Below are 288,358 nucleotides of genomic sequence, written 5' to 3'. Positions count from 1 at the left end.
ACCAGCTGTTAGATCATAGAAGAAAGTGTTTGTGTTTGCTGAAGAGGCATAAAGAGAGATGGGGAGTAATGGGGTGGAGACATTAAAGCAGAGAGGAAAAGTGAGATGAGCACGGTTATTTCTGAGTACACATCCCAGTCAAATGTTTATTCTCCTCCTGTGCTTTTATGTTCCAGGGTCCTGCTGGTGCCAAAGGCGATAAGGGGGAAAGAGTAAGTCACTCCACTCACACACTTCAACCACTGTTTAGAGCAAATCAAATTTAACTGCACCATTTTGCAGTGGAAATATTGTTATTTTGCTGAAGTAAAACTCAGGCTATTACTCACTAATGCTTCACAACCTTGTTTTGGAGAAACAGAATTACTATCCAGTACACATTTGCTGTTTCACGTCGGTCTCTTGCACAAACATTCACTTTATTTCTCTTTCTCTCCCTCAACCTTGTTTAGAGCAAACCAAATCAAATCAGTGTTCATGGTTCAAATTTGCAGCCGAGCAGGGTCTGTATTTTCGCTGACACAGTAGCCAGGCCATCACCGCCGACAGCTTCAGAGACACACGACTTGCCAACTTGAATCGAACCTGTAATTCCTGTTTCTGCCCCATTTTTATCAACTGCTAGGGACATTTGTACCTCGATGCAGTTAATTTCTGTTGGAAGACCTGAGATGAAAGTCTCTTTAAAAAACATGACAGGATTTTCCCCTCAGTGTTCTGCATTTTGTGGTTTGGCCCAGTTGTGAAGAAATCTGGCAGAATATGGTTAGTATGTTGTTGTTTGCATCTACTCCTCATTTCAGAGTCACAGAGTAATTTTTGCGGTAATAACTTAACAGGGGAAAAATAAACATTTACTACACAGTTTTTCCCTAATCTATTTTTGCTATATACACAGTAATAGGTGTCACATCAGATGATTGGAGGACGATGATCATGATCATGATGATGATTATTTGTACAAGGCAAAAGAGGACACTGCTAGCTGCATTCATTATAAACATCAGTTAAGTAGTGAGACCTTTTTTTGCATGAATTAATCTATTGGCAAGGGACACAATTTTGGTATCAGAATTGTTTTGATTTCATCTGTAGTCTGTGAATTTTTTTTACCAATCACATTTGAGCAGACTCTGGTTGCATGTGGGGAAACGAAATGAAATGCAATCATAAAACCCATCAACTATCATCCAAGTACAGTTTAGCTTAGACTTTTCAAATGTATATGTTTATCTGCAGATACATTTATAGAAATTAGTTCTAACTCCAGCCTTGTGCCTCAAGGTGCTAATCAGACTGTAAACAATGACTGGCATGCACAAGAATAAGTCTTGGCAGAGATATCATTATCTGGATATCCTGGCTAGAGCAGAAGCCCCAAACACTGGTCATTGCCCCCAGGGGCTAAATTGTTGTCAGATAATTTGCCAATGGATACCAAGGTTGAAATATGTGTAGGTGTTTTTTTTTTAAATGTTACCTTAAATAGATTGTATGTAAGAGGTGTGACTCCATTACACTCAACCAGTAAGGACCTGGTGCCAGTTAAACCACAAAATCTATGTATGGGATCTTATTTTGTAGCTAATTTAGTATTGTACTTCTATAACAGAGTGAAAAGAAACTACAGTTGCATTTCCACCACAGGGACCAGGGTCTAAATTAAGTTCTTATTTGAGTCCCTGCTCAGAGGGTAGGATGTTCAAAAAGTACAAGAACGTTTGGGGTGAGGCTTGCAGTGCTGAACATTTCTTATTGGCTGAGTATTTACAGCATTTTATTTCATCCACAATCTTTAAAAATCTGCAGCTGCAAACCAGTTTGTTGCTTCAACTCATCAGTATAGAGTTACAGAAGGAAACATACAGCAGATGGACTGGTGACATCAGTGGTGTCATCATTGTTGTATAGTGACACAAACGACGTGTAGAAACAACCATCTCTTTTTCATACGTCAGCAGACTAATTTGCTTAATCTCTGTGGTTCTTTATGGGCTGAAGGAACCTTTTAGTTTCTTGAAAAGTGAAAACTAAAAGTTCTGGGTACTTTGGGTCCTGACACGTATTTTGGAAAGCTCCTCCAGATAGGCAACAGTTTTCATGAGCTATGTAGTTCTCCTCATAATGAGTAAACTGAATTTTGTGTGTAAAATCAGTGGAGTCCTCCTCCTTTTAGTATGGTATTAAAACTAGCAGTTGCAACTTAGGTCACTTAATTTCAAACCCTTTTTAAGCTATCTACTCAATTCCAAGTCCAGTTTCAACCTTATTGACTTTGGATTCAAAGTCAATAAGGTTATTCCTAAATATTTTTTATAATTACATCTTGATATCTGGTAAATTATGTATTTTACAAATACCATTTTGCTCTCATGAGTGTGCTATCTGTTATAGCCAATATAAATATAAGGGTGCTTAAGTGTATGGAATAAAGGTGGAGTACACTCATTAAAACAGCCACAAAACACCCGCCCACTAATTTATCAACCACTGGTCTGGGCGTTTGTGTCCCTGTGGTTGCTCACATAGAAAAGTGATGTATCCGTCTACTGTGTGGTCATGTAATATCAGACTTAAAGAGCTCTCTGTTTGTTCTTCAGGGCGACGTGCAAACCCAAGCTGCTGTGCGTGCCATCGCACGGCAAGTGTGTGAACAGCTCATCCAGAGTGAGTAATCAGAAATATTTACAGATTAACACCATCATGCTATTACGTACAATTGCTTTACTGAAATTGTTTCTTCTGAGCTCAACTGACTTCACACCATTTCTTCTCTTTCGTTTGATTCTCTTCTATTTGATTTGTGGTAAAATATCACTATAAAAAAAAACAAAAAACAAATGAAAAATGCCAGAAAGCTCATTCTAAATCATTTGAAACAATTCTCCTCCTCTACTTCTTGCAGGCCACTTGTCTCGCTATAACTCCATACTGAACCAGATCCCCGCCCAGTCGGCGGTGTCAGTCCGAACAGTACCAGGACCGCCCGGAGAGCCGGGTAGGAGAGGATCCCCAGGACCTCAGGGAGAGCAAGGTCCACCCGGCAGGCCAGGCTTCCCCGGTACCAACGGCCAGAGCGGACGACCAGGAGATAGAGGTGAGAGATATAAAGGGATGTTTAGAATTAAGAGTTAGAGTTATGAACACAATGAACTCACATTGAGAGACAGACAGAGGAAAAATGTACTTGGCAATTTCCATACATACACCTCTTATTCTCTCAGTAATATACAGACTGATTACCATCCATCATCAGTCCTTCACTGTTTGGATTGTCTAGACACTATATGCTGTTGTTTATATTAGCACCAGAAAGAATGAACAAGCATTTTGAGTGTTTATTAGACTGGCCTTGCTGCAGCGAGCAGGTGATGATCCTGGAAAATATGACAAATGAATTGTAGGAAAAGTGTGATATGCAGTGTAGAAAAGTATGAACTATACAAACAATGACTATACGAAGCCTCTGAGTTCTCTTTTATTTAATGTTATGTGTGGCATGTGATGCCTGTATTACAGAGCTGACAGAAAATGAAGGAAGAGAGAGAGAGAGATAGGGAATGTCATGACCCATAAGATAACAGGCAGTGCACTCTTTTTGGGGGAGGTTTTCCTCACTCTTGGGAGGGTCTACAGGACAGGGGGTGTCACACACTGTACAGATTGTAAAGTCTGCTGAGGCAAATTGTGATTTGCGATTTTGGGCTAAATAAATAAAATTTGATAGCTTACAAATAACGAAGAGGAGGAATCTTGTTCTCTTCAGTTAAAGAGGAAGCACATCAAAGTCTGTTTATTCATAGTGAGGAGTGCTACTGCATATGTGAAGCCTGTTGTGGTTTCAGAGGGAGTGGCTGAAAGTCTGATAAATTGCCTCAAGTGATGTCATTTGAGTCAGCGCCAGTTGAGGCTGAAAACCATCTGGGATTGAGGAGTTAGAAAGAAGTGGGTTTACCAGACATCTACAGCCTGCTCCTCATCTCTGTTAGCAGCTCAAAGCTACATCAGCCACTATGAGCATGACACACCACCAACTGTTGAGTTGCATTGTGGGACATGGACATGGAATTAAAAATATGACCTCAAGTTCTGCTGTATCGATTTTTACACTTTTATTAAAGGTCAAAGTGAACTGAAACTTTTTAACTCTATTAGATCACATCGCCATTTTCTGCACCTGTTTAAAGTCTGTGTAAAGGAAAATGGCAACTTCTAAACCCATTATTCATGTTAGAACATAGTGGCTGAAAACTTGAAAACACTGAGAACTATGTAGTACTGAACCCTGGAGTTAGACTGTTAAACTGTTTTTTTGTAATTTATGTGTTCAGGACATTTTGGGTTGACCGAAACACGGCTCAGTGACGTGCCAGGGCCGTGGTCCCCCAACACTATATAAACCCCGTGAACCAACACACGAATGACAGAGCCTTTCAACAAATGCCAAAAATGTTTAAAAAATCTATTTCTTTGTTATCTTATATTAAGATACAATCATGTTTTCTTCCTCTAAAACAAAATATGACGTGTGCTTACATAGGCTTGAACCAACCAATTTTCAGCTAAAATATCATGAAATCCACATATCAATCAATTTTCAGCTTTTAGTGGCACAGACCAAAGATTCATTAGTTAGTTGGCATCAGCAGGGTACATTCTTCATGTTTGTTGTGTAAGTCCCACTTTTCAACGTTCAAATCAAATTCCTCCCAATGTCATCCTGCCTGTCCTCTACAGTACATTGTAGTACTCATCTAAGAAGTGCTGAGACCACTGTCATAACAATTAGAGAGTTGTGTTTCAAATATTCCATATTATCATTATTTAATATTAACGTATCATGATTTCCAATATTATCTCCATTTCATCAAACCCTAAAGTGGAATTAAATGACTTACTAAATGTATTCAAAATAAATTTTTACAAAACAAAAAGTATGTGGAGCATAGAAAATGTGTTCTGATTATTTTAAATACTATTTTAAAAAATGGTTGAAGTTTTTCCCCATTTTAAACTAAAACAAAATCATGTCATGTTTTAGAAAAACATATTTCTGCATAATAGGAAACTGACAGCCATTGCAAAAAGAATAAATGAGTAGGTGAAGCACATTGTAGTTACGATATTTCATCTTCACTTCCATTTCTGCCTTTTCTGTTGTGTCTCCTGAGTGAGTGACAGAGCCAGTTATTTGGATAAAGATGGTTATTGTGATGTAACTGTATAAACCTCTGGGGTTGTAATAAATGTTTATGTAAAACAGGAGTGTCCAGCCGGTGAGAGCAGAGTGCTTATAAAATAATCAAACGCATTACTGTTTGTAAAGTGATGCATTTCCCTTTTCAACAATAGCCAGCAGGGCTTTTACTGTGAAAGGAACAGAAAAATGAAACCAGAAAGTCTTCAACGTGCCTGTATGTTTGCTGCTTCTCTCTGACTCACAGTGAGGGTCAGAGCTCCCGCGAGCTTCAGTCTAGGCCAGAAGACAGTAACTCCAGTATCCATGAGGTCATTCCCCCTGCCACGAATGCTCAGAGGAGAAACAGCCTTTATGAGGCTCCGTCTTCATCTCTAAAACACGCAACCCACACCAAAGAACCACACACTGACTGAGCTCTGCACACACACACACACACAGAGGAAAACTGAGTGCAGTCAGGAAATGTCCAGCATGGTTACCTCCTTCTCCACTGAGGTTCAGACCTTTGATTCTCCCCAATAACATTTATGACCTGCAGCCACTGGTCTACCGCACGCACACACACACACACACACACACACACACACACACACACACACAAACACACGTTTTATTGTTTTGTGGGCTGAACTGAAACCAGAGTAGGCCAGATATTATAAAAAGATGTATGGCTTACTTAAAAAAAATAGACATGTTATTATTATGTATAGCTGATACCAGAATGAGGCTCAACACATGAAACCATTTATATTCCACGCACACAATGTGGGTCAGCTAGCAGCCGTTATAAAGAGATATCGCACAAGGCCGCCAGTGTAGCGAATAAATTTTTATTTGAGGTAACGTAAAATGTTTACTCCTCAGCCTCATTGTGCTGCACTTCCTCTTTACCAGTGCAATTGATTAAGACAGTCGTAAAAGCAGCAGGACAGAAAATCTGCAGATCACCGGTTTTATGTGGTTCTCTAATATTAGAGTGTACGAAAAATATTCCATTAGGTCATTCAAACAGCTGCAGCACTGGACAGCAGCACAGAGTCGACTCTGGATCTATCATACATTTTATTAGACTGATCATCCAGGGGTAATTTACCAAGCACATTTTCTCCACAAAATTTGCAGTGTAATACTGATGTTGAGTAAAAAGTGGTAGAAGAATTATTACAGATAATACAGATAATAGTATTAACAGCACAATTTACTTAAAGTACCAAAGTAAAAGGGTAACCTGTTATAAAAACCATTGTAATGGTACGTGAAAGTTAACTTAACTTTAGTTAATAGTTATTTCAGTGTTAAAGAAATAAATGATAATTAATTCTACTTATTATTACTTCTTTCCACCGCTTGGGTAGTCAATATTGTAAACTGTTCATAGTCAAGTCAGTTTTAATTTTATAACACCAAATCATAACATAATTTATCTCAGGGCACTTTTCATACAGAGCAGGTCGAGACTGTACTCACTATATTATTTACTAGAAGTGAAACCATGTAGAAAAAAAAATCATATCATGATTGTAGTGACCAAAATTAAATTCAAAAGTACTTTTATACAAATCATTTCATCAAGGAGGGGGAGTAGGAGAAAAGGGAACGTGCAGTGTAATTAATCCTTACGCAGCTGTGTGTGCACCATGAAGGTCAAAAGTGAGGTGTGTGTGTGTGTTTCCAGGTCTTCCAGGAGAGAAGGGAGAGCGGGGGAGTCCAGGGGTTGGGGTTCAGGGACCTCGAGGACCACCCGGACCTCCAGGTAAGATACAAACACACACACAGTCCTGAGAGTGCTTGATGAGCTAAACCAACTGAATCAACACACTCACTGAACATGCACTCATGAGACTCAGTGCTGAAGGGCAGCATGGCTTTCCTGCTTTCTTTGCTGCATCTACTGCATGAAACAATCTTAAATTTAAGCTTAGTATCCCTAAATGATTTTAAAGTTATGATGAAGTCCACTGAGTCCAGGCTGTCTATGCAAACGTTTTATCTGATTGTTTTAATGTCATTCATTTCCACCTGTCTTACTGTGATTTACTGTTGAAGTTCTGTGTTGCTGCTGTTCTTGGCAAGGTCTCCCTCCTTGTAAAAGAGATCCTTTATCTCTGCGGGACTAACCTGGTGAAATAAAGTCTAAATAAATCAAACTCTCCACTCTCAATGCTCAAATAGCATTTTGAAGGTGCTGTAGCTGCTGCAAAATATGATAATTTAGCATTATTATGTTCCTGAATATGTATTTTTAGTGTTTTGTGACTGCGACCTGGCTGCGTGGAATCTTTTCTATTCTGAACAAAACCAAAAGTGGCTCAAATATTGCAACAATAGAGTAGCGCAGAGACGTAATGTGTTTTGGATTTGCTTTACTCTCTGTTAAATCTCCGTCTGAGAAAAGCAAGCAGACGTTTTGGACCATGAATATAATTCTCTGTATTGATTTCCCTGTGTGCAGTGTGTTTTGAGGTTTGTGTTATGAAAATATGTCAGTGCTGGGATTTTCTGTTTACTCTTGTGCGATCAATACTCAGAACAAGCTGACAAAACTCCCCTGAAACTTTTCTATGATCAGATAAAATAAAAATAAATAAATAAATCTGAAAATGCGATATATGCGAAAGGAAATGTGTTCAGAGAGAAAGGTATAGGGGAGAGCTCTCTGTCTTCATCTGCGGTGCTTTTCTGGAGTATTTCTGGAATGATAATTTTAGGACTTGGCACATGGCACTCCCCTCAAAATATTGATTTCATATTTCTGCTGACTGCTGAAGTGAGTCCTGATGGAGCAGTTTCTCTTATGTAAACAGAAAACAGAAGCCTCTGGCTAAAGAAGTGTGTTATTCCTGCTCCTGGCCTCAGGACATTCACTATCATCTCAAAAACGACAGTCATGTTATTTTTGGGATTTAGAGATTGATTAGGTGATAGTACAGCGACAGTTGTACCCTCGGTTGCACATCTTCAGGTTATTTTCCTCCTTCCTTCTCTTTCGTCCTTTATCCCCTCTCACCAGGTGTCAGACTGCCAGAGTCCTCTCATTGATTCTTTATTGATGCCTGACTTTGTGTACTCGCCCGTATTAAACACAAACTCTTCCTCCATCCTCAGGCCTGCCTGGTGAAGGACGGACAGGCAGCCAGGGCCCTCCTGGTCGGCCTGGTAACCCGGGAACACCAGGGAGGTCGGGTAATCCAGGTTCCACGGGACCAGCTGGCCCACCAGGATACTGTGACCAGAACTCCTGTCTGGGGTACAACGTCGGAGGTAAACATCATTCAGCTGCTATTAAAGAACACAAAGTCTCTCTCACATCAAAACAATAACAACAGGTGTAGTTTGAGACGTGATGAAGAAGCTTGGGATCATGGGAGCTTATTATAACCTCCACTGCTAATGAAAATCTAACTCAGGCAGAAATCATGGGTGAGGTAACTTAGTTAAGTGTTATTCATGTTACGTTTAGTCACGTTTGCTGACTTACTTCTTCACTCTCTGATGTATCCCATGTTTTCCCCGAAGCTGTAGCCACTATACCAAAAAGCCTGAATAAATTACGAATTTCTCTGCGTTTGAACATTGCCAACATTGATTTGGCACTATAAGTACACAACTCAACAAAATATATAACATATGTCTAGTTGGTTTTAGACATTTTAATGGGGAAATGTTACATATTATACATTTAACTCTAATGCCTCATATTTAGCATTTATAAGCAATATAAATTAACTTAATAAATGGTTTATAACACACTATAATGTAGCTGTAAGCCCTTATAAGGACATTTTAATTGTTAATGTACAGTATTTGTGAACAGTTACGTCTCCTATGAAGTTGTTGGCAAATACACTGATTAGCATTTATATTTAGGGCTGGGTGATATAACTGAAACATTTGTCATGATGTGTGGTTTCAGTTAATATAGATAATTATTGATCATTTTAATGACCTGTTTTTAAGGAAGAGCAAGAAAAAAAGATTGAATTTGACACTTTGAATTTAACCACCTTACTTTAAATTTAACCACTTTATTTATCAAGGCACACAAGTAATAGACTTAATAGGCTTAAAAACCATAAAGCTGCCATACTGGCAAGCTAACCTCCCTTTTTATAATAATTTCCTCACCATCTGCACCCATCCTCTCACTCCTCAGTTTCGGTGTTGTGTCACATATCCATGATGCAACTGACAAACACCTGTTGAATGACTGCCTGTTTGTGTGTCACCTGTGGCCTGAGCCATATATCAAGGCATACGATTGGCTGTTTATGAGTCAGGGTGTATTTGTTGTGTGCTTTCACTGGAATCTGTATTTATTGCATTTAACTGAAACTACTGAATATTTTCGAGTGTCTATTGCAGATATCATGATTGTTTAATTGCCTAGGCCTTCTTATATCTGCTTACTACTATATTAACATGTTATATACCATTTATTAAATGTTTGTGTCCTAGTTATAAAAACAATAACTAATAAGAAGTGCTGTTAATGTTCAGCACTTGAAACTGAGCTGAGACAGCTTGTTTGGGTTACAAAGTGTCAAATTCAAAATATGAAGAAGCTCTTGCTCTTGACTTAATTATCAGTATAGCAGCAGAGCCTCGTGTCTTCTGTGACTAAAACCTCCAGTACTTTAGGGAAAGTCTGTCTCACATGACAGGAAGAAGTTAAAGACATGTTCTTGACGATCTTGTTATTTAGACTTTTTTTCAGCAAGAAAGTTAAGCAACCGCTGCTGATGACAAATGAACACAAACACACACGTACACAGAAGGTCGGGTTTTGGCAGTTGAAACAAAAACAACATTTTGACTGGAATATTTTCCCAAATGTAGTTAAAAATATCCAGACTTTACAAAAACATTCTCTGCTGATTATTTAGACCTTATTTGTCCAGATTTGTTTGAAACTGAGCAATAACTTTACCCTTTTAACGGACTTGTTCAGAGCAACCATCGGTATTACTGCTAAGAATGAATTCAGACACTTGTTTTATTTTCAGTATTGGCTAATTTATTGACATGAACATGTTAAAGAGTCTAACCCTGCCCAGTCTTTCCACCTTATAAACCATCTTTTATACATATAAAACAGTGAAATATTGTTTTCACAGTGACAGCCGGCTCTCAGATAGTTATTGTTCTCATAAAGCTCTCAGAGAATTGGAGAGTAATCTGGCTTTTATGGTTGTTCCACTGAAGTTTATACATTCATGTCCACACTGATGGATTAAGAAGTTAACTGTGTCACTGACTGACACTATTTGTCTGTGTTAAGATCTAATAAAATATGCTGATACACACACACACAGGATGTCTTTGAATATCCATACTGATGAGGTCCTTACAGGCTTAATGGGTCCATTGTCTCAGCTCGGATGTTATACATCTGTCAGCTTCTGACAAGTCATCTTAATGAAATATCATCTGCTAAAAGTAGCTGATGGATGAGACATTACTTCATCTCTCAACCCAGATTTATTTCATATAAAAGGATTCCATTGAGAATGTTTTTTTTTATGACTTAGAAGAGTCTTGCCTGTTATTCTTAACCATGCAAGGTTTAAATGCTGCCTCCTCGACCACTTGAAAGGAAAATTAGATTACAAATATAGTATGTGAAGTAGTGTTGTTCCTTTCAGAGCAGCTTGATTTTGACCTTAAATTTGTCATTTGGACTTTCAAAAGTATAGTTCAGTTTTCTAGGGTTTTTCCTACTTAAACCAATACAAAAACCAAACCAATTGTTATCTTATTTTGAGGTTAATGTTTCTGTCTGCAGTTTAAGGCTTTGTTATGAGGTTAGCTTGCCTTAGCTTGATTCATTAGCAATTTTTACATTTTTACAAGTACATACAAAATCCCTAAAGAGTTAAAGAGACAAACCAAACTGGGACTGAAAACTTAAAATAAAAATTACTGCCCTGACTGTGGGTGAACTATTAGATCAAAACGTGTATACACATACTTAATTAATTAACCCTCTTTGGCATAGGATATCAGCACACTTTTCCTATTTTTTAAAATGGGTGTTACTGTACTTCCAAAGAAAGTTGGTAGTTGAGCTAAGATAGGTTTAAACTCAGCATTAAAATATTTTAAATCTGTATGCACGTCTGACTGTTAAATATAAAGCTGTAGTCAGCAGCCTCTTAGCTTTGCTCAGCATAAAGACTAAGAATGCAAAAACAGCAACTGGCCTGGCTCCTGGCCAAGAAGTAGAAATAGACTCATAACTTCCCATAAAAATAATCTCCATAGTTTCTGTACCAATTTAACAAACAAGATACAAAGTATAAATCAAGTATAAAGTATAAATTTGTGAGCCTCAGATGTGTTGGTGGGAAGAGTTTGTGATCTTTGGACAAAGTCAGGCTAACTGTTTTCACTTGTCTAATCTGAACAAATTACCTGCTGGCTTCTGTAGCTTCATGTGAAACGGCCAGGCATAAAAACAGTAGCCTATCAATCTACTCATCTAACTCTAAGAAAAAAATGTAAACATCACAAAAGATTGAACTGTTTTTTTTTTCAAGCATATCATGGAGCTGCATGTAGGTACATAAAGAGGTTATTCTCTTCTGTTTAGAAAAATAGCAGCTGTTTAATATCTTCATATTGTAAGCTTTATTTATTAAAATGTAATTCACTAAAAGTCATACTTTAGTGTGGCCTGAATAACTTTTAAATGACTGTTGATGCATGATAAGACACTGCAGTTATTTTTGTGTAACTGCAAAGAAAATTCAGCCTTGACTGTGGTTGATTAAGTATTACTCACAAGTCATGTTTTCCTTGGTATACTCTTGTGTACTACTGATTTCTGTGTTAGGAATCTTTATTTGTACTTTCTCATGTGCAGAAAGAGAAATAGAGATCTGACACATTTTCCCTCTTTCCAAACATTTTTTAAGAATGTCTTAATATTTATTTGAGGTTAATTTATTGTAAGGATTACTCAGGGCATGTGTGTGTGTGTGTTTTCTTCCTCTGAAAAAGAGAAGCAGACTCCAACACTAATTTTTTTTTACCTCCAAACCACAACCGAACAGCTGGGGAAGTTCTGTCAGTGCCGTTTGAGAGGTTTAACTCTTTGGTGTCGTTGGGTTTTCCTCCTGATATGAGGTAACATCTTCTCTCCTCCTTGTGTTCTCCTCCCTCTGCCTCCTTCTGTTTCTGACTGAAGTTCAACAGGACTATGGGAATGAATACTGAGGAGCGTTCTTCAACCGTCCTCCTCTCCTCCTCCTCCTCCTGTGCTCACCTCCCTTCATCTGTGCCCTGTACATAAGACTAGAAACTGAGGAAATTGATAAATTATTCCTTCAAGGCCTCCATATTTCTTGGGATGGATAATTACTCCTGACCCCGGTGTTTAACCTCTAATCCCTGCAGCAGCGGTTTTTAAATTTTGTTTCTCCAGAGACCCTCTATTCCCAAATTACTTTTGCAAGCAACACTTTTTCTGTGAAATTATCAGGATTGTTTTTAACCAAACAGCCTGAAAATGTTTATTCGCTCATTTTAAGATAAGAAACAAAGCGTCTCCATAATAGAACAACTGATTTAAAGCAATTCTGTGCCCTTATTTTGGTCTGGTGTAAGGTTTAAGAAACACCAGATTTTCAGTCATTATGCATATCATTCTCCGCGATTCCTCATTATGAGCACAAACTGGATTAATTTCGGTTAACTTTCTTGATAAAATTGGATCATTAATCTGGCAGAGTCCTCATTTGACAGTCTCAGAGACAAAAATGGATTAGCTTACCGTCCCACAAGACCAAACAAAACCCCTTAACACTGCTGCGATGATCACCACCACTGATCCTGGTGCCATCTGTCAACAAATACTCGCGCACACAATGCTTCGCTGCAGCAGCCTCCGCTTCCAGCTCAAATCTCTTCAACACTAATCGCATCTTTCAAAGCCTGATGAATCAGCTAAATATGGCTGCATTCATTACTGAACCTCTATCTTTACATCACATATACTGTAAACTGGGCACAAAATCCAAATTTTATCCCTACTGTGACCCAGATGTGATCTTTTTATTTCTGGAAACATGATCAGATCTGGGCATGCAAGGTAGAAACCAGACTTGTCTTCAGTTTTATCAACCCACTTCCTCATTAACCCAAATCTTTTGGACACTATCATGAGTCCCAAATCTGCTTGTGCAACTCTTATTTGATTTATTTTATAACCCTTTAATATTGCACTCGCTGCCTCTTTATTGGTTTTAAGTGGTGGTGGTGGTATTTGAGGTGGTTGTAGCCGCAAAGTAAGCTTTAAGGGGATAATTTGGATTATTTGAAGAGGCGTTGTATGAGGTACATATTGATAGTCAGTGTACTACCTACAGATGGCAGTCAGCATGCCCCCAGTTTGGAGAAGCAAAGAAGGGCACCAGCACAGAAGCATAACAATGTACTGCTGTGGACAGAGTCAGAAGCAAGATGAATTTTACCCACCCAATAAAAAAAAATCAATTTCAGTTTGAAGTGTATGCTATAATTAGAGTAGTTTTACTGCTTTACCTTGACATCCGTTTCTGACAAGAAACCAGTGTTACATGAGCCAAATACTGCTTGCTCCAAACCAGCCAAACTCCATTGGTTAAATCAGTAATTTAGCCTCACAGAACACAAGAGTTGCTGGGCTTCCACTACCTTGATCTGTTGGTTAGTTTGTGTTATTGTGTGACTTTGGTGTTAGTTCAGATTCACACACATAATCACATAATAACAAAAATTAACCAATCATGGCAGCAGTGCATCAGCAACTCCTGTGTTCTGCAAGGTAAAATTACTGTTTTTGCCAAAGGTGTTGCTTTGGAGAGTGATATTTGTCTTGCATAATGGTGGTTACCTCATGGAAAAGGCTATCTTTCTGCAAAGTAAACTGGTGAAAATATTCAAAATATAGTGTACCGATATGGATTGTTTTTGTTTTTAGGTGGATGTTTTTTAAGTGACTAAAATTCACTTTGTTCCTGACCCTGTCCACAGTAGTACATTGTTTGGCTTCCATGCTGAAACTCTTCTCTGCTTCTTCAAAGTGGGGTGGACCGACCACTATATACTGTAGGTAATACACTGACTATGGATAAGTACCTAATAAAAGCCTAGATCAAATAAACCAAACTTTACCTTTGCTCCATGCTCACCCATGGCAGTGGTGGTTTTTTGTTTGCTGCGGCGCTCCTGAAACATTCACTCAAACTGACCCTCAATATTCCCGCCACACCAGTCCATCCCCTGCCTCACGGTGGCTACCAGCCCTACAACCCACCCTACAACCCTGCTGCAGTGGCTTACAACGACCAAGGAGGCGAAGATGAGGAGGAGGAGGAGGGAGAGGAAGAGCAGGACCCCTATTACCGTGGTTACCCCCCTCAGTACTATCCACGACAGCCCTCCCAGCTGGCCCACCATGGTTACCGCTCGAGCCCCACCCACTCTGAGGACACGGAGCTGAGGTCGCCGGGCGTCGCCAGGAGGTTTCCACGTGACGCAGTCGTCGTCATGGAGGCGAGTGAGGAGGGAGGACTTTAGAGGAAGGATGGACTCACCTAAAGTGCTTGAGCCCTGCACCACACCACACCCTGATACACACACGGAAATCAGACACTGACATGCATACACATCGTCCCCCATCTGAAACTGTGGTGAGAACCCCCCGTCCCTTCCTCCCAGTGGTTCTGTCCACCAGGTGAAACAGTGTAAATAGCTCTGTGGACTCTTGTATGATATCTCTGTCAATGGGGGGTCCAAAAAGTGCCTGATCTATGTTAGCATTGTCCAGTGGTAATAATGTAAAGGTAAGACCTGTTTCTTCCCATCTCACAGCTGATTTCAGGACTAAACCCTTCTGTTCGTGTGAAGCTGCATGTCTCCTTTGAGCCAGCCAGTGAGTGTGTAACTGGACACGTGCATCTTGTTTTGGTTGTGTGCAACTTGCTAGATTATTTTACAATTCAAAATCGAGGACGATGAGCTGGCAACATTTGTACAGGCTGCTTTTTATAATGATGATGAATCATGATTCCCCCACCTTCATCCTGTCTTTATTCCAGTGTGTAAAGGAATACTGAAATGTTTTTTTGAAGTGATTTTTTTCCCCGTACAGTATTGTGTCAAGTTTGCCTCTTTTCACCAACTATTATTAGAAGTGACTGCAGAAGCAGATGCATCAAATTTCTGTTAAGTTTACTTTTACCCTAACACTGTGGAACACAATCAGATGCATTATTTTTTAAAATTATTGTTTTTATGCAGAGAAAATGTGGCTGCCATTACATTCTGTCCTGTGATATTTCACTCTGTTGCCACAAAGGTGGACCAGAGAGGTCTACTACGAAGTAAGTCTCATGGGTTAGTGGGATATGTTGACAAGTTTTCAATATATAATAGCAACATAAACTGTATGTGTTATATTCATTTCAGTTGTTGATGCAGTTTGAGTTCCACAAACACGCAGTTGTCAGTTAGAAATAAACAGGAGGCACTGAGAGTGCATGAAGTTGATTATGCCTTATTTGCAGCAACAGTGTTGCTGTTTGTTGTAATATTTTTTTCAACATTCTTCATAGCGCTCCATTGTAACAATATGTTCTTGACTGTGAATGGCACACAATAGGTCTATTTTGTGTGAAAAAAAAAAAAGTCAAATCACACATCAAACACCCCTTTATGTGAGCATGGATACACCTAAGTGGAAAACCTGGCTTAACAAACAAAGTTGAGAACCATTGTCATGATAACCATTATCCATTAGGTTTAGGTTTTATTGAGCCAGCTAACGCAAAGAATGCCTGGATATGTTGAACTTGCTTCATAGTACAGCCCCTCTGGTCTGTTCTGGGTTTTAAACTCAGACATCTGGTGAATTAAGAAGACAAATCTGTGTTTTTTATGTCTTGTGTTGCCGCCCCAGTTTGTATTGTTTATTGTTCTTATGCAATGTCGGGCCTGCTCACTGTGGAAGCGGTTTGCTCACCGGTTGACCTCTGACCTCTCACTGGAATGAGACCTGGATCAAGTTATTATTCCAGTCAGTCAGCTGTCTCTCGGTGAGACCAATAAGGACTGAACCACAAGTGTAAACTTTACCCCTCCTGCACTGCAGTCTGAAAAAACAAGCACTAGAGTCACTGCGAGTTAAGCTGTGAGCTGGCCCTGGTTTATTTGAGATTTAAACTTGAACAGTCTTAATAAGGAATGTGTCTGACCGCCACGCCCCTTAGTACAATATGACTTTATTTATTTTATATTTTGTTTGCTTTTATAACCAATAAATCTGTAATGAGACTATAAAGTTGTGTTTTGGGTCATTTGTTGAACTTAAATAACATGAAAAGGTCAAACTTTAACTGCAACATTTATATAAAAACACTACTTGATGAGAACAGGTTTATTAAACTGTTTATTGGCCTATTTTACAACGGAACAGAATTGATTTACACTTTAACAACACAATGGATATTTCCAACACACTGACAAGACAAAAAAGCTCAGGATTTCCTGACCAAAGTTAAGATTTGAATGTTGTCATAGTAACACATTAATTGATTTCGCTGTGAACCCACAACCCTTCACAGGCAGGATTGGCTCTAACAGATGTCATTTTTTTATGGGCCAGATCTGATCATTTCATGGTTGTGTAATCAGAGGAAAACCCACAGAATCTGATTTTCTCTGATCAGAGCCGAGCCACATGGTGAAATCTCAAGCTGTCGCTGGATAATGCAGGTCTGCTGTTAAAGGGATAGTTCTGATTTTTAAAGTGGGGTCGTATGATGTACTTATCCATAGTCAGTGTATTGTAAGTGTAAGTGTACACTAAATTTAAAATATATTATAAATATAATATTTTTAATATTTTCACTTTACCTTGCTGTTAGAGAGCTTTTTGCAATATGTACCACAGTTATGTCAGTTAAATATCACTCTTTCTGAACCAGCCAGGCTTCACTGTCAAAACTGGTTATTTTACCTTGCAGAACACAAGAGTTACTGGTCTACCGCTGCATTGCACTGTGTGTTTGTTTGTAAGGATTCACCAAAGTCACACAATATCACAAACAGATCGAGGCAGCAGTAGACAAGCAACTCCTTTGTTCTGTGAGGTAAAATTACTGCTTTTGCAAAAGAAGTTTGGTTGAGTGAGTGAGTGTGAGATTCAGCTCGTATGATGGTGGAAACCCGTCAGAAAAGGCTGACGGCAAAGTAAAGCAGAGAACATATTCTAAATAAAACACACACTTAAACGCTACAGATTTTTTTTTAAGGAGGCCTTTTTTTTAAGTGGCTGAGCTACCTTTTGTTGCTGACCCTGTCCAAAGCAATACATTACTTAGCTGACCAGCATCTACTGTAGGTAATACACTGACTACCAATAAATACCTCATACAACCCCACTTCAAATAAACCGAACTATCCAGTTAAGGGTAATACCTCTGACAGAGAGCTATATTGTGTATAGAGTAGTATACAGTTTATGTTGATGATGTTGGCATCTAGATTATGATTCCAGTCCAGCTGTGATGCCAGTGCTGTTTCCTGGATTTGCACAAAATTTGACTGTCTTTGTTTCTGAAAAGAGAAAATCTTGAAACAAATAAACAGGCCTCTGATCTTTACAACACTGTCAGGTATCGTAATCTGGTCAAGGAAACTGTTTGCTTTCAGTGGGTAATGTGAAAAAACCTGTCAGAGCTTTGGTCACGTTGGGCAGCCTTGATTTCATTTCATCTTGAAGTCTTCAGGTCTGTGGAGAAAACACCAGACAACACATTAGTATGGGGAGGCATAAAAGTCTGGAGAAAGCACCGATTATGAAGAAAAACATGGGGAGAAAGATGACAGATGAGAAACCAGAAAGATCTTATCGTGTTTTTTCTTTTCAAAATGAGACCAGACACAGCCTCCTCTTTTTTGTGTTTTTCTCCCTTTAATTCTGAGCAGAGATTGCAGCAGACAGATATTATCAGAGCACGCTGTATTGGTTTTGATACAAAGTACAAAAAATGTTATCATCAATTGTAATAGCTCTGCTATCAGCCACAGCAGTATGTTTATGTTGTTGATTTTCTGTCTGAGCACTGTGTGTGTGCATGTGTGCGCGTATGTGTGTGTGGAGGAGGGCGGCCGCATATCCAGCAATAATCTTTTGCCTCTGCTCCAAGGTTTTCTGAGAGAATATTAACTATGTGTTTAATAAAGGGCAAGGACTGAATCGCCCTCCATGACCTCAACCCCATCTCCCCTGACACACACACACACACATATTTGATCAGTAAAAATGAATAAGAGAGTGTGAGTGAATATTAACTAGGCTAAGGCCCATCGCTTAAATAAACCGGGATTACCTCGACCTTGACGACCACACAGCAATGGGCCTAAGCTCACGCACTGATTGGCTGTGGAGATTGGACCAGTAAACAATAAGGAGTGGCTCATTTATCACCATGCATGCACACATGCTGACAGCTAAACCGAACGTAATACAGACATGTAGTACGTGTGTGTACAAGGCGCACACACACCCCCTCAGAGGACAGTGAAAACCTAGAGCCTTCAGTCTGTGTAGATTCAGTGGTTTCACTTATTCAAACCAAATGTGGGTTATGTTATGTTCAAAATGTGTCTGAAGTACCAGATGGAGGGTTTACCACATCAGAGTCATTGAAATGCTTTCAGGATTGTAGTTAGATACTATTTGTAGGGTCTCAAAGGTCAGTCCACCCAAATTACAATAAAACATCTCAACTGCGTCCTCATAGTAACTACTCTGAGATGTATGCTGCCCTCCCCCAAAATAACGGAGGTGATTGGAATTTTGTTGTGGTGCTTCACAGCTTTAGAAAGATTCAACAACTTTGTTGTAGTTTCTTTGGTTAGTCCTCAGATCTGTAAAACAGTTTTGATAAACAGTTTGATTGGGACTATTTCTTCAGCAGAAAGTTGTTCTATTGAAAACAGTTTACAGTGAGGTTTTTGGATTATCCAAGATAACTGAGACAATTTTTTAAAAGAGACGTAGTTCAACCTTTTAAAAGAGTACCACAAAGAGACCTCCATTCACCTCCATTGTATTTTGAGCTGAGTGGCGGATATTTCAGAGGTTAATATCTGAAAAGACCAGACAAATAAAACCTGAACTATCCAAGAGCAAGGGTTTTCCATGTCTGAGACTGTGGGCCTCCCCGCTGACAAAGCTTAGAAAAGGTCACCCACCCTTTCTTTACTTACTTTCATTCAATTCCTGGATGTCTATGGGATCATGATTATGGTATTTGATCCCATATATACTCAACAATTGGGTCAAGACAGCCTAATATTGCCATTTTACATAACTTCACACTACACTAAATACATAAAAAGGTCTGTCCAAAGACATTCATTTGTTTCTGACTCTGGGAAAGTGGAAAAAACAGTAAAATTCCCAATACTGTATCTCTGAACTATCTCTTTAAACAAATCACACACATTCAGACTAGTGTATGTGATCTTCTTTAGATAACTATTGTAATATTTTCTCACTCACATTCTCTGAGCTTGACAAATAGTGCTCTCCTAACATCCTGGTACTCATTCCAGACAGGACTTATTTGCAAACATATTCACCACTCCAGACATTCTTGCAGTGGGATCACACCAGCATCAACGCCCATCAACATGTTGATGTTTCCACCTACGAGTACTCAGTAGTCACTAGCTGCACGGCTGTGATGCTATCACAGTGACAAGATCTGTCCACAGACAGACATAAAAACATCTGGCAAATTACTGAGAACCGCCTCTGTGGTAGTTCACACTACAGTAGGTGTTTGCAAGATCACATTTTGCCATGATGGCACACACACACACACACACACACACACACACACACACACACACACACACACACACACACACACAGACTCACAGGGTGAAAACAATACCAGCCACACACTGTCACAGCTGGTAACAATGTAAAAACAACTCCACAAAATTAAAGAAACTCGTTAAAGTTGAATTATTGTTTCTTATTAACTGTGCAGGTACTGTGGGAAATAGAAATATTTAAAACAACCTGTAGAGTCAAAGAGGACCGACTGAAATAACAACAGTGATACCTGTGATAGAGCTACAAATTCAAATTTTACTGCTTCATTTTGTTTTACAAGTTCACCAAAACCCCATTTACACTGGATCTGAAAAGATAACACATTTAATGAGCTGTCAGGTTTTGTAGTATAATGTGCAGTATATTCATATGCACATTCCTACAGCATTTAAAATACAATCTGGTTATTGAACAACATGTTTAACAGAATCAAATGACTCTTAATACACACAAGATTTTTTCAGGCAACATTTAACCTTATTGATTGATAAATTGCGCTAAATTATGACTATGGCTAGTCTAAATTAAAATTACATTTAATCACCAGGAACATCCCTTGTTTATTCTACAAAAGACATGTGGTGAAATGCTTCCCAGATCATCTCAGCAAGTGGTTTGAGTGATTGGATCACAATGCATCTTGATGGTTGTTTACACACATATTGAGCAGTTAAAATAAAGATGACCAGTAGACTTTGTGGTTAAGCCACAGCTCCACTCCTAAAGTAACCCTAATGTGGATAAACACCTACAAGATGGATGGATAGATGAATTGATGGATGTTAAGGTTGGTGCTGCTGGAGGAGAGGATGCTCTCAGTTATCTTGTCAGAATGGTGTTTACTACAGGTGAGGCTATGGAAACAGGACGACATTATCATGACAGCAAACCGTGGGGTCACAGTGTCAGTCTAATCTCCAACCGGAAAATACTTTACTCAGAAAGCCATGAATATGATTATGCCGAATAACAGATGCTCTCTCCCACACCCCGCTGAGAAACCTTGTATGTCCCAAACAGTCAGGAAGTGGTGGAAAACAGCCGACTTTCCACACGTGTTTGTGACACTTCACCATTTATATTCAAAGGTTACAGCTAGGTCAGGAGACAAACTGAAATCTTTGCTGCTGACACACATCTACAGCTCAGTTTATTGCAGTGCCCTTCAGTTATGTTGTCTGATAACAGCATGATGCACAATGGCCTCAATTTATAAAGCTTTTCAGGGAAGCTTGTAACCACCAGAGCAAAACACAGCAAACGCCACAAGAAACTTTTATGTACAGTAAATAAAAATGTCGACTTGAGATAATAAAGTCATATATTAAGGTACTACGGCTGTATGCTAGCTCCTCTAACTGAATTCACACTGTGAGCCTTTAACCTTAAAGAGTCTGTTTCAATAAATCTCGCCGCTGCTCGTCCAACAGCCAGTCTTTGCGCATCATGTCACATACTGACAGCTCTTTGTTGGCTGACAATCATTCGCACCACAGCCACATGTGTTTGTAGTTACAATGAAAAATGTTGCATCTTATTTGTTCCTGCATGAGTGAAAAGTGTCAGAGTCAAACTGGCCACAAGAAGGGGGTTTGGCAAAGCTTTTGAATTGGATCAGTTCGTGCATACGTTGCTTAGTGAGACCATGAAAATAACAAAACTGTGGAAAAGAGCCTGTTCACTGCTGAGCAGGGTGAGGCAACATGCGACTGTTCAGTCCCCCCCGTCCTCATTAACATAAAGATTAAACTGCGCTGCTTAAGTGACATGCCACCCACTGTGCCTCTCCTCTAAAGTCAAGTTCACCATTCTGTTGGTGGCTTTCACCATCTGCTATAGATTTTAAACCTGCATTTCTTCTGAATCCAAAATACAAAAACATATTAATTTATCTTGGACAGGTCTCCAGTAGAATATCCGAAATCATTATTTATTTTACAAATACAGCCACAATATTCCAAACAATCAAAGGATGTCACCTTCTGCTACTTTATGACAATGACTGTATCACAAAAGCAATGTGGTTTGTATGTCCAATGAGACATTGTACTCAGATCAATATCGCCCCCTTCTGGCTCTTCCTCATCAGTACAAGATACAAAAATATGAAAGGAGAGAGAAAGTGTGAGTGTTTGTGTGTGTGTGTGTGTGTGTGTGTGTGTGTGTGTGTGTGTGTGTGTGTGTGTGTGTGTGTGTGTGTGTGTGTGTGTGTTTTACTCATTTGGTGTAAAAATCCTCAAAGGACAAAAAGATGAAGGAATGATTCCTGAGTCAGGTACTTTGAAAAGTTCATCAGGCAATTAAAAAATCCATTTGAAAACAGAAGTCAGGGGTCAGCTTTACCATGAACATTAAAATGTGTTATTTTTTTAGTTCAGTCAAATGAATACTGAGTATGAGTTTATGCATATATTCTCTTTGAGAGGATTGATGTTATGTTATATGGTCTGTTGCCTTATAGCAACTGAACCACAAATATTGTAAAACTACAGCAGAAGTAAGTGGTGTCAGCATTGTCAGGTCCTTAAAACATCTTTAAACGTCTTAAATCACATTTACTAATAAAAGATATTACAATTATTGAATAGCCAGAAATTCTGTTTGGGAATGTCTTGAATGCCAGTTAATGTCATTTAGTCTTACTTATAATTTTGAACTCACAATATGTGTTAACTCCTAATACGACACCTATATTTCTTCATTTGATGATTAGTTTTACTGCAGAATTGGCCTTAAATTTCATTAAACCATGGCATTATATCTTACAGTATCTTACATTTAACTTGACTGTACTTGACTGTAACTCACACTGCATGATATAATCGTTCCTATGTAAGCAGGACAACGTTCACTGAGTTTTTACTGGTGAATGGAATTAGATTACAGAGGCCATTATTCATTTGCTCCAGAACCCCTTAAGTGAATGTGTAACAATACACACAAACCTAAATGTCTTTGAAAAGGGAGACAATGATAACAACAATGAGACAATGATCCTATTAATACTTAGATTTTTTGTGTAATAAATTAGATTCTGCAGTCATCTCCTCCTGACTGTATTAATGTTCATATGCAGTGACAGCTACATGTGCACCGTGTCATTGGTGTGTATTTGAGAGCAGACTGTATGTGTTTGTACGTACGGTGTCCACAGCTTGGGGAAGGCGTCTATCTCCTCCTGCGTGTATTCGCTGAGTTTCCTGGGGATTTCTCTGGGCTGAGGCAGCTCCTCCGTCAGGTTGGCTCGGATGTCGTCTGGCAGCTCCTGGTGAGGGGTGGACAGAGGAGACAGTGGAATTGAAAAATGTGGGCAGGACAAGAAACTCAAAGAGAACAGAAGGAAATGAGAGATGGAACAGAATTGAAAGGAGGTGACAAGAAAAAGAAGGTGAAAAAAAAGAAGGTACCTTTTACACCCAAAAGCAGTTCAGATATTCTACTCAAAGACTTCACTCTGCAGTGTTGACAGTCAGTCTCATTAATATTCATTACAGGCGGGTGTGGGCCTACAGATTCATTTAAAGGAGCATATAGTTCAGACCAAAACAGTGATTAAAAAAAACACCAAACTTTCCAAAACACTCCACTCTGAATTGCAAATGGGACTGCAGATATTTACAAGGATCAGGAAGCCCATCTGTTTGTAATTAGGGATGCACACTGCACAGCATCACCTCTGCTGGAGGATACCAAGACCTGGCCAAAATAAAGCACAGGTATCTGAGGACTTTCCTCACTTCTAAATTCTGACACACCTCATATATTACATCAAAAGTCAAAACTCAGATCTGAACTGAAGACCTGATTTTCTTCCATTCCAATTTGTGGAATTAATGACTAATGTTTGCTTTAGGCTAAAAAATACATCCAGTTAATATTTGGGCCAGCTGCCCAGGTCAATTAACAGCCTGTCGAGTTTTTTTTCTTTTTTTCCAGTTAATTTCAGAAGCTGTGAAATGTGACAGTGATGGTTCTCGCCAGTATAATTTAAAGCAATGCCAATTTAACGCCAAACACGCTGTCTATGAACTGCACTGACCATAATTCATTGGAATAACTGTTTCCATTCAAACATATCTCAAATTTTAACCAAATTTAGTGTGAATCAGCAAAAGATAATGGAGTTTGTTTATCAAGATAAGCAGTAGGTGGCACCAACTTGTTAGTCAGATAGTCTGCCTCACCGGATTTGTTTTAGTCAGCATCGCGGCATCCACTATCTACGTTTTCAAAGTCCTTGGGAAACAACAACAACCTCCGACCTGCAACCTACAGGCTGACAATGACAAATTACCACCTAGGACACTAATGGTGCAAAAGAAACATAAACAAGCTAACGGGTGTTAGGCTTCTTCTGCAGTGATGTAGTCATTTTAATCCCAGAGCTCGCCTTCAAGCATGCAAATGTTCCCCTAAAACAAGTTCTACCTCGACACTATTTCGCAGCAGCACCATCGTATTACGGAGGCATGGGAACACTGGGGAGACGGTCAGAGCGTAAACAGCTACTTAGTCATGTGAGATATAGCTTCGCTGTGTCAGGAATTATTTGGAGAAAGTGTTTCCAACCCTCATCAAGAGAATTAACTCTTTCTTTAAGAAAGGCGAAAACCACCTCAAACATTTTTGCAAAATCAAGGAAGTTTTTATTAATTCTGCCATTTCCATCATATTTTTCCAATGCAATGCTTTAGGATGACCACCACGGTGGAAACACTACCACTACCACGTCCACAGGGCCCTCAAAAATCAACAAAATGTAAAAGTTCTTTGCAGCAGAACCAGTTGGAAACATTAAGAAATCACCATCTCACTGCCCAGCACTTCAAACACTGAAGCTAAGAAAATGTTGATGAAGAAAAGTACTAATAATCTCCTCTGTCATGGAAAACAATCATGTTTTATTTTGAAGTAATTAATTGATATTAAAGGTGACCTGGATGAAGGTTGATTAAAATTGGCTCATTCTTTTGTGTCAGTATCTGCAAAATGATATATCAGTGCACCCCTCTGATAATGTGTCCTCTTTCTGATTGCCCTTAAAAAGCCCGGATGATTAAGGTGGAAGAGTGGCTGTCTGACGACTCATCAGCTCTGAGACAAGGAGAAACTGGACTTACGTCATCAGCAAAGATGTGTAACCGCTGCATCATTGTGCGTCTGTGCAGATTCCTCGGCAGCATGCCGTAAACCGCTAACTTCACAATCTGGTGAGAAAAGGGACATCGAAAAGGTTGACATACAATCAGCTTAATTTTTCCTGGAAAAAAAAGAAGAAGAAGAAGAAGAAGGAACCTTACGTATTTCTTTCCACATTTTTCAAAACTATATTTCTCGATGTGAGGCTGGTTGTGAAAATGTGAATTCAACTTGGAGAGAGTTACTGGACTGAGACATTGGACAGAAATACTGGAGAGAGATGTTGGACAGACGCAGGGCTGACAAATCATTCATCTGTCCAATTCTATTTCTCCCTCTTCGCTCGCCAACCCTCTAAACCTCATTTTAACTAAACCGCCATCAGGACACACGTCTGTGGTCACCAGCTGGACTAAAGCCTGCTCAAACAGCCAACAGCAGAGTAAATGTCTCTCCTGGTCATGTAAACTACAGATGGAAACCAGTGCAGGTCGTCCACCTACACGACAAGAGCAATTTGACAGCATTTTTATTAGCCTTTTATTTTACAATAGACACGTGGAAAGAGTCTACAATCCCCCTGCTGTATAACTCGCATGTTAAATGATTGTTGTTATTTTTGTGCAACAACGAATCACTCCTGTCCTCTAAAGCTCAGTATTCAAATTAAACACCACCTGTGTTCATGTGTCTGACTAGATTTATGAATGTTGTACAACATGAACTGAACTCAATAAAAGGTCAGACAAATGTTCAAATGACCAATAACCTGACCTAACAACAAACAAATATGATAGAAGTAGAGCTGCAACAATTAATCAATTATGAAATGCTTATTAAATTAATCACCAACTTTTGATAATTGATTATTTTCCATTTGAATAATTTGTGTAAAAGAAAAGAAGTCCAAATTATTTTCTGGTTCATTTACTCTTTTTTAACAGTAAACTGAATATCTTTGGGTTGTGAGCAATACAAGACATTATAGGACGTCATCTTGGGCTTTGGGAAACAGTGATCGATGTTTTCCATAAAAAAATCAAGAAAATAATCAACTGATTAGCTGAAAAATAATGAAAATAATCATTAGTTGCACCCCTAAATAGTAGTTAAATAGATCTTAGCACAATGCAGTTGAAGACTTAATGTAATTGTGGCAACAGCTGCACACGCAACATGCATGTCTCTAATAGGACGAGGGGAGGAGGACTCATTCAGAGTTGATGGACAATATTCCCCAGATTTTGAACTTTTAATGTGAAGATGTTGGCCATATCATCGTCACCATCTTGTTGCTGCGATTTACCTTCAATGCCAATTCAAAATTCCAGAATTATTTCCTGGGTGTGTACATGGAAATAACTGCACATTGTACATTTTACTTTGTGTTACATTTTATCCTACTTCATTCTGAATTGAATTAATTACCTGTATAAATGCTGCATTTTGTGTGTATCACGAGGAACTACAACTCAAATTTTGTTATACCAACCTGTGTTGTATAATAATAATAATAATGATAAATAACACTGAATCCTTGAAATGACCTCATCTATCATAACCTTATCTGTGGTAAAAAAAACAAATATAACACACTGCTGCATGTTTGTGGACATGAGCTACAAGAGAAGCACCTTGAACCCACTGTGAGATGCCAGCAAGTGGATGCCAGCTGTGGCCAAAACAGTAACACAACATCCATGGGACCAAATATAACTGACCGGCATCATGTTGATGGATGAGGAAAGTAAAGTGAGGTTTTTGTTGTGGAGGGTGCAAGTCATTAGTTGATGTTAGTAAACTCCATTTCTAGGCCTAGTAGCTAGTGTTGCACACTGTTGGTGCTGTTGGGGCTGAGTGGTAAGGCACAGATTAGCAATACAAAGCAATTAATATAAGTAAATTTCTTCAAATAGTACCTTTAAATACAAAAAGCTAAATCATTTCCTAAAGCAATGTTATGCCTACAGATGTAAATAGAGCATTTGTTATGAACTATTTTCAGGTGTGGATTAACACACATTTGGTGTTCTGGTGAGTAGTTTGGACAGCAGGATGGTAGATGTGGGATTGGCTACAAAAAACACAATATACAAAACTCATCATCACAGAATACTAACTCATCATCAAAACTCATCATTGGTTTTTAGACATTTCATGGGACTTTGTGACAATCTGAAAAATACAAACTATCTCCAGAAACTCCTTTAAGATAATGACTTGTTGTTTCTCTCTCCATGTTTTGTACCACAGAAGTACAGTATATAGGTCACATCAAGTTCTGAATGTAATTATCACTGTGTGTGTGGAAGACATTGAAAGCATGAATATGTAACACGACCAAAACCCCAGGAATTATCCTTGAACTGACATTCTCGCACTGAGTTTCAGGATGCAGTGAACACCACCATCACCAGCACAAATCCACTGCTGGTTAATCCCCGCTCTCTGCACTTCACATTAATACACATGTGCAGCACATATGAAAAAAGGGATAAACGTCAACTATGACACACCTACTCTAGGGCAGTCATCGAAATTAGACTCATCTCCAAGAAATAATGAAAATCCCATGGTGAAGGTATACGGCAGTGGCATATCTGAGATTTTGGAATTCTCACTAAATAATAATAAAAATTAATACTGATTGATGACACTTACAGCTTTTGGGTCTTTGTGGTGAAGCTGGGTAGCTGTGACTTGTTTAAATCCACCTGGATACCTTTGGGAAAAATGACAAGTCAGTCTTTGTTGTGACAAACTTAACATAGTATTCTGGCCTTCTGGCTTTCTACTAACATGTCAGAAGATATGGGAACACGAAGCTTTCTCTGAAACTTCTTTTGTATTCCATTTACAGCTATTAAATATATATAGAACCTGGACCCTAATTTCACATGTTTTTGTGTCTGACAGCCTAACAGTTTTGTAACTGGTCCAGTATTGAGGGAGAGTGCTGCAGCAGAAGAGAAAGTAAGCTACCATTTAGTAACAACAGGCACCTACACACAGCCCACAGCCCACTACATTTGCTTGTTTTTGCCACTGACAGGCTCAGATTGTTTTTATAAGTGTCTGACAATATTATGGAAAGGATCCATACAGAAATTTACTTTATGTTTAACCACAGACATATGTTATATCACTCTGTTCAAAGCAACCAGACTCAGTTGACAAAAGAATAATTTCACCTCTCCTTTACCTCTACCTTTAGTTTGTTTCTGTTATTTTGTGACTTTGTTGTAGGAATGCACTTTTTCAAGCACAAGTACAAGTACTTCAATTTGATAATAATAAAACATGTTTGTAAAGTTATTGTAAAAACTGTAATACATTGAAAAGTACTTGCTGATACTGAGTACCAATGCACATACTTAATCTTGCAGTAACTTAAAAAACATGTTTCATTTTCATCAAATGTTGCCCACTATCTAAATGTAACAATTTGTTGTTGCTGTCAACCCCTGATAGATAGTGTAACCATAGCTACTGTGCACATTACATTTTTGGGTTATTGTATTAAGTTACTGTGCTGATTTTGTGTTCTTATTAATCTGTGTAGTTTAGTGTGTACATAATATATTTCAGTAGGACTAATTCCACAATATTATTATGACCGAACACAGAAGTAAGTTTACTGTTACATACAATAATTATTTAATTATCATTTAGAGTACATTAAGAATTATTTTAAATTATACATCCACATGTGTAGTATTAAAGTTGTTTCTTTGTGTCCTCCTAAGAGCCATTTAGTTCCTACCTGCCATGTGCAACACTAGTGTTTACACTACTGTGAAACGTGAGAGTGAACTTGGGTGTAATGTGCCGTTAGGCCACTTTGATGAATATTAACAGGAGAAATAAAGAGGAGTACACAAATAGAAGTTTTATGCCGCTTATTATTACCCACAGCTGGAAGGACTAGAGAATGCTACCAACCAAGGAAAGGGGGTTACACATTTGTGGCAGTTGTGTTTTTAATTAGCTGAGGCATTCAACTAGTTTATGCCCAATGGGAATGCTTGAACGGTGGCTGCAGTCTACAGGTGCACTTAAGGAGTCTGTTTCAGTTTTACATGGAATAGAAAACAATTTCATGAGTCATGAGTGCAATGGTTCCCAGACTTTTTCCATCACAAAAAACTTCAGGCCCCCACACCCCACAATTATTATCAATCATTAATAATAATCAGGGAAGCAACTGATAAAAAAGGATTCAGAAGTTGAATTTTAATGAAAAGAGCAATTTAGCATCTGTTTCTGGTTAAACAAAATATATCTTACTCTTTACAAAAAAAGTTTATGTCTGTAGCAATCATAATGTTGTCAGTGACTTTTAAAAATATTCTGAACCTGTCAGTGACAAAAACAAGCTGTTTTAGTGGATGTACTTGACTGTGTGCAGTTTCCCAGATTACGTCGCAGGTCAATTGCTCTTCTGCAATACTGGACCAAATTCAAAACTTATTGGCCACATTAGTCACTTAGACAGATAAACATGGGAAAATATGGTCCAGGTTGAAAGATACAGAAGATATCCCTTGTACACAATCAATGACTATATTAAAGAGCATTCTGCTTTTTACTTTGCACTTACAATCAAGTTTTTTTTCTCTTATAAAACAAAGGAAACTGATTAACCACTTAGAGAAATTGGTCATGTATTTTCAAGGCTTTTCAGCACTTGAGGGAACTGAAGCATCTAATGCAGACCTCACAGTATTCCCCTTTCAAGTGTCACATTACAAGCAAACCTTACAGAAATACTAACCACCCCAGTCTCTAATGTACATACATAACGTGCCATACAAAAATAATTATTTATTCTAAATAGTTTGTCACCAATCTGTGAGTCCAGAAAAAAATGCAACACATCACTGACTACAAAAGCTTTACTTATAGTTTGCCAGTGAACAAAATACAAAAACACAAAACACCAACATTGTGTCTCCTCGAGGATGAATGTGAGAAGAGGCTGAGTGGTTCATAGGCTTCGAAGAACAGAGACAAATTGAAAACACCAAAGAAAAAGAGATAGGGAAAGTTAAAGTATAAAATGAGACAGTGTGCACTTACCCTGTATGTGATGAGTAGACTTTCTGCTCCCATTTGTTTCCAGAGAAAGCGATGTGTCTGGTGTTTATTACTACTACATGGTCACCACAGTCACCTGTGAAGATGTTCAAGATGTTTGTCTTTAGGCTTATTGATATGTTAAACATTATGAAAAGAAACACTTCAGAGAGGCACACACACCACTGGTATGCAATTTGACAATGATAATACTACAAACAGCAGAAGAACAAAAACTTATTTGTAAAAAAAAAAAAAGTATTAGTAAAGAACTATACTTTTTTTAATAAAGTTTGTCCTCTACTGCTATCGTGTGGCCATTTTATGCCACAGCAACCTTTAAAAAAGATAGTGGGTTGTGGTTTTGTAATAAAAGGAAGTCAAAAGTGATTTATAGATAGCCTAAGAGTTGTGTTAAAGTTTAGAAAGTTACTCATAACTTCATATGTGTGTATTCTGTGTGTGACACGTTGCACTCACTCAGTGCATGATAGATGGGCTTGTGTTTCCCTTGTAATCTAACAGAACACATGGTTGCGACCTTCCCAGGAGGCTGCATCCTGGCATCGATCAGGAACCAAGAACGAGCAAAGGTCGCCCATTGCTGAGAGAAGAAGTAGAGAAAAATTATGTTCAAAGCAATGTTCAATGACTGGCATGGGACCAACACACACAGGTTTAATGGTATGAGAAACAAAAGACACCTGAAGTTACTGTAACAACTGGCTTTTTTTTCCACAGAAGACATTCTGACATGACACGGGAGAAATTATCAAATTAATTAGGCTAAATTCTATTAAGCTGCTATAGTTTCAAGGTCCTGATAATGTGCATGCTTGCAAATGGTCACACTGCCATCATTAATGTTATTAGTAATACTTGGGCTTTCTTTTTTTACCATGACAAGTCAAAATGTCTGTTGTGAAAAAGGCATCAGACTGGGTAGCAACTTCTTTCAAGCTTGAAACCACTTATGAGACAGACAGAACATTTCCATTAAAGAATATAAATGTCTAATTTGTTAATGTTGATGTGTTCTTCCTGTAATAAAATGAAGACTCCATAACTCCTGCAAAGAATATGCAACTGAAACCCAACACCTACAACCAAATAAAGTCTGAGGTATTATCACTGAACCCTTGATTAAGGCACTGATTCAGTGCACCATCATCACCAGCACAAATCCACGTTCTCAGCACTCAGCATTAACGTCATACAAAGTAAGGGATAAATGTTATAGATATTAAACATACTCATAGAGTGTGTGTATTTGTTCGTGTTTTAAATTTTTTAAGACTTGTTGGTGAGTTTAATGCATTATGCATGTCTGCATAATATATTGATTATATTTTTTCACAATATCTTTTAATGTTATTAATGACAAATCAGTTTTTATTTATATAACCCAAAATCACACGTCACAATTTGCCTTATTGAGCTTTACAAATTATGATCTCTACAGTGTGGGACATTCTTTGTCCTTAGATACCCGATTCAGGAAAAGACCACCCCCCTCCCCAGAAAAAAACTCCTAATTGTGACATTTTCAGTTAATTATTCTTTGTTTTTCTTGCTTTTTTAGATTTGTCTTTACTGACAATGTTTATCTTTATGTACCAAAATATAAGGCAAATTCCTAGTAAAAATTTACTTCACATTAAACTGACTATAGTTTTCTTACTAAAGTTAAAAGGATACAACCTCTTAAAATTTGCAGAATCAATTGAAAGAATTTCATTTTTTTAAGCAAATATAGGGCAAGACCGTTAACCGGAGAATACCCAAAAGCAATGGCTCGAGCGAGGATAATCTGACAGGAAGAGAAGACATTAGATGAAGGTTTGGAGGAGATGACAAGCAATTACATTAGGTCAACTGTCATGACCCTTCTTGTCTGTTATTTTACTAACTAACCACTACAACAGACCTCTTCAGCAGACATTTTGACATGAAATAGTAGTTTAAATATAGGTGGTACCAGTGAGACTAATTAAAGGTCCGATCCTATTGTGTTATTGTGACTGCTGGCTCACTGTGAAGTAAAGATAACAGTTTACCATTTTGCATCAAGGAACTGCCATGGAAAAGGTCCACCATACCCATAATCATGTCACACACACCGTGGCTAGCTCGTTAGCAACGCACGTTAATAACGGCATATTTCTGTGACGACCTGCCTTATATTTACCTAAACGCAAATTGTGAAATAGACCACAATTTTAATGAATTGTGAAATAAAAATAAGTTAATGCCATGTATAACGTGTACAGTTACCTGAGCAGATCTGGAGAAACTTGACATTTCGGGTGGCAGTACTAGCACATCCTCAAAACATTTGACCCTCAACGTGAGTGCCGGTCCGTTTGTTAATTTTACCCGGTTGAAACAGGATTTGAGACTTCATTTTTCTTATGTTACAAGTTTAATTATAATTAGCTCGTGAAACATTTGTTATAGTTATTTCATGGCTACGCTCAAGTTACATACTTATATATCTCAATAACTACCTTTATATAAATAGAGGATCATTATTTTAGCATTTATTAAAGTTATCTGTCGAGTAGTGGTTTCCACCCGGTTCTATTTTGGCGTCGCACCTCTACGTAGTTACTACACTTCCTTCCCGCGACAGAAAGAGAGCGGGGAAATTTGACAGTCAGCGAGTATTGATACAATTTAACGTCAATTTGGACTGGTTTTATACATTATACATTATTACATCGTTTGTGACAGTTTGTTTTGCGAGTGAAAACCGACCAGTTAATCGACACGTTATCGACCTAAGTCGCCGTCTGAGCCAATATGAGAACATTAGAGGAGGTTCAGGCCACTCTGCAGATAGCCAAGCTGAAAGAGGAGGACCTGCAGAAAACAATTCACTGTCTGTCTTTCGGGGAAAACGTCTCATCTGCAGACTACTGCCTAATGGAGCTGGACGACACACTGTGTAAACACATAGAAGCTGGGCAAAGGTGAGGTCTTAATTTGTGTCCCGTGTTATTCTGTTCTGCCACGGTGCCAAGGTGACATCGTCAGAGGGCTTGTTTTATCTAATACAAGTCCAAAATCGAAAGTTTATTTAATTACAATAACGTAAAAAGGTAAATCTGTCATTTGAGAGAGTGGAACCAGTGAGTCTTTTTATGCCAGTGCCTTACACGCATAAACTTTAGTGCCAACAGTTTATGCCTTTTTTTTTTTTTTTTTTTTTTTTTTTTTTTTTTTTTTTTTTTTTTTGCTCATGCTTTGTTCATGGCTGGCTACTTTTATTTGATTTTATTAAAGAAGTAAAGCAGAAGCACCTGAAGTTGAAAGGAAAAACAATTTTTATGTGAACAAAACTACTGTATACATCAGATTTATTATTAAATAACTGTCATTTTTCTTTCTTCATTTTTTTATTGGATATAATTTCCTCCTCTTCCAGTCTAGTGATTCGAGGGGATAAGGATGAGCGTGCGGTTCTCTGTACTGGTGACAAAACCTATGATCTGAAAATAGCTGACACATCCAACCTGCTGCTCTTTGTACCAGAATGCAGGACACCAGATCAGCTAACTAACAGCCAGGACAGCTCTCACCTGGTGCACACTCAGGTATGGAAATGGCACACACAGATACCTGCCTGGTATACTGTAACAACCACACAAACAGACACAATTACTGGGTACATGTACACACAAAAGTTAATTGCATTTATGACCCACATACACTAACAATATCCTACTTCTGTTGTAGATCTGGGGATTTTGTAACAGCTACTGGGAACTGAGGAAACAGCGTCCCAAACTGAAGAAACTGAAGAACCTTTTAATGGAGAATCCTTACAATGGACCTGCTTTGGCAGGGCAGGAGGAGAATACAGAAAACAGGGTAAGCATATTCTAGAGTGTTAGTCATAAGTTAGTCATAATGTCCTGTAGGACTTTGTATACAGACCAATAATGTCAAGTTTTTACTCTTAGTAGTCTTGGTAAAAGACTGGTACCTTTACCTTACATGCAACTGACTGCCTCATGTCATGCATTTAATGAAAGAATATAGAGCTTCTATGTCAATATTTGTATGTGGTTTGTCCTCTTTTTACTGGAGATAAATGCCTTTTGAACCATACATTTGAGTATAGCTAAGATGTAAGAATGTTTCCCTTCTTTTGAATGTTAGTGTAGCAGTTAAAAAGGGGTTTCCTGTGTTTCTGTTACTAGTACACTATGGAGGATCTGTTGGAGAGGATCCAGGCCAGTGAAGAAGAGTTGAAGACCCATTTAGAGACCATCCATGCCTGTCAGATAGATGGTAAATAGTGACATTTGAACAATAAAGGCATGTATAATAACTACATGTATGGTGGGTGGGTAAACGGGTACAAAATCATTTTCTTTACGGTGCCCCTGGGAGGTACAGTGCAGTTCTGTTCTTAACTATAGTTTCCAATACACATATCAATACAGAGAGCTACCAGGTGTTTAGAGAGAGAATCCTTTCTGTTGATCAGGCTACTGGCGCGTGCTGGACTTTGACTACGAGATGAAGCTGCTTGGTCACGTGACTCAGCTGGTGGATTCTGAGTCGTGGTCCTTCAACAAGGTTTCCCTTCAAACCAGTCTGGAAGAGTTGGCTCCACTGGAACCCAAGTAAGTAAATGTCTCTGATCCTCATGCTCATGCAATAACAAAAGCAAAATTTTGACAGTTACAAGTTTTTAGCCATGTTAACACAAGAAAAAACTACCCAAATAACATAACGAGGTTATGCTGACTCTGACCATCTATCGTAAGTCTAAATAAGTCTCTTAATCGAAGCTCAACTTTGCTTCAACAACTTTTCTTCCATTTCACAGAGAGATGATCGAGCACTGTTTGAACTGCTATGGGAAGCGTTTTACTGAAGATGGTAAAACAATCTATAAAGGCTCAAAATGTTTTCATCAGTAAATATGTAGTAGAATAGCACACAATCTGAAACTAGTACTAACACCTCTGTATCCTCCTTCCTCTATATAGACAAGGTTTTTTATGCACTACATGAGGATAAAGTGTGCCGGGGCATGGCGCTACTGCTGCTGCAAAACGCTGTAAAGTTCAACCTGAGGGAGTTTCAGGAAGTCTGGCAGCAGAGCGTCCCAGAGGGCATGAGCACAAGACTGGAGCAGCTAAAGGTACGCCTGTACCCCTCTTAACTATACCTCTCTTGTTGATACTGCAGTATATACTGAGTAGAGGATATGTGCTGGAGTTTTATTTTTTCACTATGTTGTAGTTACAGTACAAGATGTGCATTTTTATGCAGGTTTTCTACTTTTTTCCACACAATCCTCAAAGTCCTTTAAAGAGAAGAGATGGAAATTAAATTACAAATTCCAATGGTATGGCGATTAAGATAAAATAATTGATTCAATCTGCACAGTTGAGATCTCTGTCTCTATCTGAAACACGTCTTCCTCTCAAGAGTGCAGCTTCATATTGTTTCTGGGTTTCTGCAGGTCCCTAAAAAGTATTAAAGTCATCAATTTCGACAGGTGTTAAAAATTGATTTATCATGTTAATGTGTGTATAAAGGTGGATTTCCACTCTCACTTTTATATTTTTGCAAAAATTGTCAGCTATTGATCTTGAACTTATTGCAAATCAATACCAACAATGACTTTGACAAACTCTGAATGCACTTTTATGCCAGTATGAACATGAAAATGAACTGAAAAGGTCTTAAAAGTTCTTAAATTGAACTCATTGAAACTTGCAGAAATCCTGATAAAATGGAACAGGCAATCTCTGCATTCTTTATAAAGGTTAATGGTCCAGTTTGTAAGATTTACATAAATGTATGATTGGCAAAATATGGCAGAAAAGGAACCTAATATTCATTCAAGTGGTTTTTGAGAAGGTTTCTTTCTCAAAATCTCTACATATACATAATCTAAAATCTCATACAAGAGATCTACAGATCATCAAAATAAACCTGGCCTCATTTTAATAGAATTTGAAAATAATTTCAAACATTCCTACCTGTCAGATGTGGAATAAATACCTTTCTGTTTTGTTATTATATCACGTAACATGTGGGAAATATTTTTGTGGATAACCATGTTCTTGTAGTAAAACAGCCGCTTGCTACGACTGTTTATCGTTGTTCATTTCTACTGACATCTCTTGAGAAACTGGCTGCAGTGCTGACGGCGTTCTGAATCTTTCAGAGTGTCGCCTTGGTGGACCGCGCCTCCCGACCAGAGACCATTTGCCTGCTGCGGGTGGAGGATCTACCTGAGGACACGCTGGAGCGCTTTAACCACCTCTTCTCACTCAGAGAGAAATGGACAGAAGATGACATCACACCGTACATACAGTAGGCATCATCTATTTGGGACATGGTCATAATTATTAAAATAAAATGAATAAAATAACGGTACTTTATTAATTTAATTTGTTTTGTTGGAATTAGTGGAGAAAATAATGACAAGTAATTTCTTTAGCCATCTGATATGTTACAATGTGTAATCCTTCCTCACTCTTCTCGTTGTTCAGAGACCTGTGTGGAGAGAAACAGACGACCGGAGCCCTCCTGACCAAATATGCTCGATCTTCAATGCAAAATGGCATCAAGGTCTTCAACTCCAGAAGGCCTGTGGCTACATGAATTCATTGACATTCGAAATTTAATGTTGTTATGTTTTGTCCCAGAGGTTTTTCCAATTGTCAAAATTATTTTACTCACAATTTTTGTTCCTAATGCCTTGTTAGCATGGAAGGTATTTATCAGTCAGATATCTTGCAGCAGTTTATCTTGCTAGTTTGATAAAAGAACAAATTGGAATACAAATGTTAAAAAAATGTTTAAAAGTCTACATAAGTAAAAAAAAAAAAAAAAAATGCTACATCTTTGTAATAAAATAGATTTTCATGTTATCACATGGATTTCTTGGTCTCCTGTTGTCCTTAAAGGGATAGTTCAAAAATTAAAATTCACTGGAGAAGTGCAGGGGCTGTTGTGAGAGGGTTTCAGGCCTCTTAGAGTCTAGATTGAGCAGGATATTTGTTATAGAGAATAGGATGAGGGCTAGGGAAGAACTGTTTTTTTTGCTTGCTTGAGTGTGTAATCAAGGGACCTGGAACAGCAGCTAAACTAACATACCACTGTACCAATTAGCATTATTTTTCTTAATATATACAAAAGATATGCAATTAAATTACAGTTACTAATAAAAATGTTGATGATTGCAAAACAAGTTAAATCCAAATATACTTTTCAGATTCCCTACTGGAGGTCTGCATTCTACTGCGTGCACTCCTCTAGTTTCATTAGTTTTTACATTTTGTGTATTTGGTGTTGTCTGAAGTTAGTAGCATTATGATGATATCTTGGCTTAATTGTGTAGTATCTATGGAATCAAATAAAATAATCATGATCCCATAGACATCCAGGAATTGAGCAAATCCCTGAGCGAAGAGAATGAGTCTTCAACCTGTGGCAGGTGGTAATGCAGCATTGTGGGTACAGGCTGCCTCTGAAAAGCAACGAAGAAGAAGAGCAGTTGTCGTTGGACTGACTGAATAAACAGACTACAATGTGCAGACCTGAGCTGCATGTGAAGAAGATGAGCTTTGATCGATAGATAGTAGATCTGTGACAGTGATGGATATCAATATGTCTGACCGAGTATTGCTGTTCTTGCCATAAGAATCTGAAGGTTTGAGGTGTTATTAGGCACTCTGCTGAAATATTTGACAAAAAAAAAAAATCTATACAAACTTGTCAAAAGTGTACCAACTTACTGTCAAGCATCGAACAGGATTTACCAGTTTTTAGAAGCTGGGAAGAGCAGGAAAAACAAGCCGAAGAAGCATCAGCATCAACAGCTGGTAATAGAAATCAGGAGCCAACTCCTGAGTTTTGCCCCAGTCCACCAACTCCAAGTCGGACCACAGTATCGTCTGAACCGCTAAGTATTACCGAGGTGCCCGGTATCTACCCAGTATCTATCATTGTTTTGGTCACTCCTGTGCCCGGATCTATCTACCAGCATTGTGGTTAGAAGGGAACCTTAGATTTGTGAAACTCTCGCAAGATTTGGACGCGGGTTTTCTTAATTTTTAATTTCAAGTTTTACAAACTAATTGTTATTTTCAAGTTGAACTGAATTAAACATTATATTAAGAATAAAGACAAATTATGGTGCATAATTCCAGAGTAGAAATTTTAAAAATTTGGCTGTAAAGAATTTTTCTTGAAGCAGAATGATCACATCATTCCATACACGGTTCTTAAAGGCATTTAATTTTCTAATACCTGCATAATATTTGATATGGTACCTGCATGTTTTGTAAGACTTCTGCACGGAAGTAATGTGTCTAATGAACGATCAATATGTAGAGCAGATGTGTTGTTAATGGCATCAACAGAAAGAATTAAAAAAAACGACATTTTTTTTAGACAGTTGATACATTACCCCGTGACTTCTCGTAGCACACTGTTAGAATAATCACTTTGATAATGTTCATTAGTGTTTAATTTTGAGTTTTTCTAACAAATATTTTGCCAAAGTTAGTCAAATGTATTTTAAAAATACTACTTTTACACAACCAAACATTTCAAGAAAACAAATAATTTTCTGGAATCCTGTATGACTTTGATTATTTGTAATGCCTTATCAATCCTCTTTTTGCTCTATTTTTGTTATTGAATGATTGTATTCCTCATGTTTTTATCCCTCATCTGATTAAAGAAAGATTTGGGGGAAGAAAAAAGCGAATTATGTTTTATAATGTGAGATTGCTGGGGTAAACACGATCACTCTCGCGAGATCTTTCGCAAGTCTAGGGTTCCCCTTCCAAACACGACCATCTGCCAGAACAAATAAAAATATACACACTCCAGTTCAGTAACCGCTAGGTGGTGACATGTGCCTTTAATGTTGCTTCGTAGTCCTTCAATAAAACCGAAGAAGACAGGAGGCGCGTATTCCCATCATGTCCAGAAGACGCTGTTATCTTCAGTGCGCAGGCAAACAGTCTCTGTTTGGACTCCCAAAGGATGACATTATTAGGAATCAGTGGTTAAAATTCATTTTTCCCACTGATAGCCAGAAGTACATCCCCAACAACCTATATTTGTGTTCCCTTCATTTTACTGAGGACTGCTTCCTAAACAGGGTTCAGTTCAATGCTGGATTCTCCAAACGCTTGGTTCTGAAAGATGGGGCAGCTCCCACTTTGTCTGGCCAATCTGGAGATCCAGCATCACAACCTGTAAGTATGCAGCATTATTGATTTAAGTAAGACATATACTGTGGAGCAGCTGTTTCTTGTAAATGGCAATGAATGGCAACTGAGGAAATTTAGTGTTTGAATGTTATGTGACAGGGCTCCAAACTAACTTTTTCACCACCTCACCAAAACTCACAAGGGGGAGTGCTGGCATCGTCCTCCAGCATCCACGCTGACCAGGCTGCCTGCAGATGCGTCTGCAGACATTTTTTGTTGATCGATCACATGACGGCAGGCATCAGCCAATACCTGCTTTCTCAAAATGCCAGATAATTGAGCCGGTTGATCGGCCTATCACTGTTTTGGTCAGCCTGATCAGGCTTTGGATATGGTATGGTCTCTAAAATGTTAGAAAATGGTGAAAAATGTTGATCAAGTTTTCAAAAGCCCAGATTGATGTCCTGAAGTGCCCTCTTATGTCCAAAATCCAAAGATATTCAGTTTAGTGCCATAAGAGGAGTACATAAACCAGAAAATATTTTACACCTCCTAACTCCTTTTGTTTTTAAATGTTATACAGGTGGTATCAACTTCAACAGTGTCACAATTTGAGGTTTGTTTTTGTTCACAAAAATATTTTTTGTCTCAGAATTTGTTGTTTTAAAATAATACTTATAATAATAGATCCATGAAGTGTCACTGTTCTCTGTGTTGCTGTTTAGGGCACCGGTGGCAGTGCTTGTCTGATTTTTCCTGCTGTAAGACACGTAGCCTGCCAGACTGACCCTCCAGAGAGGAAATCTGTCAGCACACAGTTACAACTGGAAACTCCAAAGCCGAAACAGCCAGAGAAAATATCAGTTGGCACACAGCTCTCCATGAGAACTTTACAACGCATTCGAAGTACAGGTTTGTAGTACTACATATCACAGCTTTTACTGACCATAATAGTAAGTGTACTCATTCATATTGCTGCTGTAGACACAACTGACAGGATTACTGGTTTCTTTGTGTGTGCACTGAAGCTACGCAGGTGAGAGTGGCCAGCAGAAATTGTGGCGTAGCCACCATCGCCTTCCCTTTGGACCATCCATTACTGTTGCTACAACCAACGACAGTAAAGAGACCGTCCAAGAGACCTCGACTCAGTCTTACAGACGAGGAGGAAGGCCCTTCAGAATCCAGCATTTCTACAGTGGCTTGTGAACCGGAGGTTTCAACATGAGGACTAATGTCACCATCTGGATTAGCAGCTGTTTCTTTTTTGTTTACCTTTTCCAAAACCTCTTCGTGGAGAGAGGTTGGTGAATGGAACAAATAAGAATGTTGAAAAGATAACCATCTGATATACGTGGCAGTACATGTGTCACCAGAACAGAGAAAGTGCCTGGAAAAGATCACATGTCAAGACAACTGCCTTCAGTGTGCCCTAGACCAAGGCACTAAGCCCTGAGCTGCTCCAGTGGAACTGTTTAATAGTAGTTAACTTTCACTGACCATCTGTGGGATACTAATGCTGCTGTTGTTTGGTTAGTACTTCAGTAGGGGGATGTGTTTGTGCTCTGACTGGTTGATTTTAAATACTATTTTGTTATCTGACAATGTCTTTCAGAGTGTTATACTAAAAGTAAAGTGTTTGGGCCCTTTAATCTGTATCAAAAGATGGAAACTAATGTAATTCTTAACTGTTGTGTACCCATGGTTCAAGGAGGGAATCTCAGAGCTCTTAGAGTAATAACCTTATATTTGGTAACCATCCATTTTCTAAACATCTCACAGTTTTAATTGAGATTTATAAGAAATGGTCACTGAAATCATACAAGTGCTGCTGAGTACAGCTGAGTTTAAGACTCAAAATGTCATACACACAGTGTGACTGACAAGAATATTGGGATGATGGTGAAACAGGAAGGCATATGTAAAAAAAAAGAAAAGAAAAATAATCACTTGTAATAAAAACGACATCAGATGACATCACACCATACATACTGTCATTGATTTAGGAAATTATAATTATCATAAAATAAAGGTACATGACTTTGTCTTGTTAACATTGGTGCAGAAAAAATAGACAAATACAGTAAGTGCCTTTTTACTTCCAACAGGAACTGCTGTGCTGGAGTTTGTCCAGAAGGTGGCACCAAATGTTGAAAATTTTACTAAACGCTCTGTGCACTGATTGGATGGTATTATGTGCTAGGTGATGTCCAGTTGCCTCTTGTGTGCTGCATTTAAATAACAATTTGGGGTAACATTCATAACAAGTAATCATTCACATAATCACATGACTAAATGATGCATGATGTTTGTTGGTTGCAGAAAACCATCAGGTTTCTGCAGACTTGCTCAGACACTGAAAATCAGCTTTTATGCCTTTAATTTATAGGACAGGTGGAGAGACAGGTGAGTTGAACCCACTGCGGATGACTCACAGCCTCAGTAAATGGGGTGAACACTCCAACAACAACAACAGGTAGAAGTACAAAAAATGAACAAATTTAATTACATTTGTGTATTTTGTGATCTCACAACTTCTGCAACTTCTCCAGCCCAGTAGGTGGGGGTAAATTAAAAATAACTGTCTTGCCAGCCGCCAGTTAATCTGCAGGAAGAAGAAGTTGAAGTTGTTTTTAGGTTGGGTTAGCTGTTCCTACAGACTGTTCTCAAGTCAGCTGTCAAACATGGGACGAAAATGCTCATATCCCGACTGCAAAAGCACGGATGGATTACACTCTTTACCGTCCAACACGGTGATGGCGCGCCGCTGGCTGCATGCTTTAGGACGGGTCGACATACCTTCAGCTCCTCTCTACGTGTGCAACCTCCACTTTGAACGCGACTGTTTCTCCAATTACGCAGAGGTGGAGATGGGATTCGGTAAACTGCTCCTGCTGAACCCTGATGCTATCCCTACACCTGCGAAAGTGATCAGACAGGTGAGTTATGTCTCTCACCCAGACAGTGTAAAATAAGAACATTACCTCAGAACACTGTCACATCAGGTCATTTCTCATCATTTTGAGATACTAATTCAATATTTTAAGATAGGGGAGACCAGGGGCAAGTGTGACATTTTCCCTTCATTATACAATTGAACTACACCAGTCAGTTGAGTTAAGTCTATCTTGTCTCAACTGCTGACTGTCTCTGGGATCACATTGATCCAATAGGCATCCAGGCATTGAACAAAACTAAGCAAGTAAACTAGGGTGGGCGAGGTTGGTGCATTGTTCCAAGCTTTGTCTGAGGGGAACCCCACAGTCTCTTGATAACCTTGTTTTCTTCAACATGCAGATTGAACTAATCCTTCCCACCTGATCAGCTGTTCTGGAGCTGTTTCCCATCTCAAGCCAAGGAAACCAAAAAAGAAGGAGGGATCATTACATCACTGTAGAACATTAAATGCTCCAGACTTAAATGCTGGTTCTAATCAAGCTTGTGGGAGATGCAATGTCAGTCATGCCATTTGGAGACCAACAGTATATTAATTAATGCACACACTTAAGAGAATAGTGTACTGGTCATTATGCTGAAGTGTGTGTTTTTAATATTTTAGAGGCATTTCTTTATCAAAGGTCATACAGCATAGATATAAAGTTAAAATGTCACTGTTTCCTGTGTCACTGTTTAGGATGGCTGCTCTTGTCGAATTTTGCCTCCTGTAAGAGACGTAGGCTCTCAGACTGACCCTCCACAGACACGATCTGTCGGCATACAGCTATCTATGAAAACTGTGCAGAAGTACTTCAGAAGCAAAGGTTTGTAGTAATACGTGTCATCAGGGCCTGTATGAAATTTAGTTTAGTTTTTGCTCTGCCTTACTGTAATAGTAAGTGAGTTCATTCATACTGCCAATGTAGACATCACTGACTGGACTTCTGATTTCTGTCTCTGTGCACTGAAGCTACCCAGGTGAGAGTGCCCAGCAGAAATTGTGGAGTGTGCACCATCGCCTTCCCTTTGGACAGTCCGTTACTGTTGCTACAACCAACGATAGTAAAGAGACCATCCAAGAGACCTCGACTCAGCCTTAAAGACGAGGAGGAAGGCCCTTCAGAGTGCAGCTTGTCTGTGGTGGATTGTAAACCAGAGGATTCAACGTGACTCTGAGGACTGTCTCTGTCATGGATTAGCAGCTGTGTCTTTTTTTTCAGGAACCTTCTCATAAAGAGGAGTCAAGGGGTGACTTATGAATGGAACAAATGTCTTGAAAACTTTGATTATAACCAGCTGTTTCCCATTTGGCAGTACACTTGTCTTAATATCCCTGAAGTACCAGAACAAAGAAAGTACTCCAAAAAAGGTAACATTTCAGGACAGCTTCCTTCAGTGTGCCCCAGAGCAAACCATTAAGCCCTCAGCTGCTCTAATGGAACTATTTATTAATAGATGACCTTCACTGAACATCTTTGGGCAAATAATGTCAGGTTTACACTACAAAATCTAAGCCCTGATTTTATACTGGCAGTTTTTGGAAATAGTCGACAAAACCTCAGATCAGGACACAGTGTTGTTGCAGATGCCTGAGAAATCTGAAGAAGCTTGGCCGTACAGACGGTCATATAATGTGATCAGTGCAGCAAAGACGGCATAATTTTGCTGGTGTTCGGTTAATGCTTTAAAAGGGGGAATGTGGTTTTGGTCTGCCTGGCTGGAGATCCAAATGTTTTTGTGTTCTTTTCTTTTCGGCTCCTCTTCTACAAAGTACACCATGATGTCTTTCTGTGATTTGACTTCTACCAACTAAACTGTGGAGAAAATGTTTGGACCATTAAATCTCCACCAATACCATAAAAATAGAAGCAGACAAACACTTTGTTCCATTATTAAATCCATTAAAACATCTATGATTTGGCAGTTTCTCTGTATTACTGCTAAACGAGGGACGCTCATTTAAAACCAACTAGGGGAAAAGGTGAAACACCATTGAAATCTTTGATATTTCACATAAAAGGACATTTGTGTTGACAGTACTGCTTGGTAGATCTACAGCACTAATGGTGGCGTAAATATTTTGACAGTAAGGTTCAGTTTCAGTTCTGAAATGTCTCTTTTGCAACATGAATTTAGCTCATTTACTGTATTTCATGTCATAAATGGTAACTAAAAGTGAAAAGAAAGTTTCACACATTTTACTTTAGCTTCTATGTAAAGCTACTAATAATATGTCAGAATGTTGACTGCATGAAAACTGTCATTTTACTGTCAACTCATAAGCTGTCAGAACCCTTCAAAAAGCTGGATATTGTTGGGTTTCATTATATGTACAGAGGAAATTTTCTTTTTATAAGAACAATATAAAACACATACAGATTCAGTAGATGTTTTGTAATAAAACAAAGTTATGCTATTCTGACTGTGTGCTGTTATTTCTGTGTCCAAGGAGGGAATCAAAGGGCCTTTTTTGCTTAAAACTAAGCTGACCTTACTTGTGGAGTTGCTTTGCTTTACAGTTGATAAAAAACTAAAATGCCAATCTATTATACAAGCATCTCACAGTTCTAAGTCAGATTTATCAGATGCAGTCACTGTAGGCATTAAGTGTAGCTGAGGTTATGATACAAATAAAAGGTCATATACAAAAAGTGTGGCTGGCAAGAATTTTGGGATGATGATGAAAGAAAAAGATATGTTTTTTAAAAAGGAGAAAATTTTCATAGAAAATTACCAGTACCATGCCCATACACATAGTGAAATCATATTCAGATTCATTTTAGATCTCCGAGACATTCACGCCATAAATTCCAAAAATAAGTGTAGAACATGGAATAATTAATAGAAAAAAGGCTGGTAAAAAGTCATCACATCATTTGGTGGCATGAGGCTTCACTGAAGACACTGATTCAATTCATCTGTATAGTGCTAAATTATAATAGTTATTTCAGGGCACTTTTTATGTAGAGCAGATCTAGACTATATTCTTTATGATAACATTTACAAGAATCAAATTATTTCTACCAAGAGCAGCTGTTATTTTGTCTCTAAAAATGTTATATGCTAATTTTTCATGATGTTACTACATGGCTAATCCACCTGTTATCCTAATTTCACTTGAGTTATGAAAAACTAGTTCCATTTCCAACAGGAAAATGGAAAACAAACAGGAACTCACTAGGCGCTGTGCTGGAGGTTGTCCACAAGGTGGCGGCTCAAGATAAGATCCATGAGACCCCTTGATTGATACTTAAGACCTTCAAAAAGTCTCAACAGCAAAATTTTTGGGGATCTGTGGAAAAATCTTCTTAAGAAATAGGTACCACTTGCAGGTGTCATTAAAAATGTCTTACAAACACTTACTGTGTCCAGTATTCATCATTGAAATGGCAAAACATTACTATATGTTTATTTCTTTATCTATTTAATTTGATGTTGTTGGCTCTGTTAACCATGTTTGTGTTTATTCCATCCTTTGAAATTTAACTTTGTTATATGTCTCTATGGTGCTTCACATTTTGAAAAATAAAGTTAAAAAAAGAAATATGTATAAAGAAAAATATTGTTGTGGTCTTTCCTATTATGTTGACATTGAATACAGTGATTTTTTTCTGCTTCCACATCATTACACTTGGTTAAAACAGACTCAGCACGAATCAAGTTGGGAAAGTATTTCAAAAACAAAGTAAAGTTCATTATTTGCTAACTTTGGATTCAAATCTGAGAAGTTGAATCAAAATAACAACAAACAACAAAAATGTAGGTAAAGGGTTCCTCCCAATTAGTTCCAGGTATTTCCCACATTGTGTTAGCGCCACATACTGACTGACTGGATAACAGAATATGTTCTACCTGATGTTCAGCTGTTTGTTATGTGCTGTGGTGAAATAACAATTTGTAACATGTTTGTACCAATAGGTCATTCACAGAATCACACAAATAAATGACTTATGGCATTGTTTTAATTTACTGGCCTGTTTAATGTCCTCAGGTTGTTGAAAACCATCAGGTTTCTGCAGACTGGTCCCCAGTCTCAGCTGAAATGATTAGTCAACCAACAGAAAAGTAATGGGTATCAGTTTTATTTAGCATTTATTGGTTAAAGTCATCATTTAAGTAAAAATTCATAGCTTCTAAAATGCGAATATATTTATTGTTTTCTGCTTAAGTTTGGGTTTTGGGTCTTTGGCTAGATAAAACAAGACATCTGAAGATGTCATCAGGGGCTCTGGTGATATAATGTTTTCCCTACATTACTGCTGTTTAAACAATTAATTGAGAAAAAATCAGAAGAGTACTTGTTATTCAAAATTATCATCAGTCATATTAAACTTGTAAGGAAAACAAGACACAAAAACACAATTCCTTCACTCAACCAGTCTATTCTCACTTGTAAACGTTCAAAGAATGGGTTGAGTAGGTGGTTTCATGTCCATACTGTCAAAATAGTATTAAGGATATGAACTAAATTTGGAGTCCATGTTGTTTTGGTTTAAACTATAATCTTGATTTGTAAAGATTGACATATCATTACTTTTATGTCTTGACAACTGCCATTCACATTTTCAAATTCTTGAAAAACATACATCATATCCTGAGGGATGAACTGCCACAGTTTGTTTTTTAATATACCACACAAAGTGAAATTGAAATTATTTATTTAAAATGTAATAATGATAGGCTAACTTCTTTCACCAATAAGTTGGGAAAAATAAAAATTGGTAGGATGACTTTGATTTCAACGATTGAAATTGAAATCGATTGCTTTTTGCAATAGCGACACCCCTAGAACAAAGTTAACAACGTAATAAAAGTAATGTTAATTTCAAGACATTTTAAGGCCTAAGATTCTCATTATTGGATTTTAGACATTTGAAGGACCTGCAGAAACCCTGACATAGAATTTTTGTCATTTCAAACACTCCTGTCTTTCAAATATCTGTCTGATGTTGATGCTTGTATGTGTTTTTTCTGCAGATCAGGTCAGCAGTGCATTAAGTGTGACTCAGTGAGTGTTAAACATCCACAGACTGTGTGTTTCTTCACTAACATAACTGTCTGTGTGTGAATCAGTGTTACTGGCACATAAGAAGGCGTTCAATAGAAACAGGCTGAAAGTTACACAGTTTTGTTTCAACACAGACACACACCTACACACACACATCTGTGTTTCCAACGTGACTTTATCTGCACTGGCTGGCTGACTAACCCTGACATCACCCCTCGGGAGTGCTGACTTTTCATTTCATGGGGTAGAGAAATCTCAGCTGAGTGTGTGTTTTACGATTGCTGCGCTTGTCTGCACGTCACCCGCAAAATGATGAATTCCTTACTTCCTCTCCTCCTCTGTATGACATATCTTTTTTTTATTCCTCGCCCATCCCGTCACCTCCTTCTTCTCCATACCTCCTTCCTCTATTTCTCCTTTCTATTAAATCAATAGCTATCTCTTTTGTTGTCATCTTCCTCTTTCTATTGACACAGAAATAGTATACTCTGCAAAGTTCAAAGTATTACAGCAGAAGACGTGATTGAAGTAATTGTGTAAAGCAATGATTCATTCTTTATTCATGATATTACGGCAGTGATAGTTTTTCTGCATAATCTTACAAGACATCCTGTAAATGTGACCACAGTTAAGCAGGATGCAGACAGGAATTATTTAATACTTCAAACATCAAGCACAATGATCTAAAAACAGACTTAAAATAACATTAAAATAAAACATTTTAAAAGATAAATATGTTCTTCTTAACACTGGAAACCTACAGAAACATAATACACTTTCTTGTTCATGAGCTTTAGTTTGATTTGTTTGACAACACTCCAACATGACAACTTTCTAAAACTTTATTTAATTTCTATACTCTAATAGACTTAAAACAATCCTAATTTCATCATTTTTACAGTATATTATATTAAGGCATTGAGACACATACAGTGCCTGAGAAAGAAGATTCTCATTTTCTTGGTCTTGGTCTTTAAATGGAAAAACATTTACTTTTGCCCTCATTAAAAACACACAATGGTTCCTCTCTGCTGAAAAAACGTGATCACCATTGACATTATTATCATATAAGCATCTATTGTGATGCTTTTTCAAAAATCACTTAACATTCTCTGTCTTTAGTCCTGACTAGACTTCAAGATAATCATGACACAGCCCTGAGCTACAAAATTATGTAAATCTGTTAGGTCTTCAAACAAAATGATTTTGTGATTACTAATGCTTTAATGTACTATTTAAATGTTTCTGTGCCAATATCATACAACCTCTAGTGGTTATTTAATACATAGGAGTCACTCATCTCTTTTCCTTTCCTCTCGTTTATCTAATGACAATTTGCATTCACTTTGTAAATAAAAAAACTCAATTTCAGGTTTCCTAAAAAAAACAAAAAAACAAAAAAAAAAACAAAAAAAAGTTTGATTTGACTGTGTGTTCTGGAATTAACTGGTCCAGCTGTGACATTCACAGTGATCATCCTGTCTGTTCGCCACTGAAGGCTCAGTGTCTTGTGGGCCAACTGGTTACCTGGGCAGCATGTCCTCTAAGTCTGCCACGACATAGGCAACCACGGCCCACAGTGCTGAGCAGAGGTTCATTTCTTGAGGGTCCTGAACAGTCATGGTATCACCTTCACTGTGGTGGAACCAAAAGTACCGACTGTCTGCCACATGCAGGCTAGCACCTGGAGGAAAGATGGCGAGAAAGACAGATGAAATATAAACTGTTGCACTAAACTTTACTACCTATATTAAATGTTTCTGTCCCCTCTTTGGACAAGCAGCAGGAGTGCCAGTGTAAAAAGCAATGTCAGCAAAGTTGGCCGCAAAAAGTATTTTATGGACCAAAAAAGGCACACATAAAATCCTATAATATTTCACCACTGTACATTGCTGTCAGCCTTTTCTGATGGGAAACTGCCATGATATAAGCCAAATACTGCTCTCTCTGATGAAACCACACTCCGCACAGCAAAAACAGTTATTTTTACCTTGCAGAACATGGGACTTGCTGGTCTACCGCTGCCTCTGCCTGTTTACTTTGTTTGTGTTACGATGTTAGTTTGTGAATGTGAGAGACAGGCCACTTGATCAATTTATATATATGTATAAATTTATTTAGCATTTTATGAGCAACCATTTCAAAATACTGTAACTTGTAGTTTTATATTGTGCTTTTTAGTTCTGAAGAAGTTGTCAGTGGCCAAAAAAAGAGGTTAAAAGATTCCACAGACCTTGTTGTGAGTAGTTTCATGGAGGAAGTACTTCCTCTCTATCAAAAGTAATTCCTCATCAAACTGCTCACAACAAGTTCTGTGGTTCATGATTTCTCAAAAACAACATTGCTGTTATTTGTCTATTTACATGCATGTTTTGGTATTTTGAGCACCACGAGCAAAGTAGGGATTTGAGGAGCAGATAACCATAGTGCTCATAAATGTGTGGTTTTAATGTTGCCAGAATTATACATTTCAACCTACTGGTCATTTGTTTCTGTCAGAAATGAAAAGTTTTATTTTCTCCCTAATTGCTGCAGCCTTCAAGGCCTTCACAAAATAACACCACATAAAAAGTAAAAGACAAAAACTGTCAAAGTTACGTTAACATTGCAAGCCTTAGTGTTCAATTCTGATTTTAGCTGAGATCAGATTTATTTTCTTTGGCTGGTTACCTTATTGTCTAAATGTGGTCAATATCTGATTCCAGTGTGAACTGGTCATTGTCCTGAACTGACCCCATGAGCAAAAGAACAATAACAAAGACTTGACACACAGCACGCTGTCATACAAAAGTAAACACAGAGGCCACTGAAGACAGTGTGTATGATTTCATTTATAAGTTCATGTGCAGCCAGTGAAGATGATAACAAGAATAAGAATAAGGAAAAAAGAGCCACATTTTGAATTATGTTTTTTTTGTGGAGCAAACTACTTCTGTGTGTGTATGTGGACTTGGGGCCAGGAGTGGATGGACTGTGACATGACTTGCTTCACAGAAACAGATTTTATCCAAAATTTCAGGGTGTCAAAGGGCAGCTTTTAACTACATCTATCAGCGCCTCTACCCGAGAGTTTTGCAGCAAGACACCTCAGGCAACTGAGTGAAACTCTAACATGACTGTTCAGACTGAGGTCATATAGCAAAAAATCAGAACTGTATCTTTTCTAGGACCACATATTAAACTGGCCAAAATCAGAATTGGAAAGATTTGTGATGTTCACACTGTCATGTAAAAAACAACAAACAAAAACAAAACAGATTTGAGTCAAATATGAACAACAAAAATGTGATCCGGTCCACTTTTGCAAACAGGCCTGCCTTGCTGCATTATCCAGATATTTGTCAAAACTTGCCATTTTCAGTGTGTAGGTTGCTAGCTCAGAAGTTGTTACAACAAGAACGGCTAAGTAAAAATGTTTTAATATTTCTTCTTTCATCTTCTACTGCAGTATGCTGTCTGTAGCCTGAAACCTACCCACAGCCACAGTCCCAGGCCAGAAGCCCTGACGTCTGGTAATGGAACAGTGAGGAGGAAATTTGTCACTATGGCTCCAGTAGTTTGGTCTGCACATTCACTTCAGGTTAGCAAACAGTTTTCCAACATATTTGGAAATCTTGCAGAAAAATTTACTAATGCTAAATTATTCTCAAACTGCTACAAGACCACCTCCATTCAAAATAAAATGCCATGAAACTGTTATGAGGACTCGAGGGAAAGTAAAATGTGTTACTATTTCTTGCTTTTTATCTTCTCTACTATAGTCTGCTGTCTGCAGGCTGAAACCTGGCCCTCAGCCACAGCCACAGCCTCAGCCACAGCTCCAGTCCCAGCGTCTACCTCAGCCAACTCCCCTATCGTCTGATGATGAAACAGCAAGGAAGAAATCTGTCACTATGGCTCCAGTAGTTTGGTCTGCACATTCAAAATTCTGAATCATCTACATTTGATGTTGGCTATTGTCCCAGTGGAAGTTGATTATATCACCACCACTATCATGTTCAAGTTTGAAAAAACTTGTCCCACAACAATGACATGGCCACTACAAGAACTAATATCATCACACATAAATACATTTGTTCTCATTGAATCAACAAGAGTCTCAGCTTTCCAGTCATTTTCCAATTTATGCAATTCCAACATTGTTTAGGGACCCGAGAATGCAGGAATTTTCGAATAGGCAAAAATAACACATTAATATTGCATGCCATAAACTTTTGTTCCAAACTGCATTTCTTAAGTTGGCATGTCTGTAAAGGGGAAAGTCTTGGGTACTCGTGGAACCCATTTTGCCCATCTCTTAATGTGAGAGGTCAGGAGACTTCAGAGTGTTCCTAACATGCTGGTATTACACGGTTGGTTCCAGAAGATGCCTTAGTTCATCTAGTTTCGCATGATGCCAATATCTTCACCCCAGCTTTAAAGCTGTGTCTGGTACAGCCTATGAAAAACAGACAGGTGTAACACACATGGCCAAATGCAGGATCCCTTCCAGGGTTACCTCTGGTGTAGATAATAAAATAACAAAGAAATTGGTGTCAGCAGTTAAGGAAAAATTAAAATGTAGAACTATTTCTTATCTTTCATCTTTTCTACTGTAGTCTGCTGTCTGTAGTTTGAAACTTAAGCCACAGCCTCAGTCCATGCTCCAGTCCCAGCATCTACCTCAGCCAACTGCCCTGTCATCTGATGACAGGTCAGCAAGGAAGAAACCTGTGGTTCCAGTAGTTTGGTCTGCACATTCACTTCAGGTTAGCAAACTCTTTCATAATGCATGTAGAAATCTTGCAGAGAAATGTTCTAACAGTAAAGTATTCTCAAATTTCCAGCTAGACCATTTCATTTCAAAATAAGATGCCATGGAAATTGGTATGAGCAGTCAAGGCACAGATAAAATGTTTTACTTTTTCTTGTCTTTTTTCTTCTCTCTATAGTCTGCTGTCTGTAGTCTGAAACCTGGGCCTCAGCCACATCCTCAGTCATAGCACCTTTCTCAGTCAACTGCTCTGCCGTCTGATGATGGAGTGGTGAGGGAGAAAGTGCAGCCTGACTAAACTGCCCTTTAGCAAAACATCAAGCCCTCAGTTGCTCCAGTGGAGCCGTTAGATCACTTTCACTGAATGTCTTCACTATCAATGCTGCTGCTCGGTTAATGGTTTACAAAAGGGGAACGTTTGTGGTCCACATGTTTTTGTGTTTGTTTTGTTTTCTGTATCTCTTCTACAAGTTATATCACAACGTATTTCTATTTTATTGCTGCTTGGTTTTCTAATTAAAATATATAAGAAACTGTAACTAAAATGAAAAGAAATTTCTGTAGATATTAATGTGGCTTTTGTGTGGAGCTTTTGTGATAACATGTCAGAATACTGACTGAATGAAAACTATATTTCACTGTCGACTGCCAGCAGCCTTAGTAAATTATATAAGCACTTTATATGTACAGTATGTATGATTTTGTATTTCTTTCTTTTTTCTCTTTTGTTAAATAATAAAACTAAGTTTTGTTATTTTTATTTTAATCTTTATTTATCACCAATTTCAGTCTTTACAGACCTGTATTGTGTACCCCAGGAGGGGCCTGTTTTCCAAATCATCAGACCAGGATGACCCTTCTTGTAGAGTAAAGTAATTCACTTTACTTACAATTGATAAAAACTTACAAGTGCCCATCCGTTTTCTAAATATCTTGGATTGAATGCAGACTTATAAGACTCACCGGAATCACAAACATACAACTTCAACTGAGTAGAGCTTAGCTGTATTTAAATGAAGTAGGAACATTTGTGGTGCCTCGTGTTGCACTGAAATGTTTAAATTGTATGTTTTTGTGTTTTCTTTCAGTTCCTCCTCTAAAGGTTATACACTGTCTTTATGTGTACATTGCAATTTCACTTCTACAAAAACTAGACCGGAGCATAGCAAATGTCTGGACCACTAAATCTCTAACAACGCCACACGGATAGAATCACTTTGTCAGATATTAAGTGAAGTATTGTTTAGCAATCAGCGATTCGGAAAAGTAAAAATTTGTCAAAATGTAACTATATATGTGTGGCTTCATACAATCTCAAACCCTTTTGTAAGGTCTGATCTGTGTTATGAGTGGCAATATCCAACCAGCAAGTGAGGGTCAGTCAGGAGCCTGAGATTTGCCTTGAAAATTCTACTTTACTGACAACTTTCTATTCATGTTTGGATGAAGTTTCAATTCAGATTTTTCAGAATCCTCCTCAAAGTGAAAATCTGCCAGCATTTCCCAATACCATAGTTTACTATGTTCACAGTTCATCAATGAGGATGTGATTCTGTGCACACAGCACTTTCAGGAGAAAAGAGTTGTTATTCAAACCAAAACTACACAAATCAGGATGAGTTACTTCCTTTTTCAAGTTTCTCTTTATGCAAGATGCACAAATCATGTTAAAATAGGTTTAGTACATTTTCTTAAGTTGTTATAATATTGATTCAGCTGACCTGGTACTCCTGCCTGCAGCCACGGTGAAATGTCTGTTCCTTCTCCGTGTGCCTCCAGTTTGGTCGTGTTAATGGGAGCCAACAGTTTGACCACTTCTCCCATCACCTGTTGATACAGACACAGCCCAGTGCTCTTCAGCTCATCACACAGTCTGTACAGTCTGTCATTAAGCAAACGTTTTCTGCATTTACTACCATTGTTCCTGTGATTTAAATGCTCAACAGAGACTACACTGTGGTGAAATGAAAGAAACAAAAGTTCAATGTTGGGACTAGTTAAAAATGTCCAGTTTTGGAAGCATTGGTCTAAAGTGAAGTAGGGTGTAGACGGATGAATGGATACTAATTTATGCCGCCATGCAGAGTCTGTGCTTTGCAGAATTCAGACTTTTAAGGCTAAATAAATACTTGTCATTGTGTGATGGTGTTGTGTTTTCAGTCCTACCTTTCGTGCTGCATCACTGCCAGTAAACTGCAGTGCCAGCGGAGCAAATGTCCCCAAGTCAGATTCCATGACGAGGTCAAAGTTGGACATGTTCACCTGGGTGAAGCAAGGAAGCAAAGGTAAATTGAAGAGGTGAAAGAACAAGAAAGGTCAAGAGAAAGCATGGACACAACAAACAACCAACGATGTGTCTGAGTAATTAAAAGCAATACAAGTTTCAGACAATGGACATAGTCTGAGCTACTACACTACAACTATAAGTACTTTCCTTGTAAATCCAATCATCAGGATCAATTAGTTGATTAATAGTAATTCTAAAAAAAAAAAAAAATTCTTAGACAAAATAATACCAAAAGTGTTTTCCCCTCAATCAAAGGTGTATTTTCACAGCAACATATTGTTTATTCTAACAGCAGTGCATAGCCTTGCATATAAATAGATGAGGAGCATGCTCATAAAAAATAAAATTTCTACTATATTTCAGATCTTTATTTGACAGTAGGTCGATTAAATATTACGTGATCGATCAAACTCTTAATGACCATTGTCGATTTATCATTATCATCTGTACACTCAACCAACCGCTGGGAGATGCTAGTACAGCTGCTTCAACTCATTTAAATTCCAATTATATATCAAAAGGAAGAACTGGACAGCCCACTGAGGAGTTATGGTACATTGATGAAAAATGCACTTCTTTAGTAGAGAAAATGCAATAGACCTGTTCCTCGCTTTATGAGTTTATTATGAGTCAAGGCCTGTTAGGCAGTTAAAGCCCCAAAGAAGAAAACTCATGGCTTATTTTCATGAAGTACATTTATACTCTCACACACCTAATACTTCCACAATGTGGACCGACACATCCTGCTTCTTACTAACAGGAACCTTATTTGCTTTACTGCTGTCAGTGTGTTTCCTATTAGGCACTGCAGTCACAGTAGACAGTACCTTGTGTAGATCATAGTACTGCTGCGCCCCGACTCCACCCTGCTCCTCAGCTGTCCACAGCACTGTTCGAAGGGTCCTCCTTGGACGCAAACCTGGAAAAACACCCACACAAAGCAGTATGCAAATATAGGCATGAAGAAAAGCCACAAAACAACAGACATGTATAGCGCTGAAAATGCTGCAGCTTTTCTTTAGAACTTGTTATACTGTAAAGTTTACTGTATTCCTAACCATGATACATTGCACCTCTAGACTTTGTACTCTGCTTAAACCTGTGCCACTATAAGCTTATTCAGCTGCATTCTTTTGTCCATAAGAAAATGGTTCCGTATATCCAAGTCTGTTTCCTAATTATGTGTGTTCTTGTTCCTCCACAAACAGTTGAAGGAAATTACTGTTTACAGTCTGAGGAATTGTTTTGTAATTTGTCCCTACGTTTGGAACTGGATACTCTGTTCGCTCTACATGGTATTCACTGGCCTTGGGAGTTTGTTGAAGGATCAATATAGGAAAATTTGATTTCCTCCCTTGTTCATGGAGCTTTTATTTTATTTTTGTTTTGTACGTTGTTTTACAAACTGTTGTTGTCGTAGAGTTGTACTTTTTTCAAAGTGTTGAATTCAGTAGGACAAACAGGTTGCATAAAGCTTAATAATATAGTAATTAATTTCCTTACATTGTTTGTTTACAAGCTTATGTAAGTTTGCTGTCTATGTACCTTTTTTCTTGCATTTCTACAGACTGTAAATGTTTCTTTCTGAGGAAGTTCATCTGTGTGGCACTTTGTGTCTGTACAGTATGTCTGTCTCTATATTACCTAAGTCCTTGATGAGTGACAGGGCCTCCCAGGAAATCATGGCTCCACCTCCATCATCCATGGCGCCTTGGCCCACATCCCAACTGTCCAAATGACCGCTGAGTAAGACGACCTAGCAGATTGAACAGATACAGAGATACAAAAATAGAAACGAGAGCCTGAGAGAGTGTGGTGGGACAGTTTTGCTAGGTGCATATCCGTGGCCAGTTCCTGATCTGGACCAGACAAGAACCAGAGCGTATGATCAGATAGCACTATCTGACCCCATATCCTGTCTACATTGTATTAAAGCACACACAAACACATAACAAACACACACACACATGATATGGCTCAAATTATCTGACTCAGTATTTCTAATGAAAAATACTTTTATCAAGAAGGACGAACAGACAACAACAGGAAAACAAAGACAAAAACACACAGTTCAGAGTGAAATTTCCAGGAATTTTAAGGGATAGAATTCCTGTCAATGGGATGTTTCTGACCTGATGTTCCAGGTTACAAAACATTTTCTGGCCTGTGTGAGCCCAGTCTGGACAATGACCCGGAGGCCACACATTCCATTACAATCTTACATAAACAGAAATGCCAATATTTTTTTTGCCAAGCAAACGGCACGGCTGTAGGGATGCCAATGTCAGTCTGTTGGTTGGTCAGTTGACAACTTGTTCAGACTGTAATCTTTACAAAAATAAATAAATAAATAAATAAATAAATACTGTATGTACTGTCATGAAATTTTGACACTCACAGTGCCCAGAGGACAAATCCTCTGACTTTCCCATTAGCACCATCAACAAGTCAAAGTTTTCCTTCATCCAAGAAATATTTAGAAATCTACCTGATGGACTGTCATGAAGTTTGTGTCGGATATTTAAGTCCCATTGAGGATGTACTGCAATAAGTTTTGTGATCTCTTCAAGACTCAGCTCTTTCTCAAGTAACAAAAACACAACAATTCTTTTCAGGTGACTACAGATTGCTGCAAGAATTGAGTTGTAAAACCTAAAACTGAGTTAGCGTATTATGACTTCCAGTTCCTTCCTCTCAGAGTCAGTTTTTTGAATGGCTTTTTCTTCATTTGCCTGAAATAAGGTCTGTGGTTAACAAAAGCTTAAAAGATTCTGATCTTCTGTTCTGCTACATAAAAGTACAACAGTAAATACCCTATTCATGATATGTGATGCATTCAAGTGTCTTAAAAAAGTAGTTGCTAACATGTAGCTGAATGAGACTACAGTGATTTTTCCGGATATTAAACGGCATCACGCTGAATACTAGTCACTTAAAGGGGGTGCGGTGTAGTTCGTTTATAGCCTGACATTAGCTTTTTACTTCTGGTGATTGCATTTACACTTCAAAGTCATAAAAATGAAGAGTGTCTTGCAGAACAAAATGTGTCAACTACTACAATAGTTGCTATCATTCTACTTTTGTGGGCCACAGAGTTTATTTTCTGCACTAACCCAGAAATTCAGTAGAGAAATCCTTACTGGCTTAAAACCTTAAAGCGATGCTAACTTCTGTGTTGGCCTACAATGCATCATCCCTGTAGCTCTCTATACAATAATGCAAACAATTGTCAATATTATACTCCATTCCCACCATATTATGTCAATGGATCCCCCTAAATCTTATATACTGAACATTTAAATTTTTTTCTTTAAAATTATCATCAGGTCAAAAGCTCATTTAGTTTTATGACCGAATAGTTGCAAAATGGCAGTCTCATCTGTATTTTGTGTTTCGCGCTTAGTGGCATCCTAGCATGCTAATATGCGAAACTCAGATGGCAAACATGGTAAACATTCTACTTTCTTACAATCACCGTGTCAGTGGGCTGACATTAGCTTTAGTTCAAGGCACAGCTGTGTCTAAGTTCAGCCTCAAAGAACCGCTAGCAGAAGCCACAGGCTGTAGAGTCTTAGTGTTTTTATAAATTAAACTCTTCCATAAATATTCTTATCTGATCAGAGCTGATAGTACAACTAGTATACTTAACATGAATTTAATAGTATTAACATTGGTGTAATTTGACTAAATGACTAAGGAATACATCATCTAGGAATATAAGCATACATAAGCATTTATTGCAGAGATATAAAGACACAGAGATGGTGCTGTGTGCAATATCCATGACTCACTAAAGTGGTTTTGCAATACCATAACTGTCAACTGCTAAATCCATTTCCTAACATTTAAGTTTTCTAAATAAGGGTTTATCCCTGGTTACAGCATGCATCAGGGATTTTATAGTCCAGTCTTGTTGGAATTTGCACATGAACACACACTGTAATCGTTCAGGCCACCAGCAGTGTTGAAATATCAGGACATTCCTACATATCCAAAACTAATGAGGATTATTTATCTGTTCTAATTCTTTTATTGGTTAACGTCAGAGAGATCCTTCTGCCTCTAATGAATTTACAGTGTTATACTGTATTTTCACTCTTACTAGTAAAGGGTATTGCTACCTGACTAGTATTGCTATCATTCTATTGATGGCTGCTGTTTACAACGTGTTGATAGTCAAGACAACTAGATACACTGTAATTAACATAGTTTAAATCAGGAGACATCAACAAAGCATGGAAAATACGGTTAGATGTGGTTCAGTGACGTGTAGTTTAGATGGGAATGAAATAATGTTTCAACCAAAATACACTGACATTTATGATCAATACTCATCCCAATCACTGTCTAGCAACATGATCTGTGTTTTATAATAATTATAAACAGAAAGCCTCCACATCAGGGCATTTTAGATTTAAGAAGTTCAAATTGCAGAAGATGAGTGGTTGGAAAAATCCTCGCAACTCATCAGTCTCAGATGACTCTTGACTGGCTCTGAAAGGCTAAACTGTGGAAATGACTCACTAAACCTCAAATGTTCATCCTTCTATGAACACATGCACACACAAACACACACATACACACTCCAACCACATTTGCTGCTACTGCCAGCCGGAGGACAAAGTCACAGAGCCAAAAATGATGTCAACCCTGCCATGTGTTTCATTTCCCTTTTCTATAATGAACGACCACGCGCTGGTTCCCAGATCAGAATAGCAACAGATTACATCAGCGATGTTCCTCTAATCCAAGTCTTCTGACTGATTTTTCAGTTAGCTCTTTTTTTCTTTACTTTTTTCCACACATGAAACCAGAGAGAGGGACCTGAAGAACAGAGTTTACTGGAATTACACACACTGAGATCTAACAACATATATTGGACCTAACAAACTACATTAGTGTTCCCTGTTGGTCAGGAATCTTGTGTTTGGCCATCTTGGCTCAAGAGGCTGCGAGGGAGTGAAGGCTCACAGACATTCAGTTCATAGTCAAACTGCTGGGAAATTCCCATTGAAGACACCATCTCCCTTTATTGGCCAACAAAACATATCTCGTCAGATTTTTCATGACGTACAAAAGCCTCTGTCCTAAATGCAATTCACACACTTCAGTAACAATAATAAAAACACCCACGCTCCAAGCAATCTCAACTTATATACAGTACACAGCATGATTCACAAAGAACACTCTGGAAATTTCACACGGGCTTTAAGTGTGTGACACATAAAAAAGGAAGATGTTAATTTAGTTTGGTCATGTCTTCTCTCACATTTTCCTGATATGCTAAAGTCAGGATTTACCTCATCTTCATAAATCAGTCCAACTAAATGAGAAATGTTGATCCTGCTTCTCAACTACTTTCACACAGACATGACAAGCAGACAGAATTATTTGGTTCAGCTTCTTAAATGTAAAGATTTGCTGCTTTTGGACTGTTAATTGGACAAATGAAGAAACCTAAAGAAGTAACTTTGGGCTCTGGGAGATTGTGATGAACATTTCTCACAATTTCTGTTCATTCAATAGACTAAACAATTCACTGATTAATCATAAAAATAATCTGCACATTAACAGTTTTCTCCAAGGACACCAAGGTAAATCTGTTCCACTAGTCCTAATTCTGAACCCACGTCTATGTACCTGCATTGACTGATCGACTGATGTGCCACTTCTGTCCAGTGAACGACAGAAACATTAATGTGATGTTTTTCAGGTTGCGCAGCTTGCGCAGGTTGTGCAGTAGCACCTTACCCGTCTATCAGGTTCTACTGGGTAAGCATGTCCTGGTTCTTAACCACCAATGTACTAAGGACCTGTATAACATTTTGTGACACTGCACTGCATTGTTGTGAGCTGGGTCATGTGATGTCTTTAGGCTATGCAGTGATAGACATCTGGTACAGATCAGGGCATATTTTTCCATCTAATTCTATGACTGAGAAATCTCATAGTGAAAAAAGCAGTAACTTTACGTTGTCTGTCTATATGTGCGCCCTGTGACAGACTGACAACCAGGGCTGTCTTTTTTTTTAAATTTGAAGCTTTCACTGAAGTTTTCAAATGAAGCTTTGAATGTCTGTCGCCATTTTTTATGATGTTATCACCCTGAACAAAATCCTTAAAATCAGTAAATCAGCTTTTTTTAAAATGAACATAACTCATTAGTTTCAACATCACAAATGTAATAAATTGTGCTGTTAGATCGCTGCGAGATCACCTCATTAATGCAGGTGTCTCACTTATGTGCGCAGCAAACAGCAAATCAAGTTTTTTTTTTTCATCATAGTGACAATGTTTTTCAAATACTAAACACCAAAAAATATGGATTGAAGTACAATATTTTATTAGATGAAAATGTATTTTTGAGATTTGTTTTTGAAGTTTTGGAAATGGTTACATCTATTGTTTCTCAATAAATTTTGACTTTTGGACTTTACAACGCTCTGTAACAATTCTTCAACCACTGAAATGCAATTTTACAAACAGTATAAATGTAATATCATTAGTGCAGCCTAATCTTTATCTACTACTGTGCAAAAATACCAAATGAATAGACATACAAATGAAAAAAGGCAGCACAGCATTTGAATGTGGATTTAGAATTCAAATTTTAACATGAAATGAACAAAGCTTCAAACTATTCAGTACAACCCTACACAAATCTCATTTCTATTCAAAGGTCAATGTCCCTGCTAAGGACTATTTTTCATAATTGTTGACACGAAGGTTTCACACAGTCTATTTGTCATACTTGAAAAAGTCTGAAAATGAAAAACAAATACCAAGAATGGTTGCAGGTTCCTGTATTGCAGAACAGGACAACCCACCTCAAAGAGGACTGAAATCATCTTTCTGTGTGTTTACACACTCCGCTTACACCATAAAAGGATATGTTAATTTCAGCAGGGCTGTAATTTTAGAGGAGTTGTTTAGACCTGCTGTAGTGATCTGCCAAAAATGCTTGTTGTAATTTATACAAATATCTTACATGTTCAAAATTTGGAGATTCATGAAAATAGGAAGCCACTGCAAGGACATTTCTGAAGAATCTTCAAAAGAAGATGAAAACGTCTGTGAAAACTACATAATTAACAGCTGAATTGTTTGTTTACACAATGCTGAGTTCCCATAGAAACTAACTTTACTCTGACAGACAGAAAAGTGACATTCCTCAGCATTTCCAACTCAGCTGAGCCTCACCACTTCTCTGGAAAGATGGTATCACACACACTCACACACACACACACACACACACACACACACACACACACACACACACACACACACACACACACACACACACTGGCAAAATTAAAGCCAGACTAAACAGCTGTGGGAATATCTGGAGTCAGCAAAAAGTGGCTGCATCATTCTCTCCCAGTCCCACCAAACAGAGGAAAACACAGAGAGAAAGACTAATTAAGAGTAAGAGACAAGTATATAATAATAGAGCCTTTCTTCAGGACAAGACATCTGTTTCCCATAGAGCCACTTTGGAGGTCCCACCCAAAATAGATTTCCCTCACTTCTAAAAGACTGGAAAAGAGTGATGAGAAGATACACAGTTAAACAGTCAGACAGGTAGGTGTCTGTGATAGGAGAGTGAGGTCTACCTGCTCAGGGTGTTGCCAGCCTGTTATCTCAATCACTGTGTTGAAGGAGTCGGCATCCGGCAGAGTCTTCGCTCCCATTGTGAGTCTGACCACGATCCTCTGCCCCCTCTGTGCCATACGCCACATCAGTTCAGCGTCCTCTATGGTGATACAGGCTGTAGGGATGCGCTTCACTCCATCCTGATAGTCCTGCCAACCTGTGTGGGGACTAGAGAGGAAGAAACAAAGGCAGAGATGTAGGAATCTGCTGATTAAACCCTCATTCTACCTGATGAGATGTTGAGGATCAAATGTCAGACCCTAAGGCCCCTCAATAGTACTTACAGGGATAAATTGGAGCTGCACAAGGTACTTATCAATAGTCAGTATACTACCCATAGTAAGTGGTGGTTGGCACACCCCCGGTTTGGAGAAGCAGAGGGGAGTACCAGTATGAAAGCTAAGCAATGTATCACTGTGGACAAGGTCAGCAGCAAAACGCATTTACGCCATTTAACAAAGGTGTACCGAAGCTTTTTGGAATATTTTCACTGCTTTACTTTCCTGGCAGACAGCCAAACATTTCTCTCTCCAAACCAACCAGACTCCATGGGTGAAAATATGAAATAGACTATAAAATAGACTTTATTGGCATGACCATAGCAATATACAGCATTGCCAAAGCACATTCAAAATACAAAATACACAAACAAAACACAGGAAACAAGCAAATAAAACATGTTACAGGACAATTAAGGTGCAATGCAGGAACAGGAAACTGAACATAACTGATGGATAACACTTTGGAGTTTTAAAGGGTTAGTTTGGATTCACTGAGGTGAGACAATAACCAAATAAACTAAGTGATCAAGGCAGTGGTGTTCCAGCAACCTCAGTGTTCTGAGAGCTAAAATTACTGATTTCTCTCACAGAGAGCAATATTTGGCTTATATAACAGCAGTTTCCCATAAGAACAGACTGTCTGGCAGCAAAGTAAAGTGGTGAAAATATTCTAAATATAGCATACACTTACACTGATTAAGATTGTTTTAGATGGACCTTTTTGAGAGTCTAAAATACCTCTTGCTGCTGACCCTGTCCACAGCAGTTCATTGCTTACCTTCTATGCTGGTACTCCTCTGTGCTTCTCCAAACCGTGGGCTGACTGTTGTCTACTGTAGAGAATACACCGACTGGATAAATACCTCATAAAACCCCACATCAATAATCTTAACTATACCTTTAAATGTAATTTTCAAATGTAAGTTTTACTCCTCAGAGATAGAGATACCTGTTAATAGAGAATGGTGTAACAGATCGAATGAGTGTGGCCACAGCTCCAACTTTGGCTGCCTCAGAGGCGCCATAAGCACGGTAAGCCACCGTCTCCTCATAACTGACAAATGGCTGGTTAAAGACCACGATCCTCCCAACGGCCTCACTGGCTCTACGCTTTAGCTCCTCAAAAGACTCAACCACCATCACCTCTGCCTCAATTCCTGGAGAGATAAGAGTGAGACAGTGAGGAGTAGAAGGTAGGTGTATAACAGATGACTGGCATTAAAATGATTTTAGTAAGTGTAGTCTTTACCTTCAGGTGGTGTCCCTACACTGCTACCCAGTCCCAGTATAGCCAGATTTTTGGCCCTGGGTACAATCATTTCTGCACTCTCTTTTCCTCTCACCCAGTGTGGGATTTTGACTGGCTCTGGAGAAGAAAAAGGTGAAACAGAACAACAGGTAATTTATTTTTCAAAGTGTCATGCACCAAAAAGGCGCCCAGCCCTCGTGGGCTTATAAGACCAGTGTTGGGCACGTTACTTTGAAAAAGTAATTAGTTATAGTTACTAGTTACTTCTCCCAAAAAGTAACTGAGTTAGTAACTGAGTTACTCCACTATAAAAGTAATTAGTTACCAGGGAAAGTAACTATTGCGTTACTCTTTTTTTTTTTAATCCAGCTTTTGCTGCTTGGATGGCGTGGCTCTGTGTCCTTCTTTGTTAGCGGAGCTCACATTAACAGCACCTGGCCTGCTATCATCATTACCGGTGTCAACAGTGTTTTTGGCCACTAGTTTAGTAGAAGCGTGTGCCGTCGAGAGGTGCTTCATTAAATTGGAGTTGCTTACACTGGACGTGGACAAACTCTTTGCTCTGGGACATAATGTACACTCAACATGTACATTTTATTTCCACCTCGAAAACGCCGTCTTCCCCTGCGACTCCGGACTCGCTATCTCTGATAGTTTGTGTGTGGGTGCTGCTATGTGCTGGGTTTGTGTGTAAACACCCGCCCACCTGATGTCTCTGGTTGGCTTAACATGAAATCTTACCTTAGCCAGTCATCATTACTTAGGCGGTTATCTTGCCCCTCCTCTCCCCCCTCACCAAAGGGAAAAAAAAACACACATTTGCAGCTCCTGTCTGCGTGAGCCAAGTCAGATGACAGCTTCAGTGAGTAGCTTCAGTAACGCTCAGTAACGGCGTGTTGGTAACAGTACCGGCGTTGTAACAATAGAAAAAGTAATTAGTTAGATTACTGAAATGGTGTTACTGAAAAAAGTAACGCCGTTAGTAACGGCGTTTTATTTTAACGCCGTTATTCCCATCACTGTATAAGACACTACAAACAACAAAACAAGACAAGTCAGGAGCAAACACCAAGATACAAAGAGAGAGAAAGAAACAAGGTCCTACATGACAATCTCAAATCAAATACTGAGGTCTCAGACCTGCTTGTTAGAACTGTATCACATACCTTGAGCATATCTAAGGCACATCACTGTGCCTTTTAACACATCAAATAAAAAGTGAACTACTGTTACATTTGCCAGAGGACAAAACTTTGTTGAAATAGATCCCTTCATTTGTGAAATCTATCCTCAATGCACATTTCTCATATACAGTGAGACAGAAAACAACTCTACTCACCAAGATGTACATCCAACCCATCCCGTGTTACAGCATTGTACATGTATTTGATGGCCATCTCCAGATTGTATGAGCCACTGACACGGTTCCCTATGGTGTCAGTGAAGTCAGCCAGACGTCTGTAAGAGCGGTTCTGGGCAGCTCCAAACACAGCCAGGTCAATAATCCGCTTGGCCACATCAGTATAGCCTGCTACCTCTGCAGCTACGTCTGAGACTGGGTTCACACATAAACAGACACAAAGAGAGTCCAGGTTTATATCAAAATATTTATATTCTTTTAATCAAGAATATCTTTTTACCTTCCAAAAAGCTTTTCAGGCAAAAAATCAAAAGTATCTTTGTACAGTGTCTGTATAACTTGAGTACTTAAGTGAATATACTGCTGTTATATATTGTTATTTACACATAAAAGGCTTGTTCAAAGACCTGCCCCTAAAACCTCATGTATAATAGATCAAGGAAGTAATAAACACATGCAGTGACTATGTTACGCAGTAGTTATTTACATGTAACACTGAATTCCTATGCCACTATTTTTCCAATATTTTAAAGCCTATTCATGCCCACAGTCTAACTATAGAGAAGTTGTTTTTTCATCATATTCAGAATACGTGTTTAAATATCTAGTTATTCATATCCCCGTCAAAATATTATCCAGATGTTTGATTGTCTGCCTGAAGATGTTTCACTAAGTTCTGCATTAGTGTTCAGAAATCAAGTGTTTCTATGCCACAATAAGGTTTCTATCAGAGGACTTAAAACTAGGATGAGGTCTTATCCAGGTTTGTGAGACCAGGATAGGATGTTTACATGTGCAAAACATAACCAGGATACTCCAAAAATTCAATCATAACCAGGATACTAGACCACACGTTAACACATTCAGTGTCTGGTGGTAGAAGGGTTTGGTTTACCTTTCTCTGTCTGATTGGAAACAGCCCTGACTGCAGCCATCGAACTCAAGGGCAGAGCAGGATGAGGGTGACAGTCACACAGAGACGGCAACATGGAGAGAAACATGAAGAGAGCAAGCGGGAAGGGCAGTCCACCTGTCTGAGCCATCTGCAGACAGAAAACACATCAGTGTGAGGCATAGATTAATTGCTGCTTAACTGAGTTCTAATAAGGAAATCCCAGTCACTACCAGCACATCATGGATCAGACATTGCTAGTTCAGACTGACAACAACAGATTACCACAGCATCACTTAATCACTTCAGTAATAACCTGTTAGTCTTATCTATAGCTATGGGGCAAGTCAATTATAGATTATCTAAAGTAGATTAAAAAATGTGTCAATATAATAAATTCATTCCAAACCCTAAAGCAGCATGTAATGCTGTGTAACTCTACAGAAGTAGCTTCAAGTTATTATTTAATACGTGTCATTTACATTATTATTATTCAGTTTCAAGCATTAAGCTAACTACAATGAAATATTAGAGGAACTGAGAACAATGTAACGCCATTACAGCTTTTACTTTCACTTTCAGTGACAATGTTAGTGGATGAGATATACATTTAATTACATCACCCAGATCAAAGCTGATGACAAAGTCAGATTCACTTGGCTTTATCTTTTATCAACAACCAAACCTTACAGCAGACAGCCAGAGGATCGGAACAATGAAGAGAAACCTTAAGGCAATTGAAAGTTATTTAACATTAGACGTTAACAATGAGCATAAAATATGACTTGAAACCCCCATAAAACAGAACAAACACAAACCATTCAAGCCAAGTTAGTGCATTTGTTATCCTTGATGTTATAAGACTTCATACAGTTTTAAAACTACTCTACACAGTCTGGAGTACCAGACTATAAACAGTTTCCGTGCTCGTGATGTCAGCATGCGTAACGACAGCACACTTCCGGCACGACTGTTTTCACAATAAAAGCACCATTTCTACACATCTACCGCAGTACACAATAGTAAAATCACTTTCTGAGAAGAAATATACAAAAACTTTAATCTATTCAGCACTTAAAAAATAAAACTATAAACACTGAACCAAGTTTTATATGGTAAAAGCACAGCAATCAATTTGTTTAAATATATTGCATACTCAGCTATACATTTGGCAAAATACAGATTTAAAAGTTGATGGAAAATCATCCTCTAAGGCAAAAAAACAGATACACCTAAGTATTAAAATATTTATGACATACATGACACTATGTCCAGCTGTTCATAAATAGGGAGTGATTTCTTAATTCTGACAAAAATGCAGAGAAAAAGATATTAAGTTCCAAATGTTCTCTGCTCAAAGATTATGTTGCTTTAATCCCAGCATTCATAATCTTAACCCCAGCATAAATCAAGTATTTGAGTTCATGAGTGTTTTTTTAATGATTCCATGTTCCAAAATAGACATTTCTGAAAGAAAATCACACTCTAGTTAAGGGACACTTTGCTCTGCTTTACCTGCAGGCAACTGACAGGAGGCCAAAGGCCATTCATCACATAAAATGAATAAAAATCGAAAGGTCCATAACTCATCTTTCTTTGAAGTTCTTAATTTTCCATTTAAATTACTTGTTAACTAAATGAATTTGGTGTAAGGATTGACAGATAAATCTGGTCTATCTGGCCCTTCTTCCTGTGAATCAATTTATTTTCTTTGTGAATCAGAAAATAGTGAGAGGGACACCCAGCACCCCATTGGGGGCAAAACTTGGCCCCCAGGCCACAGGTTGAGTATCACTCTCCTGGTTACTTGATATTCTGTGAAGATTGCTATATCCACTTTTCAAACTATTCAGCACATATTAAAGTGGTTTTGAATAATGTGAATGTATAGAAGAAAGGGAGATGGTTTATTATTGTGGAAACAGAAGTATAAAGTGCTGAAACAGAGCCAGATACCTGTTTTCAAGAAAAACAACACAGCTAGAGCTAAATTGCAGAATTTAACTGTATATCACTGCTGCCTGGCCTGCCTTTATTGTCACATTATAGCAAAACCAAATTATGAAGTGTTTGATGGTGCACTTTCATTTAATGCATCTTCTCCTCTTCTTCTTCAATATCTCCTTGTAAACAATGTTAGTTGCCAAAAAGATGTCCAGTGTTTGGAATGTATTGTATCTTCACTGCAGAAAACACAGATCTTCTCTGCCCACATCCCAATCTGTGGTTATCATCCCCCATTTTTCCTTACCACTGGTCCACTGCATTCCTCTGCAGTCACTGGCATTCACTGTAAATGTCCCACCCTGTGAGAAGGGTCAGTTAATGTTTCTTATACTCTTTTTACACTGCTTCTTTGGTATATTATTTTATTGATAGAATATCGGGAATATCTGTTTACTTTCAGCCGATAGTGTTTTACGTAATGAAGACATTCAGGTCTTCCTGTATTTCACTAGCCTCTTTTTTCACTGTCTCCTCTGCCATTTGTGTTTTCTTCTCTGCATCGTCAGGTTTTGGAAAACATCTTGCCATTTGGCTGCATTCACATGCTGCTGGCTCGGTCTAACACAGTGGTTTGAATGTTTTTTTTTTTGGCATGTACAATTGTAAGAGGATGTTTCTTGAGGCTGCCTGGGAGGAAATGTTTTTCTGTGCTACTGTGCAAGAGCACAGTGCAACAAAAGCTTCAGCTCCGTGCTTTTACCTGCAGTTGACTTTTCAATGCAGGCACATTTAACATGTCATAACCAATAGCTCATTACAAACTCTAAGACTGGGTTTCACGAGTGAAGATTAATTTAACCAAAGATTAATTATAATCAGAGTTTAGAAAAACTAAGATTAAAATGAGTAAATCCAGATTTAAATCTAAGTACAGCTCTGTTGCACAATTAATATAGCAAATACAAGTTCAGCGACTTAAACCAAAATTAAATATGAGTGGAATTGATATAGAGATGCTTACCCAAATCAAAAACTAAAAAATACATTTGACTGATGTTAATACTAGTGAGTATAAAAGGGAGGGAACTGTTTATTTTCAGATGCTCTGTAATCCTTAACAAAATACTGCATTGTTTGCTGGCTAGCTATAAAGCTTAATTAAATAACATTACATTGCTGTTAGCTAGCTAAAAAGCTAAAAAAAACAAAAAAAAAAAGTTATAGTCTTTATATTCTTTGCTTGTTAGCTAAAGAATAAAAATAAACAAATAATGTAATACTGTTTGCTTGCTTGGCAGCAGAGAAGGTTTAGAGAGGTTTAAATTGATTCTTTCTTAATATAAGTTTGGTGCAATATAATTTTTAAAAGTTAAACCATGATTGAATTGGGTTTAAAAAATAATCCTTGTTGGTGCAACTCACCGTGTCCAGTGTCAAGTCAGAGCTTCCATGTATTGCCACTGAATTTCTGTAGAATGATTAGAGGAATTGCTCAAGAATCTGATCTTGGATTTGCCTTATTTCCACAGTGAATACACAACACTACGCTACAACAAAAGACAAGCTTATAGCCACACAGAGGACCAAAATTGCCTAAGGGGGCAGTAAGTACACAGAGTAAGGAGGAAAAAGGGCAGTAAAAGGGCAAAGTGGCTGAACATTAGGACACATGCTGTTGAATGAATACATCTGTATTGTTGTGCTGTGGATGTTCGTGTATGAGCAAAACAGGAATTTATGCTCTTATATTCAGACCAATCCCCAAAGGCATAAGAAAAGACAAAGACAGTTGTAGAATTGCATTAAAGCCACATTTTTATTCAGTAGTGAACCTCGTAAGATACACCATTTCAGCAACACAGTTCTCTATTAGCCACCTTGTGTGCTTATGTCACCATGTTATCTCCAAGTTGAGTTTTGGTTGGTCCTCTCCATTATGTGTTTATTTGTTAAAATCAAGGCTTCAGTCAATTCATATTCAACTTCGATAAAAATGAAAATTAAAGCTGCAATATATTTACAAAGAACTTATAATCCTACTTTAATCATTTATTAAATGCATTCATATGAAAAAAGTATTTTCAAAAGCTACACAACTTATACTGAAATTGAAAATGAATTGAACCAAGGCTTGTCAATACACTAAAAACATAAATACAAAACAAACTGAGCAGTAGGCACAAAGAGGCTTTGACCATGAGTAAATACTGTACAATATCAATTTATCACTGACATATTAACCTGGATTATAGTCTATGCAAATATAAATTAATATACATAAATTATAGTATCATCAACATACTGTATAAACTTACAGAGATCCTAGTAGAGAAAGGTTATTGTGTGTCATCACCTGTTGGACAGCCAGCAAGTGCTAACCCGTTGTCTTAACCCTGTATGGGTATGGTTTATGTCATGCATTTCTCTAACATGTCTGTTGGTATAGACAACAGACATGTCAAAGGACCACACTAATCCTGTAAGAGCACGGCAAATGAATGTATACAATGAATTGTGAGGCACTGAGGATTCAAATGCCGGACAAATTTCACGTCATCGACAGTAAGTCACAGTGGGTTAGTGATAAAAACGTCCTGTTTATTCCAGCCATAGTGAATAGGTAGTTTGCATTCAGATAAAATAGAATACCTTTAAAATAGTCTTTCTATTATGGCAAAGGAAAATATATCATGTAAACACTATTAAGTAGCCTCGACTAAAGGACAAAACATAAATGTAGCCTCACACCACCTTTCACTGACATTACAATGCCTCATGAAAGGAATCAAACTGGTAATAGGCACAAAAACTGCTGCTACAAATCTTGCGATAGATGGAGCAGTGACCTTTGACACAGGAAAATTAAAAACAAACAAAAATAGCCATTACAATCCTATAAGGAAATGCCTTTATCAATGTAACGTTTGTTATGTGACATTAATCTCAAAGTAAATAAAGTCACAGCAACAGAAATAAAACAATGTGAAACCAATTTCAGTGAGAATGTGTGGTTAGAGTGGTCATAGTTTAACCACTGCTCCCAGTCATCTCGATAACCAATATTGTTAAAAAAAAAAAAAAAAAAAGTATGATATTTTCATTAAGCTTTAAAGTTGACCAATAGAGCTGCTTCAGGATATTTCCCTCATTTCAATGAGAGACTGATGTGAAAGATATTGATCCTTGACAGAAGCAATAGCCAGCTGATTAAAAGCTATCAGAGACTATACATAGGGCAAATGCCCTTTACTTTCTCTAAAATATAGAAATTTAACAGGGTGTATACAAGTACAAAATAATGTGCTATCACAAGGAAATATCACCCTGTTGTCGTTAATGTTGACTGTATCTCTTAGTGTCTGAAAACGTCCCCTGCTTCTTTGGTTGTCTGGTTGAGGTAAAGACCGATAAAAAGAAAACACATTTAAAACCTGACATGCTTACAGTTGGAGTAGCCCTGTAACTAATTCAAAGGACTTTGTAGGAAGTGAATATATTCGTGATTTGGGTCAATCCAATCAGTTATATTGTTTAGCACAGGAGAGAGTTTAACAGTGATCTATATTAACTCTTCAACCCTGACTCTACACACTGTAAGAAACACTGAATGCTGTCACTGTCCCTTTAAGTTCAAACCTGCTATTGTAGCTGTATACAGTTGACAGTCAGAAAGGAATGTGCTTTGGCTGTCTTCAGAAAACGTTGGTCACTTCAACGGTTTCTGAATTATAGTCATTAGTTTTGGCTCTACCATAGCAATCGTGTCCCATGTGCTTGCTGCACTAAGACACCAAATAAAATAGTCCTGAAAATATTACTGATGTTGGAGAGATGCAAGATTGAGGGACTTTTACCTATTTAAGACTGCAATAAAAAGATTGAAATCTCCTTTTTAAAATGGCTTATGGAAATATAATCTCTTAACATCAAAACACAGAAAAAAACTACAAAAGTAATCTTCCAAAAAACAAATAAAGCACATTTATATTTGGTCAGTTCTGTAAGTGTCAAATATCTAAGAGAAAACAACAAAAATATGTACCTGCAGAATTACAAAATCTCTTATACCAATACTGCACAGCATATGAAACAAACATATTCATTTCTCATGACAAAAAAATCTTCAATTCAGCAAAGAAAGCATACAGAAAGTGAAATGTAACAATGAAAAAATGGAGTAAATTTGACCTCAAACAAAGGAAAAAAATTTGTAGGCCTTTTGAAATACTAATCCCATATGTGGTACCATTTCCATTAACAGCATTCAACATGTGTTAAGGTTATTCATATGTGAACTTCCTTGACATAGTTAAGCTGAACTGGGGCAGTTCAGGCAGCAACTCTGCTAAATGGGACAATCGATTTGTCTGTAATGCAGAACAAAGTCCGTCCCAGTGTGGTTCAGCTTAGGGAAGTAATGTGGGACTAAAGGCACCATGTTGTCAATACTTTGAGGTTGATTACTTTCCTAGACTACTTCAGATGTAATCCATCGTGAAAGATTCCTTTCTTAAAATTTAGGATGTATATTTAATGTCTAACTCCCTCCCTAGAATGGAATGATGGGAATACATTTTAATAGTCTTATTTGTTGTCTTCTGACTTCTTCCTCAAAAAGACTGAACAGATAGAGATTTAAAGAGTAGCAGAAGAAGAAGGTATGAGAAGATTAAAGAAAAATGGAAGGAGCATTGCAGAAAAACAGAGGTGCTTGATTTCAAACTTCAAACTCCAGATCATCATCTTTAATTCATAGATCCATTCTTAGTCCTGACTGGGAGGAGACAGATTCCATTTAAAGTCCCTATTGGTCAGTTCAGGCGTAGAACTCCTTGGTAGGCGCTTTGTGATAGGTTGTGTTGGAAAGTTTGGTGTCTCCCAGGTCATAGCTACCTTCATCCTTCTTCTTCATGCGGTAAGCGAGGAGGAGGAGGAGGAAAACAGCACAGAGGAATCCGACCACTCCACAAGCTATGACCGCTGGAGAGGGCATAAGGAAAGATTAAATGTATTTTTCTCACAAAATTGACTTAATTTTTAGCAATAAAATTAGTTTAATAAGTTTAGCTGCAAAACTTATTTATCAAAAATCTGAATGTAACCTGCTTGCAAATTTTATAATACAAAATATCACAAATATCCTTTGCCTGTTTACACTTGAGATACTGTAAGTTGTCAAAATATTGCCCCTCCCTTAACCAGACATGTAGGTCCAATAAAAATGCAGTAAACCAGAGTGGAAATCTGTCCTTACCTGCTAGCACTTCAGTTCTCTCCCACAAGTTCTCTGAGGTCACCTCTTCAGGAGAGTCCACATCATACATTTTGCTGCCTCGGCCATCTATGGCCACAATTCTGTTTTCAGGCTCTTTGATCGTTACATAATCTTTGCTGTCTTTGGTTACGGAGATGTCCAACATGTCCAGACTGTTGTCCTCGTCAGTATATTTGGTTACACTGATGTCCATACTGAATTTGGTTGGGGTAGGTTCACTGGGAGGCATTCTGGGACTGGTATTCTGTGTGAACCAGTCAGCTGTTGGGCCTGGCACCTGGAGGAACACATGCATTAGTAATGCTGTTAGTTCTTAAAGCTTTATTATTAAATGTTGCAGAAGTAAGAATAGATTTTTTAGCAGTCTTTTTTTATAACAACTCTCACCTCATCATGAGTCAAAATGTATAGATTCTTTTAAATAGTTAACAGTATATTACTAACAGTATATCTTAGGACCTAAGCAGTAAAGTCTGAGATGAGGATTTATATGAAAGAAAAAGCTGTATTCTACCTCATCTTCCCTGCTGTTTCCATCAGGGAATATGAATGGAGTTTTCTCACTGTCTTCCTCTGTGGTTGATGGATCCTGGCTGTCTGCTGCAGTGGTTGGTGGGTCGTGAGGAGAGTCTGGTGTCGGCTGTGGTTGACTTGGAAACGTGTCTTTGGAGACTGTGGTTCTAGAGAAGTTGAGGAACCTCATGAGTTTCTCCTCCTGCTCTCTCAAGTCTGTAAAAGCTGAGATAGAAGAAATAGAAGAAATTAATTCTTAACCGGTTTCAGATTTTCTTTTCAATCAGCGACTTTACTGATTTTGGAACCAATTTTGACAGTGTCATTGCCGTCCAGAGAAAATCATCTATCTCCTACTTTATTGATTTTGATAATTTCTGATAAAGTGAATGACTACTTCATTAAAATGATGAATTAAAAATCAGTTGGAGTAAGTAAATAAGTTGTCACAATGTTAAAAACTGAGCAGTTTTTAACCAGTGCTAAAGCTAAGCTAGCTAAGCTGAAGGGTTCACTCGTTCACTGCTACATAAAGCCTCTTATCTTGGCTATGGCTCTCATGGCAGTTACTGTCATAATACAGCATGTAAGCACTTCAGTTACCATGATTACACTTCACTCACATAATGCTTAATATTACTAGACAGAATTATTGTCAGTTATTAGCTACTTTAGCTAACACAACAAGTCAGGCTGTGTTAACTAGCTTCTCCAAAATAGACAATGGAGAGAAAGCAAAAAGAAAAGGAAAGCCAAATTAAGCAAGCCATAACAAATATGCACATGTATAAGATGTGGAAATAAGTAATTGACAAAATCAATGTGAGAAAACTGCTGTGAAAGGAACCACAGATGAAATGATAAAGAAATATGCAAGCATTACTCTGACAGCAACAAAAGAGAAAACACTGATGAGTTTCAATAAAACAGTATAGCTAATGTTAATATATGTGACAGAGTTACAAAGTTGCTATTGCTAACCTGTTTGCTCTCCTGAAAGGCATCTTGGCATCTCCTCCTCCTCTTCAAACACCATAAATTCAGCCATTGTCTTATGTTTCACAACTATTTCACTTTTAAGGGACTGTTATGAGTTTCTTAAAAAATTATGAGGCAAATGGTTAATAATGGTCTTCTAGCAATGCATGAGGGAATATTTAAGTAGCCAATGGCAAACACTTGAGGATTGAAGGGTTTTCCCTTATGGTGATTTTATGTAACTAATTTTTTCCTAAGGCATCCTTAAATTAAACTTTAAGAGAAACCTTGTTGGTTCTGTGCAACTGGGCATAGTTCCTTTAACATGTAGGAGGAATGCAATCTGTAACTTTCTGAAATTTACAAAACCCCATTTGAGTTTATATTGTGATCCCAGTGAATGGTCCCATTAAATGATTCAACGCATGATTCACTATGGGCAGTGATGTGAGTCACTGATAATAAAGCCTGAGAGTAATCTGACATCTGTGCTCTTCCAATAAAACCTCACCTGGTTAACTCCACATCACCTCAGGACAAACATCTGGCACACTCTGAGTGAGTGAGTGCTTCTGTCTGAATGTGGGAGCACGTGTGTCTACAGTACGTATATATTGCTAATTTTTCTGACATGCATAACTGAGTAGGAAACACACCCTGAGAGGAGGGAAATGTTGGTAAAATAATCCCCTGTAGGGAATAGTCCTGCTTTGAATAATAAAAATGTCAAGTCCACAAGATATTTTTTTTTACTTTGCATTCATTTTACTATTTTAAACCCTATATTTATCTAATGTATATAATTTCTAAAACATCCACAACAAAAAACATAATCCAAAATAATGTTCATTAATAAAAACCAAAAACAAAAACAAAAACAGTGGTCTCCTTACGATAGTCTCCTGATCCAGAGCCTGAGCCGCCATCCTCACCATCTTCATCATCTATAGGAAGGTCACCTGATGTATGCCCCTCTAAGTACAGGTCATCTCCTGGGGAGAAGGGTGACTGGGAGGAGACGAAGAGCTGGGAGCGAGAAAAAGAAATTAAACATTATAATTCAAGCAGGAGAGAAAAAAAAACAACAAAGACCTGAAAAGGAGACACATGGATCTCTTTTATTCACACTTGCAGAATTCCTTCCACTAATCGAAAACATATGAACGTCTCTACAGTGTGGGAGTAAGACAATACTTCTCACAACCGATGACCTACACTGGCCAAATATGTGTTCACTGCTGTCTGTGAGTTTAACAGCAGTGTGTACTGCATCCATACTGTATCATGTACAGTAGATGGACGCTGGTTTCCTTTTCATTTCACATGCTGTGGCAGTAATTCGTGACACTTCACAGAACCAGACAGACAGCAGAGATCTGAAGTGTGTTTGTGAGGAGGAGTGAGAGATGGAGCGGCTTCAAAGATAAGTGGACACACACACACACAGAGGGAAAAAACGTTTCATATTTAAGACTGTAGCTCAGGACAACCTCCCACTAACTCAAACACTATGCAAGGGAGTGTGATGGAAACCAAAACCTACTTGTCTCGCCTCTGAAACTCAGTCTGACAAAGAAAACTAGGCCTCAGCCAAAGACACGAGGCACTTAAAACATGACGTTATCCATTAGCTTGTTGAAAAATGACTGCCTATCGCAGAATAAAACAAGCTATGATCTGGTAAAAAGAATAGCTCAGGAAGACCAGGAACCTGACAATGAGTGTGAAATTCAAAAATAGAGAAAAGGCTCAATAGATATTGGTAGTAAGACACTGAGACAGACTCTCACACACACATACACACACACGGACATGGATGAATATGGCCCATTGAGACCAGAAGTATGTCTGGTATGTATACTATGCTTCCACTAACACAGGTGCTGAGAGAGGGAGAAAGAAGGGAGACTGGAGAAAGGAAAAGGAGGAGGAGGTGCAGACACAGGGACAGTAATGCATGTTTCCCGTAAAACAGGTGCTAGTGACATCGGAGAAGATGCATGAGGACTGAGGAGGTGTACAGCTTGAACTTTCAATAGTTCAGTGTAATAAATATTAACACAAGGAAAGTAAAGGTATAAATCCATTCTTATTGAGTCTATTTGTGCCAGTGATAGCCTTTCATTTGGCAGGATACCTTTACACAAATTACTCAAAAGGAAATATTTTTCTGCTTGTGAAGAACAGAATGAGTTAAATAAGACAGATATGTATTTCTGCATTTACTTTACAACTGCAGACAAATGCACCGTACCTAATAATGCCAGTCGCTTCATTCTAAACAGACCAGCTCATTTTCCTTTGTGACTTCTGAGATACCTGTATTTTATTTGAGCTAACTGTGATGTAACAAGAGAAAACCCATTCTGAGACAAACCAGATGTTGTGTTCACATTGTGGTGAAACAGGCCAAGAGAAAACCATTAACATCCATTTTCAAAAGACAGCAGAGTCTCATAATGCCAGGGCTAACTAAAATAGCAGAAGGAGATCTCACATTCTTGCTGTCTTCAACCAGGGATTACAAAAGCAGATGCTGTGCTTGTCATAACAAAACACGGAGACACTCTCACAGAATTAGAAGTGCTGTAGGTATACACATGTGGCGTTCATGCTGTCTTCCCTGTGTGTTTTGCTGATACACTGTCCTAACTTTTTTGTGTGGGTGACCAAAGACAGTTTTCAGCCGAAAACTTTCAAGCTCACATTTCCAGGTCTCACATCATTGCTCTTGGTTGACCAAAGTCTTGGTTTGCTGAAGGACAGCAACTCATGCTCACACCATGGAAACGTCCCAGTAAAGGCAGAAAACGCTGGAAAATGAGCTGTATTCCCTTTTAAGGCCACAACAACTAGCCTGGTCCTACTGTGACCTCAGGTGCCATTGAAATTATGGATTGCCAAACACACCACCCCCACCACATACATGTAAAGCAGCAAATCCTTACATTTAAGAGGCTGAAGCCAGAAAATGTTTGACATATTTCCTTGAAAAACGAAACAATTATTCAAATATCAAAATAGTTGTCAACCAGTTTTCTTTCAATCAACTTCTCAGGTTTATGCACAATCACACATCGATGAAATTTTCATGATATTCAGATAAAGGTCTATAAATGATCATATTGATAATAGTTGAATTCTTGACTAGCCTACTGTGACACGTGCAGGCCCAGAGGGGCTGCAGCTTACAAATATTATACAACTGGTGATTAATTCATTGATTTTTTTTCTATTAATCATTTGAATACTAAAATGTCAGGGAATACTGGAAAATATCCATCACAAATTCCAAGCTCAAGGTGTTGTCTTCATATTTTGTCTGTCCAAACAGTCCAACACTCAAACAAAAACAATGAAATAACAACAGAAAAGCAGCAAATCCTCAAATTTCAGAAGTTGGAAACGATTAACTGTTTATCAGAATTTTTGGTGAATAATTTTCTGTTGATTGAGTAATGATTAACTGACTTAACATTTTTAAACATGTTCTGACAATGTGACATTGAAAAAAAAAAAAAAAAATCAAGTATCACTTTTTCTGTCCACCCCCCATGCTGGGAAGAAGTTATGCATTAGGGTTTACTGACAGACTTGACTGAGTCACTCAGAGGTTACACACATCTGGAAAACATACATACACATACACAGACCATATATAACCATCTGGTATCCCGGTGCTTTTTCCAAGTGAAGACAGCTTTTTGGAAAAAGCCAGGTCGCAGAGACAAAACACTACAGGCATACAATAGGGAAACTGCACGAGTGCATTATTAAGCAACAAATGCATATTTTTGTGCCCGCTGGATTGAAAGTTATGACAGTAAAATATTTCCCCAATGAGCTAGAAGTCAATGATAATGAGAGAGCAGTCAGACCAAGAGTGAGGTTGTGTAACAGTCAAGTACACAGCAGAGCTGTCATCACCATCTAGATAGCAGCAGCAGCAGCAGCAGCAGCACACAACACTGCGTTCACGGGGGTGTGTGTTTGACCAAGGCTACAAATCATGAAATGTCTAACCTCTCAACATCAAATATGACTGTTTAGTTGTTTAACAGTAGCTACAGCCTCCAAAGGCTTTACAAAGGCAAAATTCAGGGCAAATAGATATTTTACAGTTTTGTTATAACTGTAGGTCAGGATTGAGTATGGTAGGATTCTACATTAAAAAACAAGGGTATAAAAGAATTCTCCCAATGTAATACTAGCCTGAAAGTTACACAGTATCTTCTTTTGTCTTACTCAGAAGGGATATCATGATGTCCTTAATTGAAATATGTATCACAGTTATTTGAATCTGCTGACCCAACACCAAAGATCCTAGTCCGCACTATTTGGAAAAAGATAACATTTTCATCAGTAGACAGTTTAGTTTTGACTTCAATGGGCAAAATTTCCATAATAACATTTAAGCCTAGTATAAATCAAGAGGGATGAGAGAAAACCGGACTTCTGTTCCTCCTCTTGGCTCTGTTTTCAAGCTTTAGAAAATCTGGCCTGTGACGGGATACTTTGACCAATCTCAGGTCAGTAAAATAGTTGTTTGTTGAGTCTCATTCCGAAAACATATTTATTTTCGTTACCTGGGAATGACACTCAATAATCAACCACCTTCGAACCACCAATCCAAAAAGTTGGTAATTTGACAAGGTGGGAATGAGACTCAACAATCAACTACCTTTCAACAAAATGACTTACTGCATGTCTTACTGATCAAAATGCTAAAAGCTCAATGTTGGAACAAAGAGACAGTCCCTTCACCATTAATATGTGGTGAAAACCATACTGGTATTTTCCCTGTAAAAACAAAAAACTGTTGGCTTCGGTTTTACAACTCATTCAGGTCTAGATGTGCAGATTTGATAATTGTGTGAAAATCCCTCCAGGACATGCTGAGATTGAAAGTTAGGCAAACAACAAACAAGTTACAAAAATGTCATAGTAACAGTCTGGGAGCCAATCAGATACTGTCAGACAGACAAGATGTGTACAGTCTTGTCTTCCTATACAGAAGTATGTTGTGACTAATATGTTGTGACTAATACCTCACTACTGATAAAGGAAGAGCACATGAAACTTCTTCACATACTAGCATGTCAAACTAGTATCCATGGATTATCATTTCATCATTTTTTTTTTATTTCAATTAGTCCTTCTGTCATGTGTGTATAATAATGTATGTCAGAAGCACTATGAAAATAATCATTCATAATAATGAGAGCAGGTGTCACACTACTTCCTGCCTACTCTAGAAAACTGTGTGGATCCCACGCAGTTACGTGCTTGTCTGGACTAGCCCAGCAGGACTCACTGTGAGTCATCCATCCAGAAAATGACACCAGCGGCTCACAAAGTGTCACGGGCAGAAAGCCTGTTTCAACATTCATCTGAGAGATGTGAGCAACATCCCTGACTAACTAACCAGTAATTCTACAGCCACACTCAGAGAAAGAGACAATCTGAATATGCACCGTAACCATCACGCCCAGCAATTTAGGACTGGAGTCTGTATATTAGTGGTATAAAGTAGAGAGGAATCAAAGCTTGTGTAGAGCAGGGTATGACACAGATTACAAGATGATTAAAGTACAAGTTAGCAGCTAAAAAACTTGTTTTTCAGTAAACACATCCATTTATAAAACATCATGTTCTGAGAACTGCTTTCCTTCTAACAAATAAAGTAGTGCCTATATGAAACTGCTCATAACAAGGTCTGTGGATTGCCTTGAGTAAACAAATCATGACGTCTGGAAAGAGACATTGCTGATTAGAGTCCAACCAATACTGGGATTTTGGAGGTGATGCTGATACTATTATTGGGAGCAAAAATTCAAATATAAATATACCAGCCAATATTCTTTATACAAAATATAAGAATATAGAATATATAGATAAGCTCACACTTTTTGGAATGATCCCTCAAAAATGGTTAACACGTGTGACAAAGATATCTAATGGAGAAGGACATTTTACAGTATAACAATAAACTTTATCATCCAAAATGATATCAGAACATTGAAACAGCAAACTTTTCAGGTATTTTTTTTAAAATATATATATATAAAAAATCACAAACAGAAAGATAGTGGATTGTTGAGTTTCAATCCCAGGATGTCAAATAGTGATAGTGGTAGTGGTAAAGCATCCTGAGAAAAGTGAAATAATGGGAACATAAGGAAATACAGGCAGAGAGCAACAAAGATGACTGGAGGGGATTATGTTTATATTAGTCTAAAAAATGTTACTTATTATATAACTTTAAAATAAGGATCAAAAGACACTGATTCCTGCCTATTAAGTTAACGAAAAACAACATTCTGTTCAAAAATAGTTTTCACATAGACACATAGCGGAAAAAATATATGCTGATGCTGATATAAACCAACATATTTGTGATAGGCCAATACTAGGCCAATAATACTGGTTGACCAATATATCAGTTGGGCTCTAGTATTTAGTTTTTCAAATGTACTTTGAGCAGCCCAAGCCATCTATTTCCACTATATTCTAGAGAAGGCAGACATCTATAAAGTCAAAATCAATCTAGAAGGAGAAATAGCACTACAGGCCAGAGGGAAAATATGTATGTTTGATTTTGTGGTGAACTTTCCCTTTAAGTGGGAAAGCAATAACTTTAAACTGTATTCATTTCCTCACTGTCTCCACAACTCTTTCAATATTTAGCCAATGTTTACTGCCTTGTCAGTTCTTGCTACATATATCCACCAGGACTAGTCTCAGGTTTCAGCTCTCTCCCTTTTACAATACACAGACCATAAATCAAACATATCAGGCATTTCTGGAGAGGTGGTGAAGTTCCCTGGCCTAGCATTTGGGATTTTTACAGTCAATAAATCATGCAACCAGGATATTTTTGCACTTGTGACAATGTACAGAGCTCTGCTTTGGCCTGTCATTTCCAGGTGTTTTCCAGCTTTACAACAAACACACACACACACACACACACACACACACACACACACACACACACACACAAGGAGAAAGGAGGGGAAATACGGGGAGAGATTTGGCTAGTTTGTCAGGTCAGGCAGAGGGATTTTGTCATTCTTAGCATGTTTATCACAGTTAAATATTCATGGTGCTCTGATACTGAATTTAATTTAGCAAACAATGACATTTTAAAACTGTGGGTGAGAAATGCAGGTCAGGTCTGGAGGTTTGGGTTTAAATGTCAAAGCTGTGAGTTAGAGGCTGAACAGACTTGGTCCTGTGTGAACTTGGCCTGAACACACGGTCTATGGATGAATAATATCAGTAAGACCAGCATTAGTCCGCACAATAACGTTATCTTTATGTAAATACTTTTGCTTCCTGGAAGATAACATTTGCTTAAGCTTAAAAAACAGCTATGCTTTTCGTGTCGGTCGGTTTTAGCTCAGACTTTACATAAAACGTCCAGGTGGACCAATTAGGGAAAGGTATGTTAACAAATTGAACATAATTAACTAGCTAAGACGGTATAACATTATATATAGGGCATTTTTAGACATTTCTTATTTATAGTCTAGGGAGCCTGGATGGGAAACATCAACAGAAAAAGCTGGCGGCCGAACAAACTTAAGCTAAACGTTATGGACGGTTGCCCGTTCTAAACCTATCTTAACGGCTAATTAGCGCCTTTTCTTGGGAAGAAACTGCGGAAAAAGTCAACATTATCGCATAAAAATAAGATTCTGGCTTCATATAACTTTAGACTAGTTGTTCGATCTTTTTTTTATTACATAAAACAGCAATTAAAAGCTAAAGTTACTTACTTTTTCACTGATGAACCCAGTCGCCAGCCCGACGAGGAACAACAGCCGCAGATTCCTCATCTTAACTTCCAAAAAGAAACAGCAGTTGAACGGGAAAAAATTATAATGAGAAAACAAAGTGCAGACACTCGGAAGCTAATTTATGTCGTGTCGTTTATTCCTCGACACTTTTTCGCTGGTGTTTTCGGCTGGATTTGTTAAATCTCTGCCACTTCTTGGTCCCGAGCGCGTTGTGATGTGGAGTTCCTCTGGAAAAGTTGTTTGGACTGGCAGTACAGCGTGGCTGCGCGTTGACGTCAGCACGGCCTGACGTTCATTGAGGAAGGTACGCACGCACATGGCTGGGGGCGTTTCTCGGTGGACACATACACACACACACACACGCACTTAAAAGCAGCAATTTAATAGGCTATGCAAGACATTAATATGTCCCAAGTGCAATTAACATTTGTTTTATGTTTGCTAAATACCAGCATTTTGTACTACGCCAAAATTGCCAAGATTTAGCTTAAAGTTCTCCCAAATTGCTGTTTTTTTTAAACTTTTGTCTTATTTGTCATCCTTGTTGATTGTGGTGAAGCCAAAGACTGTCCACACTTAAGACAATTAAGTGTTTTTAACCGACAGTCTAATTGTCCTCTTTTGTAGATTTGTCTTTTTTTGTAACCTAAGTTGATTGTGATGAAGCCAAAGACGATTTTCAACATAGTGAACAACTAAATTCTAACCTAACTTATTGCTGTAGGATGGTAAAACCTTGTGATGTTAGGGAATGCCCATCATGTGTTGTGCCATGGGTGGATTGTAGGGGTCCCCAGCAAAAGGAGGAATACAATATTTTAACTTCTATTACATTTTTTGGAAGTGCGAACAATAGGTGAAGAAACATGGTTGACTGTTTTGATTGATTGTTAATTGATAGTGATTCTTTTTTGATCATTGATTGATGATAGAGATGTTATGTTCAAACCTATAAATAAAATTATTTTACTCAGAGAGAATTCCTTAAGACAAAATCCTCTCAAACTGGGGTTCAATGGGCTAATATGTAGCTGCTGTGGGAGTCTGTGACATGAAAAAGTTTGGGAACTACTGAACAAAGAAACTGAATTTTTAACTGCAGATTGGACTCCCTCTAGTGCACAAGAATGGTTATGACAGCAATCCAAATCATACCTGACAGATAAAACTGAAGTGTTAAAAACAAGAAAATCTTCTCTTTTTTTTGTTGTAATAAAACAATTTAACACAACAAAGCTCATTTGGGTTGGGAAATATTCCACATCAATCACAGAAACTTGTCTTCATCTACTAACTTCATTGTTTCCATCATAGCACTCAAGATAAAGTTCACATCACACAAGAAACATGAGTATGGAAGAATCCATCACTGTTAAGGCTCCAATCATTTACCACTCTACAGTGATGATATATGGTTATTCAGTTTTTATTTTACTTTATTTAATGGATGTAATCATGATTTTTTTTGACACTTGAAGTCTGTCAGTGCTCTAACTACTGCCAAAGGTGCACTGACAGGGTTTTGAGGAGTCAGTTCAGTGTAAAAAAAAATAAAATAAATAAATTAGATCCACTGAGATTCCATGTGGTTGATAAGAAAACAGGAAAATATCAAGGATCCCAAGGTTATAACAGACAGTCAAAAGGTGAAGGATATGGAAAAAATCACATTACAGCTTAACAGTACAATAAAACATGTTCCTGAAAGCACTTTTAGGTGAGAAAAAGCTAGCTTGATCAGCACTGCCTAGTTTGATCATTTGATTTGAGTTTTTTTCCCCCCAATTTTATTGAGTAAACTGGGTGCACAGTTATTTTGGTCTGACATGCTGGTGTCCCACTGCAACCTCTAGAATGCTTGAAAATTTGCTTTTGCCTTTAATAAATTATGTTGACAATCACATCAGATACCAGACTAGATTAAATCATCTAATAAACCTTTGTTTTACATAAAAGTGAATGTTTCACAAGTCCTTTCTGTCTAACTGATGTTACAATATTGAAAACAGTAACTACTCAGCTTTGCAAAGGCAAATTCTTACTTGCATACAGATCAGAGAAGAAATAACACTTTATAAACATTAACAATAGGCTTTACACATTAATTTGGTTCACATTTACTTAAATTAATCTGATTTAGTCCTTTTAACACACGTTTTCCACCTATGAAATGAGGCAACTTACAACTGCATGTAGGTGGTTATCACATTAGTAGTTATCTGTTTCAGTTCCAGCACTGTCACTCGCCCATGCATCCATCCACTGCTCCAACCAGTGATGACAGAGCAATACTCTGTGCCCACGTTTGATCCATATGAAGATATGATTAGATACGAGGACATCTAATCAACTATCTGGAATAACACAGACAGTACGAGAAGTACAATGATGAGGACACGAAAGCACACAAGAGGTCAGTACATGCTGTAGGCACAGGGGAGTAAAACATAAATTCAGGAGGTCCAGGGTGCTTAAACAATCGCCTTTAAAGCTGCAGAGTCTGTGGGAGGTCTGTGTCATTTTACAGAGTGGAGGTAGAACATCATCTGACTCCCGCCTTGATGTCTGATGCTTTCATGTTTCTCTTCCAAACTGGAGGAATCTGTATCACAAACAGGAGCAATGACAGTAAGACTGTGATCTTTAACCACTCTTTCATCTGACATTATTAAATAAAATTATGTTCAGTCATTACATATATCAGCAATTTGGGGTGAGAAGTGGTCTTACTACATGCACAGATGGAAGACTTTTATTCCACGAGATTAGGGGTCAGAGTAAGGGATACACTATTATATTAAGCATTTGCTGAAAAACAAAAAATAATGATAGGCCAATGTAGGTGTGTGTGTATTAATACCAGTGGGGGCACTGAAGGCTCTAGATGTCGTCCCAAAAATGACAGAAGTCGTCTCCATATCAGCCCGCTGCCCAAGAACATGAAGCCTGTTACCAGCCAGAAAACACGAGGGTCCTGGTGATAAACACAAACAGGCAAACACATAAATATAGGAGGATATAAACAAACAAAAGGTACAGCATGCACAGAACAAAACCCATTACAAATATATTACAACAAACAACTTTTTAAAATTCTAGTGTTGATACATATTCTTCAGCAGGAAGCTGTCTCACCTCTTCGAAGGACGACATCAAATTCATTCCAAAGGCCACGCCAATCAGACCAAATAAGGACAAGGAAAAGGTCCCCATCGTCAGTTGCAGATTCAGGCGCATCATCACATTACGGTGGCTGGAATCAAAAAGACTGCACATTTAGAGCCAGCAAATCATTTGCTTTCAAGGGGACATAAATATATCTTCTATGTTAGCTTAAGTACATTAAAAAATATTGAAACAGGTTTTGACTCCATTTTTTGCGCAAACAGATGATAGTGTATTTTGTCCCTGTCTGATCAAGAGAAAGAGATGTTACAACAACGACATACATTGTATGTTACAATACCACTACAGCAGCCTCAAACAAAATCCCAATCCGTTTTATAGGCTTTATAATCTGCCACATAGACATACATATGTATTCATACTGTTACCCAGTGTGTGTGTGTGTGTGTGTGTGTGTGTGTGTGTGTGTGTGTGTGTGTGTGTGTGTGTGTGTGTACCTGTCCAGATTGATAAAGATGACACTCTCAGAATCATCTATCAGCCCTTTCAGCTCTCTGGCCTTGTTCCCCAGCTCTTCAGCCTGTAGGCAGAAGTTCACAATCACTGTATGAACACCAAGCACACTCAACAACTCACTCACTCACTCACTCACTCACTCACTCACTTAATGCCTTGTCCACAGATAACATTTAACATTATGTTTCAGTCCTACTGATACTGATCAAACAAAATGAGAGAGGTGAGGAAAGGTTAAAGACCACACAACCGTGTTTGATTTATGTCACTTTGAAAAACTCAGTAAATACTGTCCAGCATCAACAAACAACAGCAACTTCCACAGGCAGAGCATGCAACATGGGTTTGTTTTGCATCAGCGAAAACACTGACATTGCAAAGGACATGGTGATATTTCATATTGTTGAGAAATGTTTTCAGTGTGTGCATCAGTACCTTTAGTCATATTAATAACTTTATTTCATCAAGAAAAGTAAAATATTTGTTTTATCCGTTACTTAATCAGATAAATTACACTACCTGCATATAGTAATTCTCCAGTAACAGCTCCATCTCCTCAGCGTGGTCGATACCCAAACTGCTCTCCTCACTAAAAACACACATGGACAGGTAACAAAAGTTAGAAATGTTGACCAATTTAAATATCACAAAATACATGAAAATGTTTTAGTTGTCACTTAAGCAGCCAGAATGAAAAATGAAATATTAAACATGAAAAATCAACAGGCTGCATGCATTAACTTTTCATATTGCTCTCCTTATCTATCTTACTTTTATAATATAAACTTGTCGTAAATTGCTCTTTTGACCTGCTGAATACCACGTGATTACAGGTAAGAGCGCGTTCGTGAGATGTGATCATGACCATAATCGATGTCGACAAAAAAAAGAAGGCAAAAATGTGAAACACCGCGGAGCTGCAAAAAAAAAACCAAAAAAAAAAACATCGTTGTCTTAAGTCGCTCGTACAGCGCGCCACATCTGGTCATGTGACTAATCGCATCAGCGACTCTGTCATGAGACTGATAGGTGTGACGTCACCTAAACATCTGGCCGCGTGGCCTAATGGATAAGGCGTCTGACTTCGGATCAGAAGATTGAGGGTTCGAGTCCCTTCGTGGTCGTTGCTTTTGACTTCCCCATGTCAGAACTTCCTCTTTCTTTCACCCTGACCCAACAGATACACAATACTTAACTTTTGTTTTATTTCCTTATTGACAAGATATCGAACTGATGAGATGTTTCACATCTGCTACACATGTAATACATCTGACTTCTTTGTCAGTGAATGACTTGTTGGCAAACAAAAGAAAGATATATTCATTCATGCATGGATGAGAGCAATCCATTTGAGTACTTGTCTGTTGTGTCATGCTGCCGCTCCTCTAATTCTAATGACAGTCAAAACAACACTGAGGTCTTGGCCAGTTAAAGCCAGTGTTATCATGACACTAGAATTTTTCATTTCGATATAATACTATAAAAGTATAATAAAAATAATAATATAAAAATATTGATATTGGATACCATTTTTGATACCACGTGGAAAAACCTACTCAACATTGAGGGTGTACAATTTAGAATTTTTATTACAAGATAAATTTTAAAAAGGCTATAACATGACAACAGATACAGAAAATGAGACGAGTGATGAGAATAAGACAGCACTATGAGCACTATAAGTGAGAGGAGATGGGACAATGTGAGGACAGCCGCGGTGTGTGTCAACTCTCTGTTGGAGAGAAGAAAGAGTAAGAAAGTGCACCTGTTACTGAAAGAATTTCAAAGAAAAAGAAAACTTAATTAGTTATTCGGAGCTCAAATCCTCTGGCCAGTCAGGTGAGCAATTACGCTACGTCTATGTCAATTAATGATCAGCGTTGTTACACAGAAAAAATACGTAAAGAATTAAGATGAGGAAATACTGGTCCTTTCAGTGGACTAACTTATCATACAACAATCCCACTGAATCTTCAGTCGGTCACGTCCTGTCACTTTTTATATCGTTGAGACACTTTATTTTATTGTTTTGGTACTGTGGAAACAAACTCCATTCTAAAAGTAGGTGTTTGAAAATAGGGCCATAGTTTTTCACAGTTAAATCTTCAGTTACCCCATCATAAGACTCCTTTCTGATTCGCTTTCATCTACAGGCACAATCAGCACACGTGTCAACCTGTAATAATGTGTCTGTCACAGACATACATAGACAAAAATACTGACTGGATGCTTTTACAGTGCTTATTTTCACCCAAAGCATGACGTGGTTGTGAGATGTGATATATGGCTGCTCTCATCCATAACACAAAATATATAAAACATGAAATCTTTCCTTATTTGGTTCTCAATATTTTGTCAATAGAGTCATTTTGTATTTGGTCATGTCATCAAATGTTCAGTCTTAGTTTATCATCTTTTCTACAATAGGGTTTCACTAAAAAAATAAACTAAAGACCATCTTGTGGAAGGATCACACCAGTCGCAACCCCCTTCAACATGTTGACATTCATACCAATTAGTACTCAGTAGTCATTACTATATTATTATGGCTCAATTACATCCATCTTTAAATTCATCCTTCATTTTGTTCTCAAGTACATACCTGTGAAATTTCATGGCTGCATCCTGCACAGTTATGATGCAATCACGTTGTTGACAAAATCTGCTTACAATAAGATATTAACACCTGGCAAACTACTCAAAGCAGCTTCTGTACTAGTTTCCCCTAAAGTAGGTGGCTACACATCTTTCAGTGTGCCACAGTGAGGGCGGGGTAAACTGTTTAACTGGAGTGTAATCTGTTAGCTGGCAACAGCAACCACGTAACCGTCAGCTGACAAATCATCGGCCTAGAGGGTAAAAGACACAGTGCCATTGCTATTCATCAAATAATTGCCAGCATGGCCAGTAATGTTCATATGGTCCACTGTGTGAACCTAAATGAAGTTCATCAGTTCTCTGTCTTATCAATCTCCCTCAGTTGTCTGTGTCTCTATGGGCCATGTGGGTGAGGTAGGTGTACACGCCATTTTGACCACCACCAAATAAGCAGGGCATCTAGGATATGTGCTGGCTGCTGTTTAAACAATGTGCAGACTGCTTACTCATCTGCACACAGCAAGCATACTGTGGAACCCTACCACTGCCTGGAAGCTTTAACAGAGCTCTGATTTTTGTATTCATGTCGGCTATGTGTATGTGAGTGCATGTATAACATACAAAACTCTTGGGTCTGTCCACTTGGTCAGACAGAGCTCTTCAATGATCTCATCTTCATCCAAAATCTTCAGCAAGGAATCCTTGAAAACTTTCACATCTGTCTCCAACTCTGATAAGCTGTCAGAGGCACAAGAAACAAGAGAGAAAAAAAAGTTATCAAAGTATGTGAATATATACTGTAAATGTCATGGTGCAGCACTGTGATGCTGAGCCTGAACCTTGACACAGGCCACACGTGATTAACAAAGCTTTACATCAACGGTGAGGGACTATTTTTGATTGAGTGATGAAAACCATTTCATTCCCAGAAGTGCTGACCCAGATCCTCATATCCATAGTTTAGAAAAGTATTGCTATCCTGATGCCATCTACCCTCATTTATAAGATAATTTACAATGTATATCAGCACATATGGCTGTGTGCTTTACCTCTTGCTGTTCTGCAGCAGTACATGTAGTTTACTTCTATCAGCAGAAAGGATTTTAGGATCTACGAGGGATTCCAATGTGTCCAGTATTACTGGTTCAACATCATTCAGCCGGGCTTGAAGGGTGTTTACCTATTGACACAGATACATGAAAACACATATATGCGTAAGTGAACGTCACCTAATCTCATGACAGAGGCAGGTTTTATCTAGGTTAGACACTTAAATACACAGACAGATAGTGTTTTTGTAGTCTGCCTCACCTTGTGTTGCAGTATGGCCTCAAGTGCTCTGAACTCAAAGGGCAGAGAGTGTGTCTGTGATGCTAGCTGGGGGGCCAGGTCCAGTACCAACCAACGCTCAAATCCAAGTCCACGAAAATCCAACACCAGCAGGGACTGTGGTGTAACAATGGCTTTTAAAGACTGTGGAGAAACAGATAATAGAGGGCGATGTTTGCTACTTCAGAAAACACTGAAACATATAATGTGATCCCTGACACAGGATGCAAATACTGAACATCTTCATTCAAAACTCCATGCAACATTTCGTGTCTGTGTGGCATATAGGATATTTATATTTAACTGGTTGAAAATTATGTTTTTAATCTGAAATGTTTACAGACACCCCACCCCTGTGATTTTGATATTATATTGTTATGACTTTATGAATGCACAGTTATTCCTGTATTTTGAAATTTTGAGGTTTGATACAATACTGTGATTCTGATATTATATGTAAAATATCTCTTTCATTTAGATTTCTTCACAGAAATGAAAAAATGCAGAGTTACAGCCATTCTGTAAGTTTTTCTTACACTCCTTAAAATCAAGTGGATCTGGTGACCCCCTGTGAAAATTTGGTGATTTTCTTACAGCCCCTTAAATACAGGAACTCTTGAAATGGCCGACAGATACTTACAGTAACTGTAAATTTACAATAGGTTTTAAGCAATTGCAGAGCAAAAATACATATTTATTTTCATTTTTTCCCCAGTGCATGTATTATATTTCTTGAATTGACTGAAATGTCTCACTCATCATCAGGTATGACCAAAGGTGTGACTACCTCACTGTGACAAAGGCGGAAACCAAACATCATTTGCCTAAATCAGGAGAAACTATTGCCTTCTATAAACTGATGAGCCATGATGACTTTTGCTTCAACTATTACATCTTCTCCAACACACCCTCTGGAGGTGGACAGTTGACTGTGGTGCAGACTAAAGAGAGCTGCTGGTGCTGTACTTTAATGTAACAAATCATCCAAGTCAGTTTCATGCACTGAGTTTTAGTTTTTGATGCTCAGTTTAATGTTGACTTGGTCACAAATAAATGTGCCTTACTGTTCACATAATGTTCTTTTGAAAGAGAAAAGAGCATACCTCCATTCGTATAATAATGCAGTTGTTTCTGGCAGTGAGGCTGGTACTGTGCTGAAAGCGAAGGTCTCGGGCTTGAAGACTTAGCTCCTGGCAAAGCTCTGTTTTCTTCTTCTCTGTAAGGGAAATAATAATGCTAGTGAGAGGAGCAGAGGCTATCATAGATGATCACCCTGTTTCAGATAATTTTTTATGCCATATGGAATTAGATCCTAAAAGATGAGGTTATCACCCTTCTTTTTTACTCGTTTCATCATTTTCTTTAGAAAAAATCATCAGTCTCAAAGGCAACATTGATTTTGCTTCTCAAAGAAAAGACAACAGGCAAGACAACTAAGATTTATTTTCCAACACTCACCAAAGGTTGTCACATTTCCTTCTTGGTCAAACTTCATCTGTGAAATAAATAAACAAGAGACTGATCATCCACCTCTATCAATTAGAGTTACTCAAACAAACAGCACTTTTAATGTATTTAATATATAAAATGCATGACAGTAGATTGATTTTTGATAAGATGTGGGAAATCTGGGTTAAAACCAGATGATAAAAAGTTGTGAAATCCAACAATCTGCATCAGTTTCTTCAAAGACATCTTGCCATTAAGTACATTAGACTTTGAATTAATAGTGGTAACTATTGTTCAGTGTCCACCGACATTCTTTCGGCTGACTGCCTTTGGTGCATTTCTTACCACTACGAAAGCTGGAGGCACACTGGAAACAGGAGCGTCTGTCACTCTGTGGCGTATAAAGGACACTGTTCAAAGGAACGACAAAGTTTAACCATATGTAAGGAAAATATTTCATACATAAAGCTAAATGATTGTAACTACAAAGTCTTGATTGTTGGGAACATAACATTATTATTTCAGTGGCTTGATACTTATTTTACAATGGAAATTACTCTGATGTTAAAGGGCTAATGAGAAAATTAACATTTACAGTAGAGTGAATACAAAATACAAACAAAAAACAGAAAATTAACTGTGTGAAAGCAGCTAAGAGAGCATGAAGAGTTGGAAAAGTGGGTAAGATCTAATTAACTGAATTTAAAAGTTGAATAATACCAACAGAACGTGGAAGATATTTAACATTACAAGGTTTAAATTGAGTTTTTGGCTGAAAGTATAAAAGAGTAGATAAGAGCTGAAAAGATATGGAAAACTGTGAAAATGTGTACCAATAAGCCATTTCTAGATTACCTCCGATATATGTGTGTATCTGTGTAGAGCAAATTCTAGTTACTATGCACATGAAACATATGGCAGTACCGGTATATCTGTGATAAGTAGGGATGTAACGATACCAGAAACTTACAGTACAAGAACAGGTACATGATGTGATTATTACAATATTAAAAAACAAATAACAACTTGAAAACTTTATTATAAATAATAAATCTGGTGTGTATAGTTTATTGTTTCATATAAAATTTGTTGTTTCCTTTCAACTTAAAGGGTTTATAAAAAAAATTGGCATGAATTGTCTTTGGAAACGAATGTCTGAATAATGTATGTGCAACTGCAAAAAAGTTCGGTACTAGATTGGGACATTAATTACAATATCAACAAATAAAATACAGTCAATGGTGATCAACGTAAACATCTAAAAGTTCTGCATTCTTCTGTTGAAAAATATGTTTTTCAAAATCGTCAGGTCATACATACTGACTGTCTCTCATTCTTACCTGGCAAGGTTGCACCTCCTTGCAACAGTTTCTCCTTTCTCACCCACGCAGACTGAGATCTTCTAGGTTGACATCTTAACACAGACAGTGTTTGACTGCAGACTGCTTTTGAGCCGACATCGCAGGACCTGCTGCTGTACAATCCCAGTTCTCTATGTCCAAGTGGTGGGTACAGTACTGTACGAGGACTGCAAAGCATGAGGGCTCGAGTCCCATCCATTCTTGAGGAAAAGGGCCTAGCAGAACTGAAAAGGCGCTTAGGATAAATGTTCCCACTGGATGGCAGATACATCCTGGTGCAGTTCATACAGCCGCTCAGCAGCACCCTGTGCAGTCTCATGTCCACACCACCACAACACACAGCCCTCACACAGACTGCCATACTGGGTTGATATTCAGCACTGCTGCAGCAAGGAGATCATGAGACTGCAGAAAGACAAGGAGGCCGAGCCTCAGCCTCCATAAGACAAGCAAGAAGGGAATATGGGAGCGGTATAAAGAGATGAAAGTGTGTGTAATCCTTCAGTCATTCAGTAGAAGTCCCTCGAGTTGTCTGTCAGACTGTTTTCACGAGGAGACCCGCAGGTACAATGACTATAAAACATAATAGTTATAGTGTAAGTAAAAGCTGTTTAATGTGACCTACTGTAATGCTCGTCATACGTAGTTTTAGCTCGATTAACTAACTTTCTTCACTATGTTTTGAGGAGTGTTGTGCAGCTCTCCTGCATGTTATGCTAGGTATGTTAGCTGCTAGCATCAGGGGACAGCTTGTGCTGTCAGTAATTTTACATTTAAATTTCGAGGTGACATGAAACGAGGACACAAGTAAGACAAGTCAGTTACCTGCCGCTAGCTACAGACTCTCCTGAATTAACATGTTACGCTGTGTTTTCATCCGAAAACAGGCTGTTGTTGCTCAGCTAAGCATGATAGGGCGAACTAGCAAACAGGAGGACAAGAACGCTGCACCGGACCATAATGCACCGCGGCGACATGGACCTACTGCCAAAGATCGTCTCCAGTAAAGAAAATCACTCGGACTACAAACATCGACGTAAATTTTGAGTAAAAATTTTTTTTTCTGACTAGAATGAAATTGATGGCAAATGTCTGTTTATTTTGGCTTCTTTACTTTATACTGAAAATATTGCATTCACTGTATAAATGTAAATTGATTAAAAAGATTAATATTTTGTCTTTCTTTAATTCTTGATTGCTTGTTAAATGGTAGCATATGTATATAGTTAAAGTCTTGTCCTGTCTTTTTGTAGATTTTTTTAGGCCTGAGGAAAATAGTTGCCTGTGGCTAAACATAATAAAAACAACAGGCAAACAAACAAATGAAACCAAACCAACAAACAAGCAAACAAACCAAATAAAACCAAAAACAGGATATAGAGGTCACAAGCCCCCAATCCCAGGTATGGAAGCCCATTCCCACCTGAAATAAAAATTTAAAAAAAAGTTATGCATGATTTAAATAAAACAGTACTCATGGTAGCTTAAGTCAACAGTATGAGATAGTACATCAAATTTATGACATACTAAGTCAAAAATATGATTGAAAAGTTTGACTCAATAACTTAAATTATTAATTAAATAACTGTGAGATAGTGAGTCAGAGTTATGAGTTAGTAGGCCTAGTAGGGCTGCTGCTAATTAATAATTTATTTATCTGCCAACTCTCTTCTCAATCTATTAATCATTTGGTCTATGAGACATCACAAAATACAGAAAAAATGCCAGTCACCTCTGTTTCTCTGAGCTCAAAGTAGCAACCTCATATTTATTGTTTTGTCTGACCAACAAAACCCAAAGATACCCAATTTACTTGCAGCGAATGCTCACACTTGAGAAGCTGGAACCAGCAATTGTTGAAAAATGACTGAAATCATGAGTGTAAGTTGTAAGTTCTGGACACGCAACACCATTGTTACATCTATTCTCAGCTGATGTTACAACTCACCCCAGTCTGCAGGGTAGATTTGACATGAACTCACTTAATATGATTGTGTAGGCCTGATAGACATCCAAATAAGTTTTTTTATTTGTCCTGGACCTGGACCTAGATCTGGCACCAAGGACCACTTAGTTCTGCTCAAACAAAAAGTGTTACTACCATCCCCAGTCTCCCCTACAATGTGCACGTGAGGCTCAGTGCCCTGGCATCGCGAGATGTGGACACAGGGTCTGTAGAGACTGTGTGGTGTGTGTGTCAGCAGCATCTCGCAGCATCAGCATCTCTCTGCTGGATGCAGATCACCGGAAGGATGCGGTGTCACGGGGGAAGCGTGGGGATTTTATTGTGTTGACGCTGCATCCGATTATAAACAGCTCCGTCCTCAAACGACCGCGTCTATTTTTATGCAATTTTATCGTTATTGTTTATCTCTCTGTTTCAGCATCAGACATGTTCCCGTCGTGTTACTCCAAGCCCGCGGACAGCGGCTCTAAAAGGAGCTCCATCGCTAAGCTGCTGCTCGGGGTCTTCGTGGTTTATATGCTCCACACCGTGTGGCTGCTGTACGGCTTCCTCAACACCAAACCCTGCGATCGAGGCAGAGGAGAGCACTGCATCGCCTCCTACCTGGCAGCAAGACCCAGACTGCAGGTTAGCACAGGCTTCTGTGTCTTATTCATTACTCCTCATGGAAAATAGGGACACAAAAACTAAAAAATCACAATTACTCTGAGATCCATTCTAAGACGCCACTGCAGAGGTCTGTTTATTTTAACACACTGCCCCATCCTTTTCATCATGTTATTAGCGAGTAGAGACGTTTCCAGACTTTATGGACAGGGGTGGCCCAGTTGGGGCACTGACTTATGTAGTAGCATGCATGCACACACATGCACACAAATGTGCATATTACTGTACTATTTCTCATATCTACTTATTGCTAACACTGCAGTATCCTACAGTTTATTATGCCTGTGTTTAAAGTTTGTATGTCAAAGCTAAATAGTCCTACTGATCCCCACACAATAGAGTGACGCCATAAAAATACAATATAAATCTTCCATACTTTATTGTTTAAGTCCTCAGAAGGAACTTGTACCTCTATTGTACATCCATACAGTGTACATTTATGAGACTCCTAAATTCATCCTCCACATTCCATCATGAAAAATACTTTTATTTTAGTGATTTCTTATTTAAATCATTTATTAATTAATTGAGCAGGGCAAATTAACCTAGGTACCTTAAAGGTAGGCTACATAAAAAAAGAAAACAATGTACATTTAAAAATACTCCTTTGAAACTATAGTTCTTGGTGGCCAGATAACCAATAATATCCCTGACGAAACATGTGCTGTCTGTAAGACCATTAATTCAAGTAAAATAATGAATTTTTGTTTTTGGCCAGTGTTGGAAGAAATATTCAGATCCTTGTTCTTTGATGTAATTTATATGAACAGTATTTTGCATTCATAAATGGAGTGGTAGAAGTAAAAGTACTTATACTGAAATGTGAAAATACTCCAGTACAAGTCAAAGTCTTGCATTCAGAACCTAAAAGTATGTCAATATTATCAGCAAAATGTACTTATAACTTATATACTTACTTATACTTATAACTATGCCTATAAAAAGTAAACACACTCACTTTGTAGTAAAACGGTTCCTGTCAGTGTTTTACTATTATAAATAATGTTTTTGCATTACTGTGTAGGTTGCATTTTACTGCTGTATATGTGTAAGGTTGAGTCATTGTAATGACTTTATAATAACTGTTGTGTCAATGCATCATATTCTGCAAGATCATCCTATGTTTGTTGCTTCACCATCCTGTGAGAACCACAATAAAACCCTCCTGTTTTCAACTTTGTGACAATGTATTGTCCAGCTAATCCAAGAGTTTTGTGTGAGTTTATTTAAATATAAAGGAATAATGATGTGTTTGCAAAACACATAACACACAATGGTGATTGTCAGGTAGTAAGTTCAGCTTCAACAGACCGTTGGGTCACTGGAAAGGGTCTGCTTCACTAAATGGAACAGGGCCTTAATTAACATCATTGGTAACACATGTATTTATATCAATCAACTATTTTTAATATGTCTGCCATGAAAAAAGTCTGTAAGTGTAGTTTGAGGTTAGTTTAAATAAACATGAGGCACATATACATTTTGGAACATATTCAAGTTTTTCAGTTTACTTTTGTTAGTAAATTTCCTTTCTGCAGTTGTATCTCACTTTGGTGCTAGACTCAAAGCTTTCCTAAAAATGGAAAGACTGCTTTAAGTCCTTTTGTCTTTTGTTTTATCCAGATGAGTGTCTTCACCTGCCTCGTGCCAGACAACAGCCAACTCAACATTGCTGTAAAAATAGACCCATTTGACCCTCACTCGACATTTAAGAGGTGGGTTTGACACATGATCCATCTGTTAAAATCTGCATGCAAAAAAAGCCCAATAATGTGTTTATGCTATTCTTACTCTGTGTCACTAATACTGATAATTCTTCACTAATACTACTCGAAGTGATGCTTTTCGTTAGAGCCCAAGATTAGGCATGTATGTTCAAATATTCAAAGGTTTTGGCCTTTTTATCCAAGGTTTGTGACCATGGTTACCAAAAGGCCTTTTTTGGCAATGCCTGTACATACAATTAGAAAAGTAAAATTTGAGTGTGTATCTCTTGCATTGTAGATATAAAGATTTTTAAATATGACAATAACAAACAGCATTCTTGTGAGCATTATTTAGAGCAAAAAAGTATTTGTATTTGTTATTTTTTTAACGTACTGTCTTTCTCTGTTTTTTTCTAACCTATACCTCTGTCTCTCTCTCTCTCTATAGGCAGGTGAATGTATCTCTGCCAGAGGAGACTCGGGCTAATGGCACTTTGTATGCAGTCGTTTATGTGCACAAAGCCGGTGTTTCACCTCTGGAGGACAGCAGAGAAGTCCACTATGCAGCTCAGCTCACCACCTACATCACTCCCACACACCCCGAGGGGCAGACAGATGAACAGAAGGTAAAATGTAATGAAATATCAGTCACAGTCCGATCATATTTCAGCCATAGTGTCACCTTCACACCAGAATTAGATGTGTGGCCCTGCTGCAAATATGTTATTTTTGTGGCTCCATCAGACGCAGAGCCCCAGATCAGAGAATCCTGTGTCCCACTGGAGACCTCACCTGTCAATCACTATGATGTCAGAGGACTTCACCTTCAACAAGGCGGGGCTTCCTAGTGACGTGCGTCGCTACATGAGAGTGTAAGTCGCCGGGAGCTTTGGAGGTCAGAGCCTCAGAGCGCTGCTGACTTCTGCTTTATTGCTGCTTCTCATCATCAGTAAACTCCAGAGCACACAACCAGAGTGGCTGTTTGTGAGAAAATCCAACAAACAAACAAATAATTCAACTTAGTTTCACTCTATATTTCTGCCCTGGTCATCCATGCCGCCCTATTCACTGCTCCCTACTTAGGATGGATCAAATGAGTGCAGAGAATGTGTTTTACTATCTATGTTGTATTTGTATGGCTGTGTTTTTGACAAATAAACTTAAAGTAGTAATTTAAAGATTTAAAGTAGTAGACTTTTTTCATACTTCTCTCCTCATAGCTCCCAGGAGGGCCGACAGATGATCTACCTCCCTCTGCTGCTGGTGAACGAGCTCAGCTTCAGAGTCAGAGACCTTGTGGTAGGACCACTTCACACACGTTTCTAATCAACACTGGTTCTGAATGAAATGATTGTGACCTTACATACTGTATATCTCTCCATACATTCACAGGAGATCAGCAGCGACACTGTTCAGCTCCCTCTGACTGTGTCCTATGAGGGAATCTCTTTAAGAGGGTTCCGGTTCTGGGTACATCTGCAGGACGTCGTTTACTCCCTGAGACAGTTTGGTGAGCTAATAAGATAATAGATATATAATGATTCTGAGAGTTAGGATTTTAAAAGACAAGATGTGGTCTCTAGTCTGCAACATTTTTGTGTATTTATAAGCTTATTTAATAGTAAGAGGAAAAATTATAAGTGCCAGAGTCATTTTGATAGCATTTTATAGTTTTTATACCTGAACAAAACCTAAATACCTTGTTACACATTTCATACCTCATGGTCAAGAGAACTGAACCAGATCCTTTATTCCTGCATCTTTTTCTTTCTTTTTTTTTCTAGGATTCACTGAGGAGAATATAGATGAGATCAAAGAAACTTTGATGGGCTCCAACCTCTACCTGTTAGTGTTGACTGCACTCATCACAGTTCTACAAGTAAGACCAGACAATACCACGAAAAATATCACACCGTACATGTGAGAATCCTGTGGAACCTATGAGAGGCAACTGAGAACAAAATGTCTGATGGGTTTTTTTTTCTCTTCTGACTTAATGACTTAATAACAGGCAAAAATTGCAGGAAAATCTTTCTGAGTTACTGTTAATTTTATTTGTGAAAGCAGGTGAAATATTTTGTCAGTGTTTGTTGTTGTAACACTCATTTCAGCCACAAGAGGCTGAAGTGCACCACCGCCCCATGTTCTAAGAAGAGCTAAAAGTACTGATGTTTTCTTCCCAGTGAGTTAAGATATTTCTAGCCAAAAGAAACGCGACAAACACGACAGCAATGTTAATTAATCTGCAAACACACAAAATAAAGTATGCACCTTGTATTTAGAATGTATGGAGAAATTAAAACTCACCTGAAAGAAAACACTACTGTGTTTAGTTATATTGAAAACATGGGACAGGGATGCATTACAGCCTCTTTTGGCCAAAATGAGTATTATAACAGTAGACGACAATAAACACCTACCCAGACTTTTTTGTTTCCCCATTTCTTTCCACTTGAAAACAAGAATTTTTTTAACGAGAAATATGTAATGTATTTACCGTACTAAATCATAAAATCACCATGATATATCACCAGAGATTAAGGAAGCGTGCTACCTTGAAATACTTGCTTCTTCAACAACAATGCAACAGCCATCAAGTTTACATGGAATTAAAAATAATACCAAATTATGTTAAATGTTGGCAGAATTAAAAACTGTTTGTTTATGAGTTGCAAGAAATCATTAATAATCTTTTAGAGGAGTAGATGTTTATACGGATAAATTGAGCAATATGTTAACAGAGTTTGGAAAATACTAAAGCCAGGAGTCACTGAACTCCAACTCCAGAGTGTGTACTGTCTGAGCAGTGTTTTTTTTTTTTCAGGATAATGGGTTTGGTAGACAATTGACTGTATAAACAGCTGATCATCTTACAGTGTAGGACTCACTGTACCTGCAAAACCTTTTTCAAATGTTCCTTACTCACCAAGAAAGAGAAGAAAGAGAAAAAACAATACACCTTTTTGGATTGATTGGTCATGTTCTCAGCTGATATGAAAAGAACAGATCAATAGATACGGTTCCCCTTGTGTGTTTTTTCTACAGCTCATCTGTGAATTTTTGGCTCTTAAAAATGACATCAGCTCATGGAGAAAAAAGAAGAGCATGGTGGGAATGTCCAGAAAGTCTGGTGAGAAAATCATCAGATTATACAAGCTTGACTTTTTAAATTAAATGTCAACACCAAAGGCTTGTTGCACAGGGATTACCAGCAATCACTAGCAACAAATTATGATTTTGCTGTAAATGATCTACCACAGTAACGTAGTGCCTGTAAAATGGTTCAACTTTGGGCCTGATTGTTGCCTCTGTCTCCCCCCCTCTGTTTGTAGTTCTGTGGCGTTGTCTCAGTACTTTGCTGATTTTCCTCCATCTGCTTGAAGAGACCAGTCTGCTGGTGCTGCTCCCTGTTGGACTGGGCGCGTGTGTAGAGGTATTTATTATTTAGCATCGTCAATCAGAAAAGACAGGAAGTGTCAAATAAAGATCAAAGCAGACAAACTGAAACAAATTAAACTAATCTGTCATCCTGGCAGGTTTGGAAGGTGTTTAAAGTGTTTAACATCCAGGTGAAGTGGAAAAGCTCCAAACCTCATGTGAGTATGGTGGCATTTAAACATCTGTGTTACGGTATTTTGTATGTGCAAAGTGAATTAATTTGATTGTAAAGAAAAATACAAAGCAAAAAATATGAATATTTTCTCCTCTCTTACTGTGCAGTTAAATAAGCTGGACGAAGAAGAAAGAAAGACGGTGGAGTATGATGCACAGGTATCAGCATGTTTCTTTGGTTTTCTGTTTGTTCAAGCTCTGAATTTATATTCTGTCTTAATATTTCATCTGTGGTTTTCCCACTAGGCATCCAGATACTTGTCCTACTTGGTCTATCCTCTGTGTATCAGTGGAGCTATTTTCTCACTGGCCTACTTACGCCAAAAGAAGTGAGTCGATCATTGTGTTCAATTTTCTGCTTTGACGCGTAGTTTAAATGTTGTCTCGTGACACTGCTGCCGAGTGCTGTACACTCATTTGTGCAGTCTGCTTGTGCATTTCAGCACAAACTCTTTCTGTCTTTGGTTATTCTCCACCTGCTGGTCTGAAGTGTTTTCAGATTCAAATCAGACCTGAATGTTTCTTGAAAAGGATGTTTTTCTAAAATGTGTACTAATATAATGTCATTATGTGACCAGCTACTATACATATATTAACAAGCTGGAACATATATGTAGGCACTTCTGATTATTATGCTAACATAAAAATACATTTAATGTTTTTGACAGTTATTATTCCTGGTTGATCAACAGCCTTGTGACTGGTGAGTTGACTTACATTCATTTTTACCAGTGAAACAAGTTACATCTTTGTGGTCCTGAAAAAAATCACTTCCAACAAGGAGGTTATGTTTTTGCTGCTGTTTTTCAGCAGAATTATGGTAAAAGTACTGGCCTGATTTTCATGGAAGTTGGTGGAAGAGTGTAGCACTAGCCAAGAAAGAAGCCATTCAGTTTTGGAGCAGATACACAAATTATTTTACACTTTCATTAATATTGCAAAACAGGGCAGTTGACCTTGGTGGAATAAATGCTATCCATTTTAAAATCCAGTAGACAGTATTAAAGTTCAATAGTGACAAAACAGACAGTTGTAACAATAAAAAAAAAAACCTGGGGACATGACTAAAATGTGTATTTTAACCAAAAAATTGTGCATTTCTGATGAGAAAAAATATATATAAATGTCAAAATTAGAAAGAGTCACACAATACTGTTGTAGGTGGTTTCACAAGATCTATCTTAAAATTGCAATTAGGAAAAAGTGCAGGACACTTTGCCTGATAATATAATGTACCATACAGATAATATTTATACATGTGATGTCCTGGGGACAGAAAGGCACCGGTTTAGTGCTCTTACTCACACCAAATGTGAATAGTCTCCACCAACTTTTCCTGATTACATTAAACTGATGCCTTTACTTTATATAATGACTGTTGTGCTGTATTAACATTTAAACTCTCCATCTCTCAGGGGTGTATGCCTTTGGTTTCCTGTCTATGGCCCCACAGCTCTTCATCAGCCACAAGGTGCGTCCCGCAAACTAATGTGACTAATTAAAATATTGCAAATTGCTGTTTCTGACTCTTCTTCTTTGTGTTTCTCCACCTCCTCTCTGGATTAGTTGAAGTCTGTGAGCCACCTGCAGGGGACAGTGTTGATGTACAGGGTGAGTGTGAAAATATTTCTGTGGCTCATTCACAAATAGTAACAGTAACACACTGTGTGCAGCCAGGAGAAGATTACCCTTGTGTTTTGGTTGTCATACTTTTCTGTGAACTTTGGAGTAAAATACTTCCACTGTGACTGGTGTTTATCTTCCTCTGTTTTGTGGTGAATTCGTTGGAAAACCAATTCTTGCTTAGATTTGAGTCTCTAGTGGACGGCTTTCTTATTTCTTTCCCTCCTCTCTTCACCAGGGAGTGAACACACTGATCTCAGATCTGTGCTCCTGTGCCTCCTTTTTCTCCTCTTTTGGACCCTTCTCCTCTTCTCATCAACTTTCTTGCTTCAGAGACGAGCTCTTCTTCTTTCTCTACCTCTACCAGCGAAGGTAGGACTCTTCACGCTACACATTTACACAGAACATGTAAACACTGTGGCACTCTGACTTCATATTCAAACACATGTTAGTGTCAAGTAAAGTTTTCTTTAAATTTCTTTAACTTTCTCAGGTTCATACACACTGTATACAAAGATGTTTGGAATGTACAACTTTTAAAGGGACAGTTCACTAACAAAATCACAAAAATCAAAAAGTACACCTTTTTCATCTGGCCTGTGGTGCTATTTATCCATCTAGATTGTTTTGGTGTGAGTTGCGGAGTTTTGGAGATATCGGCCATAAAGATGTCTGCCTTTTCTACAATATAATCGAACTAGAAGGCACTCAGCTTGTGGTCCTCAATGTACCAAAAAAAATTACATTTGAAAAACTCAAAACTAATGTCTGTTCCCAGAGATCATGATCTGGTTATGTCAAGATATTCCACAGACCTTGCTGTGAGCAGCTTGATTGACAGTTTTCAGTTAAAAAAAAGATTCTTCTATTCACAATCTGCCTGAATGATTTTTGTCTGGATTTGTGTGTTCAAAGCTGCTGAAATAAAAACAACACAATCCTGCTTTCCTCCCATATCTCTACCAGGCGTTACGCCCCGAAGTCCAGAAGGCGAGAGTCTGGATCCCACAGCAAGAAGCTAAAGACTCAATGAGGAGAAAACAAATTCTTCCTTCTTTTTTCAGAAAATGACCGCACAAAAACACTCAAAAAAACAAACAAAACAACACTGAAGATGTGAAAAAGAGACTCAGGCAGAGAGACACTTGGCCACGTATGCCACAGCAGCTTCAAACTGACCAGAGATGAGATGTTTCTGCTTCTGACTCTTTACTGTTGTTCACTCACGGTGCTGCTGCTGTTTGCTCAGCATCAGTGAAGCTTCCCCCTTTACTGACTGCACTCGTCTACACGCTCTCTGCTGCATGTTATCCTGGCCTTTCAAGAAGAATATCGACAGCGTCATATCACCAGTCATAATGTGCAAATGTTGCTTGATGCTGCTCTGTATGCTCACAAAAGTTGGTTACGTACACAGACCAGGGGCCTCATATATAAAGATGTTATTAGATTTACTTGAGCTTAGTCTTAAGATAATTTCTGATGGTGTGCTTGTGTTCAGTCTATAAAAAGTACTATGTATATAGTATTAAGATACAACATATAAAAAAACTAAGAAGCATATTTATAACTTACCTAACCTGTGATCTAATAATTCTCAAATTAACTTAAAATTGCACCGGCCTTACAATCGGTGATTTATCCTTGTATAATGCAGCAGTGGTGAGGGTCAGGAATAGCCATGGACCGAAAAAAAAAAATAAAAAATCAAATCTGGAAGGCAAGATCAGGATACCGAAGCTTGACAACATGTATTATTTGAAAGACAAAATACTGACTAAATATTGGGAGCGTGTTGCAAGTAATTTGTCACACCTTTAATTGATAATTCCCGTGATACTGTTCATAAAGTAAATGTAACTTTCTCCACAGGCTTGAGTGCTTATGCATCCCAAACTGAAACAGCCCGACATAACCAGCAGGGAAATTATTTAAAGGTATAATCCGCAAAATCTTCCTAAACTAACAATGTATAGACTCATATAAACATAATTCCTTTCAATAATCACTTGTGACCCACTAGAAGTGTGTGGTGGTTGCTGTATCTGCAAAGATCCTGGCCTCCAGCTGTATTATCATATTTTTTCTCTTTGTTTTTTCTGTTCTTGGGATGTTTCACCAACCCAAAACGTTTTAAAGGTATTTGATGTCTTGATGTGTTTACAAAAAGCTTGGACAAATCCTGCTGACTCTACCTTTAAGTCAAGTCTAGACATTGCTTTGGGATAAGAACACTTCCACATCAGTGTAAAGTTTTATAAATAACTACTTCTACACAGTTATCTGAGTACTTATTAAGATACAAACTGTTTGTAAGTCTGTTTTATAAGTGAGGCCCCCGGGTCACAAGCTAAACTCCGATTCTCGCTTCTACCTAAAAACATTATTTTTTGCACAGATTTATACATGTACAATAAATTCTGTAATCTATATGCTTGTTCCAGCATTTTATTGAAGCTGGGACCGCCCCTAATAAAGGCCTAAAATACTTGATAAAATAATATAGGAGGAAAAATTTTACTATAAACTATATGAAGCTTTACACTTATATGAAATTAAATATTCAAACTGAAACAACATTTTATGGTGCCACCATTACATCTGATAAGAGTGCGTTTGTACATTTCCCCCAACTCAATGTATTTTATGTCTTTTGAAATTTTATGATCCTGACTAGAATTTAGAATAATGTTGTGGTTTGAACAGTGTAATAATAGACAGGTGAGTCCTGCAGGGTTGCAGAAAAGACAGCAATGAAAAGACCAGAGCAGCAACATAAAGCAACTTTTACTCTTCATCCAGCTTGATCTACCTGATGTGTAGATGTTAGTCTTGTATGTATCATGAGATAAACTGCACTATTGCCAGAAAATTAACCACTTCCTGCAGATATCCTGATGGCATGATGTGTCTATGAAACCCCTGCAATGCATTTTGTCTGACAACATACAGTGTAGCTGCTTCATTGGAGTATGAATCTATTTTATTTTGCTCAGCACACATGCGTCACACAGTATGAGAAACATTTATCTACAGAGGGAATAAACTCAGCTCTGTAAATTAACTATCCAAACTTTATCAAGCTATTTAATGTGCTTATTTTAAACAGATCTTAGAGCTAATTTCTGCTTCTTTGCTGACTGAACTGCTGGACCTGGAGAATAATTTACAAAATTCAAATTTGTCTTTTCATTTATTTTTCATTTTCATTGTTTTGGCAATGCATCCTGCTTGTTATTTTTATAATATGGAATATAGATTTATGCAAATTAGTATAAATCAACTACTGTTTGTATGGCCTGATGCACGTGTGTGTGCCAGTGTGTCCATCAACACGTGCAATCAGGAGACACAAACAGCAGACATGTAATTGTGGCAACTGCTTGACTGGTTTCTGTTGAGGAAGTTTCATACTTTGCTCACATGTTTTGTGTGTGTCTGTTTTTGTTGTCTTAATAAATGTATAAATCCTCACTGTGTCCAATTAAGGCTCAGATTTTGCATCAGGAAATAATGCTAATTTATAGTGAAGCCTATTAAAGGTGTGTTTGTACATGTGTGGTATGATATGTGTGCACTGGGTGTGTACTGGTGCATTCCTCTGTTAACAGTGACTGGACAGATGTGATGTGACAGATATGAGGATGACGAGAGTCCCTGTTACTGTGACAATGTCTTAAAGTTATAAAAAAAAATTAAAATCCACATATACTACATCTAGTGAAAAAAAAAAAGCAAATTCTGTTTTTTATTCACAGTAACTATGATCATAGTTGATGTTCACTCCTAGTCAGGAATGATGTGATGCAGGTATTTGTTTTTTTCTGGCAAGACAGTGCTAAATTTGTAACTATGTAAACTCTGATTTTTTGGGCCACGTTGACGTATCAACACCTTCTAAGTTTATAGGTGAACTGGTGAGCAACCAGTTGCTTATTTAGTTAGAGCAGCCTTAGCTTTCATTTCATAGTCATGTTTGTATCCAGCTGATGAATGCAAGTCTAATATTCACTCTCTTTAGCTCTGTTTTTGGTCTCCACCAACTACTAAGAAAAATATCTGGTTCTTTAGCTGCTGAATGTTCCAACATGTTCATCAGCTGTAACTAGCATTGTGAGTCACCATGACAACATGCAGCTGCCTGCTGCGGCCAAAAACAACAGAATAAAGAAAGAATGTGATTAGATGAAGATGGTAGTGTTTTGGAAAACAAGATAATTTCTCAATCAACGTTTGTGTGCTTTATGACCTTTTCACCAACCCTCCTGAGCCTTGGATGTTATCAGGCTAAACGAGGCTCCATGTCATGATATTATTGGTTGAAACTGTTTTAAGGAAGGTGTGTCACAATGCTGCTTGTCATGTGTGTATATATATATATATGTATATATATATATACATTTTCAGTACTTGAATGTGTGTTTATATACATGTACATAAAGACATAGATTTTTTGTGTATCTTTTTTTTTTTTGCATTGCATTTTATTTACTTACTTATTTTGCATAATTTAGGCAAATAGGAGCACAGTATGACCAGGATGTGACTTTAAAGGGTTAAGGCAAAACTTGGTATAAAGCTCTGTGAAGCCAAAGGCACCTGCAGATCCAGATGGTAATCATGATGTATTTATTTAGTGATTTATCAAGGCTGTATTAATGAAAATTCAGAAATAAACTTTGTTCAGGAACTCAGTTTACCACCTCAGTGCTCATCAATTCAGTTCAAGGTTGGGGCTCAGAGTTGGTTAAACCTGTTTGGAATAAACCTCTGGACAAACATGAGAGGGAATCAATCTTGTAACATTCAAGTTTGTATTGTACAACATTGAAGACGTCATTTTTGTGAAGAAATTACACATACCTGAGAGTATTTGCTGTACTGTGAATTTCAAATGAAAAACTGATGACTCAAAATATAAGTAGTAGTGCAAAACTTATGTTATATAAATATATATGATAATAATAATAATAAAATAATAAAATAACAATAATGCATATGTATTGAATAAGTTTTGTCGATAAAGGTTTGTTGATAAAGTTTAAAATAAGTTTAAAAAAAATTTAAATGTTCTATTGTGATGATGTCATCAAAGAGTTTGATGATGTCATCAGTCACTCTGTCCCTCACAGCTTTCATACTGTACTAAGTGCATACAGTCAGGAAAGCTTAATCAAAACAGTTGACAAGTTAACGTAGCAGGTTAGAAAACACAAAGATACACAATAAATAATACACAAAAGCAACAAGAAGAAATGTTCACCCAACAGGACGAAACCGCGATGAAGCCTATGCCAAAAGACATTTCAAGAAAGTTAAAAAATTTCAAGATTGGTGTGCTTCCATCAGATATACCAGCGTGTGTTAGGGGACGCAACACAAACATGGAGCGTAGACAACTGGATATTGAGAATAATGTGCAAATTAAAGAAAAGGAACGGCTGAAACAAATAGAGGGACTGCAGGAGAAGACAGAGTCAGAGAAAGACAGAGAAATGCTCTTTGAGCTTGACAGAGAAAATGCACAGGAGGGCAGACGTCAGGCAGCTGGAAAATGTGCAAACCAAGAGCAGCTAAAAGGAGAGGAAGATGGGCATTTTGTTGATGAATGCTGGGAGAAAGAGAGAGAGTTCCAGCAGTATGTTCATCAGGAACGCCAAAAATTCCTACCAATTTCCAAAATCGTTAAAGAGAGCTTCACTGCCAATAAAGCAACAAGCGGAGAGCTGAATGCCACTTCTAGTGTGAATGGAAATAGTAAACAGCTGCAGGGTTGCAACAGACTGAAGCTCAGCAATAGACAGACCAGGATGGTGAGCCTCCCCACTGTAAGCACCATTTTCAAACCCCAGCAGGTCAGTGCAGAGCCATCACTTACTCGACTCCCGCCTATCTCCCGCCCGTCCCCACCCACTGTCCCTAAACCCCAGCAGGTCAGTGCAGAGCCATCTCTTACTCGACTCCCGTCTATCTCCTGCAAGTCCCCACCCACTGTCCCTAAACCCCAGCAGGTCAGTGCAGAGCCATCACTTACTCGACTCCCGCCTATCTCCCGCCCGTCCTCACCCACTGTCCCTAAACCCCAGCAGGTCAGTGCAGAGCCATCTCTTACTCGACTCCCGTCTATCTCCTGCAAGTCCCCACCCACTGTCCCTAAACCCCAGCAGGTCAGTGCAGAGCCATCACTTACTCGACTCCCGCCTATCTCCCGCCCGTCCTCACCCACTGTCCCTAAACCCCAGCAGGTCAGCGCAGAGCCATCTCTTACTCGACTCCCGTCTATCTCCCGCAAGTCCCCACCCACTGTCCCTAAACCCCAGCAGGTCAGCGCAGAGCCATCTCTTACTCGACTCCCGTCTATCTCCCGCAAGTCCCCACCCACCGTCCCTAAACCCCAGCAGGTCAGTGGAGAGCCATCACTTACTCGACTCCCGCCTATCTCCTGCCCGTCCCCACCCACCGTCCCTAAACCCCAGCAGGTCAGTGCAGAGCCATCACTTACTCGACTCCCGCCTATCTCCCGCCCGTCCCCACCCACCATCCCTAAACTCCAGCAGCGCACCTCAAAGCTATCACGTGTCCGCCTCCCACCTATCTGAAATGCAATCCAGCAGAGGCTCAAAAACATCCGATCTAGACCAGCTTGGCCTGCTTTCTATGACATTCCCCATCCCTTTGTCTGCATTTTTCATGACGCCACTATCAGGACACCTATTTTTTCCCCACCAGCATGGCAAAATCATGACTTGCTCAGGTCAGGTTATGCTTGTCGAACAAAAATTAAAAAAAAGCTTTAAGGACGCCATGTAGGCTCAGTGGTTACCACTGACGCCTCACAGACGGGTTCCTGGTTCAGACCAGACCTTTCTGTGTGGAGAGCTCATGTTCTCCTCATGAGCGTGTGGGTTTTCTCCGTGACGCTACGGTTTCCTCCCACCCATATATCGACAGCAAAATAACTTGACTCATTCTGCATTAATAATGATTGGTTGTGTTTGTTAGGTACATGAGGATTGAGATTGGGTTGGGTTAATACTACCCCAGTTTCACTCCTCATGCCAAAACCTAACCACCCCAACCATCATGGGCAACGAGTACTGCGAGTAGAGTCTGCATGTTCTCCTCGTGTGTGCAGGGGTTTAATCCCGATTGCTCGACTTTCCACCCATAGACATATACACAGAATGATCATAATGACTTTATAAGTCATTAAAGCAAATAAACGCATAGATCATTCCCCCATAAATCATTACCATCATTTTCTCACATTGCCATTGACAGTTGTTTTTATATTGTCACCTTTTGGTCCCATTTTTGGTCCAACATGTTAGTTAATGGCAAAAAATGTTCATGTTTTACTGTGACTATTGTAGGCTTTTAAGTGGAGCATAAGGTTAGAAACTAAACCAAACTTAAGAAAACAAAACAAAAAATAAAAAAAGAAATAAAAAAATAAAACTTAAAAAAAATAAAATAAAATCCTAAGTAACTCTGCCAAAGTGTCTCTTTTGGGTCACTTTGCCGGTCCCAAGCCCGGATAAAGGAGGAGGGTTGGATTTTGAGCTAGGAGTTCAACCCCACATAACAATCTTTTGATTTAATTTGCTATTCTAACATTTAACAATACAGGACAAAATCAATTTATATAATGTGGGTCTAGACAATTACATGTAAATTGCTCATGACCTGCTCAGATAAGGTTATGCCTTCACCATCCTTTCGAACAAGAATTAAAAAAGCTTTAAGGACACCATGTAGGCTCTGTGGTTAGCACTGACGCCTCACAGACAGGTTTGATTGTTGACTGTGATTAACGGCTTCAAATGGCTCTTAATACACAGTATTTTTTTCGGACAATGTTTAACATTATAAATGAATAAATTCTTCTAAATTTAACTACCCTCTGAGTGTTTTCTTAGTGTTAGACTTGTCTAAATTAAATTTTGCAGAAAAGACAGCAATGAAAAGACCAGAGCAGCAACATAAAGCAACTCTAACTCTTCATCCAGCTTGATCTACCTGATGTGTAGATGTTAGTCTTGTATGTATCATGAGATAAACTGCACTATTGCCAGAAAATTAACCACTTCCTGCAGATATCCTGATGGCATGATGTGTCTATGAAACCCCTGCAATGCATTTTGTCTGACAACATACAGTGTAGCTGCTTCATTGGAGTATGAATCTGTTTTATTTTGCTCAGCACACATGCGTCACACAGTATGAGAAACATTTATCTACAGAGGGAATAAACTCAGCTCTGTAAATTAACTATCCAAACTTTATCAAGCTATTTAATGTGCTTATTTTAAACAGATCTTAGAGCTAATTTCTGCTTCTTTGCTGATTGAACTGCTGGAGCTGGAGAATAATTTACAAAATTCAAATTTGTCTTTTCATTTATTTTTCATTTTCATTGTTTTGGCAATGCATCCTGCTTGTTATTTTTATAATATGGAATAAAGATTTATGCAAATTAGTATAAATCAACTACTGTTTGTATGGCCTGATGCATGTGTGTGTGCCAGTGTGTCCATCAACTCGTGCAATCAGGAGACACAAACAGCAGACATGTAATTGTGGCAACTGCTTGACTGGTTTCTGTTGAGGAAGTTTCATACTTTGCTCACATGTTTTGTGTGTGTCTGTTTTTGTTGTCTTAATAAATGTATAAATCCTCACTGTGTCCAATTAAGGCTCAGATTTTGCATCAGGAAATAATGCTAATTTACAGTGAAGCCTATTAAAAGTGTGTTTGTACATGTGTGCTATGATATGTGTGCACTGGGTGTGTACTGGTGCATTCCTCTGTTAACAGTGACTGGACAGATGTGATGTGACAGATATGAGGATGACGAGAGTCCCTGTTACTGTGACAATGTCTTAAAGTTATAAAAACTTTTAAAATTCACATATACTACATCTAGTGAAAAAAAAACAACGCAAATTCTGTTTTTATTCGCAGTAACTATGATCATAGTTGATGTTCACTCCTAGTCAGGAATGATGTGATACAGGTTTTTGTTTTTTCTGGCAAGACAGTGCTGGTGCTTTAGTGTTTTTACTAGTCCATCATTTGATGTGGCATTAATAAGCCTTTAGTTTCAATGAAACTATATCTTCTTTGACCAACATATTCAAACCTTAGATTGATCCTTTCTGTCACTGGTGAATAGGCTGCAAATCATTTGGATAAATAATGTAAACATTTTTGTCAGCTGATGTAAATTTGTAACTATGTAAACTCTGATTTTTTGGGCCACGTTGACGTATCAACACCTTCTAAGTTTATAGGTGAACTGGTTAGCAACCAGTTGCTTATTTAGTTAGAGCAGCCTTAGCTTTCATTTCATAGTCATGTTTGTATCCAGCTGATGAATGCAAGTCTAATATTCACTCTCTTTAGCTCTGTTTTTGGTCTCCACCAACTACTAAGAAAAATATCTGGTTCTTTAGCTGCTGAATGTTCCAACATGTTCATCAGCTGTAACTAGCATTGTGAGTCACCATGACAACATGCAGCTGCCTGCTGCGGCCAAAAACAACAGAATAAAGAAAGAATGTGTTTAGATGAAGATGGTAGTGTTTTGGAAAACAAGATCATGATATTATTGGTTGAAATTTTTTTCAGGAAGGAGTTTCACAATGCTGCTTGTCATGTATATAAATTTTATATTATATATATATATATATATATATATATATATATATACATATATATATATATATATATATATATATATATATATATATATATATATATATATATATATTCTTGATCTAGTAGTTTCTAGTATAGAAACTACTGTTTGCATATTTCTTAAGTACGATGAAAATAGGTTTGTAATGGAAACAAAAAAGTAAATTTTCAGAACTTGAATGTGTGTTTATATACATGTACACAAAGAAATTGATTTTTTGTGTATTTTTCTTTTTTTTTGCATTGCATTTTATTTACTTATTTATTTTGCATAATTTAGTCAAATCGGAGCACAGTATGACCAGGATGTGACTTTAAAGGGTTAAGGCAAAACTTGGTATAAAGCTCTGTGAAGCCAAAGGTACCTTCAGATCAAGATGGTAATTTTCTTGAGATTCATTACTTCGGAGACTTTTTTCACATTATACATTGGCACATACTTTGTAATTATAGAAATATCAGATATAAACACAGTGAATATCATCACAACTTTCTCTTCCTGCATGTACTCATAGATGTTGTTGGATGGAAATGGGAATTCCCTCTCGACTAAAGAGAAGAAATCCAACAGTACTTGAAGTCATGCAGCACAGGTTCAGCTGAACACACTGAGAGTCATTATGTAATACTTGTTTCCTCAGGCTGTGTGTTCAGTTATCTGCTGCTTTCACTCAATAAACCACATTGTGTCTGTGACTGACAGTAGATAAATAAGGAACGAGCTCAACCCCATGTGCATCTTTTGTGTGTCACTCGCAGAAACATCTGAGTCCCTGTCACGAAGACAGCAGAGCTCAGATCTGTGACCACATCTATGATTGACAGAAGATAAATAAAAGACAAGTATCAGTGAAACCAGTGTGAGATCTAGGAATGTCTGTACACACATGTATGAGATGCTTTCAGTGCCGTGCCATAGTGGTGAATGATGTCGTGGGTGGAACTACTTTGATCAAGTGCTCCTGTAAGACAGTGGAAACCACACACACACACACACACACACACACACACACACAGGGCACAGCAGGTTTGACAGCAGTGCAGATTCAGCTGGCGAACAACAGACACTGACACCTGTTAATGAGGATGCTGCTCAGCCTCGTGGTCCTCTCTCTCTTCGTCTCTCCAGGTATGTAAAATTAAACTACTCAAACTGGAGGTCAAAGGGTTAGTGGCTTTTTGTCAGGATCAAACTCACTTGTGGCTTTTACACACAGGCACCCAGGCAGGGTAAAAGTCAGGATATCAGGGGCTTAACTCAGAGGCAGCGACATCATGTATAAATCAGGAGGACATCAGCTGCTAAAAAAAAAAAACAGAGCAAGGCTAAAATCATTTAAAATCAGTGCTGTCTTCCTGAAAATATGTGTCTGTTTCAGCTGTGATCAAAGATACTCCAGGCTTTAGGATGAAAAATGAGTTTAGTCCAGCTTACTATTGTTAAAATTTAATTATCTGGGGTTTTTGGTGGTAATTTACTTCAAAAGTTTACTGACACTTAAATTTGAACATAATTGCAATCTATTCATATCCCTACTAAAACAAGGGAAAAGGGTGTTTTTTAGGCAATGAGACAAATCTTTCATAATTACTGTACATATCATATATGACATTTTCTTTAAAATTAAGCAAATGAGCCTTGAATTCTTTCTTTGAGTAACTCTTTGCTTGTTTATCTTAAATCCACCTCTTCCTGTTGTGGAGGCTGTTTTTTGTATTTACTTCTGTTGCTCATAATTGGACTCAGTGTTTTCTAATTGTGTTATTTGGTCTGTTTATTTCCATGCTCGTTCCTTTTTATTCAGATGACACAGATGTAGTGGGTGTGGTCTGGAATGATGGGAGAGCTCTTATGTGTATGTCGTTGTTGATGTTACTATGGTGATTGTTTCATGTTGTTGGATCATTTAACTTATTATTATTACAATTATTTATGTGTCTGTTAACTTAATTTTTGTTTAATTACTATTAATTTACATGTTTTGTTGAAACTACTGATCATCTCATGACCTGATATTTGTTTGTTGTTTTATGTTCTGTCTTTCTTTCTGTCTTTTTTTGATATTTTGAAAAATGTTCATAGCTAAAAAAATATTTTAAAACCGCACACAATTCTTCTTGAATGATACAGAACTGCTTTTGATTGTACAATATAGTTACTAGTCTCTGACTGACACTGGATTTTTGGGGCCGATACTGATATTAGGAAATAAAAGCTTCGAAATCAATATATCATATTCTTCATTTATATATAGAATAAATCCAAAATGACATCATGGCACAGAAACTTCCACTGGTATTTGTAATACTTATAAATAACTATAAATTTAAAGAAAAGAATAAAATAGACATAAAATGTTTACTGTAAAACAAAAAAAAAAAAACAATCTGTATTATGATCTGTAAAATATATACTGATCAACATATACACCATAATATAGATTGATAAGCTATTCTAGGCCAGTATTGGGCTGATATCTGTCTGGCACTAATAGCTAGTATATAATAATATAATATGACAGAGCTGACAGATTCATGACATGACAGATTAATCTAAAATAATCAAAGAATGAACAACGTGATGTTTGATAATCAGGGTGGCTGTGTTGCTGAAGGAAATGTTCTGTTTATCAGTGCATATTTTCTTTATCTTGATTATTAACTTGTGTCAGAGGTTAAAGCATGTTTTTTTTTAAGAACTTTAAAGTCCTTAACATCTGTTTCAGTGGTTCCAGAGTGAATGTAGTCATACTGGAAAGTTGAAACTAACATAAAATTTACTGCTGAAATGAGAAATGTTTTAATGACAGCCTTGTCTGTCTTTGGGTTTCAAGCCTTTGGTTTTTACAGGATGTTATTTTGTTCTCCTTGGGTTACTCTCGTCTAATTAAACCCAGTATGCTGCACATACTGTATATAATTGTTAGATGTGTTTACTGTAATTCTTCAGCTCGATGACATAATAAGGCAGAACAATAAACTGAATGGGAGGAACAGCCTCCTTTTCAATACTCAGTGAGCCTTATAATTAAATAAGCAAGCCTGACAAGTTTGAACAAAGCCTCTCTGGGAGTAGCTGTTGGTCTATTTAAAGGGATTTTTTATGTGACTTTATAGTTAATTATAAAGGTTTCTCTAGTTCTATAATTTTCTTCCTCTAAAATATCTAATAAGTCTGTGTCTGTCGATGTTCAAACATAAATCTTTATTTTGGGCCGTGTTGCAGCAGCAGACAATCAGGAACCTGATCATATGCACTGTTAGATAAGGAACAAGACTGTGTGCATCTTTTGTGCGTCATTCTCAGAAATATCTGGATTCCTGTCACAAAGATCTCAAATCAAAATCAAACCTAATATGTGAAAAATCTAAATCCAATATAAATGTGACTGCAAAAAACTGTCATGAGCTAAAATAAGTGACTGAATACATAAATAAATGAAGAGGAAGGTTTGATTAAAACAGATTTTCTCTGCCCCTTCTATAATCAGATGTAGGAACACGCGCTGAACCGTCAATAACCAAACCATCAAGTTGAAAAAAAGTCAAAAACATCAAAATACTGATGTGATAAATATTAAAATATGTCAGTCTCAGCATTTTATCTTTTGTTTAGGCCTCTGTACACGACCCAATGTTTTTTTTCCCCTGAAGTTTTTAATCAACAGAGTTAACCGACTTCAAATCACATGTCTCTGTTGTTTGTTTTGCTCCTCGTGCTTGCAGTGCTGTCACTGGAGTGCTACGTGTGCAGCTCTTCTGCCACCAATGACGAATGCAACAAGAACACCCAGGTGTGTCAGGCGCCGCTGGACACGTGCATGACTACCGTTGACACTTTTGGTAACAATGAAAATACAATCTTACTGCAGTCACTTATTCATAATGTCTGATGTAACATATGTTGTCTTATTTATTTTGTTGTTAGGTTAAATGTTAAGTGAAACTGTACAGCCTGAGAAAATGAATCAATTAAAATGAATTAGGGTCTAATATTTACATAAAAATGTCTTTTTGAATCTCAGTGTATGTCTGAATGTCCTTTATAGCATACATGTCTACTGAGCTCAGTTCTTAATTTTACTTAAGCACTGGGAAAACACATAATTTCACTCCTAAATATCTCACCCTGCTGTGTGTGTGTCCAGGCGCTACGACAGCCATAGTGAAGCAGTGTTCCAGCCAGGCCATATGCAGGGGAGCTGCCTCTGGTGCCTCAGTCGACGCAAACGGGAACGGAAACACTGTCGGCTGCTGCAACAGTTTTAACTTGTGTAACTTCAGTGGAGCTGAGTCTGTTCACATACACACAACACTGCTGCTGTTGACCGCAGGTGTGTTATTACTGCTGTCACACTGAGTCAAATGCTGTCAACGCTACAAGTTACACTGCTGCTCTGTTTAGAAAAGTGGTAAGATGAATGTCTGTAAATATATCTCGGTAGACTGCAATACTATATTATATAATGTAACTTACTCTGCAGTTCAGTTGAAGATTGTGCTTTAAATGAGGCTGTGCTGATATTTATGTGAAATAATGGCTTTGAAACTGAACACAGGTGTTTCAGCATTCTTCTAGCAATTACAGTGTACTTCCTTTGAAATGTCAAAGATGTGAATATCAGAGCTGCAACGATCAGCTGATTAATCAGTCCAAAGAAAATTGGTTGATTTAACTGTTTCAGTCATTTTTGAAGAAAATATGTCAAACATTTTCTAATTCCAACTTCTTTGGGGACTGAATCATTTTTTTTGTCATTTATAATAGTTGATAAAACTTTGGACTGTTGGAAGCAATTTGCAGGTGTCACATAGCCACAGTGAATTCTATCCTTAATTCTAAAATTCATGCTGTAGTATACTTATTATTCTAATGCCTAACACCACTTTAGAGGGTCTGAATGTATCATAATATGTGCAGCAATATAACTTCGCTTTACATTTGCCAATGTGCTGAATTTTGTGGGAAGGGTCCATTCATTAAATACCACACCTGAACAGCTGACAGAGAAAAACATTTAAAAGTGGGGCTCACTTAACTAAATTTAAGGAAATGCAACTAAATGCAATAACTCAGGAAACAATTTAGAATCTTTTCATGTCACGTCTATTTTATGCACCAAATTATGGCAAAACTATCAGTATCGATGAACAGTATTCATATCAATATCAGTATCAGGAAAATCATACTGATACCATCCCAATTCCAGATGCAACACTTAAATTCTGAAGAGGCATTTTTATGTTTTACAGTGGACTAAAATCTGTGTAACCCTTTGGAAGACAATATTAATGTAGCTCACAGATGAAAGGATTTGTATCTCCCTGTAGAGCTTGAATGAAGTGTTCTGGATTTTCTAAAAATGGGGTTTCCAATGTACCACAGCAGGGAGTCTCCCTCCCTACACCAACATCAACACTAAATAAAAACTCTCTACCTTGAGATACTTAAGATATGAAACCTGAAGTGTAGTGCTTTCAAATAAATATTTATCATGAGTAAGAATGTGGCTCAGTCTGGTTACCATTTCGCCATTATTTTATTTCATTGTTTTTTTTCCTCCTATTTGACAAGATGGCTGATTTAGCCCAGAAGACAAAATAAAAACCAGTGTTTACTAGTACGAGTTCTGTACAATTCACCAGTGATACACACCAGTATAGCTTACAATATACCAACATGAGCAGATTTACGCAACAACAAGGAGATAAAATAGATTGTTTTTTACATTTTTTTTTATCCCTGTAAAACCCAGATGTGTGATAGTGTCATTGCTGGCTGAACATGGAAATCCAATCTGGGTAAAATAGGGTTAAAAAAAAGTTAGGATTTTTAGTTTGTTTTTGGTGCTGTGCAAATATGCTCTCCTCCATACCAGTATATCATGCTATACCAGTACAGTCACCAGTATATTTCATATAGCAGTATGTCATACTCCATGTGGGGTCAGTATTAACAAAGACATGTGTGATCTGCTGTGTTTTCAGTTCAGTGTTTTGTGTCTGCGAGACGAGTTCCAGTCATGTGGCTCCACATTTCATGTGTTTCCCTGTTGTTAGGAGGGACATATTTAAGAGTTACACCTGACAGAAACCGGGACTCAAAGCACAAAGGTTCCAGTTGTGAGGTTTGTTTGTGTCCCCGGATAAATTCACTTTGTGACACTTGGTGGGGGAGGGAGGGGACAGTTAAAGGTGTGACACCAGTCTGATATGAGGAACAACTGAACGATACTGGGACCGGAGATGAGGGGAAAGACACTGTCCTCACGCAAATAGGTTAAGTCAAGCTCAGTGACCAGTCTGAGACATGATGTCCTCCTCTTTCTCTTACATAAATAAGAAGTCCTCATTTTTTTTCCATTTTTGCTCTTCAGAGTCAATGCTGGGATTGAATATCAGTACAGAGGAAGAAGACCGTGACTGCCGAAAACAACACAAAAAACATGGAGCCAGCCGATAAAAAGAGTAGACTAAATTGAGTGCGAGTAGGGAGTTTCCCATCGCGTTGGATTCTTCACATTTGGAGTCTTTAAAACCTGCTCAGAGAGGAGCTGAGGAAGACTTCAGGAGGGACAGGGACAGTGAGAACAAAAGGGAAAAAAGAATCAGTGAGTGAAATTGAAAGGAAAGAGGAGGATAGTGTGTACGCTCTTCCCGTCTCTCCCTCAATCTCCTCCTCTGCAATTTCTGAGTCTATAAATAAAACCTGTTGAGACAGAGGGAAGACGGGAACGGATGGAAGAGAGAAGCGGGAGGAGCAATGAATGAAACCAAACTGAGACCATCTTAACTCTGAATTTCCACCGCAGCTGAATAGAAAACTATTGGTTTCCATGGTGATGATGTGGAGGTATCTCAGGTTCACATCGAGGGGTCAAAACACATGATATCAACAAATGTACCGACACGGCTGCTGGTTGACGTCTGGTGAAGTTTCATGCAGATATGTTGCAGATCAAACGCAGTCCAATCAGGTTCTGATGGCTTCGCTTGAGAGTCGTATTCCACTCAGACTAATCCACCAGATGTCAAGTCCACATCTGATCGCTCATATGATAGTTTTCCCTCCACAGTCATCATTCTTCCTCTTTGCTTCTCCTCCTCTCATCTTATATTCCAGTCCACAGAGAGCTGCCAAGTCCCTGATTCAGGAAGTGTTTTTGCTCTGTTCTTGTATTAAGAAAGTCACAGTGGTGGAGAGTTTTACTACCGCAGCTTACACAGGATTCAACATCTAATGATTCTTCACGGACTGTGGTCAAAGTGTCAGAGCCGTTGTTTCTCTCGCATTATCATGATTGACGTTATTAATCCACAAGTCATTTAGATCTCCACTGCTAACAGTAACCATGGCGATGCTGTCACTCAAACACCAGACCAGCTTCTGTTGGTCAGCTCAGCTGACGTTGGGCTAGTGCGGGCGGGAGTGGGCCATCATCTTGAGCCGTGATTGGTCGATGACATCCAGCAGGTTCTTGGCATCGACTGCGAGAGCGTGAGCAGCTGTCAACATCTGCTTCTTGTAGTCCTGCTGGAGACTGGGACACACACACACAAACATTACCCAGATAGACTGGTACAAGTGGGTATGAATGAGTGAGAGGAGTAGCACAATATTAAAACCTCTATTTGTACAATCAAAAACCACTGTGGCACACAGCCAATGTCCTTTGGTGACAATGTTACATTTTCCAGACAATGACTAAATATATTTTCTTAGTCTTTACCTGAATTTATCAGTGACATTAAATGGAGAAATAATCAGCCTTATGATTGACCCCATCCACTACTAAATGCAAGAAACTATAATAAAATATAGATAAACAAGGTAGGTGTCTGTTACACCGAAATGCCAAGATGTTTTCCAATCTAAGGCAATGAAATGAAACTATTCTTTAAATACTGTAAGAGGCTGTGTTCTCCAAAGCATATTTTTTTTAGTTGTTCACAATGAGAGCTCTGGGTGCAGCAGAATGGTCGTGACTAACAGGGAACACTAGACTCTTGTGAGATTTGTACATGTTTCTTCATTGTGTATGTTATACAAGGAAATTATTTTTTAGAATTTGACAACACTGTGGTTAAGATCTGCTTAGGTTGAAGGACAAAAAACACTGGGATCTGGGTTCCTTTCTAGACATGACCCAGCAGGACAAGGAGCTGACGAGGCACTGCATGACTGGCATTTTTTCTGATTGCCAAGAGCTGAAAAATGTTCTACTTTGGGTAAAATGCTGTGCTCGTCACTGTCCCTTTTTTACCCAGGCGTCCAGTCACAGTGGAGGAGTGGCGGGACAAATACCACAAAGACCAGCTGTAACATCCTACATGTACAAGCGCTAAACAACAGCAAGGTCTCAAAGTATCCATGTCGGACTACCAGAATATCAATTATGAAAAATAATGCTTGGAGAAACATTTTCTTTGCCAGGGGTCTACGGGTCAGTTGTGCTTCAGCTTTCCCTTCAGAGCCAGAGCACAAGCTATACATTTTTACATTAAATATTTGTTGATAACAGAAACTATCTGCAAAATTAGGTACTTCGAACACGTTCTTACACAGACGTTCTGTATCATAGCAACCAAAGCCTGTCAGCTGAAGAAAAAAAAAAAAAACTCTGCACCTCCAAAGGGCTCTCAAACTCTGCTAGCTGGGTGTTTTCAGCTGGGGAAAAAACGCTTTGGTGGGCACAGACCCTGATGTTAGTATATGAATTTACCTTGTCATCACATATTGTTGGGCTAACTTCATCTTCCCGATCAGCTCCGCCAAGTCAGAGTTCAGAAGTTTCTGTGCCATCTCAATCTGTTGAAGAAAAACAGCATTAAATATCAAACTGATCCCAGCCAACGCAAGTGTAAATGTGTCATTTAAAACCCTTTATAGCAACACTTAATAATAAGAAGAAAATATAAGTGATTCCACACTACTCAAAATAGATTTAAAAAAGGGTGTGAGTGTGTTATTACCTCTCTGTGTGTACTGGCTGGAAGTTGTGGTAGAGTCTCATCTACTGTGGCCAACAATGTCCTCAGTGCCAGACCCACATCCTGAAACACACAGACAAAATGATACAAAAGAGGAAGAAAATTAGGAAATGAATTGCTTTGGAAAACACCAGAATTTAAATATTTCCTACACAGACAGAAATAACTGGAATAGGAATAAAATAAATTGTAGTGAATGTAGGCTGAGGGGACACTTCTATTACTAAATCTCCACATTTAAAAGCAGCATCAAGTGAGGTTAAAAGGTCAGATCTGCAGAGGCCGTTTAACAGATGAATCACAAATTATTCACTGGCAAAATTCAGCTCTCTGAAGTGCTGTGCAGTGTCATTTAATTAAAACTGGGTGTCATAGTGGTCAAGGGAAGATGACACAGAAGAGCACAAATCTTTGTAATATGCTTTCAAGTTTTAAGGTCAATGTCTGTGGCTCAAGTGAGAAAAACTGAAAATCCAACTCACCACAGTGGGAAACACTGATTAATTTAAAAGCTACTGAGGAGGAGTGTTATGTTCATTGTCTACCTTGACCATGGGAACATATTCCTCTGGAGGAGCCGGTTGAATCTTGCTCGACATCTCGATCACAGCTTTGACCAGTCCTGTCACGTTCTCGTACACCTTGTCATTGGAGCGGTCCAGGTTGGCGGTCGGGGGTGGGCTTATCTCTTGGGGCTGCAGCTGAACCGTGAGAGCAAGAGAAGTGGTGAGTGACAGGCTGAGTGAATGAACAAAGACCCCACAGGTCTGTGTGGGGACTGAAACAGGGAGAATGATACACAGAAAACAAGGTGAGACAAGGTTGAAAAACATGAGCCTTCTGATATCAAACCAGTATAATATTTATTTATAACCATACAAATTCTACACGATTAAAGAGATACAGGCACATCTGTTGCAGAAAGTAAAATCATTTAAATTCAAACAAAACTGCTATATATTATTATTAATAGTTAGCTAGTTTAATGAAGAAGAGATGCCACAACTGCAGAGTGTTATAATGCCACAAAGAACAAACTGTCAAACAGGTCAGTGAGCAGATTAATGAGTAAGTGGTGAATGATTGATTAAATGTAAGTAGGTTATTTAAATAAAAAAAAAACACAAACTAAATCTAAAATGTTAGATGTAGTTCTCTTTTCTGACCACTAGATGGCAGTAACACACTGCTACATTAAGATGTAATTAATCAATTTAATCCAAAAACCGATACAACAGAGCTCACACCTTAAAAACTGATTTATCGTGGACGTTCTTGTTCATCCCTCAAGATATTTTACAACTTATTCTGTCTCTTACATGTTTTCTGTCTGTCCTCTCATTGTCCTCTGTCTCCTCTGCTCAGCATCTGGCCAGTTGATCTCACTTCACCCTTAATTATCTGGACACTTTCACTTGCAAAATGGACAAGAAAACTCTCTCTAAAAAAAGGATTTTAAATCTATAAAGATAAACCTCCTAATAAAGGTCTTCTCTAAAAAAAAAAAAAAAGCCTAAAAAAGTGGGCTCAGACTACAGAAGTTTTAAAATCCTCAACAATTTTGAATTTGGGTTGCATCACGCACATACGGAGATGAGGTGTTCTTCTCTCTAATCTCAAACATGCACACACTACAAGATTTGAAAATAATGGCATATTTGATCTCATGGGGGAGGTGGGTCTAAACAAAAAGGAGACTGATGCTTTTGTAATGCTTTCAGTGAGAAAAAATAAAAACAGAGGGCTAAACGAGTACGGGTGAAAAAATGTTTGAGGAGACGTAATCAACATGGGTTCTCTGTTCTTCAACAAGAACTGGAGGTGAGAAAACTATCAGCTTTAATATCTGTCAACAATACGCTAGCTAATGTTAGCCTCAAGGGCTAGAAAGTTGACCAATGTCTGGCAACACCGTCTGTCTCCCTGTAAATTCTTCTCTCTCATTGGCTGTTGTGGTGCCGCAAAGAAAGAACTGATGTAATCATCCAGATTTTAACTCGAAAATATCAAATATGTTTGGGCCCTGATGAGTCAGTGACCAGGTCAGGAGGTTTGAGACTGGAGGAGTCAGTCAGGAGGAGGAATCAGGGACAAACTGTCCCAGAACTCCTGCAGTCTGAGCTAGGGTCAAAGTAAAAATAATTCTGGGGAATTTTCATTGTCATAGGGGATTAAATGCTGTTAGTATAAGAACTAACAAAACTATGTAGATGTGGATATTAGTTTGTAGGAAAAAGGAGAGCAGAAACAATAAACCTGACTGGTATCTACACATCAAAGGGAACTGCAGGGTGGAATAAATGCATATGTTTGTATGATAACTCTGCAGATGATTTGATTTGCTGGACAGAGAAATCAAACTGATGGATGAAGGAACCTAATGATCTATAGGTGTGATCAACTATCAGACAAGACGCACAGTAAACACACACAGACAGTGTGCTGCTTACCCGCCAGGGCTTAGGGGTCAACAGTAAGGCAGAGTGCAGGAGGAGGGGGAGGAGGGGGAGGAGAGAGAGGGAGAGAGGGAGCAGCCAAAGGAAAAGAAGAAAATATTAACGCTTCAAGCACAAAGAAACATGCAACCTGTATATCTGCTAAATCTTATGGGTTATTTCTGCAAATTCTTAAGTACTCTTTATTATTAGTATATCTCTGCATGTTTTGTGCGGAAGTATTTTTTTTGTGTTTGTTTGTGTGTGTGTTACTGTATTTGTGTATATGTGTGTACCTTGACTCCATCATTGTAACTGTCTCCAGTACTTAGACAGGCCAGACTGCCCACTTGGCTCTGAGCCCCAGGCCGAGGGGGTTTCTTTGGGGGAGCTGCATGCTCTGCAGGAAACAACAATAAAAAAATTCTCATCACAGTTTTACAGTCTCATACAAGTTCTGCACAGATTGTACTTTCACAATCATCAGCGGCTCTTACTGAGGGGCGAGCCACTGATGTGGTAGTTCAGTCAACAGTGTGTAGAGTTTCATCTAAACTTTGTTTTCATTGCAGATGTGTAAATCCAAATATATTCAATACCAAATGTTATAAAACACAGAAAATCCTCACATTTGAGAAGCTGGAACCAAAACTATTTGGATTTTGCTTGATTATACAAAAGGATATTAGAACCAGGTAAAAGGTAAAAAAAAAAAAAAAAAGACTTTTTACAATGATGTTTTTTGAGAATAAAGTCAAAATGTAGAATTTTCAGTATAAATGCCAGGCATAAGAAAAAAATAAATCAGAGGAACAAGATATTTTTCCTTGCATTTTGAGATTTCTGTTAAAATGTTGAGAATAAAGATGAAATACGAGGGATGTATCAACACCAAAAACTGAAAGTACAATAACACCAGGATGAAAAGTCCACAATATGATATTTATCATGAGAAAAATGACTACTTGAAAAAATCTTATGAGTACATCATTTTTTTGTTCCTATACAGATATGAATAAAAATAATAACATAAAATAATTAACGATGTTATATTGCAGTAGATATTATCACAGCCTGGTATCAAGACTTTTTTTTTTTTACTGTGATTTTGGATTTATTGCTACATCCTTAAGAAATGGTATCTCTCTCCTCCTCTCATTAATTTTTTCATATGCCTGCCACCAGTACTAAAGGACTGACTTGATTGTTCTTGAAATGCAAAATTAAAAAAGAACTCAATTAACTAATTGTTTTAGCTCTACGTGAAAACTGGGAAATGAACAATTAATGAACAATGACAAAAAGCATATGGAAAATAGTTTTAAGTTCAATGGGGGGAAAAGCAGCTTTTGATATAAAATTAAAAAAAATTCCAAATCTCCAAATCTTCCAAATCTCCCAACTATAAAACTATTTTAAGCTGAATGTTTTATTTTTTCTCGGCTGGGCTGCTTGCAGGGTGGGTATATTCACGCTCCGAGTGCACAACATATTGAGCACGACATGCTGTCTGAGTTCATATAAACAGAGGTTAGTTTGCTCGCTGGCTGGCCAACAGGCAGCACAGTTCACAATCAGGTCTGTCATATTGTGGCAACAGACTGTAAACTCTGCACGCAGACACCGACACACACATACAGACTATCTGCTGGTGGTGGTGGGAGACACAGAATCTGTATTACAGAGGGGGAGTAAGAGCCAAACAGAGCTATGTAATGCTATATGTGTCAACTGCATGCTTTGGGAGATTAAGAGACAGAAAGAAAAGAGAGATTAAAACAATAGTGGTTGTGTGAGTGTAATTACAGACCGTTACAGGCCTGTCTGTTACCTGCTTTGCCAACAGGCTGGTATATGTGCTGGTTTCCTGTCTGCACAAACAAACAAACACAACAACAAACATAGGGTTAGCAAGTGCTCAGTCACACATAATCAGAAGCTTGTCAGGAAATTCAACAGCTGCTTCTGAAACATTTAGAGAATCCAATTTAATTTCCTTGTCACACGACACGCCGTCTCAATTTGTTCTTGTAAAACACGGCGCGTTCGAATCGAGGAGCCGTTTCTGTTTTCAGTGGTGTGTGGTCTAGCACTCTGTTACTTATGTTAACAAAAATATTCTGTCTGGCTGCACAGGGACAACAAGAAAAAAAAAAGTTTCCTTTGTTAGTGCTACTCTTTCAAAACCAGAAAAAAAAGCCCTGCAGCACATCTTTATGATTTGATGGTTGTGAGCATAAAATAATGCCACAGAAGTCTCTCGTGGTCCCAGGCATGTTACATGTTTACTTTGTTGTATTATTACTGAATTTTTGTTGTTTTCTCTGTGTGAGAAAACAGTGCAGAGCCACTTCCACAGCCTTGGTGCCATCAGAGTGTTGTGGTCTGACAACCACCGACACCCCAAAATACTCTACTACAGCATTTTACACACAAACACACACACGCACACACACACACAAACGAGGGAGATTTTCCCACCACAAACCACAGCCATTCAGATGGGAGGAGCAGGACAAGCAGAGAGATGAATTACAGAGACAGAAATATCTGGCCCATGGCAACTTCAGACTGCTACAACAACTCACTGCTGCTGGCATCAGGAACAGAACAAGCATCAACACACAGTAAACACAACTCTGTGTCTTGATAAAGTTACACTAGAGCTCTGATTGACAACATCATTTAGTTTCAGAAACTCAATCAGAGAAGCTTCATGAAAAAACAAGCTGTTTCCAGTTTCTAGTTTGCAAAAAATACAGGAAGAGAAAGTGATGAAGTTAACTTTCAATACTACCGGTGCCATAACACTCGGGAGGTGTCGACAACATATAATAACCATTATGTTTGTAAAGTGAAAATGTGCATCTGTCATCGCTCAAATCATTTCAGAGTTACACCACAATGCTCAATTAAAAAAAAATGATGTGGTTAACTCGCTTAAGTGATCACAAATGTGAAAGCCAAGAAATGATGTCTTCCTAACACTCACACTTTAGCATGTTTGCACATATTCATGTGACAAAGGCTGCAGCTCATGCTGAACAATGAATCAAAGTATTTAAAGTGTTTAATATCCAAATCACGGGAGCTGCAATTTTTTGATAAAGGTAAAATGTGTCACGACATACAATTACAAATGAAGCATTGCGGTTCTACAGTGAAAAGTAAATGCAACAATTACAATTTTGACTAAAATCGTGACTCATATCACAATATCTATCAAAAATAATCACAATATTATTTAAAATTTCAATGTTTTTTTTGCAAATCTTTAAGCACTAGCTGCAACTAATGATTATTTTTATTATCAATTAATCTACTGTTTAATTAATTAAACAATTAATCGTTTGGTCTCTAAAATGTCTGTCACAGTTTCATAAAACACAAGGTGAAGCTTCAAATTGCTTGTTTTGTTCACCACCAGTCCAAACCCAATGATATTCTATATAATGACATAAGAAAAGGAAAGCAGCTAAACATCCCATTTAGAAAAGCTCAAACTAGCTTTTGCTTGAAAAAAACAGTCTCTCTTGTCTAATGACTAACTGACTAATCTTTTACAATTTTTAATGTATTATAATGTATTTAATGTGTTTTTTATTGATAACTCAACTGATTGTTTAAGCTGTGGCACTTTTAGGGCACCTCATCCTCCATTATGTTACAGCAGAAGTTCTCAACCTTTTGAAATCTAAACCCCATTATATTTCCATTTCCAAGGACCACATTCCAGAAAAAATACAATAAATAAATAAATAAATAAAATAAAATAAAATAAAACATCACAAAAAAGGACAAAATAAACTGGGCTGTGACAACATTTAAGCACATTTAACAAACTTTGCTTTCAGCTCAGCATCACTGTCTGCCATTATGAACCCAGATTTAATGTATTCAGGGCCATCCATTTTCTGTCACTGAATGAATAACTAGCTTTGTCAATTAAAAAAAAAAACTGTTGGCAACCTCAAGGCTGCCAACAGTTGAAGATGTTGATGTGTGAGAGACAAACAATACTTTTGGCTACAGCTGCAGGCGCATGACTTCCTATTAGACCAGATCCATCATATTTTGCCCTAATGGTCCTTTGACACTCTGAAGTGTGTATAAAAATTACTGATGGACACACTTGAGCAGAGCAGTGAACTACAGAGTAACTGTGTGCAACACCGGGACACAGATGAATAAAGACGGCTGCTTGTTTTCATGCAACACTGAGCGTTCTATTAATAACTGGAGATGTTGTGGGAATCCACTGACCCCTCATTGTTGACCCCACCCCCCCTGACAGGTCACTTCCTGTCCCTGGATCAATCCTCCCAGCAATCAAAACAAACACACACTGCAGCCACTTGCATGAGTGCAACTACAATGTGGACTTCTTGTGGACGTTTGTCTTTATCGGACATCCTCTTCTCTTAAAAACAAAAACAGCTCACAAGAAAAAGAAGAAAAAAAAGAAAAAGCTTCCACTATTTATGCAGTGGGAGTGGCAACTGGTCATGAATTTGACAATGAAGATTAAAAAGAAGCTCTGGAGAAATCCATCCATAACAGTTCAAACCACAGACCACTGTTACTGTCCTGTTGCACGCATCAGTAACTCCAGCTAACAGTGAGATGGATGGACAAAGAGAACAGATAGTGATTTTAAAACAACAAATAAATAAATAAAAAGTGACTTACTGGTGGTTGGAGTCCACCATCTTCTCTGTCCAAACTCCCTCTAGAACTTCTAGAGTCTGGTTTCTAAACAAACACACATAAGCAAAAACAATCTCCACTGTTATGTATGTAATATAAAATCTGATATTAAGCTGGTTTCACCTTAATTTTCTGTCAATTAGAGATTCACAGAAAAGAAGTTCTGTATTTAGTTATGCAAAATCATTCTATTTGTTCTTTCAATGATCAGTAAGTCACATTGCCTTCCTGTTTGTGACGTTAAAAGCAGTAGTGGATGTTGATTCTTCGAAACCACGTTTAAAATAGTAAGATGTCTGTTAATTATACATTTGATTGTACTGAAAGAACTGAAGCTTTTTCAAAAAAAGATCGAAGTGCTCATTCAAGACCTCAGTTCAGTTCGGTCTTTAATATCCTGCCTAAAATTTATGTCGCAGCAAAACCAGACCGTGTTCAGTGACTTTTTCTGTACCAGCACTGTGTGCAAGAAGAAAGTGTGCAAGAAAATAATATCCTATTTTGTGTGCCAAGGACGTTTTTCTTTCTTTCTGCCCTGTTATCGAAAATTGTTTTTTATACAACTATTGTATAAAAGTTTCAAATTCTGATACTGCGACAACATTATTTTGGGATACTCTCTGAGACAAACACCCTTTCATGGCATGCCATCAGCTCTACACTATAGATGCCATGCTTGTGTCAGACTGAACATTATGTGGTGCAAACTCTGCCACTTAAACCAGCACTGATTTGCTTTAGATTTTTACCAATCTTTTACCATCAAGTAACGGCCATATATAGGCATTTTAGGAAATACGTGATAACAGGCACCCTATCATTTGTAAAACAGAGACAGTTAAAACTGTGATCTGACAAAGGTGGAAGTGAACAGGTTCCAAATCTCCAAATCCAAGTTTAATGTTAGGTCTTGCAATGATTATGTGAATGAGGAAAAGAATGAGTGAATCACTAACGAAGGCATCCAGGCTCAGTCTCTCTGCAGGAGATTTCAAATAAAAAAAAAAGGAGCACACGGCACAAAACTGCAGGATTCAAAAGTGCAGGACAACTTTTACACACAAACAGACTTTTTCCAACTTCAGTACTACTTTTTGGATTGACACCTGACCCCAAAACTGCATTGTTACCCCCAAACAATGCTAAAATAAAAGCACGCACAGACAGACACACACACACACACACACACACACACACACACACACACACACACACACACACACAAAAAAAACAACTACTCTCTTCCTACCAGTTTTCCAAGACAGGATTTGAAGACCAGCATTGCCATTGAGTTCATCAAAGTTGTCTGATGAAGCGTTTGTGTCCAACTTGTTTGAGGTGTTGTGTCTGTGATGTTATCTGCTTCTGATCTTATTGTATCTCTGTCTGCTTCTATCACTGAGTGTGTACCCGTCTCTCTGTCTGTCTATCCACTAGCCCGTATCCTGGTCTGTGCCAGCAGTTTCATCAAGACAAGAATTCAGATTCAACTCCAGCTTCCTGCCTCCAGCACACTTATATCTGACTCTGACGCACTGAGAGAGGGAAGGGGAGGAGGAGGGCTCCAACTGTTGCCAACGAGCAGTCAGTGTGCGAGCACGTCTGCCCTTCTTTCCCAAAACCGTTCTTTCTTACCCCTCCCTGTCTCTCCCCTCTGACTCGCCCCTCCCTGATGTGACAGTGTTATAAAAACCAACCAGCTTACAACATACACATACGCGCACACACATGAACACACACACACACACGCCTCGCTAGCTTTTCAGTAATCTTGTGTGTTGTCAGTTAGTGGTTGTGGGTCAAAGACAGACTGTTGACTGGGCTGTCAGATTCTCTAAGCCTATCATTAGCCTGGAATTCACACAGGCCACACCTGCCTACAAAGTCACAAACACACACACCAGCGCGCACACACACACATGAGCACATGCAATAAAATTCTTGAGCAAAAACCCCAAACGGCTCCTTCAATCAGTGTTCACAGAAATACGCATCCTACATGAAACACTCCTCTCCACCCTGTCTTTATGTTAGAGGGTCTCTCCTTCAGAGGTAGCACTTTTCACACTATACAACAACAAACGCTGTGTTCATTTATTTTTGTGCTTGTGTGTGTACTAGGATATTAAGTCCATCATAATGCATTTACTGTTGATTAACTCACAACCCGTTTAGCTCTCTACTGCTAACATAAACCAGAGAGATGACAGTGATTTTCTGTGGGTAGGTCATAGATAACTCCCCAACAGAAAGTAACAAACATCAAGTATTAAATACACATTTTTTGAGGAAGCAGGTATGTCCATGATTTAAAGGATAAGCCTGTGTTTTTTTATTTTTACATATTTTTGTGTCTAAATGACTGCTATGTACAAAAAGTTTGGGAATTGGTCCAGCAGATCACCTCAGCCAGCAGCCAGAAAATGGGCTGTAATGGCTGCAATGTAATCCTTTGGGGAAAAGGCACCTGTCAAAGCGTGTCCACTGAAAGTATCTCTTTTTGCCACTGACGGGCTCAGGTTGTTATTCTAAGTGTCTGACAACTTTATGGAAAGGATCCCACCAAAGACAGAACCAACGTGTTTTAAGACGTCAGCTTGGATCTAAACTAATCCTTTAAAACACCAGAGACACACACAAACTATCAAACTGTTCAAACTAATTGATCAAAGCTTTGGTAGTGTTTTTATTAATGGATTCTGGTGGCTTTGAGAAGAGTGATAATGGCCTAAGTTCCCCGTGGAAAGGGCTTCTGAATAGGTCTTTCTCTGTAGGGATCCCTTCCATAATGTCAGACGTTTACAACAACAATCTGAGCCTGACAGTGGCAAAATCTGTAAACTTTTAATGGACATACTTTGACAGGCACATCTGCCCTCAAGGATTATGTCACAGCCATTGCAGCCTATTTCGTGCCTATATATTTAGTCAGCACATACTATGTTAAACTGCCACTGGAGAGAGTCCATCTTTTTTAACTGATCCAAGAAAATCCTTCTTTTAGATTCACTCATCATTAGAAGTCACATCACGATCACCATGCCAGTCACTCTGAGAAAAGGATAATATGTCAACATCTTGGCTTTATTCGTACTTCAATAAGGCTAAATAACGGCTCTAAATATCAAGTATTTCTCTTCAAGTATTTTTATCACTTCACTTCATAAATATTGTAGCTGATGGCAAGTATCAGTACTGCTGCAGATTCAAGATTTGATTAGCTCCTAAATTCTAGGTTTATTTATTTGTTGTGATGGATTTCAGAGAGTCCATTAACAAATTTACAATAACACAAGAACATGCATCACAGAACTAAAAAAAAAAAAAAACCTCAACAGCACAACTGACAGAAAAGACAGCTTTGCATTACAGGTAACGATAACACACTGTGCCATGCAACAACAACTATGCACAGAAAATGGACATGGGGGTCTTAAAAGTGTAGCTGTTTCTCTATATTCTACTTTTCTGCTGTGAAATGTTCCTGGTTTTGCAGATATGTGATACATGTACACTCTACTGTTTTGCACTGTTGCAGAAATTTGTCCAAAAACCTTTGTTTAGTGCCTCTGTAATAAAACAGGATTATCCATTGTGTATATCTCTGACCAGTTTAATGTAATGTAATATGTGCTTAATATTATGTTTGCATTAACTGTGTTTATGTGTGTATTTTCTGATGTGTGCGCTGAGTGTGTTACCAGCAGCCTTTCCTCCTGCTCCAGCCATCTCTGGTCCTCCTCCATCTGCTGTTGTTGTATCATCAGCTGTTCCTCCATTAACAGGCACTGCTGTCCTACACACTGCTGCATGTCTACTGCCCTGTCCTACACACACACATACACACACAACACACACAAAAACATGCAACACAAGACAAGCATAGCAACAGACATGCACACCAACACAGGAACATATACACAGATTAACAGATGAAGAGAAACATGCACACACACACACGCACACACACACACACACACACAGGACAAACACATACACCAGACTGATGAGAGGCTGAACTGAGCTGATGGACACACACACACACACACACACACACACTAAAAATAACAGGTGTCTGGTCCATTGATTTTGTACCATTTAAATATTTGGATAATTAAGTAAATTTGTGGACTGGACTCATTATGCAAGTGGAATTTTTTCAAATGACGCGGCTGCCAGGCAACAAGTGCTATTCTCATTGGTGAACAGATTTTGTCTAATAGTCCCAATTAAGAAAAATGTATTTGCAGAAAGTAAAAAGCATCACAGAGTTGAACTGAAATATTCAAGATTTTGAGACGTGAACACGTGAAATTTACATACAAAGACCTTTTTTATTATCATGGATATAGTGCGACTGGGAGAGAACAGCTGTGGGCTTCATGAGTAACTTGCTGTGTTCATAACATATCGTCAGCATTGCTTTGTAACTCAGTTGTGTGTGTGTGTGTGTGTGTGTGTGTGTGTAAAATTGATCTCTTACCTCCATTGCAGAGCCCCACAGTGCCATGTCGTGTCCATGTGGTTGGGGAAGGTGTTGAGCATGTGAATGTGTGTGGACGTGGTGGCGGGGGTGTGTGTGCGCGTGGTGTGTGTCCAGCATTGCAGCCTGTGGGGGGTACAGGGCGCTGGGCACCGAGGGGAGGGTGTGAGGGCCGGGGTACCCTGCCATCTGAGCCCAGGCAGAGGAGGGGGAAGGACACAGTTAGACACAGTCACTTATCAGTTCTCTTTTTATTAAATTTACATCTTGACCTGTTGTATATTTACTTCTATTTTGATCTTTTTAATTTATCTGAAAATTGATTCTGTCCTTTCAGTTTGTGTTTTCATATGTGATCCTTTCAGGTTCAGTTTCAGGTTCAGGTTGCTTTATCTGAATTTGTAGGTAGATGTGTTTCACAGTAAAAGAGAGACAAGGCATCCATCTGGATAAATTCAAAAACATCACAGACAAAGATAAACATGATAAAACTACTCCAAGGATTGAATGATTAAATAAAATGAACAAATAACCCCCCCCCAAAAAAAATTGTCAATGCTGCAGACTGGTAACTGCACATATTCTTTTAAATCCTAATTACAAGCTATGTGACTATATACCAAGCACAACAGTAGAAAAATATGATTCAGTCTTATGCAGTCTGTAGAGTTTTTCTGTGTACCTGATAGTGTCCTGGATGTTGGGAACTGGGGTAAAAACCTTCACTGGAGCGAGGACTGGGATAGCCTGGTCTACTAGGCTGCAGACAGACAGAGAGAGAAGGACAGAGGGGGGAAAATAAAAAATACAGTTATAATGCTGACTCATATTTTTCCCAAAATGAATGTGAGAAGATGGGACACCGGTTCACTCAGACAATCAACACACAAACCTCCAGGAGCTGTTTGTGTGGCTGGGTTAGCTGTCAATCAAAACAGGGAGCACCCACTGGGCTGCAAGTCCAGCAAGCTGTTAGTTGAACTGGTACTAACTACAGTCCCTATGTTACAAACATCAACACCCATGGGTTACCAGTATGAACTATGTTATAGTCGTGGAGTATCAACCAGTAGAATCGCTGGTTAGACATTATGCAGGTGTGTATAAAGTGTTATGGCTGCACGTTCACCAAAGACCTCTCTTTAAAGCACGGCTTTTTCTCATTTGTAAAAAAAACAAAAGGATGTGCTGCTGGTGAGAAAAATGTTTTCAATCTGCATAACAAAGGGAGTTTCTCCTGAGGAGTGAGACTTTTTGATCCAAGCTGCTGCTACTAAAGGAACAGAGGAGAGTGAGTCTGCTACGCATATCTATTCCTTTCTTTTCTCGTCCTTTGCTGGTCACCAGTAGCTAAAAACAGAAGTACTTTGGTGAACTCACAGCCTCATTTCTTCTCTTGGTTTCTGGTGATTTGTTGAGATGAAGCTGTTGAAGGTTGATGAACACTTTCCCCTTTAGGATGACTGGAGACATTTGTCTTAATGATTTAAACTTCTCTAACACAGAGCTCATTTTTCTAGCACAACAGTGGTGTAACCTCTACCTTCCACAGCCTCTCATAGTAGGTTTCTCTGGACCACACCTCCGACAGCAAGACAGACACAAAGACACACAGGGAGGGAAAAAGATAGCAAAGAAAGACAGGGAGGGATGGAGGAGGGAGACAAGGAAAGAAAAGAACAGAAACAAGTAGGAAGGACAAAGAGAAGCAGACAAGACAAAGAAACTGAGGACGAGACAAACAGGAGCTTAAAAACTCTCAAAGAGGGAAACTCACAGCATGTTGTGAACATGCTCACACATGGATGGACACAAGGTTCCTAAACATGAACAAAATTATATCTTGCAGGTTTAAATCAGATTCACAGCTCTGTGGTAGCTGGATGTTTCCTTGGGAATACCCAATTTAAAAATAGCAACATAAACACAAAAACAGACAGAAAGATGAGGTTAATGAAACAGGACAGTCACACCAGGGTAAGACGGACATTGGTTACAATCTGGGTGAATTTTTGAATGTTAAAATAAATGATCAAATAAAAAGACAGACCCAGCATTTATCTTCCAAATGCAGAGCTGCAGTGGCAGGAGTTTCAATCCCATCTGCACCACTTAGAGGCAGTATCACGTTACACCTGCAGACGTGCCAGTGTACGCCATCTACTGCCAAGGAAAATAAACTGAGGCAAATCTGACATTTGTGCCAACTCCAAAAGTGTTTTAGGGCCATTGAAAATGTACATTTATGAAAAAAATATCAGATATTCTCAGAGCTTAAAGTCATAAATTTCCAAGTAAAAATATCGGATATTCTCAGAGTTTAAAGTAAGTTTATGATGACAAATATTCTCTGAGATTACAATGTCATAAATTTGTAAGAAAAAAAGTGTTTTGTTTTTTGTTTTTTTGTTTTTGTTTTTTTGGTCAAGGAACCACTTCAGGGATCACTCCACTTTACAAGGTTGGATCAACCTCATCACACCACTGGTGCATCTGATAAAAACGTGTTAACAAAAAATTTTCAAGCCACAGTTATGTGGCCACAATAGACTAATTAAGATTATCAGATGTATGCTGGGTCAAGGTAAATGTTAGATGACAAAACTTTAGTGAGAGCATGCAATGTTACTTTTAGCCTGTAAGAGAAACATGAAGACTAAACAACTTAAAAAAAAAAAATAGATATATCTTGTCAGTTTAGCTCGATTTGACATTAATTTCTCATTCCTTTTAGCATTTAAACAGATTGTAGTGCATCCATTTCAGGGCAGCGCATTTTGGATACAGTATTTAGCCTGTTGTTGTGATACAAATGACATATCTTCATGAAGCATTTCAGGAATGTTGAGTAGCACAGTGTAATTAAGATTCTCTTTTTACTTCATGTATCACACTCTAGGGTACAAATTACTGACTCCCACACAGACACATCTGACACCATGCAGTGACAACATGCTCTGAATCAGGAATGTCTCACAGAGACTTATAGCTGGAGTGGATTTCTGTCACATTTCCATCACTAATTTATCTTTGAGGCCCTACAGATCTCTGAATGTAACAGTATATTCTTTCATCTTCAAGCACGACGCATGTTTTAAACACTTTTCCAACATTGAAAGTCATTATTCTTAGCAGAAGGGGGATATGGGAGGCAGGGTGATGTTACGGCTTAGTGGGAGGACTAAACATTCACTCCAAAACACAGTCACCTACCAAAACAAGCTCATGTGTACTACAACTGGCCAGCACCCAGCTGCTGGGTCAAGGTGACAGAGGGTCAGCTCTGTATAAACAGGCTTATGTAGAGACAAACCTTTTAGCTCTTTATGTATTTATAGTAACTGTCTCAATCCTGGGCTTCATACATTCTTACACGCCTCAGTGGTATATGCATCAAATCAATGTGACAGACATCAGTACAGAATGCAGGTCGATATCATTTTCTTTGATCATAATATGTTACAGCAGGTGAAGTTCTTTCCTCTCGGACAGGGCTGAGATCAGACTGGAAAAGCTGGTGCATTATATAGTAGTATTAGTTTTGGTGTTTGGGTTCCACCTAGTACAAAAAAAATTTAACATCCATTTTAAGCTCATTACACTCTACTTAATCTGTGGAGTGTAATTTAAAAGTTATGCATAAGATTTTTTTTGTCAATTCTGTGAATATTTGCCTTTTCTGGTTTATCCATGATAAACTGTACAGAAGTTCCACGTGTGCTAGGTCATGACAGGCATCCTGTACAGGCTAGAAATAGTGTGCACTAATCCGAGGACACATCAACACAATGCCCGACACAAACACATCTGCATTCAATCATGACAGAGGACATTCAACAGCATGTCCAGCTAAGAAAAAACATGCCCACAGGCGAAGCATCAAGAGGCTAATTTATAGTCATTGGTGTTGACAAGCATTGTATCAAAAAAAATCACTGCACTCTGTCATAATTAATGGTTCAAATATTGGATTGAGTTTAGTCTGACATGCCATTAAAGCAATACATCAAAAAATGTTGCAACATTGTTTTCTGACCCAGTAAGAAATTTGAATTACAGACTGAGAAATAAACATGAATGTCATGCATTCAGCTGTAATTAATTGTAGTTGTAAACAATTTGTTTGGCTAAAAAGTTGGACTGAACCACACTTATCCTTAAAGATGTGTAGCTTAACTTTGGTTGTCATGTGGTGGGCAAGACAGAAAAGGGATGTGGGTGTTGATAAAGTACTGAATGGAGTGACCAACCAAATGTTAAATGAGTACTGAACATAAATCAAAGAAAGTAAATGGGATAAAGGCAAAAAGGACGATAGAAAAATATTCTCCAAACAACAGATTGGATTGTGCAGGGATAATGTTTCTAGATGATCTAATTAAAAATGCAATCAAATAATTTATTTATGTAGCACCTTTCTTGGCAATCTTAATGTCCTAGCTGAGAGTTTTAGGTTAGGTTAGGAGCTCTATGAGAGTATTCTCAGACTGTTTGTGAATATGGCCACAGGGTTAGTGTCAGTTCCTCAGAATCAATTTAAGTTAGAGTCATCATTTTCAATAAGAGGCAGAAATGTATCCACAGCCAGCAGCCTCAATAGATCACAATTCAGTATACTGTTATTTTTTGTGCAACTAACCTGATCTCGACATGCAAACACCTTTCCCTTTGAATCCCCATGGACATTTATCAAAAAGGCTATGAAGCTGAATGTTACAACTTTTTTTGATACAGACACAAAGGTTTGTTCATGTTATCAAAAACAGCTTTAGAGCAGTTTGAGCAGTAAACCACCTGCCTTCATGGGTCTTTCAGAGCAGGGGATGGGAAAAGGTGGATGTGAAGTTACAGGGAGGCTTGGCATTCGACTGGGTGTATGGTGGTTGGTGGATGACAGAGGACAGGCAGGGGGGTCTGTGTATGGAAGAGTGACATGGGGTGGAGAGACCAGTGGGGGTCTCCCACATGACTGCACAGCAGGGTGTTGGTGTCGGGGGTCAGAGTCAGGTTGTAGCAGGGTACTGGGATTAGTTTGGCAGCCAGGGAGAAAGCTGGGCAGCAGCAGGGTTTTAAGATTAGAATTTGAATTGGGCTGGATGTTTTGGAGGGTGTGGGGACAAACATTGTGGGGCAGAGAGTTCAGGTTAGGACCAGTGTGCCAGGGATGGGAGTGTGAGCTGTTTGACTTTGGCTGAGATGAACACAGCAGGTGGGCGTTAGTGGAGGGATTTGTCTTGTGGGGGCAGCTGCCATTAGACAGGCTGTCTGAACCGGTATGAGCTAGAGAATAGAAGTCAGCATGAGACTTTACGGATGAGCTGGGATGAGTGGGTTCAGGATCGGTGTTGTCCTGAGATGACGAGTGACTGTAGTAAGAGGTGTTTCGAAGAGGACATGATTGAGGATTGGGTGAAGAGGAAAGGTGATGGGGCAATTGCAGAGATGATGAGTAGAGTGGAGGATTGGGTAGGTGAGAGGAGGTGCAGGGAGACGAAGGATGAGGGTTTCCAAGGCAGAGGGAAAGCTGTGAGGCAAAGCGCTGGTTTGGATGGCAATGGTGGTAAGGAGAAGGAGCAGACAGACAATCCAGACTGAAGGTGGGCTGCAGGGAGGGACGACGGCTGGGCTGCAAACAGAAACACAAAGGTAGAGGAGGGACAAATGGAACTAAAGAAGGTATAATAGAAGACTGAGTCATGTTGAAGACAGGTGAGAAAGACAGGGATGAGCCAAAGTATAGATAGAAATATGCGTAACTGTAACCAAAGCCATACAGTGACTGTGCCCCTGAAGAGCAAACACCAGTGAAAAGACTTTTACTTTCCACAGTTGATGAAATCAAACAAATAAATCACCCAGTAAATCCTGCAACCAAATTTATATTTGGGAAAGGACAACTGCACCACTGATGGTTTAAAAAAAAGAATCTCTAAATCTTATGGCTTATGACATATGGCTTTAGTTGTCACCCAAAGAAGCAGTTAACAGATGCAAACAGCAGGGGCATGGGAGCAGTAAGTAAGTGAGGGTGAAGCAGCCAGCAGCTGGGGCAACAAGCTGTGAGGAGGCATGGTACTAGTGGAGGTGGGAGTGGGGGTTGAGTTTGTGGAACAGTTTAAAAAATAATGTCATATTTGTAAAAGTCTATTATTAATGAAATCCACCTTGTTTACATACTTATAGGGAGTAGTTTATACTGTTAGTTGTCACTATTACATTAATCACCAACTATTTCGATAACACATTAATGTTGTGTATTCAAACAAATCTTGACAGTAAACTGAATAACTTTAGGTTGTGGACCAAACAAGATATTTGAGGACATCATCTTTTTCACCATTTTTTGATGAAAACCATTATTAGTAGCAGTGATTATAATACTGACAAAGCACTAGCAAAACTCCTCCACACTGACAAAAAGAAGCTGCTTTTCAGATGCAAAAATAATAAATTTGTGTGAAAACTGACAAAATGTTTAAAAATGTGACATAAAGATCAGATGGTCAATGATCCATGACAAAAATATTTAGCTTCTTGTCACATTTCTTCACCTTTTGCACATTTTTGCCCCTGAAGAGCCATTTCTTTTTGTGTGAACACATTTTTTTCCTGTTATGAATAAGCTCAAACCATTCAGATGTTTTTCTTGCCTTCAACTATCATAGTGAGAAAACCCCACTTGACAACTTGAGACTTCAGAAGTAATCTAATGAGCATGTCACCAGGAGCCTCTCCTGCAGCAATGTTGTATGTTTTAAGAGTCAATCTTGTATAAATAAAGTACAGTTTCAAGCTGAATCATTTTAATGTCTTAAATGTCAATGGTGGCCACTGGGGATGAAACAATAAGAAAAACTCAATATACAATAATGCCACTATTAAAAGTCCACGATACAATATCTTTTGTGAAATTGAATCACAGAGTAAAATGACGACTTGAAAAATTCTTGATTAAATAATAAATCTGATGTGTACAGCATTTTTTGATCATATAAAATGTTTTCCTTTTAACTTAGAATGCACAGGACTTGCAATGATCAGGGTCTCACCGCAAAAACACAAACACAACAGATACTCTTTATTACTACACCTGTTGCACTCATACAGACTTACACACAGACAGACAGAGACACAAACACGTGGTGTGTAATAGCGCCTTACTTTTGGTGGTGCCTCATCAGACCCTCCAGAGTCCCAAGATACAGTGACCTGTCTCCTCATCTCCATCCTGTTCCTCTCCTTCTGCTGGAGCTTCTCCTCCTCTAATATAGTGCTGGAAACAAGGCAAAAACACAAGATGATGTGCGACCAAAAGGATGCTTCTATCTTTATTTGTTACTGCTGAACTGTCACCTCTTTAAATCCAGCACTGGAAAGAAGCAAAAAGAAAGGTGATGGGTGATAAATAAATATATACACATTGAAATGATCTCCTTTTCCAATGTCATCTATATCAAAATTTCTAGTACAAATGCACATATACTATTAAACACATTAAATCTGAGTTATTAATACAGCATGTATATATGTACGTATGTTTCCTGATATGTTATTAGGCCAGGTATAAGGTGAATAAAGGTTGACTTAACCAGGCAGATGAGAGTCATGTCTACTTTTTCCTGATATTACAATAAGTGTGAAATACCCTACAGTATGGTTAGCTTTGAAAAATATCCCTTAACAAATGAGAAGATAGTAGAAAGAAACAACTGCAATGCTAATACACGCTGCTAAACTCACCCAAACACATGCTCCTACACATATGTACGCTCGTGATGTGCAGTTCGATCCGATGATCGAGCAGGCCAGGTCATAAAAATTAACATTCTTATCAAGACTGGATGGGTTGTGGTTGGGTGAAATAGGGTGAAGCATCTCCTCATTAAGAGACGCTGTGCACATTTACGCATGAGGCACAGCAGCGTAACTTTATTGAATATTTACATCTCTATCATCTCTGTAACAGATAATATAACCCACAGGGACTGGTAGAAGTGGAATGACATGTCCATGCAGGTTGGTGTAGGTCTCTAAATTAGAAAAAATAATTTGTTTCAGTGGGTGATGGGTGGATGATTTATGCATACATACAGATTCAGACAAACTCAAAGCTGATCTGCACATCACTGATGTGCACACATGACACAATGCAGGGTTTCCTCACCAGAAAAGCTGTTTTTAAAAGCAAACTGTCAGCTTAAGTGGTTTTCTACCTCCTGCTGAAAACTCACTGACAACCGCATGAGAACAAATGCATCACTCTGTATGTCAGAGCCTCATTACTGTTTGCTCTAACACATACACTCATGCATACAGAGCATTCCCCACACTGTTTGTACAGAGCGTCAAAACACAAAGTAAGAAAAACAAATTCCATTTTGTTATGAAATGTCTTATTGCTCAGGGTCTTCCTACAATAACAGTTCATCCCAGAATGCTCAAGTAACTCCCAATAACATTCAGTGAGACAATACAGCAATAAAACAATAAAAACCCAAATTCGAGCCAGAACAAATTGTTCTGGCATCAAATGACTGGAAACCAAATTTGAAGCTGATCAGCTATTGGTGCAACATTTACTTAATTTTCAATATTATGTCTAAAAACTAAATTCAGTTAAACTTTCACCCTTGAATGTATATGCTCACTATCCACTCATACCATCACTTTGCTGTGTCAGGCAAAACAAAGCAGTAAATCTTTGGATGGTAATATTGCTTAAGAACAAATTGACTTGGAGGCTAAACAACATCCCACGCCCCAAGACCAAAATTTTTAGGTCTAATGCAGCCAAACATACCATACTGAATCTACTCACTAAAATTATCCTTACTGACCTGTTCCCTGGGAAACTGCTGCTAAACCAACCCAAGATTCCCAGAGGAAGGAGCTGCTGTTGAAGACTGGACGTCTCAACAAAACTTCAAACTGAATGGATGACCAATCCAACACACACACTCTGCACAAACTCACACAATGATTCTACCCTCCTCTCCTCAACAAGGGTAAGAGCTATTTCTAGTAACATAATTACCCTCCTGTTCTGTTGTCTCCTGCCGTGTGTGTGTGTGTGTGTGTGTGTGTGTGTGTGTGTGTGTGTGTGTGTGTCAGTGTGTCCCTGCACCTGTCAATGTCAGTCTCCTGTCAAGTCAAGTCCTTCTTTCCACAACGACACACATTCACACACATTTGTACGACAATATAAATAATGATATAATAGTTTTCCACAAAAACATTAAGTTATGAAAGCAAATCCAACATAATAAACATTGGATATACTTATTTGCGTAACAAAATGTTGTCCTGTTATATTTCTAATTATTCATAGTTGAATTATTAATAAAAAAATGTATTTACTTAATTAGATTGGCTTTCTGATTTACATGAATTGTTAATAGATTTTCAATTTGACTGTTTAATTTTCTAGATGAATTAGGTTGTTTTAGTTTAGTGTTTGTACTGAATCAAAATTTTAGTTGTATCGTACACCAATATGTTTTATGTTATGTTGTAAGTTATATTATTTGTAAACCTTGACTTAGTCTTGTACATTCAGGTAAGCTACACAATTTCCATCTTAATTAATTTCAGCTACTTACTTATTTTCTGTTTGTCTTGATCAGATCAATGAGACAAATCCTGAGTATGTTTTGCTTCTAAAAATGTTCATCTGCAGAAACACCTTTTGTTTTGTGCTGAACTGTACTGATCTTATGAGTCAAACAAATAAAGACAACATTAAAATACAAAACGTATGCATCGAAATAACAAAAAGGGCCTCTAAGTGCTGCTAAATGCCTTTTTCTGTGTTTTTTTAACAGCATAGCAGCATTGTAAGTTTGTATTCCTGGCCAATTCAGTCTCTATTTGAAGGGACAGTTCATCTCAAAAATAAAAATTCAGATTTCACCTCTGGCCTGCAGTGTTGTTTATCAATCTCACAGACCTTGTTGTGAGCAGTTTCATGTTGGACCTACTTTCCTTCAATTAGAAATACAGTAGTTCTGGGAGACAGCAGAAAGACATTAGTTCCAACATGAAACAGCACAACAAGGTCTGTGGATTATCTGGCGGAACTGGGTCAAGATTTTAATGTATTTTTTGGAGCACCACAGGCCTAGTGTCATCTATTGCAAGACAAGGCAGAAATCTGTATGGCTGATATCTACAAAACTCTGCAACTCACAACAACACACGATGGAAAAATAGCACTACAGGTCAGAAAAAAATATATATTTTCATTTTTTGTTGATTTTGGAGGCCCCTGTGGACAACAGTGGTAGTGTTTCCACTGTCAGAACCACAAAATATTATGTCAAAAATGAAATTCTCTAAAAAAAAATCTTCTGCTTCTTTTGAACTGGCTAATATACTACTCAGTGTTACTGTGCCTGGGAAAATGTAAACACAGGCTCGACACATCTGATTTCCAGGACAGTCCGTCCCAATGGCAGCCATTAAGAACAACTATACAGAAATAGCAAAGCCAAGTCAAGTTGAAATAGATCCAAATGTAACCGGTCATGAATCAATCTGCCAGCCTTGCATCACAGTTTAACAGTAAATGACATCATGTATGAATACGTGTGATGACTGTAACATCAGCACCTGGCAACATCAACACTGACTGTCTCCACCCCCACCTATACCACTCCACCACCTGGAATAACAAGGCCTGTTTAATTTATTTACTCAGGCTGGGCTGCCTGCACAATCTTGGACTTTTCAGCGACGCCCTGCTTTACTCTCACGTATTTCTCACCTGTACAACTACGACTGATGGAAACTGAGATTTAGGTATCTGCGTTCAAGTATACTGAGATGTAAACCGGACACGCCAGAGCAACAGCTGTCTCTGACACTTACGCGCAAGTACAATCACACAGGAAGGTCCACACACATACATTTAAACAAAATCTAACCAGTAGATAGGGATTAATGCATGGATGATCACACAAAGGCTGATTCCTAGTCTACCTTCTGATGTCATCAAGTTTGACTGTAACATATAAATAGATTATCCACTAGTTTGTTCTCCAAAAGGATACAAAAACAGAATTCCCACCCCTCCACATTCATGAAATCATGAATCAGTAGTAGTAAGTTTAATCTAAAATAGGTTCAATGAAAAACTTTATTAACTTTACATTTTCTTTTTATAACATTACATTTTCTTTTTATAACATTACAAATCAAAGGGCAGTAGGCTGAAGCTAAAGAAAGCAAGCACACTGCTCAAGTGCTCAAGCAAGACATTAAATTCATCTCAGCATGCCCCATTCTGCCCTCCAATACAGAGGCTGGCATCCCTGGTAAAGGGATAGTTTGAATTATTGGTAGTAGGGCTGTACGAGGCACTTATCAATAGTCAGCATATTACCTACAGTAGATGGAGGTTGGGATACTGCTAGTTTGGAGAAACAGAGAGGAGTATGGGCACAGCCACTAAGCAATGTACTGCTGTAGACAGGGTCAGCAGTAGAATGCTTTTAGTTACTTAAAAGAGACACCCACCTCAAAACAGACACTTCTGACAAAAACAGTCACAGAAACAGAAACAGCCATTTTATCTTGTAGGACATGGGAGTTGCTGGACTACCGCTGGCTCGATCAGTTTGTTTGTTTGTGATACTGTGTGACTATGGTTAATCCAAACTAACCTTTTAGAAACCAAAGTCAGATAATAACACAAACAAACTAAAAGATTCAGACAGCAATTCTTATGTTCTGCAATGTAAAATTACACACTTTGCCAAAGGACTCTGCTTGTCTGGCTGAATGCTGCCTGACAGCAACATAAAGCAGTGAAAATATACTAAATGTGGTCAACACTTAAACTGATATTTATTGTTTTAGTTGGGTAAAATACTTTTTGCTGCTGACCCTGTCCACAACACTACATTGCTGGGGGCATGCTAACTGCCATCTAATGTAATAAATACACTGACTGTCAGTAAGTACCTCATGAAACCCCACTTCAAATATTCTGAACTGTCCCTTTAAAGGATTCAGGATTCCCTCTTTGTCTTACTATCACACCTCTGCAGCAAGGAAACACAGTGACACGTGCGCATGTGAGTAGTTTTTAAGACAGACTTGTTAAAAATAAGTAGGACATACAAAGAAGCAAAATTCTCCCAGAGGATCAGCGGAGGACAGTTAAACAACAAACTATGTTAATTGTGTTCAAGAGGCACACAAAATGTTTGTGTCTGTTTCAAAACAGCTTCACTGTAGCATCAACCGAGTGCAGCACATTTGTACACATTAACAAAGGAAAGTAAACTATTCACTGTATCACTGACTGAAACCACAATGTTTAAAAAGCTTAAAGAGACAATACTTCACCTTAGGAAGTGGCCAATCCAAGAGCACTGGCGTGTATCAAGTCAAACCCTTCTTGGAGAATAACGTAGACTCTAAGAGGATGAGGGGCCTGTGACACACAGTACTGATACTCTACTGAAGGTCAATGTGAATAACTACAAAAGATCCCAGCAACGCTAAAAGGAAAAAACCCGCTACTCCAGGCAGGATGGTTCAAATCTGCTCTGCTGTAGCTGAACAAAACCCCACTAGACTACAGGCTACTGTCCTTCAGCACACACAGGCTTCACTACTAGGATAATATGATCTGAGAGTGAGGAGCTTTGTCTGCTAGATTTAACCAGGAGCGTACAGCACTGCAGCGGTTCTGCTTGCAGTTTCCCTTCTTTCTTTCATTCTCTCTGTCTGTTCTCTCTCTCCCTCTCTCTCTCTCTCTCTCTCTCTCTCTCTCTCTCTCTGTCCTTTGGAAAGCTGTAGCTCCTGGCAGCTGCCCACTGTGTAAACACACACACACACACACACACACACACACACACACACACACTCATGTTGGTCCACCGTCTAGGAAAACTGTAGTAGTAGCTGAGAGCTGCATATTTGGCAGGAGAGACCTATAATTGATATTATGATATAAAAGCCCGCCAGACCGAAAGTAAACCAAACTGTATAACCTTATATGGCATGACTTTCCCCTATTAATAGCCAGCGACCACAGTTAACATGGTCAATATTGACTTGGTTTCCAAGACACTGGATGAGGCACATTGAGGGTTTCTCACCATTTCTTCATGCCGACATATAATGGTTAATTAAAATAAATGTTCTTAATTTTGTCGGATTAGCACTTACGTGCAGTTCACACGTACTTTTCCACACTATGTTTTCAGCCCATTAACATACACAGCCACAAACATACTGTACGTGCCAGACTAATGAGTGGACCTCCATGATGTGGAGGTCAGTCCTCATTTGGTGCCAAAATAAGAGCATGAGATCAGGAGGTGGAAGAGGTCAGGAGGAGGAGAGGATGAAAAGAAAGAGTAGAGGAGGAAAAGAGATCATAAGAGGGGTAGAATTAGGAGGAGAGAGAGGAAAGCTGACATCGAGAGATTTGGTAGTGTAATTGTGGTGGAATTTAAGGTGTGAGTCATGCTGGTTTGAAGCAAACTCATAAAACCACAGGAGTTAAATATGTGCTCTTATTTTCCTGTTCCTGTGTGTGAGAGAGGGAAGGTGAGAAAGACAGAGAGAGAATGTGCATGTTGAAGGAAACAATGATGGCATCTTGCTGTGCTGCTGAAACTTCCGTTATTCTATTTGTGTTTGAGCAGCTAGCAGTCCGTATAAAACAGAACAGTCAATAAAAACAAGTTTTTCAAAAATTGTGAATCGCGGCAACCACAAGATGTCCTTGAGCATGCAGCCATAAATGTGTAATGAAAATTATAGGTTGATGGGTTGAGTAGTACGTGAGATTAGCTACAGACATGGATAATTGATTCAGCTTCACTGGTAACTCACAATGTCAAATAACCCACTGCTTGATCTCACCAAGGCTTCTGCCTGGTGGTGATAATAACATATTCAGCTTTCTCCAGGTAAATTCAGTCGTGAGATTTTAAGAAAAAATGAAGATGTAACTTTGGAAATATTCTCTCATTTTAACTCTTAAATACTCTTCTGATATTTTGCAGTAACTCCACACACTTGCAATAATTGGTATGGGTATGTCTAGACTAAATGCAAACATTGCAAATTTAAGTAAGCAGCTTAACATAAATTAAACGTCTTCTGTGTAGATGGTATACAGATGTAGATAATAATAATAACACAAGGGGGAAACATCACTGGTGCGTTAATCTGCACTTAATCTGCAGAATCTGTTATGGCTGGTGGTTAATTTGTTAATTTATACAGGAAAAGAGTTCTCTGTGTAAATATGAGACTGTGCTTATATCTGGAATAACACTGCCATGTAGAAGAAATAAAAGAGCGAGCAAACCTATACATGTCTACCACAAGTTCCACTAGTGTGCTGGTCCTTTTTTCATTACCATCAACACTACTCATGTTATTACAATCAGTCTTGCCATCAGAGGTGATGCAGACACATCATTTCCCAAAAACTACAGGTCTGTTCCTGTCTGAATAATTTTGTATTGTTGAGTCATGGTGGCTGGGAAACGCTCTACTCCAACTGTATATCATGAGGGAGAAATATCAATGAGCCTTGATGTAAAATAAAACTGTAACTCTGTCCATACAGTAGTCCCAATTCTGTTACACAAACCAGAAAAAAATCATCTTATCAAGCATTAGAGTGCATCAATATGTCTCAGATTTAACTAGTGTACCTGTTTTGTGAATGGACATGAGTTGGGACACAATTATGATCTGAAAGCTGCAGATATCATTTGGGTTGTTAGCATCCTATGATTGGCATCAACGATAATCACATGCAGTAATTCTATACTGGCAGACATAAATCAAAAACACCAGGTTTATGGAGTCAAGCTCTTTATTTACTTGCTTAGTGATATAATCTTTTCATCTCTTTGCTCCCGATGATGACTGACACAACATTTTGGATTTAAATTAAAATATTTTGTTTAGCTTTTCTTCGAGTTGCTTATGAGAGTGCTACTAGTAGTAAATTTAAAAAACATATTAACTGTCTTGGCCAGATATTAGTGTGACTTTATATTACTCATGAATAGGTGGGGCCCTTCATGTTTAAAGGGGATTATCACAGTGATGATGTACTCTAGAGCTTACTCAGAGAGTTTTTAAATTGCGCACAGTGTTGTCTAAGCTCTGCCTTATCTGATCATAACATGCCCTGGACTTTGTCTCTTGATAGATAAGGTTTTTACTCTTTACAAATCTGTCTCCAGGCCAGTAGCAAGGCAGTGATGTATCATTTAACAAGAAAGCAAGGCGTGGTGAAGATATCTCATTTCATCCATTTCCGTCATCATCCCATCTCTGTTACCATGCCAACCATAATGTCATCAGCCCAAACAGGATGTGAAGTGCAGTCTGCCAAGTATTTCGGACAGTTTTGTTTTGGCTCTGTACTCCTGCACACTGGATGTGAAAAGAAACAATCACTATGAGCTGAAAGTGCTGACTTTCAGGTTAACCTCATCCACTTCCCACTAACTGGCTACAGCAACTTTTGTCATTTTTAGGGGGACATAGCAGGTCAGCAGTATATGCCACATAGAAACGGTACACATAAGGTGGGAACCTGTGTGTGAAGTATTTCTAGTCAAAAATCAAAACCAGTCAAAAACATTGTGTTTTCTTTTGGCACTTATTCAAATTTTAAAAGTTTAGACTGTGGGCTTAGACCATTATGATGATAAGTATGATAAGTATATGATGCCAATTTACATGCTCCTATCATGTCACATTAGTTGTTGTGGCAGTTTTTGGGTTGACATTTTATTAAACAAACATTGCTAAAAACTGTCAAGAAGCGACATTAAGACACCAAGATCTTGAGGAACACCACAGAAAATTTCATGCTGTGCTTTGGTATCAAATAATTTTGACTTTTGACATGTCTGTTACAATTGGTGATTTGTTCAGAAAGCTGTCAATATACTTAGGAAACCCATACATCCTCGAAACGCTTCAGGTAAAGGGGAGACTCTTGGGTACCCAGTGAACCCATTTTTATTAAGATATCTTGAAGTGAGTCATCAAGGGACCCCTTTGAAAATGGTTGTTTCAGTTATTCACTCACCAAAATGTAGCCTAAATGTGGAGTGTTATTTACCCCCCTTTTTGACAAGCTAGTGTAGGGCAGCATGATTTGGTAAAAAAAAAATCATACTGCGATTATTTTGACTGAAACTGTGATTATGATATTCAATATGATTAGATGAAATTCTCAGGTATGCATTACAATTTTCATGTTGACTGAAAACAAAAAAAATACTAAAATTGTGATGATGTTTACGAAGGCAATCTATGCAGCACTATAATGATGTTTTCTCATATATTTTTCCTTTTTCAAATACTTGCAATTTGGGTCAGGTTCTGCGATTTGGATATTGCACTTGGCCATATTGCGATTAACTGTGCAGCCCTAAGCTAGTGTGACAGTATCTTCACTCTGGCTTTTAAACAGAGCCTGCTACAGCCTCTGAAAAGCGTAACTGCACCTGTGGACATGAGCATCTGCACAAAGTTGAAGCAGTTCAATCTGAGAGTGTTAAACCTTGTAGGAACTGTTGTCCTGTGTATAAATACTCTACAAGGGTAAAAATATGCCAGGAATCCTACATTACATGCACAATAAGGATGTGAAGAATGTTGAACACCTTTACTCAGCAATGTCTATTTCTGTACTGCATATGACACAGCTGCAGAGAAGTCTTAGCAAAATATAATATGTAACATAATATAACTGCTGTCACAGTCAAAATCCATGGTATGTTCAGGATATGAATCTGATTTGTTGAAAAACAGAACTGATTTTGGAGTGACATTAACACAAAATCTATGGCATGTATCCTCTCACCACACATTCACACAGGAAATGATTTCCCCACTGCCTCCTCATCCATTATTAAAAATGAAAAATTAATGTGGCAGTTGAATCAAATCAGAGCAGACAAAATGAAACTTCTTGCCAAGACAATGAAATGACCCCCTCTGCCATCTCAATGAAAACATGAGGGTATCTGAATATAGATAAAATTACTGTCTTTCTGTTACCTGCCTGTATTTGACTCTGAAGTTTAATCCTATTGTCTTCTCCATCCATCTTTAATTCTGGTCTGATGTTTAAGAAGTAGCCAAAATAAGATGTTTAATCTCAAATGTGTAACATTAACTGTAAACCATGATAATCTAACAAGATTAGTGGAGCAGACAGACAGCGACACCTGCTGTTAGGACGGTGTAAAGAATCACTTCTTCTGGAAAATATCATTTATTGTGGTACTTCATCTGAACCACTGCTGGAAGAACAACATCAAAATACCAAAACTTCACCTTTAAAAGACAGACATGGAGGACTAACACTATGGAGGACTGAAACTGCCTAAATAAAAAAAGAATAAATGACTCAACAAAAAAATGTATATGCCATTAAATTTACCAAAGACAATATCAAATATAAATGTAAGTAAATAATAGATATTTCTGTTTTAATTTACTTGTATTTACCTTTGTCTTAATGATCCTATTTATTTACTTTCTCATTCAATTTCTCATTTTATTTATTAATTCATTCATTTTTCATTAATGTAGTATTTTTTACATTCATTTAAATGGCCATTCACTTGATTCATTTTCTTTTTTTTACATTTATATATTTATGTATTTAGTTCTGGAAAATATAATTGACTGTGGCACTCCATCTAAATTACTACTATGAAAATTTTGAAATCTGAAACAAGTATTTTATGAAGAAATCAAGGTGAGCTATTTTGAGGGGTGATTTATTGGGAGTCTGTCTGGTAAAACACTTTACCATTATTATCTCAATAATAATAATAATTAATAAATGTAATGTAATATATGGCAAGTGGACCTTTTGTTCCACAAGTCATATCATCCATTGAGCTTCTTTCACTTATTACACCCAAAGCCAACAACAAGGGGCAAAAAATGCAAAGTATAAAAGGACACAAAGCAGAGCAACGACATGAAGAGCTCTTAACTCCTGAAAACCTTCCTTAGTCAAGGTAAAGCATATAAGACATCACCTTTTAACACTTTCAAAATACTCCAGGTACCCCAGAGGTAGAGCTCCTCCTGTCCACATGACAAAGTTTCCTTGAGCAAGAAACTGAACCCCAAATGGCTCACACTTACACACTCACATCACACTCCATTAAGTACCTCAGTTGTGTTTTGAGTTCAGTGAAGCGTGGCCTCTTGCTGGGATCATACGACCAACACTTTGTCATCAAGCTGTAGAGAGTAGGAGGGCACTGAGGGGGCATAGCCAATCTCTCGCCATTCTCTATCCTGCCGATGACGTCGTTGTTCTTCACACCCTGGAAAGGCTTGATTCCGAACATTAGGATCTCCCACATACAGACGCCTTTGGAAGACAGAAAAACAAGAAAACTCACTCACTATGAGACCACCACCTATTGGCTTTCAAATACTGCAAAGGTAGAGAGTAAGAGAGTAAAAGAGAAGCAGACAAAACTAAAAACCTGCTGCTACAGCACAAAACAGCAGGCTAGAACTGACACAGAAATGAAGAAAGAAAAAAAACAACACAGACTAAAACTCACCGAACATCCAGACATCACTGGCTGTGGTAAATCGTCTGAAGTTGATGGATTCTGGAGCCATCCATTTAATAGGAAGTTTACCTTTAGATGCTGAAAAACAGGGAGCAGGAGAACTGTGTTTGCACTCAGTTCATGTCATTCCTACAAATAACAATGGGGCTTTCCACCATGTGTTATGACAGATCAAAGAAAGTTAAAAGGAGACAGTGAAGTGTGCATTTATGGGAACACTGTGTGTGTATAGAGTTGTTATATTTACCTTTGTAATAAGAGCTATCTTCCATGTATCGTGACAAACCAAAATCCCCCAACTTCACACAGTCAACCGTAGACACCAACACGTTCCGCGCTGCGATGTCCCTGAGGAAGACAAAACACTTTGACATTTATTCTGTTAATCTACTGGACTGGACACTCGTCACAATAATTTACAACTCTCAAGTCATTTCCTGAAAAACAGAATGATAAGATGGTCAGCCTCCCTCATTCAGCCTTCTGGATCAGTCCGCATGTTTATCGATTATTTTTATTTTCTATATTACAATATGTTAATCACAATTTTTTAGCAGAGTATATGTTTTTTATTGTTAGTCTTCCAGTAGGTGGCAACCCCGGGCTGTGGTTTACAGAAAATGTCTATTTGACACAAAATAATATTATTTCACATCCAGCATCCCCAGATCATTATTATACATGGTAATTTGTAAACAATAATTATTTGGTAAATTGATCCATTCATTTTGGAGTTTGTATGTCATGTTTGTGTGCTGGGAGACCCTGGTGCATACCTGTGTACAAAGCGTTTGCTCTCCAGATATGCCAGTGCCGTGCTGAGCTGATATGAGTACAAGATGAGACTGGCCAAGTCTAAACTGTATTTCCTCACCTGGAGAAATGACCGTAACTGTGGAGAACAGAGAGAAAAACAGAAAGAACAAAAGGGATATGAAAGAGACAGTTTTGAAAGGTCATGAAAAGTAGAGGAAATACACTGAGATATAATATACTACATATACTTAAACTCATTCAAAAAGCAAACAGTTAGTATTTATACTACAGGTGGTATTTTTATGATCTCATTTACACCCAGATTTTTGAAAAAAAAAAAAAAAAATCACCCAACAGTTTTGTGTTTTTCTTTTTAACAAGCCCTGAAAAGAATAGCTCTAGGCTCTATAGATAGATAAACTGCACCAGCACCTGGTGACTTTAATAAGGTTTTTAAGACATCGTAAACTAACACAATACTGTGCACTCTTGTCCCACCTCGCCGAGTGTGCAGAGCTCCATGATGATCCAGACTGGATTCTCTGTGATGACACCCATCAGCTTCACAATGTGGGGGTGGTCAAACTGACGCATGGTCACTGCAGGGAAAGCAGAGGGGGGCAAACATCAGTTCACTTCTGTACCAAAAGGGTTATTCTGCAAGTTCTTGAGTGTGAATAATTGTTGGCAGGTAATATTTGTGAAACACATACAGGAAGAACTTACATGCTTCTTGGAGAAACTTTTCCCTGACACTGTCTGACGTTGAGTTCTTACATGTTTTCACTGCCACAGACAGGGCCGGGTTCTCCTGCAAGAAACAGATCCAAGCAAACAACAGAATGAGCATTACGCCGGACACATTTACATTCAGCATATTCACTGTCTGCTTGTAACTCAACAGACAGACAGGACACTCAGAATCAAACTATTAAGATGAACAACTTTTAATATGGTAAGAGCCTAGTAAAATATACTGAGATTCTTATGTTTGTATAGTTATTGAGTGGCGAGCCCATCCTGTCATTTTCTTCTCTTATAACTGTACGTGCAGTTGCTGTGATGTGGGTTCAAGTTCAGTTTATTCTTTTAATCTAACTTCAAAGTGACTCTGCAGGGGGACAGAAAGAGGTGCGTAAGTGGCTGCTTTGATTACATGCACAGGTATTTAGAAAGGTCTATAGCGGATTTTTTGCCTTTAAATGTAAAAAGATCAAACACTTTTTTGTATCTAAAAAACTGTCATGTGAATGAATGGTTCGATGCTACAAAATTAGCATGGATTTGAATTTTTTTCGACATGTCAAGGTAAAGAATCATCTATAGTAGGCTATGTTAATCCGATTATTCAGATCAAAAACTACTATAAATCAACAGCTACAGATGTTAAAAGCTCATGTGTTTGCATGAGACTACGTACCGGGCTGATGTAGACTCCTTGGTGGACGTCTCCAAACTGACCCTCACCTATGCAGCGTCCCAACTCGATACGATCCCGCTGAATCTCGTAGTCTCGTGCTGGATACACAATATACAAAGACATGAACACACAAACACACGGACACAGAAATAAGGACAGACAGAGCAGACCTTCAGATCAAAAACACGCACACACTTCTTAATCAGGCCTTGCATTTACCAAGCTTGTCAGAGTGTTTCACTGTGTGTTTAAATCTGCCTTTAAGCCCAGAAAATGTACAACTGATTCTATAGATTATTAAATATTGACACAAATCTTCCACAGAATTTATACAAATGTGACAAAGATACTATTTAAAGAGGGTGCAGGAAACATTTCAGACCTCACCGCACAGTGTAAAACAAATTTATTAATATCATGTGTACAACATTTTGTGGTGCCATCTTCGCTAGAAGTTATCTGAAACAGTATTATCAAGTATTAAATTTTAATTACTCTAAATTTTCAAATTAATAAAGTAAATTCACTGTCCTACTCTGACAAGCTTAGTTATTATGGCAATCAGCATAGTTCAATGTCAACAGCATGCAACAACAGCATCAGCAAACCGCAGCCAAGCATGCCATGTAACACAGACGAACGACAGCCAATAACACTCAATCTATGTATGAACATGAATTTCTACATTAATTCAAATGTAATATGGATAAAGTCAGGTGAATTGTGGCAGGAATTTAAACCTTACGGGCTCAATACAAAATGAAACTGTATCTCTGATATTACAGTCAGTCGATTTTCTTTGTCTGTGAAAAGTTGGCTGTTGAGAGGCTGATGGTTTGCTTTGCCTGGGAGGCATGGCACTGTTGACCTGACTTTGTCCATGTAATCAGCAAATGAATACAGCATACATGGCTCTATAAGTTTACAGGACATGACAAATCCCTGACTTCTCTTTTGTACTGTTTGTCAAATGTCCAAAACACATGTTAATAACACATGTGCGACCTTTAGAGACAACTATTCTGGGAAATAAAATGCCTGCAGTGGGAATGGGACTAAATGTGGTTGCAACATACAGTCACAAAATGTACAGTTGGCCATAATTAATGCCTGCGTGCTCTCTAAATGTCGCCCATGTAACTTGATCTTAAAAAAGTCAATCATTATGGTTAAACAATGGAGTAGGACTACCCTGTTTGTTGGTGGTTACAGTATACTTTATATATATGTATCTATTTAAACCCTTCCCTCTTACTGCACTTCCTCCCCCAGGCCAAAGTTGTAAATAGGAACATGCTGAGTCAACTTGCCTGGTTAAATGAGATATGAAATGTTTTTGAACTGTTGCCTTTAGTTGTTACGCTGAGCAGTAAATGGGTTTAAACATTTTTTTTTCTTAAGAGGGATTGTTCAGATTATTTGAAGTGGGGTTGTATGAGGTACTTTTTCATCATCAGTGTGTTACTTACACAACCATGCCGGTCAGCAGGAGCCCCAGTATAGGAAGCTAAGCAATCTACTGGTGTGGAAAGGGACAGCAGCAAATCATATTTTAACAACTTAAAAAAAGGCTCACACGAAAAATCTACATCAGTTTAAAATAAATATATGCTATATTTAGAATATTTTCATCACTTCACCTTGCTGTCAGACAGCCTTTTCTGACAGGAAACTGCTGTTATATAAGCTAAATATACTTGATCTGTTAGTTTGTTTGTGTTATTGTGTGACACAAATTAAGTTACACAATTAGCTAAACAAACAAGGACTAATCATTCTGTGATGTAAAATTATTATTCTGCAAAAGGAGTCTTGTTAAACACGATTGAACAAAACAATTCTTAATTTCACATGATCACTGGAGAGACAGAAACATTTGGCTTATACGCCAGCAGTTTTATGATGGAAAAGGCTGTCTGACAGCAAAGTAAAATGGTGAAAATATTCCAAATATAGCACACACTAAAATGGATACTGATTTTATTATATGCGACTTTTTTAAGATGCTAAAATATATTTTGTTGCTGACCCTGTCCACAGCAGTATATTTCTTAACTTCTGTGCTGGAGCCTCTCTCTGTTTCTCCAAACTGGGGACATGTCAACCACCATCTATTGTAGGTACCATCGATAAGCATCTCACACAACCACACTTCAAATAATCAGAGCTATTCCTTCAAACTTAAGAGAAAAAAACTTTTAACTTCACCTAAATTAAAAAATACACAACAAGATCCTTGTCCAACAACTGGGACTCAGTTCTGAAGTTATTCAGCCCCAAAACTGACAGTCAGCACATCACACATCAACAGAGGGGGGTACAGATACAGAAATAAATCCAGGATTTTATTTTACAGTTGCAAGCAAACGTAAAATAAGGGTCACAGCAACCACCAAATCAAAGTGCCATCACAATACAACCAAACTCATGGTACGTTCCAATCATTACCTTGATCTAGTCCATAGTATTCTGGGAAAATGGGTTAGTGATAGGAGACAGAAATAACTAGCTGTGAGTACAGAGATCCAGAATTTGTTACTGCAGTATTTATTATATTCATGAAACTATATTATATTAATTTCCATGATTATAGTTGTTACATTGATCCAGTTATGTTAGAGGTACTGTATGTCAATGACTACATGAGAATCACCAAACTGTCCCTTATAAAATAACTTGTTCTAGGATATTCTAAGTCTTTTGGGTTGGGTGTTTTGTGTCAGGAGGGTTATTTTTTTGCTGTGAAGAAACAAAGAGCAAAGGAAGAAAACAAGCAGACACACCATTTGTCACCACCAGCTAGTTTAGAGGACAATTTGTACCCCAAACAGACCCTTTTTATTGCTTGGACACCTGCTGTTTAACAAAACCAACTAACTGAAACACTGAAACTGGAAAAGCTACTTGTGAAACAGGCTGGTTTATGTATGTCAAAGTATTGATCTAACTAGATAACTTCTAACTAAATCAATCATTCACATAGCATTAATACAGTAATACTTTTTACTGAACACTGTGGACATCTAGCTTTCTGTGTTTACACCTTTCCACAGGACTAAACTGATATTTTATGAATGGTCATAAAGCAAAGCCATGTTGAAATTTGGCTGCATGGAACAACATGTGCTTATGACTCCCAGACAACATTGTGAGGCAGTTTAAATGGGTAATTTTGTCAGTAAAAAATCTTTCACATGACATCCAAGCACCATTTCCCATGAGGGTGGCATTACCCATCTCCACCGCCTGTAAATATTGCCTATGTTGCATCACCACTTAGCTTTGCAGTGAACTTATTACTGTAAACCTCATGAACAGGCACTACTCAGCAGCAACAGCAGCACAGCAGGTCCTCTTCATGTTTACTCTCATATTTAATCAAAATGTTTCAGGTAATATTGCAGATACATCTTGCAGCCACATAAATCTCAGAACACTTATCATCATAACAGTGATTAGCACAATATAGTACCATTTGAGAAATGTTTACTGTAACGTAAACATTGTGGTGTGATGTGTCAAAGCAGTCTGAGGAAGCTGCGGTTTTCATTAAATCTTGTGACAACTCGCTAAAAGAAATACATAGTTTGCAGGCCTATTAATATACAGACAGGACGTGGTTCCAGTGGTTTCCTCTTTTATACAAGATTGTGACCACGGAAAATGTAGATTCATTCAAACCTCAGACATTATGACATTCAGTCGTTCTTTCATCAACCAATCCAATAAAAAAAAAAAAAAAGAGATTCAAAACTGCAATCGAGTAGATTTTGAACCATTAAACAGTTCTCCTCCAAATTAAAAATACATATTTTTCCTCTTACCTAGCAATTGGCTAGGTAACAATTTCTACGATAGAAGTGACCAGATTTTTGCTATGAAGAAAACAATTCTTACTCAAAACTGCTAACTACAAGGTCTGTGGATTATCTTCTGGAGTAACTGGGTCATGATTTCTGCAGAGAGAAATTGCTGTTGAGTGCAAAGTGCCATTTTATTCTGTTACATTTCAGAGAGAAGACAGACATATCTGTGGTTGATATCCCCAAAACTCAGCAACTAACACCAAAACAGTCTAGATGGATGAATAGCACTACAGACCAGAGGAAAAACATGTACTTTTGATTTTAGGGAGTTCCTTTAAAACCACGTGTATAATGGTATGTGGCTCATTTGCAACATATCAAGATACCGTCCAGGCTCCATTAGAAAATAATCTGGTTTTCTGGGTTTCACATGTCCAGCTGACACTTCCCCTAATATGTTAATTAAATAATACACTCCTGATCATGTTACATAGTTAAAGGATGATATTTTCACTTTATATCAACAACCATGAGGTCAAACATTTCCAAATGCAAAAATGTGTGAATTTCTGCAAAAATCAGTTCATGTTTAGAGCTTTAAATTGATGTCAGTGATAAAATCTTTTTCTTTTTGGTTTTGCATGTGACTTTAATAAGATTAAGTATCATCTTGTTTTGGGGCAGAATTACTAATCCCACTCGTGAAAATATTCAAGATAACACAAAGACAAATCAGATCAAAGATATTTTTTTTATCATAAAAATATTACAGCAAAGGAGGAGCTTGACTCTGATCTCAACCCAACCTAACTGCAGGAACACAAAAATCATCGACAGTATCACCACAAATACATTCATGTCTCTTAAAGACCTTTAATCCTTGCACCATCACTCCACCCAACTTCGCGTATAAGAGGTCCAGTAAGCACACACAGATGCACAAAGTCATCTCTCATTTAGTCTCTCCAATTGTTAAATTAGCTGCATGTTTGTTAGCGTGTGTGTCTACTTACTTGAAGGCATGGTATAAGTGTCCTCCTCATCTATGATCTCAGCATAGTCGTCCGTTTCTGCAGAGCAACAGCGAAGTTGGAAAAAGAGCCAAGAAACATTAAGTCCCCGTTGGTGACACGCAAAAGACAGATGAAAAAGAAAGAGTTGACAACAAGCTTACATGTAAAACCCAACTTTGATATAACAAGCTGTGCCCCCTGGACAGCATTCAAATTAGTTCTTTGAGATTTGCTTCTTTGACATAACATGAAGAAAAAGTCCTGTTATCAATACAAAATGACTTGAATAATCTGGATTTTTGAAGAAATGACAGCAATTCTCACTAAAACAAACAAAAACAACAACAACAAAAAAAAAACTGAGAACTACCACTACAAATATAACAATTCAACAATTAAAATCACGACATACAACTAAAGAAGTTGAACACACCTTCACAAAGAGTGAAAATGCCAACAGAAACAGACACACCATCATCTGACAGAAGTACCTTTCCAAAAGACCATCACCATACCCGATCCCAAACACATGCACAGCAACTTAAATTTTCATGTACTATAGAACAGCTGCACACGAGGAATGTCAGATCGAAGAGTACAATAGAGAGGGTGGGAGAGAGGGGAGGAAAGGGGAGGGATGGAAAGGTTCGTTCTTTCCACAGAAACAAGTTGAAGAAAAACAGGTTGAGTCATGGATATGGCCAAAACGGTTACAGGCAGATACAGTACACATGCATACAGTATCACTAAATGTTGACAGACAGTATAACTAAATGTAGACAGAGAGCAGGAATGTTACTGAGTCACTGATTTAGACTTTAGATTAATAGAAAGAATGTTGTTTACCATCGCCACTAGTGTGACCTGCAGAAGCCACAAGCGGCATGAAACATACACAGAGTGAGAAAGAAAGAGAAAGAAGAATTAGTTAGATAAACAAATGGAGTCACATATATTATTTAATGAAACTATATTCAAGGTAATTCTCATGTAATTCTGTGTGTGAGTGTGAGTTAGTCAGAGGTCAGTAGACAGTCAGGGTGGAGTGACAGTGACTAAAGCTCTCCATGGGGACATCTGGCGAGACAAGGACTCTTGACTGCACACACAGATGAGGCTTTATAGGGGAAAACAGGGTACACACACATATCTATGAACCCTTTATCTAACTCTTAGCAGTCACTGTCCTTCATGGCATTTAGAGCAGCAGATAGAGAGGCGAATTAACAGCAGAGAAACAGACCAACAGGCATAGAGAACAGCAAGACAGAGATTTGTACCTGAGACACAAACAGCTCTGGTCCGTACTCCGTCCATCCGTTTCTCCATTCGCCTCTCATGATTTGAAACTCTGGACCAGAGATGAGAAAATCATTTTTGGCTCATATTAAGGTAAAGCAGTGTATTGTGATTGAGCTTCCAGAGCCAGCTATGAAGACAGAGAACATTTAAGTGGGTTATATGAAGCACTTATCAATAGTCAGTGTATTAGCTACAGTAGATGGCGGTTAGCACACCGTTATTTTGTTTATGTTATTGTGTGACTCTGGTGAATCTGAACTTTTTAAAACACAGAAGTCACACAATAACACACTAATAAATCAATCAAGGCAGTGGTCAAACAGCCACTTTGTGTTCTGCAAAGTAAAATTACAGTTTTTCCTTAAGGGGTCTGGTTGAGCGAGAGATCGCACTATTTGGCTTATATAATGGCAGATTTCTGTGGGATAAACCATTTAAAATATTCTAAATATTGCATACACCACAGTGATATTGATTGGTTTGAGTAGACCTTGTTTAAGTGACTAAAATATGTTCTGCTGCTGACCCTGTCCACTGCCGTTAATTACTTAGCTTCTGTGCTGGTGCCCCTTTCCGCTTCTCTAAACTTGGGGCGTGCCGACCATCATCTACTATAAGTAATATACTGACTACAGATTTGTATCTCATACAAACCCACTTCAAATAATCTGAAATATCCCTTTAAAATGTATCATCAAACCCAAGATGCTCTGGATTCAAGCAGCAAATTTTTTAAAATACAATAAAATAATAACAAATACTCTTCTTGGCACAGAATAAAGCTGCTTTAGGTTGGCAGCTTTAAGCTTCAAAATTCCATTAAAATATCCCTCAAAACAAATTCTAAAGTGCAAAACATGAGTGAAACCACTAAATAACAAAGTACTGGTAAAAGGAAAGAAACGGAACAGTGGTTCCAATGTTTCATGAGATCCATGACAGTATGTCTTTAATGTCTCACAGGAAAGTGGCACCTTGTTTTTACTTGATAAAGCAACTAATGAGACAAAAGGAGTCTGTAGACTTACTTTGGGATGGAAGGCAGAGCTCTGTCCCCCTCTGCAGAGACAAAATTAAGACACGAATTAGACGCACAAGAGACTGTCCACATATTTGAGCTTTATCACTGTAACCATTTTCTTTGTAGGCATTTTTATTTTTAGAAAAGACTAGCTTGACACAAGCTGGTTATTCAAAGTGACAAAGCTTGAAGTCTCAGCCACAATCACACTTCACTACTGTTTGAAAGATGGCTGACAGCAATTTCAACCTTGAGTACTATTTATAGTTTAAGTTGATAGTCACACACATCACTTAGCTGCACACAATTGTACCATTATAACACTGCAGAAGACTCGAAATATTAAAATAAATACAAGAGTAGTTGTGCGTCCTACCTTTGTGGACTCTGACAATGAAGGAATGAGTAGCTGAGGAGACGAGCCGACAGTAGCCGTCAATCAAGTCAGCCATGTTTTCTGCCGTAGTCAGCGATGCCGTTGTGACTGTGAGGGGCTACACACACGCGCACATACACGGATTAGTACAAGAGTGAGACAGAGAACTGCTTCACAGTGACACAATAAGAGCTTTATTAGGGGTAACGTCTTCTACCAGTGCACACATATACACACAGTCTACCACACACACCCACACACTCATACACCCTACACAGATACTCCAGCACTGATGCACACATGCTTTCTCACTAGTAAGGCCTGCTGCACACACATACACCCACTCTCCACAGACACGCACACTCATGCTGACACTCAAGTGCAGATGGCAACACCCGCCTTCACCATCCCATGTGCTGTTTTTCTCTTTCCACGCATCATTTCCTGTTTTTTCCTGCAGATTATGTGCTACCACAACTCAAAATACAAAATTTCGCAAGCAGAAGCTATTTCTTGCTTGTTACACATGCAGAAAACTTCTACTTCTTCTTAACAACTGGATGACAGAATTTGTACCAGACATAATTTGAACTGGTGTCATTTTGGAGCCCGGGAAGAGTAGCTGCTACCTTAGTAGGGGCTTATAGGGATCCAAATAAAGTAAATTAATAAAATGTTAAATTTCTATTGTAATCCTGATTACAATAGCATGAATGATGCCCAGTCTGTCAACAGTAGTATCCACCATAGGATTAAGTCATTTAAAGTTGAAATGCATGTGTTTTGGTAGAGAACTTGAGTGAGAAACTGGGTTGCATCTTAAAATTCCTCATCTCCATGTGAATCAATGGTTTAACTGTTATTTACATTTTAAATAATAAGTAATGTTTCACAAAGAACCACCCTACAACAGAAAAGCCAAGGGAAAAGTGTGCAAGGTGCATACCTCTGGAGCTCCTGCTACGTTGAGCTGCAGCATGCCTTTTCTGTCCTTCTCTTCCAGAGCAGAGTATTGAATGGACTGAACCTGGTTAAAGTTAGCTAAGTGTGTAGGCTGTAGAGACAAAGGCAGAGAGAAATATTCAAAATCACACATAATGTAGTATTGCACACATTCGTGCCCTTTATTTGACTCAGTGGAAATGATCTTTTCAAAGAACAGCAGATCATTAGTCATGTCACCAGTTAGTTATGCATTTCTCTTGATACATACAACAATGCCAACCATGGCAAGCTCAGTCTTTTCACACTGAGCACTAGTCATCAAGAGTGAATTTTAATGTGTTTATGAAGGCCAAACAGGACAAGCACTGATTCATTTTCATGCAGTGATCAACTTATTAAATTAATTGCTGACATTTTGACAGGCAGCCTGTCCTCATTAAGATGACATTTAATAGCTCAATTTAAGCAGTGCAGTTACAAGTGTTGAGCTGTCACTGCAGCAAACATCTGTGTAGATCTCCTAATCACATCACCTGGTCTCCTCTAGCTAGTATTATCTGTTCAACATTAAGAGAGTGAGAAAATTTGTCTACCAGAGAGGCAAACCAGTAGAGGGCAGTATGGTGAACTGCCTCTCTGGCCTTCCAATTAAGAGGATGCAGTATACAGTAGAGTTTTTCAGTTCAAAAATACTGAATTTGATCCTTTTTGAAATGCTTTTCACTCAAGTCTGATGAATGGAAGTTGTACCCTGTGTCTATGTGCATTACTCACCGTTGAGCCCTTATCTGTGAGGTAGCTGACTCCTTCCTCTGGTCCAATAGCTAACTCTACTGATATTACCCAACTAGACTGGAGAGAGAGAGACAGAAAGACAGTACAGCATTAAAACAGATGTCACATGTCATCATATCATCTGCTTTATTCACCAAACATAGTACTGGCAGGAATTTAATATTGATAGCATAAAACAATTTTAATGTTCTCATCTGTTTTCACTACTTTTCACATTAAATGCCCTCAAGGACAGAAGAAGCTTTGCATTATTTATGTAGATGACACTGATAATGCATTGCTGTAGAACACTGTATAATAAGAACAACGTACTCATACTAAGCAGGACTGTGGAACAAATGCAAAAATTGTACTTAATAACCTCACCTTGTATGGTTCTGGCCACCCTATTTTCCCATTTTGTGTCAAAGTAACTAATGGTGACAACAATTTTTAAATTGGTCCAGTATTGAGGGAGAGCACTGCAGCCAGCAGAAGCAAAACTAAGCTATAATGTAATCTTTCCTGGCAAATACGCACTGTCCACTGAAAGTGCTTGTTTTAAGAAATGCATGACATGGATTTTTTTCAGCCAGTAACTAGAACCAATAATTACCTGCTTTTCATGCCTGACACTGATAATTTCACATTTTTGTATTTTAATAGCTCATATAACCTGTAACCTGTTTAGTACACCTGAAGCCAAGAACGGCTCAGATGTAGAGAGCAAACATGGAGCTCTGACCAAACCAAACGTAACTCACATCACTGTTACACAAAAACAAAGTTCTGACTCTTCAAATGTTCATTTAGTTTTTCTAGTAAAGTGCATCAAAAAATTACTTTTATTTTTATAGAGCATTTTGCCTAAGAATTCAAGTTTGCTCTGACATAATCTGTCAAATCAGATATTATTATAGCTGATGTTTTGTAGGGGTGTCCCGATCCGATATTGATATCGGATATTGGTCCGATATCAGCCAAAAAACGAGTATCGGATTTTATCGGACTGCATCAAAAAATCTCCGATATAAGCGCTCCGATAAGCAGTCCATTTTCTGCTCCAGCACTTCTATCCACAGGTGACTCTGGTTGCTGACTATTGTTCTCTGCTTGAGTAACATCACTCGATCAAGCCTTTTCTAACATTCCACACTACAAAATAAGTAATAAAAGTATGTATGATTCGTGGTGATATCGTATCGGATCAATATCGGTATCGGCCAATACTCAAGGCTGCAATATCGGTATCGTGAAAAAGTTGTATCGGGGCATCCCTAATGTCAACTAATATAAACTGATACAGATATAGACTGCTGGGCCATAATTTATCGGTCCTGATATTTAGCGTACATCCCTACTTTTTTTCCCACTGACAGGCTCAAATTGTTATTTAAAGTGTCTGACAACATTATGTAAAGAATCACTACAGAGATAGACTTTCTTTATTTAAAGAGTGACAGCTGTTTTATACTGCCCTCCCCAACTAACCACGCAAAACTAATTTGAACACAATCAGTGTCATCTTCATTCAAACTCAGCAGAAACTATTACACTGTTCCAATAATCAACAACTCTGGTTTGGTTGAAATAAACCCTTAATTCACAATGTTCGATTGAAATAATGGGAGAGGAGCAAGAGGGAGGTTGAACATCAGAGAGGAGGAAAAACAGCATGTACATAAAGAATATTTTCATATCTAACATAGCAAATTAAGGATTTATTTCGACCAACCAGAATGGGTGACTGTTGGAGCAGTGGACAGACGAGTCAAGACATTTTTGGTAAATTTTATTTTGTTTCTGTCAAGTTTAATGAAGATTTGGCAAAGGGAGTCCAGTTAGTGGTTATGATTATGTGGTTAAACAAAACATATCTCCTTTAAAAAAAGAGTCTCTCTCTTTAGTGATCTTTTCCATAATGTTGTCAGACACTTAAAATAACAAACTGAGGCTCTCAGTGGCAAAAAACAAGTACTTTGGACTTGCTGTGATGGTGTGTGTAGCCTAGTTTTGCTTCTGCTGGCTGTAGAGCTCTAGCTCAATACTGTACCAGATTCAAAAATGTTTGTACCCCTTGATGACTTGGACATAAAAACATTCGCGGTTGAAAAATACCAAAGTTAGCCTTTAAAGATGACACATCACTTTACATGTTTTTTTTCCTGAGCATGCTAAGTAGGCTAAGTCTCCCACCCCCATGACTTAATATGAATATTCAGGTGTGGAAAATAAATGAATGTACTTTTTCGTCTTTATGAATTGAGTGTTGCCTTACCCCCAAAGCACATTTGAAGCACTCTTTGTCGAAGCGGTAGATGGGAGAGAGAATCTCAAAGAACTTGTGGATGCTCTGCTCATCATTGAGGTTTGCAAATTGCTTAAAGGTCTGCTGGATCTGCTTACGAAGAGTCTTCGCCTGAGAGAGAGGAGGGGGAGCGAGGGTGAAACAACATTTCCAAGGGTTACGTCTTTCTGGGAGAAAGATGGTTCAGAGCCAAAAAACACACAAAAAATAGCTGACAAGGCACACTGTGAGCGACAACAGGACGTTTAACTTAATTCCAGACAATCAGATTATCAGACATTCAGCCAGACATCCATTCAGTCATCAAGTTGGTCTTGCTGCCAGTCACTCAGTCAAACAGCTATTAGCTCATCCAGCCGACTAAGCAGGACCAGGATTCCCCAAGATATTTCTGCCACCATCACTTCTGTTATCTGGTGATGGAGCGCAATAAATGGGAGACCCTGACCCTGTTTGTCGGGGAGGTGAAAGTCACTCACTCTGTTTCTACATGAAAAGTAGTTTAGGGTTTACCTTGAGGGAGTCCAGCAGACTTTTGGGGAAGAACCTTCTCAAACCAACATCTTTCCTGAGAAAAACAACACAGCATTTATCTTTGAATAGCTGAAATGTATCTTTTAAAACACATTAGAAGCGATATGTTTTTTTTAAAATCAATCTTACTCTAGTAGTTCATAATTAGATTTCTTATCCAGGGCGTTTCCTGGCATCTCTCTGAAGAACCTCCTGCATAATTAACAAAGAGAAGGAAATACACTTTGTAGACATAATATTTAATGCTTGCTTGTAACATAAAAACTAATGTGTATGTTTCTCACCTAATTTCCAAACAGCCCAGTTTCAAAGCAACATCTTGATCCACCTGATCAGCTATATGTTGCATGTAGTCACTCTTGACCTGGAGAAACACAGTGTGACAACACAAATGATTTATAACCTGCTGTAAAGAAAAAAAGCTAATGTCCTGTATTAAGTCCCATGGAAGACTAGAGTGTAGTGTATCAGTTACAAATGTTTTTATTCATATCTTTTAAGGCATGTCAGTAGGTCAGACACCAAAAATTCACTGCACTATCCAGTATTTCACAAGGACACCCCTCTTTCTCCTCTTTTTTGTGTGATCCTGCTGTGTTGCCTCACCTGGTGATAGAGGTAGTTGAGAGAGGGTTTGTCTTCAGAAAAATGGCTCAGGTAACCTTTAGGAAGGTACCGCATCCGCAGCTCATACCTGAGAATGACAGAGACGATTTGGCTAAATAACTACAGTCAGTACACACACCCACACAGTCAGAGAATGAAATAACATAGAATCTAAACTCAATGCCTGTCTGAGACAGAAGGAGAGTGCTTACTCATATACACAGCTGACGCATTTACAGACTTTGATACATTTTAAAACCTCCGCCAGTTTGAGGAATAAAAGAGAATTAAATGCAATCTCTTAATATATGTAAAAATATGGTTAGGGCTTCATTTATACAAGTCTCTTGTGTGCCTTGGCATTTTGTGACAACCATACACTATTATTATATACAATATAAAACTATTTAAAAAGTGATGATGAATTCTTAATTCACTATATCAGTACATTGTATGCACTCATATCCCAACAGAGGCAAATTCTATAACCCCAAAAAAGTCCTTTAAAAACAATCTTTTAAACCTAACCCCAGTTTTCACCATTTGTTAAATACAGAGAAAATTTACATCATAATAAGAGTAATAAGGAATGTAATAGAGGCCATCTTGCATGAATATGAATACAGGCTTGCCTTGAGATTTTGGCATGTCTTTTACTGTGCCTTGGGCACAATGAGTCAAAAAAACAAGTAATGAAGTGAAGTAATGCAGGAAGACTGAACAGTCATGATGGCTGACCGATCAGCCTCAGTTTATCAAGTTATCGGGTTCAGGCAAGGTCATAAATTATTAGTCATGTCTATAAAACTAAGGCTTGTATTAGGAACATATACAAACTTGTTAGCCACATAATAGCACCCATGAGGCAGTAGATTCTATGTCTTGCTCAAAGTCACCTCAGCATGATGGCTTGAAACCAAGTCTTGAAGTTGGAGGATGCCCTTTCTCATCACTTCATTACAGTCTGGTAGCTCAGTATGACGTGGTTTCATATTTTGCTGACAGTGAAGTTACTGAGAGGGATAACCTTGTTATACCATAAAATGTAATGAGATTCCTGCTGTTACACTTGCCAGTTAACTGTGTCACAGAAGTACCCAGATGGCCCATCATTGTTTATAGTGACATATTACTTTATGACTGACATACTGCAGTGACTACGGTGGAGCAGAAATGGGTCAGGAGAGTAGCAAGCTCTGTGCTTCTGTGTTGCTACATGCCTGTAGTTAGTTAACAAAGGAAATCAAGGCTGAAGACAAAATGAATAAAACATCCTCGTTCTATAATGAATGAACCAAAAAGAGAGGGTGAGAAGAGAGAAAATGATGTGTGTTTGAGAGAGAAAAGAGAGAGCTGGATAAAGAAGAAAACACAGATGTGAAGAGATGAGGAAGAAAGATGGAGAGAAAGATCAAAGTAAAAAAGAGCGACTGCGAGTGCACAAGACAGAATGAGAGAAAGCACGCAAGGGAGCGAGAAAGGAGTGAGATAGAGTCAGTCCATCCCCTGGGCTACTTCTGCCGTTCTAACAATAGCTTGGCAGCAGCAGAAGCTCCTGTGGGCTTGCAGCTCTGCCGCCCTCCGAGGCAGAGCTGCAACAACTGGCTGAGCAGCTCCGGCTGCATGTTAGCGGTGTGAACAACTCGTTCATTAAGAATTCATTTCAAATTTAATGACTTTGGGTGTAACACATCAACTGCAGGACAATGGACTGATTGTAAAAAGAGCTGTTAACTATATCAACTGCAGATGGCCAAGCACCAGTTTGAAGGCAGGTTTAAAATGGATGGAGTGGCTTTCAAATCAAAGTTAAATAAGATAAATGCTTTTGTGAGACGGTGAATATCATCCCTAATATTATAACAGGATACTGAATCTAATAAATGGGAAGAATAAGGCTCTAAAAATTTGATTTTAAATGGATAATTCAGATTATTTCAAGTGTGGTTTTATGAGATAGTCATCGACAGTCAGTGCTTGTCAGCAACAAAGTACTGCTGCGAACCGGGTCAGCAGCTGAACTTATTTTAACCACCTAAAAAAAATGCGTATGCTATATTAAGAGCATATTGTTCGCTTTTAATTTGCCATCAGAAAGCCTTTCCTGACATGAAAACACTGTTATACAAGGCAAATATCACTAGCCAGACTCCATAGGCAAAATGTGTGATTTTAGATTTTACTTCACAGAGTGCAGGAGTTGCTAGTCTACTGCTGCACCAAAGTCACACAATAACTCACACAAACTAACCGATTGAGTCACTGTCTGCAGCAATACATTGCTTGGCTTTCATGCTGGCGCCCGTCTCTGCTTCTCCTAAATGGGGGTATGCCAAACACCATCTACCACAGTTAATACACTGATTATCAATTAGTGCCTACGACCCTACATCAAATAATCTGAACTATTATTTTATTTATTTGGACTATAAATTCTTCTTTCTTCACAACAGGGAGATATGGATGAATGAGAAAATACATTATATGAGGACTTTTAAATCTCAACAAACTCAAGACAAGAATCGTGATAAAAAAAAGGGGACAACTCAATATTAAATACTTTGTTGTAATATTTTATACTGCCTGTATACAGTAGTTTCAGGTTTGTGTGTTTCGGATCTTGGTCTCTCTTGGTTGGCAGGTTTGTAGCTTAAACAAGTGTTGCTTCTCTACAGTCCAATAAGGTATAAAGGTAGCATCCTGTTGTAACTCTACCTCCACTCCTCCTGGGGGTGCTGTTTCTCATATTTCTCCCTGACGTGAGACACGCCCAAATCGGGGTGTAACCAATGGAGTGCATCAGAGTGCAGATGGGTCAGACGGAGGCCCAGAGAGGACACACAGCGCAATTTGTGGATCTCTGCTATCTTCTGGATAACACCCTGTGGAGACAAATGGAAAGAAAAAAGTGAGAATTAAGGTTGTCATATTTAACTACAATGTCTACATGATTGCAAGCCAAATGCCTTCACATAGGGTTGTGTTTCTATTATAATATAATACCCATTCTGAGCTTCTTAAATCTTGCCCCTGACAAATACTCCCATATTATAATAAGAAAACTAAACTAATACTGAAACTAACAAAAAAACTAAACTAAAACTTAGCACTAAACAATATTAAACAAATACAAAAAATCTAAAACTGAACAGCATTGAAAACAACAACTAAAAATAAAATTAAAATACAAAAAAATATGACAATTACTAAACTATAATAACGCCGGTGAGAATCAGAGAAATGACAGTGATGAAGGCTAAAGCATGTGAGAAATGTTTGTGCCTTACCCTGACGTCTGTGGCATCTCCGTGCCTGATATTACTGGCCCAGGTGCATGGCTCGCTGTTTGTCTCGAAGTAATGGAAGATCTTCAGAACCCGGTCCATGGAGCCTGGGGGGCGTTCCAGGCCTCCGCCAGAGCCGCTGGTACCAACACCGGTACCACCGGGCATCCCTGAACGGGATTTAACCCCACAACCACCCGCTGCAGAGTGATTGTGGTTGGGTTCCAAGTAGGAAGACGACGCCATGCCTGACTCAGATGGTCCTGCTGGGGCTAACTGGCCGTCATATTCTGAAAAAAAGAGACGGGAACAAACAATGAGGAGGGTGGTCAAAATATGACCATTTGGTTAACTAGAAATCTGCAATCAATATGTCTCATTGGAAATATGTTCAATAATTTTATTTTGTGTAGCATTACACAGTAGAGGAGAACTAGAATGACTCGTGGTTGTTTACCTCCACCAACTAGTCAACTGTCAATGTCTGTCCTGTCTGTCCATGTGGTGAAGATGTTGAGGGAACTTAATTTAAGGTATTAAGTGTCATTTTTTATAAATATATAATATAATAAATAAATAAATAAATAAATCACTATATGGACATTAATAATTTCCAGTGAGAAACATTCTTCAATTAGAGCCGTTTACAGAGGAGCACAGAGGACTGATAGAGAGCAAAACAAATGAGCTACAATGCTTCAAATATGAATATTGCTGCAAAGAAGCTATAAACTGTAAAACATGCACATCTTCAACCTGGGTGCAGCACATAAAATTTCTACAGTCATGACAGTTTCAAGGTGGGCAACCAACCTCTGTGTAACCAATTTAGTATCCAACCAAATGTTAAATATGGTCTCAATGTCCCCTTCTGCTCCTGAGTTATGGCCGATGGTGGGAAGAAACTACGTGGGCTGCAAGTATTAGTTGAGTTGGCTCAACTACTCTATTTAAGTAAAAAGTAGAGGTATTTGTAATGTATTTGGGTATTTTCTGCTATTTTATACTCATCTACTTTTACCTCACATTTCTACTTTATCCCACTACATTTATCTGATAACTTTAGTTAGTTCTCCGCATTTAACAGCTGCAACAACAAATTATTTTTACACTGTGGTATTACTTTTCTTAAGTAAAATATCTGAGTACTTCTTCCATCACTGTTTATGGTGTTATGGCCAGAAAATTCTTTTTTGCAGAACATTATGATGTCAAAGTGAAGCTGACCTTTTGGATATTGAATGTCATCACTTCATCACCCTTTTTTCATTTTAGACATCTGTGTGAAATTTTGCCATAATTAGCTTATGAATTCCTGAGTTACAGCCAAAAATGTGTTTTTTAGCTCACAGCGACCTGTGGCCATGAGATTCTAATCAATTCATACTTGATGTCAACGTTCCCTATATTCCCTTAAGGCATTCCTGAGATATCGTGTTTACAAGAATGGGACAGACAACTAAAAAACATAATGCCTCTCACAAGCATGGCTGGCGCAGCACATAATTAAAATCAACAGGTTAAAAGAAGGTAATTTATGTAAAGAAAATTGCTGCATCAAGCATTTTTAAAACACAACAGATAGAAAAGCTGAGACAGTAAAACACCCACTCACAAAACCTCTCAGTCTGTCTTTCAAAGTGCACTTAATACATTTGTCCTGACAAGAAATAGACTACATGAAAAATCATAAAGACATCAAAGAGAACTTGTGCAGAAAAAAAATCCAGATGAGCTAATAAAACTGTGAAAACACAGCAACATTAAGTCATCTTATGCTTGCATAAAGAGAGCAATGCATGTTTGTGTTTATGCACTTATGCACAACTGGATATATATGCTACATGCCAATTATTGATTTTGTGTTTGAGTGATGAGGAGGGATTATGTGTTTCAATGAGGCTATCAACCAGTCAATTACTCAGTCAGTAAAGAGTCAATATAAACCAGCAAAACACTGACACAAGGTCTTTTTTAGAAGGACCTAATGGACTCACGGCTCAACATAAATCACGAGTTTAAAAAAAATAAATTCTAAACCAGTGGGAAACACTGTTGAACAGTCAACTGCTAAATCAACCAGGCAGTTAGTCCTGTCAGGCACTGGGTTTCACAGCAAGCCACTCGAACACCAGCCAGTAAACTGGTCAGCCAGTAAACCAATCATTCAGTCCTACCTCCAGCTTAGAGTTTAAGTGGCCAATAGGTCCACATCATATCAGAGTCTCTGTGAAGGAAATGTCTTCAATTTTCAACCAGTTGCATAGCTGCCACTGCCAGGAGGTTTCTAAAATCAGGCTTGACACACTAAGGTCTGACGTGAAAGGATAAGTAAATTGCTCTGGACATACTGTTGATAGATGGTAGCAGCTTGAATAGTAGTAGCTGTAAGTGGGTTGTAGCCTAAAAGCAGGAAGAATTTTTCCTGATACTTAAATGATGAGCTTACAGAAAAAACAATAGAATCTCAAGATCCTTAACCTAGATGAAGTAAAAAATTAAACCCACTGTTAAAATCTGACGCCTTGATCCCACTGGGCAGGTCATGTCTGTGACACATTATTGATCTATCCTCCACACAGCTTCATATCCCACCAGAGGCATTTCAGAAGAAAATATTTTTCTCTCCTGATTTTGTTGGCTTGCTCAAACTTTGATGATTCTGCAATTTTCCCTTGATTTTTGTGCTGCTAAGTGGGCTACATAGTGAACTTGTTTCTTTTTGGTCTGTTTTTATGATTCTGAGTCTGCACTAGGTGTTTTATTTTTAGATCTGACCGGATTCTCTCTGCCATACCTGTGTCTCACTTCCTGCCCAGCTCGATCTGCTCTGTGCAGCTTGACACGGCATCCGTCAAAAATAGACTGAGCATATTCTCCGCGGAGCAGAGAGCCACTTCTGGGATGCACTGTGGTGCTTTTGGTGGAATCACAAGCCAAGTCTAGAATGGCCGCAATCAGCTCCAGCAGTGGGAATATGACACATTCATGCCTGATGGAATCAAGCACTCAGTCCGAGAAAATGCAAACTACATCTTGCTTCACATTTACTCTATTGCCATGATATGAAGCAAGAACAATATTCATACTGCAATGCTTCACAGAGCAAACCTTTGTAATCCAAGCAAACCAACGAATCATCTGGTTCCACAGATCCTTCCTGTCACCCCTTCACCCAATTTAAGTTTGTTTCTTTACTCCCATCTTTCTACTGCAGGTTTATCTGCACACATCTTATCCGTGTGCAAGACACACTCTTTGCTGCTCCCTGTGTCATGCTGTCACTTCCTGGTTATCCCTGCAGGCTTTGTTGAGTCATCATCACTATAGTGACCGGTTTCAGCTGAACTTTCATGTGGTGACAAAAGAGTAAAACCAAATCTGATTGACTGACTAATTTCACAGTTCCTTTCTAGTATTGGGGAACTAAATAATTTCCAAAAGATCTTTTTATAATTGTGTTCTATATCATCATCCACCAGGGTGGTCAGGCTCAAAGATCTGATTATGTTTATCAGAGGGTTTATTTAATCCATTAAATATGGAGACAATAAATCCGACTGACAAACTGTGTTTTCAGTTACTGGTACTGTCAACCTTGGTTGTTTCACTACTGTTCTGAACAAGTCTGTAGCAAGCAGAAAAATCACTACTGTTAACATCACATCACTACATTCAGCATTTTTCTGTGCTGCGTTCAGGTCACGGTCAGTTCACTTCATACTGAGGAAAAGTGAGAAAGAAACAGAAAGACAGAAGTACAGAGACTGATCCAGGGAAAGATGTTTCAGCACTTTTAACAACTTGACCTACAGCTGCCTCTTCAAAGACTTCTTCAAAGTGAAATACATGCCTGTGTGTGTGTGTGCACAATAACTGCAACAGAAGTGTACAGGAGGACATTATGTATCTGATAACTTGACTCAGCATTCTCTTTTAAGAACTTGCTATATCAATGGTGTGTGTGTGTGTGTGTGTGTGTGTGTGTGTGTGTGTGTGTGTGTGAAATATATACACAACCTGTGTCTATGGTGAGGCACTGTGGTAGTTTTAGATACAGGTATGCTTTGTAGATATATACTCAAGTTTTTTGGTAAATAAGATTTTTTTTTCTAGAACTGCCAAACAGCTCTTTGTTTTATAGATCTTACAAAAATCAGGGAAGTTTAACAAAAACAGTTTGGGTGAGTTTTATGTGGCTTACGTGTTCTTTACAATGAATTAACAAGGCAATTAAGCTTGTTTTATTTTGGTAGAAGAGAAACTAGGATTCAAAAGGGTTTTTTTATATAAATGTACATTTCACTGTCCATTTCATGTAAGAGGATGATGTTTATCAGACTCAGGCTAGCTGCTCTTAAGCAGAGACAAAGTAAGAGGTCTCACTCTGCCTTTTGTTTCCCAAGATTACCAAGAGTTGCAGATTAGTGCACCGTAAAAACAGCTCCTCCAGCTGCTACCCTGCGCCCTCCATAATGTGCAATGTAATTTTCTTTTCCTTAAAATTGATTTTCTAAAATTGGTATTGAAAATGTCTCACTCAGGAACCAGTGTCAAAGTCAAGGTACCAGTATTGAGTATTTCTGAATGATACCCAACCCTATATATTATACACTATAATAACAAGGTGTATATAAAGATAAAGAGTGAAAGTTGACAATTTTTTTCAGCAATGAAGAGGTGTGAATTGTTATTATGAGTGAGCTCACACTGTAGGTATGATGAGTAGAGGTACGTGTATAATCATCAGAGGCATGGCCACATAACTCGTCCAACCCTCAAGGCTTTAATACAACAGATTAGTGAAGCTCACATTGCAAATGTCCCTCTTACAGTATTACTATCATCATCCAATTAAAATGATACCACTGAGGCTGTGATACTGCTGGATTATTAGGTGGCTTGTTACAATCCCCCGAGAGTGTACTGCTGCTATAATTCCAGTATATCATCTTGTTATAATAATACCAGCTGCCTTGCTAATAACTACAGACACTGTCTATCTAATGAAAATCATCAGCATTATGAACATATTAAGCTACAGCCTGTAATATTATACTGCACAAAATAAACATGAGTAAGGTTTTGCTGATCATTCATAGCCACTCTTCTGATGTCTCTGATGTCTGCAGAGATTCAAAGCTTTCTGAACAGACAGAGACAGACTGGCTCTGTGCATTTGTTGGGAATGATTCAAATTCCAATGTTTTTTGAAATACGTCACATCGTTACACTAAGCATTTGTATTAATCTCAGGGAAGATCAGCGATGCATTTGAGAGGGGAACTGATTTAAACACTTTATACTACTGACCAAACTACTACTTTTTAATTTTCTTAGAATATTTTGTTGTTTCTTATAAAGAGGGCAACAGAAAATTTACCACATACTGTATACTAGAATTTATGTTGCCTCAAAAACAAACGCTACAGTGTATTTTAAAATGCAGTACAGCAGTTGCTGCACTATTGAGAGTAAATTACACATTTATTAAAACAAAAAAAGAAACCCTGCCAATGTACACGAGTTGTAATACAGCTCCACAACATGCATTCGGTTGTTGCAACAGCTCCTCTCTTAGTTTATATCCAGCCTTCATGCCACGTCTCAGAGGGGCACAATAAAAAATGTATTGGGGGCATTATTTTGACTGCAACTCTCCTTTTAAAATAGAAGCAGTCGCACCAGAGGAGCTATAGAGTCACAAACCACAGTCAGCCATCTGCTGCAGCTCATTCACTCAGTCAGTAATCAGATTAGATATTAAGCGCTAAAATGTTGTAACGCACCACTGCGTATACTGACACAAAATCACACATGCAACCTTAACCTAAATACTACTTACAGTCCTATGAAATCCTATTACAGAAGTAGGCATACCTACATTTGCCTTGGAGCATGGATACGGCTACTTAATGCTGTAAATAAGGTTACATCACACATAACTGGGTAAGGGAGCATGTTTACCTGTTTTTCAGTAGCATGTATAAAAAGGAGTTTATATTAACACAGTAATACTGGAGCTCCCAACCAGAATGTGACTGAATCCATGTAGGGACAGTTCACCCTAAATTTAAAAAAATACATATTTTTCCTCTGCCTGTAGTGCAATTTATCCATCTAGATCAGGGGTTTTCAAAGTCTCAGACCGTTGGCCTCTTCTCAGGCAAAGCTTGGGAAAAGGACTACCAAAAAGTTTACTCACTTAGGTCTGTTCAGTTCTTTAGGATCATGATTATGTTATTTGACCGCACAGACACTCAACAACTGAGGCAAAATAGTCAAATGTTGCTGACACAGCTTCAGACTACATCAAATAGATAAACAAAGCCTTTACAAAGACATTTATTAAGTTCTGAATCTGGGTAAGTGGGAAAACAAATAAAATTCTCCCAAACTACTGTACCTCTTAACTATCTCTTAAACAGATATTAAGACTATGAGATCTACTAAACAATGTGATAACTAATGTAATATTTCTTCACTTTCATTCACTGAACTTCCCTGGGGAGACCTTTCACTTTTTCATATTATCCAGCATGTAAAATTGAGACACCTAAGACTTTCAAGGTGGCTGCTTAACAGGTTTCTTATGTCTTTAAAACAAACAATTAATATACACAGACCATAAAAGCCTTTTTTTAAACAAAAGCCTATCCTTTAATTACCTCACTCCATAACAGATTTGGGGCATTACAACATGGATCTCAAAGTAGATACACTATGATTTTAAAATTGGCACAATATACAGCACAGGGTCAATGAAACCAGCTCTTGCTGCACCAATTTCTACTCAACATAACTGCACTAAATTCCCACATGCATGTCCTCACACACTCAAACTGAGAAAAGGAGAGGAATCAAATCAACTAGGCCAGCCATGCAGGCAGCCAGGAGGGGAGCATTCGGCTGCCAGGCCCACCACCCCCTCTCTCTCTCAGTGGGGCTCCAGTGACTGACACTCAGCCTGTTAAACCACAGTAGGCTGGAGCTGAGCTCTGTCCCGTAGCAGCAGCAGAAGGACGGTTTATCTCCTCTTCTAACTAGTATCTGGGTTAGTGGGGTTAGCACAATCCTGGGGGAGCCTCTTTGTCTTTTTTACCATCCCATTCTCTTCCTATTTCCCTCTGTTGCTCATTCTTCACTTCCCTTACTATCCCTGTCTTTATGTCTTACTCTCCAAAGCCTTCATCTTTTCCTTTGCCTTTTAGCCAAATCTCCATTTCTCCCTCTTTTCCCCCTTCATCTGCATCTCCTCTCTTCTACCCTTCTCTTAATCTCCCCCTGTCGCTCATCTCACATGCTCACAGGCCTTTTAGTTCCTGCTTTCACATCTCTATTTGATCCTCCTGTCCTATTGAACCACCTCTCTTCCTTCCTCCCTCTCATCTTTCTCTCATCCTCAAACAATTTCCTCTACCCTCCCCCTCCCCCACACTACTACACTTTCTCTTCTGTCTTCTGCCAAGGATACGCATTATCTTTACCAGGGGACTGAGAGAAAACGTCTAAACATTGGTTGTATCTTTAAATACATTACTATGTGACTGTTCACTACTTCAGAGCTACCAGGGTAACTTAGAACCACCATCTACCTACACACTCTTATTCACCAACCTAATTACAGCTCAGTACAACTGTAACCCAAACTGCAAAGGAATTGATAACAATTCACATCCGTAGCTCAGTTTTTCATTTTTTAGACAAAAGATTCTGATTCCCAAAAGATTCTGATTCCCAGTGCCCTCTTAAATCAAATCAAGTGCTGTAAAAATGAAGCGACATGGATTAACAACAAACTCAGTCATTGGCCTGCAACATGGACCTGCTGGGAAAATCAAAACAAAGTTTATTCTTGTGACCGACAGCTGGTGATGCAGCCCTTCTCTGTGCCTTTGGCAGCCTTTTTTATTCTCCAGTGGTTACAAAGAACTCACAGACCTTTTTCTGAAGACAGAATTTGTCTTGTAAATCATTCTGATGTAAGAATCAAAACCTCTCCCAAAGCCCAGAGTGATATGAAGGACACAAATCTGTCCAATTCTTCAAGAAGCAGAAAACATTGGTGAGATAAATGAAATTCAACAAGCCTGACGACATACCTAAAATTTAGCAGATTAAGAAGATGCTGCCAAGTAAAAAGAGAAATGACAAGCATGAGAATTCATGACGATGAACTCACTTATACTGTAAATTTCATTATAAACATTGATTCTAACTAAGGGCAGATTCACAGCAACCCTGGCTGTACTGAACCCTGAAGTGTTAACCCTCCTGATGCTTTTTCATTTAGGTTGGTGTGAACGTCAGACACAAACTCTGGTAAGGACCAAATAACCATGCTCTGGTCCGCCTTGAAGCTGAGGTTGCAGACCACTATCAAGTGAATTCTAGAGTGGTTCATTTCTGGTGTGAACACCATTCGAACCAATCACAGAAGTGTACCATTATATTTGTCATTACACAAAAACAGCACGTTTCCTACCAAGTTTTTGATTATTGTTTGATTTAATACCCTGTCTTACAAAACATTCATACATGCAGTCCTCTACAATCTGCTGATGTGATCGAAACAAACATGAATATAACCTGATGGTGCTCCATGATGTACAATATGCAGGTAAAAATTGGTCCATTTTTGTATTTTAACCCACTGACAGTATCACCAATACTCAAACAATATTTCTACCACATGATTTGTTTTTACAGTTTCTGGGCCGTTTGAGTTTTAAAGTTGAAACAATGTATCTTCCCGTATTGGTTTGATTCAGGAACTGGACTTTTAGGTGTGAACCCACCCCAAGGTGGAGAACGGTGCACTGTCATTGTTTTGGCATTTTGCTAAACTATGATATAGATCTTATACTATGTAGTTGTGAATCATAAGCCTTTAGGTCAGTTCACTGCTGACAGTAACCAAGAACATTAAACTACATACTGTATTTGTTAGGACACAAGGTTACATTGAGTTTGTATATGCTGTGTTTTCACTAATACACTTATTAGTACATACTTGGTAATGGGTGCTGTGCGTAGATGCAGGCCCCCTTGCTCCAGCAGAGAGGGATGCAGCCGCTGTTCTCCATCGCTGTTGTTTAAGGTCTGGCCACAGGGCCCAGACAAAACTGCTGGGCCCCAAAAACAGCATAGAGCCTAGGTCTAGGACCAGCCTCTAATGTGACTTTTCACAACCGTAAAAAAAATCCTGGTATATCAATCTGAATAAGCCAATGAGAAGCAAAAAGAGAAATCCTAAAATGTCCCCAAAAGAGTTAAAAAATTGAGAACTGCTGTGCTTGTAAATGGACTGTCATTGGCTACAGGGGTGATAATATCCATTGTGCAACTTCTACCCAGCTCACAAGATAGCCACAGGAAACATAATAGAGAAAAATCAATCAGAGCTAGTGTCCCAGGGCTGTAAGTAACTCCAGTAAAGCGAATAGGCCAGTAAGAGGAAGCAGAGGATGTCAAATATCCTTTGTACTGTACAATCTGATGACACAGCAGGTATCCTGACAGGAGGTAGAGAATATACCAGTCCCTGACTCTCTAGCAGCCGCTACACTCGACAAATATCATCAGATTCAAGTCCAGTAGACAGTGATGCTCCAAATGTTTTCACCTTTAAATAACACAGAGATAAAAGGTCTACTTGGCCTCTCACATCCACAGTGGCCCAGCCTGCAGGATCCATCCAAGTCAAAGTTAATCTGGAAGTCAAATCTTCTTCTGCAACAAGTGAAAGACGATAAAAACTGGAAGTACAGTATTTGGTAGAGATCTCCAAGCTTCTGATCACAAGACTGCAAGTCACTCTCCTAAAGCTTGCTGAACCATCATTTACTTCATGATTCGAGGGAGTGGCTTGGGGTCCAAGTCTTAGTAATCAATCCGCCAAATACATGTCATGACCTTTAACCCAGCAAAAGTATGTGCACTATTGTGCAATGTGATATGCTGTGATGAAATTCATTTCTTGCTCCTTCGCTTCAGGGAGATAGCGCTCTTGTGGGTGGAGAGGATTCAATAAGCAGCTCGAGGACACTTCAGTAGGGTGTAAGCTTCCCAAAACACTTTCAAGCCTGGCTTCTGTGGTTGGAGATGATTTCTCCACCCATTAGGCCATCCTGCAGTCCAATAAATCCTCACAAAATATCAAATTCAGGTCTTCGGTGCAGCACTGCTGATCCAATTAATCAGTCCTTGATGTGAAATTCAAAGAAGGCGGTTTCCCTGCAGCCATAAATCTTAAGTCACAAGGGTTCGGCACTATGTGTCAAACATCCAGGTTACAAAACAATGCTGATATCCCTTGCTGAGGAAGTAGGACTCCATATAATTACATCAAAGTAGCATTTTCCAAGAAAGGTGGTAGTTTTCTCCTGTAAATCCGCAATGTTGTCCAAAGGAGATGGCAAGATGAGAGAAAGGAGCAAAGAGAAGCTGGCATCAGTGAAGAAAGAGACGAAAATGTAGGGCAAGGCAGGACGTAGAAAAATGGAGCATAGTGAGGGAGAGGTGGATGAGAGTGACCGACGCAGGAGGGGAAAAGGAGAGCAAGACAGTGAAAGAAGGATAAAGATGAGACAAGAAGAGACCAAAGGATTAGTTGAAAAAGAAGAAAATATGAATAAGAAAAAGAAAGAGGCAGAAATACTGAGAGCAGGATGAAGAGAGAAAGCGGAGAAACCCCAGGGGGGAGCTGAGCCTCACATCCTCCACAGCTTTCCCACAATGCTCCAAGCCTGCAGGAGTTAACCAGGTCAAAGCAGGTGTCTTATGACACAGAGAGACATGCAGTCACAGAGACCTGAAGGGAAAGGTGGAGCAAAAAGTCAGGGACAAAAAAAAAAACAGAGAAAGTGATCCGTAGCCAGGCAGGACAAGATGAGAGACGGTGAAGAGAAAATGATGTTGCGGGAGAAAAAAAGACTGATGCAGTGAATCTGTTTCAAAGACGAAGTGTGTCGTTCGGTCTGGCTTCTGAAGGCTTTCCTCTGGAGCAGCGGAAGAGCAACTAGATCACAACCTCACGCACCCGCCGCAGCAATCCTTGAGCAGTGGAAATGAGAGCACCAAAGAGACTGTAGAGTGAGAGAATATGTGTGGAAGCCAGAGAGAGGGTGAATGTATACAAGAGTGCATGTGGCTAAGCAGGTAGGCGACTATGTGCCTGTGTGTGGGAAAGTGTGTGTGAGTGTCAGCAGCAAAGCAAAAGGAGTGTGTCTGCAAAATACTCAAAGTGAGCATGTGCATGTGGGAGCAAAGTGCTTCTCCTTTGCTGTGTTTTCTGTATAGGCTGCTGCGACCACGCTGCGAAAAAGCTGCTCCACTCACTAACAGGCAGAACCAGAGGGAGGGAGGGGATGTGTGTATGTGTGTGTACTGGGGTAGATACAGAAAGAAAAGGAAAGAGAGATATATTGTAATTGAGACTTGATGCAGTGGAAGGTAGGTGAGCTGATTGGACAGTACATATAAATATGCTAATAAGGCCACAATCTTAATCAGCACTCCAAGTTTAATAAACAGGCTTTCACATCAACACACAAACCCAACTCAAACACACACACAAACTCTTACCAGGATTAGAGCTTAGCTACTGAAAACATGCATTCCACTGTTTGACCCATTACAACACTAGGTCCCCTCTGTTTTTCTTTTCATTATCCGCCCCCCTCCTCTGTCTGTCTGTATGTCTGTCTGTCACGACTGACCTCAGCAGAACTCTACTGCCCTCTGTCGTCACTCTCTGTCGTCATTCCACCTCCCAAAACATATTTCACCTGCTCCTGCAGCATGCCAGCTCCTCGTTGGCATTAAAGCTCTCTGACATTCAATCCCTCGGATGTGCCAAAGGACAAGATGAACACTTTCTAGCTAAGCCTCCAGCTGAAAAACATTGACAATCATATCGCGATTATTTTGTGATACAAACTGATGCAGAGCATTACACAACAAAGGTGCATATTCAATTTGACATGAGATTTTAGATTTTAACCAAACAATTACAAGTCCCCCAAATTAATTGTTTCTGACCTGATGCTTCCATTAACAGGACATTACTTGGCAGTGCCTTTAAAAGCTGTTACAAATCAATGTTGAAAAATACATCAGTTTTATGATGTGACAATGCTACAGTCATCCTGGTTACAGTAATAATCACAAGGTTAAAGCTGGAGTGTGTGACTTCTGCATATAAATGAATGTCTGTTATATTCAACTCGTTACCAAACAAGTTCATACAATCACTACGTATTTTGCAGTATACCAGAGTTTTTAAATCTGGTGTCTGTAGCGACAATCCCACACTGGTGCTCCAGTAGTGATGCATTTTATGTCAACAAGCAATGACTGATTTGCCAGAGCTGAAGGGGGGTGCATCTGTAGCAACAGAGTAGGCTTTAGCTACCAGGAGTATGGTAAAGTTTCTTGTGGCAAAACCTAAGATGGATGTAAGGAATGTTTCTGATGCTCCAGGACACACTGCACATTTAAGTTTTGGAGATGATTGTGGTCATGTTAACAAAAAAAAAAAAAAACATCAAATAGCAGTCTCTCATTTTTAAAACATGTACAGTTAAATGCCAGGATGCAGAATATGAACCCAATTAGCGGTTTTAACAATAAACAATGACCACAAATATTTGTGCCATAAATTGGATGACATGGCAATATGAAATGATCAAGACAAAATAAGTATAGCCTTTAGGTATTTGGAAATTTAAATTCATTTCAAAAAAATTTGCAATGTTTGAATCAGTTGTGTAGCCTTAGCTTTCACTGATTTACTACTACATTTTAAAGTGCATGTGGTGCATAAATGCCTCAGACTCATTGCAGTCCACATCTGACTTTCTTTGTGTTCTAAGTCTTATCACCATTTAAAATTGTTGCAGAGGGTGTAAGTTATGTTCAGTATTTTCTCCACTAATGATCAACTTTCAAGTCTTACCAGCAGGCTTGAGAATAAGAGTATTCCCAAGGCTGTCATAGGCCACAGGATTTCAGTGTACCCATTCTGTATGCAGTGTGCCATGCTGCTGTTACTTTCTAGCAAAGTCAGTGAGCATCATCTCATTTTAATTGTCAGTTAACCCCAACCTCAACTTTGGCAATACGTCTCCCACTAGAAACTGGAGCCAAAGTTAAGATCAAGAAATGTAAATTATGTTTCCGTCCTTTTCAGAAATGACTCCTTCTTGGCTCCAAATATACAACATCCTTGAAAAATATAGGATCAACTGTTACCTAGCAACAGCTATGGAGAGAGACTGGTGCTGAAGGCCATAAAATGTCTTATCTTTACCTATGAAATTATTCAGCTCTACCTCGATCCATTACATGACACAACAACACCAGTCCTCTTGAAGTCTGAGTCAAGACTTAAACCAGAGAACATCATGCCTCATTAAAAATGAAACAGAAGGGTGAATTTATCATGAAAAATCAAACTGAAAGACACTTTTTATTGAGTGGTTGACATTATATCTATTCCATAAAATCATCAGGTAGGGCTGCGCACTTTATGGAATATTAATCTTGATCATGATTTGGACTTTCCACAATTAAATTAATACGATCAAATGAGATATTTAAATTTAAAATACATGCTGCACTCATAGAAAACTCTGCTGCATATCAAATAAGTGTGAATTGTGATTATCATTAAAGCCATAATCATGCAATCTGAACATCAGGCACCAAATTCTGACAAACATCCCAGCTATATTCAATAAAGGTGACAAAGAAATATTATATATAAATATAAATTTATAATACAACACACAAACTTACAAGTAAACATTGAGTACTCGTATGCAACTCCCCACCCTACCCCCCAAAACAACCATGCATTGACTCATATAAACATAATCCCTTTCAATCATCTCTTTTGACCTACTAGAAGTGTGTGGTGATGTCTGTATCTACAGAGACCCTGCCCTCTGCCCCCTTTATTTATTTTATTATTATTGTACTGTGCTCAGGCCACTTAACCAACCCAAACTATAGGTGTTTGACATCCAGGCAATGAGACAATCAACAATCTTTCTGATTTGTTTGCGAAGTGCTCAGACAAATCCCACTAATTCTACTTTTAAACATTTTTACATACCTTTAAAATAGTGTAAAGGTTTAACTTCTACTGTTGACAGGTAGTTCAATAATACTTGCCTGTGTTTAAGAAACTGTACTCACCAGCGTAGTATGATATTCTGGAAATATCTGGAACAGAAGAAGGTGGGAGGGGAAAAGAGAAAAAAAAAGATTTAACTTTGATAAATGTGTGTATATAATAGTGTTACAATTAATTATTCACAATCAGAATATCTTGTAAAGGATCAAGTCATGGCAGCAATGACAGCCACTGTGCTACAAGCATGATTAGATGTGAAACTAGAAGATGAGCTACTGCAAGAATGTAGTGTTTTTTTCCTGATAACAAACCAACCCCGGCAAATTCAGCACATTTTGCAGTTTATTATCATGCAACCGATGCACTCATGAAAAGCTTCAAACACTTGATAGGCACAGACAAACTTAATCTTTATATCTGGTAATGATCTACTGCTTTTAATATATAAATTTTTTTATATATATTTAATATATATTTTAATATATACTGTACTCTACTCTAAGTCCAATTTCATTAGCTTCTTCTTATCACTCCACAACACAGGAAAGAAATATGAAAAAAGGAGTGCAAAGGAAAAGAAAGAATAATAAATAAAGTGGTATAGAAAGAATGAGATAAAAGTGGAGAAGAAGATAGGTGAAGTGAATTAGAAAACAAATAACAAGACAGCAGAGGTAAACAGGGGAGGGAATCAAATCACTGGATCAGAAAGTCCAACTGTCCAATCCAATGGATTACAATGCTTAGTTTATTTAACTGACAGGAGTCAATTTCTAATCACACTAAGCAGGTCTGCTAGTTTACATGTCAGCGCTGACCAGCCGGTGACGGTGCAGCAGCTCTAATGAATCAGGAGGATTTAATATGAGCTACATTCCAGACAGTCGAAGCGAGGCGAGAATCATGACTTGGCAGAATATATCTGCTCTGTCATGCTGTAATAACTTCACCTACTGGCCTCATTCGACTCTCAAATCTGTCTCATAGGCTCACCACTTCTCTATCCCATCTTTCCACTCACTCTTTACAGCACTCTCATGTAGAAATGTTACCAAAATGAGCAAAATGATGAAACACTCTTAAGCTACGCTGACATCTGTTACTAAGCAACAGACACGAAGCAGGACTGTGGTGCCAATTAGGATGCCAAGGCTTTGTCTTACTTTATATGCAAGATAAAAGCTGTGTCCTCATTTCACACAGCCCACTAGGGCTGTACCAAATGTCTTTTTTTTCCACATTCACAGCTTGATTGAGGTTTTTGATCGAAGTTTCAAATGTCAGTCATCATCTTTTATGACAGTGGTTCCTAAACTGGGGCAAATTTTGGCACTATCTGGTACAGACTTACAACCTACACTACTGTACATTTTATTCTGCATACCAAAGTTCAAAGTATAAAGTCTTTTTCACAGATAATATGCAAGAAATTATACAGTGGAGAATTAAGCTGGATATTGTTTAAAAAGTTACTCCATCAGTACCATTACCAGTGCCCTTAAAGTGATACCAATACCAATAGAATACTTAATTTGATACTCATCATGTAAATGGAGGCACTGCTGAAATAAAAGTCCATATTTTATGCATTTATTTTTATCAAAAGCCACAAGTGTGTAGTATAGCCAACTGCCAATTCTATGAGTTACACTGCTTCTGACCCACACTACATGGGTTAAAGCTGCTGCAGTAATGGGCCAAGCGCATAGAACACTTGCTGTGATTATTTTTTATCTGGAATCAGGGTACGAAAAGAAATTGAAAGCAGGTATTGTTTGACTAGAGAAGTCTTTATACTACTTGTTTCAGTGTTATTTTGTTAGATAGCCAGCTGTAGTAGAGTCATACAGAGACATCACAAAAATTGGAACTTGAAGGTTAAGATCAACTAAACAAGTTGTAGCTGTGTAGTGATTCCATGCTAAATACCAAGTTTAAGCAGATTTTAACTGTGTAGTGTATTCACAAAAAGGTAGCAAGATAAACAAAGGAAATAGGAGTTGCTCACAGCTGGAAACATTTAAACAAATTTTGTTCAGTGGTACAAAAGCCTTGTGAACACCCTAAAAAACAAGAAAAAAAAACTAAGTATGCAGTGCAGAAGTTTTGTCACACATAGTCAGCCAATGCTTATAATGTATTCCTCTCCCCCTTCAGCTCTGGCAACCCAATCACTGCTGCTTGATGAAAAATGGATCAATACCAGTGTGCCAGCGCAGGAATGATGGCACAGATTCCACATTTAAAAACTCAGGTATACTGCAAAATATAGAGAGATTTACCTGGCGGGGGAAAGGCTTAATCAGCATTGTGTAAACTCATTTGGCAAGGCGGATGTTCATTTGTATGTAAAATTCCCAAACTCAAGCTTTAAACATTTGGGAAATCATATTGATGTCTATTTACTTAGCAGTGATATTCGAAATTAGCAGTCTGATGAGCATGCATGGCTTAACACTAAAGTCTAATTTTCTGTTGGTATAAACAATTAAGTATATTTCCTATATGGAGAGCACTGTGAATCAAGGAACTCCATCAGCAGCTTTTAGTCACTTTTCCAGTGCTGGCACACATATGATATTAAGTTATCACATATTGGTTATTACTTTGACTCGAACATTTTACTCAGATGAATTCACTGCTACTCAGTGTGTGTTCTGCCACTTCACATTATTTCCTCTAATCACATAATCCAATTTGTTCCTGGCAGAGTTGTGTCCAAAACGTTGGCTACAAGTAACAAAAGCAACACAACACCAGTCTTGGCATTATTTTCCCTTACTCTCACTATGAGTGTAAAATCCACCAGTGATGAATGTAACATTTAAGGCAGTGACACACTAAGCAGTTTTGAACCAGGACTGGCAGTGCATTCAGTAAAGAAGGCTTAAGCATGTATTGAAATGTGCCTTGATGTTAAAAATACACCTATGAATGAATAGATGGTTGAAGCACATTTACTGTATATTAAACCTACTGAAGCATCTGTCACTAGAACTGCTTATAACGTTTCACTTGCATAAACACTCCTCAGAGCTTCTCCCTCCTACTCTATCACATTTTCCCCCTCGCGCTCTCAGCCTTTTTCTTTTTCCCTCCCACTCAGAGTAGAAAACTATTGCCTCTGGCTGCAAACCACAGAGGCTACGCTACAGTTGACACCACGCTAAGGGCATTGCACAACTCCATTCTCATCAAGAAAACAACAACAGCCTTTTGCAGCTCCTCTGCACCGATGAGCCTGTCAGAAGAGAGCAAAAACAGAGCGGAGTGGCGCAGGACTGAGAGCAACATCAGAGAGTAGAATAAAGTCACAACAGTAGCAGCCACAGCTTTAATGAGGTAGCTGTCATTGTAAGTAGCAGCTATAAAAACATTATTGTAGTATTGGGACAACTGCAGAGATAGGGAAGCAAAACAGGGAATGATCTTACTTAGACCAGCGCACTTTTTTCAGTGTTTCGATGAGCTGTTGTCACTAAAACAGTTTTATATGTATATGACACGCCTGCGTTAATAACATTGATCTAGCTATAGTACAGTGACCCAGGAGAGGTCATCATGTAGGTTCATTTGCTTGTATGCACACAATCAATTGAAGCTGCACACTCAATTTGTTGGACAGTAAGGCAATAATGCTTGCCCATAATTCACTACTACACATTCCAGTGCACCCGTATCAGTTTGTGGCATTCAGCAGTACACAGAATAAATCCTTTATAAAGTTTGTAACATTCCTCACATCTGTTCACACATCTGAACAGCCCTGCAGCACATTATCACTCATATCAATTATATTCTATCAACAAATGCACTGAACCAAACAATTCTTTTAACTGAACCTACTGTATCAAAGACTCACTTCAATTCTAATATTTAGAGATGCACCGATATATCACCTGAACATCGGTATCAGCCGATATTTACATTGGCTGGACACAACTCTGGTATGACATATGATGTACTTATTAAAAAACAGTGTAATGAATGGCTGAATGACTTAAAAGCAGTGACTTTATATATATAGAATAAACAACAACAAAAACCGTATTGGCCAAATTGTTATTTTAGACATATTGACCCAGAATTTCACAACCAGTGCATCCATAATAATACTTTTATGCAGTAGAACATACAATTAATTAAGCTAACTAAATACAATACTTATCTGAATTACAACCTGAATGTTTTTCATTGCTTTCTGCAAATAAAAAGAGAGAAAATTCAAAAGAGATTCATTAGATACAGCATTTAAAAGACAAACTATGCAGGATTTTCCAAGAAAACAATGGAAAGATTCCCTCTCATACAACAACAACAACCTACCAGAAGTGTGTGGTGGGCTGTGTATTGGCAACAATCTGGTAATACAATATGTTTCACGATACAGGGGTTATGATTCAATATATTGCAATAAATTGTGATATGGTAAGCAAGGTGATTTTTTAATCTAATTTGAACTGTGATAGTATAAAGAATACACCATTCATTCATTCATTCATTTTCTGTAACCGCTTATTCTGTAAGGGTAAGAATACAGAAACTGAGTTAAAAGTTTACTTTTTTATGCAATCAATACAATAAGGAGAGATAACAAAACTGTCAGGGGTTTAAACACAACACAGAATGAACCACTGCCACAAAACTTTGCATGCATGTAAAATATCACGATACTGAGTTTTTGAGTATTGATACAGTATCACAGAACACATAATTGGGATGTCGATATTTTCTTACATCCTTAGTGGCGGCACTCGCATCCGCAGAGATGCCCTCTGCCATTACCTTCTTATTTTCTCATTATTTTGCTGTCCTGAGGATGCTTTACCAACACAAGCCACTGACAAATCCTACTTATTCTGTCTTAAACAAATCAATTTCTTCTATTTCAAATCACCCTAGGATTCATTTATTCAAGTAAATGATGATGTTTAAAACAGGTTTATCTGTTTATGAAGTGGATCAAATCAGTGATGTGACAGAACACTTATTCATTTGTGAGTGACATTATTTGAAGATTAATGAGTTTGTGTTTTATATAAAGTCAGCAGTTTTACAAGGCAGGACTGCAGCGTGCACTCTCAGGTCCTCCTTTTGTGCCCGCCTGTTCTCACAGTTTTTATACCTGAATTCACAGATTTATTGTTTTTACACAAATAAGCCTTTTTTTACAAGCCATTTTATGGCTCTACCTCAGTGTGCTGTCTGCACTGCACCAAAGTTAATGTTCAGACATTCACAAATACATTGATCCAAACCACCACATCTCAGGGGTCGCACAGAAGCTTCACATCTCTAAATTCTTTCAGGAACTGAGTATAAAGGATTTTGCTAGTAGACACCCACCATTTCTTATATTTTGCAGTACGTTTCATATAAATTCCTCTCAATGTAAACTACTTAGAAAAATGTGTCTGCTGTCAGATACAAAAACAAACCGTGGTAATGAAAAGAGGGAAATTCAAACGACCGTTATATGACATTTTACAGCCAGAGCTGTCCAGCCATGGATTAATGCATCTGTTCCTACTTTCAAAACATTTGACGTACAACTTACTTCAACAGCCTATTAAGTGGAAACTTTAGTCAATTTTTAACATGAATCTTCTGCTCTGTTTATTCATACTGTAAATATATATTTAATTGCTACTTCACTCCTCCTCAAATACTTGCTCAGTATAACCCATTCATGCTTTGAAGATACATGTAGTGTAAATGTAAACAGCAGGTTTATCCTCTATAGAGGTGTAGTGCCTAGTTATTTGACAATCACAGTATCTGACAGTGAGCGCTCCCCACACAGAATAAGTTAAACAAAACAGAGAGCTATGATGCAAATAGGGGTGCAAGTAAGATTGATGATGACTCAACATGAGCACGTTTCCAGTCTTACTTCTAATGGTAACAGAAAGATAGCCTACTGCTACTACTGCGACTTAAAAGGTATAAATATGTTTACAATCTAGCATTTTTTTTACATCATTTGTAACCTGGCAACTAAATAAATTGTTCCTAGTAAATTTCATGGATGGAAGCATCAATAAAGCTTGGACACTAACTTAGGTATTAACGGAATCCACCAATGCCTTCTTTGACATAGGTGTGAAGAATATGACACAACCCATCAGGTATTTTAGCTATAGTTACTTGTGCAAAAGCAGAAATCATGGCCCAGGGCACAGGATGGGTGTTGGAGGAACTGTTCTGGAATTCAATACGGCACAACAAAGTAACCACAATCATGGCGAGACACAAGACAACACAACTTAACTGACATCCAAAGACAGAATTTTACATCCTTTATAGATTAAAAGGATATGTGTGTTTTTATGTACTAACTATTGCACGCATTAATTTCTGTAGGTATGAGCACCATCTTTTAACACAGATGGTGTTGCATAGGCAGATTAACTGTGTTTGTTGAAAAGGTTACGAAAGTTAGAAAGCTCTTTACAACAAAACAAAACTGTTCACAATTTGCTTTTAAACATTTCTTGTATTTCCTACTGATCAACTGCCTGTCATTTCAGGTTTGTTTTTTGACTTGTTCACTAACAACCCCCCCTCTACACAGCTGTCACTTGCACACATACGTTTGGCCCTGTGAACAAGCAAAGTGACATTTGATCGCTGTGGCCTGTGGTTGTTTAGCTGCATTTATACGGGGGCAGAAATCTGATGTTTAACTCTTTGTGGTACAGGTCTGACCAGACACAGACTGCCCCGAAAAAGTCAATAAGATCAGATTTCATGCAGAAAAAGAAACATCAGATGTGAGCCATACACAAGGGTTAAAAATATAAACCTTTTATGCTTGTGTGACATTTAAGATGCACAGGGTGACTTTAAGAAGTAACTGGTCAAGGCACAAATGAGGCAGATGAGGGTGGTAAATTCAAAACTCATCTTACATACAGTTAAACTGACCCATGAATAACTGAAAAGCCAGGTTGTTAAATTACAGCAAGCCATTAATCTTTTATCTTGAGGTGTGACAGCACTTTTTGGGACCTGTAGTCACATTGGTAGTAATAGTAACAGTAAGAATAATGATGACAGTAACAGCAGGAACAATAGTAATAAGAGTTGTGGTAGCAGTGGCTGTTATATTCCATCTTTAGGGTTAGGGTTTGTGAAATTTAAAAAGTTGTTCATGAGAGAAATATAAAACGGCAGCTAAATAAGTCAAAAACAGAACTTATTATGACATTCACTCTATGTTCCACGGAGACAAGTCTTGCGAGCAAAATCCAGGGCAATAAGACACACGCAATCACTTAATTTGAGGCAATTTATTCATTTGTCAAATCTGTTGTCAGAAGCAACGAGCCAGGTTTATCAAAGGAAAACAGAGCAGGCTGACACTGTATCAGAGCCTTCAGCGTCTTTGTTTGTGCTCTACACTCTACCTGTCTGTGAGGTTTTCACATGCAACTGCTTGCACAGCGGTGAGCAGCGCAAATTCCTTTCCAGCCCTCAGCCTGCCAGACCCTCTCTACCTGCCTGCCTCGCACAGAGCAACTATACACCCAGTCCAATCACAGCTGAACACACTCCCCGAGCCATCAGTATGACTACACACGTTCATACCTCCATTGGTGCAGCCCAGAAAATCCCAGAACTGCATGTTGGCAGCCGGTAGACAGAGGATTGAACCTCTGTTCAATCACAGACGCCTGTATGTGTTCCTGTTCTGTCTCTCCACTTCCTAGTTGTACTGTATGCTGTCACTTATAGGAGAGGGAAAACACCCGCCCACTGATTGTTTCGGAACTGACACACCTGAGGGCTGAGTTTCATTTCCAAACAGCTGCCTCCTTCTCCTAAGCTTTCCTTTCTAATCGTCTTCCCTGCCACTACTTCCCCATTCCCTTCGCTTCCCATCTTACCCTGGCCCTCGTCTTTATCTCTTCCTGGCTGAAAACAGACAGGTGTAAAGATCGATCTAACATTGTCAATGTTGCTTTCCCCATCCCTGCCTCTTCAGATTAGTGGAAGTAATGGGAGAGGAGGCAAGGAAAACGAACAGCCAGAGAGGAAACAAAGCCTCAGCAGAGTGCAAGCCCTCCTATTCATCTCTTAAATACAAGGGTATAGAAAATATAATACCAACAAATGCAATTTAAATGAAAAAGATTCTTCATATGTCCACAATAATCAGACATTTACATTTAAATAGGGATGTAACAATACCAAAAACTCAAGGTATGATAATACAAAGATAAAAAAGTACACAATACGACATTTTTTGTGATCTTTAAAAATAAAAGAAAAATGACAACTTGAAAGTTTTTTGCTCAGTACACAATATAATTTTAATATAAATTTGTTGTTTGTTTGTTTCTCCTTTTTAACTTCAAGAACTTCTGTTTTCTTTCTTAAATAGAATAAAAACGTAGCCAGCCATGACCTTTTGCACAAATGTGTGCAAAAAATAACATGAACAGCCTTTGGCAAACAATGCAGCAGTCAGTGGCTGTCCTTTTATGAAATAAAATAAAACAAATCAAACAAGTAACCATGTAATAGCACAGTAGATATTGTCACTATCCATTACCTTATTGAGACGTTTTTTAATTGGAATATCCAATACATTGTAACATCCCTATGATTCACACATGTCAAGACAAATATCCACCTATTACAGCTATACCTGTCTATATTGGTATAAGCGTATGTGTTATATGAAAGATATGAAAGCTTTTTTGACAGAACATAATGCAGATTTTTTTTTCAATTTTTTACTTTCACAGTCAACATTTCACATTTATATATTTCAAGGTATGGGTGTGTGGTTTTTTTTAAGTTATTTCAAATTATTAATACCAGTGAAAGTTTAATGTTTCAGTGGCCTGATGTGATTTACTGTGAAGACCCCTTTTCAGGATCAGCTAAAAATACATGCTCCATCATCAGTCATTTTGGGTTTATTTACTGCAGCCTCTGCAAGCTTTTGTTCAAGCATAAAAGACTACAATATGTTCTAAACTAGTTATCATTAAATATTAAAAGTTGTTGTTTGTCCACAAGCATATCAAAATATCTGAGGCTTAGGTCCTGACCCTTCTGTTTGGCTGGTAAGGGGATGTGTACAGGGATGTGATCGGGGTGACAGTCACATAAAGGCAGGAAACAAGATGGGAAAAAGGCAGGAAAACAGAAATCTGTAGGAGACATGACAGGGCAGCTTTGACTCCCAAACCCCTGACACCATGAAGAAAATCTGATTAATCATATCCACACAGGGCTGCAGCACACTGTAGATTTTAACCTTACATACTAAATATTAGTTTAATCCCATCAAACATACTGAAAGGATGATTTATGCTCCAAAAACCAGGCCTGGATGAAATATTAACACATTTCACTGGGCCTACCTACCACAGACATAAGTGTACAGTATTGTGACAAGGCAGCAAGCAACCCAAAACACTTGAGACGCACAGGTTAAGTGAGATCTGCCCCCTTTTGTGTCTAAACTACTGCTTCCAACAATAAACCTCAGTCTGTGCAACTCGTTATTCATCCAAACACAGATGTTTGTGCCACAGGGTTGCTGCTCTGCATGACAGAAATCCTCCTTGGCTTGGACCTTTGCACCTAACCGGAGACACAGAGAGGGGTGGTTTCGGCCACTGCACCACTGTCTGTCTGTTAGGAATACAAATGACTCCGCGGTGTCAAAATGACCACTATTTTATATCATTCACTCCAACATGCTATGTCGTAAACCCTAATAACAGCTCATAAAAACACCCCCTGGCGTATTGCATTTGCGTTAACCCCATTGTCTGTGTGTGTTACCCCCTTTAATGCTAAGCTAGCTCTGCTAACGGTGGGCTATTCCCATTTAATCCGCCCCCCAGATGGATAAATACTCACCCGCTTTAGCCCCGGAGTCCGGCCGCGACTACTCTCCGTAACCGGCCACCTCTTCCAGCCGATGAGTTTAAATTTTATTTATGTAAAGCCGTTGATATCAGAGCCGGCTTGGTGGCTGTGTCTCTCCGTTATGAGTCCCTCTCCCTGTCTGTTTTTGTCCACAACAGCGCCGTGCCCGGTAGTCGGTGTCCACTGACGTTAGCTAGCTGTTAGCTGTTAGCACTACTGCTGCTGCTGCTGCTGCTGCTCCTGGAGCCTGAGCAGCTTTTCCAACATGGCTGCAGCTGGCGGGGCTCACTGACAGGAGGAGGAGAGGGGCCCTACGTGTCCAGCACCACTGCAAGGGTCCCCAAATGGTTCTTATGTAAGACCCCCATTTCATAATATCATCCATTTATCTTGTTATAGAATATGAGGCATAGATTTAAGTGAAAAATATGTCATGGAGGGTAAAGCTATTCTGTCACAGTTTACCTAATATTGTTACCTTATACTTTGCAGTGTGATGAAATTGATGATTGTGTTTGGGTCTTTACAGTGGTTTAATACTGAATAATTTATGAAATTATAAATATTTCTTATTATGTGGAGCAACATGGGACAAACCTCCATCGCTTTTTGTTTGAGAAAAAAAAAACACTTGTAGAGGTCCACTATGAAAGACCAGGCTGCCAGAAATGTTGAGTTTCAGTTTATTCCTCTACAAAATTATAGTGTGCTCACATGATAATAACCTAAATAAATAAATGATGATTACAGAGCAAAATAAATAAATTGCCATCAAATATGAGACAGGCCTACAAAAAACGACAGAAAAATCTATTTCTCTTAAAAAAATTATTTAAAAGATAGCATAAGTCATTAAAGAACAGTTTGAACAATAGCATAGCTAAGTAGAGTTGAAATTAGATATTAGATAAAAGTTGCACTTTACATCCTCTTTCCTAATTTCATAAACCAAAGAGGAGCCCTTCTGGCAGTATGGGTTTACATGACAAAATAGTGTGTGATAGCAAGAGAAACTGTAACTGTAATTTATAAAATCACATTTTTTTCTTAGTAACTGTAATGGATTGGAATTACAATTATTTTGTAATTCAATTACATTTATAACTAGTTTCATGTATGTGGTTTCTCTTGAGTACTGATGGTATCAATAGACATAGAATGTGAAATTTTGTCAAAATTCTTGAGTTATGGCCAAAAATGTGTTTTGTGAGGTCTCAGTGACCTTTGAACACCAAAATCTAATCAGGTTATCCTTGAAACCAAGTGTATGTTTGCAGAAAGTTTGAAGAAAATCCCTTCAAGCAGTCCTGAGATATTGATGTTCAAGAGAGTGGGATGGGTGTGACACCATGACCTTGACCTTTGACCACCAATTATATTCATATTATATAATATTTGTGCTAGGTTTGAAGAAATTCAAAAATTCTGAATCACAGAGGTCCTTCAGCTTACGGTCATGAATGTGCAGAAAAAAAATAGGCTGATTGGTCCTGTAGTATGTGAGGTCAGCTGCAGACAAGCTCCAGGTCATTTGGTCACACATGCACGCACAGACACACACTCTTCCTGACTAACCAGAGGCAGAGTATAAAGATCCGAGCTGAAATAGCCTGTAGTTCTTCCTGAACGCTGACAACATCACTGTGACATCATTGGATGCAGGAAGAACAACAGACTGTGCCGCAGGAGAACTCAGCTTTCTCAGTCAATATAACAGCACTGAGGATTTTTTTTTGCTTTAACTGCCAACATTTACCATCAGCGCTGACTGGATATCCACATTAAAAGTGCTGAATTTTACCTTTAATAAAAGCTTAGCTAAGTAGTCAAAAGCCATATTTGCAAACATACCATTTGACTTGAGGACTTTTTGCCTTATTGGTGTATGGGGTTGAATAAAGAGTTGTGTAAACTGAGCTGCAGTCAGTGATCAAAACTGCCTTGCTGTAGGTGAGGAGATAAAAGTATTGGGGGCGCACTAATGTCTATGAACCAAATAGTCTTTATCTCACTGTGCAGTATGTTACTGAGTGAAGCTGAAATTAAATTGCTCTCCACTTTGTCAGACCTGCTTTAGGCGAGTAATCACTGTGCTGGCAGGGCTGCCATCACATTCACCTTGTAGGACAAATCACAAACGTCTACTGGAGTAGATGGAAATGTGCAGGATATAGTGTTTTTATGATTCAGGCAGCGCAGTGCACCAAAGCACCGTGAAATAATAGGAAACAGAAGATACATTAATAACCCATAGTCGTGCGGGAGCTGATGTCTCATGTTTAAATGAAACCTTCAGAGATTTCTGTCATACATTATTCATCATAATGTAAGCCAAACAAAAGAAGCTTTGAAATAAAGATGCGCGCCAAATACACACACACATACACAGACACACACACAAACAAAATAATTGTGACTTTGATGCCGACTTCCATTATGCTATCTTGGATCTGTGTGTCTCCACTGTCTTACAGTCACGGCCCAAAACAATCCATCCACTGATGGGCCTACACACACAAAGAGTTCCACCTACACATACAGTACGTTCATGCATGCAGCTAATATCCATATACACACAAATGCAGACACACACTCAATTCACAGATTATTTTTATTGTGCAAATTGTGGTGCGAGGGAGGCTAACACTTAGGTGGATTAAAACTAATGATGTCATAGTGACATGGTATCCGCTGGGCCATCAGTACACCCCACATTTACACTTTTGGCAGTCACACAGCTTGGCAGCTATTGGAAAAAACCTATTATGTTTAGTGTAAAATGAATCTGTCCTCTATAATTAAACAGTATGAGAGTGAAATGAAGGGTAAATCAACCTTGAGCAAATTACAAATCACAAGTGCCCTTACTCTACAGTATACTGTATGCAGTAAAACCTTACTGTATACTGTCAGTTGAGAGGATGATGTATCGCACATATATTTCACCTACTGAACCTTTAAGGAACAACAAGCTCAGCATTGTGTCAAATGGTACTACAGCCTTGATAAATAGAATTTTATTGGATTTATTTGGGAATACGGTTGCAAATTTTGTGTATTTTCCTTAGCTGATAGTTCAAACCCTTAACAATCAATAATTGATTAATCATTAATAATGCATAATGATAATTAAGATACAAAACACAAAAATTGCAACACAACATGTAGTACTGATTAAGAAATTTTTAATCAGTTAAATTCTTAAGAGCAATTAATCGATTAATGATTGAGTAACATGTTTAGTTGAAAAAATACTCTGTTTCAGAGGCAAAAGAAATATTTTTCAGGGGTAAATAAGAATCCACATCTCAGTATTTATACACAAACATCTGAAAATTATTTAAATAAACTGTGGCACAGGCTTATCATAATTTCAAAACAGTTGCCAGATTTAAAAAGGGTGAGTATGTTTGTTGTACTGAAGTTTTTGGAACGATTACTGTTTTCAAAGGTGTAGATTTTTATCTAAAGCTGCATTTCCACCCAAAGTACCCACAACTCTGGGTTCCAGGAACTGCTTTTCAAGAAACAAAGGTTCCTCCGGCTCATTGTTGTCTGTGCTTTCACTGCAGCCTAAAGACAAATTACTTAGACAAATTACTCTGCTGACATAATGGAAAACAATGTCTGTTTTTACATGTTATTTTTGCACATGACTGAACAACAATAAGGCCTGGACTTAATCATTGGTCCATCTGTCATCTGTCATAGACCCTGGTCCCTGCAGTGGCAACACACTAAATTCCTCCAGTGGTTCCTAGTCCCTGGGAAAATTTCCTGTGGTGGAAACAGGGCTACTACTCACACCTCTATTTACCAAAGACTTGTCAACATCATGTTTTATTCTCCCTTGAAATGTTATTTTCACATGCTTGGCACATAATTAGATGTGTTATAAACAATTAAAAGTAGTTAAGTAGCTTTAACTTGATCAGAATTAGTAAACAAATAAACAAAAAACAAATGAATCTTTCATGGTATATGAGTGTGCATGGAATGTAAAAAAGTAGGATTTGCAGCAAACTATTATACAATATTATACTGTCTGCTTCTCCATGCACATTAATCCAGCCCTCTGGGGAAGGACAAGGTTAAGAGATATTAAAAAAAAAACATCCACAACACTGTGCTAGATGACTGGCATTAAAAAACAAGCAGATGCTTGGACACAATTTAGGTTTCAATCTGATTTGATTTAGTTGTCAAGACACTCTGCACATACAGTTTGGATTTATTACAGTGTGTTTTGGCTGTTATTTGACTACATAATCTGACCTAGTGGTGTGAGACTGCTGCTGGTAGGCGTGGAGAGAGAGAACAGAAGAGGTTATAGAGCTCCACCTAGTGGACAGATTGGAGAGGTGCACTATGGTTTGTCTTGACAGGGTGAAGAGTTAGAATTTAAGTGTTAAGCTGCTAGTAACCCGTGGGAGACAAAGTGTTGTTGAAAAGTAGTCAGTTTTCTAAAAGCCCCTGATATTCCCTGTACAATCTCTTTAGGATCTGGCTTCAGTGGGATTTTCAGTATATTAGACAAGATGGTGAATATTAGAGCCCAAAGGCTTTTTATTTTGGGGTAAGTACAAAACTATAGGTTTAAATGGCTTCTTGGAACTGATATTTGTCATAGAGAGGGGGAACATTTGGGGATGTTTTACTGAGATTAGATTTTGATAGATATAACCAAAGGGCATTTTAAACTGTATCAGGCAATGTCTGAAATGAATAGAGCGAGTATACTAACAACTTTTGTCTCATATATCTTTTGAGATTTGTTGACCAAGCTCATCCTCAAATGTACACTTGTAGACCAGAGATGAAGGTCCAAATACCTTTTTCTTGTCAAAACCTGGCATACATTACCCACAATGCATTCAAGTGTGTTATGCTAGTAACATAGATAATGTAGCCTCAAGCTGCTCACCTCAAGCAGAGATCAGGAGCAGTCTGGTCAAATCATCTTTTCATTCCATACCACCAGATTTTTTCATTTTCTAAGTATTCATCTTCAGCCTTAGACTCAAATGTAATTTGTAATATACAACGTTTCTTTTCACAAATGTACCCCTCTTAAACCTCTACAGCCTTTAAGTGTAGAATCTGTGGAATTCCCCTTTAATTAAACATTTTGAGCATGCTGCCCTATACTGACATAAATTATACAGAAATATAATTTAGCATAATGGGTGTTTTGGATACTGATACTATGAACAACAGCAAGCTGAAAGCAACATTTTGTCAGAATTAAGTTTCTTTGTTTTGTTTTTTTTGGGCTTCTGCCTTGACTTGGATAGGGACAGCTGAAGATATGACAGGAGAGGGGGTAGAGAGAGAAAGGGGAATTACATGCAGCTAATGGGTCACGGGCGGGAATTGAACCAGAAACCGCTGCAGAAGACAAACAGCCTTAGTACATGGGGCGAACGCTATACCAACTGAGCTATAGGAACAGCCCTGTTGCTTTGTTTTTTTTTTTTTTTTTATTGAAACTATTTCAATCCCACTTAATAGTAACAGTTATTGTTATGACATTAATATCAGTAATAAATCAGAGGTCAGATAGTTCTGTTTTTCATTTGTAGTCAGAATAATTGAGGTCCAGATAGATGATTATGTACAGTAAAATGTTTAATCACTGATAGCACAAGAGATACTTACATGAAGTCATTGTATATTTAATATTTAACATGTCATTAAACATGACTACCAAAGCAAATACTAGTTAGAACATTTTGTGATCTAAAATGTATGTCCATAACACATTCCTGCAGTTAATAACACGCAGCTGTCACAGTTGCATATAATCAATACACATTCCTACAGTTATGAACATCCAGTTTTTACACCAGACACTATCTTAATTACACTCATTATACATGAATATGTGAGTTTTACATAGATACGTGATAGCTTAAGGATTCAGTTTCCAAAGAATACATTTCAGCTTTCACATTTTCCTCATGTGCTGTATATCATGATACATATCAGAGCATGAGGAAACCTGCAGCACAAGTACAACATCGGCATCAGACAGGTGAGAAAGAGAAGAAAAGGAAAGTAGACAAGGACATGAACAAGGTCATAGAGGTAGAGACATACAGTAACAGATTAGGGCAGGATACAGACAGAAAGAGTCTGAGGTTGGAGTGGAGAGGCAGGATGAGGAAGATCAATTGATGAAGGAATAGGGAGAGGCAGAGAGGATACAGAAGTCACATATGACTTGTGACCTGTCAGCTAGAGATAGTGCAGATGAAAGGGCATGACAGATTGAAGAAGGGTGGAGAGCTACCTGGGTAGATATAATGAGGTATGATTGGGTTTAAGTGCATGGGATATGGGGCAGACTGGTCACACTCTAGCATGCCACTTCAGTGGACTTTGAGATCATCTGATCCACATTACTGTTAGAGATACTCTCCATGGAGACATCGGTGTGTGAGCGCCCACGCTTGTCCTCAGTCCCCCGTGAGTGTGTTCGGCCACGCTGCAGCTCATTAGTGTGTGAGCGACTACGAGAGCCATCAAAGGATGAAATGCTGGAACTTGAGGTCGTCCGTGAGCGAAGTCTGGTCATGCTGGCACTGGACACTGGAGAAAGAGCAGAAACATTAATGATCTTCAGAGTTTATTTGGAGTTTTATTGTGTTTTATATTAAAGGGATGGTTCAGTTTCAGGTAGTTATCCATAGTAAGTGTATTGCCTACAGTAGATGTCAGTCAAAAGAATTTTTCACCACTTTACCTTGCTGTCAGACAGGCGTTTCTGATGGGAAACTGCGGTTATAAAAGCCAATCATCGTTCTCTCTAAAGCCACCAGACTCTACTGGCAAAATCAGTAATTTTACCACACAGAATAGGTAAAATAAATCAATTTGGCAATGGAGCCTGGTTGATTAAGCTTTAGCTTACGCTTAAACTGATATTGATTATTTTTTAGATGGGCATTGTTAGGTTAGGTGGCTTTGCCCACTGGTACTTCTATCTTCTTCTCCAACCACATGTAATACACTGTAGGTAATACACTGGCAATTCACGAGATTATATCAAAATTATGATATTATTGTGATATAAATGATATTTTGCCTTATACTTTGTCTTTTTTTTCTATAGTACTTTAATATTTGCAAAAAATATATAAGAGTAATGGTGAGAATGGTCTATGGTGCAGAAACTGAATTATTCATGAAACGCTCGCAATAAACTATTGGTGTCCAAAAAAGGAAAGAAACAGGGGTAGGACTAACTAGTTGCAAAGAGTGGCACCTTCAGAGACTTTTTGGGGAAATACAAAGTCTTGACTTCTGAGATGTAACAGTTCTATGTTAGGGTTCATTAACAGTGACTTACAGTATCCCATGCCCTGGATGAAATATTTGAAGGCTTCAATCACTTTGGCTGGCTGTGGAGAAAAAAATAATGAAAAGTATTAAATGCATTTCCAACCAATAAGAATTGCAGACTCTCCATTGTTGCCAGCAGAGTATCCAATACAATGTCACAGCCTACCTGATCAACCTGAGGAAGTCCTCCACAGTCCGCCATCTAAAACAGCAAAGGGCAAAGCTCAGCTGTAGGTTTCACTCTGTCACATTAGAATCACACATCTTTTTTTTATATATGTAACTATTTGGTTGTTTGCTTTATTTTCTTACCTTGAGCAGTGTGGTCTTGGTGGGGTCGAGTTTAGCGTTGCAGTCGACCACAGCCTCAACAGCTGGAGAATTATCTCCTACAACCAGCAGAGTGGAGCACCTATAAACAGACAGGAACGTGAAATAGGCAGAAAAACTAGTTAGGATTGATGGACCTTGCTGAAATGATACATTTTTCACCACCCTGCTGATATACCCTGTTTAAAGGTCAAGTGTCGTACTAACTTGAGGGTCCTGGCATTGATGTTTCCTCCAGGGATAGGCCTCTCCACCTCCAGAGCAGTGCGGCTGTTGTAGGAGCGGAAGAACTGACTGATGTTGGACTGGTTCATGGTGGTTGTGATATGATGACGGTACGTAGCTATGAGGTCATGGTTGGTCTCAATCTCATCCTGAGAAGAACAGTTTTAAAGTAAGAATACATTTATGTAGTCTAAATCTAAGGCTCAATTGTGAAGTTGTTTTCAAGTGCAAGTTAACACAATCCGAGATGTCAAGTAAGCCTGATAACTTACCTTTCCGAACAAGTGTGCGATGACTGTGTCAGGGAGAGTGTGGGTCCATTCAGTGATCTATAACAAACAAAACACATACACAGTTACATTCAGCTACATTCAGGTAATAGTCTATATGCGTTTAGATTACAAACATTACTAAACCATCCCTAACAGCTGAACAATAAGAATAAATTAAATGTATGTATTAAATTTTTGTTTGCTTTTAACACTGAACCATTGGTAAAAAGTTGAATCACACAGTTCCACCACAATTATTTCCAAAAAACAATGTACATCACATGTCAACAGTCTTTCTGAATTTTATTTCAGCAGCATCATTGCTATGCTGCATATAAAAGTGATAAATAAAATACTTGGAACTAAACTGCTACACACACACACACACACACACACACACACACACACACACACACACAGTACACATTGCTGACCTTGTTTGCAACACTATCCATTAGTCCTTCAGCGTTGGGGTTGATGTTGAGCAAAACTAATCCGTCCACCAGGTCAGGGTGATTGAGCTACACACGCAAACACACACACGCACACACACAAACAGAAGTCCAGTTAGTGATATGACTTGAACAACTCAATTATACTTATTGAAATGTTTTTCAGCAGTTCTGTCTTTTATTTTTCTTTTACTGTGTTTACAGGATATTGTCATGTTACACATTTCTACAGCCACATATTTTGAGCAGTTTTTACCATGCATACTGACTTTCTGTTTCCAAACTATTTTTTGTGGATAACATGGCTGCTGTCAGGGGCTTTTGTGTACAGAAGATGTGTCATCCCACCTCTAGGACTTAGGAGATATGTTATTTTATCTGTGTAACTTTTGCATCAGAAAAGTCTGATCAGTTAGGATGTATGCAGTAAAGAGTTACTTGAGTTTTTATTTTGCAAAGGTATGTTTACTCTCTATCTCAAGTTCACATGGGATTTAGAGAAGAGATTTGAACTCACAGCAAATTTAGCCAGGATGTAGGCTCCTGCTCCGACTCCCAGTCCAATCACACTACGCAGCCTGCAGAGAACAGTCAAAAGGTAAAAAACTGAGATAAATCACAAATCCTAGTGAGTAATAAACATGTTGAAAACTTCCTAAACTTTAATGAAAGGACAAGTAAAAAGTATTTTGTTTGTCTGTCTTACCCAAAATGTTTGAGGACGGTGGGCAGTGCTTCAGACAGCTGGTCCATGGAAGGGTAGGTATACCTGAGGGGTAAATGTAACCATCAGAAAGTGTGAGATCCACTCACTTCTAACTTTTGAAGTCATGTTAAATAATTGTAAAGAGAGTCAGACTGCTGTAGAAAAAGAGTAGGAAAGACAGTGTACATACGCAGTGGGCAAAGTTTTGGCTCCCTCGTGTTGTCCTGGTGCTTCAACGTGACAAATTGGCAAATGTCTGATGATTTCAATCATGTCCTCGTGGTTGAACAGTGTATCAAAGCAGGACTTGTCTGTAAAAAGAAAATACAAAAAATAAATAAATTCTGTGGAGGTGAGGTGATGAATGGTGATAGAAATAGCGAAAGTTTATAAAATGTGGAATCTTCATATTCAAAATGTAGATGAAGTCTGATTATTTAGAGGAAAAGAAAATATAGGAAATGCATCCATGAAAACTAAAAGCTAAGAGGTTTTACATAATGAATCAACAAGCTGTGTTCCTTCATATACACACAAAAAGAAACCTAAGCTTTGGCATACCTGATATAAACAAGTAAATAAATCAGAAACCTCTGATAAACCAATCTTAACTTAGATAACAAAGTTCGTACGTGTTTCATTCAGTATTTTGTTTCTGTCTTATTCTGTCACTTGTGTACAGTTGTGTTACATCTGTGTGCAGAATATAAACTTTATAAACACTATTCTCTCATGGGGTGTACTTACGGTTCAGTCCAACATCATGAAACGTCAAGATGACGGGGCGGTTTGCCCTTGGAGTTCCTGACATGGTGCAGTGGACGTTCCCATACTGAGTCTCCACGTGCTCCTCCTGAAACAAACACACACAGTCAATCACACATTAATACATGTTGATGTTTGTGTGCGTGGCTGAAGATACAAATTTAAAATATATATTTTTTTTTTTTGCAAAGTAGATCAGCATTCAAAAGTGCTGTATTTTTCTTCGCTGTTGCACAAACATGTTATGTTGTTGCAGATGATGCACAAAACCAAAACTTAACAATTCACATTAAACCATGCCTCAACCACATTTTACAATTTTGGAATCAAACTTATTGTATAACATAAACTGCTATTTTTAGAGTACAAATTAAATTAATAGTTGCAATGATAAACATTCTTTCATTTGGCTGTCTTGTTAAATGCAAGACACTAAACTGTGCTAAACAGAAGACTTAGAAAACATAAACTGTATGTTTTTCACTGTAGCCATGCAGAATAAAACCTGATGATTTCGAGGTTAAAGTCACTAAACTTTGCACAAAGATTACAGCAGTAACTATGACTCTCACCTCTTCATTACTTTAATCTCTCTCTGATAGGATACTCACAGTGATTTGGGGCTCGAAGACAGAGTCACACTCGTTTTCCTCCAGTACCATGGCTGCTGATGCAGAGTAGAACCCAACAGAGACACAGGAGATGTGCAGTAGATGCAGAGCAGAGGCCCTCTTGTAGAGTAGATCTTTGAGTCTTAAGTTCCTCTGAAGTTTTGAAGCAAATTAATCTGTATTTCTGGACACTGCCAGTCCTGTAGTCAGAAGCTACCTGAGAGCAGCAGTACTGTAAGTGTGCTTGATCTGGTTTATATATCCTCCAACACTGATCTGTCTCTTAAGCCCCAACTCCAACCTGGCTCACATGTGGCCAACTGGCCCCATCCTGTTTTAATCTGACCTCAGGCTGCTGCGTTCCCACAGAGATAGCACCGGATTTCTACAGGGAATTAACCAGAACAGCTAAAAACATAACCTCACTGTGAAGTCTTCATGCATCTTAAGATACTTTGAGCCAAATATCCAGCTGTAATGACACATAATTCTGTCATTTTACTTCGTGATTACTGAAGTTAAGATTCTGATGATGATTTGTTTCTTAAACTTCCTCTTTTTCTAAAAAACAGCTTTCAATTATGTATTCCTATCTCTCACCCAGAGCAACTGAAACATATGGAAACTAATCATTAATTTGAGCTGTAATGAGTTTGATAGGTGGGAACCTACATTAATGTCACAGGTAAAGTTTGTTATTTTTTGCCGTGAGACGTCAGGGGAATCACAACACCTTCAGCCAAGCCATGAGCAGGTCAGCTGTCTAATCCCCAGCATGCCATCTGTTCCTCACAGCAAAACATTCAGCTCACTACAGGTCAGTAACCTTGACCCTCCTGCTGACTTAGTACAATATATTAGCTTAATTTGGAGACCTACTGTGCTATCCTTTAATTTACAAAAACAGTATAGCTTATAACTATAAGGCATGTGTACATTAGGTTAGTCTAACTACAAAAAAGAACTTTGATTCTTTGACTCTGTTTTTAAAGTACTTCTTAAGGCTGGAGCCGGGCTTTGTGTAGCATTGAATGCACAGTTAACAACTAAAAACTACACTGGTGAATACTTCTCTATATTTATTACTGGCTGTGATGGCATGTGGCTTGTAGTGCCTTCACTTTGTGTGTGTGTCACCATGGCAAAATGTGGTCCTGTAGACACATACTGTAGTAGAAACTACAGAGAGGCAGCTTATAGTAATTTGGCTTTTGCAAAAACTTTAATTGTGTTGAACCCATCGAGAACCTATGTCAACAAAGTTCTGTCCAAACCAACCAAAATCCACCCCTCATTTGAATATTTCAGCCCAAACCCAAATACAGCCCAACATTTTTCTTAACAAACTTCTTGCTCTTGTTGCAAATGTTGATGGACACTGCAGCTAGTGTGATCCCATCACGAGACAGTCTCTCTTTTATACCTTGTGTGTGTGTGTGTGTGTGTGTGTCATGTTGTCCTGGACCTACTGTGGCTTGAACCTCTGCAGAAGTAGTTTAGAGTACTTTGCCATGTGTGTATATGCAGAGACGGAAGTAACTAAATACAAATACTTTGTACTTAAGTAGAATTTTCAAGTAGCTGTACTTCACTTATCAGTATTTGTATTTATTTTTCTTGACATTTTAACACAAATATCTGTACTTTCTACTTAAATTTTTCAAAACAGGCTTGTTACTATAGTTTTTATGCTTTTATTGGTTATTTGTACTTTGCATGACTGCACACCACCTTGCCAACTGATTTCAAATGAAATGGATGGGACAATAAGAGAAAGGAATGTTCCTTGGTGTATTCATCAGTGCATATCATACATGACAGACGCAGCAAGATGAAACAGGCATAGAGGGAGACACAACTATGGTGAAAAAGTGAGGTTCTGGTGCAAAATCAGCCAGTAGCAATGTCCATCAGAGGGCTACTTTTTACTTTTACAGCCTACTATGAGCAGCCCATATTTCTGAACCTGTACTTTTTCACTTTTACTTGAGTAAAGTAGTTGAATCAGTGCTTCTTCTTGTACCAGCCTATTACCTACTGACTACCACCTCTGTTTTTATGACATGTTGTCAACATGATAGCTTCACAGCCATGCAAGATGCAGTGTGTAGTTGTGATTAAAGTGAAGACGAGGTTCGAAGAAGCAAGGTTGAAGTGAGGGCATCGGAAGCAGGGGGATAGGTACAAAAGGCGATATTGACGTGTTTTGCTGCACTGCAAAACATATTGGTGGTAATTTGGCCAGTTATATGGTATTAATATTTAATAGTCTTAAGTTAGGCTGCAGCTATTAAAAACAAATGAGGAAAGTCAGGTTTCTGTATTACTTGGGTTTGTAAGTTAAGTGTTAAAATAGTGTGGTGCTTTTAAAAGAGGATAGGATAAAGTAGACACACATCTGCGAATTGCATTGTATAGGTAATTTAATTGCTCTTGAATGAAATGGTTTTTCCCTCATGATGGCAGCAGGTCAAAGGTTTATGGATTAGTTTATGAATGGAAAAACAGTGTGGGAAAATGAATGAGTGCTCCCCTCCCAGTCATATGACCCTGAACAAAACACTGAATCCTCAACATTGTGAATGTCTGCAACAATCAGCATGCAGCAGACTTACAATTCACTACGTATAAAACAAAAGGATATGCCCCAGATTAGAAAACATGTGATAGAGGTCTAGACAGGCAGACTACGCTGCAGACAGTAACAGCTGACAGAGCGGAAACACAGTAGACTGTGCTTTGTCACCTTCTTTAAGGTGTAATGGCACCACTGCATTGAACACATACACTGCTGCAGCAGGTGTAAACCTGAGCAGCAGGTTTAATCCATTTAGCGTTGGCTGAAGAGCGAAGGGCAGCAGATGGGTTTTACTCAGCCTCACGTCTGTCTGGAGCCATTTTAACATCAACCCTGACTAAGCTTTGGCCTGCTAGCCCATTTCACCACTGACCTGTTCCATATTTTGTTGCATGTGTTGTATGTCTGATATGTCAGATCTTGCAAAGAGATCTGACAACACCATCAACATTAGTCTGTCTTTTCATGCTCATATTTTGTTCTTCTACACTACTTCTGCTTAAGTGTCCCAGTAAGTCATGACAGAGTGACAGTGAGTGAGAACATGCACAATACCAGGTCCCTGAAACTGATGCAGCTAAATGGAATTTATCATTACTTTTATTATTCACACCTGTGCTTTTCATCCTGTAACATGTCAAACTGTGAAACAGAACTATGACTGTGTCATATTGCCTGATGACAGACATAAAACATGTTTAATTAAACGTGTCATCTCTTAGGCTAATTAAGCCTACATCAGATATCTACGGTGGCCGACAAGGGCAAACACGCTGCATATACAAAAACAAGTTACATATACAGAAACGCGCTGCATATAAGAAAACAAATGGAAACATAAGGAAAGTGCTACAAATCCAGTCCAGTCCAGTCCAGTCAGGCCTCTAGTGGCAGTGCTGAGCTTCCACCCGAGACAGACAACAGACATATCAACATATGTTATGAAGCAGAGAATATGGCCTCTCCCGACTCCCACTTTCCTCCAACCATAACTTTCTTCTTCTTCTTCTTCTTCTTCTTCTTCTTCTTCTTCTTCTTCTTCTTTTTTCTTCATTACAAATATACAAAACAAACATGGCAAAAGTTATTCTTTACATTTGTCACACAATAAGGACATTGCCAGAGGGAACAGCATATATAAATCCAATACAAGAAATAGATACAGCTTTAAACAACACTGGAAAAATAAAAGATAAACAAAAGTTAAATAAATAAAATAAATAAATAATAAAATAAATATATATTTAAAGATAGGTAAATCACAAAGTATCAAAGCAGGGGTTATGGGGTGAATGTCAAGGACATGTGTAAGGAAATAAATAATACAAAATAACAAAAAATGAGAGAAGGGAAACAAACAATAAAATAAATATTATGCAAGCGAAGAGGGTAATTCTGTTTCAGTCATTACACAATTCAGTGGAAAATTCTTTTAAATAATTAAATATTGTTTGTGCTTTTGTTCCTTTTAGTATTTTCAGAGATTTCAGGTATGATTTTAGTTCACTTAGAAAATAAATAAATACATTTGGGAGATGATTTTAAAATTCTCTTCTTATGAATAAAAAAATTGGAAAGACACATAATTACATTACAACAGAGTTCATCATTTTTGTTTCTCAATATTATACTAAATGTTATATCAGTCAATCTGGAAAAGGTGGGATTTTCTCTTTGATCCATTTATTGACATCGACCCAGAATGTGTGTGCAAACTGACAAGAGAAAAAACATGGTCTGTAGTTTCAACCTCTTTCTCACAAAGTGAGCATAAATTATCATCAGAATTAAAACGTACCCTAAGTAGCTCCTTAGAGGGATAAATGTTCAGAATTTTGAACTGTCTCTTTTGTTTTGGGTGACATGGGGAATGTTAGGTACATTGGTGAAAAGTTGTGTACATATAACATTTTCCAGTATAACAATATTTGTTTATGAAATTCTGATCAGAAAACAAGTAATTTATCAATAACTTTCTTCTTCTCACTCGCTCCCTCATCTGCTCTACAACATACTGTCTGTCGGGTGGAAGCTCAGGGCTGCCAGGCCTGGAGCACTTCCATTGTATGACTGGATTTGTAGAGTTTTTCATTTGAATTACCAATTAAAAAATTATGCAAAATATGTGCAATCAAATCTTGTATTAGTGCTGAAACTAAATCTTGTCAGGGTTCTTAAAGGTGGTGGAAATCCTTCAAAACACTTGAATTCAAATCTAGCATTTTCAAGGTTTGAAAAGTATTTGGATTTTTGATAAAGTGCCTGAAACTGCTTGAAATTATAATTGTGTTACTTTCCTAATAAATCACTCTCTGAGTAGTTTGCTAAAATAAGTGGGAGAGAGCCAAACTGGGTTTGCATTTTGCACAAAATGAAAATGACCCCTTTTGCCACTCTGCTTGTGACTTTCTTGGTCAATTTTGGTGTTTAACATGCATCGTATTTTAACAAACTCCTCCTCCAAAAATAATCCCACTGACTTCAAAATTAGTTTGTGCCACCTGGACTACTTTGTGATCAAAAGTCATTAAAAGATTTGGTCAGCGTTAAACAATGTGGCCATCACAGCGGCTGTTGGGCGCCTGATCTCATGACTGTCGTTGCAGGGTGTGGCTGTAGCGTGGCATGGAATGGATGTCTCTCCCTCACACATGAAATTGCTATAACTTTAATATAAATGATCTGATCTGCACCAGACTTCACATGTTTGATAACAGTCCCGCCCTGAACACATCCACGTAACAATATTCTGCAGTAGTCATAGCGCCCCCCAGTGGCAACAGGAAATGACATGGTTTAGACATGTTCAGTAGTAGCCAGGCCTGATCATATGATATGAGTTAATGGGAATGGCCAAATGGCTTGGTCGCACCCCTCAAAGTGTAGCCCCAGTGCCATGTTTCACTGGCATGAATGAAAATCACTAGGCACATGTATCATGACCAGTTGCAAAAAACAAGACTCTTGGATACTAAACCCAGGAAGTTGGCCGTTTTGAATTTTGTTCTCAATTTTTGCATTTTATATGCATCGTATTTTAGTGAACTCCTCCTACAGAAATGATGTACATCAGGGGCTATGTGTACATGCACACTAGTTTTCCACTAATATTCAAAATATGGCAATATTCTGAATTTGATCAAGTTCAAGTAAACAGCATATTTTGGTTGGATATTCTTAAACGGGCCTTATTCTGAATGAAGCATATTCTTTTTAAGACATTCGGGATATGCTGGTATTATTCTGGTTTTAGTAGCATTCTTTGGATATGCAAACAGCAAATCTCATTCAGAGAACATCCAGCATTAATTTGAACTCTGATTCACTGAATTGACAAAATGAATTAAATTCTGTAATAAAAAAAAAGTCTTCATTTTACAGTATGTAATTATTCTACAGTTATAAGTTTATAGTATTAAAATTAATCCAGTGATGCCTTTTACAGCTGTTGAAGTAGTGTGATAAAAAAACAGCTACTGTTAAAATGTGGTGGTGTGATTAGAGTTACAGTAATCACACTGAAATGTATTTACAGCAACCTATGAGCTGATTGCTGCCGGCAAGTTATTGAAAATTTTACAGTATTGTTGTTACAGTATAGATAGCTAGATAGAGAGAAAATGTGTCTTGAAAATTATTTAAAAGTGCTTGATTTTTGAGATCTATCATTTACTTCAAATAAGCCATTTGAAGCTGCAGTTAGTTATTTAGGTATATGGCTGTCTTTCCTGCAGTTTCCAACCAAGTAAATAAATTCAACACAAAGCTTTCATTTGACTTGGAGAAGACTGTCAGACTCCAGTGTCACTCTGCACCTTTGTGTCATTTCCACTAGATGGAGTATCATGTCAACTTTCTGGATGCTGCTTGTCAACTGTCAGCTTGAGGAAGGTCAGTATGGTCATCACACTGCTTTGTTATTCACCTGAAAAACCTTGTTTATGAAATTAGAATTGTTTAACATTAAAATATTTGTGTTTGATGATGTTTTTTAATTTCTGATATGTGCACACAAGTTTTTGCAACTCACTAAACTATGCAGAATATTTGGTACATAATATCACCCTAATTCTCACTTGGCTTTCTGGTTTTGCATAGCTTGAATTTGACATATTATTCTGCATATATACATCTGTATTCAACAAGCTATTTAAGGTAGGTCATTTGGACCTTTTTTTTTGTCTTGAAATCCCACGTGAGTGTGTCTTTTCCAAAACAGACGGCACGGACGGTGAGATGGAAAGTTGTGAAAGGCAGAAATCTCAGCATATGGTCAAGTGATTGTTGAGTCACAAGTATTGATATGTAACCTCCTATATAACCTGCATGCATTATGTGTTATTGCTTCTGTAATAACAGACTGCATAAGGGTATGTATCCCACACTTTCTTCATATACATATATAAAGTACTTGGCATGGTAATGTTGTATTATCACACTGACAGCTGGTTGTCATGGAAACTCTTCAGTGTGCAGGTGAAAGTCCTGCTGTCTGACTCTCAGCTTTCAAAACATTCTAATTATACACACAGCAGCTGCTGCCGCTTGCCACATGCTTGACTGTGTGTGTGTCTGTGTGTGCTTGTTGTTATTTGTATATGTGTGTATTAGTATGTGTGTACTGGATTTTTTTCTGAACCTCATTCTGTGATTGTGTGTACATGCATGTGTGTGAGTTCTCTTTAAGCATGTTTCTGAGGGTGTGTTTATGTGCAAGAGCAAACAGCGCCTTTACACAATTCCTTGTACAGTATAATTAGCTATAAGGGCATAGTATGTGGTCATATTGCCATTACCTGGCTAGAAGAAGTTGAGTTGAGTTTAAAAATTTGATTGCTGAAACCTTAAAAAAAAAAGAAGTAAAAAGTAAAGTAAAAATTCATTAAATCCCTCCAGACGTTCACAACTTTTTTGCTAATGACCTCCCAAAACAAAACAATATGTGTATCACCGTATCAACATTGTAATAAGAGACTAGATGACATCTTTTGGATATAATTATATCTTGATGCCATAAGTGTTCTATTATTTGCCTTTATCCACTTAGTCATTATATCCACATCACTGATGATTATTTATCAAAAATCTCATTGTGTTAATATTTTGTGAAAGCACTAATAGTCATTCCTACAATATTGTCACAACATTACTATGTATTAATATCAAGATATTTGGTCAAAAACATGATATTTGTCCAGCCTTATTTGTCACCACCATCATCACCAGTTTCATGTACTCATAGGTTATTACCAGATCAAATAAGAGATGTTTTTCCCTATTTATTTTAATTAGTGTTACAAGTGAAAAGAGCAAAAATTTAAGACATTTTGTTCCTCAATGTGGATATTTTCTGTATATTGCCATTGTGCTTTCATATGTCAGTAATACTGAACTCCACTATTTCTATGCACAAGTATGCACAAGCATGCACCTCTGCACCATCTTACTACAACAATGGCCGCGAGTCCTGTGACTTTCTTATGTTATCCTTGATGCTCTGTGCAGGTGTTGCAACAATGTTATTGCCCCTGTAATGAAATGTCAAATAAACAAACAAACAAAACCACTGCAATAACTTCCACAAAATTATCCTAAACATCTCTTTGCACTATATTGCATTGCATTTGATTACATTGTCCAGTATCAATATATAGCTGAAACTGCACATCAAAAATTATATGCAATAAATAATAGTGAAACACTCAATTATTTGTTTTCTCATGTAATCTAGTTTCAGATATTAGCATGGCTCAAAACCTGAAGCCCCTGATATATCATTTGATCCAACGCAGAGCATGCCACGGCCTCTGAACCATCCACTCCTGGCCAATGAGGGACTCAGTTTTCCACCCTAGTCATGCACCTGCTGCAGCATTACATCCCATAAACACAAGTATAAACCTGAAATCAGACATTATATGATTTTGTGCCATTAAGACATCATTAACACTTACACGTGTAAAACAGTGAATGGCACCTTAAAAGATATGTGTTGGGAGTAACTACGCTTCCCTTTCATATCCAGTTTCTTCTTCTTGCTCTGGGAATTACGTAGTATTTCACACTGCTGCATGTGTAGTGTGGCTGAGGGTAAGAATTACAAACTAGTACAGGGGAGGGGATATACTGTGTAATTGTATATATCAACATGACAAATCAGCAGAAATGTTTGCCTCCACTCACACTTGAGTCATTCAGCAGCAGTGAATGACACAAAAGCAAACTCATATGGACGTCAATAGTTTGGAGGTGGATTTATGAAAGATTAACCTCATTTCTGAGTAATTTGCAGATAAACATGAGCCATTAACAGGGAAATACCAGCTGCAATTACCTTGTACTATAAAAGCCATTACTGTAGTGTCAGTAGCTGTGAAATTAGTGTTGTGGCTGTACTTGAAGAAGAAGCAGTAGAAGCAGTTGTAGTTAACTATAACATTGTTAAATAGGCTATATGACAAATATGTCAGTTTTATATTCTGGTTATATCAGTGTAGGTCAGAGGGGTTTTTTTTAAACTGGAGGCTAAGTTTGTATTCATCAGGCACAAATACAACAGAGTGAAATGAAAAGCAACTGAGCCAGATTAGTGCTCCTCCATTAAGGCGATAGGAGGTTTAATTAGCACCAATCATTACATAACACCAAAAATAGCTTACTAAGATAAATCTAGTTAAATAACAACAGGTGAATAAAAGTTTACTCCATCATATGTAGAGTAAGTAACTAACAAGCGTACAACATATGTGTGCAAAACAATGGTCCTATATTCGTAGCTGCATGAGCTATTCATGCATTTTTGATTACTTTTTGTATTACTGATATTTATCTCTAATTGTAAAAACCTATATTTCAGTATGATTGGTCACTTACTATCACCAGTCTCAAAGGTGCAATATGTAACAATTAGCCATCTGTTGGATTCATACTTTAACCAAAGACGGGGGCAGCATATTACGAAAGTACCCACTAAGTGGTGCTAACTGTAGCTGCTGACTGTAGCCGCTAACTGTAACTACTGTTGGTCAGTTTGCCTTACAGATAACAGTCTGGTGCACCAGGGGAAAACAGACCAGGGCTCAGCAACTTCCCAGTGAACAGAGCCAGATCAGGACCAAACACAGTCACAGTAACTCTGACTCTGGGGCCAACCAAGACATGGCAGATTCAGGCAGGAACAGGAGAAACGTGAAGTCAGTGCCCATGACAGGGTCAGCCCTGAGATCTCTGTTGTTGGCTGGATGCCATAGTGACTCACTATTACCCCTTGAGGTACACAGTGGTATTACAAGATGGGATGAGCCGTGGCTAGCTGGTTAGCAAGCTTATTTCAGCAAATATCTCCACACAGTACAGCTTTGATATGTTGTACAAACTTTTATTTCGTCACATTCTGTTGATGATTTCATTTTTTTTTTAAGTTTTAAAACAGTCTTACAGCCTCATACATATTGTATCTTTAATAGTGGAAAAGGGAATAGTTCTACTTTTTTCAGCAATTTTCACAATATGTTATTGAAACACACATATATAACACATATTTGCACATGCACACACTTTGAAAATATATGAAATGAAGAATAAGTTTGGCTTGACTCAAGATCAAGAGAAATAGAAGAGATGTTGCTACCCTGAAAGGTTTGATATGAGAAAACAAGGTAATAAATTATCTCTATTCATAGTTGCTGCTTTAGTCCAACTCTGTCAGGTGAGCCTGAGCATAGTGATTCATAATTACCATGATCGTCACCACACTTCCTTGGCATTTCCTTGTGGTGAAAGGATCCAGTGCTGAAGTCTTTGCAGGTCAACCCATTGCTTTCATCAGGCTACAACCAGTGCTCACGGCGTCCTTTAGGCTTCCCAAAAAGCACAAGACTGCCAGCTGGGGGTTGACCTACAAGGTGTCAGCTCACATTTCCAGAAACCATTGCAGCAACCATGTTTAGGCCAGCGCACTGCTGTTTGTAGCATCAAAACAGATGGTCGGACTGGAGCAGACTGTTCCGCAGGAGGATCAGATAGAGGAATCCTTGAGATGAAGAGTATGTGCATATCGGGAACAGTTAAAACAAGTGGACAATGGGAGGATGTTGCAGTTGTATAGGTTTTTAAGTTCAAAAGTAACAATTCAGTATGTTTCAGTGCAAAACATTTAGACCAATTTGGACTGTAATTTTGATATGTGGTAATATTTGTAATTGACTTACTGTAATTCAAATAATTTACCATTCTCACCTCACAGCATAGGACATTGAACATTGTTCAACTTTCCCTCTCCTGTACTTAGATATGTTGTGTGCCAGACTTGTCTTTGTGGGAAGAAAACCAAAAGAGGAAGATGGTTAAAAGATGTTGCAATTTGCTAAATATGTGATCAAACCAAAAAAATTGACAACATTTCTGTTAAATATTATCTCAAAATGTGAAGCAATATTAAAGCTTTCCACCACGTTACAGCAGTTCTCATAGACCTCCACTGTATTTAAAGCTCAACCTGTGTGAACATTAAAAACCCAGTTTAATATTCCATACCTACCATTTTGTGTGGTTAAGTTGTTTGATACTTAATCAAAATGATCTGTTTTATTGTTGGTTATTAAAGGACCAGTGTGTAGGATTTAGTGGCATCTAGCTTTGAAGTTGTAGAATGCAACCTACCTCATGTCGTGCTCTCGCTTCAAACTACAGTGATATTGAAACTTATAGAAAAAAAAGAAGGACTGAATCTAGAGCCACTGTTTTGTTTATCCATTCTAGGATGTTGAAGAAACACGGTTGTTCAACGTGGTGGCCTGATAGCTAATCTTAACAAAAACTTCAGCTAACTGGCAATCTAACCTGCATCAATACTTACTGAGCTAGACAGCTAATAAAGGAGAAAGTTGACTGAGGTTCGCCAATTACCAAGCTTGCACAACTGTTATTGGAAACTAAATGTGATCAGTCACATACAGCATGTCTCAATCAAACCTTTTCTGCATGTCATGTCCTTATATCCCCCTGTTCCTGTCTCTCTTGACTGCGTATTCACACGTCCTGATGATACCTATGCTTTAAAAGTTGTTCTGTACAGTATGTGAACGAGCCATATTCACTTCTATTCTATGTTTAGATGTTATTTGCAGTCAGTGTCTTAATTAAAGGACATCAAAGCAAAATAGAGGCTCTTTCCGTCTGGAGGTCTTTATCTGTCTAAACTGTCACTGTGAGTTTGCAACCAGCTAATCACCACTTAGGGCTATATTTACACTCATTATCTGGAATAAAAGAGGTGTTAGGTCACAATAATGAAAATCAGAAGTGGGATAACACTGTACCGTGATATGGTAGCAGAATATTTGTCAACATTATGCATGCAATAAATGCAGGTCCAGTTTTGAGAACACACATGCACACAGAAAATAACAAACACATTTTAATGCAATAAGTTGGAAAGCAGTTCAAGTAGTGCTTCAGCTAATTTTAGCTAGCAAGAGGTGTTTTTTAAAGCTCTGTGTGCGGGTGAACAGTCATGTTAACCTCTCCTCAAAGTGATTGATAGTGAGGTGAGGCCCCAGCCTGTTCTACTTTAAAAAGTCTATGCCTATGACTGCCTTGTGACTCTCTGGGCTCATGTATCCTTAACCATAACCTTGTAAACAAATTACATAAAGCAGAAAACTTAAAAATGGATCCTAAAAAACTCATAAAACTGCTTCAATGGGTGTTGGTTTAGAAAATGTATCTTTCTTATTTCAATTTTTCATTTCAACGTTTGCTAATACTCTGTGGCAACAATGCGGTTGTTTCATGCTGTATTTTGGCTGTAGGACAACAACAACAACAACAACAACAACAAAAACAAACTTGGGGCAATTGTCAGTTAAGGAGAAAGTTAATTCCATGAAGTGGAGAGACTCATAGGTTTGACTTGTCCAATCTGTCTGGCGGCTCAAAGGACCGTCTATTTTTAGTTGTTTCAGGGAGGGGATGGGGGGAGAAACGGAGGCAGGAAAGGAAAACAAGAGAAGGTCCAGACAGACGTGTCATGGCAGAAAAAGCTCATTAGACCTACACAAATTACCTTTCACAAATTATTTTTGTTACATTTGAGAGAAACATGAACTGAAAACACTAATCTACCTTTATTTTGTTACTGTGCACTGGACTTGTGAGACCACATGCTTTCATGCCTGAACCTTGTAATCAGCCTATAGGAAGGGGGTGAGCTGCACCTCTTCTTTGCCCTGGAAGAGAGGAGGGGAAAAAGGAGTCAAGTGGATGAAGAAGAAGAGGAGGAAGAGGAGGAGGGGGAGGGAGGGAGGGAGGCTCTTCTCCTCTCTCTCTAAGAGCATTAACTGTAGAGTGTTCTGGTGGTGACAGGGCTGTCAGGGTCAGATGGCTGCTCAGCCTGATTAGACCAGCTCACAGCAGATCCTCAGCCCAGCACACTGCACTGCTACAAGCAAGGTAGAGCTACAGTCTGGCACGTACAGTACACCGAGAGAGGCCAGGAGGCACGGCGAGAGGTGGATAGTTCAGTGTTACAGTGGGGCAGAGCCACAGGTTGTTGCAGAAGGAGTTTATTTTCTGCTACTCGACTACATGATCAGATTCTGATAGCAGAAAGAGAGTAAAAGCAGGTGGACTTCACTGGAGCAAGAAGATCTGAAGTTTAGTCTGTGGTTGGGAATGACATTTAAGAGCAGGTAAGGACAAACACTCAATAGATACTGTATTTGTTTTGTTGTTGAATTCTAGAAGAAATGATCATAATTAGATGTTTGGGAAAGGCTCCTGATACAGTCAGTTAAAGCTGCAATGATTAATTTATTAAATGTCAGCTATGAAATTCATCACTAACTATTCTGATAATCGATTAATTGGCTTGAGAATATTTTTAAAGAAAAAAAGGGGAACAATCTCTGATTCCAGCTATGAAAACTATAAAAAGTAGTTGTAAATGCTCCTGAAACAGCCTCAATTTAATACTGATGGCTTGCAAGAAATTTGGATATTTCTATATAGTTATTACATTGTGTCACATTCTTAATACCTGCCACTGGCTGGGATTCTCTGTGAAATCAGATGAAATGATTCTGCATTTACATTTTGTGTGAGTGAGCAAATTAAAAGGAACAAGGGAGAGATTTCCTTGTGTAATTGTATTTTTGACATATTTTGTTTTTATAGCAGAGGAAACACTTGTCCACAGTGGCCTTCAAACTCTACAAAATATGAAAGTTCTTAGTTGTGGCTTTAAATGTGAAAATGTTCAGGTTTCTTTACTCCTCAATGCAAGAGGGGACTTAGCTAACGCTGCCAAGCTACCAAACCCCCATAAAACATCTCATAAACTTACAGTTAAGAAATTTCAGCTAACTAACTATGTCCTAAAAATCTCCACTAACTTGTACTATTAAATCTGTGGAAATGATTCAAAAAGGCCATTGCCAGTTCATGTAAACAAACCAGACAGCTACAGACGGTTGAAATATTAAGCAAAGCTACTGCAGCAGTGCTGAAAAAAAGCGGGAGGATGCTAAAAGACAATACTCACCCCGGCCACAGCCCCTTCACCCTGCTGCTGCAAGAGATACAGAAGTATCTGCTGCTGTATCACCAGACTACAGAACAGCTTCTTTCCTGAGGCTGAGACTTCATCCTCCACACTCCATCATAAATGAAATTTATCTTTATAACTTATTATCAAGGATTGAAATAAGGGGAGAACAAGGGATGTGGAGGGCACAATGCCTGTATTTTCCTTAGGCCCCAGAATGACTAAATCCACCCCTGCCTCTATGACAGTAAATTCTTTGGGTTTTACACAAAACAAGACATTTGATGACATCACCTTTGATCATTTTCTTACATTTAATATGCCAAACAACTAATCAATTAATCGAGAAAATTGTCAATAAATTAATCAGCAATGAAAATTAAAAAATTAGTTGCAGCTAAAGTCAGCTGCGAGTGAAGTTGTGTAACTTTTGAGGACATGATTGGCCAGCTTGATGTGATAGATAAGAACATAGATTCAACAACAGGGAATTTCCACTGAAATTAATTTTCACAGTAATGTTACTGGCAATCAAGTTAATCACCATTCTTCACTGGAACAGACTGAGAGAAGGTGGATAGGGGTGTGTACTTGCATTAGTGACAGTTGTTTCCTCAAAAATTGGATGTGTCACAGAATCAGCAGCCAGTATAGATACAGCTATAAATACAGCTGCAGGGTATTCAGTGTCTACAGGGGTTTATTATAACAGGCAGTCAGCTGGTTGACTGTCAGCACTCACACACTGCTGTAGGGTTACTGCTGCTGCAGGACTTTGGTGTTACTGCCATTGAGTGGTTTGTGAATTTCCCAGCGAAAGAGCCACGCTGTCCTCTGAGGTAAGAGAGAAGGTCGTTAGCTTTTAGAAACAACTCAATTTAGGCATTTAGCACATTTTGATTTGTGATTGGAGCTGCTTCAGGAAACCTCCTCTATAGCTGTTATACAGTAACTGCAGGGTAGCAGAGGTGAAAGTGCTGTAACAGGATTTAACCTATTTTAGGCCACTAGTACTAACCTGCCTTGTTTTTGTCTTTACTACTAACCCACTAAGCTTACAAGCTTCATTCAGCCACACACTGCAGGTACTGTAGGAAAGTTTGGCAACCTAATCCGGCTCTAAAATAATATTCAGAGATCCCTTTTTAACTTCTTTGGGTCCTGACCCTGCCTGTGACAGGGAAACAGCCAGGCAGCCAGATGACCAACTGGGGACGCACCTGTTTGTACAAACCAAACTGTGCTCTAAGGTAAAAGGGAAGATCGGCTTTACAGTTTTAATTGGAATTACTGCTACCGTCTAGCCATTTCCCTTATGTTAGTTTATGCTTTCACATATTGTTTTGGCATGAGGGACTCAGCTTTAGAGGTCAGCTAAATGCCTGAGTGACTGCAGTACTTGTGAAGAGAAAGTATTCAAATTTATTTTGTTATGCTATATTCAGTGAATTGACTGCTTTGTCTGGTCTGTGAGAAACTGTATCCTCTGTCATGTCTATCACAATTTTGTTAAGCTTGTGTTATGTTAGGCTTTAAAATCAGAAAGTAAAATAAATTATTCTTTGACATTTTGAATTGACTGGATGGAAAATAATTGACATCTATCCTGATTAGCAGTAACACAGGATAGATTCCTAATTATAGATAGTCAACAACCTGCGAGAGACTATAGTCTTCTGGAGGAGTTAGTGACTAAGTCGGCATGTGATTATGTGTGTGTGTGTGTGTGTGTGTGTGTGTGTGTGTGTGTGTATTGTCAGAGCTGAGGCAAAGAGGTGACTACAGATTACCCAGAGTACCTCTGGACTTTCCCTGGATTTTCAAGGAACTAAAAGACTCCTTCAGCCTGTTGTTGTCTGTGTTTCTACCGATGGTCTGAACTGACCCATGAAGATTAGGTAGATTAGTCCACTGATATACGGAAAAGTGACAGCTGTCTTTGTGTCAGACTATACTGCAATGATAACATCATATAAAGCATCAGAGAGGAATCATTATGCATCTCAACAGCAACAGTAAACATGGAGGAGAATCAAGTTGAGCTGCTGTTGATTGTCATTTACAACTTTTCCAAGTTGATGTGTCAGCCTGCTGTGAGTACTTGACCAATCAGAAATGTTCAGCTCTTGGGGCGGCTGTTCAGCTCAGTTGGTAGAGTGCCTGTCCCATGTATGGAGACTATCAGTCCTCTGCAGCGGCCACTGGTTCGGTTCCTGCCTGTGGCCCTTTGCTGCATGTTGTCCCCTCTCTCTTCACCCCCTTTCCTGTCTACTCTTCAGCTGTACTATCAAATAAAGGCAAGAAAAGCCAAAAAAACATAACTTAAAGAAAAAAAAAGAAATGTTTAGCTCTGCAAACCCCACCCCTAAAGTTCCTGTACTTTTGGAAAATACAAACCCCCGAGCAGCAACTTTATGGGAGATAAATTAATTTACTTAATTTAGACCCTGGTCCCTGGCGAAAGTTCCTGCTGTGGAAATGTGGCTAAAGGTGGCCAAACAGGAGAGAAATACACAAAGGGTAAATCAAGAAAGCAAATGGCATGTATAGAAAAATAAGAACATTTTCTGATTGTTTCACAGCAGTTAAATTCATTCAAGTAAACATGCCCACACCTTAGTGTGAATACAGCTGGAACGATCCTCAGTCTGCTCTGCCTGTGTGTTGGTTTGTGTATGTATATAGCTCTCTCTGTAGCTCTCACAGACAGAGAGCAGAGGAGAGAGACAGCGACAGTGATGTAACCATAGGTCGCTATGTTGTTGTGGAGTCTCAGCCTCAAAACCCGCGTGCTGAATTGGCTGGGGGCTACACACCACTGGCAATCAGGCTGAAGCCCTGAAATGTCCAGAACACAACAAAATAGGAGAAAATAAGAAAATACAGGCGAGTGGCAGGATCTCTGTAGATACAGACACTACTACACACTTCTAGTAGTTCAGAAGTGATGATTTAGAGGGATTTTATGAGTCTAGATTATACCTTTAAAGTTTGTCTTTGTTCAGCTCAAACTAAATATCATTTAAACATCTCATACACTGCAGATATATAGCATATGTGATCAAGAACAACTGTTTATGACAAAATATGCCAAAGTTAATGGCTGTTGTTGCATTTTTTAACAAAGTAGTTATCTGACATACATTAAAGATACAATCTGAGAAATTCAAATATATATTGAAGCTGGATGACACATTTTCTGGCCAGTAACCGCTTTTTAATCCAAAGCCAATATGTGTCAGTTCAATTGGCAAATGGATGAATCATTCCAGGCCTATGAGGACCTGCTCTACTTGAAGTAGCAAGTGAGCTAAGTGAACTTGGTGAACTTCCCTCAGATTTGTTGCACTCCTAGAGTACATTAAATACAGCACCAGTTTTCAAACTTAATCTCTTTTTTCTCTTCTGATGAAATTGAGTTTTGCTGATATTGAACAGGATGGTATAATCAGATTTTCCATATTTTCCGAGTCACATCATATATTAGATTTTCTAGCTCATATGGCATCTGTCATCTGTTTCCAAGGTTTCTTGTCCCCACACAAGTAGGAACACTTGAACATCTTTCAGTAGCTGTGTGAGATGCTAGTTTACTATAGTGTGTGTGCACATGTATATGCACACACCTGACTCAGACTCAGGACTTTCTTGCAAATGTCAGTGGTACTGAATATATCCAGAAGTTAGTGGTCTTGATATATAGCAGCTTATGAATTTAAAATTTCAGATTTAAATTATTACAAGTCAATTTAGAAAAGTCCACTCAGGTTCATTAGTGATAGTCAGGCTATACATCTTACCTTTTTGCATGCATGTGTATTTTACTCAGTATTTGAAACTAATGGTAGATTTTTTTATTCCATCTTGTCAAGGACTTATTGTGTGGGTGAAATCTAAAAAAATAAAATAAAAATAACTCTTTGTCATTTTAAAACATATTTCCATGTTAAAAAAAAAAAAAAAAGGCATTTTAATTTTTCACAAACTCTACTCCACCCTACTGATGAAGGCTGTCATTTAAATATTTTGCCATATTTTTTTGTATTCTGATTTCACAGATACCATGTTTGTAATTCTGAAACAAATTCAGAATTAGTGAAAGTGTTTTCATGACCATTTTTCTGTTCATTAATGATTTAAAGGTGACTTCTTTGTATGTTTTGGCCTTAGAATCGCTGGTTGATGGAGTTTATGCGGCGGAGTGGGGACTACTGCCACGCCCAACACATTTAGACCCTGTCTGCGATGAAGCTGCACCATGCAGTCCTGCAGCCCTGAAACCTGAAAGATCTTTGGCCTTTGCCCTTTGAACCAGCCAGCTCATGGGGTAACAAGTGGAGCTTCGCCACTGAAAGCCAACCGGAGAGCGAAGGGAAGAGAGAGCCACTGAAAGACAAAGAGAAAGAAAAGGGCCGGACAATCAGAGACAGAAACGAGAGAGTTGACACTCTGTAGCCTCCTGGACTAAAGGATACGTCAACTGATGGGATAATACATGACAACAGGACCTCAGAATTGGGAAAATACCTTAAACTGATATAAACAGTCTCTCTATAGAAAATTCCACAAAAGACAGGAAGTCCAGACTCACCTGGAGTCCTGATAGAAGTTGAAGACACAGTAGCTGACTGCAACAGCTGGAGCTACAGGTGAGGGCTCAACATAAAACATAATGATATACCAACATTGTTTAACCTCTACACTTTACTGACTTGTTTCGGTATTATACATGTGGCTGTTTTTTTTAGGATTCTGCTGAAATTTTTTAGTGTGGTCAGTATGAAATGAAATCAACTTTTTGCATGCCTTTCCTGGAGTGTACTGTAAAATGTATTTACAATAATGTTTTTATGTCCCCTTGTAATGAAAAACATCACCTTCCCCATTTTCAGTTCTATTTCATGTGTTTTAGAAGTTGTTGTGACAGTCTTCACACCGGTGAAATTTCATTCTTTGAGATAATTCAGTGACAAAGCACATCTAGCACCCTGCTCACATCAACAAAACTGAAAACATTAGTATTTGTCATATGTCCAGTGCCAGTGCTACAGGGATAAGCTAGATATGCCTCTTCCGTATTGTTGGGAAATGTAAACTTGTTGCTGCAAAACTTCTGCACTGCATGCTATACTATGATGTGAATATGTTGGACAGCATTGGCGATGACAAGTTCCTTCAGTCAGACCGAACACTATAATCATATGATGATCTTACACAAAATGGCGCATTTTTGTAGATTAAACTACCTTAAACAACCCTATATAAGGTAGTTCAAATAAGCTCAACCTAAAACATCTACATCAGTAAAATGCAACATATACAGTACATTAATGCAGCAGAAATATTGATGACCCTAACCATCATATATAATAGTAGACATTTTACTGCACAATGAGTACTTTTCATGCTTAAGACAATTTGCCGATAATACTTACTTGACTTAAGTTGGGTTTTAAATGCAGGACTTTTCCATGTAGTGGAGTATTTTCACAGTGTTGCATTAGAAATCTAAAATAAGTAAAGGATGGCGGAGTACTTCTTCCACCTCTGTTGCCCACACAGCTTTGAAATGACTTCTAATCACGGGAATAATTGGGAATCCCTGTGGGAGGGGTTAGGTTTTTTTTAAACTGCAGTATTATACTCCTCTTTGATCACTGTTGTTCCTTGATCTGTTTGTTTTTTACTCTGTATTGTATGAAACTTACAAAAATAGACTGTAAGTATGCAACCTTATGATGAGTTTTAGGACGCCTTAGGATTGTAACAGATTTAGCTGTATTTTAGGAAGTTGCAGAAATGTTTTTGTGAAGTCAGGCTTGTGGCGTGTGGACAGGTTGTGTTGAATATGCATTTTTTCACAGCAGGAAAAGAACAGGTGTCACTAACAACATTAATGATGGCTCTGATCTATTCAAGTGCCCCAGTAAGCCGTGCCAGTGTGACAGTGAGCTACCATGCAAGGTTGCAGGACCCTGAAACTGAAGTAGCTGAATGGAATTCAACCGTCATTAATTTAATTATTTACACCTGTGCTTTTCCCTCTGTAACATGTCAAAATGTCACCTGTGAAAACACCTATTGGTGTCAAAGATACAGTAGACGATAGTGATAAAAACCTGGAAAATCACGAGAACAGCAAAGACGGTAACTAGTTAAAACTCTTCTCCACTTCATGTGGTGTATTTAGTAGTTTTGTAATGTCTAAGGAGCTTACAAAAGTGCACTAAATGTGGCTCAGATATTTGTCCAGTTTTTAGTTCCAGTACATTTCTCTCTGACATTGAGCTTATGACAAACAACTAACTGCTCACACATAAAGGTCAGAGGTCATCCTGGGTGTCAAAGGTCAGACTGGCTACCATGAACCGTCCAGCCCCAGTGGAACTGTGCCACAAGAACATGAGATTCCTCATCACACACAACCCAACAGACAGTACGCTCAGCTCCTTTATAGAGGTATGAAATAAGCGTTTGTCTACAGATACACATGCACATATGCACATGCCTCATGAATAAACATACAGTATATTATATATGTAAACTGAAACCACTAACACACATTTAACTGAATTGATCTGCTTATGTTTTGGTCTAGTTGTGAAAATCATCTCCAACCACTGCCATTCCTTTCAGGACCTGAAACGCTATGGTGCCACCACAGTTGTTCGAGTCTGTGACATCACCTATGACAAAACACCACTGGAGAAAGATGGGATTAATGTGGTGGTAAGCATACACTTAACACACACATGCACAGCATTTACCATAAAAAATACAGAGTGCAAGAGGTGCTGTAACTGTTCTGCTATTCCTTCAGGATTGGCCGTTTGATGATGGAGCTCCGCCCCCCAGTAAGCTGGTTGATGATTGGTTAAGTCTGCTGAAGAAGAAGTTTCAGGAGGATCCAGGAAGCTGCGTGGCTGTTCACTGTGTGGCTGGACTGGGAAGGTGAGAGACACAAGAAACATACCAAAAAAATGCATCCAAGAGAGGGAGAAATGTAGACCCACACACATATATATATGACAGGGATTAACATGTAGATAAAGCTGAAAAATAAGGAAATAAATAGAATCACTGCTTTCACTGGTTTCATGCTTCTGGTATAAAACTGATGCCTTTTGCTGTAGATTCTAGCTGGTTTTCTTGGCAAAAAACACAAGACAAAAACAGCAACCTGTTGTTTTTCTGAGCTGCATCTTAAAAAACGTTTCAACGATGCAGACAAAGTGCTGTGATTTTCACTCAGGCATCAGACTCATGTCTCTGTGTGCATTTGTGTGTTTATTCATGCACACAGGGCTCCTGTGCTAGTTGCTTTGGCTCTGATAGAAAGTGGGATGAAGTATGAAGATGCTATTCAACTCATCAGACAGTAAGTACATTTATGTACTATATCTTCATTGTGGCAGAACTAGTAAATATCCTATTGTAAGAGCACTTATGTACTTATGATTACTATATATATATATATATATATATATATATATATATATATATATATATATATATATATATATATATATAGTATATCAGAGCTAAGTTTCTTTATAATACACTACAATTTGTTTATACACAGAACTGCTGATACCACAAGGCCAAGAACGCTTATGCTTGCAGCTATTTTTTACTTTATTTTATTGCTGTAATCTTGCGATCACCAGTTAATTATTTTGTTGTCTTGAGATTACAAAGCTCATTTTCTCAAGATAATGGGTAGATTATCTTGTCATCTTTTGAAAATAAAAACAAAAAACATTTTCTCTAAATAAGATAATTTAATAAGAAATCATGAGAAAACAACTTCTGTTTTCTCAAGGTCACAAGATAATGTGAGGAGCTCAACATTGAACTTGTAACTGACTTAGGCTGGAGATATACTTGCTTGTAACAACATGTTCATACGCACCCTGACACATCCTTACGCATCATGGCTGCCTCATGTATCCTGCATCCATTTGGAACGATGGTTGTACATGTCAGGGTTGCCAGATGTATGATACCATAATTTTAACAACTGTATAATATCTGATCAGTAATTTCTAAAAAGGCAGAATGTACAATAATTTTTACATTTTCATAAATCTGCAACAAAACCTTATGTGAGAGCAACCAATCACATCAGCAACACACTGATCATGCAGCTCTCAGACCAATGACAGTCTTATTTTGATGGATAAAAGCATAAAGAATGAATGTGTTATGGGCTGCGATTGATTCTGTGTGCAGTCATACAAACAATGGAGCCACCATGTTACATGTGTTACGTGGTGCACATGACTGAGTTTTACCATTCAGTGTTGTGTCCTGGCCCCCTCCCTTATGAATCCTCTCCAATCTTGATCTTGAAGGCTGAAAGCCAGTGTGATCAAATGAACCAAACAGTCATTATACTGAACATGAGAAAGCTTTGTATTTGTAAAATGCTTAACATACTTAATACATCTTTACACCACAATTTCTGCCCATGTATGTCTGTTTTATAGGGAGAATGTGTATCTTTTCTCGATTTTCCTCCTCTCTTCCTCCTTGCCTCTCCTCTTTGGATTCTCTTCAGTCATGATTTCTGTTGTAAACTGTTAAAGCAGCTCAAGTACACAGGAATAAAAAACATGTTAGAGTGTATGGAGGGTGGCTAACTAGCCTCCAGGTTACTATTTAAACCCGCTCTGTGTAGAAATGGATATTCTCTGTCCTGCTGCCATCTTGTGGTGGTATTAAAGAAGACAATGTGGCAGACAGCTATGCACACCGATACTGAGAGCACTAAATAAACAAAATGTTAGGTATCCTTTTTATTATACTGTTGCACTATGCTACTATCCATGGTGGCTGTCTGAGGGGCAGGAACGAAAAAAATAAAAAGGGCACCAGCTGTCTGCAGAAGGGTACTAGCATGGTGAAAACTGTTCTGCATTTAAGGTGAAAAAGACCTGATTTAGATTAAAATTGCTTTATTGTGCAACAACTACTACAACTCTTTAATAGAAACACAGGGAACTATATAACTATTTAAAGACATGTACAGGCCAATAATGTTTTTGTATGTAGGGCTCCTCTTGAGTCCACCAGTGTTATTATACTGTAAGAGACGAATCAAGGCAAGAGAAAAAGCAGATCTGCATTGTACTATAAGGGTCCTCAAGAAGATGTTGTGCAGTCATGGTATATGGAAGTAATGAGACTTTAATACCATTGACTTTTGTCTTTGTGTGTGTTTCAGGAAGCGTCGTGGAGCCATCAACAGCAAACAGCTCACCTACCTAGAGAAATATCGATCCAAGCAGAGGCTCCGCTTCAAAGACGCTCACGCACACAAGACCAAGTGTTGCATCATGTGAACACAAACGAACACACACACACACTCTCTCTCACACACATGCTCGGACATCTTGTACCCCTCAGAAATGCTCTCAGGAATCCAACCATACAAGCCTTGTGTCACTGTCATAAACTTTAAAATGTACGGGCTTCGTTAGTCCAAGTGTACCCTGGGATTTTTAAAAATGTTTTTTTTTTTTTTTACAGCAATTGGATCATCTTTGTTCCCTTGTTTGTAATGATTTCTTGTCTTTTAAAGATTATTTTATTGGCATGTTTGCTTCATAATATAGTTTACTGTGAAGAAAGACAGAAAACATAGGTGAGGGGGAGAAAATCACATAAAAAGTTATGATTTGTAGCTGATTCTTGAGGCGTAGCTGCTTTATTAGATAATTCTGGAGAAGACACAAAGTTGTATCAGGGATAATGTGATGAAATGTATGAATGACATTGAAATTCTCAACAAAACCAATCCATAGCATGTTTCTACAGGAACACCAGATTTTTTTTATGATCAAAGCCTCAAATCATACTGGCTACTTTGTAAAAATACCATTAAATTTTCATTACTTTGTACAAGTGTCCAGTGTATGTAATCATCGCTCCAATCTTGGTGTAAAGTTAGATGCAGTATTTCTGTGAGTGTTTTATTGCATGAAAAACCCTTTGAGACACTTTTCAAACAATTTTTAATACACTGAAACACAGACATAAAATTATCAAAGCGGCTCAGTATTTTTACTGTAAATTAGTGTCGATACTCTTAGTTGACCCTCTCTGTTACACTGTTCCTGTCTGTGTCTGTTCTTAGTGTAACTGGAGATATAAGGGCTCATTTTCATACCAGCATTTTCTGCCATTTGTCTATAATTGACATGAAAATCGGTTACTAAAATGCGAGATGAAGCATTTTGTTCAAAATAATGCCTTCATTTGTTGCATTCACTGTTTTAATATTACTCCATTGTGCTCAAGTGTTTACATATCAGTGTGTGCATTACAGTATATTATGCTATGTTTACTGACACCCACAGAGGGAAATATTTTTATTAGCAGCAGCTGATTTCAAGTCACATTTAAAGTACTTATATATATTATGAAGAAGGAAATGTTAATAATTTTAGAGTAATGATACATTACACACATTTTTAAAGTGGCTGACAGATGTAAACTAGTTGTAAAAAAATAATATAAATGAAGTATATCTATTTAATTCTTTTATTCTCATGGAGGTCAGGGTGAACAGGACAAACAACTCCTCCCATTCAGTGAGAACAAAAATGTGCAAAGAATGAAATTCATTGATTGCAGGTTTTACAAATATATATTTTTATGTTCCTGTGGGGTGGAGTTTACTTATTCATTTGTATTGTTCCTGACTGATGCATGTATCTGACACTTAATCCATTTTTCAATCAAAATTTGTACTTTTTTTTGCCGACGATGGAGCATGCACTTTTTATGAATTGGTTTGGTTGCTTATGATAATCTTGTCCTCATCTATATTATAAAAAACATACGATGTCCTGAACAACTATTTGTGTGAAACAGATAAGAGCAGAGGGTGTAAAACTGAAGTAAAGAAGCAGTAAAGATGTAGAGAGGAAAGAGGATCTATCAACTTTACCCGAAAGCTTTTTTTAACAAATTGGCTTCAGTTTATTTGTTCCAATGAAGTGTGTGTGTTTGTTTGATTGTGTGTGTATGTGTGTGTGTGTGTGTGTGTGTGTGTGTGTGTGTGTGTGCATGCTTGGTAGTCTTTAGCTATGGTAAATCACTGGGACTGACCTGAGCTTACACTTTTTTATGTAAAAAAATGCTGTAAATGTCTGTATGTCTGTAAATTCCTGCATTGTTTAATAAAAGTTTTGCCATTGTCTCTATATTTTAACAGTTGTTCATCATGTCCTCTGTCAAGCTATATCAATCCCTGTCGTGCAGCCTCATTTTAGTGAAAGTCGCCTGGAAATTCTGAAATACTGAAGGCAAAACCAAGGACTGACTAAGCCCTCTTAGTAAGAATAATTAGGCCATTAACACAACATGCTAGTGGAAAATATCAGTGGTGGAAAGAGTATTGAAAATCTGTACTAAAATAGAAGTGATGTTATAATACTGATATATTACGCAACTACAAGTAAAACTACTGGTGTTAAATACACTTAGAGTATTAGTTCATTTTTAACCACTGATGATTAATTATCAATAGCAGACATTCAGACACACCACATACAGCCAAATTTGATCCCAAGTGAGCTGGACCAGTAAAACCATTAATAACTTGTAAATAACAAGACCTTCAACTGCTACCATGTTTATGTATTAACAGGAAAACTTTCCTCAAATTCCTGTATCTCATTAATTTATTCTTAAATCATTTATTCATCAAATCAAACTTTAAATGTTCACTTAGCAACATTTCACTTGTGCTGATTAACTATAGGTTTGTAAGTGCTTGGTGGTGGCACTGCTCTCACCACCCTGCACTGTCATAAGCCTTGTAGGAAGGACTGAGGCCTAAAACGATTTTTCAGCCTCAGTCACCACCTAGAGGCTTCTTTCCATTACCACACTTTAATGTGGTGACACTGAGCACACCTGTTAAATTACATAATATCTTTCCAGCAGTAAATTGTAAAACATTTGAATTACACGAGGAACATTGACAGTGGTGGTATAATTAATAGGAATTCTTCTATATGTTCTGCAAAATTGTGTCTAATCTATTTTTACATCTATTTTCACTCAAATGCTTTTGATGCACTTTTTCCAAATCAGTTATTGACCATGTGATTATTTTTTTTATTTTGGCTAGTAATATTAATGTATCCATGGATGCCACTAAATGTGGAGAAGCCACTCTTTTTCACAAATATATATTATATAATATATGATAATAATATATTTACTTCTTTTTTTTTTTTACAGCTCACCATTCCCCATAGTTATAACCAAACTGCATACGTTCAGTTACCTTGCGAGGCAGTTACTATACCTCTATTTTGATATGGCCTTTACTTATCACACCACATAACTAACATAAATGTTACATTAAGACAAGTATCGCACCCACAAATTTGGCTACACTTCTATGGCAAGAGTGCTGAGACCCGGTAAAACAATACTGGACATCAAATTAAAGATGTTAGTGAAAGAAATCCTTGACCGACACGTTTTTTGTTTGTTTGTTTGTTTGTTTGTTTGTTTTTGTTTTTTCCATTAAATTTGACCGTTGCTGTAGTTCCTCCCTCAGCCGCAGTACCGTCCTCCCGCCACCGGGGGCGCTGCCCTGCCGGCTACAGCATCACTGGAGCCTCCGCTTCCGCTGGCTGGAAGGACTTGTGTGGCAGATTCGACAGAAATTTCTACGTACGTAATGTAAAATTAGGCTCTAAATCCAAAATTAGGGATTATATGTAGTCGTATGATGCCTCAGATCCATCGGTAAATTAATATTCTTTTGTTATTGAGACGCTGTAGAGATGGATGGACAAAAAGCAGGTAAGAAGTTTCGCTAGCTTCAACTCGAATATGTTTGTCGGGGCTTCATCTTAGTTTGGGCCAAATCAAAATAAACAGCTTAACCTAGTCCAAAACGTGCGCCTGCTCTTATTTTCAGCGTGTTTTATTTTCTATCCGTGCTGAAAGTACTTTTTTTTCAGACATTTTGTTTTGCATTTAAGGCACAATTAGTTTACAGAGAGTGCTCTGTCACAGTGCAGGTGTTCGGAGGCTTTGACGTGTTTGCAGAAGGCACAACTACTGATTGTTAGACCTCAAGTTCAGTGATGTAGCCCTGGGCGTTACATTTTAAATGAAGAAAGTTTTGAGACAGCATCAAATACTCTGGACAAAGACAGACTGTTGGCCTTATTTCAAGTGAAAATACATCACCGGACGCCCAAATTTATCCCTGGGTTATAGTTCAATGGGTTCTTCCTACAAAAGAAAAAAAAAAAAAAAAAAAAAGAGAGAGAGAAAGAAAAACAGAAAACTAAGTCACTATTTATTCTGTATATAATCAGTTGTGGGTATGACTCCATTTATTGTTAAATGTAATGGTTTGTGTCTAGAGAACTAACATGAACAAGACTGCTGGCTGCCACTGCTACTAGGAGCAGTGGTGAATAATAATATTTTAACAAGCCCAAACAGCCTGTTCTATTAGAAGTAGATTGTAAAACACTAGAGACCAAATTGATAGTTGAACTTGAACTGCATGGTATGGTAAAAAAAATCCTATTGCAAGTATTTTGACAGATATTGCAGTTGCAGTATAATTCACTATTAGTAGGAATGATCATCAGCTATTTGGATATTGCACTTGGCCACATAGTGATTATATTTTGATTAATTGTGCAGCCCCAGTGTGAACAATTTCAACTTAGACATCTATAGAGACAAACAAACTAAAAAACATAATATGATGTGTTTTACAAAAATTTAATGTAATGCCCTCCTTGGTTTGCACTTTATGTTTCTTTTAAGAGTAATTTTAGGCAGATTAAGATTGTCCTGTACTGACACAATTCAAAACAGTTTTCATTAATTTGTCTGTCAAAAAAAGACCATTTTAGGAGAGGTGTTGTAGATAGATGAAAGGTGGAGGAATGTTATCAGGATGAGGAAATGGGCTGTAATTACTCCAAATAACAAAATTAGCTCCACTGTTTTGAAGCAGGAAAATGACGTTAATCTCTCTCATTCTCTTTTAAATTATTCTGTTTGTTTTCCTCCCTCTGTTTCTTGATCTGTGACATTTTTTCTCCCCGTCTCTCCAGCTATTTCTGTGTATATGTGTCGGCTGTGCAACCTCTTCTCACCCAGTCGCTCTCTGCTGCTGGCCCATTGCTCCCAGGAGCACCCACAGCAGGAGCCTCCTGATGACATCATCATTGCGCTGCAGCCCCTTGTAGGAGAACCTGTGGAGACACTGGCAGGTCAGATTAGTTTGTCACTGCCAGAATTACTACAGAATACTACTACAGAATCATGTAAAACAAATATATAGACCTAATTATAATCATCATCACTGTATTTCATATTCTGTGATGAATTGGACATGATTATCAGTCCAGGAATATTCTGTGTTGGACTCAAGCTTCAATGAAATTCTTCAGGGATCGCAACACCATATTAATCCTATTTATGAATCAGCATTGTACAAGGTTACTTAAAAGAAAATTGAAATTCCTTTGTCAGTCTATTTTTGGATTACAATGGAGTTCTATGATACAACTCATCAACTTGGGTTTAAGAACCTCATTGTTAATTCTGGTCTCCTAAAGGGCTTTGTTAATTAGAAGAAAAAGATGGGGAAAAAAGACAGCATTATCTTCTTATCTTTTCTGTTGTTTCATTGGCCCACAGAGAACCCAGTGAAGCGAAAACGAGGACGACCGAAAGGGTCTACGAAGAAGACGCGTACGAATTTGACAGAGGGCAAGGCTGACTCCACCCATTCTGCACAGAATAATGTTCAAAGAGAAAAAGAAGGGAAGAGGGAGGAAGGTGACAGACAGTGTAACTCGATAGAAGGTAGTACTGTTGCCATTTATATGTATCCTATAATTCTTTCTTTTTCATGCAAGAGGATGGGATAAATCCCTGTTGTTGAGGGTATTATTGTGAATATCAACTTAATGACTTACTGATCAGTGTTTTGGGCAGCTGACTTTTGCTTGGTTGATAACTTAACTTCTCTTAATAGTCACTAAATTGTTGTATAGACATTTAAGTTTTGTGTTAATTTGGTTTTCTTAGTTATTTTTGTAAAAAATGCAACACAAACTGTGTTTCCTGCACTCAACAGTCTGACTTTTTTTTGTTTGTTTGTTTTCTTCTGCTAGGAGAGGCTCATGAGGGGATGGGATTGGGGCTGGAATGTAGAGTCTGTCATCGCACATTTAGCAACAGGAGACAGATCCTCAAGCACATCTGCCTGAGGGAAGAGGAAGAGGAGGATGACGAAGAGGAGAATGGTGAGTAGTGAAATGAACCAACAGTAGAAAAGTTAAAGAAAAGTACCAAAGAGGCATTCAAAGAGCAGTAAGTTGGGGTGATCTGAGGGAGCATGCTGGGAATTATCTGTACTATAATTAAAGATTATTAAATACCACAACGTTTTGAAAAGGTTCGGGAGTATATCATTTACATACATTTATTGTACTTTGCAATTCAGGTGATTCTGATTAATAGACGTAATCGTTTTAGGGAGCATCTGTGGAGGAGCAGGAGTTGAGGGTTCTGGGGGTTCAGATCCTGGGGGAGCAGATCCAAACCAGATACAACAAAACTCTGCAAAACCAGGACTCCTGAGAGAAAAGGGTATGTCTAAAGCTCAGGATGTGGTTTCTTCAAATTCATTCTTAACCAGTGTTACTCTCTCTGATCAGAGCCCTCTTGAATTTGTTTCAGTGAGATCAGGTGTAGTTTTTGTGATCCTTTCTTGTTCTCTGCTTGTAGACGTTGGCAGCTTAAGACCCCCAAGAACAAACCGAAGCCGTATCTCCAAAGAAGGAGGCCTAGCAGCAGGAAACAAAAAGTCAGTCATCAGTGTTGTTCTGACAGAAGATGAAACACTTCCAGGTTAGATTTATAGAGCTTTTTGTTTTTGTGCTAGTTTTTGGATTTTGCCTGCTGTAGAAAAACATCTATAAGTCAGACGTATTACCATTAATTCAACAGGTGTCTCTAAAATGGTTCCAATAGAAGACATTACACCGGAAACTGAGTCTGCAGCCATCCAAACTCAGCCACAGGTAAGCAAAGGATTATATAGGAAAACAAAAGGTTAATTCACCCAACTTTTAGAATATATTTTCTCCCTTTTCCACAAGTAGTATTTAGCCTAGCAGATGGAATGGGAGATATCTCTGAGATTTATACCTCCATCCCAGTATAATCATGTGTAAAATTTCATTTATAGTGTTCAAAAGACTGAAAATTTATATTAAGCGCCATCTCTTTTTTCTGAAACAGTTCTTTTTTCCGAAACAGTTCTTTTTTCCGAAACAGTGTCCCAGGTACTCAGGATTGTGTAAAGACCTTTTTATGAGCAATTAATATGGAAACTTCTTTCTACTAAAAACATAATCTCATAAACAAACAGCAGCTTGTTGTGTAGTCATCACTGACTCTTGTATTAATTACAAAAGGATGCCGCCTCAAAAGCAAGATAATTATACTGTTTCTAAAATAGACATTATTTTAGGATTTCAGCATTTTAAATGTATTTCAAATGTGAGGATTCTGTGATAAGATGTTGCAGTGTGTGTTATATATATATTACTAACATTTATTTCATTTGAATTTATCTGTGAATCACAATATTATATGCATGTATTTAGTGATTTTTTCTGATCTCTCAGCAGTCTGCCATCTTTCAAAGTCATTCAAAAGACCTTACAAGTGACACCACTGTCTATGAAGGTACCCCTAAAACAGATCAGGAGCCAAGGTAATCTAATGGAAAATGTCCATATTTCCTCTAATTCTTTGAATGTCACAATAATGAATTACCAGTAAGGTTGATTCAGAAAATCTGAGAGCTGACTTACCAACTGCATGCACAAATGACGTTGTAAAGGTCCTGCTGATTTCCTGTCTCAAGATCCGTTTGTTTTCTATCCTACTGTAGTGCCCCAACCTCCACAACAACAGCAACTGCAGCAGCCAGCAGAGGCTTCCAAGAATATTCTATCAAGCAAGATGCTGCCAAGTACTGTCTGAATGTTTTTTTTAAATAAAATGTATGAACAGTGATTTTATTTTATAGAGGGTCAAGTAGTTTGCCAGTAGTGTAGCTGAATGCTTCTGTCTAAACTACAAGTTACAAACAAGGTTTTAATGTAACAATCTAACAAAGAGATGTTTGGTTTCTTTTCTCTGTTTTCTGAGAAGTTAAGATGTGTTTCAATTTTGGTAATGTAGTATCTGCACAGTCTAGAGCCAGCCAAAGAAGGTCATTATTTCATTAGCAACATAAAAAACAACCTTCACCAGAACAATAGCAATTACAATGATGTTGGTCAACTGGAAATTGTAATTATTGTCGCTCTCTGTCTCCCAGTTTACTTCAGAGCCAGCTGAAGATCTTTGCCTGTGAATTCTGTAATAAGATCTTTAAATTCAGACACTCACTGGTTGCCCACCTCAGGACACACACCCAAGAGAAACCATTCCAGTGTCCTCACTGCAACTACGCATCAGCCATCAAAGGTAAATCCAGGCTTACAAGAGAAACTGTTCTTGAGTCCAGACAGAAATTTCAGCTTGAAAATTATATATAAGACTGAATCAAATTGCTTCAGTTGCTATGAATTTATTAGTGTTTCTGTCTTTGCCATGATGAGATCAGTATGAATTTAAAGTGCTGACCACAGACATGAAACAGATGGGACTAGGGTTAGAGTTAGGGTTATGTTGGTTCTCAGGTTATATGTCTCAGTTCTATGTGTGTCTTTTAACCAGTTTATTTCACTGTTCCTTTAAGCCTGGATAAGTCCTTATTGTTATCCATGAGGAAGTTTGGTAATATAGTTAGAAACAGGCAGCTAAAAATTACCCTATTTGTAAAACATACAGCAGACCAGGCTAACATAAATGCTAAAATTAGAAAATGTGCAGTTACCAACTATTTTAAATTTCCAGAAAGGCTGCTTACTTTCTCTCTTGCTTACTTTCTTAATTTTCCCTTCAAAGCGAACCTGAATGTTCACCTGAGGAAGCACACAGGAGAGAAGTTCAGCTGTCAGCACTGTCCTTTCACCTGCCTTAGCCCAGGACACCTCAAGGTGTTGTTATTACTTTATTACTGCTCATTGATATAATTAGTAGCACTTTCATAATCTTAATACAATTTTTATTAACATGCAAGCTCCATGATATAATGTAAACACATGGTTAGATTGTTATCACTTCCTCATACAATACAATACAATAGTCCACTAAGTTTTAGGGTAAATGTCAACATGACTATCAGTGGATTTATTTTTCTGCATGTGATTTGTTTTGGTTGTAGCTGTGTTTTTGTTTTTTGTTCATTGTTCATTTTGTTTTAACGTCCAGACTGATTAATTTTCAGGATGAAGCTGCAGTGTATTTTTCTGGTAACAACAGCACTTCTGTGTTTTTGCTGATGCAGGTCCACATAGAGCGAGTCCATATGAAGGTGAAGCAGCACTGCAGCTTCTGTGAGAAAAAATACTCAGATGTAAAGAACTTGCTGAAACACATGGAGAAGCGACACAACCTGAAAGACCCTGCTGTCCAGCAGAGTTACCAGCAACTCAGGTTTGGACGCCATTATTACCTTCATATCTACATGTTTAACCCCCACAGCCACCTGACACACCTGCCCTTCTAATCTGTTTCTCTTGTCCAGGTTAAAGACTCGTCAGGGCCTCAGACAGCTCCTCTATCACTGTCCCACCTGTAACCGACGCTTTAAGAACCAGCTCGAGCGGGAGCGCCACCTGTTGGTCCATGGGCCCCAACGTCCCTTTGCCTGCCTCCTTTGTGACCACGCTGCAACTAAGATGGCTGCCCTTGCTGCTCACGTCAGGAAGCACCTCTTCCTGTATGTGTGCTGCGCGTGTGACGGGAAGTTTGTCAGCTCTCAGAGGCTGAAGAGTCACTTGAATGAGTCTCATGCCGAACTGGAGCAGGAGCTGGCCTTCATGGACTCTATCAACAACAGCTACTATCTGATGCAGCCTGAAGGAGGCATGTGGGAGGATGAGGAGAGGGAATATACTGAGGATAGAGGGATGAAGGAAGGGTGCAGGATAGAACAAGAGGGTGAAGGTGAAAGGAAGAGAGAGGAGGCAGGAAGAAGTGATGTAGGAGGGGAGGAGTGGCGAGATGGGGAAGGGCAGCAGTTAGAAGTAGCAGCGAATGAAGAGAAAGAACAAGATAAGTCTCCGGTTGAAGAAGTGCAGGTGATAGAAGGAGTGACTGTAAAAGATGGAGATTTTGAAAACGGAGATGCACAACAAGGTTCTAAACAGGTTATTTCCACTGAAACCACAACTCCCCCTGACAGAGGGGATGAAGTAACAGCTGGAGAAAAGGACAACACAGAGGACTCATGCATGCCTGCAGGTGGCAATACGCGGACTTTATCACCAGAGAGCATTCAAACTGCTTTCTTGGAGGGCAGAACTCAAGAAAATAGACTCCCAGATGATAAGACAACACCTGCAGCCAAATACACAAAGACATCTTTATCACCAGGAGAGACAGACTTGTGTGATTTGAGTATAAACAGACATTTGTCCTCAGAACCTCCGGGGGAAGATGGACAAACTCTACATTCACAAATGGTAAATTAATTCCAGGTACTTGATAAGGACAATAATATGAGGACAGAGCTAGGACTGCAGCTAATGATTATTTTTATAAATGATCGATGGTAAGGCATGCAGTTCTGGAGGAAATTGTTGACATTTGAACTCAACAGTCAAACAAGTACACCTCTCCCTTCAGTGGTCCTTCAGAAAATTGATGCTGCATTCCATTTAGCTCGGACGTGGGAATGTTGAGCTGAGACAAAAAGTACAATACAAAAGTACAAAATGCCAGAAAACAAAGATTTTCAATGAAAAACTTTGTTGTTTGTAACTCTGTATTTTGTGCGTATAAACACTATATGCCCACAGATAGAAGCTGGACAGTACTGTGTACAACAGATGTAATGAGACGGTAGAGAAGTGCTCCTAAACAGTACATTACTGCAGCGTTTGTTACTGTTGATGCACAGAGCAGACATCTTTGATTTTGATGTCAGGGTTGGTGAGGTTCTTTCAAATTTCTGAAGTTGGAAATCCAATTTCAGGGGACATTGCACAATGCAGTGCACAATTACCGTCCCTCTTCTAGTCTCCCCTCCCGCTCCCCTTCCATGTTTCCTGTGCAAAAGCACAAACACAACCTGTTGCTGAAATAGTGTTGTGTAGCTCGATCTGAGAAACTTTTAATTTCCCATTTGCAGAGCTAAGGCTGCGTAGAGACACCAGATTTTTCACAGAATTTGACAAAAAGTGTATAATATTAGAATCACATTCCCCACCTTTATTCAATTAGCATATTAAAAACATGGGTTAACAACAGTTACAAATGCCTATCACTATTTTTCGAGATGATGTCATTAAGTGTCATATTTTGCCCAACCAACAAATCCCAAAGATATTTTGTTTAATATAGTGTTTAGACAAAATACTTGCAGATTTATTTTCGGTCAGTTGATTAATGAATTTATCAACTAATTGTTGCACTTTAATCTCAGGTCTAAATTCTTCAACAAACATTTGACACACTTACTAAACATTAGTGGCTATATTTATTAATGTAAACACAGATAACACATATGTTTATCTTCCTGCAGGTTAAATCATTGGTTACTCCTGATACTTTCTTGACTCTATTATATTAGAAATGCTATCATTGAAGTTATTTAATTACCTGAGTAAGTGAGTACCTATGGCTTGTTAATTAATTTGTGTCTGAGATACATAACTAATAGATGAATTCTACTTCTAATCATCTTTTTATCTCTTCCCGAGTTCGACAGTCTGACCTGTTCTCTGTTTTCTGCTGGTAGGTGTCGGAGGTTCCTCATCAGGGTGCGTTCCAGCAGGTGTTCTCATCTCTTCAGAAAACTCGCCTTAATATGGAGTCTTTCCAGCGGCTCAGGAAAATCTACGGAGACCTGGAATGTCAGTACTGTGGTGAGATGATGAGTTTGTATTACATCTAATTATTTATTACTTGGCCTTTCCCCTGTCTGGCTTGGGTTTTAATCGTGTTTGTCTTATGCACAGGTAAACTGTTCTGGTACAAAGTCCACTATAACGTCCATGTACGCACACACACCAAGGAGCACTTGCATTACTGTTCAAAGTGTAGCTACTCTTCCATCACCAAGAGCTCTTTAAAGCGGCATCAGATCCAGAAACACAGCGGCCTGCTGCTTCTGTGTTCCACTCCTGGCTGTAAATACACCACACCTGACAAATACAAGCTTCAAGCACATTTGAAGACACACCAGGACCAGGTAACAAGTCCTCTCCTGACTGGAAAAATAACTCCTTCAACACACTGACTCTTGGTTTCTCTTCGTAACGTGTTGGATGTCCTTGTCTCACTGTTGTTTACAGGGGAAGAGTGTGACCTGTCCTGTCTGCCAGAGCAGCTATCCAGAACACAGACTGAGACACCACATCAAAACATCACACCCTGGTGAAGACACACAAATATATTTACGGACACAGACAAAAAGCACACACTACCTGTGCTTGCTTGTTTGTCCTCTAAAAACAATTTCAGACCCGTACTTTAAAATAACTGATTTGCAGCCCCACTAAGGCTGGAGATATACTTGCTGTACCATGCGTTTTGCGTTCGCGTATGCGTAGCGTTAATTTCTGAGGACGCGCACAACCATCGCTCCAAATGGACGAAGGATACGCGAGGCAGCCATGAATCGTAGCGATCCGTAGGGGTGTGTATGCGAACGCGTAGTTAAAAGCAAGTATATCTCCAGCATAAGGTTTGCCAAAGCTTCATGGGGGGTCACAAGGCCTTCTTGATTTTAAGGGGTGTAAGAAAACTATGTTACAAATATATTTGTTAAAACAATATACAGTATTTCACTATATCAACTATCATGTTTGCCAGTTTATTTCCTCACTCTGAGACATATCTGACGTAGCCTGTTACCACTGTTAACCTTGAATGAATTGTGGATTCCTCTGTTTGAACATTGTTGGAAGCATTTTGGGCAATATAAGCATACAGCTCAAGTTGTTTTGGTGAAAGCATTCTTATAGCTTTCTTCTTGTGGATTTCCAAGGTTGAGATTTAATTTTGTGTGTTTGCATTTATGTGTTGGACAGACACTGTACCTATGCAGGGTAAAGGACTGATGGTGCAGCGTGCAGAGAAGTGCCCTTACTGTGACTCCTACTTCCTAAAGAAGAGCAGTGACTTTCAGCGGCACATCTGGGCCCACCAAGGTGTGATATTCCTCTACCTTTAACACAAACACACACACACACACACACAGTGGAGTGTGTGGAAACACATCTGGGCCCATCAGTGTCCATGAACATTATTTCACTGCTTGATTACCGTGTGATCTGAGCTTCCATCTGTCTCTCCTCCTCCTGGCTGTCCTCCAGAAGGACGGACCAGACTGAAAACACACTGCAGACAGGCGTTGAAGGAAATCGGTGTGTTGATCAAGTTACTTGTGAAATAATGAGAACATAAACAAACAAAAATCATCCATGTGTATGCTGCTGGCATTGCCTCAAAGATCAAAAAATAAGAAATCTGGCAATGAAGATTGGCAGAAGTTGCATAAAAGTTAGAAGACATGTGCTTTCTTTCACTTTTAAGGACATTTTTCCTTTGCAACTCTCACTGTGTAACTTTTACTCTGGTATATGTTTGTTTCTCTGGAAATCTAATGAGTAATGAGACTGCTGAAATCTGCACAGCCGATAAATACATGGTTGTTCAGCTGAGATGGTTTAATACATAAGCTTGTGTACATGTGCTGTAATGTCAGGCCTACTTTTCTTCCTCTCAGTCCCTGCTTTACCCCTGGCTTACCTTGATTAACTATTTACCTTGAAGTTACTTCCATGATGAATTTTTAACATGTTGTCGCTGCCACATGTGGTTAGTCTTTTGTATTTGCCGAACTGCTGGTGATGTTTTTAAGTGTGTGTTTGTATGCATGTGTGTCCATGTGTGCAGGTTTGAAGCCGTACGTCTGCAGCCTGTGTGACTATGCAGGCCGCAGCAGGAGTAACTTGAAGACTCATATGAACCGACACAACACAGAGAGACGACACCTCTGTGATCTGTGTGGTAAAAAGTTCAAATCTAAAGTCACACTGAAAAGCCACAGACTGAGCCACACAGATGAAGGTACCTCCTCAATCATGATGTTTTTTTAAATACAATTCATCACTGCTAGATTGCCTAAATTTGAAGAAGTGCAAAGCAATGATGAATATAAAAGCAATTATTTTGTTTGTTCAGGAAAACGGTTTCAGTGTTCGGAGTGCGACTTCACATCTGTCTCTAAACCTTCCCTGCTCAGACACATGGAGCAACACGCTGAGTTTAAGGTGCGAATGCTGTAATTATTCTAATCTAATTATTTATTATAAATATTGGTATTATTTTTTTTAGTTGTAGACAGATGCTACAGGTGTGACCCAGCAGTATTGTTTTACTTTTTTCACATTATGGATGATTAAGTCTGACTTATAATTCACATAGTTAGGATGTTATAATCAGAATATATAATTCGACAACTGTAAGTTTAATTTGAAATGCGTTGCCACATTCTCAACTGAAATCAAAGAACAATACAAACGGGTCATGAACTTGACCTAAGCACTAACCATGATCAGTTATTTATTTTGACAAAATGATTGACAGGCTGTTTAGAGAAATCAATTAATAATTCAAATGCAGTCTTGTCTTACAGAGAGTTTATTTGCATTAGCTTTTTGTGTTTGTTTTTGTCTATGTAGCCATTCCGCTGTGCCCACTGCCACTATTCCTGCAACATCGCTGGTCCCCTGAAGCGACACTACAACATGAAACACCCAGATCAGAAATACCACAATGCTGGACCTGGACCGCCAAACCCAGATTCTCTAAAACAGCAAGGTCTGATCTCTGCTCTCACACTGCCAAAACTCTCATGTTCTGCATAATTACTATAAAATTGCTCTCATTAATCACATGTTTTGCACATGTAAGTGTAGTAACTGACAGGTAATTTTAGAAATGTGGGGTTTGTGTTTTTTGATAAAATAACACAGTTTTTGTGTGTCTGTGTTTAGGTGGTATGAAGTGTCCTGAATGTGAGTTTGTTTATGGCACCAAGTGGGAGCTGAACCGCCACCTGAAGAGCAAACACAGTCTGAAAGTAGTGGAAGGCACCTGGGAGGTAAACAGTGCACACATACATAGACTAGATACAGTAAAAATAAGGCATTGGGTTATTTGTAGCCACACTAGTTCTAGGGAAGTAATGTCTGGCTTTCCGTCGGTCCACCACTTTGGTCCAGACTGAAATATCTAAACAGCTATCTGGTGGGTTGCCATGAAATTTTGTGCAGACATTCATTGTCCTCAGATGATACATTCTAGTGATCCTGTGACTTTTCCATGTAGTGCCACCATCGGGTCAAAGTTTTTCACTTATTCCATTAAATGTTTCCATTCGGGTTGATGGATTGGTACAAAACTGGACATTCAGGGTTCCCGAATAATTAATTGTAACACTTTGGTGAGTTTAATTTTGTCCAGTACTTTGATATATGACCAAAACAAAGGACATTCCCATCATTCTCAGATGTACTTTGTGTTTAGTGCCAAATAGCTGCTGCAACCATGTGAACCTGCTAAACTGAGATGGCAAACACGATAAACATTATACCTGTTAAAGATCGACATAATAGCATTATTACTGTGAGTGTGTTAGCATGCCAACATTAGCATTAAATGCACAATTTGTAAAAATTCTACTGTGAGGGGTCTCTCACATTAAAACAATAACAAGTGGCATAGTTTACTGATGTTGTGAGCACTAGATCATGGGAGTTTTGGTCTTTGGTGGTAAACAACCACCATAGCTGATGAAAATCTATCTGACATGACTCGAGCAGAATCATGTTCACAGACAAGGTAATATTACATTAATTTTATTCACATTACATTTAGTCATTTTCGGCATCATCCTTCATCGCTCTCTGATGTATCCAGTGTATCCTGTGTTTTGCCAGAGGTTATAGCAACTAGCAACTAGTAGGAAACGCTCCATTATCTTGAACAAATTCTGGATTTCCCTGGGTTTGACCATTGCTGGGAGCATTTGGGATAATGTAAATACACAACCCAGCAAAAATATATAAAATAGATCTAGCATTTTGAGCAGTTTTGTACTGAAAATTAAAATGTTACATATTATAGCTTTAAGCTCACAGTACTGCTGGGTCAAAGTACAGCCACACATAGCTCATGTTTCTGTCCCAATCTCATCATTAAAAATATATTTCTGATTTAGGAGCTTAAAAACTGCTGTCAAAATATAATTTTATATGATATATTTGTATTTATGTAGTTATCAATGCCAGAATTCTATGGATAATACAACCTTATGACATGTGTATAATTATCCAGGTGGGTGAGGCAGTAGAAGCCCACTATATTCCTGTGGAAGATGAAGAGCAGCTGACAGAAGCGCCTGTAGCAGCCCTGCAGGACAACGGTAAAAAACAGCAAAACAGATAAACATTCAGTGGATAACTAACCTAGACAAACTGACAGACACCGTTTTTACGTTTTTTGTCTACAGATAATTAAGTGAAAAGCAGCTCATGGCTCCTGTGCATCTATTCCTGTTTATGTTTATTATGTGCTTTAGCAAATGTACTTACTACAATACAATTAACGCGTGTCTTTTGTGTTCAGTTAATATCCAGCAGATCACTGAATTCAGTTCAGAGACTCATGACGCCGTCACCTCCATGGTTGCCATGGCTCCTGGTACTGTTACTGTCGTACAACAGGTAAACACATCACATCACTCTGGGGATCATGATCTGCTAGAACAAAATGTTTATGTTGAGTTGCGTCTGAAGTTGCAGGTGGCTGATGAGCAAGAAGTCGGTAACTGCGGCAACCAGCTGATGGTGGTGAACGCAGATGGGGATCTAACTGGTGACCAGGTGATGGTGGTGGAGGACGCGCATGGCCTGGAGGCTCTTACGGTCCTGACTCAGGGAGACAACACTCACCACTATATTGTCTATGTCCAGGAACACACTGTAGAAATCAACTAATGCTAGCATTTTAACATCAGACTGTTGATCAGTAAGTATCAGTAGATCAGTTTACAAAAGTGAAGTAACATCAAATATACCAGTAAGCAATAAAATCAGGATTTAGTGAATGTTTCCCTGTCATCATGAAATATTTCCTTCATCGGATGTATTTTTCAGTCATGTGGTTATTATGTGAACAATAAGTGCAATACTGGGCTATGTAATTATGTTTAGGTTTTGTACTTAAAGAGTATATTTAAATTAAATGTAAGTGTAAAATGTGTCCTGCACTGTTTGATACACTGGAGTGGCTTTATTTTCTAAAAAAAAAAAAAAAACTAATTTCAAAATTGTTACCTTGAGTTTGGTTGTTGCTCAGAATGCTTTATCATGAAAAAGTTTTGCTATCAAAAATTGTTAAACATTTGGTACAATTTATGGTACAATTATGACACTTTTGACATGTGTGACCATATAATATGAGGTACAATTTTTGCCATCAGAGGCTGTAGCTCTACCCCAGTCTCACTCAACAAAGGCATGCCTCAAGACTTTATGCTTGGACTCCTCCTCTTCACCATCTACTTACTCCCCCTTGGTCAGATCATCTGCCACCACAGTCTGAGTTTCTACTGTTATGCTGATGAAACTCAGCTGTATCTCAGCACCAAACCATCTATTTAACTCCCCCGACAGCCTCTTGTCATCTGCCTGCATTAAATAAAAACATGGGTGTCATCAGATGTACTCAAACTCAACCCTAACAAAATAAAGCTCATGGTTGTGACCCCCCAAGGCGCTGCTCTGGAAGGTTGGAGACCTCCTCCTCACCGTGGAGCGCTGTTCCATCTGCCATCCCCAGAAGTCTGCAACCTAGCTTTCATTCTGGACTCCAAATCCATCACCAAATCCGCTTTCTACCACCGTAATAACATCTCCAGACTCTGGTCATCACTCTCCAACTCCATGGCAGAAACTCTCGTTCATGTGGGGTACCCAGCAAGGCCCTTGACAGACTCCAGTATGTGCAGAACTCAGTCAGCCTCAATCAACTTCACTGATGTCTGGTTAAATCTCACATCAACTACAAAATCCTCTTCCTCACCCACAAGTCCCTCCATGGTTTCGCCCCCAAGTAGCTGTCTGACCTCTTCCACCCCTATACCCTGTCCCACAAGCTTCAGTGTGGCAGCCCCCATCCTCTGGAACTCTCTCTCTCTTCACACATCATCATCATTGTTCTTATTCTTCTTCTTATTATTATTACAACACAGAATATTTGCAATGTACCTCAATGTACCTCCTCTTATCTGGAAGGAATTTAAGAGTATAGCACAAAGACTGAGCACTTTGAATGAAAATTAAAGGGGAAAAAAGAAGCAATGCCTTGCATTATGATCTCAATATAGTGGTTTCTATACACTACACTAAAGACACTACAAAAAGTCTGAAAGAGGTAAGAGGAAATAAAGTCTTCACATCACAAAATAGAGACAAAAATACTTTTTGAGGTTTAAGAACATGTACCTTTTCATGCAAGATGTTGTTATGAATACAATATATTTACAAGTTGATGGTAAACAAATGTAATTTATACAATACATACAGTAAACCTGTTTAACACTAAGCCTACCACACTACAGTTTAAGTGCATTAGTATTTGTTCATGGTAAGTATACTCAGAAGAGTGAGACCTAAAAATTCATTTAGAAAAAAAAGTTGTATGTCTTGAATGGACGGGCCGTAGAGACAGGTGCTGACAAAGAATGAATGGAATTAAAGAAGCAAATAAACTCTTTTTCACAGCAGCCATATTGATAAGAAATAACAGGGTAAACAAGTGTTACTAATGATATTAATTAATTTCCCTCTCCATTTAGTGTAGCAGAGTCTTTCTAATGAGCCACCATGCACAGTAGCCATGACTCTGTTTGACCCGAATATAACGGAACCTTAATCAATATAACTGGCACCTTACGATTTCATGTCAAAATGGCTTAATCCAATGTGAGACAGATTAGGGAAGTCTTGGCAGCAGTAAGCAGGTCTATGCAGTAGTTCAGTCTGTCCACTAGGTGGCGGTGGCGCACTTTGTGATGTGTTTCCAACCGCCGACACAGAAGAAGAAGAAGAAAAAGAACCGGTGGGAAATTTGACAGTGCGCGAAAGATTGTTGTTCGCTGTTGATCCATGGTTAACTCCAAATAGTCAAACTTGACTGTGAATCTACTAATGTTTACACGAAATGGACCGATACGTGCTGGTTATATCCTTGTGCCAAATCGATGACGGCCTGGCGGAGGGTTATAAATGTGAGTTTTAATTCTCCATTGGTTTGGAGCATACTGTATAGTTAACCTAGCTACACTAACTTACTACTATGCTAACCGACCTCATATACACTGATAATGTCAACGTTGCTAAATGCAAGTTTAACACTAGTTAATCAGAGGTTTAAAAACTCTGTAAATGCACGTAGGCTATCCACAACCACGCAGGTTAACGCTATTCGTGTAAGGTTTGTCTGGTGGAGCAGTTTATACATTGTGTATTAAGATATGTTTGTTTCTAGAGAGTTAAGTCAAATACATTGAAGTTAACCAGTCAAACCCACTATACAGTAAAACAAAGACCATGCAATTAATAAGTGTTAAAAGCTAAACGATCAATTGGCTGTTAACGTAATTGCCAACTATGTAATTAATTGATTAATTATTTTAAAGAAAACAATGTCTAAACTGTCTGGCTCCGTCTTCTCAAATGTGAAGATTGTCTGGTGTCTTTAATAGATTAATAGAGAAAATGACCGACAGATTAATCAATAATGTAAATAATCGTTAGCTGTAGCCCTAGTTAGCAGCATGCATTGCTTTTCCCCCCTGATATTTCTGTATCTATCAGCTCAATTGCCATTATTCACAGGTCTGGAGCCAGTAAAGCGGTTATATAACAGACTTGTGGACATCTCGACTCGGGAGTCAGTGAGAGGGATCTCTGCGTTTCCAGGTACAGTAACTTTGGCATTACACTATAGGTATCTTTCACTCTGAAGCTGATTGTTGTTATTCCACAACTTTCCTTACTTCTTTTCCTCTGTGTGTTTTCCCAGCTTGTTCTCTCAGTGGCAGCCCATCAGTTCAGAGGTGGCATTTTGCTGTTCAGGCTTGCCAAGCAGCCACACAGGTGAGACATTTGGACAGTTTTTGCAATAGACATGGTTTATATGACAAGAAACCTGACACAACTACCTCCACATGTGCCTATAGCCTTTCAAATTGTGTTGCCACAGATAGGAGTATCCATAGATTTGATAGTGTCCAAGCTTCAGCTTGTACCTGTTATCAGTTTACAGTACTTCACAAAATTCAGTCAGCACTGAGGGGAATTTTGAGTAATTTCCTGGCCCTGATAAAATGGAGAGCTCACCTCCTTAACCATCAACCTTATGAATCAGACCTTCTGAATCTTCTAGACTTTGTGTATCCTCCGAGGTTATACTATAGTGTGCTTGGGAATAATTCCTGATCAGTTAGTCCTGTGCAAGACAACCTTTTTGGTAGCATACCGTCCTAAAGAAGTCCCTTCTGGAAAGGTAAAATCTAAAATAAAAGGTAAAATTAAAAAGTTGAGTTAGTGTATTCAGTGATTTCATAAAAACACCTAAAGGTAATTCTGTTTATTCATCTTTCTCTCCAAACAGTGACAAATCAAGTATCAATACAAGGTATTTTCATAAAAGTCACCAAAATAATGATATACGGCATACTAACTGCAAAATTACAAAACACACAACTTCATTGCAACTTTGCAACACACTAACAACATGTTGTGCCTATCTGTGTTTTGATTTCAAACTGAGGATGGACATTTAAGGAGCAAACGTATCAGGATTTTTACCATTCAAACTATTGATAGATGGAAAAGGGGCTGGTAGTCTGTGTTATACTTTAACTTATATCACCTGCTCTGTAGTTTTGCAGCTCAGACTGGGAAGAGTTGGGGACAGGTTATCAGAAAACTGACAGTGAGGAGGAGAAGACGTCTGCTGTGGAGTCATGTCTCAGGTCTCTGAGTAATCAGGAGGCAACGGACCAAAAGGCAGACCAGGCAGCACTGACAGAGTGAGCAACAGATAACAGATTTCTGTTTTTTATATAAATAAGTGTGCTTGTTTTTAGAATTGATGTGCCTGAAACATCTATGTGAGCTAGGTTGATATCATCTGAAGATATTAAACTTCATCATCATCACTGATAGGACTTGATAGGACTCTAATGTGTTCATGGGAGGAAACAGATTGATATTCTTTATTTTGGTAAAGTTAAATGAGGTTGAGTTTGAGATAAACGGTTAATGTACGGGTTAAAAAAAAAGAAAAACAAATGGGTCAAATGTTTGTGATCTGATCTCAATGTCTTTATTGAACAGGCTGCTAGAGGAGGCTGCAGAAGGACTTCATCTACTGTCAGACAAACTGCCACCTCCAGGTACTGTTTGCCAGTGTGAGCTGCTCACTTTCTTTATATACATGGGGTCTATCCAAGGTCTTGAAAGTTTGGAAAATGCTCAGTTTTGACCTTAATGATTCCAATCTCAATTTGTTTCATTGACACAGTCACTCATTTAAACTAAAAATCTTTTCATATTGACAATACAAGTCCATTTGATATGTGTTTATTCTGTCCTCGCATCTCACATGAGCTGAGGAAAATTAAAAGGTGCTGCCCCCCCCCCCATTATTCCTGGTGTCATCCAATCAAAGTTGATATGAAGTTGATATGAGCTAGGAAAATGAACAAAATGAGATATACACTGATTGCTGAGAGTCTGTAACTTTTTGGTTTAGGTATCTTGAAAGTACTTGAATTGAACTCTTAATAAGCTGTAAGAACCTTGTGTACAGTATAAAGTAAGGTATCATTTTGTAGTTTACAGCTGTGAAGATGTTAACCATGTGCTCAGTAGGGCTGTCAGTGTTTCAAAATATCTATTCAGAATAAATTATATCTAACATGAAATCTATTCAAATTGATTCGAAGATGGGATCATTCTACTTATGGTGTTTAATCCAAAATACTTTCACACACTACTGCTCAGATGTTGTGGGGTATTATCATTGTATGGTGCAGCTTGCCAGTTTCTTCCAGTTGGCTTTAACGAGGAGAACAACAGTCATCTAGTTACTGATAGGGCAACCGAGCAAGAAGTTAGTTTACTTCACAAAACAATGTCTTGAGTGAGAGTTTTGTGTTTGCCAAAAGCTCCCGGTAACAAGGAATTAAAACCTCTTTGCTGAAGCCAGACTCCTCAGCTGTGTGACAAGGATCCAGTCCAATTTCAAGCAATTAGGTTTTGAAAATCTGCCTGCAGCCTTGTAGAAAGGGTGGCCTAGTGTACTTCATAAATATGCACTCACCACTGGGAGAATGGGATACTTATGCTGTGACTACTTCTTAGCAGGTCTGTCTCCTGAAGTGATATTTCACTTTCTTAAAGAGCATTTCATAGCACACCACCTCCACAGGAGTTCAGGAACAGTCACTCTCCATCGTTAGCTACCCTGAGGAGACAAAGTCACTAGTGGCTTCCACAGATCTTGATATTTAGAACTGCCAAAAGCAATTCTATCTGCCTTTTAAAAGATGATGTCAGTGGAGAAACAGCTTGGTCCATTGACCACGAAATCCTGTAGAGACATCTGTGTAAAAAAGGAAAAAAAGGAAGAAAGAAAATGTCTAATGAATTCCTCTATGGTTTGTCCCCTTTCCCCACCTTAGGTAAAGCCTTGCTGGATGTGCTGGTGTTTGGCTCTGCAGATCAGTCCCCTCCTATTAAAGACCTGCTGCCTCTGCTGGGAGCACTCAAACACATGTCCTGCTGGCATGCTGCAAAGATCACTGTAGTCACACAACACACCACTGGGTGAGAGACAAATATAAACATGCATTACACCTCTTGATTTGCACAAGATAAATGATGAATAATCTAAATCTAATATGTAAACACACCAAGACAAGAACCTTCCTCAAGTCATTGTATTAATATGATCCCTTTACATTTATAGCTAGTAGTTCACTGTGGTATGCCAAACATGAACAGCTGATGCGAAATTGCCAAGATGGCTCCAAATGTTGGTAATACAGCAGAGCTGTGTGAATTGTAGATACTATTGTGTGATCTCAAAGTTTGCCACTAGGGGGAGTTATAAGAGTACACATGAGCAGGTTCTGACATACAGTAATGCATAGTCTAACCAACATTTTTGAAATTTCATTTTAGTTAACGGCAAAATAGCCAAAATAAAGCCCTTAGCAATAAAATTGCTGCTGTACTTGTCTAAATAAGGGATGTGATATAAATCTAGACTTATTAATTTGCATGAATCAGGTATAAGAGTTCCCAAAGTTCCCTTGTCGTGGTCATTGAGCCATCTTTTTTTTTTCTTTGCCAGGTGGCAGAAAGCAGCATCCTTCCTGAGTGCTGGTCTAGTGGAGCCAGCTGACCTAGACAGCTGTATTGACTACAGAGAACTATGGAGAGGTGGCCTGGTCATCAGAGAAAAGAAGGTAATGACCTTTTGCACAATTTATTCACCCTTTTCATCTTTACTTTAAAAAGATGGAGGAGGAAAGCATTAACTCTCTTGAACGTCTAAAATTCACAGCAGGAGAGCAGCTCAGCAGCATTAGTTTGTGTTGAAAAGGCAATGTAATGGTTACAAATGCAGAATGGAGGATGTTGGTGACACAGGACTCTGGGGGGCAAAGAGGCCAGCTTATTAAATAGAATAAGGATGCTGAAGAAAGCTTTGTGTGTTTGTGTCTTTATATGTGCTTTTTTGAATCTGTATACACTTCTGAAGCACTTGAGATGTGACTGATCATTTAGCAAGCACGCTAGCTGTTGAGAGAAAGAACTGTTTTGTCTTCTCAACTCTGGGTGTGTGTATGTGTGTGATTGTGTGTGTATTCTGGACAAGTACTATAGAGCGCATGAGAAAAATCTGTGTCCTTTTGAACTTACCTGCTTGTTTGCCCGGGGCTTTTTATGATGAACAGTGTTCTCTGTGGGCTGGAGCACACAGCTAGTTAGCCCCAGTGAGAGGCCGCACAGAAAGCAGTGTTTCTTCTGTACCAGGGCTAATCATGATTCGGAGACCAGATTCATGCCTCAGTGTTTGTTCCTTTGTGTTTTTCATATGAAATTACACATGCAGTGCACATACGGCCATAGGGGAAATTTTCACTTTTTTTCTTTTAAATTGAGTGCTGCTTTTTCTTTTTTTCTTTTTGACTTGGTGGGGGATAAATCTTCTGCTGAATGAATCTAGAGGAATTACTGGAGGTCACCAAGGGGTCATGGGAAATAGCTCTGCCTTCCTGGCATTGCCCTGGCAGCGACGACCTGGCCCTGCCCAGCACTGCCCGGCCCAACCCCACTCTGACTTGACCTCATTCCACGAGGAGCCTGCTGCAATTGATTATTGGTCCAGGCATCAGTAAAGGACAAAGAGAACACCTCTTGGCAGTTTTTATCTGTATTTAAAGGATGGCACTAATGTTATTAAGATGCAAGTACAGTGCTGTATGTACCGTTTCCTTTTTTAGGAAATGAAAGTATAAAAGTACATGTAGATGAAAATAATTGCTTTTATAGCAGTACTCAACCTTTTATCTTCGCTAAAAGGATGAAGAAAGTCTCTACTGTGTAATCTACGCCTTTTACATATATGCACTACTTAGTTTTTATACCACCTGTGTACACATACTTTTCTGGACATTTGTTTTTCTGTTGTCTGAATTGGCCTGGACTCCTTACTTCTGATTAAGGGAAATCATCAACTTTTTTAACTGCAGGGACTGGCAAGCTGGTCTCTCACACTGTTGGGTCATGTGGGGGTTAAGGGTTTGACCAGACTGAGTCTGCTTTAAAAGATCCTTTTCAGACATCTAAAAAAAAAATCTGCATTGAATAACAATGTTTGGGTTTTCCACACAGTACTCCCTCACTTTAAAATCTAAAATCTATCAATATGCAAAACATGTTGGACGCAAAATGTCTCTTACGTCACTGAAAAGTCCATTCTCAGTGTACATGTGCTGCAGGCTTCAAGTTTCTGCAACACATTTGCAGATTTAAGTTGATTAGTGTGAAAACAAACTTTGCCCATATATCACTCTGCACAGTGATGCTCAAACATCACAGTGAAATGATAAGAAAAGCCCATTTTTAATTGGAGGGAGACTTTAACAAAGAAGTGTATTCAGTCAAGATTAAATTAGCAAAATTAAAGTTCCCCTCTAGATATGTTATACTTTGCTATGATTAATATTTTGTTTTGAAGGAGCAACCATCTCACTTCGTTCTCAGCTCTGTTGAGAGTTGTACATATGTAGTACCGATCATTGGGCACTCATGAGAAAAGTTCACTAGCTGAAGTGCAAGTGAACTTTTAAGTTATCCTGGAAACAGGAGTTAAGTTGGGTAGCACTGGAGGATGTGGGCGAAACTAAACTATGAATTGCACAATTTGCGGCAAGTCTCTGAGCAAGGTGGATAAAACAGGGTCGTTTTTGAAAGGAGAGCTATAACAAGTGCTGAATCAATAGCATCTCGCTTGCACAGCAGCTAAGTGGGCTGATGATAACCAGTCCTTCATGACCTTGTTGATGCTTGAGTGAAACATGAATTGTTGAGGCAAGTCAGGCAATTGCAAAACTGATTCCCACAGTGTATCATGTTTCACTGTGTACTACAGTGTGATTGCTCTTCAACACAAGAATCGGATTGACCTGGGTATGCAGTAACATACCGACATGGCTTGTCAAAGGCATTATTTGATAACTTCTAATTAATAAAACTTTTATAGGAGCAACTAAAAATGAACTTCTGTTGACTTCTGGGCAGCCATATGGAAAAGGCCCATAGACATGCACAAAGGCAGGTCCATAGAGAAATAGTCTTCTTAGTTGTGGAATACCTTGACTGGCCTGAACCCTGCGAGCCGTGACCTCAGCCCCTTCCAACAAATTTTGGGATAAAGTGGAATGCCTCAGTAATGCTCTTGAAGCTGAATAAGAACAAATCCCTGCAACCAGACCCCACGAGATGTTAGACAATAAGACACTGTTGTAATGTCCTGGTGTGGTGTCCATACACTTTTGGCCATGTAGTATACTTCATTTCCAAGTTGCTTCACACTCAGTCTTTTAGTGTCAAAGTGAATAGGCTGGGGTGAGTTGACAGTATTTTTGGACTCTGGAGACGACTTTATGCTCACTTGTACTTCTTTCTCATTAAGCAGAAACTCTGGCAGGTGCAGTAGTTTTCTGTCTCTGGACAGAATTGGCCAATTTAGTGCTATTCTTCCACATGTCTCTGGGGACAGTCAGCAATCTGTTTCGCTGTGGAGTTTCCCTTTATGTCTCATGCTGTTGGGTTTTTTTTAATCTAGTGGAGATTTTCAATTGCTGTTTTCAGCTTGTATCTGAAAATATACGACTGAGGTAATGCTTATTGAGATGTCTCAAAAGTTACATCTTTATGTTAAATAATGTGTTTTTCAAAGAATGTCAAATGAGGGCATATAGTTGCTGTCAGATCAAAGTCTAGTTTTTCTTAAATATAAACCTTTTAAGATCTTAACAGCCTTGTTTTTTTTTTCTTGCCGAGATTGCATGTTTAAGGTAAACCACTGTGTTGTCAAAGGGTTCAATGTCTAAGAGATTGGAAATGTTCTAAAGTAGCATGTATTCCTTCTGTTGAAGTCAAAACATGAAAATCACCAAAACTCAGATCAGAAGATGTTTCTTCACAGGAGTGAAAGGTTTAAGCAACATTCCTGTTTCATTTAATGCTTCTGGGGGGGTTGTGAATTTGATGCAGGCTCTTTATGTATTTGGTCATAGAAGTAAAAATCTAAAGCTGATGTAGCTCTTTAACAAAGGCAGCAGATGTCCAAGGTTTTTAGTTTGAGCTGACTTGGGTCGAACATTTCTGACTTTCTCTGTCTCATGCAATGTTAAAGTTATTTACAAATTCTATGGCCACCATTTTACATGTGCCAAAAGGCATTTTTTTCATATCTGAGATTTCTAAATGAGGTAATTTGTAGTTCATTGGTAACTAAAGTGCAGTTTGTGTGTTTTAATATATTTGTTTGTGTTCTATCCTGAAACAACCAGCATCAATTCATATTTCTAGGCCATTTAGAAGCAGCAGAACAAGCTCTAAACACAACATTTCAAGTAAAGTTGCAGGACGTAAAACCAAAATATTGTTTAGTGCAGCTTTGATAAAATAAATGCATTGAAAGTGCAGAATGTCTTTTTTAAAAATTTCGACATGTTGCCAGGATTCATGCAGATAACATTAATTTAAGGGATCTCATTAAAAATGTTTAATCTAAACTCTTAAGTATCTGTCAATATCAGCCTCAAAAAGCTAGTATTAGTCACACTACAATCTGAACAGTTTAATTATTTATCTTACTCAACTGGCGACGCTATTGCGTGCTTGACAGAGGTTTTCTCCAGTCATTGCTGCCCTGTCTACTGAGCTGTGAGTATGCTGAGGCAAGCATGCTGCTTCTCCTTCAATAAAGTGACCTTTTCTAAGTTGCTGCCTTCAGAAGTGAGTGGGCTCCGGCAGTCAGTCAGTGAAAGCTTCACTGTTGGAGAGCGGTGGAACAAAGGAGAATTCCCAAAGGAATAAATGTCTGTCTGAGAACAACCACCACCACTTCACAGCCGTGTTATACATAGCATAACAACTAATGTGTGTGTGCTTGTGCACGTGTACCATTAACTATACAGCCATGTGACAAATACTTAATTTGAGAGCAAACATGATAGCAATCTGTGTGAGTCTTGTGTATCTCTGTTCTATGTTATAACAACTAATTTCCAGAGAGATTGTGTGTAACTTAATCAAAAGAATAAAATCACTTGCTGCTGTGTATGATTTCCTCTCTATTGTGTGTTTGTCTCAGTATTTGTCGGAGCTTCATTTCCATGGATTTTCGCTGCGCTCCCCTGTGCATCAGATATCAGGGTCCAGTGTCTTGCAAGCTCCCTACACCAATACAGACTACAAACTACAGTCTGAGGTGAGTCCTGAGCTCTTCTCTACCACTCATATCTTCCACAATTTCCAACCTTAAAATGTCTTGTTGTTGAATGTAACCCTTTAAACTGAAACAAGAATGAGGTCATCCTCTAATGCTCAGGTGTGTGATAGCTCCTCTGATAATCACACTGAATTGCCCTTTTGTTTCACGTTATTCGTTTAGCCAAGGTGTGCTCTGTTTGGGACGGTCAGGAGACACTGATGTATATGTCCTACAAACATCATTCGCAGTCAACACAGAAGATGCTATTGCCGTTGCTGGGAGAAAATTACTTAGACGTACCTAGTGAAGATTGTGATGCTTGCAAAGACTATTCTACGAATGGGTCCCATTTTCATTTGTATTGTGCGTGTAATTACTTCCACTAGTTTCATGCTATGCACATGTTCTGTCAGGAAGGGAAAGTTGGTAGACCGCTGTGATGTAAATAAAATGTTTATTTATAAGAAAATGTTTTCATAATGATAAAAACATGATGATTACAAGTTATTTGTATTTAGGTTCACTTAGGCCGGAGATATACTTGTTGTTTAATCATGCATTTGTGTATGCGTAGTGTTACTTTCTGAGGACGCGCACAACCGTCGATCCAAATGGATGCCCAATATGCAAGGCAGCCATGAAGCGAAGGGATGCGTAGGGATGTGTAGGGGTGCGTATGCAAACATGTAGTTAAAAGCAAGTTTATTTCCAGCCTTACAGTAATCCAGAAAGCTGCTTCCATCTTATGCACACTTGTCAACATTTTTTTATGGGGTAAAGCTTAATAGCTAGCTAGCTACAGTATGTCGAAAGAAGATGTCCCTACCAACTACAAAGATCTGATTGACTGAATATTTCTCCAACTGAGGAAATAGCAGTCAGTGGTCACAAACAACAGATCTCTTTGAATCACTGAACAAATCGGAGAAGTGGGCAGCGACTCATAGGTCTGGAACCAACCAGGCTGTGTCATAGCTGCATTTCATTTAACTCTTCCAAACGCCACAGGCAGCGAAATTTATTTGGTTTTCTAGCCAGACAATTGCATTGTGGTTTCAAAAGCTGTTCATTATCATTTCTTGTTTCTTCTTCTGTTCTCCAACATGCCAGCAGTTACCCCACAGTGGCGTGTAGAATCTTCTGCCAGAGTGCTGCAGGCCCTGCACTTGATCCAAAAGTTGTCAGTGAGGAGACCTTGTGTGGAGAAATGTAATGTGTTTTAGGTTGTTCATTTCTGGAGCTTAAAAGACGATGATGAAATTATGTCTGTGTGTCCATGATCTTTAGGGGAGGTTTTGATTGACAGGTTGTTGAATAGATAATGACTAAATTTCCATTAATGGGAGAACTGTTCCTTTAACCCCAGTTGAATCCACATCTTACCTCCCAGCTAAAGAGTTGAATGGTACTGCACACAGTCTCATCTCCTAATGATTTCTGGTGGCTAGAAGGAGATGAGTTCAGAAGGGTCACTTGCCCTTTAATCACATTGAGGAACCAGCGACAGAAGGCACCTCACATCAGTCAGATAAATCAAATGTGTTTTATCTGCCAAATGAGTGCTGGCCTCTTGCACCTGAGATGACCTCATAGCCAGAAAACGGTATTTAAATATAGATTTCTCAGCTCATCACGGAGGGGAATATGTAAGTGCTCATCTTTCCCTCTTTCACCAGAGTTTATTTTATCAGGGCACACCTCTCCTTCATTTGGAATCAACTTCTTTTTGTTAAGTTGCATCTTCCAGCATTCAATCATCAACTTTTCTTTTTTTTTGGTCAGACTTTGTATCCCATGTTTTTTAACGGTCTGGTTCAGAGTTAGTTGTCTTGAGGTGATATGAGTCACTGGCTGCTACTTAGAAACTTGAGTGAGCTGTCAGCTCGCTGTGATATCCCCAGCCAGACAGTGCGTAGCCTCAGTTAATATCAATGTATCAGCACTATTGACAGTAAGTACTCATCTGACCTTATGTCAAAACTACTGCTTTAAGATATTATTCATTCGAAAAAAATGACAGGCTTTCTTTACAATAGTTTTATACACCTCTGTGTTTCAGTTCTCTTAGGTTTTCTCAGTGACTGCAGACTTAAAATGGTGTGGCTTAGTGACTGTTATACCTCTTCAAACAAATTATTCTCCCAGTTGTTTTCTTGATTAATCAATTAACCATTTTGTCTATACATTTTCAGAATATGGTGAAAAAGAGTTTCCCAGAGTCCATGTTGACATTGGCATATGTCTTGTTTTAATCCAGTCTAGTCAAAATCCAAAAATGTTCAGTTTACAACACACAAACACTCACAATACTGGAATTTCTGATTTCAGTATAAAAATATTGATATTCCATACCATTTTGACACCACAAGTAAAATATACTCAACACTGAGAGCATAGCATTTTAGATTTTTATTAAAAGATAAATATAACAAATCTATAACATGATGGCAGATGTTCAACCAGAGCAGATGATCTTAGTGAGGAGAAGCAGAAAGCACTATAACTAAGTGAGTAATAAGACTATATGATCAGTGCAGCGGTGTTTGTGTCAATTTGCTGTCAGAGAGAAGAGTGAGTGAGAAAATGCAGCTGGTACTGCAGTATCAATACTGTGAAAATGAGTATTGAAAGCATTTCAAGTCCTCAGTATTGATATTTATTGAAACATTTACACTTTCAACAATGCTGGTTTACAGTCATATGAAACAGAAAAAAACAGCAAATCGTAACATCTGAGCTGCTGGAACTAGCAAACCTTTGATTTTTTTTTTTTTTTTGAGCCCCATCAGTGACATGGCTGTAGGCAGTAGGCAATTTGACCCCCTTGTTAGCAAAATGACATGTTCGCATCCCCCTTGTTAGCCTTCCGTCCCCCAGAAGCAGAAAGAGTTCAGTGCAGAGGATTTGTTTAATTGAATATGGTAGTTTAGTCCACCTGACTCAATGATACATCCTCTGAGTTCTAGCAAGTTAGGATGTATGGCCCTGACCATGGCCATGAATTTAGCTGTGTATTGAAAAATCAATGGCGCTGTCCTTGGTGCTGAAGAAGCAGACTGATTTGTAATCCTGACTTTAATAAGTAATCCCCCCTTCAATCAGTTTCATCTTGGATCTTGAATAGACTTATTAAAAATTAACAAATTGCCTGCTGGCTCTAGGGTTGGTGGTGGTGGTCAATCCACCATTTCGCTGCAGACTGAAATATCTCAACAACTTTCAGCTAGAGCCATCATCAGGTAAAGATTTTAATTTGCCCAATATTTTGCTTTTTGACCTAAAAAAACTGATATAACCATTTTACTGAGTTGTACTTTGTTTAGTGCTAATTGCCAAATGTTAGCATGCTTATAAGCTAAAGTAGGTCAATATGTTAATTACTTAAGTAATTAAAGGTAAACATTTCCTGTTTAATATCAGCATGTTAGCATTGACATTGTAAGCATGCAAATTCTGTAAGGTAAAATCACTGTTTTTCCTTAAGGAGAGCAATATTTAGCCTCACAGCAAAGGAAAGTGGTGAAAATATTCTAAATTTAACACACACTTAAACTGATTGATTGACTAACATTGCTTAGCTTCCTACACTAGTACTCCTCTCTGCTTCTCCAGACTGGATATGTGCTGACTGGCATCTACTGTGGGTAATAGACTCACTATTTATAAGTACCTCATACAACCACCTTCAAATAATCTTGAATGAATGAATGACTGTATTTCGAACCAAGAATTAAAAATTAAAAAACTAACAAGAGAAAAGTAACCGTGTCTGAAAAGGACTAGGTAGAAGTAAAACATATATATCCGTACCCCTTTTTTAATGTTCTCCTGTTAACTCATATATTATTTCAATAAATTTAGCTATCCTCTGTACCATCAACTAGTTGTGGAGGTGGGTGGTTATAGTTGTGTGCAACGCAAAAACTTTTATTTTTTGTGTGCCCTCTGTGTGAGACTAGGTATTTTATAGCAGTTGGTATAGTTAAGTTCTTTAATGAGTTTTTTTATATGTAGATTAATATCCATAACAATAAAACCACACAGAAGCTGTGCCCAAGAAGTTTTATGATATGAGGTCAAAAGCACACATGCACATAAACACACACACACACAGGCGGTTTTTATTGGCATAAATAGTATTAGCATTAAAGATGGGATGGTTGATGATTGACAGGATGTCTGTTGTATGCATTGAAGAAATACTGAAAATAATCTCTTCAGGTGAGAGTAGTGATACAAAGTGTCAGTAAGTTTTACAATATGTGTTTTTATCTTACCTACCTTTGGTTTGTTTTTGTTTGGCAACACAGAGCATGTATTTGTGCCCATTATTCAGTTAACAGTACCATAGTTAAGGTGTATGCGTGTGTGTGTGTGTGTGTATGTTACTCATTTACATGTCTGTGTATGTTTTTGTGTGTGTGTGTGTGTGTGTGTGGGTGTGTGATCTCATCAGATCCCAGTACAGAGAAGCAGATGGTGGTGATTGTCTTGGCACACAATAAAAAAAAAAACTCTGAGGACAACAAAACTATCACATCTCCACACTGCTGGGATAACTGACTGTAAAATGACTTACACACACACAGAGACACACACACACACAATCTAAACTATGCTCAGATGAAAACTATTAGGCCTCTTCACTGTCAGAAGTAACTGTCGTGATAATTACTAACACACACACACACACACACACACACACACACACACACACACACACACACACACACACACACACACACACACACACAGCCTCAGCAGGCAGTGAGGCCATGCTGTGCTGTGTGAGTGCCAAACCTGAGGTGTGTGTTGAATGTGAGATTTATGAAATCTTATGAACAGTCTGCAGGCAAGCCTGAAGTATAGACATGCTTGTATCCCGTACTTTAAATATCATTGTATATTATGTGGATAGGCACTGCATGACTCAACTCTGATCAGAGGACTGCGATGTAATTATAAAACATTAAGCGATGTACCTTGATGCATCAAAATTTTGATTATTTTTTCCTCATTGTGTGACTACTTGCTACTATTAAAACATAGCTCATTTGTAATGATCCCTAATTTGTTTAGATAGGCATCTTGCATGCAGTGTAGCTTTTGTCCAGGTCTCTTTTCCCTTCAACTGCATAGAAGCCAAAATGCTTCCATGCGCTAGCTTTGAAACCTGAGGGTGCCGATAGGATTGTATCTGCGGTTGCTCGTGTTTAACTCTGGAAAATTAGTCTGCACACTAGATAATGCTCCCATTAACATTGATTGTTATACCACCATGTGATGCTACCTGTGCAAAGGAGAGAATCATGGATGAGGAATTGATTTATTTCTGCGCCCCTAGTATGTCACAGTATAGTGCATTTTGGGGGAAGTCAATAAGGACACTATTTATAGACAAACATTTCGACATTTTACATATTATTTATTATTCTGAAAATTATTGACTCTAAAAAAAATATGTGATTTGACCGATTATGCCAAAGCATGTAATTTGAATTCTTAGGCAAAATGTTTGTTATGTATGTATGTATGTATGTATGTATGTATGTATGTATGTATGTATGCATGTATGCATGCATGTATGTATGTATGTAGAACTGTAGAACTGTAGAACTGTTACTTGTTTTTGTTTTAATTGTGATCTCAGTTGTATTTGTGTTGGTCAGAGCTGTTGAATATTGGATCATCCATCTTTGCTCACCATATCTTAGTCTTTCTTTGCCTCAGGTGGGCAAAAATTACAGGTTATATGAACTTCTCAAAGTACAAAAATGTGAAATTATCTTTATTGGTATCTGCCATGAGATACAGGTAATTCTGTTATCACTGTCAGCTAAAAAAGATCCTACTTCTTCTCATCAATGCAGAACAGAGTCCTACACTGTCAACAATGGCCTAATACAGTATTGAAAGAATAGCTACTTCCTTATAAGGGATAATGATGTTTGCTCTCCAGTGTTACTAATAGTTACAAGGCAGAAGATTGACTGCAAGAAGGAACTTTTGTTAAAAAGGGAACTCCACATCCATTCTACACATTTTCAAAGCACACTGTGCACTGAAAATTCCTTTGAATCATGTCACAGTCACCTTTTTTTATTCCTCTTATCCTCTTTATCCTCCAGGGAGCTGCATATGGGAAAAACTTTTTATTAATAGTGAATGCTCTCCTACACAGATCCAACTGCCCTACAGCATATTCAAATGTTGACATTTAGTCTCTTGGAGTGTCCTTTTTAAAAGCGCCTCAACCCTGTTTCTCAAGCGAGGGAAAGAGCTCCACATTGCACTTTATTTAGAGTCTTCTGGCCACAAAATCTGCATTCAGACACTTCCCCCTCTCCTAAACACTTAAACCTGCAGTAAAAGGCATGTGTCAGTCTGTTACTGCTCAAAGCTTCCTCCTATTTTTTTCTTAGCGAAATCACAAACACTAGTTGTTGATGCGTAATTTGTTGACCCTGCACAAAAAACATAATGTTTTACCCTTACATCTCACAAATAGACACAGTATGTGATTGTGATGACTTGATGGCTGATGTTTCATGGAAAAATACAGAGATTTCTATAGTATTTGTGAAAATAGAGCCAGCGTTGGTCAGTGCAGTGTCTTCACAGCAGCCTGTTAGATAAAGATGACTGTTACACAATGTGACACAACAGCAGTTCTCATTGTTGAACACTGCTCAACTATTCACAGGGAAAAGACATGGGACAAGATTGCAGCAATCTACATACAAAAAAGGAATAAGGATAACATGTATTTCTCTTGCAAAGAAAAAACACATCACAGCAAACAGAATGAAGTCAGTTTTGCAATAATTACACATAGTCATGTTTAAACATACAAGGACATTTTAACCACAGGCGTTGGCAATTTTAAACCAGTTCTGCGTAATGAGGACAATTAAATATTGGTGGTCTTAATGATCTTTAAAACTTTCTCAACTTGTTAGTGAAACCAGGAGTTTGACCCAAGTTCATTAAAATCTTCATCTGCTCTTAATCTATAGGAGTCTATCAGAAATAGGTCAGCACTTCACTCTTTGTTCCAAATCAATAAATTATGAGATTGAGATTTCAGGCATTCCTTGGTATTCTTCTAATTTTCCATGTATGCAAATGACCTGTTTTTACATGTGACAAATGATTTATATATTATTGATTTCTCCGTAACTTAATGAGCTCATTAGAGAAGTAGGACAACTGCAGACTGTTGAAGTGGAGGCCTTTTTAAAACAGGAGCTCCAGTGTGTTAAATACCTGATGGGTTCCTGACACGAAACAGCACATATTCTGTGTTTAGGTGGTTTGTGTTGAGGTGTTTATTAATACTGAATTAAAATAATAATTATTATTTTTTTTGTACTTTTTGGACAAAACAATACATTTGACGACCTCACCTTTAGCCGTTGGAACTTGTGATGAACTTTTTCCCTCCATTTTTCTGACATTTTATCAACCAAAAACCAAAAAAAGAATCAACAGAAAATTGTTAGGTTTAGCTCAGTGAGTGTCTTTCTGTTTCTCCCCCTCAAATCCTTCTCTGCTTTTCCTGACACACACTTCAACAAATATTATTTTGCTGACATTGCCATTCGATGTCCAAATCCAGATTTGGAACCAAGAAGATCATATTTCAGGCTCAGTTATATAACATCACCTCTGAACTGGTTATGGTTCAGTATCTCTCTCAAGGACACTTCAGGTGTATCTTTGTCTTCAAAGCAATGGATGAGTTCCAACTCCTGAAGCTGTTGCCTCACAAGCCACTCTGATCTTTTTCTTTTTAGAAGCTGTTCTGTGTGATGACCCTGTTGTTTTTTCCTTCATCTTCTTCCCTGTGTTTGTTTTTTTTCTCTCCTCATTTCATTCTGTTTCTCTTTCTTTCTTCCTCCACCGCCCTCTGACTGTCTGTTCTGTGCTTGCAGGTCTTCCATTACTACACACCAGCTTTGGATTTGGTTCAGCTGGTTAATCTGTCAGACCTGTCCAGCTTTCTGATGTCCGGAACCCAGTTTGAACTGTATCCTCATTTTTTAAGTGTGTGTGTGTGTGTGTGTGTGTGTGTGTGTGTGTGTGTGTGTTTGGAGTGTGTTTCTTGGGAACCAAAGTGACCTCATCTACAGTTGAATGGACCAACTTGTGTGAAACTGTTGAAACTTCAATATATTGATAACATTCAGTATTGTTTCATTTCATTGATTCATTTGAAAAAAGTCACATTTCAAGGGGCTGGATGCTAACATTTCCTGTGTCTGTCCTTTTTATTTTTTTCTCCACTTTATTTGTTTCCGCAGTTGGACAGGACACTTGCAGGAATAAAAAAAAACATCAAAGCACTTTTTAAAGTAGCTTGCTGTTTTAATAAATGCAGTGTTGCATTTAACATCTTTTTTCAGTCAGTTTGACTCTCCTAAATCCCTCTGCTTAAACAGCCTGATTGCTCACTTTTTAAAGTAATAAGTGTCTCTATGCTTAACAAAAGACAGACCAATGAATGGGTTCATTTACCTACTAATAAAATGATCAGAAGATCATCATTAATGATATAAACATCAGTAAACTTCATTTAAATACAATATATATAATATATGATATACTTTATTTCATATTTATAAAGGATCAAAGGGCCAGAATGAGGTTGATAAAGGTCCAGATTCAACCCACAGGTTGACAGTTGAATTGGCCTGGTCTTGATGAACACAAGCTTGATTCTTCATCCGTATATATAGATTTTAATACACTTGAGATTGGTTGATTGAATAAAGGTTAGATAATGCAGCTTCTGCTATTTTCAGCCCCCTAGGAATATTCCTGTCTCTAGAAGTAAATATTGTAATATTTTTCCTTCACCATCAACAAAAAGAAGCCTGTCTGGGAAGTCCATGAAAGCTAAACTTTTGTTGGACCAACTGAGGTCTCTACATGGAAAGGTATTGGCCCCTGAGCTGTGCTCTTATGTGTACAAATATTTGAAAACATCTGCCATAGGACTTTGTAATTTCTAGTTAAGTAAATAAGTAAATTAATTGCATTCTAACTTAGATTTTTTCTGTCAAATGTACATAGGTCATACAGTAGAGGATACATATATGATTCATCTTTATGATTCAGAGGGACTGCGTGTGTTTGTTTATGTTTATCTGCTGTATTTCTTTCTCCAGGTTGGAGCGTTGTTCAGCCTCTCATGTACAATCACCCTCATTGCACAGCCTGCAGCCAGCCAACTCAGCTCCCAGCGCTGGAGAGAGTCTATAGCCAGGAGACCAAAGTCCTTACCTGGTAAAAAAAAAATCCTTTTCATTAACTTGTTAAATTGATGACCGTTACGGAGGGAAGTTGTATCACCTTCTGTTGGGAAATGAATTGGTAACCAGGACTACACTGATAAAGATAATAAGGCCCTCTGTTGGGGAAGCAGATTCGGAAGTAGGAGCAAATCAATTTGGAAAATGCCGTCGGGGAAAAAAAAAATCATGAGACAAGATATAACTCGTATTACTATACACTTGAGGAAATTGGATAGAATAAGAATTGGACAGCAGGGATTAAGTATACAATATGCTTGACCAATGATTTTTTTTAGGTAGAATATAATTATAATTAGGTAGAAATGTATGGATGAAATATAATATAAAATGTATAAAATGTGAAATTCATTTTCCATTGCAGCAGCAAAGCAAAAACTAGGATAAAAAACGAAATGATAATGGAGCGGATATCATAATAAAACAATTTTGTACAATAGGAAAGAGATCCTCTTCGTTCATTAAGTAGTTTAGGATGTAATGTCTCGTCTTCTGTCTGGACTTTGTAGTGCCTGATGTGGAGGTGAAAGGTGAGAGTGCTCACTACTTCCTGTTGGTCCAGGGCTCGGAGGACGTCGGGAATGGAACCTGTAGGGTCAGGATGTTGCACTCAGACAATCAGATCAATGGAGCAGCTGCCATGGCAACCGTCTCTGGGTTGCTTAGAGAAAAGTCTCTGTCATCACCAGGTATATTATGTTGTCATGTTCTGAGGAGAGGTGTGTGTGTGTGTGTGTGTGTGTGTGTCTGTCTCTCTGTGTCTCTCTCTGTTTCTGTCACTATGTGTGAGGTGTGAATTTACTAAATTGCAGCATCTTTAAATGTGTTTTCTTTTTATTTATTTAATTTTATTATCATATAAGATCTTGATTTCTAAGTAGTGTTTTTTTAACAGTTTATCAGTGATTCTGGACATTTATTTGCAATGGAGATTGGAGATCATGACATCCTCTGAAAGTCTTAGTCACACTGAATCAGTTCATGTCTGTGTTCAGATTTAACTGAGTAATGACACATAAAAGAAGTACAAATTTTAATACTAAGAGATTTAAACTGAGCCGTGTGTCAGACTTTGCTGCACCATCAGCAGCTGACCATGAGCAAGCAAGTTTAGTTGTCCAAACTACAATTATTAAATTCTGGTTGTTTTTAGAACACCAGTGTGCACCTGACCCTTAAACAGTATTTTTGCCTCATGTTTCTCCCTTTGCCTCACAGTTTGAAAACTTGTGTTGTACTGTAATCAAATTTGAAGAGCACTCTTTCATCAACATTTTTAGTTTTAGGAACATTTAGCTGTAATTTGTTTTCTACTATATTGTTAAGAAACGCCCTCCGAGTGCCCTCTTTCTCCTAAAGCAGCTCCTCAGCTTGATTGGAGTGGAAGCTGTTGTGGCTTCATCGACAGAAGTTTAGGGGTTATTTTTCATCAGGCATCAACCTGTATTACAAAAACAGGCTGTTATGTCTCTATTTTGCTACCTCTTCCGCCTTCTTAGCTGTTACTCCTCCCTCCTCCCTCACAACACTGGAAAGTTGTGAATGTTCTGTTAAGGATCTCCTGATTTTTTTTTTTTTTTTTTTAACTTTTTATTTTTTTTATTTTTTTTTTTAACTAAAATTAGAACAGCCAGTTAAAGAAGAAAGCAGTGAGGAAGGTTGTTAAAGGGACAGATTGATGCACAGAGAGGGAAGGAAGGAAGAAAGGTGATGAGGAGGAATGAGTGAATGTATAGATGGATTGGGGTGATCTGGATTGATGACTGAACAAAAACCTTGTCTGGTTATGGCTGACTTGAAGGACACACACACGTGTCTTACACTGTTGTTTGTTTTTTTCCCCCTTAAACTTAAAGGTTCTTTCCTGATGAAAGTCCTTCATTGTTCTTGGGCTTTATATGATATTCAAGTTACCTACTCCGTTTCCTCATGAGAGTTCCTGCTGTTGTTAACATTTTATGCAACCTTCAGGAGACATTTTTGAAATACTTAAATGCAGAGCAAGACTATAAAAGGTGCTCCAACTGCTACAATGACACAGCGTGAACACAGCACAGTTTTCATGAAAAATGAAAGTCTTAAAATGCACACCCGAGGGTTGTTGCAGCAGAGAAAAAAGCATGAAATACTCAATAAACCTTTGTGCCCTGTACTAGCAGAAGGTTACTGGGTGGGTTTCAAGTCTGTCCTTCCAGCAATGGTATTACAGATTTAATTCATCAAGTGTATGTTTACTTTAAAATATTGGGGCAACAATCTTATATTTATGTTTTTGTTATTTTTTTAGTGGTTTAGTGGTTCTTAACTATTTTAACTTATGGTGTCTCAAAAATAGAACATTGTCAGTTTGTGACCCTCGTAACATGTTGCATATGTTGATGAGTTTTGAGTTATTCCATGAATAATATTTTTTCCTCTCTGACGGTTTACTTTTAATAATTATTAGGGACTTGATGATGTAACAATATTAATTTTCTTAAAAGTAACAAGCAAATATGAGAGAAAAGTGAGGGGGAAAAAATTATTTTGTGTAGGATAACTAGGTTTGCAAATTTTGTGCATTTTTCTTTCCATTATCAATCAATAGTTGAGAATGTTAATCGATTAATTAATAAATCATTTAAAATAAATAAAATACAAAAGGCGCATTTTGTTCTTAGTGTGAATTTTATTTAAACAGTTCTAGTGGTACATTAGCTATGAGTCATGTGAAATATTAATTCATGAAGCACAAACAATTTAAATGAAGAGAATAACAGTCAAACAATAAGGCTGTTGCTGGAAACAGCTGCTCTTGTTCCGTCCATCCTCTTGGTTTTGAATCTTAGGTTTTGTCAGCCATGTGATACTTAGCAAAATTCCTGTTGAAAAGGTCTTCACCTTTATGTTGAAAGGGGTAGTCCAACAATGTGTCATATAGTTTGACTCATGAGAGACAAATTTAGGGTGGGTTAAAAATCATGGCAGCAGAGGCAGAGAAATCCAGACTTTTAGTCCTTATTATGGGTCACACTTCAAAACCACTGGACCTTTCAACCCTAATGCAACTCACTCGGCATAGAGGGTCTAATGAAAGACACCATTAAGTCCCCATCTAATGAATTTTTAAAAGTGGTTTTCTGTCAAATATTTGCAGTAAACTACTGCTTTTTGTGTAAAAATGGTAGAGTGCCACTTGAACTCTTCGTTGCCTCTGATCCCACTCGGGAAATATCAAAATGTTCCACTCCAAACACAATTGAAGTTTGCAAATGATCTAATCATTCTCTTCTTTTCCATTCACGACGTCATTTTGTTTAGGAGGAGCTGTTGGCAACATCCTCTCCCCCCTGCCCTGTTTCCAAGGAGACAACCTGCTGAAGAGAGAGAGGAAGGTGACTCAGGTCCAGGCACTAGTACTTAAAGAATACATCAGTAAGTACTCCATTTAAAGAGCTCTTGTAATGGAAAACACATCTCAGAAAATATACATAATTGTTGGAAATAAATGTAGACATTGAACATTATGGAGACACTATCTGTGGTGTGTTTTGTCATCAGGAGTATTATTTGACAATTTAAAAAAAAGGTATTTTTCACTTAATGTCAACTCAAAGAAAAATACATAAACCTGGTTGGCCCTTCATATTGTTTAGCAGAAATTTTTACATATGATGGAGAGTATATAAGAAGGTGGTGTTGGCTTTACACCGCTAATCCTTCCCTGACCCTTAACATGACTGCTGGCTCACACTTCTCTTTAATTAGTCGTCTTCAAATGTGATGATCTGTTGCTTTTTTTTTAATTTTATGTCATATTAAACTGAATTTCTTTGGCTTTTGTAATATGCGTCAGATCAAACAAAGCATTTGTATACATCATTTTGGGGTCTGGAAAATTGCAATGGGCAGTTAAACAATTTTCTCACATTTTATTGACAAAATAATTAATTAATTGGGGAAAGGATTGGAAGATTAATCAAGGATGAAAATACTCTTTACTTGCAGCTCTTACAAGTATAATGAAATTCATCATTGGTAATTAATAATGTTGTCATTAAAAAGTAATTTCTTTGACACCAGTAAAGCCAGACTGGCAGTGAAATGCCTTAAATTTAACAGGAGTCCTCAGTGTTAAAAATATGAATATAATATAAATTCAATTGGGATTAAGTGTCAGTCTGTAAAATATGTACCCGTGACAAAACCAGATGTACAGAAGAGACGCACCTGCCTGTGCCAGTCTGAGCTTCCTAAACTGTCGTCCGCTTGAACTTTCAGCTCTCTCCAGCCCTCAGCACAGACTGCTGCACAGAAAGACTGTTGAAATATCATTATTTTACAGACACACATAATGTCCCCTTGGCAGGCGAAGATAGTGAAACACCAGTGGAGTGGAGCCAGATTAAAGGAAGTGGAGTAAAATTCCTCAGACTTGAGGAAAAGCAATAGGGCTGTTCTTTGAAAAGGCCGTGAGCAGAATGAAGAGTCCTGACAGACCACAGGCCTTAATGAAATTCAACGCAATATATTCTGACTTGGCATTAAATTGGGAAAAAGCATGTCCTTATAAGTTGCAAAAGTTTGAAGTGCTTTTGGAAGTTTTCCTGATTATGTGAAGTCTGTGTATGTGTGTGTGTGTGTGCAGTATCATGGCCCTGTCTGTTATTTTATAGGCTATAATCAGTCTGTCTGATAAGTATGCAAGCTGTTGCGTGCTATGGACTTCATTTATCACTTTCCTCAGTTTCACTGGATATCTAATGCTCAACAATTTATAATGGAACATATGAGAAACTTTTTTGAATTGGCCCGTCACAGCCATGTCACTTGATAACAAATGTTAAAAATACTAATGAAAATATCTAATCAATATTCCAACTCAAGAAAAAATGTCACAAGACTATGTATAATTTGACAGTTTAATCAGATATTTCTTTATTAGGATTGGTTTAATTTTTCATAATAAACCAATAATTTAAAATTGTCCTTTTATCATTTCACTTGCCCATCTTCACCCCCTGTGCACCCCTTTAAAATGTCCTGGGAGAGTTTGAGGGTGTTTGCTGTTCCACTGAAAAAGCTACGCCTGCATAAGACTAAATGTACAAATACAACTGCTTCTTTAAAGCCTGAGTCACCCGTTGTGGCTAAACCAGAGAGGAACTTCATCTCCCCTAATTGATGCAAGAGTTTCTCCCTGTTTCTTCACAAAGAATTTTGTGAGTTGTTTGTAGTCATGAGTGGGACATTTTCTCCCCACACAAGAAGTGAGAAATTTGAACTTTGTAGTGCAGTGTTGTAGAAAAATGCAGAACTTGGTCTAACTGAGTTAAAACCCAGATTCCAACAAAGTTGGGATGCTTTGTAAAATGTAAATAAAAAGGAATACAATAATTCATTTGCAAATCCCTTTCAAAATATAGCAAATTCAAAACAGGACAAAGACAAGATATTTAATGTTCAAAATGATAAAAGGTGTCACAGGGGTATGTTTTGTGTATTGCTGTGTTTCATGAACTTTTCTTTAAACAACACTCAGTAAGCATTTGGAAACTGAGGACACTAATTGTTTTCCACTTTGTGTCAGTCCACCTCAGATGAGCTCAGGCCCAGAGAAGTCGGCAGCATTTCTGGATATTGTTGATAAATGGCTTTTGCTTTGCATTGTCTTAACTTACATTTATAGATGCAGAGACAAACTGCATTTTCTGACGACAGGTTTCAGAAGTATTCCCGAGCCCAAAAGATAATATCCTCTATACAGGCATGTCAGGTTTTAATGCAGTGACGCCTAAGGGGTCAAAGGTCACAGACATTCAATGGTGGCTTTTCAGCTGGATTGTAGATGGTGAAATTCCTAAATTCCTTCAGTTGTGCATTGAGAAATACTGTTTTGAAAATTGTTGAACCATTTTCCCACACACTCTTGACCCACCCTTTTGAGGATGCCCCTTTCATACCCCATCATGATCACATGTTTCCCAAGTAACCGGTTTACCTGTCAGATGTTCCAAACAGATGTTTTTAAAGCATTCCGCAGCTTTACCAGTCTTTGGTTGTCCCTGTCCCATCCCAATGAGTGTGTATTTACAAAAAAACCAAACCAAAACAATCAAGTATATGACCTGAACATTTAATCTTGCCTTTGTACTATATTCAATTGAATATATATTGAAAAGTATTTGCAAATAATTACATTCTGTCTTTATTTATGTTTAACCCAGCGTTCCATATGTAATGATTTATAGATGACTAGTATTCAAAATTACTACTTAATCCATGGTTAATTGCCCCATTTATTTCAGTAAGGAGGTAAATGCTTTGAAGAGGTGGTCTACAGATGCATGTATTAATAAATTAATTGGTAAAATATCATAACAATAAATAAAATAAAATTTATAAAATCACCTGAGGTTCATGAGGGGTTCAGGATGTATGGTTTGGTTGATTATTGCCTAGCCATATGCGCTGGTGTTATCCTGTATATATTAACATATATAATTACCTAGTGCTGCTTTGAAAAAAACCCCAAAACAATACAGTCCTGTTAAAAGAGAACAAACAAACCACTCATTAAGAAGAACACAGCAGAAGCTGAAATCTTCCTCCATTCTACGAAGTTTAACAAATTTACCAAAAACTAAATCTGAGATGCTACCAAAATGAAAATCAGCCTCTGTTTGTGTGTCCAGGACAGAAAGAAGAAACATCAACCTCAATACCTGTAAATGACCTGAAGCTCATTCTGAGTCTGGCCAGGGAGCAATATCTGAAGATGATGGACTGGAGTCTGCCCTCTGCTGCCACCTTTCTGACAGACAAGCAGGAGAGCACAGCCGCCAAGAACTCGGGTAAGAAACAAACAAACATGTCCATTCAAAGCTACAGTAGATACATACATATTGTAAATTTGTCAGCAGGTCGCCCAAGTGTTTTCATGTTTTACCCCTCTGTTTTTCCCCTTAAATAACATTTTCGTCATTGGCAATTTTCTGAAGTTATTATTGAATGTGTCAGATTTCAAATTGACACCAAAAATTTTACGTTTAAAAGTCTTTTCATCAAATGTGTATTTAAAAAAATGCTGAATTCACAGCAAAATTCCAACTTGGGGAATGTGCATGTATGTTTACCCTCATTTCTAGCCTTGTTTTACAGCATTTTTAAAAGCCCAAATAAGCTACAGTGTTAAGTGTTTGCAGTGTTTTGTTAACAAGTGCATTTCAGATGCAAAGTTTAAAACAGCTGAATCGACTCTAGATGTGTTAGTAAAGGATTGTACTTACATGTAACTTCCAGCGATTGTGCTATTTTTACCACAGGTTTGTTTACACTTCCTGTAGTTCTTAACACCTGGAGGGAAATATCATTGTTGTCAAAATTTCTTGATATCTCTGTGTAGGTACCAGTGCCCAGCCTGTCAAAAATGCTTAGTGTCCTGTGTTTACAGATCACATATACATTTTTTGACTGTAAGTCAGAAAGTGCATGGATGCCATGTGTAACACATTATTATTGGCTATATGTTGGAATGAGCTATGGTTGTGGCCCTGTTAAGAACAAGATTTATTTTTAGTTATTATTTTCTTTCATTTGTTTTACTGTCATTTATCACATATTATGTTGATGAAACCTAAAGATGTACTGGATCTTATAAGCTTTAATTTTGTAGAGAGTTCTCTGTGGTCTTAGTTTGTTTTCTAACCTTAGCCAATGTTAAATAGCTAACTAATCTAACTTAAAATATTGTCTTTTACAAAAATCAAGTCCTCAACAATTTCAAAGTAATGTTACAGCACTTAAATTAGCTTTGTGCCATGAGTTCTGTTTGTTTCTACACAGCATCCGTCTTCTGTGCTACTTTATGACATACAGCCAATCGTAACAGGTAGATCATCTATAACTGCGGGACCCCCGGGCGGATCTGGCAGACTGAGCAAATGTGATACCTGTAGACTTGGCTGTTAATTGTCACACAGCAGTGCATCAGTATTCACTTCACACCCATTCATTGGATGACAGTTTAAGGAAACAATGCCAGCTAATAATAGGCAAATAAATTGTAAGCAATAAAATGAGTCCCAGCCTGCAGCCAGAGCTAAATGTGCACAGTGAGGGTGATGCTAGTTTTAAAAATATAGCTGTGGGGCTAATAGACCCGCATGTCAAGCAGTTTTCGTGCCATAAATGCTGTGACATTATTTGCCAATTATTTTTGGAGCCTCTGCACAACATTGTCTGTCATAATGTTTATAGTGTTGTTGTATTAGAAGAGACAGGAACAGACTAATAAATTTCGTGTTTTGGACCATTTACATGTATTCAGCTCTGCAGGACCTCACATGAATATACTTGAATTTGGCAAGAGGTGAGCCAGTTAGAAGTGATGATAGGTGCATAGATGTAGAAACATACATTTTAAGTTGCAAATCAGGTATTTTCCATAATCCTTACCCACCTTCTGCTCTGGAGATGGGAATGTCGTTTATAGCATAAACAGCTCTCGCAAAACATCGCCTAAAGGTGGGAATGACTTTGTGGGGGCTGTTAAACTGCTGCCGGAGAGCTTCAGTCTCTTCATATAACACACTTAATCACCTCAGGCCATTGCTGTGTGAATGAAACGCCCTCATCTCGAGAGTGAACCTGCTGTACAGTTTCATCACATTTCTGTGCTCTTTGAGATAACATACAGTCTTCCTGGCCAAACACAAGAAAAGTGCAGAGTTATGATATTTTAGATGCTGAGATTTTATCTGTCCAGGTTTCTGCCAAGAGTTCAGTATGTTGACCTGGCTCAAGTGAAAGTAGGCATAACTGTGGTAATCCATCAGCGGTGGGAGAAATATTCAGATCCTTAACTTACAGTGCATAAATTAAAAGTAATTTTTCTATCAAAAGAGACAAATTATATTGACCATGATTCCACATATAAAAGCAATTAGAAGGGGGGAAATCCAAGGGAGGTGAATACTTTTTGTGGGCAGAGTACATGGCTTTCACTAAACAGTTGTGATCTAAAAATTAACTAGTAACTAAAGCTGACATATTAATGTAGTGAAGTACAATATTTTGCCTCTTAGATGTAAAAGAGTAGAAGTATAAAGTTGCATGAAATTGAAATACTCCAGTTGTCTGTGTGTCTGTAAACTGGGTAGTGTCTGCACTGTTCTACAATATCAAGCCACCTAGATAACATCTTACTCTTTTTTTTTCTTGGCTATGCTAAAGTCTGTATCTTTTAAGAGGCTGTAAAAGCTCTTCCATCAGCATTTTAAAATTACTGTGAGCTCCAGCCTTATGGATCAAGCTGTGTCAAGCAGAATAAAAGGGGAGCAGTTACTTTGTATTTTTGGTCATGTCCATATCAGACGAATAAAGCCTTATACACACATCTAAATATCTTTCTATTCAGACTTGAAGGCTCAGTGTACTTTTGTGTCTGAAGTTGCAGTTTCACTTGAAATCAAACTTTTTGTCTTTAAACTGTTTTGAAGAAGAGGGAGACGATTAGTCTGGTTTTAAACTCTTGGTCGTGTTTTAAATCAGTGCCTTGAAGACAAACAAAAATGTTTCATGCAAGACCCCCACTGACAGATGATGGTTCTTACTTGGAGGGGATTTCCAAATTTATGAGTGGGAACAACAGCTCTGACCAACTAAGCCTTGTGGTTTTGTCGTTTTAGGTTTTCAGACAGTTTCTCACCTGCAGTCTGACTGGCCTGAGAGGAGTGTCCTCCACAACATAGAGAACCTGCAGAGGAGACGACAGAAGAGGAAGTGAGTGAGATTCAAACAGACAAATGACAACTTCCATTCTTAATTTACTTGTGTTTGATCTAAAGTGCATTTTGTTTGCCTTAGATTTGGTCTGTTAGGTCCAGGCTCCAGTGACAATCTCCTGGGTCCGAAAGACAGTCAAAAGGGCTCGGCTGCTTTATTGGACGCCAAAGAACTTCTAAAACACTTCACACCTGAGGGCCTGCCTACCGGGGAGCTACAGCCACTGGCTATCAATAGAGGGTAGGTTCAATCATCTTTTCTGGTACCAAGCTGAGTAGCACCTTGTATCAGCACATTATGTAAAAAATCAACAAAATTTTCACTTCATTATGTAATAACATCTGAATTTTGTGATAATCTGCTGCATTTTATGATAAACAGCTTGGGTGTGATATTAATTCTTTTTGTAATGCTGGGATGCTTGTTTGTAAATAAAGTGTGTGTGTGTGTGTGCATGTGTGTGTGCGCGTGCGTGCGTCTATGTGTATGTGCATGCATGTCAGTATCATGCAGCTCAACAAACCCTCAACTACAGTTTCTATAAAGCTGAGGAAAACATGGACACTAGTTTTGGCTATTGAAAGACACTAATCTACTAAATTAATGGTGTCAGTATGGTTCATACTAGAATGCATAGGAGGAAAAATTGCTGTTGCAGTGATTTTTGGTTGGTTATTACATAATACTGCTGCAGTATATAATGATTTATTAGAAAATGTGAGGAAATTTATTTCATATTGCATTCAAGCTGTTTATTATGAAATACAGGTGTTATTACATAATGAAGTGACAATTTATTACATTTTGTCATCTTATTACATCATGTGTTGTTACACTTGACATGAAAGTTAAGATAGTGCTCACTTTGGAAAGCCAGACAAGAAATGAGTGAAGCTTGTAAACATACTGTAACCAGGCCTTCACACACGCAGACACATACTGTAGTGAGTTAAACCGTATCTGTGTTGTTTTAAATGCCTCTGAATGACAAATCATTAATGAGGTCATGATGAGGATTTGATTATGATCGTTGGCTCGCTACATTGAGCTTACAACCTTTCTTGAAAAAATATTGAGTTGGGTTGAAGAAAACATTAATCTGGAGCAGAGCAGTCATCAGTTAGTGCTAATAATCCTGTCAGGCCAAACCGTGTTTGTGCTTTTAATGAGTAAAATATGTGTTGGTGGTTTAATAATGAAACTGATTAATTTTCTTTGACAAACTCTTTATTTGTTTCTCCTCCTTGTCTCTCTCTTTCTCTGCCCCGCCACCCCTCCTCTCTCTGTCTGTTCAGTAATAATGTGTTTCAGTTGTCACCAGACCTCTCTCCCCGGAGAGTCAGCCAGATGCCCTTCAACAAAGCCTCAGCGTCACATTACCATGGCATAGAGTAAGTTTCTTTAAACTATACAGAGACTGTTTGGCTGCAATAACTGGTATCATACATTGCAGGCAGCTTTGAAAAATTTATATGATCAGCAGAAGGTCAGACAGTAACCAGACGCATTATTTCTTTATTAATGATTATTATAGTTTTAATTTTTAATTAGTTTGATTTGTTCTTCCAGGTTCTGCCTGGACAACCAGCGGTCCTTGGACAGGGACCAGGCCTTTGTAAAACTGCAGTCCCGTCTGATTCGGTACGAGACTCAAACTACCTGTTCCAAGGAGCCCTGTGCCCTCCCCTTCGCCCTCAGCCCTGCACCCTCCCCTGCTGTGATATCAGAACCAGGAAGTGTGCCTGATGGAGAGACTCTGCAGAATGCTGATGTTGCACGACTCAAGCGCCGGTCATGGGACACAGACATTATTGGAGGTTATCCTCGCAAGAGGTATGGCAGTGTATGATGCTTCTGGCCAGCATCAAGAAAGAGTATAAATTATGATTGCAAATTTTGCACATTTGCCTTAACTGACAGTTGACCACATTAGCAATCAATAATTGAATAATCATAAATGATTACTAAGGTACAAAAATATGTCATAAGTGTGCGTGATGTTTACTATGTTTGTGCCTTTGTCTGTTCACCAGGCTGGTTAAGTCTGAGAGCAGTGACTCCCTCTGTTCTCAGAGCAGTGGCAGCAGTGGGACTCACCCCACCGTTAGGTCTCTACGACAGCAGCCAAACAGGTCCCAGTCCACCTCTTCTTCCAGTAGCCCCGCTCCCTCTTCAGCAGCGAGACGGACATCCTCAGGTAAGCAGAAACACTCAAGTATTAGTGGGAAGGGACCGTTTTACAGTCCATGGTATTACTTATACACTGAGCAACAATTAGAAGATGTATCTGGATAACATACTGTGTCCTGTATGACCAACAGAGTAGAGTTGAGATAGAACGGGACAGAATGAATGAAAATCAAAGAAGAAGTTAGTAGCTCTTCTTCCTTAAGATATAAGACAGTATATCCTGGGTCCTGTTGTCAAATAGACTTCCTTTATGTCCATGAATTTAACAGTAACTTGGGCTCGACATTAATGCTTGCCCAGGGCAGGAAAACTCTGTGTTTGGGCAAGTAGAATGCCTCATGCTGTTGTCCAATCAGGCAACTGAAAAATACATTTGATGTTTGTTTTCTGACTGTGGTGGTTCTGATCCCAAATGCACTGCACAGTGAAATAACTAGTGGCCCTGTTGTTTTTTTTTTTGCATACAGCATTTCTCAAGCCACCTAAAACTGGCCATTGTTTCTGTTATATAATGTTATATGTATTGCTGCTGCTGCTTAAGATTTTTTTATGAAATGCCACGAAGTTGCAATTGCATGTCTGTAGAGCTGTCGGCTGCACTGAACTCAAAGCGGGTTTGTTAGCCACTGTTTGTTAGAGTTATTGGGATGTTTTTCACCATTGGCAGAAAAAAAAATCACAAGAGAAAACATTATAGCTCATTTGAGCTCTGCAGCTCCAGAACCTATTTGGGAGACCTCTGGTTTTGGGCTATTTTAATTGTCTTAAGCTTAACTGACAGCTGCTAACTAGCTAGTTCACTCTCACAACCAACCCCTCCAGACCACTGTCACACACACAGGTTACCCACAAAGCAACCTTCCTTAAAGGGGATGGCTTGGGCACTAACACACAGGAGTAATTTGGCTGTGGGTGTGCTAACCAGATGTGGAAATATTGGGTATTAGTAGTGGTCATTTGATCCATTAATTAATCAGGAGTACTAATACAAACCTCACTGTCATAACGCTGCACTAGAAGTAAATTTCTGCATTTAAATCTTACTAAGGTATACTATCAGTGTCCAAATCACTGTCAATTTTTATTTATTTTTAATAGACCTACATTTTCTGTTCCGGGAACTAAAACATTTCTGCTACTTGCCCAAAGGGCAAGTGGCTGGAAATGGTTAAAAGTCAAGCCCTGGATTTGTGTGTTTGGAGTGGGAGGAAAAAAGTCAGGCTAGAAACTCCTAGCCAACATTATCTGCCATATCTTCTCACCACAAATTTATAATATCATATTTAATAATAAACTGATTTTTTATATCATATTTTCATTAATATAAATGTACAGACTAAAATTTCTTGTGAAATGTGATTTTGTCAGTGTAAAGATACCAATTAAGTTGCGCAATTATGACTTACAAATCCTTTCATATCAGAGGGGATTTGCGAATGATCTCCTCCTTTTAGTCCTTTTTTCACATCATCGCAGAACAGCATCCTTTAGATGGATCCTTTTTAGAATAGATTATATAAATATTTTTATTTAATTCAAATTAAACTGCAAGCCTTTCAAATTCCTTCAACAAAAACTTCTAAAGACCTGTTAAATACATGGATTTTGACGGTAGTGACTCTTTTCAGGAACTCCTCAGACCTTGTCTCAGTTTGATTAAATATATATCTGTCCATCTCTAATCTAATTAGGATTTTTTTTTAGTTATATGTTGTTTTTTTTCTTTTAGGTCTTGTTGCTCTCAGGTGTGTTGTATGTATTGGATTTGTACTGCCATGATGGTGAAACCTTATTCATTTTCCTCACATTTGTCCCCCCAGCTTTGGCGACTCTTCCCTTTGCTGATAAACCTCAACCTCAACAGCAGAAGACACATCATGGACAAACAGACGACAAAACTGCCAAAGAGTCACGCTCCCAAAAACACAACAGAGTGAGTGTTTGTATGTGTGTCTTATTCTGAAAGGACTGGAAATCTTTTGTGATTATTAACAAGCATACAAAGATTGTCTGCTTTTTTGTGAACACATTCAAGCTTTAAACATTTTGACAAATAAAATAAAATAATTGTAGCTGTTACCTTGGAAACAAGTCCTTATCATGGCATGCCAAACTTGTTTGCTTGAGGATTTCTAGCACGCTGACGTTCACACAGAGGTTCACAGGGATAATGGAGAGCACTTACTGTGGACTTCTGACAAATAAAGTGTTGCAAGATTTTTGGTTTATTTATGAGCTAAATAAAGGTTTTTGCTTCATGTAACAGAGTTAAAGGTTAAGTGGGTTTAAGTTTCACGCAAGGAGGCACTTTGGCAGCAGACATTCATAGCAGCTAGAGACTGATGTTAAAATGTCAGTGTAAAGAAAAATAACTTTTCCCCTGGTTAACCAAGTAAATAAAGGAACTAGGGTTTATTAGAACTTCAGTTTTATTATTTTTGTATTTCCGACTGTTTGGTTTATGACTGGGGCTGTGCAGGTATCAAATTTTCATGCTGTGGCTATTTTGGCCAAGATAAATCACTGTAAACAGTATTATCACAATTTTTTGACCAAGTTTCCTGAAAAAAAAAATCACTGTTAGAGCTGTTGTAAAAGTACCTTTTATTTCATACCTGACAAACTGAAAAATGAGATATGTATTGCAAATTTATTATAAGCTGTGATTTTAAAACCATGAACAATGTGAGGAAGAATTTAAAATATGCATTCTTCAGGCAGAAAGTTTCCTCTTAGTCAGTCATGTAAAATGCATGCCCTCTCTCGCACTAAACATTATATTTCAGCACCCATCAGGGCTCCAGTAGGTCAACAAGCTCACGTCAAGCCAGGCCAGTTTTATTTATGTAGCTCCAAATCATAACAGAAGTTATCTCAGGGAACTTTTCACATAGAACAGATCTACACTCTTCATAATATTGTTAATGCTAATATAACATTAGCATTGCCTCAGTATCTAGCGCTAAAAACAGATAAAGAGCCTTGTTTGCTGGCCCGCTGTGGTCACTCTGCCTCTGTTTGATGTGGAAAAAGGTACACCCTTGTGACTAACAAAATAAAACTGGAACAGTGGATTTTCCTTAACCAATCCTTAGCCTTAACAATCAATTAATCAAAAATGCACCTCATTTTCTCTGTGCAAGTTTTATTTAAACAATTCTAACAGCACATTAGTTATATGAAAATTTTATGAAATTTCTGAAGCATAAATAACCTTAATAATAAAACAATAAGGCTCCTGCTCGAAATGATTGCTTTCTCAAAATAAAGGTAAATCTGGCATAATTATCGCCATTTCTAACAAGCCAGAACAAAATCAAACACACGTTCTGGAGAATTAGTCCACAAAACAATCATTGTTGGTTGTCACCTGTTTAAGTCTTAACAGAGATCAATGATTAATTATTAAATCCCTAACCACTGTCTGGGTTGTTGCCTTTAGTATGTTTCACTACAGTATATTGTAAAACTGTACAGAGACATAAAAATAGTGTTCCTGTAATATTTGCAATAATTAATGTTTACTATTTCTACTAAAATCTGAAAACAGCTGATTGTTTATTTCCCCCACTCACCACAAACTTTACACACACAGACAAAGTGGCTGGCAGACAGACAGAGTTGTGCAACAGCTCCAGTGAAGATAAATGTTTTGCCTTTTTGTATGCGGTCACTGAATGTGTGGGCTGAATTATAATGTCATGGCAGGTGCACTTTAACAACTACTATCATATCGCCTGCTGTCTGCCTCCACACAAACACACACACACACACACACACACACACACACACACACACACACACACACACACACACACACACACACACACACACACACTTTACACTCTCATCTTTGGCGTATTTGTACAGTATGTGCTATGACAGCAACGCATACGTAGATACATGCACGAGTGCACAAATACACGTGCCAGCGCACCGTTTCCTCTGTCCCACGTTCAGCTCCCAATCTGCATCCCGACCTTGAGTTGTTCTGATTTGTGATTACTATGCAAACAGGCTTATCATCCAAACCCGAGTATAGGAAAGAACAGTTGGTCCTATTCAGAAATAATGATAGCAGTTTATTCGGGACAGAGATTAAAAGCTGCCTTTCTCCTCCTCATGAGACTGAGTGGCACAGATGATTCGTCACAATAATTTATGGTGTTTCCTCAGAACAGTTGCTGTGACAAGATTAAAGGCAGATCTTTTTTATTTCAGGAATGTCTTTTCCCTGACGATGCTACCAGTGAAATATTTGTATGTTTGTACCTGCTCACACTCTGAATGTAAAGGCATGCAATTCTGTGCAAGGATGTCCCCAAAGTCAAGACGTTTAGACATCCCTTCCTTTAAATAGAGAGCAGTTAGTTTCTGTGAACTTTTAGCATCAGGTGGTCAGGGAATAAACACAAATACATTTAATGCAGTTAATGAAGATTTAATGACAATTGTGCTGATATGAAATTGTGTGTGTGTGTCTTGTGTGTTCTCAGATGCTGCTGGAGGTAGTAGCTAAAACACTCAAACAGCATGGGATCACTGCTGAGCATGAGTGCTTTGAGGCCTGCAGCAAAAGACTGTTTGATATCTCCAAATTCTATCTCAAGGTTAGTCTTTTTACTGCCCACACACAGTCGGCACCACCCCCTCTTTCTTTATTTGTGTGCTTCTATGTATGCAGGACTCGTGCTGCAGTTTTGGAACATATGCTGTGTTTTGTTTAGATCCTCACAACAAATTAACATGATAATAGGAACAGTTTGAAGACGCCATTTGTCTTTTTGCTATTTTTGCCAATATCCACATTTCCACCTATTTTCTCTTGTGCCACCTTGTAAATTCTTATCAGGTGTTTTTGTTTGATAGAATATAAACAATGTGGAAAAACTCCCTGACTTGCCAGCAGAAATATTTAAAACCTTTACTTAAAGCTGCAGTAATAGATTATAGAGAAAGATAGTTGATTGTTGAGTCTCATTCCCAGTACGCTTTAGGAATGAGACAGATGATTCCTCACAGTAATTTATGGTGTTTCCTCAGAACAGTCGCTGTGACAAGATTAAAGGCACATCTTTTTATTTCAGGAATGTCTTAATCAACTATCTTACTGACCTGTGATTGGCCAAAGTCTCTTGTAATGGACTGGATTTTCTCTTGGATCTGAGAACCAAACCAAGACAAGGAGCAGCAGTCTAGTTTTCTCTCAGACCACTTTAATTACATTATGCTCAAAGGTTATTACGAAAGTTTTGGCCATTGGCAACAAAAATACCCCAGCTTAAAGTGAAAGTAACTACAACAATGTATAAGTACTTTCTACAAGTAAATTCTTGCCTTCAAAATTTTCTTGGTAAAAGTCCATAAATTATCAGCGATAATTCAAATAACCAAAATCAAAGTACTCGCTATGCAGACTGGCACATTCCAGGGTCTTACTATACCTTATACTTAATATATTATATAAATCGATTATTATTACTGATGAATTGATGTATATTGTCATGTTACACCTGGTCAAGGAGAAGCTTATTGTATCTACTTGTACAGTTGGGTAGTGTATTAGCTATATATAATTTATACATAGTGTTTGATTTAATCTTTATGTTTTCTTCAATTAGATTGTATTATTTTTTGCAAATTCTTTGGTTTGGAAGAATTTGGCAGCACTGCCGGCATCTCGCCGTGTAGGACCTATGTGGACCTGGCAGCATCTCTTTTTTCTTTTATCCAAGCAAGACAAACGGATCAAGCGTTTGCTTGCTTGCCAGGAAAAACCTCCCAAACAACACAAATATTTCCTAATCGACAATAGACTTCCTTTGCCTGCATATAATTTAGGCTGTATTCAGACCCAATTAGCCGTTGTGACCAAAACGACTGTCTTCCATTCATTTGTCTGGAATGATGCACTTAGGCTGCTGCAGTGGGGGTAACGGGGGATGCTGAAAAACATGCAGCAGACTGTGGCAGAAAGTTGAAATAGAATTAATTTGTGGAGAAACGCAACCCAGCGTTCAGACTGCTCCAAAACCTCCTGAAATATCTCTGAAACTGGGCACTATCCAGGTGGAAGTCATGAGCCAAACAATGATGGTCTTACAGTTGTGTCCTCGCTTGGTTTATTTTGTGTACTTAGCTTTAACTTTAATATCTCTGTCTACCTTAGTGATATCAAGAAGCTTCCTTTGGTTTGTATCCGCTTGTTTGAGAGAGAGACAGAGAGAGAGACAGAGAGAGAGACAGAGAGACAGACAGAGAGAGAGAGAGAGAGAGAGAGAGAGAGAGAGAGGAAGTGCAGTGGTGGTCAAGTGAGCAATTATTTATTTGATTGCTTCACAGCGGTGGCGTTCTGAAGCACAAAAAAGCACACTGCCACACAACTGTGTGGTAATTGCAGCAGCACCTGATTTGGTCAGCAGTTGCATGTTGATTTCAACTGTTTCCCTTTGATTATTGACAAATAGCCACTCTATTACAACTCATTGTATTTTTTTCTTTGTGAAATCTTAATCTGTAGTGAGTAACTACAGCTGTCACATAAATGTAGTGGAGTACGATTGACTTGGTTTCTTTACACCACTGTTTCTTAAAATGCTTAATTAGCTGACTGACTATATCTTTTTTCTTTCTACCTAAGTCTTTTCTCAGTAAAAAATCTGTTCAGCTGTGACCCAAAATGTTGGATGTGTATGATGCAAAGCCCACGTGAGTGTGTCTTGTACTATGTCAGTATGAGTGATCATCCTCTTCTGTTGCTTGATCTCAGGATCTGAAGACATCTCGGGGTCTCCATGACGAGATGAAGAAGGCAGCCAGCAGCAACGTCAAACAGGTAACACCACCAAATACCAACTGTTCTCCACTTGGTTTTTCCTTAACCCGAACCTGCTAAAGCTCATTTTGTGTTTTCATCAGGTCATTGACTGGGTTTTGGAGAAGACCTCAAAGAAGTAAAGGCCCTCTTAAAGATAAAATGGAAAAAATGTCTTTCTTGATATGTTACTTTGTTTCATAAAGAACTGCATTGTTTCACATTTCCACACATTTATGAGTGTTTACTTTTTAAGCTTTCCTGATTAGTTTTAAATTGTTACATTAAGCCTGTTTTAATGAACATAATCCTTTATTTAATTTTCTTTCACTAAGGCGATCATAAAGCAACATATCTTTTTTTTTTTCAGATGTATTATTTTTTTTTTTTTTTTTTTAGCTAGTGTCTATTCTGACACATTCCCACTGCTCTAGTGCCAAACAGAAGTACACTCGGCTCTGGCTACAGCCACTGAGAGGCCACCAGGGCTTTGATGTTGGCTTCAAGTTTCAGTCATCTTGTCTTTGTAGCTGCTTTCAAACATGATTTTAAAACCTTGCCCACTTGTTCATTTTGTTTCTAAATATAATAATTATTTTACAGCCTTATGAATGTACATATTTTATCTTTGTGATATACATTTTACTGTTAATAACACAATAAAGTGTTTTTGAGTCTTAGTTTGTTTGTAGCTTTCTGATTGCAGGCTGAGCAGGAGGTAAAGTGTATGTGTCTAAGTGAATGTGTCTGCTGTCTCTAAGAAATACGTTTTACATTATCAGTGCTGACGGCTAACAGTCCTGTCTAGATGGTAGCTGTTATTCAGACAGTGAAAACAAAGCCAGTAGCAGTGCAGCACATTATGCAGCACTGATTATCACCGACAGTCAGATTTGTCCTGTTTGTCATCAGTACAGACTGATCAGGAACAAGATTCCTGGATTCCCTTGATGAGATACAGCCCTCGCAGCCAGACGTTTCACTACTGGCACAGTGTTGTTTTCTCCAAGAGAAGCTGGCTACAGGTTTCTGGCAAAAACACTCTTTCCCCTCATGCCAAGACAACATGAAATGATCTAGTTTTTTGTAAAGTTGAACTTCAAAAAGCTTCAACTTCACAACTGTGGCTAGTTTTATTCTGACTTGGCATTGTATTACCTGGATGAATAAACTGACTGAACTATCTTAGTATGCATGAGAAGCAAAGTTCTGCTCAAACAAATAAGGTGAGGACAGCTCATGAACAAGAATAAGTTGCCTGTGTTTTGGTACTTAATTTGGATTATAAATTAAGGATAGTTAACTTTAAGTTGCTCATTATTGTGAAATAAACCTTGAGATCATGCATTGCAGTGCATGCATTATTTTGCAATAATGACCAGCTCACTATACATCATCCCTCACTTATAATTCAAATCACTGTACATTGTTCTGCCTATTACATGGCCACTTACTTAAAAAAAAATAGTATGACAGAAAAATCACCTAAAATGATTTTTATTGATTTATTGAAAGGATATTCTTGCTCCTATAGAATCTAGGATCAAAACTGCCACAGCAACGTCTGTCATTCAGGAAAAAGCAACATTAAAATGCTGAATTGACCAATAACAATTGAGTATTCAACAAAGCTGTGTATTAATGTGCAGTAACAGTTGGGGGGGTTGGTTTTTCCTAAATTTTATATCAGATTACATGGTTTATTCAAGAAACATCTTGGAGATGATTAGGAAATCACTTAATTACTGTCATATGTCAGAAAAGTGCTGAGTTCAAAGTGATTGCCTGACTAAAAACCGACCTAGTTTTAGTGTCAGAGTCATTTGCTAATTTAAGTATTAAAAAAAAAGTAGACAAGTGACACTATGTTGAACATACATCGCTTCTTTCTAGTCAGCTGATAGTTGAGAAACAACATTCAACTGTATCCAAATTTAGAGTGTGTTCAGTTTGAGGGTATTGAAGGCCATGTAAACTGCCTAACCTGACATTTTTACTGTGCATGTTTTTGTGGGAACAGACTGAGTGTGTGTCTGTCAGTGTGTGGGAGCACCACAGAATGTCAGGGTGTGCGCAGATAATAAAAGTGTATTATCTGTATGTGCTGGTTGTATCACAGTGGACTAACACAGGAGATAATACAGTTTACATTGTACCTCACACATCTGCGTCACACACGAAATCCTTGTTAGAAAATGTCCGGAAAAGGAAATACTATGTGGCTGTGCGGAGGAGAAGGAACCAAATGTTGCCACTTATCACTATATCAAGGACTAGTGATAAGGGTAACCCAGCATTAGTTTTATGTACAAAAACACAAAACTGGAGCTCAAGGATTTCTGTGAAACATCAAATCCACCAAATATTACAGCTTCTAGTGTATCATGCTTTTGTAACAGACATTTCATAGTTTTAATTCAAGGACCCTAAATGATTCACAGACATGTTCTGTGGGCCCATTGAATGAAAACAGCAGTGACTACTTCTGTTGTTGCTGCTTGTTGCAATGAATATGCACCATAATAAATATCATTAATGGCTGTGTAAGGTTCTGGTGCCACGGTCTTGAGATTTGTGTTTTGACTGATAGAGATGACAAAATGAAAGACAAGAAAAAAGATGGTAAAAAATAGGCTGAGTCCAGTTTCAGCCAGGTACCACTCACACTTGTTTGTTTGCCAGAGAAACAATTTAATCTGTGTGGGAAGAAAAGCAGAACATCTGTATTCATGACAACAGGTGTAAAAGGCTTCAGTGGGTGAGTGTAGTTCCTCAGAACAGTGTTATGTCTTCTGCTACAGTAGGGAATTAGATTGTTATCCATCTTGTGCTGCCATTCAAACTCCAAAGTAGTCTCTTGATAACGTAACTGTGTTACAATGCTTCTGCACAACCCTGAACAGTGAAAAGCTTTACTTCACCTTCCATTTGCGCTTTTTTATTTTGACGAATGTCTTTCCTTTTGGAGTGACAGTGAATAATGACTGATTTCAAAACAACAACATAGTGTACATAGCAGATCTCCATCCGCCTCATCTTCCAATAGTCCTCCTTCCTCTTCAGCAGCAAGATGGACAGAAAGAACAGTTCACCCCAAAATCAAAAATGAAGATTTTTTTTCCTCTTACCTGTAGTGCTGTTTATCCATCTGAACCATTTTGGTGTGAGTTGCTGAGTTTAGAGATACTGGCTTTTGAGACGTCTGCCTTCTCTTGAACATAATGGGACTAAATGGCACTGAGCTCGTGGTGCTCCAAGTACCAAAAAACTCATTTAAAAAATTCAACACCAGTCTCTCTCTCCAGGAATCGTGACCCAGTTACTCAAGATAATCCACAGACCTTGTTATGAGCAGTTTAATGTAGGAACCATTTTATTTCTGCTGGACACCTGCCAACCGATTCACAATGCAGAAGGAAGCATTTATCTCCTCACGGTTACAGAGGTTACAGCTCAGCCATTAATGTTTACATCCTGTGCTGTCATAAGTACAGGCCTCTAGCAGATGGATGGATGATCTAGATTTTGGGAGAAGTGTCCCTTTAACACAGTCAGAACATATTTGACATGTGATTTGTTTTCAGATTGTCCGTCCCATTCTTGTGCACATGAAATCTTAGGGACATCTTGAGAGAATTTCTTCAAACTTGGTACAGATAACCACTTGGTCTCAAGGATGAACTGATTAGATTTTGGTGGTCAAAGTTCAGTGTGACCTCACTAAACACTTTTGGCCATAACTCAAGAATTCATACTGTAATTATGACAAAATTGTCTAATAGAATAAAATGATGAGTTGATGACATTTTACATCTAAAAGGTCAGCTTCACTGTTACATCATAATGTTCAGCTCTCTGTCAGTCCTCTGTGCTCCTCTGTTAAAATAACCTCTAAGTGAAGACGACATGTTTCTCACTGGGACTTATTCACTAAAATCATACATGTCAGTACAGAGATAACTGCCAAAAAATACACGTAATACCTTTTATTAAATTCATTCAAAATTGTCCCCACACATATGAGTCTGTACAGACATGGATGTAAACTGAAGCTTCACTGGGTGGTGGAGGCAGTACAACTTCAAGGCAGTAACTGGTTCCTTTTTATCTCTGTATGTTTATGAGGTGGAGTTATTTGGGAAAATTAAGCACTAATGTGATGCTCAAAATGTCACCTCACATTTATACATATTTGTTTCAATTTGCCTACTGTGAATGTCACACCATTGTCTGTATTGACCTTATTTTTTCATAATGATTTACTCATTTGAAATATTCCACTCTGTTTTCTGTGAAGTTTATCTCCCTACAGCATAGTCCTGGTGCTGTTGCTCAAGTATCTGGCAGAGAATAAGATACTAGATCCCATTATCATTTTCAAATTTAAGTTTTGCCAAAAAAGCCAAACTTTACCAAAAATACTACTAATACAAACCTTCTTGTAACAATCGGTACTTAGACTAACAAGAGACTTGGAAGACGCTGATGCTTCCTGTAATCAAAAGGACCTGCTGTAGTCTTTAGGCAGCCATGATGATGTTTGACCTCACATATGTGAAACACTTCTACAGCAATGATTGGTACGTCTATACCTTTACAGCAACAGTAATGAGCTGTAAATTAAAAGAAAGTGACGTCCCTGGAGGAACAGGCTGACACAGACTGCTGCTTCTG

The 288,358-nt window shown here is 38.3% G+C and overlaps 13 protein-coding genes and 1 non-coding gene across 17 annotated transcripts in view; 8 read left to right on the top strand and 6 right to left on the bottom strand.

Annotated features, from left to right (window-relative positions):
• col14a1a (collagen, type XIV, alpha 1a) overlaps positions 1–15,254 on the top strand; it is a 170,744-nt gene extending 155,490 nt beyond the window's left edge. Inside the window, exons 42-47 of the mRNA XM_084726318.1 lie at positions 177–212; positions 2,601–2,667; positions 2,906–3,097; positions 6,876–6,953; positions 8,306–8,461; positions 14,454–15,254. Of these exons, the coding sequence (XP_084582444.1) occupies positions 177–212; positions 2,601–2,667; positions 2,906–3,097; positions 6,876–6,953; positions 8,306–8,461; positions 14,454–14,758 (834 nt within the window). The 3' untranslated portion in view covers positions 14,759–15,254. The remainder of the gene's footprint in view (positions 1–176; positions 213–2,600; positions 2,668–2,905; positions 3,098–6,875; positions 6,954–8,305; positions 8,462–14,453) is intronic.
• A 2,308-nt stretch (positions 15,255–17,562) lies between these two features.
• Positions 17,563–32,717, bottom strand: mrpl13 (mitochondrial ribosomal protein L13). The gene is made up of 7 exons (XM_084726316.1): positions 32,583–32,717; positions 30,789–30,912; positions 30,312–30,405; positions 27,894–27,954; positions 25,214–25,300; positions 23,237–23,358; positions 17,563–17,972 (listed from the first exon to the last, which is right to left on the bottom strand). The coding sequence occupies exons 1-7, from the start codon at positions 32,607–32,609 to the stop codon at positions 17,948–17,950; spliced, it is 540 nt and encodes a 179-aa protein (XP_084582442.1). The 5' UTR covers positions 32,610–32,717; the 3' UTR covers positions 17,563–17,947.
• Positions 32,718–32,917: 200 nt separating this feature from the next.
• dscc1 (DNA replication and sister chromatid cohesion 1) lies at positions 32,918–37,719 on the top strand. The gene is made up of 9 exons (XM_084726317.1): positions 32,918–33,280; positions 33,736–33,904; positions 34,047–34,181; positions 34,514–34,604; positions 34,804–34,942; positions 35,149–35,201; positions 35,312–35,466; positions 36,502–36,650; positions 36,830–37,719. Exons 1-9 carry the CDS (start codon positions 33,111–33,113, stop codon positions 36,939–36,941), a joined length of 1,173 nt encoding a protein of 390 aa, XP_084582443.1. The 5' UTR covers positions 32,918–33,110; the 3' UTR covers positions 36,942–37,719.
• Positions 37,720–42,171: 4,452 nt separating this feature from the next.
• On the top strand, positions 42,172–44,229 carry LOC146321253 (uncharacterized). The gene is made up of 3 exons (XM_084725648.1): positions 42,172–42,444; positions 43,140–43,266; positions 43,413–44,229. The coding sequence occupies exons 1-3, from the start codon at positions 42,190–42,192 to the stop codon at positions 43,610–43,612; spliced, it is 582 nt and encodes a 193-aa protein (XP_084581774.1). The 5' UTR covers positions 42,172–42,189; the 3' UTR covers positions 43,613–44,229.
• A 4,638-nt stretch (positions 44,230–48,867) lies between these two features.
• Positions 48,868–66,834, bottom strand: LOC146321252 (carboxypeptidase Q-like). The gene is made up of 11 exons (XM_084726314.1): positions 66,744–66,834; positions 65,929–66,076; positions 65,013–65,228; positions 63,674–63,790; positions 63,374–63,581; positions 62,104–62,311; positions 56,135–56,246; positions 55,318–55,409; positions 54,370–54,465; positions 53,925–54,030; positions 48,868–49,134 (listed from the first exon to the last, which is right to left on the bottom strand). Exons 1-11 carry the CDS (start codon positions 66,744–66,746, stop codon positions 48,974–48,976), a joined length of 1,467 nt encoding a protein of 488 aa, XP_084582440.1. The 5' UTR covers positions 66,747–66,834; the 3' UTR covers positions 48,868–48,973.
• Positions 66,835–69,669: 2,835 nt separating this feature from the next.
• LOC146321251 (uncharacterized) lies at positions 69,670–82,685 on the bottom strand. Its single transcript, XM_084726313.1, has 5 exons — positions 82,417–82,685; positions 75,532–75,664; positions 73,662–73,885; positions 73,127–73,424; positions 69,670–72,852 (listed from the first exon to the last, which is right to left on the bottom strand). Exons 1-5 carry the CDS (start codon positions 82,474–82,476, stop codon positions 72,689–72,691), a joined length of 879 nt encoding a protein of 292 aa, XP_084582439.1. The 5' UTR covers positions 82,477–82,685; the 3' UTR covers positions 69,670–72,688.
• Positions 82,686–83,845: 1,160 nt separating this feature from the next.
• Positions 83,846–93,660, bottom strand: mrs2 (magnesium transporter MRS2). Its single transcript, XM_084726312.1, has 13 exons — positions 93,642–93,660; positions 92,796–93,252; positions 91,801–91,865; positions 91,465–91,501; positions 91,110–91,222; positions 89,989–90,150; positions 89,727–89,857; positions 89,299–89,415; positions 86,599–86,668; positions 86,061–86,143; positions 85,573–85,690; positions 85,298–85,411; positions 83,846–85,039 (listed from the first exon to the last, which is right to left on the bottom strand). Exons 2-13 carry the CDS (start codon positions 93,175–93,177, stop codon positions 84,980–84,982), a joined length of 1,452 nt encoding a protein of 483 aa, XP_084582438.1. The 5' UTR covers positions 93,178–93,252; positions 93,642–93,660; the 3' UTR covers positions 83,846–84,979.
• Positions 87,131–87,203, top strand: trnar-ucg (transfer RNA arginine (anticodon UCG)). Its single transcript has one exon. It is a non-coding gene; the product is annotated as a tRNA-Arg (tRNA).
• A 1,379-nt stretch (positions 93,661–95,039) lies between the features above and the next one.
• Positions 95,040–103,491, top strand: LOC146321248 (lipid scramblase CLPTM1L-like). Its single transcript, XM_084725647.1, has 17 exons — positions 95,040–95,409; positions 97,072–97,163; positions 97,603–97,780; positions 97,899–98,026; positions 98,375–98,453; positions 98,547–98,664; positions 98,939–99,033; positions 100,200–100,284; positions 100,487–100,587; positions 100,691–100,750; positions 100,875–100,925; positions 101,013–101,095; positions 101,435–101,469; positions 102,182–102,237; positions 102,333–102,377; positions 102,628–102,761; positions 103,356–103,491. The coding sequence occupies exons 1-17, from the start codon at positions 95,209–95,211 to the stop codon at positions 103,420–103,422; spliced, it is 1,608 nt and encodes a 535-aa protein (XP_084581773.1). The 5' UTR covers positions 95,040–95,208; the 3' UTR covers positions 103,423–103,491.
• Positions 103,492–117,610: 14,119 nt separating this feature from the next.
• On the bottom strand, positions 117,611–191,284 carry LOC146321247 (focal adhesion kinase 1-like). The gene is made up of 37 exons (XM_084726319.1): positions 191,183–191,284; positions 183,655–183,681; positions 169,456–169,742; positions 168,884–169,050; positions 166,169–166,256; positions 165,847–165,926; positions 165,692–165,754; positions 165,542–165,596; positions 164,999–165,139; positions 162,721–162,798; positions 161,948–162,055; positions 161,002–161,119; positions 160,633–160,663; positions 159,583–159,653; positions 159,149–159,166; positions 158,303–158,359; positions 155,932–155,952; positions 153,484–153,581; positions 152,790–152,874; positions 152,562–152,662; positions 152,084–152,199; positions 151,555–151,655; positions 151,296–151,385; positions 150,892–151,096; positions 139,867–139,978; positions 137,504–138,331; positions 133,388–133,465; positions 132,706–132,894; positions 131,924–132,049; positions 128,205–128,267; positions 125,347–125,386; positions 123,812–123,915; positions 123,531–123,539; positions 121,626–121,781; positions 121,063–121,143; positions 120,813–120,898; positions 117,611–119,630 (listed from the first exon to the last, which is right to left on the bottom strand). Exons 1-37 carry the CDS (start codon positions 191,217–191,219, stop codon positions 119,504–119,506), a joined length of 4,242 nt encoding a protein of 1,413 aa, XP_084582445.1. The 5' UTR covers positions 191,220–191,284; the 3' UTR covers positions 117,611–119,503.
• Positions 191,285–199,093: 7,809 nt separating this feature from the next.
• LOC146321246 (protein NDRG1-like) lies at positions 199,094–204,249 on the bottom strand. Its single transcript, XM_084726311.1, has 12 exons — positions 204,189–204,249; positions 203,560–203,665; positions 203,003–203,123; positions 202,813–202,875; positions 202,624–202,684; positions 202,089–202,175; positions 201,655–201,711; positions 201,365–201,531; positions 201,140–201,239; positions 200,994–201,029; positions 200,835–200,886; positions 199,094–200,074 (listed from the first exon to the last, which is right to left on the bottom strand). Exons 1-12 carry the CDS (start codon positions 204,237–204,239, stop codon positions 199,842–199,844), a joined length of 1,134 nt encoding a protein of 377 aa, XP_084582437.1. The 5' UTR covers positions 204,240–204,249; the 3' UTR covers positions 199,094–199,841.
• Positions 204,250–217,101: 12,852 nt separating this feature from the next.
• LOC146321245 (protein tyrosine phosphatase type IVA 3) lies at positions 217,102–229,529 on the top strand. 2 transcript variants are annotated; one of them, XM_084726309.1, is made up of 7 exons: positions 217,102–217,457; positions 222,482–222,960; positions 224,634–224,770; positions 224,948–225,040; positions 225,132–225,262; positions 225,615–225,689; positions 227,538–229,529. In XM_084726309.1, exons 3-7 carry the CDS (start codon positions 224,675–224,677, stop codon positions 227,653–227,655), a joined length of 513 nt encoding a protein of 170 aa, XP_084582435.1. In that variant the 5' UTR covers positions 217,102–217,457; positions 222,482–222,960; positions 224,634–224,674; the 3' UTR covers positions 227,656–229,529. The 2 variants fall into 2 exon arrangements, with proteins under 2 accessions (XP_084582435.1, XP_084582436.1); XM_084726310.1 differs by lacking the exon at positions 217,102–217,457 and adding an exon at positions 218,995–219,150.
• Positions 229,530–230,937: 1,408 nt separating this feature from the next.
• Positions 230,938–244,789, top strand: zfat (zinc finger and AT hook domain containing). 3 transcript variants are annotated; one of them, XM_084726308.1, is made up of 24 exons: positions 230,938–231,139; positions 232,420–232,578; positions 233,009–233,176; positions 233,488–233,619; positions 233,852–233,965; positions 234,104–234,226; positions 234,326–234,399; positions 235,009–235,097; positions 235,278–235,358; positions 235,710–235,858; positions 236,342–236,433; positions 236,784–236,932; positions 237,024–237,963; positions 239,241–239,367; positions 239,461–239,693; positions 239,797–239,878; positions 240,535–240,654; positions 241,403–241,576; positions 241,691–241,779; positions 242,191–242,329; positions 242,506–242,612; positions 243,848–243,935; positions 244,139–244,236; positions 244,315–244,789. In XM_084726308.1, the coding sequence occupies exons 1-24, from the start codon at positions 231,121–231,123 to the stop codon at positions 244,507–244,509; spliced, it is 3,741 nt and encodes a 1,246-aa protein (XP_084582434.1). In that variant the 5' UTR covers positions 230,938–231,120; the 3' UTR covers positions 244,510–244,789. The 3 variants fall into 3 exon arrangements, with proteins under 3 accessions (XP_084582434.1, XP_084582433.1, XP_084582432.1); XM_084726307.1 differs by having other exon boundaries at positions 230,939–231,139; positions 235,012–235,097; positions 244,309–244,789; XM_084726306.1 differs by having other exon boundaries at positions 230,939–231,139; positions 244,309–244,789.
• A 1,839-nt stretch (positions 244,790–246,628) lies between these two features.
• Positions 246,629–283,892, top strand: mtbp (MDM2 binding protein). The gene is made up of 23 exons (XM_084726305.1): positions 246,629–246,803; positions 247,414–247,497; positions 247,601–247,674; positions 248,464–248,612; positions 248,920–248,978; positions 250,269–250,413; positions 250,943–251,057; positions 255,482–255,598; positions 263,536–263,630; positions 264,474–264,540; positions 264,772–264,889; positions 265,425–265,604; positions 268,216–268,329; positions 271,590–271,748; positions 274,584–274,677; positions 274,762–274,920; positions 275,976–276,071; positions 276,250–276,513; positions 276,714–276,877; positions 278,691–278,803; positions 281,367–281,480; positions 283,640–283,705; positions 283,789–283,892. Exons 1-23 carry the CDS (start codon positions 246,737–246,739, stop codon positions 283,825–283,827), a joined length of 2,652 nt encoding a protein of 883 aa, XP_084582431.1. The 5' UTR covers positions 246,629–246,736; the 3' UTR covers positions 283,828–283,892.
• The last annotated feature ends 4,466 nt before the right edge of the window (positions 283,893–288,358 follow it).

The sequence above is a fragment of the Lutjanus erythropterus genome, chromosome 9 (genome assembly GCF_056507025.1).
Source record: "Lutjanus erythropterus isolate fLutEry1 chromosome 9, fLutEry1.hap2, whole genome shotgun sequence".
Taxonomy (NCBI): Eukaryota; Metazoa; Chordata; class Actinopteri; order Lutjaniformes; family Lutjanidae; genus Lutjanus; species Lutjanus erythropterus.
Note: the sequence above shows the minus strand (reverse complement) of the source record. Positions and strands in the feature narration are given on the sequence as shown.

What these genes read in the sequence shown, in the direction of transcription:
- mrpl13 (XM_084726316.1), bottom strand. Translation starts at nt 32,609, where the DNA reads ATGTCAAGTTTCTCCAGATCTGCTCAG. An exon ending in GTCTACTCATCACATACAGG is followed by an intron (nt 27,955 to 30,311) that starts GTAAGTGCACAC and finishes TTTTTCCCAAAG; the next exon opens with GTATCCAGGTGGATTTAAAC. An exon ending in TTCCCCAAGCTGTGGACACC is followed by an intron (nt 17,973 to 23,236) that starts GTACGTACAAAC and finishes TTTTCTCCACAG; the next exon opens with ACCTGAAGACTTCAAGATGA.
- dscc1 (XM_084726317.1), top strand. Translation starts at nt 33,111, where the DNA reads ATGAGAACATTAGAGGAGGTTCAGGCCACTCTGCAGATAGCCAAGCTG. An exon ending in CCATGCCTGTCAGATAGATG is followed by an intron (nt 34,605 to 34,803) that starts GTAAATAGTGAC and finishes TCTGTTGATCAG; the next exon opens with GCTACTGGCGCGTGCTGGAC. An exon ending in CAAGACTGGAGCAGCTAAAG is followed by an intron (nt 35,467 to 36,501) that starts GTACGCCTGTAC and finishes TGAATCTTTCAG; the next exon opens with AGTGTCGCCTTGGTGGACCG.
- LOC146321253 (XM_084725648.1), top strand. Translation starts at nt 42,190, where the DNA reads ATGGGACGAAAATGCTCATATCCCGACTGCAAAAGCACGGATGGATTA. An exon ending in CTGCGAAAGTGATCAGACAG is followed by an intron (nt 42,445 to 43,139) that starts GTGAGTTATGTC and finishes GTCACTGTTTAG; the next exon opens with GATGGCTGCTCTTGTCGAAT. An exon ending in GAAGTACTTCAGAAGCAAAG is followed by an intron (nt 43,267 to 43,412) that starts GTTTGTAGTAAT and finishes TGTGCACTGAAG; the next exon opens with CTACCCAGGTGAGAGTGCCC.
- LOC146321252 (XM_084726314.1), bottom strand. An exon ending in GCAGTGATGCAGCACGAAAG is followed by an intron (nt 54,031 to 54,369) that starts GTAGGACTGAAA and finishes CTGTATCAACAG; the next exon opens with GTGATGGGAGAAGTGGTCAA. An exon ending in GCTGCAGGCAGGAGTACCAG is followed by an intron (nt 49,135 to 53,924) that starts GTCAGCTGAATC and finishes TCTTTCCTCCAG; the next exon opens with GTGCTAGCCTGCATGTGGCA.
- LOC146321251 (XM_084726313.1), bottom strand. Translation starts at nt 82,476, where the DNA reads ATGAGGAATCTGCGGCTGTTGTTCCTCGTCGGGCTGGCGACTGGGTTC. An exon ending in CTCTGGATCAGGAGACTATC is followed by an intron (nt 73,886 to 75,531) that starts GTAAGGAGACCA and finishes CTTCTATCTCAG; the next exon opens with CTTTTACAGACTTGAGAGAG. An exon ending in GAGAACTGAAGTGCTAGCAG is followed by an intron (nt 72,853 to 73,126) that starts GTAAGGACAGAT and finishes TGCCCTCTCCAG; the next exon opens with CGGTCATAGCTTGTGGAGTG.
- mrs2 (XM_084726312.1), bottom strand. Translation starts at nt 93,177, where the DNA reads ATGGCAGTCTGTGTGAGGGCTGTGTGTTGTGGTGGTGTGGACATGAGA. An exon ending in TGGACAGACCCAAGAGTTTT is followed by an intron (nt 86,669 to 89,298) that starts GTATGTTATACA and finishes GTGTGTTTTTAG; the next exon opens with TGAGGAGAGCAGTTTGGGTA. An exon ending in AGCCTTCAGTGCCCCCACTG is followed by an intron (nt 85,040 to 85,297) that starts GTATTAATACAC and finishes TTTGTGATACAG; the next exon opens with ATTCCTCCAGTTTGGAAGAG.
- LOC146321248 (XM_084725647.1), top strand. Translation starts at nt 95,209, where the DNA reads ATGTTCCCGTCGTGTTACTCCAAGCCCGCGGACAGCGGCTCTAAAAGG. An exon ending in TTACTCCCTGAGACAGTTTG is followed by an intron (nt 98,665 to 98,938) that starts GTGAGCTAATAA and finishes TTTTTTTTCTAG; the next exon opens with GATTCACTGAGGAGAATATA. An exon ending in GCCTACTTACGCCAAAAGAA is followed by an intron (nt 101,096 to 101,434) that starts GTGAGTCGATCA and finishes TGTTTTTGACAG; the next exon opens with TTATTATTCCTGGTTGATCA.
- LOC146321247 (XM_084726319.1), bottom strand. Translation starts at nt 191,219, where the DNA reads ATGCAGTTCTGGGATTTTCTGGGCTGCACCAATGGAG. An exon ending in GCTTCAAATGTGCTTTGGGG is followed by an intron (nt 162,799 to 164,998) that starts GTAAGGCAACAC and finishes CTCTCTCTCCAG; the next exon opens with TCTAGTTGGGTAATATCAGT. An exon ending in CAGTGATGTCTGGATGTTCG is followed by an intron (nt 151,097 to 151,295) that starts GTGAGTTTTAGT and finishes TGTCTTCCAAAG; the next exon opens with GCGTCTGTATGTGGGAGATC.
- LOC146321246 (XM_084726311.1), bottom strand. Translation starts at nt 204,239, where the DNA reads ATGGTACTGGAGGAAAACGAGTGTGACTCTGTCTTCGAGCCCCAAATC. An exon ending in GCCAAAACTTTGCCCACTGC is followed by an intron (nt 202,876 to 203,002) that starts GTATGTACACTG and finishes TTTACCCCTCAG; the next exon opens with GTATACCTACCCTTCCATGG. An exon ending in CCAAGACCACACTGCTCAAG is followed by an intron (nt 201,030 to 201,139) that starts GTAAGAAAATAA and finishes TTGCTGTTTTAG; the next exon opens with ATGGCGGACTGTGGAGGACT.
- LOC146321245 (XM_084726309.1), top strand. Translation starts at nt 224,675, where the DNA reads ATGAACCGTCCAGCCCCAGTGGAACTGTGCCACAAGAACATGAGATTC. An exon ending in AAGATGGGATTAATGTGGTG is followed by an intron (nt 225,041 to 225,131) that starts GTAAGCATACAC and finishes CTATTCCTTCAG; the next exon opens with GATTGGCCGTTTGATGATGG. An exon ending in TGTGTGGCTGGACTGGGAAG is followed by an intron (nt 225,263 to 225,614) that starts GTGAGAGACACA and finishes TCATGCACACAG; the next exon opens with GGCTCCTGTGCTAGTTGCTT.
- zfat (XM_084726306.1), top strand. An exon ending in CTACGCATCAGCCATCAAAG is followed by an intron (nt 235,859 to 236,341) that starts GTAAATCCAGGC and finishes TTCCCTTCAAAG; the next exon opens with CGAACCTGAATGTTCACCTG. An exon ending in TAGTGGAAGGCACCTGGGAG is followed by an intron (nt 242,613 to 243,847) that starts GTAAACAGTGCA and finishes ATAATTATCCAG; the next exon opens with GTGGGTGAGGCAGTAGAAGC.
- mtbp (XM_084726305.1), top strand. Translation starts at nt 246,737, where the DNA reads ATGGACCGATACGTGCTGGTTATATCCTTGTGCCAAATCGATGACGGC. An exon ending in AGGGATCTCTGCGTTTCCAG is followed by an intron (nt 247,498 to 247,600) that starts GTACAGTAACTT and finishes GTGTTTTCCCAG; the next exon opens with CTTGTTCTCTCAGTGGCAGC. An exon ending in TCACATTACCATGGCATAGA is followed by an intron (nt 276,072 to 276,249) that starts GTAAGTTTCTTT and finishes TTGTTCTTCCAG; the next exon opens with GTTCTGCCTGGACAACCAGC.